The sequence below is a fragment of the Neolamprologus multifasciatus genome, chromosome 1 (assembly GCF_963576455.1).
Source record: "Neolamprologus multifasciatus chromosome 1, fNeoMul1.2, whole genome shotgun sequence".
NCBI classification, from domain to species: Eukaryota; Metazoa; Chordata; class Actinopteri; order Cichliformes; family Cichlidae; genus Neolamprologus; species Neolamprologus multifasciatus.
In genome coordinates this window covers 19126347-19390125 of record NC_140439.1, presented here as the reverse complement: position 1 = coordinate 19390125, position 263779 = coordinate 19126347, and the positions used below count along the sequence as shown (strand labels likewise).

Sequence of the window (263779 nt, the reverse complement as noted above, 5' to 3'; positions counted from 1 at the left end):
ACAAAATGTGTCTCTTGGCGAAAGGTACGTCTGCTGTATTTCTCAGGATGACAAAAAACATTTATGTGACACTGATAGATGTAACAAAGGAGGAAAGTTACATTTTCTATATTGCACATTTTAATCATACATGTAAGTAGGGACTGATCGGAATTTAGCGATTCCTATTCCATCATCGATTGCACTTATTGCTTCGACCCCTTATTGGTTTGAGTTTTCACTGGCTCTGCTTTAAGAGTCACCACCATCTCTAAGCATGTTTGTCAAAGAAATTACATTCATGCAAATGAACCGCATGCTGTGTGGTCAAATGTCTGTGCATATAGTGTGATTAGGGCTGCCACAAACGATTATTGTGATAGTCGACTAGTCAGATCATGCATCCATTGGACGTAAAACATACAGCTTATTGCACCAGCATGTGTCTGCTCTTATATAACTATCATTAGCTTACAGCTGTGTGTTTAAGGTATGTGCTAACTAAAAATAAAGACAAGATGATAGTTTATTAAATTTTAATGAAATTTGCTTTCGGTGAAGTTTAATAAACTCCTTGCTATCTAAAATATAACAGGACACCGGAGTATATTCTCCAGCATCTCACACTTCTGATAATCAGTTGTCTGCTTTATGTTTATTCAGCTGTGTAAAAACTATAACTTTGATCTCAGCCAAACCGATTTACTCAGGAACAAATAAAATACTAAAAAAAGCCAAACAATAACATTTTTAAGTTATCTAAGTGACTTATATATGTTTAACCTGAGTAGCGAAAGTCGGCGGTGGGTTTGAAAACGATTTGCTGGGAGTCCGGTGTTCTCATGGGCTCTAGTGAGCCTTGCCCCCGGCTAGCTATCGAGCTAGTGGGTAACAGACGTCTCTGAAAACGTTGGAGCGCTTTTGAAAATATGTGGTGTCTTGATAAACTGAGCAGATATTTGAGGTTTACACAGCTACATTCTCGCCTGAAAATGTTAAACGTTTTTCTGCCACCATTGTTGGAAACTTCGCTGGGCTGCGCTATGAATTCTGGGACAGAGCTACTTCTTCTTCTTCGGGTTTAACGGCAGCTGGCATCCTTGTACATGCAGTGCTGCCATCTTCTGTTTCAGTCCATTATTACACTCTTAAATCCTACTACTTATTCCTGCGTCCTTTGTGATCTTACGACGTGTCGACTATTAAATCAGTCGTCGACGATTTTGATAGTCAATGTAATCGTGACTAGTCGACTAATCGTGGCAGCCCTAATTGTGATCAGTAGTCATTACTCGAAAAAAGTATTGTATTACGCATATATTACACAGAACACTTAAAAGTAATGCAGTACATTACTTAATTACTCTCAGGAGGAAGTAATTTGTTACACTACCTGTTATATTACTTTTGCCTTTCTCTGTAAAATGACCTTATTGTCTCATAATTACCATTTATCTATATAGACAGACACACAGACCAACGCAATCCCTGTCCTAATGAGAACACACATATGATCTTTCTTAGTACTTAGCTATGAACACAAAGCCGACAGGACAAAAGCAACAATGAAAACCAGCACAAAGAGATTTTAAAGCAATCGTCACGGTGATTTTACTTTAGAACATGAACAGGAAAAAACAGAGGCTGCAGCCTGACTGCTCATCACTGCTTTTGTTACCTGTGAAAGTTGAAGTTCAGGCTGCTGGGCCCGGGTCATAATTTACTAAACTTTTAAATAGCTCTGGGCTCTTTGCTAGCTTAGCGTTAGCATGCTGTTTGTGCAAATGCTTGCAAAGAGCTGAAGTTCTGTTAGCAGCATAACATAGATGTTTCTGTCTTGAGTTTCCACTTTAACATCGCACTCTTGTCCTTTTGTGCAATAAAAATAAAAGTAATACCCATATCCACACTCTAGACTAAGGCAGCGTTTTCCTCGAGGCACACAGCCAAACTGTGGGAGCCAAATTTCTGGCTAGGTTGTAGGGGATCACATACTTCTTTCACTCAGTGACATGCAAATCCAATTTATTACTTTTATGCAAAGTGTTTGTTCTGGATTGGGTAATATTCTGTCTCTCTGAATTAAAATGAAACTATCATAAAAATCTGAGCATGCTCATTGCTTTGTAAGTGAGCAAACATACAAATTTAGCAGACAATCATATAATTATTTCCCCCTCTGTACTTGATGTTTTGATTTATTATGTTTTTGTGAGATATCTTGCAAAACAAATTGAAGTATACCAATTAAGTGTTATTCAAATGTTGCATGGAAATACCAGTTTAGTGCAGACTACACTGGTTAGTATGCAGTGTTGTGATGAAGTTTACAGTTTTTCACTATGTTGGACTATTTGCATTTGGGTTACCGTTACCGGGCTACAATTTATATTTCAATTCATATTTTGGGTTATTAGATTGATTGCTTGATTCATTGCTGATTATATTTACTTATATTCAATTAATTCTACCTTTTATGCTAGCTATATAGTGTTTACAGTTTGGAAATTGACCATATAGTTCGCCGCTTTCTTGAATTTGGTTGGCTACATCCACAAAGAGCAGTAGATATCAGAGTAGCAGTGCCACAGATCAGTTGATCCCAGTCTGTACACAAAGAAAAATCTACTGGAGCTAACAAAACAAATTATTATGTCACTCCTTTCTAAGTAATTCTTTCCCCCAAAGTGAAATAGTGCATCTGATCTCCAGGTTCCCCCACTCCCCAAATCCCAATTTAACCCCTGCTTGCAATCAATACTGTGCCCCAGATCCTATGCAGACATGTAGATAGATCCTATGTAGACATAGATGACGAGTTCCTGTGTGTCACACTCTGAACTTGCTATTTTAATCCTACAAATCAGTCCACAGTATCAAGTCATGTATGATATCCTCTATAACATACCAGGCAGCTAAACCGTGACCTTGTAGCATTAAATGTATTTCTCTTTCCAAGATTTTGCATATTAAACAAATGTTGAATTAAATGAATAGTGACGTTACGTAACTTTACAATTGAATAGATTGCATTATAATCAAAAACTTTATAGGGATACATACCAGGCCTTGAACTATTCAGTCAAATTAATGCTTTTATTGGAGAGATTTTATTGGTTTGGATCTTATATTTAGCACAACTAAGTATAATATCCTGCTCTACAGGCTGTCTGCCTCAATGCTACATTTTTAGTCCATCGTACATGGTTGTTTTAATAACTATTATCTGTTGTAGTTCTGTTACTGTTTAACCCATCAGCAAACACAGATTTGTAGTTGTTAATGAAACTCTGGACAGGCTACAAGTTGTCTGAGATGTACAGTATATTGCCTCAAAGTAAATATATCAGGATATATCTGCTTGTTAAGCAGCTAAACCCGGTGATCTTCACAGGACGTTGAGACTGTTCTTTTTTGTTATTGAGGTCAATTTGCTGAGACATTCTTTAGAAGTATGATCATTTATTGATGTTGTTGGTTACAGTGCTTATGTTAATGTTTATTAGACCATTTGTCATAAACACACACACACACATTTTAGAAATCTGTCAAAACTTTTTTCTTAAATTATATTTATAAGGCAAATAACAAACTATATTCACATTTTTACGCGGGCACACTGGACTTCTCTGAGAAGTCAGAAAATTAATAAAGCATAACATTCTACCAATAAAGCAAACGAATGCAAGTAAACAACTGTAATTTGGCACATTAATCAAAAAACGAGAATGTACTTTACTATCCTGCTTTCTTGTAGATCAGTAAAATTGAAAACTCATAATAAAGATATCGTTATCTATATATTAACATTAAAAATATCTGTTTGATTAAAGAGCTTGTGCATGCTGGTGGGTTTACAGAAACATAACGATGAAAATTATTTTGGTAATTACCAATACTGTTGATTTAGGGTAGCTCTGGCATTGTTACCCTCTGTACATGGTGCAGTTAAAATATACAGCACACTGAAGAAGAATAATAAACTTTAAGGGTTTTCTAACTCTACAGACATACACATCTCTTGCATCTCCGTATGTATCCTAGCACCTGTGCGTGTGTGTGTGTAGGTTTCTATCCCTTCTTGCTTTTTTCCTCAGTTTTTTGGGAAAGTGAGAGAAACAAGAAAGATCAAGTTCACACCTGCAGCAAATTTGCATCAGTCTCACCCACGCTTGTTGCCATTTTCATAAATTTAGCCAGAATAAATAGCTATTTACCCTTTTATGTTTCTTTCTGAAACATAAAAGAGGCTTCACAAGCAAAGACTTGGCTTCCTAAGAATTCTGTCAGTAATAACAGCGGCCCTTTACTCTGCCTCAGTGACAGTAGCAAAAGTTCACATTTTTTACATTATATCCAGAACAAATTCCAAAGCTAGCCCTGCTCATAAAGAGCAATTATTCTGGTGGCACATAGTTACAATGAAATCCAAATGAGATCTCTGTAGCACTGACATACTTTCTGCTAGCAGGTACAGGATGCCTCATATATGATTAATTAATTGCGGCAGCCTGCCATCTGTGTTTTAACTGATTAAATAGCTCACAAAGTGGGATGCACCTTTTGATGTGAACCTTTGGGGAACTGGCTCTGTCTTTGTATTTCTACCTTGATTAAGCACAATACTCCAGCACTTCCTCCAGCCCCCTATTTCAAAGTCTCTTTAATTTGGGAGGAAAGGACACACGAGCATTTGAGATGCTTTAAAATGTTGCCCATTTCCAGCAGTCGAGCGGCCGTCTCTCCCTTTGCCGCTTTTTGTTTTTTTATAAAGTGAATGTTTCACACAGGGCAGGGTTGGTGAGCAAGCATCGAGCTTTCAGATAAAAATTGATTCCAGTAAATTCTCACCTGAGATCCATCATGGTGAAAGGCTTTAAAAGGTCACACATGTAATAAGTTCCTATGGTCTCAGTCCCTCCAATAATAGGCCTTTAGTCTGCCATGGAAGGCTGGTATATAGAAATAATTGAGTAATCTGTGGACCATTCAATTCAATCGTAGGACTCAGTGACAGTGCAAGGCCTGCTGGTCTGTGAAGAGGTTGTTCTGGAGAGTCTTTCGGCTGGCAGGGAAATGGTTTGTCCCCTCAAGCCATGCACCTCCATCTTTGCAACAGAACAGGGGATCACTAACATTTTAGAGGCTCTTCCAGGCCCAGATTCATGTCAGCATTTCAAAGAGAAAGAGGGAAGAATGTGACATGGCAGATAACGCCTGAGAGCAATAATTAAATTAAAAGAGATCTCTAAGTGTTAATCTAAATTAACATGCACCCCCTGCATACAGTAGTAGCAAAGTGCATATAGGAGAGTGGAAATTTCTCTTGTGCAGCAGTACATACATCCTGAGTGCTAGCTAATGCAGTCTCGCTTACATGCTATACATAAGTAAAAAGAGAACATCTACCACCAGTTTGAAGCATCAGTTTTAGCATTATTGCCATTGCTACCTTGCTTTTGAAGCCAGAAGTAACCCTATTTGAACAAGAGGGTATGAAAATCTACTAACGCTAGGAAGCTTAGTCAGAACGGTATATGCTTACACTGTATGGGTGCATAGCACAGACACAGATTCCTCCGAGTCACTGCAAAGTAACATGAACCATGCAATAGTGGACTTCTTGGACTGTCTCTCGGTCTAACTGACCACACTGCAAATCAGATTATTTGTAAGATAACTGCATTATAAACATTTACATAAACACCACACCAGGGCTCGCAAAATTTCAAAATCCCTGGTAGCCCTTCAGGTAGGGACTCTTCAGTTTTTGGTAGCCCAAAATAAATTTAAGTAGCCCGAATAAAAAAGAGAGCAATTTTTTGATTGATGTTTTGTTTCCCGTTTTGTTTCCTTTACAATATTATACATTAAAGTATAATATTGTAAAGGAAACAAAACAATCAAAAAATTGTTGAAACACAAATTACAACATTGTATAAAAATTACAATCATCGACTGAAATACTTGGTTCTAATTGAACAGAAATTTCTATGAACTTGTAAGAACTGTGTAGGACATGAATCAGTCTGTGTCAGATCCTGAATTTGAAATTTCCACTGAAGTCACGAGTAAGAGGCAAGTGGAACCAAGATCTAGGCCATTTGCTTTTTGAAGTTTGCAAAGACTGTTAAATTGTGCCAGTGGTAGTTCACTCTTTGCAACATAGTACGCTGTTCTAAACTGATTTTCAGGTTTATTTTTAGTATGTTATTTGCAATTGGTGTTTGTTCTGGGAAAGATATTGCAGACTGAGCAATAATGCATTTCTTGCATTTCTCATGGGTTCTAATGGGGGCCTTTCTTAAAATGACTGGTCCCAGTAACAAAGGCGCTTGTCGACTCAGAAATCGAGGGAAAACCAACAACACACCCGGCAGAACATTATGTTATTTACACGGGTGCACATAAGTGGTCGCAAAATAAAAGACGCGCACCAAATAAGAAGTTGCAACGCGCGTTTGCGTCCATATTAAAGGCACTGTTTTTGTCCGCTAGAGTGGGATTTTCACGGCACATTCTGCACCACATCTCTGTGCGTTCATCATTTGTTTGAAGCCAGCTCACCTCCTGCAACCACTTTTCCGAGAATACGCGCTTCTTTTGCGGTTCGGACTCCTTCTGACATTTCTTTGGAGGTGGAGGAACACCAAAGTAATTGCTTGAAGGAGCTTCTTCGACATCTTTAAGAGTTCTAAATAAATGTCTGTCCTCCTCCAGAAAATCTTATGTATGCAAACACGCGTTGCAACTTCTTATCTTGTGCGCGTTTTTTATATTGACAGCGAATACGCACCTGCGGACCACTTATCTGCACCCTTGGTTATTATTTAGCTTGTCATATTGCAGCCACAGAAATTCTTTTGTCCATGAAACCATAAAGGTGCACTTTCTTTTTGCCTCATAGTCTGATTTGTCATAACTTTTCCGTTTTGTGGTAAGCTTTTCTTTGGCTGTCACTTCTTCACCCTGACCTGTCTTATTGGCTCAGCAGAACTAAAATATATATCCTGCTGCTTTTACACATGCACTCACATAACGCTCAGCGATTCTCTGCGTGATCACCCTCTCACATGTTTAAGCTTGCTGCGGGAGATTTCACTTGTCATGTTTGCATAGTAAGCTAACGATTGATGAGACGATGTCAGAGGAATTGGTACGCAAATTATTGTCACTCACCAATCAGTACTGTCGCTCTCCATACACAGTTCGCGCGATTGCAAAGTGAAAGCAAAAAACAAGCGCAAATTCGGACGTCGGGCTAGCGATTTTGCGAGCCCTGCACACAAACACCAGTTCAGTGACTTCACTTTGCTGATCCAACCAACAGCTAGCAACCTAGTTAGCACCCACTTGTCACTAAAGCGTGCCTCTTATGACGCAGTTAGCTACAGAAACCAGACACTTTATTGGACCGCGCTGTAAACATATTTATTTTTGCTGCACTGTGCGGATTTACTAATTTTCGTGGCCTTTCGACATGATGCAGTTGTAAGTGCTTAATGCTGACTTTATTTTTCAGTAAAAAGTAAATACATTTTACAAAGCGAAGCACAAACTCCAACATCTGAACATGTTTGTCTCTCCAAGAATTCAAGGTAACAATATGAAAATGATTTCAACCAGGGCTCCGTTCAGTCGTTATGCGTGCTGATGGCTAATGGCATAAGCCTTCATGATAGACCGTTTCTATTGATCAAACTTTTAACTCCTATAAAGTACGAAGGCATACAGTAGTAATGATTTATCACAGCAAATTCTTAATGATTGTTGTGAAACAAAATCTATCAGCAAAGCTCAACTACCCAGGTGTCCGCTTCCTTGTCAGTCAACGCTTTAAGAAGCAGCCAGTTAGATCCACAATATGTGGATATGGTCTGCTAATTTGTCTACAGTCTAGAATCTAAAACAGACACTGAGAATTTTGGATACTGGTTTAGGTTTATGGTTATGGATTGTCAACAAAGAAGAAGGGCACGAAACATCATACTCAAACCTGCAGCGAGAATGAGATAGAAGATGATGCTGATTTGTACACAGGAGTGCACATGCACATGTGCAACATCTGCAGATAACAGATGTTGTACAACAGGCAAAGCTGGTGTGAAAAATATATACATTAATTTTGATCAATTTGTTCAATAATGTATTACAAAATCCATTGTAAAATACTGAATTTCAATATAAATGCATGACAACAGCATTATGTTAAGGCTTCAGTTAATGGCATTCATTTGTTTTGTTTATTTATTTACTGTCACTTGAGTTCATGCAGGGAGAGGGAGCATTTAGGATTTATTCTGAATAATTTAAATCTTTATATACTGATGATCCCGCACACTTCAGCAACAAAGAGAAGATAAATCTCTAGTCCACACTTTCAAATATAGTTCAGTCCTTAAGGCTGTCTTTGGCACTTCATTCAGAACCCCCGATTCCAATGTTTAACTTTCTCTGTGTTTATATTTATTTAAATTGTGAAACTGACTACAAAATGTCACATTAGTAGTCACTTTTATGTGTAATTTGTTTGATTATGTCATCTTTTTTCTTAACTCATGGCTTCAAAGACTGAAAAAGGCCATTTTCATGCAATTTACTTTTTTTCTTTTAGTGCAACTGTAAGTATTTCCATCCGTCCATTGGCTTCCGCTTATCCTTTTCAGGGTCGCGGGGGGCGCTGGAGCCTATCCTAGCTGTCATAGGGCGAGAGGCGGGGTACACCCTGGACAGGTCGCCAGTCTGTCGCAGGGCCAACACACAGGGACAGACAACCATTCGCACTCACATTCATTCGCACATTCACACCTAGTGGCAATTTGGATTATCCAATTAACCTATCCCCACAAGCTGCATGTCTTTGGACGGTGGGAGGAAGCCGGAGTACCCGGAGGGAACCCACGCAAACACGGGGAGAACATGCAAACTCCACACAGAAAGACCCCGGCCTGATGTTGGAATTGAACTCAGGACCTTCTTGCTGTGCGACAACAGTGCTAACCACCGTGCCGCACGGTGTAAGTATTTTAGTATAGTAATAAATCAGGAGGTTTGGAGTGAAAAGCTCCCAAAAAAGTCAGAATAAAGGGTCGTAAGTAATTGAATATACAGCAACATCACATCCATCTATCTTTGAGTATCTATGCATCCTTTTGGTATCTGAGAGAAAAATGGGACAAATCTTCCCGTGCACTGTGCTGAATTGCAAATGAGATGGCTGTCTTTTAATTAACATCGTTTAGAAGGGTAATTTGTTGACTACAGATATCGTAGTTTTCAATGCAGCCATATTACCATGCAGCAGCTTATGGCAAAGACTGTCCAATAAAGCTGTCTTGAGAAGCTTGCAAACTGCAACATTTCCACAATAGTCTTAAGACTTCATTTTATTTTCAGCAAAAAATTGGTTACCACCCATCTCTCTCTCTCTGTCACACACAAATACACACACACACAAACACACACACACACACACGACAGATTTAGAAATATGAATTAAACCAGAACAGATGGCCCTTAAAAGTAAAACACAGTAATTCAATCTGGCTAATGGGAGGAAAGCCACAAACTGCTCCATTCTCATTTCTTAGACTGAGAAACTCAGCTGAATTGCTTCTACAGCTTTAATGCTCAATCCCTCTGTCATAGTGTGTTTCTGTGTTCCCCATGCATATTATAAGACATTTAAAAGGAAAACAGTGTATATTTACTAGACATGCCTCTCCATGTGCTCAGACAGGAGCTATTAGTGCCTAGACAAAGGGGGAAATGTATCGTAATTGATTGTTACAAAAGATTACCCTCTTCAAGAAAAACATCGAGCTTTTCAGAACTGCATTTGATGCCTCAAAGTGCTGTGCAAACAAGGCTCTTTCAGCGCAACACATTCATGCTGACATGCAGTTTGCAAAACAATTACCATGCGCTGTTGTTTGATCTTTGTCCCCACTTTGGTTCTTTATAAGTGTGACTACAACTCACTTGCCAACCATGCGGGCAATCACGACTTCCATCAAGCGATGTCAGTTATAGGAAAATGGAATGCATATTTCCTACACAACTTCGAAATATGCAATAAGGAGTTGCTTTCACCGCTGAAATGATGTAGTTAAAATGATAATGAATTGCTGTTTGAAAGTTCTGGATGCATGTGTTTCCGCAGTCATTTAAACTGCACAATGTGTCTCCACCACTAGGAGCATTAAATATTAAATATTTTAAGTGTTCCAAAACATACATTAGTTTTGAGGCAGAAAAGCTTTCACAAAAACAAACAACTGCTTAATCATCAGTATAGCATCCAGATGCATGATCAAGGCTTTTTCAGGGACTCTTTTTCAGAGGATGAATGAACCAAACATTGCTTAAGATGAACCATGATTTAATTTCACTCTTTTTTTAAATAAGAAAATCTTCACTTATTCTCTAGTAACCAAATATATTTCCCCTAATCTTTAAAAAATATATATCAAATCTTCATTATAGGAATTACAACAGTCTGAGTAGCTGATCTGATGGGAAAGGATGAAGGGCAAGTACTGAGTGAAAAAGCGGTGATGGGTCATGAATCTGGAGTAAAGTGGCAATAGATTGGACACTTCTAGTCAGTCTTTGGAGGAAATATATTAACCTGCTGGGCTGCATGCAAACTTTCCAACCTCATTGTTGACAGGTTTTATGAGCCTAATGCACTTTGTGATGTATAGCATAATAACCCAGTCTATGACTGTAGGGCCTTACTCTTAATATCGGCCACCGAGTGGATCAGGCAAAATTATTGTAATGAGACAAAATTTCCATACAACAGCAAAATGAGTTCATTACTCTAAGTTATATTGGTGAAGTAACCAAAAGAAATTGATGGTTTTATTAAGCTAGAATTGAGTTTAAGCCATAAACAGAATTAGGAAAACATGCACACTGCAAAATATAATAATAATTATATTACTCTTATCCAAAAAGGTTATCAGAATGGCCCCGGCTATTCCTTATTCATGGCTTTCAAACTGAGGTGCTGTTTTTAAGTGCGGGACAGCGCTAATTTCTTCTCCCCCCAGCTTCCCAGCGCTTCATCAGGACCTATGGAACATGCATTTGCATGCACGTGGCACGTGATAACAGGCAAAGCGATTTAACTAAACTGGCATGTTATTCGTATGCTACTTCATGACATCAGGCTGCCTGCGCCCCCAGGAAGTTCCAGAAGAACTCAAAGATGTAATCCCTGTGGTACATCACGGGTCTGTCTCCAAAGGGAGATCCTATAGGCATTCATCATCCTCAAGATTTATTTTTAATTCAAAACAGTTTGGGGTGAATTTGTGTGGAAATGGTTGAGCTTCAGAAAATAAAATCAAAACAAGCTGGCTAGATACAATGCGATAAATAATGCAGCGCGGGTATACAAATGTAATAACAATCACATAATTAAGATAACAATTTACTTTTGCAGTCCATGTATCTATTAAATAAATTATAAGCACTCATTCTTCCCAAGGTTACCATTTCTCTCAGTAGCCGGCTATAGTCTCTCGCTGTCCACAGAGGACTGCTTCAGTGCATCCTCTACATCAGCTGATTATGCTATCTATCAAGCACAGCTGTCACTGCCCCATTTAAACCTTTGTCAAGTGCATGCATGCAGTGCAGCCTGCACCAAACCAAGTAATTGCACTTTTGTAATCCAACACCTGAACATCTCTTACGCTGTGCATTTCTAAAAAACAGAAGCAAAGCCGCTCTTACAGACCAACATTTTGGGAACTGCGTTGCATTAACGAAAGCTCAGGGAGTAGCCGTGATGACTAACGCACGCTTGTATCAAAACGTTCGTACATTGTTTTGTTTTTGTCGCGGTTACAGCGAGCTTAAAGAAGGAAAAACAGATGCCAGCTGCTTTTTTTTTCTTGTTGCCAAGGCACAAACAGGATGCTGGCAGCTACAAAGATTCAATTATAAAAAGTACAGAAAATAATTAGAAAAAATAATAGCACTTGAAAAAAATCGCCCCTCCAGAAATTGCGCATAACAATAAATCCGTTAATTAGCTCATTAATATTCAATTGGGGTCAGTGGACTTAATGGAACCTTTTTCATGGGCCAAGGAAATGTTTAACACTCAGTTTTTCCTCTGCCTGCTCTCATTATCAACTATGCACAGGCAGGCCTTATCAGTCCCCCAGATGGCGAGGAACAATGCAACACCATTATCGTCTTACAGCAGCGTGTGTGCCTTGTAACCGGTGTGTGCCTGGGACAGTGAAGTATAGATACTGAGGCATTTAGTGTAATTGATATGTGGTATATATCGTATTGTTTAGGCCTGTTTGTTTGCTCTGCTGGTATTCAAGGCGAGAGAAGAGGCGAAGATTGATTTTCACCGCAGCCACTCCCGCTCTCACCACAGGTCACAGATAACTTGTCAACGCAGGTTTTTAGGCTGGTGTAAAATGCATCAAGGCTAAACTCTCGTGGGCATAGAGGAGGATGGGGAGTTTCATCTCTGCAAACACAAGTCCTCTCACTGTCGTTACCTTGTGCATGAGACAGATGTTTTATTCAACAAGTACATGGAATCGAGAGATGTCCGAGTAAGCCTTTTTGTACATCTGCTCTGTGAGGCTCCCGGTCCAAATGCTTTTCTGTTTAGCACACATTAAGAAATGTAATTTACGGCACCGCTAAATATGCTTTGTCTTACAATTGGAAAATCAGCTTATATACTTTTTTGCTGTCAACAACAACAATCGCTGATTTAGTGACAATTACACTTTTAAATTCATGTACTTATTATCAGATTAAATATACATGTGTGAATCCCACTACTTTATACTGTTTGTTACCATATACTGCACCGATATTAGCTATTTGCTGAGATATCGGTTTTGGCATTTATAACTGATGATAAATCAAAATTTAAAAAGTAAAAAAAGATGTGGGAGAAACACCCTTTGACATGTTATGAGTATTCATTGCATAGTTTGTCCACCAGAGGGCAACATCTCTGTGTATTTGTTTGGAACGCTATTAACAACTAGCTGGGCCTTGTACCACAAAGCAAGTTCAACATATCCAGGATATCCTTCTGTTATCTGGATTCACCTCACAGGAAGTCGTCAAACAAAGCTAGTTATTAACTCAATACCTAGCTTGGGTGTGCTGCGATCCAAAGTAACGTGTTACTAAAATCACATTACATTGTTCAGTAACACATATATTTTATTGCACAAAAGAACAAGAGTGTGATGGCAATGTACAAACTGCCTCCAGGATAGAAACAACTGAATGATAGAAAACAAAGCATGCTAACACAAAGCTAGCCAAGAACCATGAGTAATGTTAAAACTGCCATGCCCAGCCGAGCAGCCACAGCCTGATCTTCAAAAGGTAACAAAGGCAGTCATAAACAGAATTGTAGCAGATGTTTCACTGGCTCTTAGTGTTTCAACTCTGTTTTGTTTTCACAACTAAACACTAAAAGAAAGAGTGCGCGTGTTCTCATTAAGACAGTTATTTGTGTTAGTCTAGTCTAAGGTTTATATTGTTAACTGGTAATTATGGATCATTTATGGAATAATGTGAAAATAATGTAAGAGCAGTGTAACAAATTATTTTTTCCAATGAGCAAAAAGTAACGCAAGAAAATTAACAAGTAACATGTAATGTATTACTTTTTTAGAGTACCTAAGTAAAAAAACATCTTGGTCAATATATTGGATATTTAAATTCCCAAATATCTGTATAAATCTTAAAAATCCTATCAGCTGGGTTTTAATTTAAACACATAAAAGCATTTCATCCTTTCTAAAAGCCTCTATGATTGATTTTATCAAGCCAGTCAATCTAATACTGCTCATCAAAAAACTCGCCATGTCCCTGGCTCTGCTCTTTCTCTCTCTCTATGCATTATATATATATATATATATATATATATATATATATATATATATATATATATATATATATATATATATATATATATATATATATATATATATATATATATATATATATATATATATATATATAAGTTTCTCAAACATTCAGATTACTTCAAGCTATTTTCACCAACATACTGCATCAACCTATCATCAAAAAGCAGGCGAAGATAGAACCACTCATGCATACACAAATGACTGTGTCAAAGTCTTTGCTAAAGCCAAGTTTAATTAACGTAGGTATGATGAAAGCGAAGTTGTCACTATAGGGCATTTCAGCCCAATGACATTTAAAATGCCTTTGTTGGGATCTCTTCCAGAAATCAAGAAATATGCTAGCAAGGATTTTACAGCTCTGTGATTTTCTGAGCAAAGTAAATAATGCAATCTGTTAAGAAATCTTCATTCACTGACAGTCAAAAGGGAAATTGATGCAACTTGTTACAAAGATTCAGTGCATTTATTTTTTTTATCAGCGTTTTCCATAACACTGGTGGATTAATGTGCCTGAATTCGGAAGATGAACCGTGACATCGTCATTTTCCATTAACGTGCTCCATCTCATGTATCCATCATAATATCTACAGTAGTTGAATGTCAACCTTTTGAAAGCCAACATTTTCAGTCTCATCCAAGGTTGTCCCCTCTTAAAAAATAAGGCAAAACATGAAAGCTGAGTGTTTGTTTTTGTCTCTGTTTGAAGCAAAGGTTGTAAAATTTCACAGAGATAAAGGCTATTGCATTTGTTTTTAACATGTCAGTTTATTGACACCTTTTTCACAATGAATGGAGGTTATTAGAAAGGATATATATTGCTTGAACAACTTCAGTTCAGTGGTGCTGAAAAGTGAGGCTGGGATGGACTGGTATGGCTTAAAAGAGATTTTCCACATCTTTTTGACAACTAAGTGAAACCAAAGAAGGCAGCAATAATATTAAATTTCCCTGACAAAAACAATGGAGGTAGCAGGGCTTCACAGTAAAAGCATTTCTAAACAAATAACTGACAATGGCTTTCAGCTGTGAGAGCTAACAGAACACAATGGCTCGGACTGAATGTGCTGAGTGTGCGAGGGCTATCCCACAAATGGAGGTGATCCTAAATCATGTGCTTAAAGGTTGCAGCTTGAGAGCCAAGGTGTCATGGATAATTCCCACTCAGATATCTATAGCCTTCACTATCTCACCCCCACTCCCTCTCTTCTAGCTTTACTTTACTTCTGTTAAACAGACAAGCTGCCATGCTATTGATCCCCAGCCTCCAAATGCCCACCCCCTCCTACTCAGGCCCACACACGAGGGCAGTCACTAAACCTGTGGGCAAAGGGAAAGAGAACACTCCCCACTGAGTGCAATTGGGATTTGAGAAAGTTAAACACTTCTCAAGCACAAAATTCCAGCCTGGGCAGCAGAGAGGGGATTCTGTCCGCAGGCCTCCTCACACTTACCTGATCAGAAGGTCAGCCCCATCATCATCGTCCTTCTTGCCCATCTTGCACTCTCGTCGCCTTTCAGTAACTCTTGAAGGGCTCAGCTTTCTCATTTACTTCAAACACTGCTGTCAACAGTTTTTGCTGCTGTCCTTGGCTCTAAAACCACACAGGGTTCATATTTTGAGAATGACACACTTCGGGAGCAAAAGGGGGGATAAAGAGGGACAGCAGATGAGGTCTGACAGTTAAATATTGAATATAGTTTGACAGACAACACTAAACCATAAATAAAGCCTACAATAACTTACAAGAGTTATACAAAGGGTAAAATTATTCACAAAGATCTAAAAAACAACCTAAATTGAATATTTCAAGAAACCTGGCACTGAGTTAAATATCTAATCAGCCAATCACCTGGTAGCAGCTCAATGCATTTAGGCATGTAGAGAAACCTTGTTGATGGAGAATGGCCACGCTGCTTTGAGCAGACAAGAAGACAGCAGTGATTCAAATAAGCCACTCTTTACAACCATGCTATGCAGAGGAGCATCTCTGAATGCACAACATATCGATCAGATTAGCTAAGGCAGGAGAAGACCACTCCTGTTTGCTAAGAACAGGAAACTGGGACTTCAATTTGCATGGACCCACAAATACTGGACAACAGAAGGTTGGCAAAATATTGGCTGATCTGATTTCTGCTGCAACATTTGGATGGTAGGGTCAGAAGTGGAAGCACGGAAGCATGGATCTAACCTGTCTTGTATCAATGATTCAGGCTGCTGGTGGTGTAATGGTGTGGGGGATATGTTTTGGTACATTTTGGCCTCCTTACTACCAACTGAGTATTGTTTAAACTCCACAGTACTGTATTGTTGCTGACCATGTCATCCCTTTATAACCATCTTCCGATGGCTGCTTCCAGCTCAACTCAGATGACCTCCACAGTCACCAGGTCGTAATCCACAACATGTTCTCATCCCAACGCATAACATACCGACGAAAGACAGGGTTAAGATTAGGGTTAGGGCTGGCATGGACGGCTGGTGCCTGTGCTTGAAGCGTGTCTTACCGCCACAAGCAGCATTCTATTGGATTCAATTGAGAATCCATGGGGAAGGGTACCTGTCGCGTTACTACTAGATGCCTAGCGGCGTGACAAATCGTTGGTATGTTACACGTTGGGAATGATAATGCTCTGTAATCCAATAGATTGAGCATAAACTTTGGGATGTAGTGGAATAGGATATTAATATAATGGATGTGCAGCTAACAAATCTGAAGTGACTGTGATACTATCATCATATATGGACCAAAATCTCTGAAGAATGCTTGTTAAATGTTCAAATCATGCTAATGCTAACTACATAGGCTTGCTAACACATAGTTACCATTCATTTTCTTGACAGCGCTAACAAAGGGTGCTTAAATGATTCTCTGACTTTGTGAAATCTAATTTCTAAAGCTAAAGGTAATCAGCTGCAAAATGTGGGACTGCTATTCCTTCCAGTGGGCGCTGTTTTCCAGAGTTTAACATGTGGCACTCAGTCTCTAGGTAAAATTACTTCTATAGATGAACACATCAAAATGGTTGACACATTCACCAAAAACACAAAAGATCCCTAGTTAGAGACCATAAGGAGAAGGCAAACAGTGTAAAAATCTGCCTTATCGAATATGTAGATCCGTCTGCTGTGGCGACCACTTGAGAAAAGGGGAGCAGTCGGAATATTTTGGCAATTTTGGACTCTGGCTTACAAGTTAAACAACATTGACACAACCAGGACACAACACAAAGGCTAGAACCAGGAGGAGCCAAAATATTTTCCAAAATAAATGATACAGGAATAACGGACACTTCAATATGAAGACTGTAAGAGCCAGGGATCAAAGCCCCAACCTTCCGAATGGTGGTCTACCTCCTGTGCCGTGTAGCGCCCTTTATCTATGTAGACCTGTAGGTCTCAATGTGACACAACCTGCAATAGTGAAAGGAGGAGCATTTAAAAGCTCTATCACCACTACAAAAACAGCCTCATGTTTACAAGAACAAGACAAGCACATTACATTCAAACAATGCAGCGCTGCCTCCAATCCTGTGCTCTCTTTCACTCACTACATCTCGCCCCCTCGGGGTTAGCAGACCTTCCTTCATGTTCAAAGATTATCTGTTAATCCAAAATGTGCAGGAGCATGAGACGACAGGAAAGGGACCAGTACTCTGGGGGGGTGAGGGAGGGATGCATGGCTTTATTTGTTTGTTGGCTTTCATATTAATCCATTGGAACACAGCGCAGTTTCCCCTCTTTTCTGGGCATGTGTAAATGTTTTAGAGCCATTAAATGGAAGATGAAATTTTCAATGGATAGCATGTAAAAGTATTAATTGTAAAGACCATTATTTGGTGTCCATGAGGCTGAATCAGCTTAGCCACTCCATTCCCCCATTTGCATACAAAATGCTTTATTTTGGCAATCAATGAAAGTGCTCCACTGTATGTGTGGCTTATCACATGCTTGCAGGAAATGGATTCCTTAGCCATCTCGTTAAATTCTGTTGATGCAGAACAATTTGAAACATGGCACAGGCAGCAATGACATTTAAAGATGCCTCGGCTTAATTATATTTTGCAAACATTTGGGCTGTTTGTCCTCAGGGATAAAGCGCCTCCACTACAAAGTTAACTTGTTAATAATTCAAAATGAATCTCTCTTTTTGTTGAGCACCAATCATTATCTCCTATTAGTGCTGGTTAAGGGCATTCAAGGTGCCTAAAACACACAGGGGAGGCATGCTGCTATTTAATACTTAAAATGAAGTGCATATATGCGACACAATGAACTTTGTAAATTTCAGCAGTAAAAATCAAACCACCTGAGTAACTTGACATTTTTAACCTCTGGCAGCATGTTGAAACTTGTCTGCTGTTTTTTAGTTGTGACACTTCTCTATGCACACTAAGCAAAGAGGAGTAAACGTGAAGTCACAAAGCACTAATTGTAATCTTCATCACTGCACTAGTCTGCAGATCAACTCCATGTTATGAAACAACTGAAAATTGTGTGTTCTGCAGAGAAATGTACAGAAAAAGGTTCACAGATGAGAGTAAAGTCATTGCATTCAAGTGCAACATGAGTCCACATGCAGATGCATGACAAATTAAATTTAAAAAAACAATGTAAAGTGTCTTAGTGAAACACCACACTACATTAAGATATTCAGACATGCAGAGTCCCGTCTAACACAAAGGTTTAAAGCCTCTCTAGACTTTGGACCTTTGTGTTCAGCTGGGTTGAGATGTTGTAACCGTGAAGGCCACAACATATAATTCTTGTAATTTTTAATTCTCAGAAAAACAGTCAGTTACCCCTCGTGCCATCTGGATGTGGATACTGTCATTGTGGAAATAAAGAGACACTTCATCACCACATAAAGGTGATAAACTTTGTACTCATGTGTGGCGACCCTTTCCTCTGAAAGGGACAAATGAACTGAAACTGTGCCAGGAAAACAGCACAGCCGTAGGATGCCTTCACCATTGGGGTCAAGGGAACTGCTTTTTTTCCTCCTTTCTTTCATCCCAGAAGAGTTTACAAAGAATTTATTCACATTTAATTAGTAGTTTAGTTATTATCATGCTTAAATGGTCTGCATGCTTTCTGACCACAAACAAAGCAAACATTCCCTTGGAAGCAGAAACCTGGTCTTGCTCCATTTCTTTGATCCACACCAGGTTTTGATCAACAACTTTCTCAAAAACACAAGCTGTTTCGTCCAATCACAAATTGTAACTGCATAAAATCACCAGTTAATTTACACCACAAAACAGCCAAAGAGAGAGAAGTAATTTGTCACCCAAATGCAGAAAGACAACCCTTATGAACAAGAGAAAGAGATGTTAGCTAAACTTAGCAGCTTTAAAAATGCTACTTTGTACAGTGTGCTCTCTAGGCAAAAGTGCTCGAAGCCTCTTCACTATCTCCTTCATCCTGCCATCTAAGAGAGGGTTGACACACAATATATAACATACAGCAATAACAAGACCATTTTAAATATGTTGCAAAATGAACAATTGCCTACTTACTCAAAAGAAATTTAACAGGCACATATTTTGAAAGTTGGTTAATTTACTTTACCAAAATGTTATTGCAATTTTGTGCTTTTACTTTGATAAAACAAGACATCTAATGATAGGGCTTTAAGAATTTTTGACGATCATCATTTTTCACACCAGACATTTTGGCTTGTCATGGCAGGCAAAGCAGAGGTCTAACATTAAAACCAACCTGAGTTTGTCTGAGTTGGTTCCAGAGTCCTGGTATGTGCAGTCTGGCTTACTGGCATGGCTTACCCAGACAGGAACTAAACCATGCTAATGAAATGCATTTCACTTGTGCCTTTCCCATTATAATAAGTAAAACTCTCTGCCCTGTTAAAAGTCTATTCACTCATATACATTTTTACATTATATATAAATGGCATACCATGATATCATTGCTATAACATTGCACCTTTGGATTCTGTAGTGCATTGCCTGGTAACCTGCCTGAGAGCAGAGAGCTACATGTTATCAAAAAATAAATCTAGTATCTAAAAAAGGAGCTACTTCAACACCCTCCAACAAAGCACAGTACTGAGTAGTACACAGTAGTGCAAGAAAAGTGTTCCAACTGAAGGTGTAAGCCCAGGATATAGCAGGACATATTAGCAGCTGGTGATGTGTGACCCAGATGTAAACAAATGAATCGACTGAGTGTCGCTGGCTGCACTCATATGACAGAGCAAACAAAAAGACAAGAAAGGTGGAAATATTTTCTCAGGTTTATTGTGTGACAATATTATGCAGTTCCTGAAGAGTTACAAGACTAAGGTACTTCAGTTAGTACAAAGCTAAAGTGTTAAGCAATCGTGTTATACTTTTAATTACAATTTCCAGGAAAAACACTGCCTAGACCACTTTTGTGCTCACATTTGACTTATACCATGTCACTGTTATTGCTCTACTGCTAATTAGAAAAGGATGAAAAATGCCCTTAATTTACTTACAAGCTGGTGCCTGCATGCAAACGGAAAACATCAATAAAACATTGTTCAGTATTTGTTTTTCTTGCTTCATCAGAAATATAGTTATTGCAATTTTCCTGAAATATCATGATACAGTTTTAGGTTATATTTAGGTTGCATTGCATGTATGACTCTCAATAACCACGAGAGCCATACATGCAGATACTATTGTTAAAATGTTCTCATGCATGTTAGTAGGTTTAAAAAAAAAAAAAAGAGTACAAATCAGCTGTGAATTTGGGCAAAAAAAATAATTTGTGGGAAATTATTATTATTTATTCATTATTAATTATTTAGGAAAGAATAATTAAAACAGGAAAAATAAAACTGCAGCTCAGCCCACTGTGTAGTTTAACTAAGATTAAAAATAACAGAGAATACCTTTGTGTTTGTTGAGCAGCAATTAGGCATGGCCCAATCCAGCATTTTCCGGTTCCAATCTGATATCGATACCAATACGCTGTGTGTGTGTGTGTGTGTGTGTGTCTGCAGTTATCAAGTAACCATCCAGTTTTAAACAAATAATCTGTATCTCACTGTGAGAAGAAACTGATATCTATTCTTCTATGTGCAAGGAAAAATCAAGCTTAACTTAAGCAGTTTTACTAACTTATGAAAAAAAAATGTATATAGTCAAATTATAAACATTTACTGAGTTTTGACATTGATTAGAGAACTGGCAAGTGAAAGCAGGCCCACTATAAATATAGTGATATAATAAATACACTGCTGTTATTCATCTAAGTTATTTACACTCGTCTTGCTCTGGATCAAAATGAGGATCATTGGAGAGCAAAGTGTTGTTACTTAAAGTCACAGTAGTTTATTTCTTTCTCCTCACCATAAAATTACACTAAACCAGCATCCTTCTAGCTTTGTGGATACGGTCCCTGACCAAACATGAAAATAAATAAGCTAAACGAGCCACAGAGTGAGAGAGAAAGTCTCATTAACATTGGATCTTTTCAGTTTAGACAATTTTATTTATATAGGCGCTTCACACTGTAAGGTAAAAGCCCTACAATAATACAGAGAATACCCCAATAATCAGAGGACCCTCTATGAGCAGGCTCTTGGTGACAGTGAGAAGGAAAAACTCCCTTTTAACAGGAAGAAAGCTCCAGCAGAACCCGGCTCAGGGAGAGGAAGTCTGGAGTTGATGGGAGGAAGACAGGACAAGAGGCACACTGTGGAAGAGAGCCAGAGAGTAATAATAACTGATGATTAAATACAAAGTGGTGTATGAACAGACAGAGTGAAAAGGGCGAATGAACCCCCCAAAGGCTAGACTTATTGCACCATAACTGAGGGAGGGTAGAGGGTCATCTTATTCAGCCCTAACTAGAGGCTTTATCAAAAAAAAAAGTTTTAAGTTAATCTTAAAAGTAGAACGGAAGAGGGGCCTGAAAGCCTCAGATCCACTTTATTTTCTACTCTAACCCTAGGAATCACAAATAAGTGAGCAGCCTCAGAGCGAAGTGCTCTTTTCAGTTACAACAGCTTACTTTTCAGGGTGTAGCAACCAAAAAATAAAAATGTCAAATTGGTGTAACACCATGAAATTTTTCTGAATTGCTGTCCCTCTATTGTTAGCTTCTTTATGTTATGTTACGTATGTTAGCTTTCCTGCTAGCTGCTCCAGTGAGGAAGGACAACATAGAACTGAACGGAATGGATAAGATCCATCACTAATATCTAATACAACTTTCTGGGCCTGTGATCAGCCAATATCTGATCCAAATATCAGCTTGGTACATCCCTGATATGTAGTTGACTAAACAGAGCATTTCTGACATCAATACCATATGTTAATGTTATATTGAAGATAAAAAAAAAAAAAACCCAAAAAACTCATTATTTTCTAACTAGTTAACAGCTTAACCTGAAGACACTGCTTAATTCTGCTCAGCAGCTTTGCTACTCTGCTACATGTGCTGCAGAAAGTGATGAATGTATTGCAAACAATGGATTCAGAGCTCCTTCACTGAATGAATAAATGCACAGTAAATGACCTCCAAGGGTCTTCTTCTGCAATATTATACTATTATCCATAGAATAAATCCGTATTAAATGACACAACATACTCTATATGCCAAAATCATTATATCTGAAAAAAAAAATCAGGCAGTGGTATTTACTCAAAAACCAAATGATGTAGATATAACTGTACCAACACAGAAAAAAATTAATTACTGCAAACTTATGTGCATTCATCTGGCGTGCATTCATTAGGAAGGACTAACATTCAAATCTCCCAGAGAAAGAAGTTTTCTTCATGCCAGTCCATAAAAGCAACACAAATTTAAATTGCATCCCTTAGTGATATTGTCTGTCCTTCTCATACTAATAAATTAAGGTGTGCAGACTGGCAACCATACAACTAAAAGACAGTCAAGGTCTGGCCCGTATTGTAAAACATGTTTCGACTCCATTAATTCACTTCATTCACTTTTCACAACTGTCTTTGCTCTATGAATATACCGGATTCAAATTTGTAACACTGTGTCCTTCATGACACTCAAAGCCAGGTGCTTCCCCATCAATATCAGAAAAAAGAGGAAAAAATTAAACCTTCTCAAAATATATACTGTAGGAGTGCTGTGATTTAATATACTGCCATAAGCCCTTGCTCCTACACTCGACATGCAATTTGGAAATAAATTGACTGATTTAGATAGAGGCCCAGGGAGGAGTGAAAAAAACTGATGTAAACCTGGCTCGCTACTATTGAGTGAGGTGACATTGCGCAACAAATCACTTGCATGAATAGAGAAAGAAAACGATTTCTATTTCTAAAAAGTAATTTTGTTTGGGAAAGGTGTGTTGATTGCCATGTATGTGAATCTATTCCTCACTCGACTCGAGGAGCCTGAACATTTTATAAAAGTCAATGTTATATTTGCTGTTAGCATAATAATCAGAAAGGCCAGACTTTCATCCAAAGAATAACAGAATCTCATTTATTCCAAGTGCATAATAGAAGGCCAACTGCAACAGCCTATCTCCCATTCTTTGTATATCTTGCCGTGCAAGAGCAGAAGTAGTTGACTTTTATAGCAGCAGAGTCCATTGTGTTTTAATTGAACCCAATGAAGAATAATTAAGTAATTAAAGGTTTGATAAGAGAGTGGCACAGTAAACAGATAAAAGACCAATGCTGGTATTAACAGTGCTGTCAAACTGGGAAGTGAATTAGACATACCTCCAGTATAGCTTCACCAAAAGAAGACAAAGCATCAAAGACACCACCCAAAATAGGCCAACAGGCTATATGTCATTTCTTTAAAGAGCTTGTGGCTGTGAATATGCACATGGTCAAAGTTAAAATTTAATACTTCCCAGCTGGATTTTGGGAATGGGAGTGCACTCTGATATTTTCACCACTCTGACATTAGCGGGTTTTATTTTTTGAGTAATTGCACAGCTTGATGTGTACTCAGGGGTTTCCATGAGAACGATGAAAGTCTTATTTCAACAATGCTGCAATTATGGGGAAATATGGAAATACATTTTGAGTCAGTTCACAGCTGAGTTGCCTGGAATAATAGGAATAGAAAACAGAAACAGGGAACAAGGGTGAAAATGGCAAATCGAAACTCAACTGTCTTTAAAATACCAGCCAGTTTATGAGAAAGAATCCTTACAGCTAAAATCCCTAATACCCTCAATGTGTCAAATGCTGAAGCATGGCCACATTACCTTGAAGTAGTTTATGGTGCCACAATTTCCCAAACAGTGGTATCTGCTTTATTCTACATACAGCAGCCATAATCTCTGTTGGCATCATATGCTGGTTGGCAGTGATAATCTATAATCCATTCATCCAGAGAGGGTACACAAATGCATATTTGTTTCCTAGGATTAAAAGCTTATGGAGGGTGTATGGCATGGCCAATAATGTTCATCCATGCCAGCTATGTCAGAATTTTTAGCTTTACTGTTGATGCAGGATTCTTTTTTAAGTCACAAGTAGTATCTGAAGTATATGGACACAGAACAGGGACCAAACGGACGCAATACTTCAAATCAAAAGAAAATATTTTGTCAGGAAAATATTGCTTTTGGTGACACATTTATGGGGATCTGCATAAGTGTTAAGGAAATAGTCACTGCTAACTTAAGCTGCAGTTTGAAGGTCACCAGGCCTTAGTACAAGATAGAAAAGATCTATGACTCTTCTTTGACTGAAATGAAACCACACTACACTGCTGAACAAATACGATAGTGAGAACAAAGAAGACAACTGCAAACACCAACTATAGTTTTAACACTGACACTGCAGTAAAGTCAATCCATGTGATACACTACAGGCTACTACTTGGGCCTTAATGGTCTGCTCTTGAGTGGTAGTAAAAGTACCTTTTCCTGGTGGCTTTTATTAGGAATTTAATTTCAAATATTTTCCTGCTGCGTTAAATAGTTTATATTTCCATGTCTGATGCTAGTCATTAATCTAATATATAGGTTAGGATATCTGTACCAATGCTGACTGAATAACATAGATTGATAGATACACAGTAGATTCTTACTGCCTTTCTTATCAGTGAGACAGGCCTACTGCAGTAGCTGCAGTTGTTGTCATCATTGGCAGTATAAAAGATGGCTACCATAGCTACCATGACATCAGCCTTTGGTTTATGAAATGCTGTTTTTCAATCCCCAAGTTGAGCATTTCCAACTGATAGGAAAAAGAAAGACGCAACAAGAAAAGGGCAGATATGACTGTGGCTAGTCTTTGGCTAATGGCTAGCCAGTGAATGTGCAGTTTCACATCACAGACAAACCTCCATGAGTCCATAAACTCAGCAGGAATGTATGTACAGAAGTCATTTATCTTTTGACTTCAGTCTTTTTGCAACCAGAGCTACCGCCATCTGATGGCCGTCAGACAGAATCGCTCAAGTACCAAGTACCATCACATTCTCAGAATTTTAGTGCTGTTCACATTCCTAATAATATATCACTAACAGCTAGGTCAACCTAACTTAGATTTGGTCAAAAGCTTTCCCCAGAATCATCATTTGCAATCTTGATTCAAAAATTCTGGCAAACAAAACATTCATGACTAAAATGTTTTCACAAGTCCTCAAGTTGCTTCAGTCTATCATTTTAAAAGGAAAAAAAGTGAAATGTTTACCAAGAGGCATCCAGGCAGCAGCAAAGAATGATTGCATCACTGAAACTATTGCAAAGCATGTTTACACAGCTATAAGTAAGAGCCGGTGGACTATTTTATCATTATACTCATGTCAATCTCGTCTTGCACAGTCTGAAAGAAATGTTGTATTCTGAGGTTATTTGGTAGACAACTGGTAATTTTTCTTTGAACACCAGTGGACAAGAAACCCATGTTGAAATAACTTGCTTTCTTTACCCAATCAGACGATGGCTTGTTACATATATATATGTATATAAATATATAAAAGCTGTATTAAACTTGTTGAATGTGAAGAGCATTATCTCAAAGATAAAACGGATAACCTTGCATCGCAAACAAGTTGTAGGCCAAACTAGGGCTGCCATGATTAGTCGACTAGTAACGATTACGTCGAAGACTGATTTAATAGTCGACGCGTCGTTTGAAGCTTCGCAAGATCACAAAGGACGCAGGAATAAGTAGTAGGATTTAAGAGTGTAATAACGGACTGAAACAGAAGATGGCAGCACTGCATGTACAAGGATGCCAGCTGCCGTTAAACCCCGAAGAAGAAGAAGGAGCTCTGTCCCAGAATTCATAGCGCAGCCTAGTTCAGTTTCCAACAATGGCGGCAGCTAGTTAGTTTTAAAATTACTCTTATTATTCTTTCTGGGTCACAAAATAAACATTTAACATATGTTCAGGCGAGAATGTAGCTGTGCAAACCTCAAATATCTGCTCAGTTTATCAAGACACCACATATTTTCAAAAGCGCTCCGATGTTTTCGGAGACGTCTGTTACCCACCAGCTCAATAGCTCAATGTTATTGTTTGGCTTTTTTTAGTATTGTATTTGTTCCTGAGTAAATCGGTTTGGCTGAGATTAAAGTTATAGTTTTTATACAGCTGAATAAACGTCAAGCAGACAACTGATTATCAGAAGTGTGAGATGCTCGAGAATATACTCCGGTGTCCCGTTATATTTTAGATAGCAAGGAGTTTATTAAACTTCACCAAAACAATCTGCAAATTTCATTAAAATTTAATAAACTACCATCTTGTCTTTATTTTTAGTTAGCACATACCTTAAACACTTAAAGCTGTAAGCTAATGATAGTTATATAAGAGCAGATGCATGCTGGTGCAATAAGCTGTACGTTTTACGTCCAATGGATGCATGATCTGACTAGTCGACTATCAAAATAATCGTTTGTGGCAGCCCTAGGCCAAACAATGCTTCAATCTGTACCGCACTTACAGCTAGAAAATAAATAAATAAATATCTGTGTAGTGTAGCTAAAGGTTCACAGGCACAGATTCCTCTGGGTTACCAAGGAACAGACAGGACACCCATTTTTAAACACCTCTTAATAGCTTTTTAATTAGCAATTGGCTCCTTGCCAGCCGCAATTGCCACCACATATTCGTCAAACTTGGGGAGGCAATCTTTCACACTACCTCCCCAAGAGATGTGCTGGCTATATGGATCTATAACACACAAAAATCAATTCTCATTGTAATTCTAATCAATTGTATCCCCGGTAAAGGGATCCAAGAATTTGTAAGGGGTAGCTTTGTAAGTGTTTACCCCAACAATTAAAAAGCAGTGGAAACAGCAGCATCCCCATTTTTATAAAGGTGGTGCTTAAATCTTGAATGTAACCTTGCCTTTTTCTGTGTTTTTTAATCTTGTCTTGTCCTGTCTAAATATGCCATGTTTTCCTCAGTATATGATCATACTGTGTGGGAGTAAATCAACATGTAAGTAACACATTTCTATTTTCATTAGAAATGACAAATACTGTATTTCAGTGCCATTTTTACCCTGCTTCAGTTCAATATTGAGCCATCCACTTCTGAATGTCTCCGAGATGGTTATGATGACAGTCAAACCCCTGTGGGTTTTTAGAATTGCATAATAGGTGGAGCTGCATAACATCTGCATAATAAAAAGTACTGACAATAAGTCTGTGCAATGGCCTAAATTTTCAACAGAGAACTGAAATTGGCACAGAAAAGCTTCATATGCCCTCAACACCCTGACCCTAAATGTTTTTAGAGCAAGTGACATGTCCAACAATAGTTAAAAGGACTGCATGATTAGCAGTGCAGAATACATTACTGAGGTCAACAAATCAGATCAAAACCTGTGCCGGAATCAAATTACTTTAAGCATGTTGCTCTTCTCCATTTGGTGAAGACAAAATTCGGAATAAATTAACTAAAACCATTATTTTCATTTTGCAATAAGTGATCCGCAATAAATGAAGTATGACAGGAAACTGAAACTCATCAGAGTTCTAAGATATTAACCCATTTTTCCATGCTAGAAATCAAAATGTTCACTGCTTCCTTCAACAGAAAGAGACATGGGGGCCTGGTGCACAACTGAGCAAGATGACAAGAACATGAGAGGCTCTAGTTTGAGAAAAAGTTGCTTCCAAGAGCCTTTATCAAATGTTACCATTAAAAAAAAAAAAAAACACACAGTCTCAACATCAACAGTCAAGAGGTGACTCCTGAGTGGTGTAACAAGATTAATGGGTTACCACAGTATCTAGACCTACAGCCAGTTTTCAATGTCATGAAGGTGGCTTTTCTTTAACCTGGCTACATCACTATGGTAACTTCTCCTGAAGAGCTTATCCTCAGGGTTTTATTGAAAACTTTTATAAAATGTGCCATATTAAAATTACTTAAACAAGCTTCTGATCATTTTTTCCCACAGATACAGACCGACAGAATGTGTAGGTTAGTTTTACAATGAATGAAGCCAAGCAGAAAAGTTACAGCAGCACAAATTGTTGGGTTACATCAATCCTGGGATGAATGTGCGTTTACTTAACGTAGAATATGCATAAATGTTTTTATGCATGTCCCCATTTTACACTGCTGAGATCTAAATAAATGCACACAGATTAGAAAACTGACTAATTTTTATTAATACTTTCAATTAAGGAAATTAATTTCACTTTTATTTGTCCAAAAATGAAGTTTATGTCAATATCAGACCTGAATGCAGTTCTTTAATATCATGTTTAAAATGATCAATTTCAAAGCTAACAGCTCTAATGTGCAACTGTCACCTGAAAAAAAGACAGAGCAGTAAGAGTGCACTGAGTGCTAAAAAAAATACATTAATACGTGAAGTGAACATTTTTTTGCTGCATTTCTCAGTTGCCTTATTTGCAAGCATGTTTATCTCAACATACTTGAGATAAACATACAAGCACCTTGTTTTACGTGAGCCCACATAGATACTGAAGCAGGAAACATGGGTTAACAAAGAAAGCTGTTAACGACTGATGTGATACCTAAAATCAGCCCAACTAGCATGAATAAATATGCTGAATTTGCTTCATAGTACGCCCCACAGGATGTGTCAGAGAGAAATTAAGACAAGCAAAAGAACACACACAATGGGAAGACTGGAAAACCATAACATCAGTGACACAGGAGCTCATCCAGGTCACAATCCAGCATTATTCACAGATTACTGCCCATAAAACAACAAACACGACCTTGACCTTGAGCACAGTGTGGGTGAAGACCTATTAGGTGATCAGTCTGTGCAAGTTTCACTAAAATCTGGTGAGTAGTGATTTGTGTGAATGTGGGAAAGACTCCCCATGGCATAAGCTCATCAGACGTTCACCTGGATAAGCTAAAAAAAAAAAAAGTGATGTTGCTACAATAATATAAGTCTGAGGTGTTTGGGTCAGAAAGAAAAACATTTGTGAGACTTAAAACAAATGAAAAGATGCGGGAGGAGGTCATGACACCATCTTTCAAGGAAAAAATGTGATGGTTTCAGGGTTCTTTGGTGTTGCTGAAATGGAAGATTAGTACGGGATAAAGGGATCCAGCAAGGACAGCTACTGGTCTGGTTTTCAACACCATGCTATGCCATGTGGACGATTTTTGATGGCGCTAACTTCCTCCTACAAAAGGGACCAAAGCAAACCTCAAAAGTATGCAAGAACTAATTAGAGGAGACACAGTCAGCTGGTATATGAATGTGTGGACAGTGCCTTTACTAGATCTTAATTCCATTAATTCCATTCCATTCCAATCCAATTCAAGCTGTTGTAGGTACAATCTAACCACATTTTAAGAAAGAAGTATCCATAAAGCCACTCCTAGTGTGAGATACTTCAAAGAGACAAAGTCAAATGTCTCCTGATTACTTCAAACAACAGACAGAAAGAGGGCTATGCAGGTCCACAAGGCTGACCGATGCCTTATTTGACAGACTAAGTTATTATTTTGACTAAACTTTCCATTCAATTTGCAGCTCATTTGAGGAATAAAGGTAAGAGACTTAATGAAAAAGGTGAATTAAACTTTTGGGTATTAGTGTATACCATAAATCATTTATTTGGCCCCTGAAAGGATTAACACATTGATCACCATCTTAAAAAAAAAAAAAAAAAAAAACAACCTTTAAACTCTTGATCAAGCATTCTGTGAACGATGGGAAGTGGGATCATCTCCGCAATGGTCTTCGCTAATAAGTCCCATAGGTCCCTCCTACACTACTTGACCTTTGTGCACGTCCATTCAGTATTTATTCCAACACTCTTTGCACTCTGCAGCCTTGTGCTGTTTGATTCTTGTTAACATAAACAGTTTGACTTCTGTGTGGATCTTATAGAGTGATATTGTTTCTGCATATTTTCTCTTTTTAACCCTTATTAACAAGGTTATCCATCTGTTTTACAAAGTCGACCTATTCTTCTATGCACACACCGCGTACAATAATATCATCAGTCGGGTTTGTTGTCCTTGTTTTCAGCTGTGTGTCATTCCATCTTCTGAAAAAAAAGGGCCTGAAACTGTGTGTAAATGCATTAACAATACAAAAACATCCAAATCAACTCAAATTTATAACTAAACATGCAGCTCACACAACAGTATTCAGACAGCTGCACATATATTTGTTTTTCAGACACTTTCTTGTCCTCTGTATATTTAATCTGAATTGCGCCACAACTCAGATGTGTGTGTGAGCTTGGACTTTAGGTGTTGAGACCAAAGTGTACTGCCACACAGGAAGTCAAACTAAATGAGCAGTTATGTGTCATTCCAGGATTATTAATGACAAGCAAGGGCAAATGCCGGTGGAGAAAATAAGGAGATTATGACCAAAAGCATCCCATGTTATTTGTCAAACATGGTACTGTTATTGTTATAGCTTGGACAAGTAGGGGAGCTGGCAGACCAGCACCTACTGATGATTTTAACTAATTAAGAAAGCGATAATATGAATATAGAGGTACACAGGAGTATTCTGTTGAGCCAAACTCAGCAAGACAAACAACAAAGCTTTTCAGGCTAAAAAGGTGGAACATCCCCACTTGGTCCAATCAACTGCAAAGATTTCGATCAAATTGGGTGCCTTCAACTTGCTGAAGATCTGAAAAAGACAGAGGGACTCCATGACAAGCTAGAGCTGACAACGGCTGGTCTGAACATCACCCCTGAGCATACGCAGTGCAGTGTTGGGCGATGTCTGTGGGATACAGACGGGTACTGACTAATGACGCAGACATAAAGTCCACACCAGAACATCAATGGTGTAGTAGCTTATCCAGTACATAATTCTTCAGAATTCACAGCTTATTTCCCGTAAAAAGAAGACCTACTAGCTAACCACTGTGTGCAAATTTTAACCAAAATCTGCCATAGGAGGAGCATGGACTCTTTTGAAAATGGAAAAGTGCCCATAAAAAACAACAAATGTGACCCTGACCTTGTGCAGATTTCAGGTGATGACCCACTGGGTGTAAGTTTGAGTAAATTCTGACAAATACTGTAGGATGAGTAACAGTTCTTATGAACTGCAGACAGATGGACAGCAGGACAACTCATCAAGACATAAGCTGATTAGCTCATCTGGTCAAGGCACCAAAAATGAAATTGCATTTTTCTTTACTTCGTGGTAATTGCCTAGCAACTTTTAAAGCTCTGAACTTGGAGCAACATGTAATGAAAGGATATGTCTTTTACACAAATACTCACCCAAACCTACTAATTAAAGCCTTTAATAGAGCCTAAATGTGCTTAAATACAGAACTGTATAAAAAAAATGTCAAAATACTTCTGACTACAGTGACTTCAAGAGCTAAACTGGTAAAATCGCAGTATGAATTAAACCTAAAGCCAGAAATTGTTGAAAAATATTCATAAGTCAGTGTAGCTGATCATTGGCTAATAATCAGTCCTGCTTTTTTTCAAATTTACAATCTTAAACCCAACAGACTGAAAGACTGAGACAAAAATACCCCCACCCCTTCTACCCCACAATAAAGCAGCTCTCTCACTATTAGAGTATAATATCACAGGATCTAATTAAAATACTGTGTGCCTCCTTGTGCTTTGTTTACTGTCATGTGAGTCATTAATGTTCAGATTGTACTCGGTTGATGATGCTCTTTGTTTTATTTTTAGTTTGTGCCGCGCACTGCGGACAATTAAGTTCCCAATAATATAATTTATTAAAGGTATACAAAACAAAGCTATAATAAAAATGCAACGATTGCAAGGTTTCGATTAACGCGGTCCTAACAGGGTTCCCAGTGGTGAAGCGATGCCCTGCTAGAGTCGGCAGGAGCACACGAGCTGAACCATCTGCACTGAGCTGCAAATGTGGTAAACCTGCACATGGACTTAGTGGGTGGAAAAAAAATCAATTTTGATAAATCCTCCTTAGTCACTACAAAATTACAAGACAAATCTGTTGAACAACATAATTATATATCATATGACAGTTGGGAGTCTGATCTCCTGTCTTACACGTACCATACCTTTGTACCTGAGCCTACACTGCCATCTGCTGCTTTATGATTTAAAAACACACCAGAGGCCCTGCAGAGTGGGTGGGGTGATAGGTCATGTGTTGCATTCAAGTTCTATTGTAAAAACCTAACCTTCAAATTATTTATATATTAAATCCTTAAAGGACTAGCACCTCCTTTATTTACTATGTTCGTATTTCGGAAAAACGACTTAGAGATATTAAAAAAAAAATCAGGAATGAGATGAGACGTTTGTTTTCAAATGAAGAAAATATCCTTTAGCCAGCTTCCCAGTTCTGGAGCATCCTTCCCTTGACTCATTGCCCGATGACCTCCCCTCTACCCTTAATCTAGAGGTTTTACACATCAGGATATATCAGTGAAGATGTGGTTTGACGGTCATTAGAACAGGTTCAGGTTTTTTTTAGGGTAGCCCTGAAAGTAAGCTGTACACACAGAGATCACCCTCCCTGAGGTCTGATGTATACCCAATCATATTGGCCTGGAATGAGGCCTAAAGTGTAACAAAAACCACTCAGATCAGAAAAGAGAAACAAGGGTTACTGCTAGTAGATGTCCTAGGGTAAAAGAGGTTTTGTATGCTCCTCAAAGGGAATGAGTGGTTTCATTTACTTCAGTTTAAAATACAAATTTGTTTATCAAATGGAAAAAAATAACAGCTGTGCTTACCTGCAGAGTCACCCCTAAAGACCCATTTTAAGCCAAGAAAAACCCTGCGATGTAAATGTGCCCCCTTTGCTTTTACTATTTTTGCATTAAAAATAATGCTTGTACAATATTCTTGTTCAACAGTATCTACTATTTGCTGTTTGTATCATAAGTGTGTTTTCTTTGCTCTGTTCTCTTAAGCTTTTTATCCTTGTTTCGCTTGGTTTCTCCAGTAATGGCTCCAAATGTGGTTCTTTTAAGTTTTATTGCTTTTAATGGCTGATTTAACATCTGGAACATTCAAAGTAATGTTGATAAATGATGTGAGTTGTCTCAGGGAAAAAAGACCAAACAAATAAACTAATGTTTGTAAGTTTTGCATTTAAAGCTTTCATTAGGAAATAATTATTCAATATTGTAATAAATTGCATTTGGCGCTTTGCATATCAGGGGTGTAACCTCTTGTTGTGGTGTGGTTTTATTTCTTTGTTTTTATTCAGCTCTTTACTTTTAATGGAATAAGGCACAGTTATTGAAAAATAGAGGGCAGTCAAGTGAAGTAAACATACCGATTCAGTGTCATTTGCCGCAGTGTAACACCATGACATGAATTTACTAGATCAATATCGATGATCAAGCGTGGCGCACCTGCAAAACACTTGTAAGCTTATGTTTGCTTCTCTCAGTCTGCCACTCTTACCAAATATGGGATACAAAAACATGGCTGGAAACACAAACTGAAACCATGATTACTAAAACTGTTGGGATACTGCATAAAATTTCAATGTTAAAAAGGAATGGAATGATTTGCAAATCATTCGCAATAAAACAGAGGAAGAAATATCATGTGCTTAAAGTTAGAAAATGCACCATTTTAAGAAAAAAAATAAGGTCATTTTGAATTTGATGGCAGCAACATGTTACAAAAAAGTTGGGATAGGATCATCCTCGCTTCTTATACCAACAGTCGACAGGAATGCTTCCATTCTTCTCTGATATCAGATTCTAGCTGCTCTGCAGTCCTGGGTTTTCTTTGTGGAGTTTTTCATTTCACAGTGCACCAAATGTATTCAGTTGGTGAAAGCTCTGGCCTGCAGGCAGCAGCTGCTCGCTTCTATTCTGAAGCCATGCTGTTGTAATAGATGCAGTATGTGGTTTAACATTGTCTTGCTGAAATATACAAGGCGTTCTCCGAACACGTTGTCTGGATGGCAGCAGAACTGACGGTAAGCTCCCAGATGTTTAAGCTGCCAGTTGCATCAGCACTACTGCATACCCACACGATCAGACATGCGAGCTTTTGAGTTAAGTGCTGATAACAGGTCGGATCGTCCCTCCCCTTTTTAGTCTGGAGGATGTGACGACTGTGTTTTCCAAAAGAATTAAAAATTGTTGACCCATCTGACCACAGGACAGTTTTCCACTTTGCCTCAGCCCATTTTAAATGAGCTTTGGCCCAGAGAAGATGGATCACGCTCACGTTTGGCTTCTTTTTTCATGTTAAAGCTTTCACTTCCGTTTGTGGATGGCACGGTAAACTGTGTTCACAGACGATGATTTCCCGAGCACGTGCAGTAATTTCCATGCCAGAATTATTCCTGTTTGTAATCCAGTGCTGCCTGAGGGGCCAAAAATCACAAGGACAGAGATTTCTCCAGATTTTCTGAATATTTTGATGATGATATGTAGGCCTAATATAAGTGATGATATTAAATCTTCACATAGAGAAACATTATTCTAAATTGTCATAATTTGTAGACACAGGTTTTTGAAGATTGATGAACCTCTGCTCATATTTACTCTTGAGAAAATTCTCTAAGATGCTGCTTTCACACCCAATCATGTTACTGACTTGTTGCCAGTGAACATAACTGGTTGTAAAATGTTCCCCCTGTAGTTACATTTCCAGCCTTTCATTTCTCCCTTTCCCAACTTTTTCAAGATGTGTTGCTGCTATTAAATTATTTTAAAAATTGAATATTTGTCACGAAATACTAAAATGGTTCACTTTAAACATTTGATATGTTTTCTATGTTCTGCTGTGAAATCATTCTGATTGACTTCTTGGGAATTGGAACTGTAGTTTCCTGATATTCCTCAATTAGAAAAGCACTGACTGGACTCTCACTATACCACCAACAATAAGCAATGACATACTGTGTTTTCTTACCTTAAATCAGGTATTTTTTTTTTTGTTATTAGTTTAGTAGGATGCAGATCCGAAACCTAGATGATGTTCCAGTCTGTCAGTTTATGAGATCTGGGCCTATGTTTGAACGCTGTAGGTGAAGATACTCATATATACTCAACAATAACAACAACAATAACAATATAAATATTAATGAGAATAATAATAATAATAGGGGGGTTGTATTCAGTCTCTGGAGAATTTCAACCCATCTGCTGCTCACTTTTTCAAACAGCACTTGAATGCAGCTGCTCTAATCTGATCTAATCTGGGCAGCAGCATCACCAGATGAGCAATAACATCTGTGGATACCAGCTTTCCCATTCAAGTGAAATTAACGCGTTGCTGTCATTTTCTGGAAGAAAATGTCGATAACAACTTGCCAGAAGGTTACTCTTATATCATGCTCTGTTCTCTGCGTTTCTCTCTTTCTGCCCAGGATGCTTTTGCCCAGAGCGAAACAGGAGATGGGGCAGCCTGAGGGTAAGACGGCTTATCAGATCATCATCCATCCCCATCCTGCTCCATCTCCAGTGTTTTTTGTGTCAGTGCTGCTGTTGTTAATGCCAGCTGTTACTCAGTACAGACCATGCCAGGCACAGAGGCCCTATCCTTCATAGTCCACACAAGTTAGCTGAAATCTTACACTGTACAGCGAGTTTAAAAAAAAAAAAAACTGCATTCACCATATTTTGAAGAACAAATAATTTGGTTGTTAAAACACATTTGAATCAGTTTGATCATTTATCTAAATCTGAAACAAGTGATGTGTTTTTGTATGTTTCCTATCATGTTAAGCATGAGCTGCTGTGTTTACAGACACAGGTGTGCATTGACTCTGACAGCGCCTTTTCAAAATTTCTCATTGAAGCAGTTAAAAAACATTCACAAGAAACACAGTATGTGACTTATTTGTTATTTGACTTTAGCCTGATATCAGTTTCACACACCCAGAGGTGCTGTCAAAACGGATCAGTCATCACAGCAGGGACATCTTATCAGATATAAACTGGTGGTGATTTCACACTAGACCATAAACAACTGGAATTTTCAAATCTAATAAGAGGAAAATTGGTGACCTTATACAAAATGTGAACATACTACAGTCAAAAATACAAAGCTACAGTGGATTGCACGGTATTCTTAGATATTATTTATATGAGAACTGAGCCATTTAGAGAACAAGGAATGTGGTTAGTGATTTGGTTTTAGACATTAGGGCACAGTTTGCTTTTCTTTGCTTACACATTTTCACAGCCTAATAACTACAACTTGCTTTAGGTTCACTGACTGTCTTCAGCTAAAAGCAGCAATGGGTGGTTACAAAATTTACCCAAACAGTAATCAATGCTGGCCAACAAACAACCCAAGGAGACTAAATATTTCAAAATGTTCCCAGGCAGATATTGACATGGCAGTTTTCCAGACTACTCTCTGTGCTGTGTTTCGCCTAACTGCTGTAACTGAGCCAGTTTATGCCTGCTAGCAACCACTGACTGTATAAAACAGTACAGTCTGTGCTAGCACACGAATATAAAGCTGCAAACTTTCCACACAGTTTCTTACCTTATTAATCCAAACAGAGACCCTCTCACTTCTTTACAGCCACACTTAAATGTGCCCAGTGTTAGGGGACGCAAACATTTAGCTGTTTGCTAGTTTTTCAGTGTGTTGTGGCCAGTTTTCACCTCTGACAGGTGAGACCAGAACATGCTAGCATCCTCATTGTGTGTGTGCGTGTGTGTGTGCGCGTGTGTGTGTGTGTACCTTCTCACTTTGCAATTTTTTTTCCGCAGGCCGATTTTAACCAGCGTCCCAGTCACATCTTCCACTTGTAGTGCTAGTTAAGTCCCAGATGGGAGCAGCAGCGAGCTTGATTTGACATAAATGCTGAAACATGTTGAGCATAAGCATCAGCAGGTCTGTGTTCCTGCACAGAGGAGTGTCAACATTCTCGAAACAGGCTTCTGAAAAAGCAATAACTAAAAATAAAAACAAATCCAAATGTAGGCATTTCATTTTACCCAGGGCTTTCCTGACTGCTTTGACCTTCTTATGTTTTTGACATTGTTCTCAAATATTGATCTGATCCCCATGAATCGCTTCACTTTATTTGTTACAAATTGGATCTCTTTTATGAATAATAGTTAATATAGAGGAAAAAAGTGTTCCCAACTGGGCTGGACCATCCAGTGGGCGTCATGGGAATGTGTCCATGGGTCCATGCACAGTTAGGGGCCAATCTAAGAGGCATTAGACATTATCATTATAAAACACTGAAATGTTCTGGCTGCTTTATCTGATTACTAAAGAAAAAAAGAACGAAGCCTAACTATGAAAAAAAAAGACACATTTTATGGACAAATGTTATCAAATTAATCCAGAGAATGATAGCATTTAAATAATCGTTAAGTAAAATCTAATTAAAGACACTAAAAGTTTAATGGCTGAGGATACATTCCCCGTGATATGTTTTCGGGGGCAAATTGCTTTATTGATTCTTATTAATTGAATGAAAGACTATTTTTGCAGTTGGACCTGGGTTCTACCCTCCCGCCATGCACAAGCTATCAGTGCCAGAAGACCCAGAACAGTGGGACGTGGACCCTTCGTTTTCAATGACACACAGTTTGGAGGCAATGGCAAAAGTAAAAGGCATCAGACGAGGCAAAAAGTACAACCTGATGACTCAAGTGATACCCTTATATGGCTTTGGGATCCTTCTTTACATCCTTTACATTATACATAAGGTAATTTTAATTTCTAGAGCTTCTATATACTATTTGTTATTAACTTCATGCAGAGCTATAGTATGGTACATGTAACTGTATACTCGATTAATCTAATTATAATCATGTTTATGTTCACAGCTGACATGTAGGGGGAAGGCTAATAAACCAGGGAAGAACTCTGCAGTAACCGTGGGAACCAGGAAGAACACAATAAGTAAGAACTACGAGAAATGTAAAATCACTTTGAACACTTTTTTCTGATACCTTTAACAAGCTGACATTAATACAATTTACCACACCAAAGGTAAAAAAAAAAAAAGATGCTATGGTGAAAGGAATTTAAGCTATAGGCCATTTTAAGATTGAGGGGGGTACGTTTTTTGACGTGTCCAAGTGTGCATTGTGTTTAGTGCATTATATTTTAACATCAAAACAATGTTGTCCCGTGTAAATTGTGTAGTCACTGCTAATGAGCTTGCCAGGCTGCAGGAGAGACTTCTCCAAACTGAAGAGATGATGGAGAGGATTGTGTCCAGGAGGAACAATAGTTCTGGGAGGTGAGACTTATTTATTCATTTATTTTTATCTGCTTGTGTTTTACTTCCAGTAGCACCACAACAACAAAGAAACTGTGATGAATTAACTAAGTAAAGACAAATAAAGAAGAAGTAGTCATAAAATACATTTGTCATTTTTGGACAAAATAATTAAAAGCAGAAATCTGTATGCACCGTAGGGATGTGTAACTGAATGTAATAAGAATGTAACTTTAAAAAACCTGTTCATTAATCGTGTATAGAGCGATATACACAGGCAGGGTTACTATACTTCACTCTGTGCTGCTCTCTAGTGGTAGACGAAGGAGGAGTAAAACCACCACGTCGAAAAAGGAGGAGAAATTACTCAGGCAGCTGAGACAGATCACACAGCTTATTCAAGAGAGCCGATTGGAGGGAGCCTCCCCAGAGATGGAGGCCGAGGAGGTCCCATACGGTGCAGACTGGGAAGGTGCATCTGAAAAGTCAAACTGCTCCCATTTTTTTTGCACAATTTGCATTTGCTCAATTTGTTACAGCCGTGAAATCAAGTGCATTTTAAATTTGAGATCAAATTTAATCTCTATCAGATCCTCACAATAAAAATCTGATAAAGTCTCTTTGAACACCAATGCAGGTTACCCAGAGGAGACCTACCCAGAGTATGATGAACCCTGCCCCAGACGTGGGTTTAAGACGGTTAAACTAGAGGAACCCCCCACACAGCCCACCGCTGAGGCCCTAGCAGAGAGGATGGAGCAAGAGGAGGAAGAGGTTATGGCAAGGAAACTTTCCATAGTGCGAGAGGAAGAGGAAGAGGAAGATGAAGAGGAGGAGGAGGACACAGAAGCACAAGATGATGAGGATGAAGAAGAAGAAGAAGAAGAAGAGGAGGGAATAGAAGAAGTTATGGGAGTAGAGGAAGACATAGATGAGGAAGAGGAGGATGATGAGGAGGAGGAGGCAGAGAAAAGGCAGTTGCTCCGTCCTCCATCATCCCAGCCGGATCCTGAAAGAACGACAACAAGAATTGGTTTGGAGGTGAAGAAAGAGCTGCAGTGTAACAATAGCGGGAAGAAGCAAATCAGCTTCAGCGAACACAAGGATGTCTTCCACTACCCTAAAGAGGACACTTACGAGGATGGGGAAGAGGACAAGGAAGATCAGATGGAGGAGGAGGACGAGGACACAGAAGTGGAAGACGAGGAGGAAGCTGATGAAGATGACCCAGTGATGGAGGCAGAGAGCCTGCAGTTCAGCTGTGATGGCAGTTCAAACCCAGAGGAGGAAGCAGAGGAGGATATAGAAGGCAATATTTTAATGTCAGCAAATGTGGAGGGGGAGGGTCGAATCTATGCAGACACACCCAAGGAAGTCGGGGTGAGCGGCCTGAGGATGCGGAACAGGAGGGAGACATAAGGACTTTTCCTGCTTCTGAAATGCGTTTGAAAACAGACACTGAACTGAGACTTGTGTTACTATTACTTCCTTATATGTTTAAACCGTAAAATCCAAACTAAACAGAGGCATGCAGTTATGTTCTTAAGTGATACTTTTGTACAAATAAATGTTTCCTTTTACCACAAGCACCTTAGATGACTGCAATGCATTTTGTTTTCTATTTACATTCACATTTCCAGAACAATTACACCCCTATGAAAGATTTAAAGGGGATAATGGTACTTTTTCATTCAGAATTTCACGGTTTCTTCTTTTAAAACCTATTCAGTACATTTGCTATATGATAAATGCTACATTCATTGTGTTAACCTGTTATAATTTTAAAAGCCGTCCACATCCACGGTGTTCACCCTCACAGCTGTTTTCACTTCTTTGCCTGATTAAACCACTTTTTAGGTCAGCGGAGATCTTTATAACAGTGCTCACCCAAATGTTCAGTCAGTCAGGTTAATTTAATCATCTGTGTGGGTGTGAAAAGCCTTTAATTTAAAGAACTGAAGTGCAAGTCTCCAGACACTGAGGTCAATTAAATCTTGATCTTGGCACCTGAAACATTTTGTTTCACACAGTGTGAAGCTTTCTATCTAAGTGTGTGTTTAGTTTCCACTGCATGTTTCCAGAATGAGAGTGTGCTTAATGACAAACATGGAGACGCACAGATGACAATGGGTCCAAGTATCATCCTGATACTAACAGCAGTCCGGGTGTCGTTACCTAGTCTGTAGAGGTCTGTCCATCCCTCCATGGATATGCCTCCCCAGACTATCACTGACGCACCACCACACCAGTCATGCTGAATGATGCTACAGACATAATTACAGACAGGGCCAGGTTCGAAAAGGGGCAGCCAGCTGCCGTGACCTGTTTTTGATGAGGGGGAAAAGAGAGCAAAGCACACAAAGATTGAGTACATGATACAAGATTCAGTCATTTTATGATGTTTTCTTTGTATTGACTGCACCTGTTTATGCATATTTGGGTCACTCTACTTTTCAGTTGCATCAGTAAAAATGCTAAATTTGGGGATTTTTTCTTAAAACAACTTTCTTAACATAAACTTCAAAAAACAATGTAGCAGGAAATCTCAGCAAGTATTTGGGGTTTTTAATGTTTTTACTAATGTTTTTAATGATTTACAACTAAATATTTGGTGTGTACTCAGAGGTTTTCTGGTTAGAGTATCTAATCCAGGTTGATTAGAATAAAAGTTGGTCCAATAAAGCAAGATCATTAGAAGAAACTCAACATCATTTATTGATATACACAATTTAATTATGGTATTTGCCAATTAGACTCTGATGGCCCTTTACAGCAAAATTAATGAAAGATGAGCAGTGCGACTTAAGGTATGCCGAAGACAGCAAGCAGAAAGATGATTGGACGACAACGTTTTACGGTACGGGAAGGTGGAAGTGATGTAATGAATAGCAGTCAAACACCTGAGGAAGCAGACAGATGAGTGAATGCAGATATTCCTTCTTGAACTTACGCCTGAGCTTTATCACACACCTGGATTTGTAACCAGAAAAGTAAAGTACTGTAACAGTGTTTATTTCTTTTTTGTAATAAAGACACATGACCATGTTCTATGATCGCTGTACTAACTTCTGAAACATCTGGATTCTTGAGGAAACAGAAAGCATATTTTGGAGTATTTTTATGTAATTTTATTTCTTTTTTTCATGAACAAAGAACTGTGTACCACCAAAGTAAATTGTACACCATTTACTGTACATTACAATGACAGCACAAAAAACAAAGTGACAGAACCTCTGGCTCTTGGACTCATGTATGAAAAGCAGACTTTACAGCAAGAGTATCAACAGTTTTAAAATAGAGATTTGAAATAGTTAGAACACAGTTGAGTACAAGAATAGCACATTTGATAAAGATTTGCTCAGAACCCACAGTAACAATAGTGGAGATTATTCGTCACCTCCATTCAGCATTTTTTTTTAAATGGTCGTAAAATACAAAATACCGTCATATATTTGTGAAAGGATACTGCCCCATAAGGAGCAAGAGGAATAATAGTTTGAGTAAAAATATGAACAGCAATAAACTACGTGATATAGAAACTTACTGCCAGTCGGATGAGGAATGTATCATACTCCATCTCAGTGAAGCACAGAGCTAATTTAATACATAAAGCAAAAGATGGAAGATGCATCGAAGCTAGTTTCACATTGTACGAGTATGTCTGTTGGCAGTAAGTCAATTTCTGTTCGGTACATTTTCCAAGCAGAGATCAGAAGATACCAGCACAACCTTAGTGTCACGGCTGGGCAGCCGGTGTGTTTAAGGTATGGACCCAAAAAGCGGACGTGAGAGAACTGAACTAAAGTTAAACAAAAGGCGAGCTTTCATTTGGGCTGACACAAGAATCAAAAGCGAGAGGAGGACTAGATAAGCATAAATAAAGAAAAAAAACGTAACTCGACAGCTAAGACTATAACTTTGACTAAGACTGACATGGGGGAACATAGGCAGACGACCTGACAACGAACAGTAAGAGACAAAAGACTTAAATGTGCACATGAGGTGATGAGGGGAAGTGGAGACACGTGAGGAAACAGCTGACTAGAATGAACATAATGATGCCACAGGAAAATGTAAACCTAAATACAATGGGCATGAAAACGAGACTTTCAAAATAAACAGAAAACATGACGAGACGCAGACATGACAACGTGAAGGACTAAAACAAAGGTGCCAAAACACAAGGGGAAGCTACTAAACAATGAATAACAGCAACCTAGCATAATAGAAATTAACTAGATAAGCTTAACTAGAACATAAATGAATAACAATATACAGTGAAACTAAAAACACTGAGCCAGGACCGTGACACTTAGGCCTGAGTACCTCAGATATCTGCTATATATCTGCTGCCTGATTTACAGTATTATGTATTAAATAGCCATCTATTTAGTGCAACATGTTCTGGACCCTAAATATAATTTTAAGTTAAAATCTTAAGATGCACACTTATTATTATCTTCTGAATGTTGTGCAACCCCAGGCATTGTTTTTCAGTCGAAATGAACTTTCATTAAAGAAAAAAAAATTCTAAGTAGCTACAGAGAAATCCTCTCGGTGTATGTGAGGAAAGCAAAAAACACAAAGACCAATTCAAGCTCAGCTCCTTTTACGGCCAAGGTGTAACACTGGAATTAGTCTTCAAAGGCACAATAAAGTATGTACAGCTATAGCTCATCCACCACAGACTTCAAAGTAAAGTGCACCATCATCCTACACATTCACGTATATGACACTGTGACACAATATTGTATATGATACACAGCACTGTGTAACATGCCTTTCCCCTTTTCATACCTCTAATTTTTTTTTGTTTTTACTGTGGCTACAAGTGATCTTCCTAGCATGACATTTAATGTGCTTGCAGTTCCGTGGAGCGATTACAACAGAATTTGTTGCAAATGACAGCAGAGAACATAAAATGTGCAGGTAATAAATATGTCAATAAAATAAATACATTGTGACATGCATGTTATTATTAATTCAGTAAGTATATAAGCAGTATCCATGCTCGAGGAAGCATGTGACTTTGTGTTGGTAGACTACATAAACCCAGTCAACTTTTTTTTTAAACTTACTGATGTATAACGGTTAGTTATAGTTCACAGATAAAGAAATGTTAAATTACTAGAACTACTACATAAAGAAACATATTTATAATGCCAGTGCAGTACAAAATGACTATAGTTATCAAAACAAATGAATCTGATTTGGAAAGTGGATTACTCTTTGTGCTTGTTTTCTTCCACTGACAAACACCATCCTGAGGTCCCACCCCACCCCCACACACATACGTACACATAATTTAAGTCCCGTAAAGCATTTCAGGATATGTGGGACTTCCAAGGTAACGGGTGATCTCAAATCAGCCCCAGTGATACATAAGCAGCCCTTGTTGAGACAACAGGAGGAGTTGTTATCCACTGAACTTCAGGCTGGAGTCTATTCACAAGCTAACTTGCTGTCAAAGCTGGAGAGGGCAATAGCAAAGGCTTGCAGGGCACACATTGGGTAGTTATAGTCCATGGTGAACACATCTTCAGCCACACGGCCAAACTGCATCACAATATAGTCAGCTGCAGAGGGACAAACAAGTGGGAAACAGATTATGTCTAAGCTGATTTGAAACATTTCCCCTTTTTACAAAACTCATAAGTACCTATTTCTTTATGGCAATATTAATAAGCATTACTGACTAAATAAACTGTATAATGTAAAGTATAGTGTAAAATAATCTGCCCCTCAGCAACAGTTCCACTAACTTTCTGTAGTTTCTCTTTGGCTGCTTTTTCACTCATTTTCAATCCAGTTTTTGTTTCTTTCTTTGGAACTATGAAAAAAGTCAAATATCACACAGTATGATGGGCAAAAAATTGTATTTTATGCCAGCAAGTGAAGCAGTGTGGGATCGTCTCAACGGAGAACAGAACAAAAGGCATCCAACATTCAAAGAAGAGCTTTGAGAGTCCTTCAAGAAACCTGGAAAACTATTCCTGAACACTCCTGATAGAAATTACAAGGAAGCTTGCCAAAGAGACTTCCGGTTGTGTTAAAGAACACAGGTGGTCATAAGAAATATCCAAATATTAATTTTCAAACTTGTTCAAATGATAAAGACTCTACTTTTGCTTATATCTTGTTTTTCCATGCAAATTTGCACATTTTTTAGTCAATAACTGCACACATTTTCCATTTTTACTTGCAAGATGTAACGAAGTAGTGGAGTTTTTCACCATTAGTGTACAGAGCCAAAAACATGAAGACACGTTATATTTGTTATATTTATAAAGTTATTTTCTAAATCTGTCTGAGAAGTACCTATATGTAACAAGTTAAAAATAATACTGTCTAATTTAATAGCATCCACAGTATCAGGTTATGTGGCTGTCTCAAACAGTCATTGGGTGAACCAAGATTATAAAACAGAAACAGACCTTAGTCTTTAGCCTTTGTTAAATATTTAGAAATGTTATGTGTGGACGGAAGCTTACGGTCATTGTCGTGAATAATTTGGAAATTCTTAACGGAAGCCTGAGTGACTCTGCCGTGGAAGTTGAGCACGTAGGACTGTGTGTCATCGTTCCACACAGGCGTCTTGTTGTGAAGTTCAATCACGCTCTCTGTGTTCTTGTTCTGCCACCTGGCCAGCAGTGACTCATGATCCTGCAATGAAGAAGAATAGAAAAGCCTTGGACATGGACACCATATGTATCGGATCGATTAAATAAGTATTAGAAGAGGCTGAACTGGTCAGAGCAGCTGCGACTACTGAGAAATTGGACAACACATACATTTCGTGGCCGAATAGAAACTCTCTCGTGGTCCATGTTCATTCCGGGAATGATGACACTCATTTTTCGAGGCCCTTTAAATCCTAAGACATTGGTTTCCTACATTTAAAAAAAAGAATTAAAAAAGATAAACAGATCACCTCTCAATGCCCTTTCTTAAACAAATGTTATCCTAAGGTGGATTACTGAATGTCATTTCTGGATGCAGTTATATAAAGCTGTACTTTTCAAAGCCTTAGCTTTAGCTAATATTTGTCGTTTTGCTCACTGCCATCGTAGGACGACCGGCTGACGTCCATGTCATTTCATTTTTGACCTATTTTTAAACCATAACCTGGCAAACTTTTTCAAATGTATCTCATTTAGTTAACCTTTATTTAACCATGACACTCTTTTTCAAGGGAGACATGGCCACATCTCAATTTTAAACACTGCATCTGAATTTTTGCAGTGCGTTGTACTGTCATGTATAAGGTTGTTGTGGTAGGTTTTTCAGATCATATAAGTACATTTCTCATGAAAACAGATGATGAGTTACTATGCTGACAGTTAAGATATTTGGCTATTTTAATTTCCTGTTTATGTAGCTACTTAGAGCTTGAATCACAGCTTGTGCTGCAAATAAAGGATGCACAGTGGTTGCCTGCTGCCAGGGCTTAGACAGGGAGGACAGAGCTGCTCCATTCACAATTCTGCTGCAACTTTTTTTCCATTTCTGCCTAATGCAGTTTTAAACAGGTTACTGGAAAAATGCATTATTTTAAATCAGCAGTATTACAGCATATTTCTAACAAAATCTAAATAATAATAATAAAGCTGTATCTTTTCAGCAACGTGAAAACACACGTATAGTCAAGTATAGTCTAGCATTTTGATGAACTCACATAGCAAATGGCTGCTAGCTCTTGACGCAAGTTGCTAGCTTCGAGGCTGGTGGTGCTCTTCATGGGGTTCAGACCGTTGTCATATACAGTGAACTTAGTTCCCATGAGGTTTGATCTGCAAACAAAACATTACACATTAAGGAATGTAATGACTGTTTAAAACAAACACCGGCGGTGGGGCTCAAACTACCTGCGTAAATTAGCAGTTTTGCTATAATCTGGCATGTTTACATGTTATATTTTTCATAATACTTATGCCCACTAACATGCGCTATCCCTGCTAAATATATAAAAAACAAATAACTAGAAATAACAGGTATCCAGGTTTAATTACATAATGAAAACAGATCGCTTAAGTTTTGAAATATCACCTGAGATCCTTTGCAACAATTGTCACTGGTGTAAAACTTGTGTTTTTGTGCTCTCCCTGGAGTATAACTCCCTTTATCATCTCATTTAGTTTTAACTGAAACCACACCTTACAAAATGAATTATGTTGTATTCAGTAAGACTTAAGGTAGCGAACGAGATCATAAATAAATTGTCAAGAAAGTGTTCACAGATAAAATCATAAGTGGAGTGATTTTTCCAGAGCCTTCTACATACTGTCTGTGGATACAAACTGAAAGGGAAATAAAAGCAGAGTACAGTGTTTGCAAACCACTGCATGCTTTTGACTTCATGCCCCTCTAAATATAATTGTGTTCCACTCGAGTTCGTCCTTGTTGGTTTATGGCTCAGCAGTGATTGATAGACTGGATTTTGGCAGGTGGGTGGTCCAATCTAAATCCTGACAGACAAGGCAAGTGGCTAGTGCTCTGTCTTTAAGTGAGTTCTTACATGAGGCGAACACTGGCTGAAAAGTTGACAAATTATGGCATACAACATCCTTGACTCGATTCCCAGCGAGAGCACCTTTGCTTAATTTCATACCACATTCTCCCTCCCTACCCCACTCGATCTTTTTTTCTCATACCACATTTACTTTCATATTTTGCACTCACTTTTCGCTTGGAAACCTTTTTCTATAAAATGAGGAATTAGAAAACATATTCTTCGCTGTACTGTAGCGCTGATGTTTGATGTATATGTGCTGTTCAATCAATCATTAATTAGTTCTTATACTTTTTAGACTGTCAGTCATTAGTTCTTGCACTGCACACCAGTAAATGGCAATAAAGACAGAATCTGCAGGAAAATTTGTCCAACTATACTCAATTCCAGCTATGAAATAACCATTTATCTAATATTGGAGAACAATATTTGCATTTCTCGGTTATACTCATCCAATGTATTTTAAACAACTTTGACTTGACACCTACCTGTGTGGTGTAGGTGGTGCCATTTAGAAATGCTTCTTAAAAGCCACATGTTTAGCCGTCTCATTTAGATATCTCATTTAGGCCAAGGACTGATGAAAGGTCACTGTTCGTTCCAATTTAGACTGCCATCATTCAAGCAGGACAGCGCAAAGCTTTGAGCGGTACATCGACCAGTGGTCCAAAGACTAAAAGGTTGCACAAGCCCATATTTGATTAAACTCTAAAGGGGCTTCCATGGAGCCTTGAAGCTGTTTCTAATGATTATGTCAATCATGTTTTGTTTTTGTTTGTTTTTTAAAAAATACAGTTAGATTAGAAATAGTAGTGCGAGCACTAAAGTTAAATAAGAAATCCAACACTTAGCATAATTACTCAGATAATGTATTCTGATCTGGAAGAAATTATTCATCAGTTAAAGTCTTGCACTTCTTTACTTGACAACATCCCCAACAAACTCTTCAAATCTGTGTCTTGTTGTTTTACAAATCATATTATCAATAGCCCTCTCCAGACTGGAATTTTCCCTGTTTCTCTCAGATGTGCTGTAATCACACTGCTACTCAACAAGAACAACTTAGAGTCATTGGTAATGATTATAGAGGCATTTCTAATCTTTCATTCCTCAAAATATTTTTAAAAAAATGTTTACAAACAACCGGATGAATGCCTTTCAAATCACAGCATTTATGATGAGTACCAATCAGGGTTCAGATCTAATCATAGCACAGAAGCAGCTCCTGCTAAAGTCATCAATGACCTGCAGATCAACAGTGAGTCACAGAGAGTTGCAGTTTTACTTCTGCTTGATCTCACTGCTGCTTTTGACACTGTTGATCGTGACATTTTAATTTAAAGGCTGAATGACTCAGTTGGTTTACCAGGTCAAGTTCTTGATTTGCTCTCATCATACTGAAAGAGGATATAGATGTTATGTTCTTTCTTGGTACTATCATAAAGAATCATAATATTATCTTGAAATTCTTATACAGATGATACATAGTACCCATTATCGTCAAAAATATGTTCATATTTATCATCCCTTCCTCTGAAGCACAATGAGCGAGTCAGAAACCTTGGCAACATTTTGGACAGTGATCTCAGGTTTAATAAAAACATCAATAAGGTTAGTAAGAACTGCTTTTCTTATGTTAGAAAAGTTAGAAGTTTCTTATCTCAAAGTGAAATTGGTCCATGCTTTCATAGAAATTAGTTTAGATTATTGTGGTGCTCCATTTGCAGGACTCTCACAAATAATCAGTAGGCCAACTCTCGTTGTATTCAAAATGCAGCAACAGAGTCCTTACAGGTACGCACAAATTTGACCACGCAGTGTTGAAGTCACTTCATAGACTCCCAGTGCAATACAGAATTACCTTTAAAAGCTTTTTATTAGTTCATAAAGCTCTTAGTAGTTTGGCCCCTTGAGCACATCTCTGACTTGCTCACTGTTTATAACCCAGTCAGATCTCTCAGGTCATCAGGTCCAGACTTTTTAAATGTTCAGATGCAAGTATGCTGAGGGAGTGTTTGGTTACTGTGGTCCTGTTCTGTGGAACAAGCTGCTCACACAGACCTACACTTAATAGCTGTGTGTGTTTTAGATTTATTTTGCTATTTTCACTACCTTAAGGTATTGTACCTTTTTAAATGTGCTTCTTTCTTCTGTGTTAAGCACATTGACTTTAGATATAATGAAATGTGCCATATAGATTAACATTGCCAATGCCATATCTAATTCCTAATGTAAGCTGGTAAAGTGTTTAATACAACAAAGCCACAGAGGACTTACCTCAGTTTGCCAATAAAACTCTCTCCACCTCGAGACAGATCAGTTGGATCAATGGAGATGAGGTAATTTGATGTTTTACTCTTTTTCCTCTTTCTCCCAGCTAACAGGAACACCTGTTACCAAACCATATTGTCAAACACCTACAGACAATCAACATGGTTTGATACCACAAAGCTGCATTATTTGAATATATATAAGTTAGATTAGAGTCCAGATGTTAACAACTTACTGTAGAAAAAATCCCTGACAGATATCTTGTGTAATATGTTTTTAAACCTTAAAGACTCGTCTCACCTTCTTGCCATCCTCTCTCTCCAGGTGGAGATAGTAGGTCGGATACATGCCTCTGTCCATGCCCTTTTTGTCCCTGGTGATTCTGCACTTCACTCTGACCCCCTGCGGTGCTGGGCGCAGAGAAAACTCCTCAAGGTCATCAACATCAATGGCAGGTTCACTGACTGGTGGAGTGGGTGCTGAGGCCACCTCCTGTAGGATCAAATATGGCAAGAGCCCTCGTGAAATGGTGGACTGATGAGCATTAAAGCAGAGTAATGAGTCTGAAAATCAAATTGTCCACTGGGATTAAGAATGAGCACACTGTGTCTAAAATAAGAACCTGAAGCAGAGACAGAACATTGAAATGACTGAAGGGAAAAAAAAATAGAGTGGAAAGAAGAGCAAAGAGAAATTATGTTATCAAAACGGGAAAGAGACAGCAACGGCTGGGAAGTCCATAACTGTGTGTTTCATTCTGTGCTTTTCTACCTAGGTATACTTTTACTGCATTCACAGTGTGTTTGCATTTAAAAAGGAAGTCATTGCCAATCAGACGCTTTCCAGATGGTATTACATATGGAATCAACATCTAATGCTACTGTTCAGTTTTGACTAGACCCCCAACACCACTGGCTGAAATGTCAGTCGAAAACATGACAGAGTTGTCCCCTCTTTCCTGAACTCCTCCATATATGCTGCAGATGCAAATTTATATTTTTAAATCCATAAGACATTTTGCCACTGATACTCAGTACAATTCTTGTGTACTTTGGGATACCTCAGCCTTTTCTCCTTGTTTCCCTTCCTTAAGAATGGCTACTTGAAAGCCACATATCCACTGAGACCATTTCTGATGACGGTTCAGTGAACAGAAGATGGATCAACTAAAGGGCCAGATGTATCTCTGTCCTGTGACATGCCTTTTCTGTTTTTCCCCCTATATCTTAAAGACGTGACATTTCAGAATTGGATCTTTGCTAAGCTGTCTTTTATGTGTGAATACAACACTGGTTAATCCCTTGAGTTTTATGCTTGAATGATTCATAGGCCAGGCTTAAATGGCTCAGCAAAAAAGGAAAAAAGGGCTCTGATAATGGTCAGGTACAAGGACTGTACAGAACATTAGCAAAAAGCAGTTAATATCCAAAGAAAAGCTGAAAGGCTAGGGCACTATGGCTCAATACCATGCTAAAAATAAAAAACTAGAAACTCTAGCTTCTTGGAAGCAAAAATTACAAAAAAAATGAAGGGTGGCTCAAGACTTTTGCACCACACTATATCTATAAACAAGGACATTTTTGTACTTTGGCTACTTTCTTACAAGTGGGCATCCAGCAAAATGCTCACTGAGGTAAGAAAACAACTGAGGAACAATCATAGCTTTAAAGGAATCACTTGAGCTGGTTAACATTTCTGTTATTGAGTCTTCCTCAAGCAAATGGAAGTTGTATGGGTCCTCCCCCCAAAACATGACAGCACACCTGCATCCACAAGACTAGTAAGAAGCAAAGTACAATGTGTGGTCCTAGAAAAACATGGAAAAAATAAACCTGTTTCTGAAACCTGTTTTCTAAAACTACTTTTATTGCACCATGTTCATTCACTCTTGAGCTGCTGTAACATGAATCAAATGGCTGAATTGCCACCATAGCATACAGTCAAGTTCTATAGAGTCTTGCTAATGACCTACTAATTGTATTCAGGTTTGAGACCCCTGGCATATGGGAAATACTTAATTTGTTAAGCTATAATTGTCTGCAACTCTACTTTCAGCTGGGAAACTATCCAAACTGGTGGTAAAATAGCAGATTTTGGTTTTTTATTAGCTACTGTCAAAAGGTGCTCGGTGCAAAAAGACATGCAGAGAAATTCATGCTGTGAAATTAATTTTACCTTGCTGGACTTTTTACTAGTGGCAGAGCCTGGTCTTGTGTTGCTGTTGAGCTGTGAAGAGCTGGAGCTAATTTCATCATCATCATCCTCCTCTTCATCAAAATTCATGCTGCTCGATATACCTTCACAGGAAGGATGGAAAGAAGGAACGAGAGGAAGAAAGAACAAAAGAAAGAAATTAAATTGGAACTGTGGCTAAATACCAGACTACCAGACTGATCCACTTGTGGCTGTGTTTTATCTGGTGTGTTTTCACTGATTACAGTCTCATTTAATGAGCGATTTTGTTGTAGTTTTTGGCACATAAAACTTGCTGAAAATGTATCTTACTTAAAGCATTGTGATGTCTTACAAGAAGCGTAGCGTTCATGCTGGGACGGCTAAAACAACATTCTTGCCACTTAAAATAATCTTTTTATTTACTTACTTTATAATTTTGCAAAGTTAAACCCAATTAAGCACCTGAACTCTAACCCTCATCACTCAACTCCCTCTCACAGTACACTGTGATGAAAAACTGTCATAATGGATCAAGGAAGCACGTGCACTATTACAACTCTCTCTACTACACTGTTGCAGCAGTGTATTTGATTGTAAATTACAGTTCACATTTCCCTTTGCTGCATGTAGATTATACAGTTTTTGTGTTAATTATGTATGGAACAATTGATGTGTGTTAGCGCTAGGGATGGGTATAGTTTAGGTTTTATCCGATACTTTTGAAACGGTGCCGGTGCTCAAACGGTGCTCAAACCGGTACTTAAAGAATGGAGAACACAAAATTGGTCCAAAAACCTCTCATGTTTAGCAGTTTTTTTGTAAAAAGATAACAATGTTAGCCTTTTCTGCAGCTATAGGGCATATATTGTATCACTCTTGGCTAGAAGCAGTGCTTAAACAATGGAAAAAACACAAACTTTGTCCAAAAACCTCTCATGTTTATCTGTTTTCCACTTTTTCTTTGGTCATTTTAGCCTTTTTGGCCAGGGTGAAGGGAGTATCTGCCATCAAACAAGAAGACAGCCGCATGTAACTACTACGGTGTTTGCTAGTTCACCTTACATGCATTAATTTAATAATGTGGTTAGCCTACTCAACGTAAATTACACACGAACAACATGCTACTCACGCAGAGAAGAACGGCTGCTGCTGCCATCATCATTTCTGCTACATTAGCAGGGCTCCGGGTCCGATAACAGGCACCACACCCGCAGTAGATGTGCACGGTGTGAGGTCTCGCAGCAAGCTATCAAATACGGCGCATTTCTCGGCTTAAAAAAACCCCCGCTATGCGTCGCCAGGTGTTTCATCGGATTTGAGGTGTTACCTCCTTTGACAGTATCACCTTAAAGCACTTGTTGCAGGCTGCTGAGTTTGCATCTTTTGCTGTGAAGTACAGCCAGACTTTTGACTTCTTCGCCTTGGGCATTTTTAATCTGTAGCTCTGCTCTAAAAGAACGTACGTACCTGGACCTGCCTACTACCCTCGGAAACGTAAAATGATTGGCTAGAATCTAAAGTATATCACATCTTAGGGGAAAAAAAGCACCGAAATAAAGCACCGAAATGTGCGCTGCTTTTCGGTCTGGTTACTACCGTTTATGTCAGAACCGGTGCCATCATGGCACCGGACACCGGTACCCATCCCTAGTTAGCGCTGAGTGTTTACAGTACGAATAATTATATTATTTTTCATTCAGACGCTGAATTTTAAAATGGCCTATTTATTTGGAGTTGTGTGTTTTTTAACATGAGTCAGTGTTTTTCATCCTCCCACCAACACAACGCAGCAGCAGACCAGAACGCCGTGGGTGTAAATAAGGACTTGTAGTTGTGCTATTGCAGAAGCAGTGGCAGAAGCTTTCTTGAGCACTGTCAGTACCTTTTTTGAGCATGGTCACGCGAAGATCCTGTTTACTCTGAGACTGAGTGCAGCTCATCACGGGCTCTGCCTCGGCCTCCTCTGAGGTGGGGTGACCCACTGTCAGGATCTGGATCTGACTGTCATCCTGCTGGGAAGCCAGGCCATCGATCGCTGCTGAGTCAAAATCCCAGAAAAGAAAAACAAACTCTTTCAGAATGACTCACTTCTTTTCCACTATCAGTATTTCATGCTGACGTAAGATTCTCTAAATGAACCACTGCAAAGTACAACAAGAGCAGGTCATTCAGCAATAATTTGTGCATTAATCACATAGTGAACTAGCCTGAGTAAATCTGACAACATTCCCATTTCTCCACTTTTGGGCATTTTGTTTTATGTAATTGTTTTGCTCTGTGTCTTCAATATTCAATCAACTTCTAAAGTGTACATTCAGGCAAAAAGAACACTTCTCCACTTGTCCTATGAAAAAAAAATTTAAAAAGAAAAGAAAAGAAAAAAGAAAATGTTGCATAGAGTTTGCAGGCATTCAGATTTACAGCTCTATTAAGGTCCCGCCACTGCATTTAAATCATGTTGTGGTCTGGACTTTGACTGGACCACTGCAGCGCCTTAATTCTTTTCTTCTGTTGCATGAACTCATTTTGGGTGTAAGTTTTGGCTGCTGGACAGATGACCTCACATTTCACTCTAGAAAACCTTATACACAGAAATTCACAGTCAACTAAATGACTGCAAGTTGTCCAAATCTCCCCTCCACTGCTGTGCTGCCAGTTGTTATGAGGTGTTCATTTTTCTCCAAACATCATGCTGTACATAATAACCAAACATCATCACTTTGCCCTCATCTGTTCAAAGGTCAGTGCTCCATTCTATTGCCTTGTAGTATTTTTTCAGATGCAAACTTAAGCCATATTGTCATGTTCTGCTTTCCCCTAGCAACCCTTCCAAACAAGTCATGCTTTTTCAGACTTTTTCTGATTGTACTGTCATGAACTTGAACATTTTTTTTATTTTGTCCAAGAAGAGCACAGTTTGACCTTGGGGTGAAACTTCTAGGAAGTCTACTCAGGGAAGAGGGTGGCATTATGCTAACACACATCCGGAAGCTCCAGACTAACTGCAAAAAATGTTGGTTTTAGAAAAATGTTCACACTTGCTGATGATGAATGTACATAGCTGCATAACATCCTGTAACAGCTGTCATTTTGACGTGACTGCATATTCTACTGAGTATATATGTTATATATTAACATGCTGCTTTAACAAAATTAGGTCAGTCTTATCTTTTGATTTCTTATTCAGTCCCCTGTCTTTCTTTTCCTTCAGAGATATGCGTGTAAAAATCAAGAATCCTATTTTTATTTTATAAAAGTATGTAAAAGGCTGCATTTTCATGTCTTCATTATCTAAACTGAAAATGAACAAGCTCTGATCTTCCTAGAGCTCATTTTCTAATGACTGCATCATTTCTGCTTATGCTTTAACAAATCAGAGCACGAGACAGAAGAAGAAGTGAGACAGATCAATAAGTGGTGAATTTGGCACTACTGGCCTGGATAATCTTTTACCACAGTTGAATCCAATTCACTTTCCTGGGACAAAGTCATTCCAAAGGCAAGCATCTGCTGTATTGCAGTATATCAGATGCCAAATGTCTCCAAAGTCAGATATTGTTGATCAAGCTATGTATTTTTTTGGCAAACACCTTTGCTATTATATTTCAGTGTGCTGAGTCTGCAATAACACACATTGAAGGTTGAATGGCATGGAAGCATAAGGGAAACAATGACAGCAATTGTAGTTCTTTTAATCTTCTAATGTAGGTCTTCATTTGTGTTGCGTCAGTCTGTCATACATCATCACAGACACTGAGCTCTGACGACTTTGGCACCATGGCAGGAGCTAAGAGGGCAGCCGCGTTTCACTCAGTTGTGCTGTTGTCAGCTGTGGCTCAAAAAAATCAGTGGGGAAACGTTATCTGAGGAGGGCATACAGAGCTTGGATAGACTGTTGAAGCTGCTGGATAGTAAGGATTTTGGATCCGCTCTTTTTCACACAGGGGACCGCTTCTAAAAGCTGATTATTTGGTCTTTAAAAATGGCCACGAACAGTATGTTTATCCATTTTTCACACAGTTTAATTAACAATTTGAACCAGCACACTGACCTTTGTGTTTCCCCTTCCTCTCCTTCTTTTCACTGCCTGTCTGTGGAGTGGAACTGGCTGATGCTTTGCCCTTTTTGGCTGAGCGTGGTGGCTGTGGATCCGACATCACCTTCACCTCTTCCTGTTCAGCTTCTTGCACTGAACACAGGAATGAACACGACTGAAGCACATGATGGGTTATAATAAATGTCTTTCACATTAAACATTACGTCAGGTTTTAGTGTAATACACAATACCATTTAAAGGTATTTGCCGCTTTTAGATTATTTTTTTAATATAAACATAACCTGAGTAAATACAAAATGCCATTTTTAAATGAGGATTTAATTTATTGAGGGGAAAAATGCTATCCAGACCTACCTGACCCAAAGCAAAAAAAGTTATTCGACCCCTAAAACTAATAACTGGCTGTGCCACACTTGACAGCAAGAACTGCAACAAAGCATTTGTTATAACTGAAAACAAGTTGTTCACATCAATGTGAAGGAATATGAAGCAATCCTTTCTACAGAATTGTTTAAATTGAGCCACACCGGAGCATTTTACATCATGAATGGCCTGTTTAAGGTCATTCCAAAGCATCCCAATCAATTTTGAAGCCATGAAAAAAACTTAATCTGTTTTTTTTAGTCAGTCAGAGGTGGACTTGCCGATGTGTTTTTGGGTCATTTTTGTGGTGCACTAGAACTATGCCATAGAATAAGAAATCAGGAAGGTGGAAAATACTTTTTCACAGCAACCTATTGCAATCAAAATGTTCAATTTTTGACAAGTACAGTAAGTGACTGTAAGATCATTTTTTTACTCAATGTGGGACTAATACTGGGCTGCAAATCTGTAGCTAAAATCACTGCAGGTTTACAGTCCAGAGGTTCCAGCTTAGAAAAAGTGTGGAGCTAACTGTGAACGAAGGCTAGAATGTTTTTATTCATTTTCCCATAGCATTGTTATGGTTCTCTTTTTTTGCATCAGAATAAAAGAATATGGCAGAAGAACATCTTTCTCTTCTCTTTACAGGAAATTTGACAGTTCTTGGCCTTAATCCCAGAAACTGACCCTCAAAAAATAATTAAATAAATAAAAATGCTCTGCCTGGCCTCTGTGTGTAAATAAGAAGACTTCAGCGGCCCCAGATATAACAAATGGTTATGTCTATAACTTCTGTTCCCTGAAGGAGAGTAACTAGGTACAAAATATAAAGTATTGCATAATAACTTTATTTATATAGCACTTTTCAAAACATCAAGTTACAAAGTGCTTCAAAGTTCGAATAAAAGCTGCACACTGATGATACGTGTACATGAATGAAATAAAGGGGAACGGATAAAGGAAACCCTAACCTATGAAAATGAGTTTCAGCATTCGCTTAAAACAAATAACAGACTGAGCCAAACTGATTGACTTCAGAAGGGTGTTCCACAGTTTGGGCGCTACAACCTCAAAAGCATGATCACCTCTGGTTTTAAAATCAAGCACTAGTTAGATTCGTCATGGTCATCCCTCAGTTTAATAGCTGCTCTTCAGTGAGCCAGGCAAGGGGCAACCTTATGTTGTACCTTGTTCCTCTTAACATATCTACTCATTCTGTTTCAGTCGGTTTACTCAGTACAACACACACAGCATAGGACATATGTACATACATAAATATACATTAATCAGAGGACAAGTCGGACAATCAGCACCTTAGTGCTTAACGAGCGACTGAAGAGGATGTAACGTCCAAATGATAGACAGACCAGATGATGGACCAACTAGCTGCAGCACAAAAATTAATTTAAAAATTAATTAATTTAAAAGGGCCCATAAGGTTGCTATTCCTCTGGTGGAATCCCATGCACCTTTGGTGACAAAACGCACAGGCTTTGGTTTCAGTAAACATTCTTATAGCGTGGACAATCCCCACTGTCCCCTGCGGACAGTAGTGAACAGAAGATTTCTGCTTTACTTGCTTTGGTTTTGGTTACTCATACCAAAATCCAAAGCAAAATTACTGCACAAGAAAACTTAAAATTAGTGCTCCGTGGACAGCCTATGCACCAACTGACCAGTGGAGGCTAACACAATCAGGCACAGTTAAGCTAACTTCAAGCCACAGACAGCAGAGCTAACTAGCAGTAGCTAGCTAGCCCGACTCAGCAGAGGTTTTCTTGGCAAGGTAAAGAACGTAAGAAATAAGGGGTGTATGTGATAACACGGTGTATATGTACAGCCCCACGTGCACCTATGTCATCACAAGTCATGTGCCTTAAAGCAGTGGACAGAAGAGGTCTTCATCCAAGACTTGCAGGGCTGTGATATCCCACATTACATGTGTTGTACTTTGAATCGACTGAAAGGGAACACAGTTTCTGCTCGTGTGGTTTGATTTGCAGCACTGCAGTAGATGATGCAGTGTGTTGTATTCCTTCTACATGATGTCTTATTTAAAGCTGTAAATTTTACAGCTATGCAACACTAATCATTTAAAAAATGGTTTCATGTCTGGTTTATAGTTCTAATTGGGATGCCAGGAAGAACAAATACTCTTTATAAATAAGAAAGACTTATTAAATGAACAGTGTGACTTCTTTATTCCTTCAGCTGATGTTTTTCTTTAATTCTCTGTTTAAGCTTTCTTAATCAACACAGCCAGAGAGGAGTGCAAGCTTTACCATGGTAGATAGTGCTGCTGTTGCTGCTGAGGTAGGATTCCACCAGTGGAGCCTGTTCCTCACTTTGCTTGGTCCGACGGGTCCGTGATCTCCCATCCACATTAGACTGGACCATCAGGGGCTCTTGCCTCTTCTTCTTCTGCTTCTGTTCAAGGAGTGCTCGCTGACATTTCAAGCAAATGGAAAAATAAAGGTAGAGTTTCAACAAATAGAAAAAGTCACTATCTTTACTGATCTACACTGAAGTAATGACATTAGAGACCAAATGTCGCCATGTTTACCGTGACTGAGTACCAGCATGCCATGTCTGAAAGTGGTAGATAATCGTTTCAGTAGAAGATTATCATTTGCAATTCATTATTAAATTGGTGTCAAGAAAAAAGAACCTCTCCGAAGGCAAAAAGCAGAAATGATATGTTTTGTCAGTCCATCATGGTCTCAATGTGTTTGCGTCATCATTATTAGTGAAATTTAACAATGCGCCATTTCAATTCATTAGCTTTCATTTTCTTTCTCCGCTTTCCGCCATTTTCCCTGCTGAGCATCATCTTTCCTTTTTTTTTACCAGTTACTTCCGTTTACTTTATCCTCATTCATTTAATAAGCACCACCACAAGGAGTCATTAAGTAGTGATTTCAATTGGCGAGGGAAATCCATTTAGAGTAGGCACATAGACATATCAATATTGGCGCCAGTGATTCAGTAAGAGCTATTATTGCCATATCGAATTTGTAGTGAGATAATTTATCTGAATTTCAGGAGCTGGACCACAACTCCAAACACTCCTCTTCCGGCCATACGTCTATAAATGTCTACTTGTGCCACACATCCATTTGTTCTCATTTCTACGACCCACCCTCCCTCTGCATTTTCTCTGGTTGTCAACCTCATTCGAAGTCATCAGAGATATGCCAGGCCTGGGAGCTCGATGAGGCCTTCCTCAAACCACAGCCTCTGGCCTAGCCTGTTGCTTCATAAACAAAAACATTTGCCATCGACATTTAAAGTTGAGGTCCTTGCTACTGAAATATAAATCAAAATTACCTCAGTTGGCGGTTTTGTAAAGATTCAGCTGCTGATTAAGAGCACCACAGACAGAAATATATACCTTTATTCCCTTTTACAGTACTTGGCAGATATGACAGAGATGATAAAAGAGCATAGAAAGATCAGTGCTGGATATCTAACAATGTGCTGCCTAAATCAGTATGACCAGAGGCTGAATAAAGCTATTCATTTGGCCCAACTGTCAGCTCTATGCAAGTCTTCAAACCAGAGCTCATCAAATATTAAAAAGGTTTCTATTAGTGGAAACTTCAGACTGCAGAGCAGTGGAGCGCTGTGTCCTGCAAAGCTCACTTCTTTTCCAAGGCAGTGGTGGTTAAGCTAGCAGAGACATTTTACACAGTGAATTTATTTAATGATTAATGGTCTCACCTGTGGATAAAGCACTTAACAAATTTTAGTATAAAAGGTTTGAAAAACACAATATTGTGCATGCTTCTATCTCTTCCCCTAATATGCCCCCAGCATGCCGGCTTTTTCTTTTTTTTCTCATGTAGTGCACAGCAGGCTATAGTTCACTTTAGGTGACTTCAAAATTGCTGAAAATTACTGAAATACAGGCAGACCTTAGGTGCTTTATTCCCATATCGGAGCAATCTGACATCACACAGACTTCTTTCACCTGTGTGTGTCTGTCCTCAAAGGAGCGTTGCGTATTCCTTATGCGGCGGGTTCTGCTTGTTAACTACTCGTTTCTGCTCGTTATCCATGATGAGATCTGTTTGAACTCTGCTTTACAACCACCTATGAAAAATTAGTTTCTACAGATAAAAGCATGGACATGCCAAGGCTTCTCTAGTATCAGCCATTGTAATCGCTACATGGGGAAAGCATGGGTCAGAATCTAAACTTAAGTAGAAGCCGTTGCAGAATTATCAGTTCACTGTTACTGCAATATGAAGTTCACAGGGGAGGATGTCAGGTAAAACAAATTGCTTATTTTAGTTCATATTTTTTATTGTTTACCAAAAACCTACACACACAGACCAGCACCTACTTGGACTGCCACAGTTCCCTAGAACTGGAGAGGCACAGGGAACAAAGGAGCACAGACGTCTGAAGAAAGCACTTAAAACCTGTGGCTATCCCATCTGGGCCTTCATTAAGTCAAAGAACATCAAGTCAAAGAGATTTATGGAAAAACAACACAACAACATCAAAAAAGAAGAAAAAAGCGGGCATAACAACATTGTCATTCTGCTTGTGGCTAGAGTGTTTGAGTAACTTAAAAGGCTTTTCTCCCAACTGAAGTTCCTGAGACACACGCCTAGAGGATAAAACACTTAAACACAACCTGAGCAATGTTATATATGCAGCCTAATGCGGCAAAGGGTGCACAGAAATATATACAGCGAACACCTGCATCAAAAGGATTGGGGGCACTCTCCTGAGAGCAGCAATGTACACAATTTGGACAGCCATGGTTTGAGAGAGGAGAGGGGAAAAAAGCCATCTGTGTTAAAATGGAAATACCATCTCTAAACAGGAAATGTGATTTACAACAACGCCTGTCAGCAAATTACAAAACAGTCCTGGCAACGCTCCTTTGTGTGAATTTTGTGCGAACGATAACTCGCTGGTAGCCTTAAATGAATACCTGGAGCTGCACACCAGCTGCAGGCACTGAGAAAGCCTCTAGCATGAGAGGCAAAAAGCAAGGACCAAAAACAAATCCAGAAATCTTCTCCTTCCCTGGATAAATGAGATTCTAGACAGCCTCTATACGATGTTTCAATCAATAACAATTTGTTTAATGATGCTTACGTGCCTGAAGCCCTCAACTGAGTGACATTAAGAATTGTATTCTTTATTCATTCATTCATTCATTTAGTCACGCATGAATAAAAAGCAGTTTACTTCAGAATGAATCAGAACACATAAAACCTTATACCCACTGATGAACTATGACAAGCTTCCGCAAGCTTTTGCTGCTCTGACAACGGAACGAGAACCCGTTTGAAGCACTCCACTTACATTATCCACTTCAGGAAAACAGCAGGACGTCAGAAGCAGCAGACTGCACTACGCATAGATAAGAGCTGAAAATGCTTCGACTGCAGCCTGAGTGTTTGTTTTGTTTGGATACAGTGCTGCTGACAACAAACAATGGCAACGGCAGTATTAGTTAGCAGAGTGTGAAATGGCCAAACATCACTTTGACTTAAGGATCCCGAGGGCCGTGCTGCGAAGTAAGTTCTTTGAGTGAGCTGGCTAACAAAACCTAAAACCCCAGTGAGAGATAATGGGTATCACAAAGGTGGTTATCAACTTTCTATGTTAACCCAGGCTTTCTGCTTCAGGCTGTGTGCGCGCTCACATAAAAGGGTGCATTTGATGTGTCATTTCTTTTTTCTTCTGTACAGAACTGACCTACTTCGGTCAGAGACATTATCACAGAACAACTGGTGGGGGAAAAAACAACAAAGGGCGACACTGGTACAGAACAAGAGAGCAATTGCTGCAGAAAACTTCGAATCATGTAATTTAGAATTAGTATACTTAGGGCTTTCGATGATGATGTTTTTTTTTATTTTGCTGTTTGGCACATTAGATTTTTGAAACTTTAAACTTTTTCCATTTAACATTATAGTACACTCAGCATGTTCGCGTCTGTCACTGACCCGCAGCCTTATGAAGAAAATGTGGAAACCCCCTAGTTTGTGAAATTAATGTCGCTAATTTAATATTCTTGGTGATGAATGGACCAACTGGTTATCTAATTTGTGTAATCTATTATCTGCAATTCTAGCTGTATAAAACAACGTCAGAAGCACATTAAGGCCAAGTATGAAAACATAATTATACATTTTTCCTCTTACTAAACAAATACACACTGCACACAGTTTGTGCTGATGTAACTTTCCTTGTGTAGTGTTTATGAGGTACAGCTAAAGAGTTTGCATGTATAAAACTGCACAGAATCTATATTGCACTTAAAGCACCGTGCATTAAAAGAAAGTTAAGTTCAAACAAAGCATCAGAATGGGGGAAAACGGGATTAAAATGACTGAACTTATCATGGCTGCTTGTGCCTGAAAGGTCTACTCTGAGTATTTCACTAAATGCTGATTTAGTGGGACTTTCCTACACAACCATCTCTGGGGTTTACATATGTCCCTCACTTTATGTCCACAGTGTACCCGTGTTCTGGCACAAAGCTCATATCATCTCAGATTGGTTTCTTGAACACGACAATGAGTTCACTGTATTCAGAGTTCAACAGCACACCTTTGGGATGTGGTGGAACGGGAGAGTCACATCATGGATGTGCAGTTGATAAATCTTCAGCAACTATGTGACGCTCTCATATCAGTATAGACCAAAATCTTTGAGGAATGTTTCCAGCACCTTGTTCAAGTCGGTCAAAACTGGGCCCAACCTGGTACCAACAAGGGAGAACTAATAGAATACCACTTAGAGAAATAAGAAGTTCTAGCTGGCTATTTGTGGTCCCTTGATGCAGCAGCAGAAGTTAGTGTCACGAAAAATTGCCCTCCCGTAATTGATTTAGCCTTTGTGTGACTCTTTTATCAGTACAGTAAAAAGAACAAAAGTCTTACCTGTCTGTCCAGTTTCTGCTGGCGGAGGTTGGTGCCCTCATCATCTAAAGTGCTTTAAGAAAGAGCAAAGAAAGAGGAGTGATTAGGTTAAACTGCTCTTCAGCTCTTTGTTATATCTGTAATAGAATAATGACATTACTTAAGTCAATTAAATTGTTTCCCTGGAATTGCGAAGAACATTAAATACATGAAATCTTAAATTCTTAGCTTGTTACCTAATAAAACACTATATGTTAATGAAGCTTCTCGCAAATTTCACAAAACAATGAATGTGTTTCTACCTCGAGGTATTTTGTTTTCACATCATGAGCTATATCATCCTCTCTGCTGTGATTACTTCTTCACAATAAAAATACATAATAGAAGTAATTATTCTCTGAAAAGTAAAATCTAATCATTCATGTAAATAATTATTATGCTTTGGGCACCATTTACCAGAGAAGGATCCAAAAATAATGCATACATTTTTTGTTATTGAAAACTGCATTCATTTACAGTCACATGGAAAAGAAAGCTTTGACAGGACTTAGGAAAAACTAAGTATACTCTGCTAATCAAATACATTTGATTAATTGGTCATCAGCAACTTCAAGCACCTCTTAAAGAAGAGGTTTTAGCAATACTCGGATATTGAGCTTGTTTTGCAGCCACAGGGTCTGGGCACCTTTTCAGTCATTGAGTTGACCATGAATTGCTCTGTGTAACAAAATATTCTAAAGTCAAATGTGAGGCCATCTGTCCAATAACAAAAGCTTGGCCCAAATTAGGCCATCTAACAGGATAATGCCCCAAGCACTGAAGTACATCTACAACAGAATGGCTAAAAAAGAAAAGAATCAAGGTGATACAATGTTCCAGTCAAAGTCCAGCCCCCGATTAAAATGCTGTGGTCAGACCTTAAGACAGCCATGCATAAAGAAATATCTTTAAATGCCAATTAAGTGAAGCTATGATAGAAAGAAGAGTGGGAAAGAATTCCTCCACAATCATGAGAGAGACTGATAAAGTCAAACACAAAACAATTACTTCAAGTAACCGCTGCCAAAGGTGTCTACAAGCTACTAAATCATGCAGTGTACTTAATGTTTCACAGAACTGGATAGAGTACTGTGAAATCTTTCTTTTTCACAGAACTGCAGATACCGAATATGGACACGGCCCAAATGAGAATGTGTAGAGTACATAAAAACAATATTTCAGATACAAAGCATAGTAACAATGCACCCGTCAGCAAAACGAGTATAAAGGAGATGGCACTGCTGAGTTAACAGTGTCATAGCATTTTAGATAAAGATACTTATATCCTCTGGGTGGTTTATCATGATACACTATGCAGCAGTTAAATAACAGCATACTAAGCACTTAAATCACTTTTCAAAAAGGTTCCATACAATAATAACTGTCAGGGGAGTTATTAGAAAGCTGTCGCTGTCTCTCAGCGAATACAGCAGAAACATAAACAGAGGTGTCATTTGAATATTGTTCAAAGTGATGTTGATGATGCATTTTGATTTTCCTAGCAATGGACAGAATATAAATGGCAAAAGTCCAATATAATCTCCATAAATTAATTAGCAGTAGCAGAGCTTTAAATGTTTTGTGACGAGGAAGCATAACACAGCTTGAGCGACTGAACGCACATACACACAGCTACTCCGCTCAGTCAACAAAGATTAAGTGCTACTGAAGCAAACAACATTTCTGTGGATATTTGTTGAATCCATGGCTCAAACTTAAGAACACTTAAGGAACTGTATCCTTGAGCAAATGGAGAGGAACGTCTGCCACAAGAAAAGCAAAAACAGACGAGTTAAGGATGATGGGTTTTAAAGGCTGTTTGGTGCATATTGATGATTTTTCTGCTACATCAATAAAACTGAAACAGAAATTGCTTCAGATCCAGCATTACATGTTTACCAGTTGACCCTTAAAGGTAACATAAGGCAGTCACCGGTACACTGACCACATTGTTCACAGTGGAGACAATCACTGAAACGTCTCTTGCTGCATCTGTCTGCCGTCCATAGCTTCTGGCAATCCAGAAGCTGGACACTAATAGAATCTACTAAATGACTTCAATAAAGTGAAAGGCTTTGTGTTGCCTGTATCACCACAAACTAGATAAAGAAGTCTCCCTATTAGCTACAGTATTTTAGTCACAGTCCAATTAGTAGATGAGCCTTTCACCAGGGTATTGTGTTGGTCTTTTAGAGGATGCTGTTATCCCCATGCTCACTGAAATGTTTTATATCTCTCAAAAGCATTCCTGTGTCCTTTGCAACGAATTTGGTATCTGATGCAATGCAAATAGACCCTAAGGACAAAAGGAAGTCACACGAGCTCACTGCAAGAACACACCACACAATAACCTACACACTCGCCTGACCTCGTCCTGCACCAACGATTCTCTGAGCATGCTTTGCTGAACAGTCAGCTATCCTCAGCAGCGCCGGCGTATACTGTATCTCTGTCTGCACGAACGCCACTGTTCACTTGAGCAATATTTGACGTGACATAATGACATACTGCCATCTGCAAATGCCTAAAGGTCAGCATAGCATGGGCACCCTGGGATATTGTGTCGTTCTAAAGCACAAAATACACGCCTGCATTGTTAATTTTAGATTAAAGAATATGCACGATCACTTTGTCTGCAAATATATAAACCTTTCTACGCCCTGACTCCACAGCCCCGATAAAGAGAATTGGAAGAGGATGGATGGACATAAACCTTATTAATATTATATCCACCACCAATACTCCAATAACCACTTACTCATCTTTAAATAACCCACTTCAATCACAATCAAGGGTGTAAAATGAAAAGACTGTTGATAAGATGATAAGAGGACTGAAGCTTCCGATTAGTCTTTGCTAATCAGCCTAATAACATTTCATACTACGAACAGTTGGCAATACACATCATGATTTAGAGCTTAAAGTAATGACTGACCAAAAGTAGAAAAAATAATTGCCAGGTAATAATTACGTTAGGGAAGACAATGTTTATTTGAACAATGTGTATTACTTTAGTAATCGGAAACAAAACCGATTCAAATGCTATTAATGAGCTAATACACTAAGTGACACTTATCATGATTATACTCGACATTTAGGGAGGGGAAAAAAAGGAGGAGGGCTAGTTAAAATGTGGAGAGCATTGTTACACAAGTATGAGGAGGTTACGCAATACTGTGGAGATAGAGAAGAATGAGGTTACTTGCAAGTCATCACTTTCCTATTCCTCTCCCTTATTGTCAGTAGCAAAAATGATCAATATCAGAAATTTGTTGTGCTGTAAATTAGATTTTAAATGGATATTTTGTATTGCAGTTTTCCCTGAAGATCAATGTTCAAGGCCCATTAAAACAAAGTGGAAGCTTTTGTTAAGAAATCTACTTAACAAGTTTACTTTATATTCTTTACTTTAAAGCTGAACTCTTTTATGAAACTATTCAGATCTTTGCTTTGACACTTCAAACTGTTGCACTGTTTATGCTACAGTCACGCTAATGGTTGGAAGCCACGGCACAATCAAAATTGTGCGAATAACTTTTGAGTTTGTTGCCTTTGAAATGGTTGCTTCTAAGATGGGGATGAAGTCTGTGACCATTTGCAGTTAGTTTCTTGTCAACGTTCAGGAAAAATGCAGCTGAATGTAGAACTAAGGCAGGAAGCCAAACTCCACAAGGTGCAAAAATCCTTAACAGATTAACAATTCCAAAACATGACCTAAGAGACACAAGAGAGGTTGTACAGACATCCAGACAAAGACCAACTATAAATATATATTTTCCTAGATTTATGACTATAGAAACAAACTTGTAACTGATCACAGATATCCTTGGTCTGTGAGGTAAACAAGGACCCAACAGTTTAACCAACAGGATTTATGTTCTGGCTAACACCATTCCTTAGATGCAGCATTGGGCTGGCAGCATTGAGATGCTCTACTTCTCCACAGAAGGCTTAGAGAGGCTGACAGCATAGAATGAATTGAGTAAAATGGAGTACTTAAAGAAAACTCCAAGTTCTCTTAGCATAACTCTGTTGTGAAACTTACAACCAAAGGCCAGATTTACACAGCACTCCACATCTGTAAAGAAACCTGAAGATAGAAGCTCACTGATGCTCTCTGTTAAATCGAACAATGATCCAGGTTTGTAAATTTGAAATTATAACTGCAGCCAAAAGGAGGTCTACGAACTTCTTGGTTAAGGTTCCTAATGTTCCTAATGAAAACAGCTAGTTTTCATGTCTCGTGTAACCAGAACAGACAGATTAGTGTGCCATCAGCAATGATGTGGTCTGTTGAGGGTGAAAAACGAGCCTCAAGCTGAAAGTGAAGCTGCCAGTATCTGGATCGATATACGTTCCCACGCTCACCTATATTTACAAGCTTTAAAGTAGTGAGTGAAAGGATGAGAATGCAGATACAAGTGGCAGAAATCAGCTGCCGCCATAGAGAGACTGGGCTCAGCCTTAGAGATAGAGTGAGGAGCTTGGTCCTTTGGGAGAGCTTCAGAATAGAAGAGCTATTTGACTATCGTATGGACGTATGCCATGGGTCTGGAGGAAGATGCAATGTAAAACTTTCTATTCAGCCACATATTTTAAAATATGTCCATTAGTTGTTGTTTTTTTAATCTGATGATTCTTTGAAATTAAGTCCACATGACGTGACAGTGCATTTTTTTTTTAGATAAAGCTAATAAAAAAAAGGCTTTCCTTTTGCGAGGGACATGTAGTTGCATGTTTTATAATTCAAGTCATAAACTTAGCATTTATACAGCAATTAACTGTAGACTGCCTGTTTATGATTCGACAGCTTTTAATTTAAAGCAACCCGCAATGCTTGTGTCGGTGTTGTAGTCCGTCCATCCGCCTGTTACATAAAGCACTATGTAACTAGAGTAAACAACTACAGATCAAGAAAAGCAAAATGACAACAGATCCAATTATGAATGTATTTGTGACAATTTGTGTTCTACAAACAAAGTTATAATTTGACAGATGCCAGTATTTCTCAGTAACATTGTTAAACATTGTTTCTCGTAGCCAGCCAACAGCACTTAAATTCTGTTTGACCTTTCCTTTCATTTGTGCTCTTGTAAAACGTTTTTCTCCAAGACAGCGACAGGATGATTTTTTTAATCACACATTTTTAACACTGTGCAAATTTGAGACAAATTTTAGACAGGCATCAGGACTTCATACGTACTGCTGGAGAAGATCAAACCCCACTCAAGTTCACTTGTTACTCCTGCTGTGCTTCCTTTTCCTCTGCTCTCCAATACTCTCCAATACCAATAATTTATTAAAGTAAATAAAATAGTAGCTCCTACTAACAAAGCTACGGGATTCATTCAGCACCAGTGATTAGCTAAATCTACTTTTTATTTATTTATTTTATTTTTTTTTACCACAAGAGCTTTTAATCACTGACCACAGGCTCACTGATTGTTCCTTCAGCTCTTGGACGGGCGTCTAAGAGACCTCTAACAAACATCCACGGCTCCTAATTCAAGGGCAATCTGAGATTTCCTGCAGCACAGCTTGAGAGAATGAGCTAAAGTAGAAGAGTAGAAGAGAAGATGATGAAGGATAGAGAGAAAAATGTGCTTCTGATGTTTGATGAATCAAAGCTCAGATTTGGCGTTCCACTCTTGTGATTGAAATCGCTTTGTGTTATAAAAATAAAAACATACTTCTTCTGTCACTTTATTCAAGCTTCCTTTTAATCTCTCCTAACCTGGAGACCCTGTAGCAGGAACAGGCAAAGAAATGACCCCGCAGCATTTTTCAAAGTATGACTACGACTATCATTACATGGTTATAAAGTTTGTTTCTGTTGAAAGGTTACACAAAATCAGTGTCTTTCTGATTGACATTTTTGATCAAGAAGAAGTAAAGTTTTGCTGGAGCTTTCGATTACACTCTGGCCTTGCGATAACAGTCAATACTGTGTTTCAAAATTCCTCGAAATGTCTCTAATGTCTTTAATAATACTAAAAAGGGAAAGAAAAAATCTGTTGTTGCTCTGTGACTACACTGAATCTGTTTGCATTTTTTGAGTGTGCAACACCCTCAACGTCTGGACGACCACTTTCCATTGCAAGGCAATTGTGCACGTCCCCTGGTGGGAAACAACCTCTCTCTAAACATGTCTGACACAAACTGGCTGCAATCACTCTCAGACAGATTTGAAGGTTTGTAAATAACTGGCTTCCCATTTATAAGCACAGATTGCAAACACTACAACACATTACAATTAATCTGAGTCAGTTTGCAAATCTATGAGGTTCCCACCCATCTTTGAATCATCATTCATTGCACACGGTCCCAATAATTTGGTTCTTGTCGAGGTCTGCACCACTATTTTCCCTACTGTGACAGTAACATTACCCACATTCTGACTACATATCGCAATTTTTTCATTTTTAATTGTACATTTTTAAAATGTCCAGTTTTCCTGACACACAACTAATGATGAGGCACGTATATTTGCATAATTTGGTTGATCTCTTCTTCAGTAGAAACTATTTTTAGTTACAACATTTAAAAGCAATTGCAATCCTGTATTTCAGTTTAAATCTTTCGTCTCGTTTTTTCCCTAACCAATCTCTCAGATTGCTTACCAGCAACTTCAACAAAATTCTTTCCATCACCCACTATGACTGGCTGCATGAAGGTACAATAGAGTAATTGAGCATAAACTAATGTTCCTTTATGAGCATGGTTGATGAACCTTTTTACCTTTTTACACGCTTCATTCATGTGTCAGAATTATGTCAGTGGAGTCTTGAATGTGGACCATGTAAAATCATTCAATAAACTGATAGCGCTGTGCCACCGACTCTAGTTTGATGACAAATGCCCACACAGATGCAATAAAAAAGTATTTACCTCCCACACGCTGTCAGACATGCAGACAAACAAAGCACTCCATGTCTATTGATCAAGTGTGAATAGGCATCAGACTGAAAGATAATGGCACGGACACGTGCTTTTGTAGTGCAGGTCAAACAGCTCATTATTATGTGGAGAGCCTGGTCATTCTTTAACACACCTCTGTAGTGTATACTGACCAGGTAAAGCACTGACATCCGGGTCTATCCATTGCAATAAATCACCTCTACAAAACCTATAAAATATCATTTAAAACTAAGGTGCAAAAAAAGCACCTCAGCAATTCTTGAAAAGAAATGAAAAGCTTATCCCTGAATACTTGCATGCAAGTTTGCAAAGTCTTTGTTGCCATATAAATTCAGTATTTTTATTGTGGTTTTTAAACCGATAGACTGGCTGCTGGACTGATTCAATACTAAGGTGGAAAAAGGCACCTTAGCTCCATCTGATGAATAAAGAAAATCTAGATTCATCAGAATTAATTGTGTCTGAAATCAAATGTATGATATTTACATATTTATGCTGTAAAGTACTGTTGCTAACATTGTGGAAGTAGTGCCGAAATCATCTGTCGAGCCCGACCAATACAGGATTTTTGAGACCAATATCAATACAGATATCTGGTGATTTCCAAATCAAACATTCTGATATATCGAGACAATATTTTTTTTCTTTCAGATGCACAAAACATAAACAGATTTCTCTAACATTTGTCATTTGTAGTTATTTATTTACTCCTTTAGGCTCTGCTCGGATCAGTTGTAGCAAACGGGCAAGTTGCAGAGTGCACTCTGGTGAACAGACAATGCAATGTAAACACTCATTACATGTTTGAAGGGTCTTTCTTCTTCTTTTCATTTATTAACCATTAAACATGTCAATACTGATAGAGTGGCAAGATAATATCGGCTGCCAATAAATCAGCTGGGTTCAAATCATCTGTACCAACATACCATGCTACATTGCCCAGGATTCTGATTTTCGTTGAAACAATAGCTTGCCTATTTTCAGTCTTTTTTTAAAAAAAATATAAACTGAATGACGCCTTAGCTGCTGTTGAATGTAGGACTGGATGGAGAACAGAATAGAAGTTATGAGACCCTCATATTTTTAAAATAGTTTTGCATGCATCATCAGGTTTAAAATATGTGACAGTAATTGGCTGATGAATCTGCAGCAGCAGTGTGCAACACTACAGGCAATCCATTATGGAGACACAAAAGCAAGATTATTTTTGTCATTTGCATGGTGAAATGCAAGAAATTCTGGAAAATGAATCTCATTAGCGTTGTGCAGATGTAGATTGACCTTGCAGGTGGGAATGTAAATAATAAAGCTTTTAAGTACTTTTGTGGTATAGGACACCATGTCTTGCTCTACTAAATTGGTTATTTTTGAAAAGGTCATGTAAAAAAAATAGAATCGGACCATTAACAGATTTTTGACAACATAATTTCTTCATTCCCACATGAGAGGAAAAAAACGACAATCCTGATTTGATGAATAATTCATACACAGAGAAGAACAAATTAAGCATCACCAATTCTATGTGGATGTTTGAGCAGCATGTTTCCTTGATTTACTTGCTTTCTGTGCGCTGTATACCTTTAACTAACAGATCTACAGAGTGCTGCTGTATCCAACCCTCCCTGCAAAGAGGCCCATGTATTTTTAATGTCAGCTTCATGAGATGAAATCAAAATTCTGCTCACTGGCATGACCTCTTTCAAATAGTATATACAAGTGCTGTTACTGAAATGGATACTTTTACTGGTTAATATCTAGTTAGTATTTAATATTGCTGCCTAGCATTCGTTAACAGCTTTTCTGGTCAAGTGATAAGGAGGCCATGGAGAGATAGTTGTAATTTGCACTGCTAGGCTAACTATTTAAGTCTGTGCATTTACTGCATTTCATTAAATGCTTTTGTTTCAACTTTGCCATAGTAGTTGGAATCTTATTCCAAATAAAACCCACAGAGGTTGCTTCCTGCTGTTGTCCTGATGCAGTCTCATTCTGAAATTTGCGGATTGCCACCGTAACTTATAGCAACCATAAGCCAATGGTCTCAAAGCAAGCAAGGGAAACCATGGCAATGGGCATTCAATTAGAGGAAGGAGCCACCAGCTTTAGTACTACACTTGAAATGCTTATGTTTTATAACAGGAGATTTAGAGCTACAAAACGGCATGACTACCACCAGCATGGCTCAGTAAAGCTCATACTGGCACATGCAGGAAGAAAGGAGACATAAAACATGCACATTTACACGTGAGGAACTTTCTCAGTGATTAAAAAAGTGGACATTAATAAATGTACAAATGTGAACGTGATTCTATCTTTGATATGCATAGCAATCAAACAGGATCCAAACTGATCAGAGACAGCACTGAATCACATTATGGACAGTTGTGAAACAATATGAGATCATCAGAGGTTGATGCAGTTGACATTTTGGGATTGTTCTTTTTTGTTTGTTTGTTTGTTTTTTTTGGTGATTCTTCAACAACTCGGCACCTAAACTAAAAATTAAAAAAAGAAATTAAACCCCTGCACAAAAAAAAAGAAAAAAAAAACATTACTCTATGCTTTTCTGTCATCATACCGGCTCAATGTTACTGTTAATCAGTCTGATCTCTGAACACCCGCTCAAATAATCACACATGCTTCAAAAGATGAACACTGTGCCCCCTCTGTGTGTTCTCAGGAATGTGGTACAGTACCTGTAGGGAATCCAGTCGGAGGAGTGCTTGGAGCTCATTCTGTATTTATGACTGTTGCTGTCTAACTGCAAGGCTAACGGCCTGCAACAGCACCAGTGGAAGAGGCTATGGGGTCTGAGGACAGCGATCACAGCCAGCGAGCCCACACCGCCTGTTCATCCTCTGCACACAGCTCTATATTCCCAGCCTGCCTGTGTGCTTTTTGTACGTCCTCTAGTTGTGGGGCAGCAGATGACTAACAATCCAGTCAGACAGCCGCACTCTTCAGTCATGCACAGTGAACACATGAAATAGCCGTTTTCTTCTCTCTTCCATGTGTATGCTTCCAGTCAATGCCTCTCCTCTTCTCTTCTCCCATCCGCTGCCTCTGCTCCTTCTCTGCGCTGGCTCTCTTCCCTCGCACTTACTCTGTAGGCTCTATCTAAATCTCCCTCTGTTTCTTTCCCTTTAAATCCCCCCTCCCCTCCTAATTCTCGGTCCAAATCTCGATCTCTGCCTCTTTGCCCAATCTATCGCTCATTATCGCTCGTGCAACATCACCTACGCTCGCAGTGAGTGCAAAGTCGAAGGTGCAAAAAGTAAGAAAGGTTATAGAGAATCCCTTTTGTCTTGCATCTTTGATGTTCCTTTAGCGCTATTTTTGTGCAGTGCCACCCCCTCGTTCTAATGCAGCCCTACACATACTGTCTCTCTCGCTCTCTCTTTACGCAGACTCCCTGTATCTTTCTTGCACACTATCTGTGTTGTATGAGGCATGATAAGCAGGCATTCAGATTTTTTTTTTCTGGCCCATAATTTATTTATTCTTTCAGAGTAAGAGGCATTAACATATGACTGTGCAGACTAGTGTTAACAGCCTTTAATTCAACACTCTCTACGGGCAGACAAAGGCACCCTGTGATAGTGCCACAGCTCTGAACCTCTCTCACACACATCTGCTTCCGCCCTCCGTCTGCAGTCCCTCACTGTCAGCACACAAACACACATCACTCACTGTGCTCCCAGGGTTATTCAGGAGTCCATCGATAGACAGTTAAACCAAGGGGTTCCTTGTTTCGAACCTGGTGCAGGAGTGAGTTTAGTATGAAAACGCAGAAATCTTCTTTTTAGACGCCATGTGGAAAATGACCTGCAGCAATCCTGAAAATTATTTTTTGGGGGGGAGAATATCTATTTCCAGTGGGTACAAATGAAACCATTCTACTGACTCCCTCCTAAATAGCCAGGAAGTGGGACGCACACAAACTTATGGCTGATGCAGGGCTAAGATCTTTGTTACATGCTCAAGCTCCAGTTCACTATTGTGCAAAGTGTTACTCAAAGACAGACAAAGAGCGCAGCTACTTTTAAAGGCTTTCAAGCATCGTCCCTCAATTATTCATTGCAAGTAAAAACAAACACCACACTGAATACTGGTAGGGGGAAAAAGCCAGCTGAGAAATAAGTCCATGACAAAAGATGCGTTAAAAATAATTTTGACAGAATTTGGCTCCTTGAAAAATAAAAATGAATGACTTGGATTTAATATTCTTCAAACACAACACCCTGCTTGTTATTACAACATGAATTCTGCTTATGATTTCTCACTCTTTGTGTTTCTACATGTAAAGAAACATTAGTTAGTGGGGTGACAGAAATCAGCATGTGTATTAACAGCATGCCCTTATATAACTAAAACTGACAGAAAGTCTGAAATACAACCGGTCAGTCAAATAAATGAATAAGTACATATTTGATCCTCTTGTACAGCCAATAGCATCAAAGCACACTGCGGCTGCTTTACTGAAAGCACAATGAAAAGATTGATTATATTCTGCAATGGTATGGCCTTTCCAAAATGTCATGTTGCAAAGGTGGTTCACCTTGCCTGTTGTTTATGTTTCAGTAAACAGTAAAATATATCAGCTTTCAGAAAATTCCACACATATCAATCCCTTATGTAGTCGTTTCCAACAGCATCAGAAACCACAAACAATGTTTAAATAAATGGTAGACAAAACATCTGTGTATGTTTTTTATGAAGGCCGAGAATATAAAGGAGAATTCTGGTTTCCTGTTGAACATGGAAGCTTGTTATTTGGCCTTGGAAAAGCAGTGACATGTTGCTATATCAAGCCACCAGGTGAAACATTGCCTGTTTGAATTATATTGAATTGGGCAGTAAGGCTGATGCTGTTTCTTCTGCAAATTACACAATCATCATTCCAAGGTCTTTTTCTTTTAAAGAGAAAAGAGCGAGTAGTAGTAGTTTTTCCTCACAGCCCACAAGACGCTGGGTTTTGAGTCTTGCAATTCATTTGAAAATACAATTATTGTAATTGCATTGGTCCCCGGTTGCTCCCAGTTTCCTCTCTGCCTTCTCCTCTCCTCTTTTTCTTTCTTCTTCCTTCTCTCTTTCCATAACAGGTTTCTCAAGAAAGAAAGAAAATATCCATGAATGCCAGCCTGCATTATCTTCCTGGTAACAGTATCTTGGTGGAAAGACAACACAGTAATGGAACAGCTCTGTCTGAGCCCACGAGCAAGGCACTGACTCACATACACCTCGGGTCCAAGAACGACAGCACAAGAGATTTATAATGTATGGCAAACCGGCATTGCATTGTAAGCCTTGGTAAGGAGGTAAATGTCAAAGACAGTCAATAAACTGAACTGTTAATTTACTCCGTGGTTAATGGTGTGCTCCCTGCAAGTCAGCTGGTGTGATAAAAGTGGAAGTAAATAAAACAAGTAACCCCACTAAGGAACAGGTGTAAGCACAGGACTGTGATAAATATTTGATGCTGAGAGGAAGACTTTGAAGTCTGGCGCTGGTCCTGAGAGGCCTGACTTTCCTAGTGACTACAGCAAACAGTCTTTCTTTCTTTCTTTCCTTCTTCCATCCATTCTTCCATCATGTTCCTCATCTTTTCCCCCTGGCTTTACAACCATTACCGCATTAAAAACCAAATGATAAGATCCTCTTTTTAAATTAAATTTTTTAAGTCCAGAATTTGTGCAGAGTTCTTCCCAGAGGCATTTTTCTGTTGGTAACAGGAGGCCAGACAGTATCAGTAATTATAATAATGGTCCTGGCATAGAAGGCACACTGATGTGAAAATGGATCTCTGGCCTGTATCTGCTTGCCTTCGTCAGACTGGCTGAAGCACAGCTGCGAAGTGCACAGCCTTAATAATATAGTAGCCTGATCATCAGCCGTGCAGGTCATAAGTTAACTGATGAGTGACAGAAACAATCAACCAAAAAGCACAGTGCTCAAATGCAAGTTCCATGAACCACTGAATGCAGTGAAGACATTGCTGCTAACATGCAAGAGAATCGGGCTGTTTTCAGCACTTTTGAGATTTAAGTTCTTGCGCTGGCGCCAAAGTACACAACCATAGCAGTTGCATTCCTATCCTCCCAAAAATACAAAGTGTTTAGTGCACTGTACAACTTCCAAAGTTGGAAATTTATGAGTTTATTTGGGAAGAATGTGTAGAATGTACAGCATAGGTGATAGTTGATTGCCAACAGTGGACAAGTATTTTGGCAAATTTATGCTTTTAAATTTTCACTGTGCAAATCATTTCTCCAAGTTGTTACATAACAGCATGTTACAGAGGTCACACCTGGTTTCCATTATTTATAAACTGACGTGGTTTTGTCCAGCTTTAGAGGCGATCCGTTCAGGAGTGGTTGATAACCTTATCACAAAAAACCTGTTTGATGCACCATTAAAAACACAAAAAAAATGCTGTGCTGTGCAGCGTTTGTAGCCCTCCAGATTGTGACCAGAGAAAGCTATATTTTCCAGCAGCTTTTTGAGACTTTCATGACGTAGTCAGCCTTGAATCGAGGGCCCCGAAGGCGGTAATTAGGCCTCAGCTAAGGAGTGAGTCACTGAGTGGATCCACATTATGTCATCACACAAGGGAGCTGCCACATTTTTGAGAGCCAAGGGATTGTGTAGCCAATATGTTGGTGTAAACTTAAAAAAACTGTATGCATCAGGATTAAGAGCTTTGATTATGCAAGATAAAACAGTAGAATAACAAGCCTTCAATGGATGGTGCAACATCTTGTGAGTAAGTACAACTTGATGTTGCAGAGAAAGAAAGGGCTGCGGAAGCTCAGCCATGCTTGACTGTCAACCATTCTTTGTCAAGAGCTTCTGAATAATAGGACAATGCTGCATTTACACATGAAGGCATGACTGGCAGAAGAAAAACAGCTCTACAACAAACTGATTTCTATTAGTGCATATAATAGAAAACCGCTCCAACAAAAGATTGCAAGAAAGCAAGCAGACAACCTTTTGTTCCCTCTTATCACTCATGGAAGAGGGCGGATAGCATAATCAAGCTACTTCCATGTACTTGAGAAAAAATCTCAGTCATAATCAGATAACATTTGATTGTTCAATTTTACAATAAATCTAGTAAAAACCGCTGGATAATTCCTGTGGAACACACTGTCGGAAAAGCTGACTACACGCGTTAACTAACTGAGAGAAAAGTGAGTCTGCAAGAGGCCGAGCGAGGCCTGATACGAATCAGCAGCAGCCTGACGCTTAGCTGCAATTCGCTGGATGATATAATTATTTATAGATGGATGTAGATGGAGACTCCTCAGGTTTTTCTTTTTTTTACTCCTACAGATATTCAAAGAAATCGAGAGCGACAGCAAGCGGCTAAAAACCAAAAAAGCTTGCCTCTGAAGGTTGCTGTGAGGCATTTTGTCTAAACAGTGGCATCTTTCTTTTAAGGGGTGTTGTAAATCTTTGAGGGAGAGAGGGGGAGAGAGAAACAGAGACTATGTGTGTGTTTGTGAGTGTGACTGAAAAGTAAATCTCACGGCTTCAGAAACACAGTGAGAAACTGTGTGTGAGCTTACACATGAAAAGAATAAAAAGTGAATGAGCACAACTGCTTGCGCCCAGCAGTGACTGAATCTAATATGCACCTTCAATTGATTCCCCAAAAGCAATAGAAGGGGAACAATGCAGTGGTTTTTTTTACTCGTAGATGTAAAATGTAGGGGAATCTAAATTCACAATTTCATAATTTGGTTACATTTATAATTGCAACATTTTTAGTATTGGTTCTTCTGCGTCTTTAGAACTAGGGAAGTGTAAAACTGGATACACACCGGGGAATCAGCATGTGGGACACACACACACACAAACATACATACACAGTTCTTGTATCAACATAAGTCCTTCTATCTCATTGTTCAGTGGCCATCAGAGGCATGCATAAAACATGATTTGGATTAGAAAATGTCATGCTGGATGAAACAGTGTCCCAGTGTCCCAGTGAGGGAACCAGATGGACTGTTTCAATACACTAAAGTTCTTTTCCATCCTCCAAACCACAGAAAAGCTTTATTTGTGCACTCGTAAACTGTAAATACATGCACACGTGCACATTGTGGATGCAAATGGACATTTTAGAAAGAAAGAAAAAGAAGTCCTAAATAGTAGCTTAATCTATTATGTATTAAAAGATGTCTGTCTGACTAAGCATGGGTGGAAGCTGCAAATTTGCATCAGTTAGATGCCCTGTCTATTGTGCTTTTATGGAGCGAGGTTTACCAGCATCACCGCTGTAAAAGAAACCAACAAGAAAAATGTAGCAAAAATGTTTTTTAAAAGCTTTAATTACAAAACAGACAGGCATTTGAGATGTTTTCTAAAGATCACACAAATACTGCCTTAATAAACCCCAGACATCAAACAAATCCCTCACACTATATGTCTCCAGCTTTGCTAAACTGTGTTGTATCCAAGGGATACAGACAGAGATGCACAGCTTATAAGAGGCACAAAACCCAGTGTGGACAGATGAGTTATTTCCTACATTTTTCTTCTGTGTGATTTTCCAGCTGTTACACTTTCAGTGCAGTCATTGAATTTTTCCCAAGCTGAGAAAAGCGTACTCCCAGGTTTGACTTTGCTGTGATTTTTCCTGTCTGAGGTTGAAGCCCTGCCCTTGGTTCAAACAGTGTGATAGGAATTACATCCCACACACAGACATTGATGTGCGCACATACCTCACACTCTGCTGACAGAAAGACAGCAGAGAGGCAGAGATGTTAAATGAGAGTGTCATTTTGTCAGGTGCTATACAGTGTGTGAGTCCTGTATCTATCTTTAGCGGATTAAATGTATGTGACTCACCGTTTCTAAGCGATTTTTTGCTCCCACTTCTTCTTTAGGTCTTATCTTTCACTCACAAATTAGTTTTTGCAGTGCCATCACTTCTAATTCAGACCCACCCCCACCCCCACTCCCCAGTAATTAAATACAGCAATTTACTGTAGATAAAAGCAGGAAATGGTGAGCTACATGATGCTGCAAATCAAATAAAAAAGCAACTGTAGCTTTAAATGGCAGCGCTTTTTTTGTCTTCTGCCTTTTGTTCTGCTCCTCATAAGCAACACATGAACAAACAGTCAGCTGATTCACATTGAATTCGCGTTCAAACTGAAATGCCTTCCCATGGAAACTAAGGCTGACTGTGTCACTGTGACTCCTGGCAGTCCTTATGAATGATTTTAATCTGTGTATGTAAACCACAAACTGGAGGGACTGCTGTGAACACATCACATCCTAACTCAGCATCTTTATGAGGAGGCATAAGATGCTCTTGTTCTCTATTTGTCACACTGCCTCCTGTGACACACACACACACACACACCTCCACTGGCTCATTCCCGTGACCATGGCAACAGCTGAGACTAATTACCACTTAAAAGCTCACTGCTAGGCTATTTAACCACAATATCTACGTCAGGAAAAGACACACACGCACAAACTCAAATACAAATGCATTACCACCTCGCTAGTTGCCATAGCTATGATTAATTAACATCTGGCTGAGCCTGCAGTGCACATTACTGAGATGCTGCAGTCAGTGGCAGGGTTTATTTTTCTTGGCCAACAGGGGCACTCGCCAAACTCAGACAGGGGGGTGTAGTGATGAATCGTGGACACATGGAGGTGCTGCAGAATAGCACAACTTTTTGAATTGCAGGCCTGAAGAATCTGCAAATTTCCATATGGTTTTGACCAGCGTCACATAACTTAAAATAATTATTATACCCATTAGAAAAGTATTAGGGTGTCTTTAGAGTGCTGGAGAAGTGAAAATGTAATATCAACTATAGTCTGGAGTTGTGGAAAATTGTGTAAAATGCAATAAAAGTCAGTGACATTAAATTTCAATGTAGGATTTCTATTTTATGAAGGTCATAAAAGTAAAAACAAAACAAAGGTCTTTCTCAACAGCATTTCAGTGGTATCGGTCGTTGATAATGCAACTCACCATATCAATTTCAGGTCTTTCCATTCATATATCTTCATTCATCTGCTGCCATTACTGGATTTTCCCCACTCTTTACCATTTACAGCAGTTATTACCACGCAGGGGTACAAGTACAGGAGTGCAAGTGAAGTAAATGTGGGTACTAATAACTTGACTTACCTGAAATATACAAATTACAGCTTTTCAGAATTAGATTAATCTACACAAGTTAAGACAGACAATAGGAATGCACTAGGGATTAAGATACAAACATAAATATGAGATTAAAATGAGCAGCAAATGCTAGCTTTTGGACAGTAAGTTGGGATTTCTTGTTACATAATTAACAACTGTTAGGTCTAGTAACTAAAAGTAGTGAAAATGCTATTCAAGAAATAATCAACCTTAAAGTTAAGCATTAACAGTTAAAGCTGCTTACAGTGATTGTTGAATGTTTAGGAACTGTTTAGGTACTGTAAACATATTCATTAAGAGTAAATGATGAGCTGACATCTGAAAAATATCAGATATGGTAAACAGCTAAAAGTAGCAAAAAGAAGTGTGGGTATGTTATATGAAAAAAGTTTGGAACTATTGGTTTATGTAAAAATATTTTTTTAAAAATTAGCTGTAATTACACAAAAAAAGATGTGCTGGAGACTGAGCAGTATGAAATGCTGACTGGTCTTGTTTTATCTAACCTAATCACGTCAGTGGACCAAACATTTTTACATCCCTTAATCATTACAGAACAAAAATCATTCTGTACTTTGGACTTCAGCTAATCGGTACAGTGAGAATCTCATTAAACATTAAAAACATCATCACACATTAAAAACTGGAGTGAACAAAACAAATCACTTGGTCTACGCAACATACTGTGCTTCCAAGCAAGTTTCCATCTGTGTGTGTCAGGAACACAGTTAAAGACAGCTTAATAAACAAAGGTGGTGGCTGATATCCAGAAATCCTACCAGTGGCTGGACAAAGCTGGATATATATATATGTGGGGTCGAGCATTAAAACAGTGAAGTTTAACTTACAGGAATTATTTTCACATATATGATGTCGTTTTTTTTATAAACTTGGAAAGAGATTAAAAGAGAATATACACAGTATATGTCAGTATGTATGGATATGGCCTTAAAACATGATTTCTGATTACACTGCTGTTACACAAACACACAAGCTTGTTGCTCAAAAACTTCATATTTTACGCCATGGTTTTTTTTACCATAGCAACCAGCTCCAGGGCATATCCCACACACATTCACCAGTGGTGCAGAGCTATGGAAGTGAGGAAGCATAAATGAATAAAGAGACCAGCTAGAGAAAGCAGAATTACCATATTTTATCTTTCTGGGCCTTTTAAACCAATTTGCAGGAAAAACTGCAAAGAATACAGTTCAAATGCAAATGAGAAATCCACAGTGCAAATGTATCTTTCCAGATTTTTCTTTTCTTCCCCTCATGTAATCACTGTTCAGAGACTCCACAGTATTACACTTCTCTTTTAGTGTTCTGCTGTAGTGTATGTATGTATGTGTCAACTTCCAGATCTGATCTATACTGAGAAAATGTACTATAACTACAAAAACAAACATGTATGTTTATGTAATACCTTCAGCATCACATTCATATCATAACATGTAAATGAAAATGATAAAACCCATTTAAAACTACGTATTTTAAAAAAAAAAAAAAAAAAAAAAAAGAATAAATGAATGAAAATAAAAAATGCTGCACCGGTGGAAAAACTGTTCTGCAATGCCAACTGTTCTGTAGTTAAAGGCAGTAAAGTTCACCAACTACACAGCTACAACTACCTTTATTTTCTAAACACTATAGCAGGCTTTGATTTTATGCACGGTGCCTCGTGCAGCTGGGTGAAAATAAGCCAATTTACTTGCAAGACCAATATTATTGGGAGCCCTAAAATGATGAAAATAACTACACTGAGCAGAGGTGAATTACCGCTGCAACAAATTTCTACTGGGGCCATCTGGCATAACTGGGCAAAGCCTTCCCAGCTGGAACAGAAACAAGTAGCCCCTTTCAGGCAGCTGCTGATATCACATTGTTACCACTCCACAGTCTAAAGTCAATGGCTAGACAGAATCGTTTTGAAATTGTATCATAGCTGTTGCTGGCCGAAGAAGACACTGTGTGGTATTGTGTAAATGTTAAGTGTCCTCTATAATACTCTGACTGCATGACAAGTGCAGTTGTGTTCATTCCCTTGCAGTTTGCAAAAGTAAAAGCAAACGCTATTGAAACAGTATGAGAAGAGGGGAAAAAAGCCAACAAAGATCCAAATGCAAAAAGGTCACGTTTGTATAATTATGTGTTCAGAGTAGTTTTTAACACCAACATTTTTCACCTAAACACCCTTATCTCTTTCACAATGCATTGTGAATGCAGTTTTTGTTGTTGTTGTTGTTGTTTTTTGCAAATACAAAATGTGTGTCCTCCTTGGCACAATCTCCAAGACAATGGCATTCTGCAATTTTTTTCTTCTTCGTAGCAACCATCTTTTCACGCCCGGGGCACAGCTGGACTGTCATGCTGCTTCAGATTCCTGCTCCAAAGCACACCTGCTGCTGAAAGGGTAATTCAACACAAATCCACTTTGATGTAAAGAAGTACCAGTAACGTCTCCTGTTATAATAAGATACCAAAGGCATCAAAGTGAGAAGGCTACAAACAGATTGGTGCCACTTAACAGTGATTATGATTTATGAAAGGAAAGAATGCCGTTCATTTCAAGAATGTGATGCTGACAAAGCAAAAAAAACAACAACCTTGATTTACATCAGCAGATTTAAAAATGAAGAACTTAGTCATACGTGCATTAATTTCCTTTGACAATAAAAGTTCACATATTTAAAGGGTTTTTTTGTACAAAAGAAATATGATCATAATAATAACATAAAAGATAATTATGAAATGTGTTTAGATGCTTCTAAAGGTTCTTTGTTTTACATTAGGAACCTTAAAATTAGAGACAAATCCATTCAAAATCAAATGCTGCTTTAGAGTGTATGTCAAACTAAAGACCTGCAGTCCAAATCTAGCCCATTGGAACATCTGAATCTGACCTGTAACTCTTCATATTCTACATTCTACATTCTACAGGGCGATCGTGGCTCAAGAGTTGGGAGTTCGCCTTGTAATCGGAAGGTTGCCGGTTCGAGCCCCGGCTTGGACAGTCTCGGTCGTTGTGTCCTTGGGCAAGACACTTTACCCGTTGCCTACTGGTGGTGGTCAGAGGGCCCAGTGGCGCCAGTGTCCGGCAGCCTCGCCTCTGTCAGTGCGCCCCAGGGTGGCTGTGGCTACAATGTAGCTGCCATCACCAATGGGTGGATGACTGGATATGTAAAGCGCTTTGGGGTCCTTAGGGACTAGTAAAGCGCTATATAAATACAGGCCATTTACCATTTACATTTTAGCAGGAGTAGTTGTGGCTGTAGTCACACTTGAAACAGCAAAACAGAAGGGCGCACCAACACTGAACCTTCAGACTAACAAGCCAGCACAAAACAGAACAGTTGATGCCAGAGGCAGCCAATTTCAAGAGAGATGTGAAGCTGAGGTAGTTCTTCACTGAGTGTAAGAGTCGTGTTGCCACAAGACACTCTCTGTTTTCAAGGAATATATTTCATTGTCGTCATTTTGACATGTGAATCCACTAGAGGAGATGTGGAGCAATGAGGGAGAGGGAAAAGAGCCTTCGGAAAGTTGCTGAAATTAAAAGTCGCACACAGCTACAACAAATATGCTTCTTCAATCAAAATTTCAACCAGATGGAGCCTTAAAGGAGAAACTGCAACTATTATATGCAGTCTATGTACATTCCTGTAAGCTGTATATGAATAAGACATTTGGCCTAAAGGCTGGGAACCAATCTAATATTTAAACATTAAATATAAATATGATCAATTTCTTTTTACATTAAACATTACAGAGAAAATAATGAAACCTTGTCAAACATTCAGCACACTCTCGCTCTTTTTCGATCGGCTTCTTAAACACTTCAGAGCAAAGATTATCATCAAGCAGCAGTGGGGGAGGTTTAAGGTGTTATATCCATAGCTGATAGTGTTTTCTAGACACACACACAGACTGTGGTAGGACAGCATAGCGGGCAGTAAATAGAAGCGAATAAAAACATTTCTGATAGCATCACATCTTTGTGAGCATTTCATAAATCTCCATCAAGAGCTATATTTAACTGCACATCACAAAATGTCACAGTCAGACCATAACTAATCTATAAGATCCAATAAAAATGTATCTGTTTGCTTTGCAGATTCTACATTATCAATAGTCTTGACCTAAAAAATTCCCATAAGGTGTCCCTGGCAGGTGAGAGATAAGCAGGCGGTATAGCGGTGGCTGGTTTAACCCTTGGAGAGTGTTTCAAGGGTTACTTTGGTTTTTATTTATTGAGTCTTGGTTCCAGTTTTGATTTTTATTTATATAGTTTCATGTTATTTTGTGTTTTTTCCTTACTGTAAATACCTGCCTTTCGTGTTTAGTTGTTTAGTGCTTTTCTGACATCTTGTTTAGTATCTACAGCATAGATACATCATAACTGCAGACCTTTCTGAAATGCTACACAGTAATTTTTAGCATAAACCAAGCTGGTAAATACGTTTACCCAAGGGGCCATGTAAGAAACTGGGACTGTCTTTGGCAGCTCAAAGAGAGAAACTCTAAGTGTTGACCACTTGCTTTAGTCTTTTAATTATTTCCTGTTTTTTATTTTTTCAAAGCTTTACTTTCTGCCTCTCAGGCAAGAAACTAATGCCTCTGTGTTGCTTTCTTCAATGCTTCTGGTTGTATTTTAATGAAAAATGTTTAACTTCTAGTTTTTCAATTTTGAGTGCGTGCTCTAGAGCTGTTGGAACAATTCACCATCCACTCAATCATCTTTCTGCATGTTTATATTGTATAACTGACTACATTTCCAATCAGATTAGCACCTCTTTGGGAATTACACAAGTTCCAGTAATTGCCAGATTGTCTCTGCCTCACATTAGGGCAATGTTTAAAGCTCCTAGCCTTGAAGCATCATCACCAGAGGACATGCTGACAGCTCTCCACATGTCAACAGCAAGCCAACACACAGAGGAAGATGTCAGTGGAAGAGCTTCTCCACCTTTGCACCCGGTGTCAGTCCTTACTTTAAGGTTGGTCAGCTGGCTCTGAGTTTCCATTTTTACTTGCAGAGGAAGGAATAGGCTGGCTTTGTGCCATGCAGTCCTTATAAACACTCTCTGATCTCCACTGAGAAAATCTTTGATTTTCACTTCCACTAGAATTAGATTAGTAAGACCTCAAAAACAGTTCACTTTTCAGCATATAGGCATGCACCAAGAAGTGCATAAATACCTTATAAATAAAGAATTTGATTTTATCACCCTATCAGTACATGTAGTAGGTATAAATCAATTCTGATATCAGCCCTGACCAGTGTTGGGCAAGTTACTTTGAAAAAGTAATTCTAAAAGTAATTAATTACTTGAAAAGTAACTATTGTGTTACTTTAAAAAAAAATTTTTAACCCTCTGGGGTCCAGGGTATAATTGGCCATTCTTGACTACTTTTGATTTTCCGTCTACATTTCACCTTTAAAAACTATTTAATTTGCCTTGTTTGGTATCATTCTTTTCAGCACAACCTCATGTGTCTGAATTTACAGTTATGTTTTCATTTTGACATACTGTCTTAACACAATTGATCTAAAATCAGACAAAAAACATAAAATCTGAGTAAAAAAAGTGATATTTCTACTGTAACAACCACAAACATGTTTACTGAATCATATTTCATAACTTTAAATGCAAATATAAAGTGTCAATTTTAAAATCCTATGTACAAGTTTTGCAAACAAAGTTATTTGCAGCCATTTACCTTTTTTTATATAACTATTTCAAACTATTTACATAACAATCAGGGGTTCTGCATTCAATAAGATGCCACACAAAATATTTGTGCCACTCAAAAAATAATAATTTCTGTCCACTATAAAGGAGAACATCACAGCCTGATGCCTGCAGGCCTGACAGCAGCAGCTGTATCACTCATCCTGTTTTTGACCTGGAGGCAGCAGTCGCCTCATTGTTCTGACACACAACACAAAACTGTCCACAACACTACACACTAACTACACACACGCTAAACGTCACAAATCTCTCACATCTCAAAACTCGCTCAATCGCTTTTTCTGCCCTCTCTCTCTCTTTCGCCGTCTTCCCCCTTTTCTAAACAACCAAATGTCATGTTGCCATATCATTTTTTCACTGGTCGACATGGTGCATTTTTCCACTAACATGAAAGGGCAGGGATTTTTTGGTCATAAGCAGAGATCTTGCTAGTGCTGTCCTTAGACACAGTAGCGGTTTTTGATACGGGCGACAGGGACGGTTGCTCGGGGCGGCATCGTGGTAGGGGGCGGCATCACGGGCATCAGCAAAAATATTTTTACTCGTACTCATGCTGCCCCGACGTCATGCCAGCGTATATTGGGAATGGCACCGATTGGTTTTCTAACGCCCATTTGCTGGGAGTAAGGGCGCCCTCCGTTTGCGAGGTGCGCGTGCTGCTTGCGGCACAGGGAGGAGAGGGTGGGGCGGCGGGGGATTCACTGGCTGGCTGGAGCAGCATCTAATAACCAACTCCCAAAATAAAACAAAATAAAAACAAACCAACAAACACCAGACATTATGATACAGACTTATAATTTGCACCGATGTTTTTTCGAAATTCTATATGCAAAATTGAGCGCGAGAGCCCTTGGTGCGCCTGCTTGCTGCTGAAGTCAAAGTAAACTTTATTATCATCTCTCTTTATACAGTCCAGTATATAGAGAGATGATGAGGCTCCAGTTACAGCAGTGCAAGTAAACAAACAATATATATAAAAAGAGTAAGAAAATAAATGTACACTTTAGGACTCGGGGTAAAGGGATCAAAAACAATTTAAAATGTATAACTTACAGTTTGATGATTTAATGTCTCACACACAACCTGTCGAAAGGGAAGGGGGGCCCTGCTGCTTCTAAATAGAGCACATTTCATTCATAATGTTGTAAATCCAAGTCCATTATGTATTCATGATTTGATATGGGTTGTGTGAAATCCCAGAAATAAACCCTAGACAAAGCAAATCTGTGAACTAAGGTGTAGGTCTATTAGGTTATGTTGTGGTGATCCTCGAGTTGGGGGATGGGTGTTCATACTGGAGTGCAAAATTTAAACCAATGGAAGATGGACAAGAAAAGTTCAAAGCCATCAGGTGCTCAGTTTAGAAAAAAGAGAAAAGAAGAGGAGGAGAAACGAGCAAAAGATACAGGTAAGCAGATGTGTCATTGGATAATGGCAGGTCATCCTGAAACAATCATATTCAGAATACTTTATTAATCCCTAAGGAAATTATGTGGGTTACAGTTGCTCCAAGAAGAAATGGTAGAAATAGTAACAGTAACAGACTAAACTCCAAACAATACATTATGTTACAGATTTTACACATTTAAGAAATAGCACTAATATATACAGATCACTCAATTATAAATATCAAGGATTAACGAAGGTGATTATAAATAAATATCAAGAAAATTGACAAGAATATTCCAGAGTAGAAAAGAGCGTGTGTAAAAAGGGTGTAACTATTGCAAGGTTCACAGTGTGTTAGATGGAGGAGTTGTACAGGGAGATGGCCACAGGCAGGAATGATTTCCTGTGTCGGTCAGTGGTGCTTTTTGGTAATCTCAGTCTCTCACTGAATGTGCTTATGTGACTAGCCAGCATGTCATGGAGTGGGTGGGAGGTATTATCCAACATTGTCTTTATCTTGGACAACATCTACCTCTCGGACACCACCCTAACAGAGTCCAGCTCCATCCCCACAACATTGCTGGCCTTGTGGATCAGTTAATTTAGTCTGTGACCCTCAACCTGCTGCCCCAGCATGCAACAGCATAGAGGATAGCACTGACCAAAACAGAGATACAACAAGATAACATCAATTAGTAGGGATAGTGAAAACGTCTGTTAGTCTCTTGACTATGATAGTAAACAGTAGACACTAATGTAGCTTACTGAATCTTTTGGACTGTGTTCAGCATAACATTAATTAGTCATTGTCAATTCTTGATTTGTCCTATTCTTATTGTATGACGAATTATGATGTCTGTTTGGTAGCCGTTTGCATACTATGCATACTCTCTCTCTTCATATGTGTATGCGTGTGTGTGTGTGTGGGGGGGGGGGGTGCCAGAGGGAGTGTTCGCCCAAGGCGCCAAAACAGGCTAGGACCACCACTGCTTAGACAGTAAATGCAACGAAACTATTGAGGAAAAAACACGCGTATATATTGTTTATCGTGACTCTGGTTTTACGTGGCCTATCAACACAATTTAAAAACTATATCACCTTGTTGCTTTGTCATCTTGAAGTGGTCATGTGATTGGCTTACAACGACTACTACATTCTTCCTCAGTCAAACAGCAGCACTCATGCAATTGCTTTGCCCCCTTAGCTCCAGGTGTTGTGCTAGAAAGTGATCGTCTGCAAGAAAGTGGTTGCTGTCCGCGGGAGCGCGCGGAGCTGCTAAAGCTGTAGCGCACTGATTACTTACAGCTACTTCCGTGCAACTGATATAAGATGCGGTAAGCTGAACACAGCTTCAACCGTCTGTTTGTTGAAAAATAGTAACGCGGCCGCACAGCATTTTCTTGTTAGTAACGGTAACGTCGTTGTAACGATAGAAATGGTAATTAGTTAGATTACTCGTTACTGAAAAAAGTAACGCCGTTAGTAACGCCGTTACTTGTAACGCGGTTATTCCCATCACTGGTCCTGACAGTGCTAGTCTGGTTTTGCGTCTGGTGTCTTTAATTACTCTGGTCCACCTGGCTGGTGAAATATTGCAAAAAGTGTGCAACAGTAAACACAGTATTGGTCATATTTTATCCCTTTGGGGTTGTGTCAGGAAGGGCATCAGGTGTAAAAATCTGCCAAATCAAACATGTGGAGCTACCTGCTGTAACGATCTCTTGTGAACAAGGGAGCATCTTAAGGACCTCATCCTAAATTTGGAAGTAGTGAGTTGGGATGATGGCAGCCATGACAGTAACCTGCTATTATTCAGCAACATACGGATCACCGATTTGTAGTATTTTTAGTATTTTTAGTATTTGCTAAATAACAATACATTTTTTCTGTCTATGTAATACTTGCGTTCACAGGAAAATATTTCAACAAACACTAATTAAGGTGTCATGACAACCACTTTCACATTTTTCTCAATGCACCCTAATTTCCTGAGTTTGTTATATTTCTTTTGGTTATTGTTATTATTATTGCGGAAAAATTCAGCCTTCTCACATGGACACTGATGAATCAATCTCAAACCTTTTTGTTGGCTTATTCGCGGTTCCCATTTAAAGTGCACGCTTCTTTGGTGACTCATTTTTAAAGCCACCCACAATGACCCAAGCACACAATAGATTCCCACTTCAGAAGCTCTCAGTATATTTCAAACCAGTGCCATCTGGCACTTATCACAGACTTTGATTGCGACAAAGTGAAATCCATTATTCTTTAGACACTAGAAATTCATGGCATGCTTTCTACACTAGTAGCTTAAAAAGAGAGCACACATAAACACCGAGTGTCAGCATTTAATGATATGGGCACTTCACACTCCTGGCCACAAATTGATCAACTGCGATCGAACCTAGAATGAGTTGTGAATCAGTTACATTGGGGGCGTCACTGCTTAAACAATGCACTCTGTCCTTCACAGCACATATAAATAATATCACTCGGCCTTCCTACTTTCATCTCTGTAATATTAACCGTCTTCGTCCCTCACTCACACCACACAGTACCGCCATACTTGTCAATGCTCTTGTCACATCTCATCTGGATTACTGTAATTCTCTTCTCTATGGTTTACCTCATAAATCCCTCCATAAACTGCAGTTGGTTCAAAATACAGCTGCTCGTATTATTTCCAGAACTAGATCCACTGAACATATAACACCTGTTCTTAAACAGCTCCATTGGCTCCCAATTCACCTCCGTGTCAATTTCAAGATCCTGCTTCTCACTTTCAAAGCGCTTCATAACTTTGCTCCTCCATATCTATCCAATCTTCTCCATACATACTCACCCCTTCGTACACTCCGCTCTTCTTCAACTTCCCTTCTGTCAGTTCCACCTGCTTGCCTGACTACCATGGGACTCAGAGCCTTTAGTTGTTCTGCCCCGAGACTTTGGAATGCACTTCCACTTGCTCTATGGACCACACACTGTCTCACCACTTTTAAATCACTACTCAAAACCCATCTGTTTAGAATTGCATACACCTGACCTGTCTTAGGCCATTTTTACCTTGCTCTGTTTTTATATTTGCTTTTATACTTTTATGACTGTTTATGTCTAAATTTTATCTACCATGTTTGCTATATATACATTTTTCTTATGTTTTTTATGGTATTGTTTACGTGCTACTGTGAGGTGACCTTGAGGGTCTGAAAGGCGCTTATAAATAAAATGTATTATTATTATTATTATTATTATTATTATTATTATTATTATTATTATTATTTCACATGAGTCTGATGTAGTTGTTTTAGTTTTGTTTGTGTACACCTCTGATAAACGCACCAGATCGAATACAGGCACAGGAATCGAAAACTTTCAAGAAATTCCATCACAGTATTACAACCTTTACAGTACTGTTCAACCATGCAACAAAGACTTCCAAAAAATACAGATTCATGGCACATTCGTGTAATATGCATCATGTTTTGCCAACAACTGCAAACAAAAAACAAAGAAACTTGAGGACAACAGTTGCATGTCTGGTTGTGTTCTCAGAAAACAGCTGGTGGGATACTCATCAATATAAATAGAGCAGTGCTGCATGATCTGCATTTGTGATGAGTGATCAGAGATTAAAGGCAAAAGAAAGAGTCAACTTTACTCCTACGTGGCCCTCATCAACATTGTTTTTCAATGACACATACACATCCATGCAGATGAAATAGGCCGATGTGTCTGCTCTCCTCTGTCCAACAGATAATCACCGGCTAGACTGCCGTCGTTACCAGCTTTCAGCAGTGTGTTGAGAAGTCTTTCAAACTACTAGGAAATAAAATATCTAAGGAGCATTTCAATGTTACAACCAATTTTACAGACAAAACAGAAAAAGAACAAAACAAGATGAGGGAAGAGCCTCCATGGCTTTAAATGGTTAAATGGGGAAACTAAGAAGAAATCTACATACACAATATAAGCTAGTTTCCCCAATTTGCTATACCTAACTATTTAGCTCTATATACACAAGGGAGCTGAAAGGAAACTGAGCTCTGGAGGCTCTGAGTTGCATCTTATCAGGCCATCTTGACCCTTCATCTCTATGATAGTGTTCACTGAGTAGGTGTAAGAACAAAATGTGTCCTCAGCATGTAGGTCCAAAATTGAACAGGCTCCACCAAGACATACCAGCAGAAGCACATGCACACAACACGCCTATACACCTACAAAACGTAGGAGAGCCGTAAAAAGCAAATTCAAGTCAAATGCAGTAAACACCCAAGTTTCTCTTCATCACCAGAAACCACTTACTCCTTCAGCTTTCAGTAGAAACGACTTGTTTAAAATGTAGCTAGATTTTCCCCAGCATACTATTAAGAGCAACAGCTACAGCTACAGAAATGGCTCCAAGATCTGATCTTTTTTGTTTTGTTATGTTTTTTCTCACTTTTTCTCTCTTCCTGTAACCACAGGCTTTTAAGGTTGCTATAATGAAACCTATAGACTAGAACATGTGTTTAACCCAATTAGAGGTGTATATCTACGTCCTTTTCTTTCTTTCTTCCTTTTTTTTTCTAAAATATGTTCAACCAATCAGTGATGCAAAATGAAAACAGAAAATGCCCTGGGCAGCGTTATGGTGGTGTCCAAAAGCACTGTGAGAAAGAAAGCTCTAGGAATGCTTTCTTTCATCTGCACAATTTGGACAAAATTAGTACCATCTCATTTCAAAGAGATGCTGGACAAAGTGGAAAAAGCTTCTGAAATTCTTTATTTTTAGGACGTTCCAATAATTCTCTGAAAATCCTCCCATGGATGCAAAATTCATTCAGCAATAGTTGTTCAACTGCTTGTTAATACAACAACAACAAAAAAGCTTAGTACAAGAAGTATAATTTCTTTATTATAACAACGGTTCTTGACAGTAGGTCTAATATCATTGAAAGGCTTTTTATTTTCCTTTAAATGCTGCATTTGTAAGGAAAATGCATTTGTGGGTTGAACCGCAGAGCTGAGTATGTCTGTTGCGCCCATGAAAAACTTGCCAAATCTTCTCTGCCAATGCCAAACAGCTTATTCTGCTATTGACTTTTGTGTAGTATCATTTATTGGATTTAATTTAATGACTGAAGCCTGAAGAAACATGACATTTCGAAAGTTTAACAGTTTATTCCTTTAACGAACTGGGACTTCAGTTTCATGTGGAAGAACCATTACATGACCAGAACAGCCTGGCACCTCCTCCTCATGGTGGTCACCAGTTTGGTAATCTACTGCTAGGGCATGGCATCCATTCTTCAACCAGTATTTGTCACAAGTCAGCCAATGTGATTGTGTTGGTCACTCTGGCATGAACAGCAGTTGCCAGCAATCAGCAAAGCGTTCTCTGCACCTTCTCTGCACCTTCTCTGCACCTTACAATCCAACTGCCTTAGGCAGAATGTGGATGAACATCATCCTCCTCCCCATGTTCAGCTTCCAGTGCACGTGATGCCAGCCAAAATGAGCCTGATGGAGAAGGAGAGTCTTGGCTGGCCGCCTGGCAGCCCCATTAAACCAGAGATTGGCTGCGTGCAGTGTGTTTCCAGATTGTCCGGATAGAGACCTCTCGGTCATCTACAAATCCACAGAGGAACAAACTCGTTACATCTCATAGTACCACAGTATTCCAAAAGAGCACTTTGCTCTCAATGTGCAGGCGTACTCGTCGTACATAACTGGAGAGGCACAGTAGAGGCACATTAGACACCTCTTCTACTATTAAAATTAGATTTGAAGGGTTCCTTTATGATAAAGTTTGGAGTAGGGGCTGTGTCACGTCAGCCAGAACCCAACCTCAGTAATGCTGCTATAGGCTCAGGCTACTGTAGGACCTCCCATTGACACAGCAATCAAAACTATTTTCCTCTCTGACCGTCCTTCCCTCTCTTGGCTTTTATATACAACCACTGCATGTCATTAGGTTTGTCCTTTCTCTCTCCTGACTCCCATGATGCATCTTCCTGATCTCTGGATAATGGTCCCACCAACCTGCTGAGTGTTTTATATTAAAGATTGCTGCTTTTCTTTCCCCTTTTCTTTGTTTTCTAACCAATTTTGAAAGATGGGCTTTCTGAACCTGGTTGGCTGAAGGTTTCTTCCTGTTACCGATACAGGGAGTATTTTTATTTTTCTCCTCAATATCTTTCCAAAAAGAAACTGTTCAGTTGTGAGGTCTTTTGGGAAATGCACGCTGTATAAATAAAAACTGAATAGAAATGATAGAACTGAATCATCTGCACATCACCCAGTATTAAAGCAAAAACACAGTGAGAATTAATTTCTACGTATCAGCATCTTTGTCACCATAAAACAATCAAATAAGCCTCACGCTATTATGCAATGTTTATTTTTCTTGGCAGCTTCCAAAATGGTAGCCCATATCATCTTTGTAATAATAAAACATTTATGTTGATACTGAAAATCTTTGTGTACTTACTTTTCTTTTCTACACAAACAAATTGATCAGAAATCAGTTGAAGAATTAATAATCCATCCCTCTTTATTAGGGAGTCTGTGCATAACACAGGTGCATGTCTCTTCTATTTTTCTAGACTAATAACCAGAAAGAAATGGCTCTCATAGGGGGAGACTTGGGGTTTGGTGATTCAGCAATTATATTAGTGACCTAAATTTGACCCCTGATGCTGATGTCCTGCACTGGCAAGAAATATCTACATCACACAAGCAATCACTCTTAACTGGCTATATCTCCTCTAGGGTCAGTCTATTGCAGCAGTTCATTAGCAGAGAGGCTCCTCATTTGGGCACGCCCAAAACAATGCATTTGTATAATGAAGTAATGGCTTCAGGGCAGAAAAACATGAGATGAAATTGCTGCAAACACACAAAAAAAACCCCAAAACATATCCTTTAAAGCACAGACTCTGGCACCTCTTATAAACCAATGATTTTAAAACACTATAAATATAATTTTACAGAACAAACTGTAGCAGGCTGAGGGACCAGTGGCTCTGACAACAGATTCTTGGGAGATCCACGCACAGATTTAGAATACTAATTTCACTGTCTGAGCCCTACTGCTGTCACAGTATGACCTCGTCTGTGCCGCTTGTAATCAATGATACAGCAACGGTACCATTGATTTTGTATTTTAGATTGCTGGCTGAGTTGAACTAAAGAGGAATTGCTTCATTAACGAACAAGATTTTATGTCAAATCACTTTTTTTTTAATCGAACTTTTAAAAACAACAGCAGTGCTTTCTTCCACGTGACAGACTGACGACCTGTCTGGGGTGTACCCCACCTCTCACCCTCCAGCTGGGATCGGCTTCAAGCTCCATCTGAATTGGATAAGTGGAAGAAAATCAGATGGATAGATGAATAGAGGGATGGATCATCTGCCTTGGCTGGATTAACAGTCCAACTATAGAAAATATACAGAACAGGTAGTGCCAACATTCAGCAGGTAGGACTCAGTTGTAGGACACGTGCCAGGGACTATTACTGAAGATATGTGTAATAACCGTGCTTGTAGCTGATACAACAACTGAGACTACACACTAAAAACTGCTGGGTTAAAAATAACTGAATTTGTAGTCCAGTGCTGGGTCACATTTTGGCCGAGCCACCCTTCGGTTGCTTCAACTCAACGGGGTTGGATTATTGGTTTGATCCAGCATACTGGGTTAGGATAACTATCCAAAAATTGGGTTAAATTAACCAATGTTTAAAGCTGAGGTTACAAAAAATCATAACCCATCACAAAGGTTATAATACAATTCATATTTGGGTAAAATCTAAAGATTTGTACCTACTTTAAATTCTACATATAAAAAATGAATTTAAGAGAATTCAAGATAAAAAAAAGTACTTTTATTGCAATATGATACATAGAATATAAACAGCAAAATTCATACAAAATATATCAAACAATAAAAGTAAAATACAAGTAAAACTTTTTTTTAGAGTAAAAGTATAATATTATGCAAATCCAGCTGTGTTTTCAAACAAATTACATGTAAAAACCTCAATCATTAAAAAAGTGGTGACTTTGGTTTTTTTTAAGAACATAAAAAAGTCAACTCAACACTTTGGAAAAATGGCAACAGGGAAACTCCCTCTCAGATTATTTTATGCACCTTTATGAACACTGGTTACACTTACCACTGTAATGTAAATGTCACTGAGGAAACTGCTGATTTTCTCCAAAATGATGTCATTAGAATTCTATTATTGAAGTTGAAAAAAAGTAGCTTTTGTTCATAGATCAAGACAAACACAAAAAGTTTTTGTAAACCATTTACGCAAAATAATTTCCAATGTTCTACATCTTAAAGAAATGCAAAACTCATTGCTATTCTCCTTTCGCCGTTTCACAGCATGGAGGGGGTGATGGTCATCAATGGATTCAGTGTCCAGTGTCGCAAATTCGGAAATAGGACACACTGAAGGCAAAGAAATGCCTTTCAAAGCCTTTTAATTTTTTACAATAAATTTGACATTGGAGTTTACTGTCACAATGCTCTTAACAGTTCCAAACAGGGGCTCCCCATCTTCAGAGTGAGACAACAATAGTGTCATTCCTGATCTGTAGTTTGTACCCTTGTACTCAATCCAAGATGGCAAAACCCTTCTGTGAAAACAGAAATTCCCTCAAATCCACTTGTCACTTTTTCAAAATCATCTACAGCACCAAGCAGCCTGGTGCTTCCTGGCTCAACTTCAAGGTGATGAGAGAACATCTGGCCAGAAAGAAGAGTGTAGCACATCATTATTTGATGTCTGTAAGCTTGGGTTTTATAAATCTTCGGAAAGTTGCAGTACACATGACTAATTCATAGTCATGGAGCAGAAATGAACTATGCGCTCCAATTTTCTGATGGCTCCAGAATAAGCATGAAATGGTGATTGGGTTTCAAGTATCTAAGAGGAAAGAGCTCCAAATAAAGACGGTGGTGTTCCCGAATAAGATGTCTCAAAAAGATTACTGCTCCTTGCGTTAATGAAGGAGAAAGAAATCAACTCCATACGGCTAAGCAATAAAATGAGTAACTCCCAGTATTGGTTTCCCTCTGGAAATCCCCAATAATGAGAGTTAGCAGTCTGAGTAAGCACCATGTCTATGTCGCTGTTTGCCTATATGCAGAATCAGGATTTTTTTAAGCCATTGAGTTTTGATAGCAGATGGCTTGTTGCGACTATCACAACCCCCATAGTCAAAACTGGTCAATCAATGGTCAGGACTTCTTGGTCCATCAATGCATTTAGCACTAGCTTAATTTCCCAAATCCCCAACTCTTTCAAGGATATCATGCATAATATTGGGAGCAACATTGTCAGTGACATGATAGAACAGCAACTTATTAAGAGAACAATCTCTTTTAATACCAGTTTGAAATTGGTGACGTAGAAGAGAGACTGAGATGTAGTTTTCTTTATCCCACACTGCTGAAGGATCTTCAATTTTCTGTACCTTCAGAACATCTCTGTGTATCCGACACCATCTACACACACTGTTCCCGGCAAAACTTTCTGTGTGGCCAAGTATGCTGTTGAGACCAACGCTGTACCCACAGACCTGTGCCATTCTAGCATTTACACTCCCTTTGAATTGTGGAATTTCCACCTGAAAGCCATTAATTTCCAGATATGTAATTTCATTCACAATTGCCTCCAATACAGCATTTATTCCATAGGTTTTTACATCATCAGTCTTGCTTACTGCCAATAAGAAGTGAGATTTTTAGACTAGCAAGAAACTCTTTTGGCATGCACTTAATGATATAGTGATATATGATATAACCCTAGTTTATGGACTGATAGTTTTGATCCAAGTGGATTTACCATCTCACAATCATCATTGTAAAGTGCTAATAGAATAGACAAATTCTCAGAAAGAAGAAGAGTATTTGCAAAGAATGTTTCATCTGTAAAATCTTCAAGAGCTGTTTTTTTTTTTCATTTTCTCCATTGTTCCTGGACTTTCAAGAATGACTTTCAAAACAGATTTCAGAGAAACATACTGGAAGGTGTCTCATACTGCAACTTGTTTCACTGTCTCTGTCTCTCCATCGATTTCCTGCATATAGGAAAAACCACGGAAAGGAAATGCTTCTGGCTGTATGAAGTATCCAGACTGGGTGAAATACTTCATTTGTCTATATTGTAATTCAAATCCTTAAAATGGTTCAGAGGCTAATGCAAACTCCTCTAAAAGTTTATCTGCGTTTGGAGTTTCAGACTGGCCAGTCTCTCTTAAGAAGATGCCCCCGCCCCCCAATTGTTTATTATCCCATAGAAACAGCACTTTGTAGGATTATGCAAGGCAGCTTAGAGACTAAAGTTTCTGCAGATATGTTTTTCAAAGGTCGGGCTGCTTTATGCTTAGTTTAAATCTTGTCTCAGCTTTACGGTGGTGACAAAAACTCCTTTAACGTTATTTTTATCTTTTACTCACTGCAAATTTAGACTGAGCCATGCTTGAATATTGTGAAGAGAGGTATGCTTGTAAGTGTACTGTCTCGCTACAATAACTGATATTAACAGGTGTTGTGCTAATATCAAATGTAATTACATAGACGTCCTATTCGACTTAACTGTTATCATGGCAGTTGACTAGTGCTGCACCGTACTTACAATAAGAGTACAGCCGATCTATGATTGACACTTATTAAAAGCAAAAGGCAAACGTAAACAGCATGCACTACTAAATATTGGTGGTGTGTTGGTAGCATAAATACTCACGTAGGTCGTGCTCACTATCACATTTCAACAGTAACAAGCCAGCTAAGCGCAGGGATGCACGTGCTCTTTGTGCGGTCTAGTGAACGATGCCCGGGAAGAGGGGGTCAAAGTATTAGTGCCCTCTATCTTTTTTTTAAAATTTTAATCTAAACAGGATCTGTTATCCTTGCCTTTAGCTTTTATAATGAAAAGACTTTATGTTACCAACATAAATAATTTAGGATAAATTAAATAATTAAATCGTTTAGATTGACTATGCCCCTTTTTCTTTTTTTAAAACCTTTTTCAACAAATGCTGTATAGCAACGACTAATCTCATACGTTCTTTGTTACAGATACAGTGATCTCTAAACAGAGCAACTTAAGCCTAATTTCAAATAATAACTTAAAAAAATGCTTCGTATCGTGTTTTAAAGTAGAAATACCTGTAGCTTTTGTCATCACAAGCTAGCTTGTGTTATCTGTTAAAAGGCTTTTCATAAGCAGGTAAAATTATATAATAAACCAATAAACTGTAATGATTGAAAATAACCCTATCACTTTTAAACTGTAAGAATTCACCTTTTACTTACCATGTTTTATTTCATGGAAGAGGAGAAGTCCAGTGATATATTATCAGGTTGATAAGATAAGATCTAGTTGAAAATGACGGTTTGTGAAGAAAGATGTGCCTTCTTCTGATGCTTGTCTTCAACCCAACCAATTGGGTAAAATTTAACCCAATATTTGATCAAAGCTACAGAGTCTATGACTCAACAGAATTAGTCAAACTGTGGAGTTAATTAAAGAACCCGGCACATCGCCAACCCAACTCCTGAGTCATGACTTTTTAACCGATATTTGGCCTTACTAACCCAACCTACAACCTTTCGACTTCCCAGAAATTGAGTTATGAAAATAACCCAGCATTTTTTAGCGTATATAGATAAACGTGTAACAGAGTGTGTTTTTTACTTTGACACACTCAAAGCATGCTATGTTGGAGTCATTTTCATTGGTCAAGGCCATTCAGAAGGACTGACTCATTCACACTTACCACTGACATTATGGCAATGCCATCCCACACACACCAAATGAATATTTTTGTTATTATGGCATGCAAATGTGTCATGAATCGCACACTTTCAAGCACATTTCCGCTGGCTCATCTTCTTATTTGAGCATCTTATTAAAAACTGCTACGGTGAAGCTGAAAGGAACAGTGGCTGTACAGGGTGGGTGTATCTTTTATGCTTTCAGTGTTCATACTCCACATGCCTGTTTTAATTTTTAACAAAATGTGAGGTTTTGATCACAGTCACCCCTACTGGGACCCAGTCTGCCAACTTCCTGCCTAATTAAGTGAAGCTCTGGGATCACTGTAATGAACGAACACAGTCACGTTTCCAGCATAGATAGATAGGTGGACAGAAACAGCCTTAAGCATAAACACTTCAGCCGTTCCCAGGGGAATGTTTTGGTGATGGTGGGCTGCCTGGGAAGGTAGGACATTTCTGAATACATCATGACAAAACAGAGTGAAGCAAACATCCGGTGTAGCAGACAGCAAACACACTACGATGCTCAGGCTACTGATGTACTCTTATCACATTTCCTGCTCGGTTTCACCTGCCAACTAACCTAATTCCGCAGGGGAGGGGGGGTCCCCCAAAGATGTACAGCCTAAACCTTAAGAATATCGCCCTTGAGTGACAGTACATGCGAAACGCATCACACCTCATACTGGTTTAAACATACAATTGGCATTATGGGAAAACTCGCTTACCTGTCATAACTCCATCTACTGTAAGACATACTCCTGTTGCTGCTGACTCCCTCCATGGCAGGGATTGGACTGGATGGTGAGACGGCAAAAAATAAAAAAAATAAATAATAAAAGAAAGGAAAAAAATCAAAGCGCAAACGCTGCCCTCCTCTTCGTTGCCACGGCAAAGACGAACTAATGGAATCGCCGTTTAGTGAATGAGCAGGATGGCTCCGCGCAGCCAGACGCTATCCTATGGACTATACCACTACAGAGAGGGGAGCGAGCGCGAGCGCTGTCAGCTCCGGTGCACGCGCATCTACTAATTTCAGATGGAAGTCGTTTACGGCGCTGATCAGTTATACAGACTGACTGCGCCCTGCATACACTTCACCCTAATTAACGAGTCCGTACCGATGTATGGCTTTCTTTTGATTGCTGGCATGCAAGGACATGAACGCATAAGCATTTTTTTTAACTTATTTGCTGACAACTGCACAGTAAAAGATACTTGTATGTATCAGCTCACTGCTGACTGATGCTTTTTTGTTTTAAATAAATGAATAACTGGTCACACACGTGGACATGCTCATTTGGCAAACTAATCCACGGAGTAAAGGTGCAAATTGGGGTGAAAGACAAGCAGGAAATCCTCTTGAGCTTCACCTGTAATAGCCTTCCATTTATGCCAACAAATAAAAATACAAACTCCTTCAAATTTCTCATTTCCTCGTATTTAATCTCAGGAGGAAGGCGCCTGAGAGTGCACTAATGAGCAACTTTCATTTTCTGCTATTTTGCAGGCGCAAATATCACATATGCTCGAATTTTGACATTACTGTTACTCTCTAGAACCTATTGCACAAATAGTGGCATAGTGTGTGTGATTATAAAATCTAAATATCATTAAATTATAGTAAATGAATGATGTAAATTCTTTCAGTAGACTAGGAATTATGCCAAGGAGCTGTTAAGCTGTTTATGATAGCCCGTTATTTTTGCTAACACTTATTAAGAGCCAAGTCCTTCCATCAATTTGTCATCGAGCTTTATGTCTCTGTATTATGTGCTCTCTATATAAACCCAGTGGTTCTCAAACAGTGTAAGCAGACCTCCCTTGGAGGCACAGAGCTACTATAAGTAAGACTTTACTGATCGTATCTTACTGAACTTTATTTCAATAATTTATTTGGGTCATTTTTTTCTATCGGCGAAAAAAAACTGTGGGTTGGGTGGTGTTTTGTATTATCTGATGTAAGGTATGAGAGAAAAATGAGAACCACTGCCTTGACCATGTTCTGGTACATGTACTTAATAGCATTTCCCCTTAGTCAAACAGTTACCCCGTGGTTCAAATACATGCATGTAGCTGTTTACTGTTAAAATGAGAAGAAAGAATGAAAAGACGACTGATCTGTCTGAATCTGGCCTTTTTTGTCTGTTTTAGGTCTAGACTACATGTTTATTTCAACACTTATAGAATAAACATGTGTATTATTATGTAAGGTGTCTGGAAATTGATATGCCTCAGTTAAAGCATGCCAAAATGAAGTCCCCTGCAGATTAAAGGACAGTAATGCAGATCTGGAGTAAATAGTGAATTTTCAGTTCAATCTCATTTTTTAAAGCTAAAAAAAGATTCTCTACCCCTTCAGGCTCAATGACAGACTTTATTTTAGCACCAAAAGCTAGACACAGGGCAAAGGACACTGATGTTGAAGAGAAAAAACAAACAGTATGATTGGGGTTCACACTAGGTTTTGCAATAAGATGGGAGATTTCAGCAATTATAATAATCATTTGTATAATTTAAAGCTCCTCTGTAAAGTTTCTCAAACTCTCCTCCACTTGAACCGGCATTATTACACTCTGTGCTGGTAATGAACACCTCATAATAAATATACTCTCCATAACTAAGCCACATAAGATTTTTTTTAAAAAGCAACTAAAGAAAAAAAGCAAAAAAAAAAAAGCTTCCTGGTCACATGTTTGTGACGAATCCAATTTTGCAATTTTGGGCCAACAGTCATCTTCAGTTTAAAATAATCGAGAGAATTAAATATTCTTCTTTACATATATACACAGCTGTGCTGTGAACATGTATTCACTTATAAACATATAAAAATACTTGTCAACTAGTCTGATAAGAAAATAATGTATAAAAGTAGAGTAGAAACATTTAATCAAGTCCGTTACTTCAATCGTCTAATTTTTGTGGTTTATATTACAAGATGATGGAGTGAAAAACAAACTGCAGTACTCTGTTTGAATGCCTGAACAGAAGTACACAAGTGGGAGGGGAAGGCAGAACATTATACTGGGTATGTGGCGATGGCAGCTCCACAGGTGGCAGGTCCGTTGAGTTCATGTCCCACTGCAGATGGGTTGTCTTACGATGTGCATCTCAAAGCTTCCATTTGTCCTAATTTTCCAACTGGCAGACCATCGGGAAGGGGGGAGGAAGCAGAATAAAAACAGAATAATTCAAAGACAAAGGGAACAAACACATTGCCACTGTGTTATTGGAATGGTGAAACAGTTATTTGATCTACATCACGGACTAAATGTTTGACAGAAAAGATGCTTTGCACTGGAATGATCTAGACTGAACGGAGTTCTGAAAGCTTGATTTGCAACAAAGGGATTTGCTAGCATTGATCGTCAAAGGCTGAGTATAGAACGTACAGTTTTCAGTGTTTTGAGCTGAAATCGGGTTAGTTTTCAAGGCTACACAAAGCGCTACCAGTTATTTTATTTCTACTGCTTCTTAGAAATGTGAAAAAAATATGTAGTATGTCCAATGCTGACCTAACCGCCACCTTCGAGGAAAGAAATTCAGACAGATTTGCTACTTTTTGACAAGTGTAGGATTTTTAACAATCCTTCGATCTGTAAGACTTTAAAAAAAATACAGTAGACACTTCATTTTTGACTAAAATGAAAGCAGAAACCACAAAAAAGATCAAGAATTCACTGCAAAATGCCAGAAACCTCTAATATCATAATAGCTTTAAGGGCTATCATTATATTTATATACATACTTATATATTCAGTTCATATATGTAAAACCAAACTCAATCTCACACACTGTACTGTGGTGATTTAATAGGTCATTAGAAATACAAAATCACAACAAATGTCACATATGTACAGTAGCATATTAGCACATGGGATTAAAGGTGGATATGGCACAACATACACAAAGCTTCATAAGATAATCTCTCTGCTCTGGTCAGACACTGGAAACTAAAGAAAGTCATTAACATTCTGGATACATAGTTTTCATTCAATCTCGGTAGCAAGTACAAATGTCACTACAAGGCAAGAGAAGTCCTTCAGAGTACGAAACATTAATTTGTCAGGCTGATTTAGAAGGCAATGTTTAGTGTTGGGACTCTCGTGTGAATTAAGATTACTGCTGAAGGTAGAGTGGTGTTAAATTTTGGCATTGTCAGTTGTCCATAGCGATGTCCTGGGGACAGCAGTTCCTGGTCAAAGTATTTCAGAAAAGGCTGTCTGAAGTCATGCACGTGGAGAAGGCAGCGGTCAGTCATCCACTTAGGATGTGATGTCAGGCAGAGTGGGTGGGGTGGTAGAGTAGCTGCATGAGTTACAGTGATAAGGCCTACTCAGACAATCACACAGTGGCAGCCGCTCTTGTCTTTTTCTTTCCTTGTAGGTTCTGGCGACGGTGGACATTCCTGTTCTTGGAATTTCCTGGGAGTTGGAAGAGATAGAGCATAGCTATAAGGACCCAGTGTGTACTTTTTCACCTGTAATTATGGCCAGAGATACTTAATCGGTCTTTAAACTATCATCTATAACATGTTATCCACCAAAAGCACCTTATATCCCTTTAAATCTCCTTCCTTTTCACACATATCGTTTATTTCTTCTGGTCCGAATCTGTTGATGAGTTTGTAAACTTGTAGCTTTTTCACATGATTCACTTTCTTTTTACACGGAGAAAAAAAACAAGCAAACCCAAGCACATCACTACAACCCACGTGAGAATGTTCAGTCTGCTTATTGTCCAGATGCGTTTGGGGTGGGAACATTAAAAGTAAATACAGGAAGAAGGTGCTGTGTTCTGGACTACTGGAGCATTTACGTTCATGTCACGGGGAGTGGTTGCTGGAAGTTGCTTGCTGTTACTTAAATTGAAAACCTCCTCAGGGGTGCTAACAGATTACCAGAGTCACCCACTGTTTCTAGTCAAGAAACAGTTAGTTAGTTTGTAACTGATTTCACCTAGCGACAGCCAACAACCACTTTCTAACTGGTTGTGGAATACATATTTTTCCCTAGCAACCGGAGGTGGTCAGGGAGTTGTGGACTGGTCTCTTGGCCTCTGTTACTGAGTACATATGGAAACTGTTTACATTAAATTTAAATTAACCTTGACTGTGACACTTCCATGACCACATACAGTGAAATGTGACCTAATTAATAATTAATTTCTTCATCTTTACCACAATTATTGGTGAGCCAAAGTTGAAATTCCTTTGAGTTTTATCTAATACGATTTTTTCTTTTACGCAGCCAGAGATTGTGTGCTTAGTTTTAGCACTCCTTGTCAATAAATGAAGGAAATACTGTCCTATTGCTCCCTGCAGAATGCAGATACAGTTGTTTTATGCTAAAGCCTTCTGGAATATTTTCTATGACTTTATACTTGAGTGGTTGGGAATTTATATTTTAAAATTCAAAGAATATAGACAGAAACAAAGAAATGTAACTCATCTGTTGCAGGAACTGTTGACATAGCTTGTCCCTGTTTTTATAGTAATTTACTAGGCAGGAAACAAAACAGCTTAAGAAAAAAAAATGTTGCTCCTGTAAACATTCACCCTGAGATCCTGCAGTGTGTTTAACAGGGCACTCTGAGGATTAGACATATTATTTTTAAGCAATATGTGCAACATGCCTCAACACTAAAGCTTCCACACTGTTTACAGATACAACACAAAAGACTGACATGTGGACGATATGTAAAACAACACGCTTTTACAAAGCACCTACCTGATTACTCTAACCAGCTCGTGGAAAGCCTGGTCTACGTTCATTCGTATTTTAGCTGAAGCCTCCATGTACGTGACCTTTAATTGTCTGGCCAGCTGTTGGCCCTCTTCCTGGGTTACCTGAGGCAAAAAGAAAGATGGTAAGAATGTCGTGAACGTTCAATGTAAACTGAAGTCCGGGAAGGATCATGCTCTACAATCCATCAACGCAATCACTGTGTTTATAAAAACAATGTCACTGAAAAGCTACAAATGTCATAATATTGTAAAATATCAAATATGTCTGTCACATACTTGCCTTTATTCTATGAGTATAGTGTGCAACATTGACCAGTTCCTTTTGCTGCTCTATCTATATTAATCAAAGTTGCATTCACAGAGGACAATACCTGCTTTAACCGTGACTCCCTTTGGAGTCAAAAAGGAGTCACAGGTCAGCGATCAAATTCCTGTTGGATTGCTGGCTTGATGTTTAATATTGTCTATGGATCCACAGTTAAAAATTTCAGAAGTGTCACAACCTTGTGACTCATTTCACTGAAGCCAGTTTCTACTCGTCTAAGAACAGTCAGTCTAAATTTTATTCAATCGCGCTGTTAAATGTTAATAATCAGCCCAACGGGGAAATAAATATAGAAGAATCAAAGACAGCATGACTCAGCGTACAATGCGAGCACCACAGGTTCAAACTACTGAAATGAAAGTGATCCTTCATAACACTAAATGGATCTGGTTACCTTTCACTTCAGAAACACATATGCAGCATTCCCTTTTTTTTCTTGTTGCCATCTCTGAAATGTGTCCGATGGTTCAGAAAAAGTCCTCCGATCAGTGATTCTCCAAAGCCGTACAAACAGTATAATTTCACATTTTTTTCCCAATTCCTGTGGAGATGGTTCCTATTCATTACTACCCGTCCACACAAAAATGAATAAATATAATTAGAATGTAGAATGCATCTGGGACACTGCTGAAATCTGCCATCTCCCTCTTTGCGCCACAGCTGCGCATTTAATGTGGGACTGGATAATAAAAAAGAAATACATTTCTGGATGAACTATATAGCAGCAAAGCATAAGACGAGTTGGAACCATCTCTGTCAGGTCTGGCAGATGTTATTCACACGTGGGAAGATCAGTGTAAAAAAACAACAACAACTATACAGTACCACATACTTCTGGTTTAAGGATTTAAATTGAAGCTTGAAGTCTTGAGCTACTGTCTTTGAAATTTTGGCAGGTGGAGCAGTTTCTCATCATTATACCTAACATTGGGCATTATAAGGAAATTGGAAAATATAAATAGAAGCAGAAAATTAACATACATTTATGCTACTGCAGGCTTGTTATATTACAAAACTATGTCAGTGGATTCAACCTATTTATATCAAGAGTCAAGATTCTTTTTCACCATTAGGGGGCGGTGTGGATTTACCGAAGGGAGCGAGGCCTGACTGCACACCAGCGGCTGAAAATTCATCATTTCATCACACTCCTGTTTCCATCCATCCTCCCCTCGACACCAGCCTTTCTACAGCTTCTTTTATTCTTTCACTCACATCCTGTTGTATCTCAGCAGCTACGCTGCAGCTGCTGCGCTACCACTTTCAAGTACGCAAATGCAAAATCCTCCCGACTGGTTCGTATTATCTCTTCAGATGATCAAACCGGGTACATGTGAGCCTGTCAGTGCAATCTGTTGGACTTACTTGTCTCTGTAGTTCCAGATCTGCTTTGTTTCCTACAAGGATCATAGGGAATTCGTCTCTGTCTTTCACTCGGAGAATCTGTCTTTGGAATTTGTAGATTTCTTCAAAGCTGTAAATCATAGTATGTGGTGTTAGGTCGTGTTCCCTAAACAAACAGGTTGTGCAATATCTTCTCACGTATCGATGAATGCATTCATCTAAAAATGTACATGAGACAGACTTCAAAGCAAAAGGAATGTAGCTAAAAACGCCCACCATTACCACACCCACGCAAACAGAGCGATCACCCAGAGATAAGGGTCATCGGCAGTGTGCATGAGACAGAAAGGCTAAAACATGTCAGAATATAAAAAATGTCGAATGCATTTATTTAAGGCTCTCTTCTGCATGCTGACTTGAATGCTGACCCACTACAATAAAGATAGCATGTGAGGGCTAGTTTCAACCCAACAAAAAAAAAAAGGAGGAGGAGGTGGGGGGCCAGAATGCAACAGTGCACCCAGGGCGGCGTTCCAGCATCAGGCCCACAGACAGCTTGGTGAGCACATAGTAAATCTGGAAGGACTTCACTAATATAAATGGAGGAAGGAAAGGCTCTTTACAACATAAACATTGGGAGGGGGTTGTGGGGGCAAGGGGAATGCAGCTCACTGCACTGCTGGGCAGGGACACAGGCATGAAGAAGATGAGTAGAAACACAGAGATGACAGCATAAACTCTATAAAGTTTCACATAAAACGCTATTTTATGTGGCGTAAGCTGCGACACATACTGAGAGACAGAGACATACAGAGACATGCTGATGTATCTGCATATTTTTTATTACTTTTTTGCTTCTATTCGATAGTATTAGTGAAGAGAGGAAGCCTAGATGCTGCTATATGGCGTCAGTTGGTTTTTACTGAAACTGGTGGAGCCTGCCGTTTCTGAGATTATCTACATAAACAGGAGGAACACCCTTTTTTCTTTGTAGTTTCACTATTACAGTAGCCTGTCTTCTTTTCCAAAAGATGAATTTGCTTGGCGCTGGCTTAAAGCTGATTTACGACACTTGTTTTTACCAAGGTGACCAAATAAATCTGACATCCTTTAAATGTTGTTTAAAATCAGAACCAATTAGAAGGTGTGGACTAAAGTTTAAATTAAAGGTCCGTGACAGTGTTACTTTGCCCCAGGGTGCTATGCACTAGGGTTTAACAAGTTAAAGGACTCTTTGTGCCTCAGAGTGTTGTTAGTACATACATACATGCTTGTTTCTACTGTATACATGATGGAATTCAGCAGGGATTGCTACGGGATTCTTGTCAACTCCCTTAAGCGTCAACTTGTATAATGCTCTCCGAGCCCATGCGCTATTGTTTCAGCAGGCTTTAAATAGAAAGCTAAGGTGAAGTCAAGAGAACAGGATAGGGGGGTAAGAGCGAAGAACAAAAGAATATGACAACAAGAGCAATAACAAGGTCCGGAAGTAAAAGCAACAAGTGAGAGTATCGGTGCAAGATTTATGGTTTTACTTTAGAGTCAGAGATAGAGGAGGAGCAGCGCACAAGCGTATGTTACTGTAAACAGAAATGTGCAAGGCGTGTGTTTGTGGGTGTGTGCGTGTGTGTGTTTGCACATGACGAAAACTGTCACTTACCTTCCTCTGTCAGTGACTGAGAAGACGAGCAGGAAGCCCTCCCCTGTCCTCATGTATTGTTCTCTCATGGCTCCAAACTCTTCCTGTCCAGCCGTGTCGAGGACTAGAGAGCATGAACATGTGCGTTGACAAAAAAAAAAGTACACACACACACACACACATAGACGCACACACATGCACAGGGTAGCTCACAGCAAAATAAACTTCTGAAATCAGTTCCTCAAGTGCAATAGACTTCAGGACAAAGGAGCTACGTGTGCGTCTTTGTACTTGCGTATTTGCACTGGTCGTGTTTATTCAGCAAAGTGCACTTACTGTCGAGCCTGGCCGGCCTTTCGTCGATCACACACTGCTTGGTATAGGAGTCTTCAATTGTCGGGTCATAGTCGGTGACAAAGTACGACTGTAGGAGGCAAAGAAAACGACATTAAAGGTGGATAATATTTTCTTTCTGCCACTTCTTGTAACAAATGAAATAATGAATTTGTGAATGCATCCGAGGCCTGGAACTGCGTCGGGTTAGACATATCAACATTACATCCAACCTACAGTGCATTTACTTTGTTTCTCCAACTTTGTAGATTTCACATTAAAAACAAACATAAAATGAAATAAAGTGACGTTATTAGAAGATGTCTTTTTGTGTACGTCTTTATACAAAAATGTGTTTATATTTCAACACCATTCATAAAGCATGTCCACAGCACATTTAAAAATATAAAGTCTGAGTTAACTTTTTACCCTTTTGTTCTCTCCACTGTGTGCTTAAACGCTGCTGAAAAATGACTGCGTGCATTGATCAGGCGGCTTCAAAACTTCGTTTTAGGTTTAAACACACTACAGTTCCACTGACCTCTACCTTTACTAGCATGCTGCACGCAGGAGGTAAGCACACTGTGTGCAGACACCTGCACGAAAAGAAAAGCCGCTTAGGCTCTGAAAGCAGCCTGCTTTTCATGCTAATATCTCATTTACAAGATGTTTCCTCCGTTACCGCTGTAGGCTTTGATTCTTTCACTCCGAGGCCAAAATCTGGTCTCTTAGTAACCTCAGCCGGAAGGGTGGGGCCAGGGCGGTGTTGGAGGTGGGGTGAGGCGGGGGGGGGGGGGGGGGGGGGGGCAGAGTCGTGCATTTTTTACATTTTTCCCATGTTTTGTTGTTCTCGCTCTCCTCGGGGACTAGTTAAGCGGTGACAGCTGAGGGGAGTGCTTGGGGAATGTCAAACCAACACCCTAAAACGCAGCGTGATCACGAGGACATAAAAATCCAGACAAGTTTCCCTGTCATTCTAACAATAGGCCAAATTAAACTTTTACAGTTGCAGTGGCGTTGTTTGTGCCTGAAACTGTATGTTATTTCATGACTCACACACAATCCCACTTATTTTGGGGTTAGCTGGCAGCTGAGGAGACGGAGAGCTATTGCTTTATGTGCTGTCTGTAGCACATCTCTGAGTAATACAGAGGCGGTTAACGCAACGTAATTTTGATTTGAGAGGGACTGAAACATTTTAGTCGATAAATATTAAGTGATGGTGGCACTGAAACTGCAAAAGCACGTCACCACTTAAAGGCTACGAGAGGCTCATATATGCTATCAAAACTCTTTTTAGCCTGTTGGATCACTTCTGCAGCTCCATCGTGGATGATCCATGAATATTGTATCTTGGGATGCTCAAATATATTCATGGGATCAAAATGTTTATGCCTTTAAGTCTCTGGTTGATACTGCATATAATCAGATTTTGTGCCCTCTATAGAGCCTTTCTTAGTCCTCAGTCAAGCTCTGTTTCAGTTATAGGGTACTTTATTTTTGTATTTATATATTTTTTGTCTCTTGCAGCTTTTTGCACATGCAGGTAATTTCTCCATTGCACGCTCCTGTCGTTGTGTAGCGTGGAAGCAAGACTGGCCTGTGTCACATCCGTTCACCACTGTTCAATAATTCATCAGTATTACTGTGCATCCTAGAACTTGCTGCACACTGCAAACCTGCACTGACAGTTTGCCTTCAGACGACGAGACAGACAGAAAGCGAGAGAGAGAGAGGGAGAGGAAGGGGGTTAAGAAAAAAAAACCCAACAACTAAAAAAAATGCTGTTTATGTTTCTTGTCCCTGCCCACCACCACCTCTAGCACTCTCCCAGCTGTAGCTTCAGCATGTGACCTCGGCCTCACGTCAACCTCTTATTCCTATTCTGTCAACCTCGGGCTACGATGAGCATCGCTCTGCCCTGGCTGCTCCTCCCTTCTCCCTCCTTCGCGCGAGCAGGTGATGGAGATGCTGCACTCCACTCTGGCCGATTGTCTCATTGTCATTTCCCGTGATAGATGAGGCGGTTTTGCAGTGCCAGCAGCACCAGAGCCAGCACTAACAGGGCTGTAGCCCAGCCTGGCTGGCTTTCAGCTGGGCCACAGCGAAGCGATGGACTAGGTGAGAAAGTGCAACATGACAGGAGGGCTACCAATAACTATATGACATGTGCCAGCATGAATCATGGGTAGTAATATGGCCTATAAATCCTCATGCTGGTCCACAACTTCATCAGCTGAAACAGGCTCCTCCGAAATGAATCTGCTGCATGTCGAGTACGAGAACAGCCGCAGGTTTTGGGAAACAGTAGCTCCCAGACGCTCACCACACACCACAAAGGTAGTATCCTTAAGGTGCTGACTGCCTCTCGGCTCTCTTTTACTTTTGTTTTTTAGCTGTCATATTGTATTTCATCTAAAAATGTCAAACCTACAGCTATGAGCACAACGCACAATTAATAAATTAACTGATAAGCAAAATACTTGAATGTAGGCAGATTATGACTTGACTAGACAGAAATGAAAAGACTAGACGGATTCAGATGAGGTCAAAAGCTTTGACATTAAAGATTTTCTGCAGCAACATTGCAAACCTGAGATAAAATACAGTATACCAGCTTGTGTAATAAATCTTTAATGAACCAGAACAGGACGTGTGTGTTTGCAAGATATGCATTAGAAAAAATAAGGCTGCTGGAGGTGGGCTACAAGACCATCGACAAGAAACTTGGTGAGAAGGTGACAACTGTTGCTGTGATTATTCAGAAATGGAAGAAATATAAAAATTCCTTCAACTGATCTTGCCTCGTGGGGGGGAGGATGATCATGAGAAAGGTGGTGGATCAGCCCATAACTGATACATGTGAGGAAGTGGTAATGATCTGAAAGCAGCTGGGACCACAATCCCAAAGAACACCATTCGTGATACACTACAGCGCAACGGATGGAAATCTTTCTGCACCCGCAGGATCTTTAGTTTGCTAGTGACACAAAGAAAACCCTCCCAAAGTCAAGCACAGAGGTGGAAACATTATGTTTTGGACTGTTTTTCTTTCTTTTGCTAAAGATACAGGATGACTGCAGCGCACTGAGGGGCCAATGGATGAGGCCATGCCGTGTAAAATCCCCCCCCCCCTCAGTCAGAACACTGAAGATGGATCATCACTGAGTCTTCCAGTATGACAATAACCCAAACCATACTGCCAAGGCAAAAAAGCAGCGGCTAAAGAATAAGCACACCAGGATTCATGGAGTAAAGATCTCAGTCTTTTAGACAATTTGTGGAAGGAGCTGAAGCTTCGAGCTGAGAAGCAGCAGCCAAGAAACCTAAAAGATTTAGAGAGTTTGTGTAAAGAGGAGTTATATTCTGTCTCCCCCCACTACAATGACATAAAAATTAGAGACTGCTCATTTCTTCGTAAGTGAGTAAACAAACAAATTCAGCAGAAGAACAAATAATTATTTCTCGCATTATTAGCATCATGGTTTGGTTTCACCTCCACTCAGCAGCAGGACAAAATTTTGGTTTATTTGACACAAATTATCAAATAAAGGTGCTAAAGCTTAACAATATGAAAGAAAACCAGCACAACAGTGGGCACACAACAACACACTGTATGACGAAAAAATAAATCCAGTCTAGTTTAGCTGTCGGTGGTAAGGTGGGTCAAGCCACACTCAGCCCTGGTCAGCTCCACAGGAAGGAAACTCCACCAAGGCAGCACGGAGCTGGCCCGGTCGAGCCTTCGAGTGGTGGTGATGTCACAGATGACATGTTACCCTACCCCGCCTTTCCAGCAAAGTCTGATCCTGTGGCTCAGTCCTCCTCCAGCATTCTAGCTATACATCCCAGCCACACACACAAACACGCAAAGCGCATGTACGCTCACACCAGGAAAACATTAAAGGCCACGAGTAGAGGCCCGGTTGATGAGGCTCAGCAGCAGTGCGGCTTTGTGTGCTGAGGCCGTTCTGTATCTAGATGATTGTGAAACAAAGGCAGATTGTTTTCTGGGCTGAAACTAAGAAGCTGTCATATAAAGGAGAAAGTCAAGGAAAGGGTTCAAAAAAATAGGCTACAACAAGGGATTGATTTCTGATCTGCTTATTTTATGATCAATTTCTTTTGTTTGGGTGTCGGTGATGATGGTTTTCAATGTTCTTAAAATGCCTTTTTCTAAAATTTCATATTATATTTTTTCAAAACAATACATAATGTATAAAAAATGTTCAAACAAAGCATGAAGAAGAGAATCAACAGATTCTTAAAAGGAAGAGGTTTTTTTTGTTGTTGTTTTTTGCATAATTGACAAAAAAGAGAGAAAAAGAATCCAAGTCTTTGCGCAAATTCCTGTAGATTAATTATCCTTTCAGAAATCCAAGAAATGCAAAAAACAGAAAAACATGATGCACTGATTCATTTAGACGCACATCTTTTTTTTCCCCCCTCTTTGCTACACGAGCCACACAAAAAAAAGCGCTAATTCAGCGTGTAGGTGCTTTGTCGTCTAAGCCACTTCATTGCTCAACACAGGAATAAAACACCAAAGCACCTGGTGAAGTTTGTGCTCTGTAACAAGTGAAGAAATAAAGCAATTAATCCCAACTGTTACGACTGCTGGCTGCCAGCATCAAGCGACGCAAGAATGGGTGATATGTGTAGGCGTGTAATCAGCATAGTGCTTGCATTATGCGCCCACTTCCTCCCCACACAAACAGCTATGCTAACACTAAATATAGACCCTTTTCCATCTCACTCAGTTATCCTGCTTGTTTGGTTAGAGATTTGACTGTTACCATCATTATCTACGCGGAACATAAAACCACTGATTCAGCAGCAGCAGAGATGAAACTGAGATTTTCTTTTTACTACATAATAAAAAACTTCATTAAAAAACAAAAACAAAAACAAAAAAACACCCACCCAATGTAGATTACATGGTGCACCCGCTCACAAGACTGTCATAATGAGAGGGAATGCTGAGTTAAAACAAATAGTCATCAACACAGTTGGGAGTTAATTACCTTCTGCATATGGCTTAATGCCCAATGAGAATTCCCAGACCTCAGCTTTGAGAATCATCAGCCGTAGATATTCTTTAATTAAAGAAAAAAAATGTAGATTAAATACCATTAAATCTTGTTATTCTAGTCAGCATATGCAGATTTGCACTATTCCCCAAACTGCTCATTCCCCGCTCCAGCACACCGCAAGCCTACCACAAAATGTTCCCCAACTAAACATTTTACATTTTATAAGAAAACTATCTCTTGTGATATGTCTGGAATTGCGACCTCACATGTAACAAACTGTTTATATCTTGAGCACGCGATTCTGTATTTTCTTTTTTTGTCAACGTAGCTGGTTTTGAGTTCTTAATGCTCACTAGATCGTCACCCAAACGCCTGTTTTGTGCTCAATGAACGAAAAAGTTAAAAAAAAGAAAAAAAAAGAAAGAAAAAGAAAAATAGCTCTACACGAAGAGGTGGGCGTGAAAATGAGCCGCTCGTGGTTTTTGCGCATTTTGCAGAATGAGCTGAAGGTGAGCAGCAAACCTCAGGACTTGTGCAAATCCAATTGAGCAAGCTTTGTCGATTCAGAGCATTTGTGACCACACTTTGAGTGAATGAAAACAGTTCTTATTCACACTGCAGGACTTTTGCCAAATATATCAAAAGTGCTTGGCCCAGAAAAGCTATATGGCACGGTCAAGGGAAAGCAATCGCTCTCTTTACAGTGAGTGTTCAGCTTACTTCACAAAACTGACCCATGCTCTTTGTTTTGCTGACAGAGCAAGCACAAACTGCTAGATGGACTGAGATATCAGCAGCGAGGAGTAGAACAGGAGTGGTCGCTACATGAAGCGGGGGCGTGCCCCCCCAGCTGACAGGTCAGACATGCCATTTGTAAGACTTGTTCGGTGGGCCGGAGCCAAGTTCAGCAGTTTTGATTAAGAACACAAACCCCACGCCAGACAGACTGGAGCCTGCCAAGTTACAGTGTGAGACAGAATGTGTAGATCCATTTCTGACAGCACATCATAGCCAGACATGGTAAATTCATACACTGCACATGCTAATGAAAGGCTTCAAAAAGGCAAAACAGCATAAATATTGGGGGGACTCAATCTGAAGGTAAGCAAATACTTGATCAAGCAAGTCTCGATTACCTCAGCATCACACATCAAACCGGCAAAGTTTCTCTTTCCTTAGATGGCAACACTGCCATCTAAGGAAAGAGAAATTTGACTGTGGGCATCACTTCCTGTCCGAAAAACTGTGCAGGTTTAACCTTCTGTGGACCCGCGAGCAGCTGTCTGCAATCAAATAGCCGCCATCAGTGTTTAATGTTAAACAGATGGAAATGAAGACCAATTCCTCTGCAATCTCTGCCCTGCCTGTCCCCCTCCATTATCGCCTTTCTTTTCGTGGTTCACAAAGTTTCACACAAGTGATACAAGAATTGCCGCGAGGAGCATTGTTCTGTTGAGTACCTGGGAGCGCCTGAAAAATAGGGTGGGAGGTGGGGGGGCGTTCAGAGAACGAAGAGGTTTGAGGGGGAGTAAGACTGTAAGCTACATGGAGAGGGAGAGCGAGAGAAAAAAGAGGGGGAGGGAAAGGCATTAACTTCCTGTGGAAACACCCACTTTTCCCATGAGCTCATACAAACCAGAAAGGTCACTTATTCAATACCTAATACACATGGAGAGAAAGAAAGCACACAATGTGTCCACTGGCTTAAAGGGCCACGGGGGAGCATTCTGTTATAGCTGGGAAAGCTTTAAGACCGTAAACAATGCTGCAGAGAAATACTCAAACATTTAAAAAAAACAAAAAACCCAGTGCTGGTCATTTTCAAAAAGCCCTACACCCCTGCTATAAAGTAAGCCAAATAAGCATCCATAGTAATGTGACTTCCATTGAATGTTTACAGTTGGAGAATGCGGTCTGGGTACAGGCGCCAAACGTTGGCATGATGCCGAATTAAATGAACCCCTGCACATCACTCCTACAAGCGCTCTTCCTCCTAATGCGCAACAGATCAATAGTCTTTTTCCTTTAATCACTGCCTTGTCCTTAAATGCCAGCAGGCTAGTGAAGCCCCACCCCAACAGGCAAACCCTCGGCATAACACACACATCTATCCAGCACTGTGACCTTACTGAAAATTTAGATTCACTTCAATTCAATTTTATTTGTTTTATTTATACAAATCACGACAACAGTCGCCTCAAGGCGCCTTATATTGTAAGGTAGACCCTACAATAATACATACAGAGAAAACCCAACAATCATATGAGCCCCTATGAGCAAGCACTTTGGCCACAGTGGGAAGGAAAAACTCCCTTTTAACAGGAAGAAACCTCTGGCAGAATCAGGCTCAGGGAGGGGCGGCCATCTTTTTTTCCCCATAGGCAACTGAAATGATGGCAAGAACAATAAAACGTAAGGTCAAAATTGTTTAAAATAAAGCACATAACATTGATTTTGTCTTTAATGGTGGTTCTTTTATAATTAGATCAGAAATATTCTAAGAGAGAAACATGACACAACATAGAAATTTACAGGTGACTCACGCTACAGTTGTCTAATGGCAAAAGTGGTGACTGTCCTGACCCATGACCTTAAACAATCATCACTCGATGAGGTGGGGAAAGCTAGTAATATTGTTGCACTGATGCATGACAGTTTTATATGGGTGGTGGCAGACTCATGCACTTATTATTTTAGTAAAGATGTAGGTGAGTGTATCTCTTGTTCTTCTTTTTCAAAACTCCAAACAAGTTCCTCTTTAATCTTTTTCATGTACTGTAAAGTCTTTTATAGCCTTGGTTCTGCGGCCGTCCTATAATATTTGATTTCTATTATTATTATTCCTATATTTGAGCATGTGTGTTCGCCTCAAGGCACTTTATATTTAGAGGTAAAGACCCTACGATAATACAGAGAAAACCCCAACAGTTAGACGACCCCTATCAGCAAGCACTTGACAAGAGTAGGAAGGAAAAACTTTTGGCAGAAGCATTCATTTTGAACTATAATTTCATTATTTTATGAAAATGCCTTTATTAATTCCGTACTGTGATATTGAAGTCCCAACTTTCCCATAAAAGTACAATAGTAGTGTTGGAATGATCACTAGTCTGAAACTTATTTAACGAGGTCAAAACAGTCCCTTGCAAATATTAACTCTACAACTTAAATGTGCAACTTAATACCTATTATAATTTCCCAATTTCCACACACTCCACAGCAAAGATATCCACAAAGTCCTCACAATTAAGGAGCACACATAAGAAAGTAAAATAAAACATAAAACACTGATTTTATTTTCAGAGAACTAGTTGAAATCACTACAACCCAACATTTTGGTTCGACCTCCTACATTTTCAATAAGTACAATTATTTTTACTTTGACATGTTCATTGATTTTTATGTAGGTTTCTTTCCCCGCTTGGGTTATTCGCCCTGTTTTGACTCCTTCTTAACTAATTCTTGTTGTTATCGCCCAACAATGACTATTTTCATCCAAATAGCCATTAATGAGGCATAAATGAACGCTACATTGATTTATTACAACTATTCCGGACGCATTGTTAGGATAAAACAAGTCAAGTAGGCTATGCGAGCTGAATGGCCAGCCTGCGCTCATGGCTTTAGATATGGGGAGAGCACCCATGCAGAGAATAAAGCACAGGATAAATGTCTCACCAAGTAGGCCAACTCCTGGTGCAGTCAACCCCCTGCTCTCCTCTAACCTCTCTGGCATTAAGACTTCAATCACTCTGCTAAATATCAATGCGTGCCGGACTGAACACTTTTGAACCCGCTCAAAGGCGCAGAATCAAAGCGGTGCCATTTAAAGGCCTTTTTTCTACCAGATCACTTGGCACAAAGCCACCTACTTGCTCTATAGTGGCTACACAGCACACTGTTTCTTTATCTCAGTTTCATAAGGCATTCTCTTGAATCATAAGCAGACGCGTGGCAGACGCATGTGTCATTCAGAGACGTTCTAGGTGATCGTGCGATCTCACTAATGCTCCTTCTCCCTCTGCATTAAGCCAACCCTAAACCCTAAAGTCACTGATGGGTTCATTGACGCCGGTTTTCTCTTTTCGGCTTTTTGCTGTTTTGCTGGAGGGAACAGAAAATAAAAGGCTAAACCTGAAAAATATCTAAAAAAGACACAGTGAGCCCCTTTGACTGTTTTGGCATTTCTTCCTTAATGTCTTCTTCTGTGGAGGCTGGGGAAAAAACCAGACCCATGCGAGGTTGCCTCAAAACTCACAAATGAAATTGGAAAGATCTGATCATTTACAGGTGAAAGGTGCTGACATAAATGTGCTTGACATCATGCATTAAACGACATCATGCATTAAATGACAAAAGAGAATCCAAAAATACTTTTTTTTACGACTTAAAACTAAACAGTAATCACGTAACAGTAATGAAGGTTATGATCTGTTTAGGCACAGACCCTCCTAGTTTAGGTACACACGAGTTATGTAATGATACACTGAGCGTGAGCCTTGCTGGTTACCCGACATGTAATACAGCTCCATGTTTACATATGTTCTTGCTTCACTCTGGGCTTTATTCAATTCTTCTTCCTCTGCTTGTGTTTGTGCAGAAGTAGCGCTGCACGCGTGCTCATCGACAAAGCAGCACTGTGACAACTCAGCGAGAGGACACCAGCTACCGCAGCGGCTACGAGGACAGAGAAACTACTGTGTGACTTTCAGAAACCCCACACAAAGTCATTCAGTGGAGTGCGTCTCGCAGTCTATGGTTCTCGGGAAAACCGTATGACTGACCAAATAATGGTAACGCTGATCAGTGATGTAAAATACACAGGCCGTAGTTTTATTTATAACTGAATGCTTATAGCTGACACACAATGCTACAATAAACATTTGTCTCTTATTATCTGCTTTAAAACAAGGCAGATACCTCTAAAACCCTTAACTGTACTGCATCTGAGTGTGTGTGTGTGTTATCATCTTCTCCCTTTTCTCCCTACTGGGACAAGCGCTTAGTGTGTATTTCTGCAATGGTGTGCTCTGCTGCAGACCATAATTCCTAGCATGGGGTGATATGTCACAGGAAATGGGTCCACTGACTGGCATCATGTCAGACGCCGCAGCATTAGTGCCGTGTGCTTTTAAACCAGCAGCCCTACATCACAGGCAGCAGAAAAGTTATTACTCCAACAGGCGCCTTCTTATAAATAAGTCCTAATGGATCTGCGCTTCACCTTCTCCCGCTTCCTCTCTGTTGATCTCGTCCCCCTAACCACCGTGTCAGAATCAACAATTGTGTATCTGACAATAACTTGTTACATATATATGTATGTATGTAAAAGGGGGCAAAATGTCAAGCAGTGTGACCACGATATATGCATGCTTGCCTATAACCATAACCACAGGGGCAGCACAGAAGTCACAGCATCACCATGCTATTAGAAAACAGTGTTTTATGAAGACAAAATGATGAATTCTGCACCTTTTTCATCATTTATGTTGGTAACTCCTCCCACAGTGATTTTTTTTCCTTTTTGTTCAACTGACACTGTATATTTCAAAGTACCACCATTAAAATCGAAACGGCGGTTGTCTTTTTTGTGTGCAGGGGGCAGACTGTCACATTCGTTAACTAAAGTCCAAAGAGGCTTGGCTGTGAGACGACAATGTTTTGGTTAGACATACTAAGCACGCTTTTTTTTACACAGCTGTTGACTTTGTGCGCACTGGTGTGTGCCAAATAAAAATTCGGGTTAGTCGACACCAACTGGTGTCGCGCACACGGTCGCATACAGTTGCTGTGTGTCAGATCAGCGCAGCAGTCACACAACAGCTGCGTCGCAAACCAAATTCAGATATTCCTGAGTGTATCTACGCGCATACCTGACGCTCTCTGATCGTCCACTTGCATTTTATTAGTGGGAGAAAGAACACGAGGCCCAATTGGCCATTGTCGCAAACACATTTGGACAGTGAGTAGTGCTATACCGTCACCTGTTGAGTGGTTGTCTCATTCCGTGCCTCACCTCCCCCTGATGGACAGCAGGTGCCCCACAGGCTTCTGGACACTGTCTGCTCGAGATGTGCCAAATGTCCACCAGCTGCCTGGCAGGCAGTTCAGAGCACGGCATCAGCGACAAGCACACGGACATAAAAAGAACCATTCAGAGCGCTCTGTTGACTAAGGTTCAGAAAAATGTCCCCCCCACTTTTGGCAAACAACAAAAGACGTTTCAATTAGCCGTGTAACTAGTCACGCCAATAATGAAATCAACACTGCTTACTATTTAAAAGTCAGAAGAATCATCTGTAGCACCATTAATAAATATAAGCCTATCATAAAAAAGATGACTTACCTTTAAAATGCTAAATGTTAAAAGGTGTGGTGGAGTGGGATGCTAAAATAAGCAGCCTGCATGTTGGTTTCCCATAGCCAGAGCTGTTGTTATATGACTCTGAGATGTGAGACCTGATACTGTAAGTAGTTATTCTGAAACAGACAGATGTGTGAATACAGAACAATAGCCAAAAACAACACGGACGAACCCGCTGTCCTCTCTGTCTGTCTGACTATGTGAGGGGCTTCGACTAGAAAACAAGGGAGTATATTTCAATTTTTTTTCGCTATTAGGAGGACATCCAACAAAATATACATGGATAACTGCATGTTCTGTAGAAAATTTAGGCTTGGCCCAAACTGAAAAAGGAAAACTGCGATTTCTAGTTCCACATCATATCCGTCACTTGTTGGCTTTATACAATGATATTACATTGCATGAAAAATAAGGAAAAATTCAGTTAACATCTTATGATATAAAGTTAAGAATGAATGTTGTCTTAATGATCTTCAGTACTGTAGAAATAAAACCTGGAAACGATGCAGCTTTTCAATCAATATGACAAACGCAAATGCAATTTTAAAAATGGTAATAAATCAAGGAAGTAAACAACTGAATTAGAGCTGTTCGATATAACGATTTATATCCTATGACGATATAAAAACGTCTATCGTTTCATTTTACGCTATCATTTGTTTCATCTTGTCGCAAAATAAACTGTTTACCGCAATATTTTTTTTGTTTTGATGGTCACTGTAGTGGCTATATTAATTTCCTAAAGTTCTCTCTTTCTCTTGTATTTAATATAACCACATAACAGACGGACAAGCACCTGTTTTTATGCGTTGTCGTTAGCAAAATCGACGGTAAAACCATCCGCTTATTTTCCACATAAACCTTTCACAATAAAGCTCAAGATCCTGTTAAGACTTTTCAAAATAAACGAAATCCCGTGAAATAGTATGCAGAGTATTGACGGATGAGAAGCAAAAAAGAGCCGCCAGGTGCTAAAAAATAAACCTTAGACTCAAACATTAGAACAAGCTTTTTCCCGCAGCACGCCATATAATAAATACTTACAAAGAAAACGGCGGCCGTTAAAACTTATGTCTAAAAATATATAGTTTCAGGCATCGGTTAAAACACTTGACTCCAGGTACACGACGCCCAGCTGGAAACACGTAGATTCACAGAATTTACAGAAAATGTTAAATTTTTGTGATTTATATTGTTATCGGCGATAGATGTCTTATATCGGGATATGAGATTTTGGTCATATCGCACAGCCCTAAACTGAATACAGTTTGAAAATGAAAAAAAAAACCTAGAATCACACCGAGCAAAACTTAGACGCACGAGCCTTTTTGTCATCATTACAAACTTGAGATAAGGCTGCAGGTGGGTTCTGTTTGCTCAGATCTCTCGGTGTTAAAACTGTAAGCCTAACAAAGGAAACTAGCTTTGAGGTGAAATCTGAGACAATGTTCCGAGCGTTTACTCGCAAAGTTCATGGGGGTGGACATGGTTGCCAACATACCGGCATTAGCTGTTTTTAAATGACTGTCATTTATGGCACTGCTGACGGTGATGATGTGTGAATGGCTCGTTGCACACGTCCTACGCCAGTTTGATGCCCGGCCTACAGACAGTGGAAATACTAATAATGTATTCTGCATGGAGAAGTTACTTTGTTCAGCCAAACTTTGTTCTGATTTCATATTTACACCCTGCAAATTACGCTGACGTGTTTTCTAACTCCTACTTGCTTTCATTATTAGTAATTATTAGTCAACAGTAATCATAGCTGTCACCTGCTTTATCCTACCCTCCTTGACATTTTTGAACATTATGCTGCATTTCTGGACTATTTGTCACTATATAGTGTAATTATCACCATTCAAAACAGCAAATTATCCTTTTTTTAACCATGAAATCATCATGCACTTGAAAGCTGGTTTGTCGTCCGGTACTTTTTAAATTCTTGAAGATATTCATAATAGATGTTGCCCTGACTGTAGTGGTGGAGTTAACAGACTAGACATCAGGACAGTGGCGCAAACTCAAGTGTGTCTTTATAGTAAGAGACTAGTCAACGACCCCCTGGCAACCTCTAACTGCTAGGGAAAAATGTGAAGTCCACAACTGGTTGGCAATTGGTCACCTGTAGTTTGCATGGAAACCAGCAATTTGTTTGGAAACACTTGGCAACTAACCACTGAGCAGAAGTAAACCTTGGAAGAGTGTGACACAAACCGGAATGTTTGCCTTCAAAGGTAAAGCTTCAGGCAACACATTTCAAACAGCACAACTTCTACTTTGAAGTTGAACACTGTTTTCCACAGTTATGCCACCAGCAGATAAGTCACAAACTATGGAAAACCTTGGCAATCTGCTAGCAACAAACGCAGTAGCAAGGTGGTTTTTGGTCCAGCATCATAAATCCTTTTTTTTAGCCGGCCACTACCAGCAGCCAACCAAAGTGGTCAGCAACCTGTGGTGACCAGGTGTCACTAATTGTTCTCTAAGTCTGTGTGACAGGGCAGTAACATCTTTGTGAGTAGGAAAGATTGGTTGCTCAGTGATTGCATTCAGTTTTTCATATTCGGCAACCAGCTGCAAGTAGTTACAGTGGCAAACTGGTTGCCCAGAGGTCAGATGGGCAAAATGTTTCCAAACAATCATGGTTCCTCTTGGATTGACAGCAACCATTATCAAACTTGCCAACAATTTGCAACGAGTCTGAGTCAGTCTGTGCTGGTGAGTGAAACTCATCTGCAATACATCTCTTTGCAACTGGGGACTTGACTCAGCTGGTGGCAACCTGGTTGCATTCTATCTGTATGCCCATACCTAAATCAAGGTTTCTGGGTGCCTATGTCATTTTATAGTTAAACTGCCATTCAAATCACTTCCAGTCAAGGAATTTCTGTTTCAAATTTATAAGGTTCTGGCTGGACTCTGAATGGAAGTAGTTACTTTTAATGTAGCTTTCTCTGTACGCAGATGGCAACAAATTTGCGACTTCTGCATTTTTATCACAATCATTCACAGTTAGTTGCAGCTTTGTCCTGTCTTTCTCCCCTCAACCCAAATCTGTCGTGTCAGATGGCTGCCCTTCCCTGAACTTGTTTCTGACAGAAGTTTCTTCCTAGTTTTTCCTTCCCACTGTCGCACCAAGTGGTTGTTCATAGGGTTTGTCTAATTGTTGGGGTTTACCTTACAATATAAAGCAAACTGAGTTGTTGAGTTGTTCTTGTGATTTTGCATATAAAAAAACTGAATTCAATCAAATTGACGTTAATCTTTATATTTTCACAAAAAGACTGCATATAATTGTCAACTTGACCTCATTCAATCACAAACTGAGAGAAGACTGAGTCCATCTTATTACCTTTTCAATAAAAAAGGTAATAAGATGGTAACTGCACAACTCTGAAGTGACCATTTCAGAGGCAGTATCCACTGCGTACGGTCACAATAACTTTGGTCATGCTGCAGTCTCCAACCGCTGTTTTTCCTAATGTGACCATAACAGTAATTGCATGCTATTTTATGAATTACATTGTTGGAGTTTATGACTAATTCCCCCATAATTTCTCTTTTCCAATATCATTTTAAAAATCTTGTATGTATGTATGTATGTATGTATAGCTCTTTTGTTAGTTTCTACATTAATGGGATTTATGGTTTGGTTCTTGCTTGTTGCTGCTACAGAGAGACAGACATACTGAGGGAGACAGAAAGAAGAACTGTGTTATTTGATCTCAAATCAGTGTTGCCTTTTGTGGAACATTTTAAATCACACCTTTGCCTCCAACTAAAAACTGTGTGCAAAACAGGTACTTCCAAATAGATACATTGAACCGCTTAATAACGATTCGATCACTGACGCAACGTTTTTTTTCCCACATTATCGGCACAATGTAATATATTCTGTTGATTTCGTTTCACTGAGACCTTCAGCAGCGCTTCTTACACAGATTTACTCCGTTACTCTAACATTCAAGGCAACAAATGACTCAGGGTGTGACTGATCTCGGTTAGGTAAGAGAATGCTAGCATTTTTTCTTGAACTCGCATCATATGTGCGGCCCTGAGACAAAGTTCTTCTTTGACTGAGCAGTAATTCGATGTCACACAATCAACGAGAACAGAGAAGCACTTTATAACAAACACATACTATATACAGAAGAAGCATGCAGAATGAGGAAGCACACTTTCCACTGAAGATAAGTGATGCCCATTGTTCGGGGATATCGATGTGTGGAACATGAGGACGTGGATTCCAGCCAGCATGTGTTAAAAAGATAAAGGCCACAAAAACCTGAGCTAGAGAAAACTAACATGGCTGTAAACTATGTGTGTGACCCATGTATGTAAATGTACTCCTGTTATTGTTATTGTAACTGACAACAGGTCTTTCCTGACAATAAAACAAAAGTGTATAAGTGCAAAAATAGAGGTTACTCCTATTGTTTTGCACAATGCATTAATGACTGTGATGCCCATTTAATTTTTGCTGATTAACAGTGGTCTTCCTCCCTGGATAGCCATTAGGTTCTCATTAGCATGGAGCAAAGGGAATGACCTACTAGTCTCTTGAGCTTTCCCAGATGGGTGGGAGTGTCTTTATGGATCCTGAACTTCTTCTCGTGTACATTCCTTTGGTGTGTTGCTAGGCATTTTGCCAGATACAGCTAAATTACCTCAGCAATGGGATTGCGTTCATCCCTTGCATTTAAAGTCTTACTTAGGGGATCTTGATGTTGAAATACTCATAGCAGCCTACGACACAAAGACAAATCGGACAGCACAAATTTGCAGCTTGACGCTCAGCCATCGGTGAGCATCAGTAAACATATGCCGATCCAGCATGTACTGACATACAACAGTGCACTGCAACAACAACTGATGTTTCTCTGTGTCAAAGAACCTCTGGCATTCATGTGTACAGTTATGTTTTCTCTATACACTACAACATTTGTTCTTGCAGCGCTATAAAGGCACAAATGACATGATTTCCTGAATTCATACTTGGCTGGTCACATAAAAAAAGCATTTATGAATTAACTGTATGCCTTACAGGTTATATCTGGATAGAGTTTAATATTCACTGAAGTGAGATACATTAAGACGTATAATTAAGTATGTAGACTTGCATATTGTTTTCACATGAGTGAAGGAGAGCGGCAGTGCAGAATACAAATTGACCGCTTAAAATCAGCAAGGGGCAGCGGATGAAGTTACACTGGAAGAACCAGAGCACATCTGGCTATGGTGCCATATTAGAATTGCTCCACTGTCCTTAAAAAACATGAAATCTGCCATCTTTACAGAACGACCCCAAGCAAGTGGAAAGTGTTAACAGAGAATTTGAGTGGAAAAGTGATAAAGACTGAGAATAACATAGCACCAAAAGATTCAAATACAACAGAGAAGGTGGAAAGGAAACTGTTGCTTTAAACCCAGCAGTCTAAATCTTACTGGAACTCATAAACATGAAACAGGTATTGATGTGAGTGTAGCACTGAGCGCTTATAGTAATCTGACTCTCAGTAAGCCACCAGAATGACAACAACCACTATTAATTCTTTTTTCTTTCCAGCGAGCTATGATATAGAGTGCACACCGCCTGCTGTTTACACAACACAAATATTGTCTGTTTGATTGATGATTCATAGACAAACAGGCTGTGAAACCGCTCGCAAAAACAGTAGGTCTATGGCAATTGTTTACAATTAAACTTCTGAGGGATAGTGCTGTGTGAAATTTGAAGTCTGTCATTTTCTGATAAATTTTCTTTTGCTAATATTTTATACACATTTCTATTTGGTTTTAAAAATAAGAGGCATCATCCAGAGGCTGGAGAAACAATTCCAACTTGTAGTGACTAAACGGTTGCCCAGACCTTCTGCATGTTGAACACTCATGACTACTTTTGATCGCAAGGAGACTGAACAGGTTGCAACATTCTTATGGCAGGTTTTAGTAATTCCCACCTCTAGCTTTGCTAACCAAGCTAGCAAGTTATCACAATCTTCTTCTATTAATATGTCCACTTTAAGCTCCGAAATGGAGACTCCAACAGCCAAAATGCCATCTCAAACCAGTGGGTGACATAAGATGACTCAATATTGAGTCTATGGTGAAAGTTACTGAGGGGCTTATTTGCTCTCGCTGAGGCTCTACTCTGTGAGAAGCCAAGGTGTGACCACTCAATAGTGTTAAACAAACAGTTATTCTCCTCACCTACCCCCACACACACATCTGCCACATCCTACACTTAAAATGAGTTTACTGTTATACTGGTCAGTTTTAGGAGAATGTTATACTTTCCCTGTATAAAGCGCTTTTTTACTTTAACTAAGCAGTCAAAGAACTTTTTACCACAAGCCAATGCAATCATGCACACATACAGCACTTTATTGCCTATAGATACTTCAATGTCTAGACTGGAGCAGCCAGGTATCAAACCGCTGACCTATTGATTTTTCAATTGATAGATGACCGGCTCTGCCTATGGAGCCATCCCAAAGTTCATAAAAGCAAAGCCGAGTGGAGTTTATTAGGCAAATTTCAAGCGGTCTTTGAAAAAGCAGACAGAAATAACTACTCGTCTGGTGTCTGCAGGTGTCCGTGTCTGCATCTGAAAGCAAATATAATCCTCAGCTTGCACGAGACATAACGAAAAGACATAAACTTCCTTGTAAAAGAAAAAACACCAGTCAGAATATCCAGTGAATGGAGCTGTTTGCACTCATTGGTATGGTATTTGGCATATGACTAAGCCCTACAAAAAGCTACAAACCGCCCGTATTTAAAAATGGGCTGAGAGCATGCACTGTGTGGAAATACATAAAACAATCTCTCAAAACTAGACATCAAACACACATTCACCAAAACATTGTTGCAAAGCCATTGCCCAGACACCTGTGGCTGTTTCTGAAACGGCACCCTCCACATTTCTACTCAAACACTACTATTACAGCCATATCCTGCCTCCACATGCTCAACCATAATCCAGCCTTTTTTTTCCACTGAGCTGCTACTTTTGGCAACATGTCTCCTGAAAGTTTTCATATCTGACTAATCAAATCCATTTTAGAAGTTATGAGAGATGCATGTAATGAGGGTGTGTATTAAAGAAACTGGGAGAACACGTGCTTTAGCTGTAAATCCAGCTGAGGTCTACATAAATCCTCAGCTAATCTGTCTGGACTTGATCAGTCAGGATGTTTTGCTCTCATTTATGAATCTCCATGGCCAGGGGCTGCCATCATGCTAATATTAGCAAGCATGTGAGAAAACAACACCACGCTTCACCTCAACATTTCTAGAGCTGTCTCATGCTGGCGGCTTCTCTGGTAACCCAGAGTAAATTGAGAAGGGTTTCTAATATACCATTATTTCAGGCACAAAAAAGGCACAGACGCAACCCACATGCAGTGCTCACATGGCTAATGTGAGTCATCTTTTCCCTTACTTGGGATGCTTCCTGCCCCACAGACGTCACATTAAACAACACGCAGTGTTCAACAACTTTTGTCAGATGACTCAATGTTATGTCATCCTAACGCTATTTCAACTTGAGTCTAATGCTTGGCATTAGGGTGGCCAGCAGCCAGGGACCTGCCACTCTTTGTTATTGCTAGCGACATCATCTTTCATGTTCTGACTCCCCAAAAAGTCTTTTATTTTAGCTGCTCAAGAACCTCAAGATCAACATTAGCTAATACACCTTAGGACTAGCAAGTGATTAAAATGTGCTCGCAGAATAGATAAAAAAGCTGGCATCAGATGATTGGCCACATTGACGAAGTGCTTTTAAAAATGCCTACTGTGCTGGTGCATTGTGGTCACCCACAGCCACCCCAACACACGAACAACAACGACAAACATTTCAGCACACAAACAAAATTCTAAACTGTGATGCCACAAGAGGATGATCTAAATATATTGGATCCAATGGAAGTAGATAACAAAATACCTTAAATATCTCATTGTTACTGGTTTATTAGAAGTAGATCTTCTAGTCACAGTCTTAATCTGTCATGACCCCCAATCCTAACCATAACCCACCGCACTTTTCTAAAGAAATCCAAACTTTTTTTTTTGTTCCCCAATTCCAAACACTTGAGGGAACAATTGTTTTTTGAAACCGTAGAACAAAAAGTTCTGATAGTACAGGATGTGGGTCAGGGTTAGGGTTGGAGTTGTCACTGATGACGACTCTGACCTCAGAGGGTTACTGACAAGATAATAAATGACGTTAACCTGTTTCACCAGCAGCTGAGGCTAAAACTATGAGCAATATTTCATACCATAAAGGTGATTAAAAGCACATTAACGAGCAATGTAGGAAAAATCTATTAGTGGAAAAAGAGCGTTTGCTAAAGAGAAATCTAACCAAAGAAGGGTATTTGGGATATATTGAGACTTGAGACACTTGCAGTCACTTCGAGTATTTTATGTTTTTGGTAAAACACATAAAACTAAAATTAGTACTAGTCAAAGTGACAACTAACACACACACAAACGCACACGTGCACAGAATTCCAGTGATTCAGGAAGCAGGTCATGTTTTTCCATACAGAACTAGGAGGTCCTAAGAGCAGCAGTAGAGGGACTTCCTCTGCCAAAGGGCCAAATTCCACATGCTCCGTGACCATTAACCCATCCAGGCTGACTCAGACACCCTCCGACCCCTCCACCCCCACCACACACACACACACCCTCAAACTCACAACACTCAGCATAGTTCTGAGTATCGCCTCGACTTCACAACCAGCTGTCAGGTCCACCCCAACACAGCACAGCAGGCGACTTCTTGAAACCTCTGAAGAGTTTGTCAGTTCTCCACCTACTATTTCTATCACCATCACGGCACAAGACGTGCAAGCCGGCAATAAGAAAAACACACGCGGTGATTAAGTGAGGGAGCTGCTGAGTACAAGATACATATAAAAGGGGACATCCAAGCAAAATCCTCAGTCAGCAGTCAGTTAGCTGATTTGAAAATGAGTCTGTGAGACCTTAGAGAAAACTTTATTACTAAATCCAGGCCCACCTAGTGCATATATGAAGCACGTTTTAAACGAGTATTACATATGACAAGCAAAACTACAAATGAGAAAACTCACAATGACATTATCAGCATTATTCCAGTGGTGTTACCATAACATCTCAAGTGTTTCCACCCAGTTCAGGTCTATCTGATCCCTTCCTACTTGGTATGCAGTTAATGAGCTTTTTGAACCCTCATTAGGATACAACTCTCCCCCACCCACCCAACACACACATTTGCTCACAAGCTTCACAATCCACCCCCCCCCAACTATTGTCTGTCAGTGTGGAGACACACAGCTGCCTGCCTGTCTTGTCTCCTGCAATCCAGAGCAAGCATCAGTAACACAGTGACACCATGGTGGGGACACACACACAAGGCAAAGGGCAAAGAATGTCATCTCTTTCTTACAGTGTGTGTGTGTGTGTGTGTGTGTGTGTTTGGGCCCTCTCCTAAATGGCGATTATGAAAGCCTGGAAGGTCAGAGCAGTGTCTGCACTGTGCTGGAATGCAACCAGGCTTTACAGGGAGGTAAACTGTTTACATGCCTTTTATATGTGACACCCAGCAAGTTTTCTTCAAGCAGGCTCCTGTAAAACTGATTAAGAGTGGTGAAAGCAACCTTTCATTTCTATAGATTATCTATATTAGTGCGCTTGCTTGCCTTTGGTTTCAGCTTGAAACGAGGTTAACCAGCAGACTTGGTGAGACTCTGCATCAGAGCACAAAAGTTAATCATCTCTCAATGGACATTTTGTGCAGCTGCTGCTTATTTTACAGTCACCCAACCTGAACGGATTTTCTCTGTCTAGTTCACATATTTCCAGTGAGATCTGGAGGATCCGTTTTGGTGGCACTTAAAAAGAACTCAAACGCACCTCTTGAGAGTGACACAGAGAGACACCAATGTACCAACTTTGTACAGCTTTTGCATCCTTCTATTTGAAGTATTACATTGTGTGGCTTGGTGGGCCAGTGCACCCCCTCTCAAAGAAAATCACAGGACTTCTAACAACTTAGCACGAACTCTAAATCCGCTGCTTTACTTTGCAGGGAAACTTAGGTACAAGAAAATAGGACAACTCTTTAAGCTCCAAAGACCCACTTTCCTTTCTCTTCTGACTGCGGCTGTACAAACTGCAAAGTGGAAGTGGTCCTCTCGGAAATCGTCGCGTTAAAGTGACAGACGTTTAATTCTCCATATCTCGCACTAAAACCTCCCCATCCGTCCGACAGTCGCAGGCCTCGGCAAAGTAGTGAGGAAAAACAGACCCCGGTGTCCGTTTACGGACGGATACCCGTGTCCGGCCTCTCCCTCCTTGTTTGGCCGTGTTTTTTCGGGCGAGCGTGGAAATCAGAGCGAGGCTTACATTCGCTTCAACTGCAAGGTTTACCGCTACTGACCTGGATAAACTGGATAGTCAGGGCTGATTTCCCGACGCCACCTCCTCCGACCACAACCAGGCGATACTTCTCCTGCACCGAGCCGTCCTTCCAGCCTGCCATCGAGGACACCGCCGCCGCTGCCGCTGCCGAAACACCAGTGAAGCAGCAAACACCCACTTTTCCCCCTGTAAACTGAAGAGGCCCTCGTAGTTGGAGGCACCGGAACGCAGATACAGAGGCCAGCTACGTGCCGAAACAGTCTCGCCTGTGCAGCAGCCCCCCTTTCTTTTTTTATTTAGTTGTAGGGATGTAAACGAAGAGGGATCCCGATCGGAGCTACCACCGCCTGTCCATACGCCTGACCGCGTTTCGGGCTCGCCAACACTGCACCGTTCAAGATGCTGATCCGATAGTTAAGAGTAATCAGCCAGGCTAATACTGATGTCTGACGCTAGGGGCTGTTTCTAGAGGCAGTCTGCGAACTGCTTCAACACCCTCCTGCACACACACACCGACGCAAGTAGACCTCAACCCACTCTGCAGCTCTGCCCTGACACTAATATCATGCACCCTGCAGTCACATTCCTGTCCTCAAATGGCTCTGCGCTGTCTGCTCGCTGTAATTACAGCCAATTACGCAGTGATAACGCGACCCGTGGCCGTCGTCGTCGCAACGTAAATATGGTTTAAACATGCTGGAAGTTACTAGTTTCTTTACTTTTCAGTCCAATGAATAAAAAAATAAAAACTGTAAAAAAAAAATAAAAAAAACTCAGGGTGACGTTTCTTGATATGTTATCTACAATATTTCCACAGCTTAGTCGGATTTAAACATTTTATTTGTGCTGTGCGCTACATCCAATTTTAGATAGATTTAATTAGAAAAAAATCACTTATTTTAATATTCAATTATTTAAAAAAAAAAAACTTTTCCAGCACAGTGGGAAAAAATAGGTTTTGTGGACAGATAAAGCAAACGGAGGAAATGCAGTAAAAGTGATGTTTGCAGTAGTATTTCTGCTCGCTGCACACACGCCTGCTGCTGCTCCGCAATTTGCGATAAAATGCGCACATGTGTGCACTTTATATGCGGCGTCATAACTCATCACGCAGGTGGAATTTGAAAGTGGTGGACTGTGATTTGTGTTTTCTTTTTGTTTTTTTCCTTGTTGAAATGGACTCATACCAGTTCGTCTAAATTACAACCTTTTATTTCATTGCGCAAAGGTCCCGACTTGTGTTGTCAGCGCGTAAATCGTGTCTCACTTCGTGTTAAATCCAATGTTTAACTGCATTAAAAAAAACAACAACAACAAAAACAAAACATAAAACACCACATGGCTTTGGGACCCGTGGCGCCACCCGGTGTCAAAAAAGAGAAAACGCGGGGCCTTAAAAAAACTCCCTCCAAATGTCCAAAAGTTGATTCTGTTCATCTGGACGTAGCGTTTTGTGGGAGAAACGTTTCGTCACTCATCCAAGTAACTTCTTCAGTCTCAGCTGACTGCAGTTTTCCCCAATCTTATAAACGTACATTTGCATAATGACTGAAACTAGCCCACTGAAGTCATTATGCAAATGTACTGTTTATAAGATTGGGGAAACCTGCAGTCAGCTGAGACTGAAGAAGTTACTTGGATGAGTGACGAAACGTTTCTCCCACAAAACGCTAGTCCAGATAACCAGAATCAACTTTTGGAGATTTACTTTCCTGGATGATTGAGCATGCATCAAGACTCCCTCCAAATGGTTTACATGGTGAGTGCTGTCAAAGTTTCAGTCGTACCCAAGTGGTTTTAAAATATAATACAAAATATTACATCACCCAAACCTTCTTAAAATTTGGAGAGATTGTGACAGTGATCCTGTGTTTAGCATGAACACTTTGTGTCTACATATTGATGTGGCAAAGCAAGAAAATCACCCAAAAGCACAATGCCAAAGTCATGCCTTGTGTTAGAAGGTGTAGCTGTGATTCTCATAATAACTATACCCGAACCAGACAGTCTGTGCTGTGCACACGGCAGTTGGAGTTGGCTGTTTATTTTCACAGTTGAAGGTCTGACCTCAACGCCACCTTTCAGCCTTTATCTAAAAACCCTGGGGGGAGATTTTTACAGATACTGTAAATGTATGACTGGGGTGGTGACCCTTTAATCTGGCCTACTCCCAGAAATATCCCTTTACTCATAAATAATAAACTGGAGGGCGAGTGGAATATGGAGGCCTGTGCCAGCACTAATCTATCTCCATCTCATTATCACACTGACAGTGAAACTTGCAGATGGCTCAGAGAGTTCAATTCAAATCTTGGCAATATATTACCTGAGGTTAAAAGAATTTATGTTCTTGCCCAGGTTATGCATGTAGACAGACATTTTCAAGGTGATGTCATCACTTTAGAGGTACTGGCGGTACAAATTCCAATCAGTTACTCCACTGTGGGGGATATTATGGAAGGAATCTGAGGAATTCTAATTAGATCCCAGAGCTACCATCACAAGCTAGACACTCTCTTCACTTTGGGGCACAACGTCCTTTAGGTAATTGTAACAGCTTCTTTAAAGATTACTAAACATCTACTGTCATGCACATTAAGGCAGGTGCAGCACAACTTTCCATACTTTCCAAAAGAAGGCATACAGTCCAACTACATTTCTGGGTTACCGTTGTGCTGGAGATGCTCCCAGCTGTCACAGTGGGTGGGGTGCACCCTGCACAGGTTGCTAATCTGTCACGGGGATAACACAGGGACAAGCAGACAACCAGTCACACTCACACCTATGCCCAATTTAGAATCTAGACACTTTACAATGAAAGGCTCCAGTCAGCTGATTCAAACCTATTACTAACCACTGCTCCACCCTGCCATCTCCAAAATTCAATTCAATTTTATTTATAAAGCACCAAATCTCATCAACAGTGACCCCAGGAAGCCTTATACTGACCCTACAAAAAGGGTACAAACACTTATTTAATGATCATTGGTTTAGTTTGGATGTTTTTCCATCTTATGCCTTTAAGAATATCAAATTCAATATGAACCTTAGTGGTTCTGGGTGGTACTAGAGGATTTTTTTTTACCCTTTTCTTACTGAATTGAACTTGAATTCCCTTTCTTTTGCATATTCTGTCTTAAGTTTCATTTGTAAATTGCACTATTTTGAAAAGAAAAAAAGGAAAAGAAACACTGATTAAAAATAATGAGGTTTTAATAAGAAAAAAAAGCTCTTAACTCAATGAAAACACCACAGAGCATCTTTTGGACATTATTTCAATACATTTATTGAAAATGAAACAGGACAGCGAAAGCACATTGCTGAGATGTAGTTTTCAGAAAGAGGTGATGTTAAAAAATATAGAGCACAGAAGTAACTGACCATATAATAGTTCGTATCTGCTATGACGATGATCAAAGAGTAAGTTAGGTGACACAGAACAGCAGCTGTTTCAGACATTTGCCTTTTTTTGGGAGAGGTTGATCTTGTCACCCAGACTCAGGGCCATCCCCTGTGGAACAAATGAAGGAGGGTTAGCTGCGACACATGCTACACATTAGCATATCTGAAATACAGTGAAATCCATCTGCATTTGGAGATTAATAAATGCAAATTTTTTGTTAAATGCGTGCATTTAAGGATTAAAGTCCACACTTGGGGTACTTTAGAGAGGCAAAAACTGTGTCACTGTCCAAATACTTGCAGAACTGATGAGTTATTTCAAATCAAATCAGTCATGTGATATTTTTACAAATGGATGCATTGCTTTACTGAGGGGAAATAAAGTCCACCTAGCCTTTACCTCTCAGATTCTTAAGAGTTCACGGTGTGGCAGCTGTGACCTACCTGACTTTTAGCTCTAATGCGTATGTGTCCATTGACAGGTGCATCGGGCCCCAGGTGGAAAGGCTTCTCAATGCTGACATTAGCCAGGGCATCTTCTCCAAAGATAGAACGAGCATAAAGGTTGGCCGCCATGAAGCCACAGAAGCCAGACAGAGCCTTGTTTATGAGAGAAGGACATCGGTTAAGAACAACAAACAACATCACAGTATCTGCACATTCATCTTATAAGGAAGCACTGGCATGTCTTATGTTTACATATATTCTTTATATAGTCAGCACAAGAAAGTATCCTGCTATACGGCCGCTAATGATTCTTTCCGATGTGCACTGGTGCCAAAAATTTTAATTACCCTTGTTATTTATATTTGGGAAAGCTGCCAAGATTTAAAAGGTTGTTTACTTTCCTTAGTCTGTGGTTTACAAAATGTTCTCATACCAACCTTTTCAGGAGTCAAACACTTCATGTTGGTGGACTTGAGGATATGCTGGAGATACTCGTTCAGCTCAGTGATGTTGGTGTTCACTGTCACCTACAATAAAGAAAGGACAATCAGTGCTCAGTGTTAGTTGAATGTACATCAACTAAACCCATTTAAAAAAAAAAAAAAAAAGAGAGAGAGAGAGAACTTTTAACATGTCCAACTTTTTTCAAAACCAGTCAGCTTTCAGGAATGTGTTTTAACCCCTTAAGTTTACCTTGTTTTCCCACTCAAACTCTGCCCACATCTGTCTGAATTCTGCATCAGTGCAGGAGGCTGGCTGGATGTAGTCCATGATGTCAATATGGATGTCGCTGAGGACAACGCAGTTTCTGTCGCTAGCAGCTCCTGACACATCGTAGACTGAAAAAAAGAATCCAGACATCCCCACAATTAATTAAAAAAAAAAAATGCATTTAGAAAAAAAAAAGGTGTGACTTGAGATGTGACGCTAAAAATAGTCAAAAATTCTTTTACCGATGTTTCCAAATATGATGCCATTCTCTGTAGATGCCACCTTCACATTGGCCTTGATGTTAGCAAAATCATGAGGTGCCAGAGTTAAAGGTGAAGGCTTCTCAACCAACTTAAGATCGCCTGCAGTACAGAAAGTTGAATTACATTATAGTAGAAACCCAAATGTGTGTGGCTTAAATGAGAGAAAAAACATCTTTTCACAGAGGTTGAAAAAACTACACTAACCTAAAGTGGCCAGCTCAAGGGTGCAGTTCTGAAGAGTATCACTGGTCTGATTGACCACCAGCACATCCAACACAATGTCATACTGGTTCACATGAACGTAGGCTTCAGCATAGACTGGATCTGAGAAGCCCGTCAGCTGGGTCACCTAAGTTGGACAAAATGCATTCATTTAATGATTAATAAACAACCTAGTACAAACACTCCCTAAACACTAGTTTATTATCTTTTAATAACCTATTAAAAGCAAAGCATGTGCACAACAAGGGCTTCAGCAGCAGTTGCTGCCATGTTGCCAATAATATGAACAGTAAATAAGTTAGACTAAGCCGTAAACTTGAAATGCACGCAAATAGCAATAATCATTCCCTTTCCCTCTTTTTCTGTTCAAAAGCACTACTCCAACATTATCTCTCACATTAATTTCCAGTTTCCTTTTATGGAAAGGCTTTTAGGGGTTAAGTATGGTGCACCTTGTTGAGTTTCGATGCCAGAGGATCGGCGGCCTCCTTCCTCTGAGTGTTGCCCATAGCAGCCAGCAGGCTGAGCTGGAACTGGTCCTCCTTGGAAGTCATCTCATTTTTGGCCGTGAGCTGCATGAAGGATATTGGATCGTCGGCCTGGACCGTTACATTGCGTTTCTCAGACTCTTTCTGTAGTCAGAAGAAGAAACACATGTGGTTATTTTTGGAGGAAATAAACACGTGGTTATTTTTGGAGGAAATAACAACCCCAATGGAACAACAACAAAAGTATCTATAATGTAGTCTAGTATAGTGAAAATAACACAGCATAGCAAGTTACAAAAAAGACATAAGAAACAGTTGTTCAACAGAAAGAGAATAAAAACAGATGTTATTGTGCAGAACTAAGAGAAACTGGAAAGACAGAGACAATGCTGCTGTCAAGAGAAACTGGAGCACTATAACAAAAAAAAAGTTTTCCATCAGTCCCAAAAGTCTTATGTATATACACAACAGGTTTAAATGATCATCTAGGGGTGTAATATTACTACACTCCTCCTTAGACCCATCAGGGTGCGGGCTCTTGAAAACAAAAGTTGGCTTATAAACATATCACAGGTTTCGTATTAAATTTGGCACCAAAAATTTGCTAATTTTCTGTGTAACGAGGTTGGTGAGTTTTGTCAACTTTCATTACCTTCTGTGACAGCTTCTCTTCCTCCAGCCTGACAGCCAGCATGTGTGACAGGGATCTGCGACACTCCTTGTTGAAAATGTCATTCATAAGTGGTGAACACTCTGACAGGACCTTCAGGCACAGTGAGATGCGATCCACATCGTCGTCTGTAATTGGCTTCTTGGGCAGAGAGCACTTACCCAGGTGCAGCACAGTGACCATGATCAGCATGGCCTCTGCAACAAAAGACTGCAAGGGGGGGCATCAAGACAGCAGGGGTCAGAGGAAGCAAAGGTAGGGCAAATTATTAAAAGTGCTTTTATTGAAATGAAGGAAGAATAACTTACATTTTGCTTCTTTTTATCTTGAACAAGAGCAACATAGCGCAAAGCCACTTTGGTTAGCGTTGTGGCCAAAGAAGCTGCCACATAGAAGTCTCCATCCATTAGGAAGCCTCTGAGTGGAGGTCTGGAACAACAAATTCTTAATGAGCGAGGTGGATGGAAAAGTCAGCACAATGGGTATACAGTGTTAGCAAAATGCTTTCCCTCCATGATGTCCAGTGTTTACCTGTCTTCCTCCTTCTTTGAAGGCCTGGAGGAGCTGAGGGCACTCTGTGTCACATAAGTGCCCATTTCTGTCACAAGTTTCTGAGCTGGAGCTGCGCTCACTTCATCTTCTGGCTTCACCTCACCGGTCTCCTTCTTAATCTCATTCTCCACAATTGGGATCTGTCCCGGGGAGAGACAATTATAAACGTTTCAATCAAAATAGCTTGCGTTACTTGTAATTCTGACAACAATGAACAAACATACCTCTCCCAAGGACCTGCGAACTTCTGTCATCACACTCTGGATGTCTTCCTTGGTGCTGCAGTATTCTCCTAAGATCCACAGTGCCCCCCTGTAAATCCTGAAACAGGACAATTGTGATGAAGTTTATAAACAATCACAGTGCTACACAATCAAAAAGTAATTAGTGATTTCCCTTTAGCAAGCACAGCCTATACAATGGTTTCTTAACCACGAATTGACTTTCATCTGCTCTTTAGACTCATCAGGATTACTTACTTGACAGTTCTGATGGCATGAAAGACTTCCAGCATCTTCTCGATGATCAGGGGTCTCAAGTTGTCAAACCTCTGAATGGCTTCCCGCACAAACTCCAGCACATCGGCTGCAGCTGCCTCATTAGTGTCACTCAAGAATTCCATCAGCTGTAAAACATCAACATATAGAAAATGTTCAGAAAATGTTTTATTTTAAAGACCGTTTATGATAAAAATGTATATTTAGAAATCTAAAGATATCACGAGAATCTTAAAAGGAAATAAGAGGAAACTCACCACAGGTATGACATTGGCTGCCATGTCAGGAAAACGCACGCTACAGGAGTGCAGGGTGCGCACCAAGAGCTGCCTGTACTTATCAGTGTCTTCATGCTCTGTTACGTTGTTTGTTTTGATCACCTCTTTCTTCAAAACAATCACCAACTAGCAGCCAGACAGAAGTCACTACTTTAACACTGTATTCCAGTTTTTCTAGGTGTCAATGCAAGAACAAAAAAAGCAACAACAAAAATACACAAAAGCTGCAAATGTCAACAGACCTCTTCTACATTACGAGATGAAACAAGGTCCAGCGCCAGCTGTAAGGTCTTCTTTCTGACTTCCAGGTCAGGAGTGCTTAGAACACGCAGGATGTCCATCACAAGGTCCTGGATGAAGAAGTATTAGTGAGACCCAATTTTTAACACAGTTGGTACTGACACATAACAATTTTTGTATATTTTCTAATAAGTTTTATGATCTCAAAAAGACTTCCTTTCCTTTTATGGTTTCTGTAGTGAAAGAGCCACTAACAACTTTATTTGTTAAGTGCTAGAAAAACTAATAAAAGCCATTATGAGACGTACCTGGAGCACACGCTCATGAGTGGGATGCTCCTTCAGTTCGATGAGACGATCAAGAACAATCAGTTTCACATTATTGTCGCTCTCCTTGATGATCAAATCAATGTAGCACTGGGCAGCAGCCTAGAGTCCAACAAAGCACAGAATGCATACAGGCTTTAATAAAGAAAAGACATCCATCTATCTAAATGTGATACAATGTATAAAGCACTGTATAAATGATACAAGACATACACACAACCACTGAAACACTGATGACGTACCTTAATGGCTGTGGGAGCGCTGGAGAGTGTTACAAGAGTGCCAGCAGCCTCATACTTAACCGCCGGGCTGGAAGACTGCAGCAGGTTGTAAATGCAACGGATAAAACGGGCACGCTCAGAAGGGTTAGCATGGCAAACCTAACAGAGGGGAAAAAATTAAAACAACAAGAACTTCGATGTGAAATCATCCATTGTGCTAAAAGGTTTAGATATGACCACCACAAGCTGTGACTCACTTTGTAAATCAGCTCCACAATAACCAGCTGGAGGATGTCTCCAAAAGTGTGAACTTGGTCAATACATGTGCTGAGGTAGTCCAGAGCTCGATCCTGCAACATATAAATGCATGAATGACAAGGTGTGAGATAGACCTTTGGTATATTTACTGTATGACTAACAGTTAAAGTAGAAACAGTAAGAAAAGAACAGACAATATGCTACAGACCTGGTCTGCATGAATCAGCATCATGAAAGCATTTCTCTTACAGCTGGCATCTTTCTCATTGACCAGGAAATCATGGATCAGCTCTGGAGCATCTGGGATGAGATGTTCAAAGTTCCTACAAAACAAACAGAGCTGATTGTTGTTCATGATGAATACAGTTTAAAATTTATACTTTATAATATTTAGCAGCTAGTACCTGTAGATTGTGTAAATGGCCAGGACAGCGTTACGGCGCACGTAACTGTGGCGGTGCTCCAGGCAGGCCCGGATCGCTGGCATGAGAGGCTCAAGCAACTCAGACTCCTTCAGCTTGCACAGGAAACGCAGAGTGGAGCCACGGATGAACTCATTGGGATGCTGCAGGTCCTGAAATAGAAGAAATATTTAAAATTAGAATTGCTGAACTGATTTTTTTTAACCTTTAGTTTTCCCCCATTGCTATAGTTATGCTGTAATAAATAGTGTAACCTGATGTGTATATTTAAAAATGCACTGTTTATATCACTTAGATTACCTTCCTGTAGGCATCACAGACCAGGATCATCTCCTGAAGGAGTTTGCCATCAGGAGTTGTTTTGGGAACAATCTCCCAGAAAACCAGCAGCAGCTTCTTGATGGTGTGGTCTTGAAGCGGCAGCACAAAACGGATTATAGTCATCAGCAGTCCCGGCAACTTCTCGCCATTCAGGATCATGATGATAACCTTCTTCAAGGCTTCAGTCTTGGCCTTGATCTCTCCCTTTTCTAAAGAAAGATTATTATATTTAGCATATCAATCAGTTATTATTTAAACTAGTCTTCATCTAATTAAATTCATCTGATACTAAACTTCACCAAAAACTCTCAAACTTTGTGAGGTTTTCCCCCCCAAAGGACACTGACTTATTTGCATGTTAATGCAAAAACAGTTAAACCAATCCTGATCAAAGCTTGATTTCATACATCAACGATGCTTCTTTGAATCAAAATGAATCTATAAAAAAATATTTGAACTGTTTTTCCCCTAAACCAGACATTGTATAATGGCCTATAAAAATAACACTCATACATCACAAATGCATTAAGATGGAGAAAAAAGTGGAGAAAGGCTATTTTCCCTTTGTACTGTATATTGAGGTAAGTTATTAAACTTGACAGCAAATGGTTACCTAGATCTGCCTTTAGGCTGACTTCAGAAGGGGGCTCTGAGTCCGAGGCAACATTGATCAGAGTGTAACAAACGTTCTCTGCAGCCGTCATTTTGCTGCTGTGCTTGTATCAGATTAGAAGAATCCAAATGTATGTTGCTCACTGGATAATACCTATGAAAACAGAAAAAGAACAGATTTCGTCAGTGATGGAGAAAACATTTACACTGGTGCAAAAATCTCAGTGAAGTCAAAACTAACCTAATCTCATGGAATACGTTTGCCAGTTCTTCCTCTTTGTTTATACTAACTATGAACATGTTTCCACACAAGATAAAAGCACATACATTTTATACACACAATTTGATAAAGTCCTATACTTATAATTGATCTATATCTGAAATAAAAGCTGTGGTAGTTTGAGTTAGTCAGATCAAGTTGTCTTTTTGTACACATTTTTTTCTGTTTCCAAATAGCATTTCCCTGGTAATCTGTGGTAGGATAAATTTGTCCTAGAATTTCTCTTGTAGATATTCAGAAACTACAGCACATCAGTCCACTCCCTTAATAGCTCAGCTGCACTGTATTACAAATGAGTGTGTCAGTAAAGCACTTTGTGCTAACTTCTGTTGCTTTAAAATTTAGCTATAGAGATATAACTGAATTGCAAAACATACTACTATCTAAAACCTGGAGAACCAGGTGATTGGTGTTCAGTCTACGTCTGGATTAAACCTGAAAACGACAATTACTTCTCAAAAGTAAAGTCAGATCAAAGTTTTCAGCTGCTTTTTATGGAAAATCTTGGCTGCCTTCATCACAAAACAGCATAAGCTAACAAGTCAAAAAATAGTGACACGCAGCTAATACGCTTTCTAACAGGCTAAATGGCGTTACATGCGTAAAGACAAAAATGCTAAAATAGCAAGGTTTTGCTCATTTTTATTAGTTAGTTGTCCCCAAAGCTGTTTTTTCTAGGTTAAAACACAGAACCAACTGCTGACTATCAAGAATTAGCTGACAGGAGTTTAGCTTTTGCTTCGGTTAGCAATGAAATGGAGGACAGTAACGTTAGCTAACGAGCTTATGAGTTACCACCAGACACCGAAACAAATGTCATTCATGTTGGTTAAAAATAAGTCCCAAAACCTACCTATCTGCAGGACTATTATCCTCCCAGGTGACCTTCGATGTGCAGTTTGAGATATTTACATCTGTAAAATTTCTCAAAAGCTCCCGCAGGCGAGCTCTCACTCCCTCGGCTCTGCACTACTTCCTAGTGACGTGGTAGATTACTTTACCGAGAGCCACATCACTGCTACCGTGCGCCAGAAGGCTCAAACCGAACGCTTGTGCAACACAAACGCAAAAAAATAAAAGAAATAAAAAAGAAAATCAATCAGTAAACAAAAAGAAAATTTAACAATCTGGTCCTCTCTTTCTGCTTAAAAATAACACGAGAAAGGCCGTTAATCTTATACTGCCAACTTAAAATGAATATTTTAAGTTGGCAGTATAATGTACTGCCAACTTTGTATGTATGTTGTACTGCCAACATACATACAATATATTGTTATGTATGTTGTCTGTCACCTTGTTTCTATGGTTCAGATACTTTTACTTTTTTAAGCTGTTTTGTAAGTAAGTTAGGCATTATAGTTAACTAAAATTAAACTAAAACAACACAATGAATAAATAATTCTTGCCCTCATAAACATGAAGCAATAATGTTGAGTGAAATGCAAATGAAATATATAAAATCAACAGTTTATGTATCCAAATAATGAATCATTAAGAAAAAAGTAATGGGTATAAACTGAATGCATACCAATCAAGTACATTTAATTAGACCATATTCCATTAAATTTTACATTTTACATTTTACAGTTATGTAAGAAATTACGCGGAACACATACTTAAAATCAAATTATTAAAGTTAGCATTTTGGGGATAAATATTTTTTGACAGTAGATTTCAACGAAATTTAAAAAATAAAAACTATAGTTTGGATTTTTTAAAATTACAATTATTTTGTCAACTTTGAAAGCTAACTAAAAATTTGGTTTAAAAAAAAAAGGAAAAAAAGAAAAAGTGATGACGATGGCTTTGATAGACATGCTAATTGAGACTTTGGGTATCTACAGGTCTCCTTTCAAAAACATATGTGTTTTTTAATAGTAATACCTACCTGCTGAAGTCTGCCTAATCTCATCTTGATAAACCACCTACACACTACACTTACAAGACTGCTCAGGCATAGATAATGCGTGTATGGATGGACCCCGAATTAAAACACGAGTTCTAGTACCTTAACAATAACAGTATGCAGCACCCTCCAGTGGAAGGTTTTTGTGTTTGCTTTAGTAACACATTGGATGGGCAGAGACTTGAGTGAATCATATGAGTGCCTTAAAATCTTCCATCCACCCATTATTATCACTTTTCAGTCATGCATCAATCAATGGCCAACAGCACCAAAGCAAAGAGACTTCTAGGGTGTATTTTTAAAAATCTGAATACTTAATTATTTAATTATTAATAATTTCCATGACTGAAAGTGACTTTATACGCACAGATGGTGAATAGACAAGTCCCATTAAAAGTCTGTTAAACAGCAGTTATTTGGTCAGTAGGTTTATAGCAGAATAACGCCCAGTAAAAGCACATGCTCCCAGTAATGTGGCACTGTTATTGTTACTTTTTGAGGTGTCAGGTTCTATGTGTTTATACACCACTTATTATTTATCTCTGGCTCTCTTCCACAGCATGTCTTTATGCTGTCTTCCTCCCCTCACCCCCAACCAGCATGGCAGATGGCTGCCTATCCTTCAGCCTGGTTCTGCTGGAGGTTTCTTTCATTTAAAAGGGAGTTTTTCCTTCCCACTGTTGCCAAAGCACTTGCTCATAGGCGGTCATCTGATTGTTGGAGTTTTCTCTGTTTTCTCTGTATTGTCTAAGTCCTTTACCTTACAATATAAAACGCCTTGAGACAACTATTGTTGTGATTTAGCACTATATGAATAAAATTGAATTGAATTAAATTGTCATATCAGGCTTTCACAACGCTGTTTTACAAACTATCTGTTGTAGACGCCACAGTATGCAAAATTTATCCCAACACTGATTAATTCCCACTTCCACGGACCTGTTTATTGCGCTAATTCAAACTGAAGCTGATAAAGAAGATTTATGGCTAAAGTTAAGAGCAAAGTACACTTATCACAAAGAGCCCTGCCAGCCAGGGAACAAAATACATGTTTGCTTCATACAGATGGATGATGAGTCTTTTGGAAATTATAAGTAATCATAGGATTGGCATTTAACACATATCCTGTTCAACGGGCATGCTTACTTTTGGGGCAGGAACATCGTATTGTGCCAGACCATTCAGATTAGCTTAAGAAGGAATATAAAAGATCATTGTTACTTATATTTCACATAATCGTAGTTGCCAGTATAAGCGCTGACTTTCATTCATTTTGCTTGTGTGTATTTTCATGCAAAGCACAGTGAGTCTTATTAAATTAAACAAACTCTGTCTGCACCTTGCCCTTCCACTGAGCTCCACTGCAGAGACAAAGATGTAACCAATCAGGGCTACATTACAAATGTCTTCATTTTAAGGGAAAACACTTTAAGGGCTCTGTGACTGACTAAAGGAAACTGCAGTCATTATTAATATTATTAATGAAATGTGATTTTCTACTGTGTCGGTGGAAAAATGACAGAAATAGCAGCTCTAAGAATAGTCTGTTATGGCGTCAACATACTTTCTTCTGCATAATTAAGGTAACCTGAGACTGTCAGTTTAATTCATGGGACTTCAGCAATGCTTAGCAGTGTAAAGGAGTTTTTTAAAGGCCAATTTCTTGGTTTCTGCCATTCTTTGTACATTTGACATATTAATGAAAATGAGGAAATGCCTTCTGTGCAGTTCAGTGCAGGTGATCTCTACACAGTTATAGTAATTTAACCACAGCTCGCTTGAACCAGGAAGTCTTTTTTTTTTTTTAACTCGAAGAGATGTCTAAGCCTATCATCAGCTAAAAAGAAACAACAAAGCTCACAAGCTGGCTACAAAAAACAACCATCAGTTTGGTTTTGTAACAAATGCTAAAACAGTTGAATTAAAAGGTGAAAGGTTTTTAAGACCTAATCTTTTATAAATACCAACAATCATTGTCCCTAGTGAGACTTACAATTGTAATAACATAAAAATAACATAAAAATAGCATTTTTTTAAAAAAAATCTACATTCAGCAGATTTTTGTAAATTTTAAGAATCTATATATGAATATCTCATCACTTGTAGTTTAAATCAGACATTATTTAAAATATATACAGTGAAATAAAGTACACTTGTATAAGCTGCACTTTGGAATTTGCAGTTAGGATTTTAACCTGTTTTGACTTTATTCACCTTGCAGTAAAGGAGAAATTTACTGTGCAAAATTATGGTGACAAAAATTATTTGCCCTTGTTCTGATATCAGTCTGGAACACTGACCAATGTCAAAGAACCCAGAACAACATCTAAAGAACTGCAGGCCTCACTTGCCTCAGTTAAGGTCAGAGTAAGAAAGTAAGAAAGAGGCTGTGCAAAAATGGCATCCGTGGGAGAGCTCCAAGGGGAAAACCACTGTTGAGCAAAAAGAGCACAAAGGCTTGTCTCACACTTCCCAAAAAAACATCTCGATGATCCCCAGCACTTTGGGGATTTTTTTTTCTTTAGGAGTGACTAGGTCAAAGTCTAGACTCCAATCTAATCAGGATGCTTTGGCATGACCTTAAACAGACCATTCATACTTGAAAACCCTCCAGTGTGGCTGAATTATAACAATCCTGCAAATAAAAGTGAGCCAAAATTCCTCCACAGCAAACGCTTGATTGAGAGTGGATGTATCCACAGCTAAAAAAAATAAAATAAAATAAGGGAGTACTTAAATCACACATAAATCATAATGATTTAAATGTTCAAGATTAAAAAAATGTTTTAACAAACGCTGTGTAATTTGTAAAAAAAATAAATAAAAATAAATACATAATAAATGTTAAAAATGGTCCGAGTGCCCCCTTAAATGTTTTAGCGGTATAATTTTGTATATGTCTACATTACACCCGTGGATAATGGGTGATATTCACTGTTGTTTGGTTTAGCCTGATCAGATCGATAAAATCGACAATCGACTGAGCTAAAGACAGGCAAACCAAACGATCACAGTGCAAGACGATGGATCCAACGACTGCGAAAAGCAGCGATGACATTTTAACCAGAAGACCAAAACAATTTCGGCGTCGTGCAGTATCATTTTTATTTAAATTAAATTACATTTATTTGTATCTAATAATAAGCGAGACAGGAGAAAGAGTCAACACTACAAGAAACTCTACGTTAGTGGGTTTATTTATGAAGCGAAGACTTCCATGAAGCCTTTGCACACATATAAGATGAATAGTGAACTAACAAAGACTTCCCGTGCACACAAGGGATGCAGACAAAACAAGTAAACTGCATGGTGGGACATCCTGCAATGGAAATGTAACAGTTTTCCTCGCTATATTATATTCTAATGAGCTTCTTCTGTCTAATCGTACACTGCTAATATTGGGTTATAAAGTCTATGCGTGCGGCTCAGGATTGGTTCGGTCTGTGGGCTCAGCGCTCCACATCGCAAAAATAAGCCATGCAGTGTGAGTTGTGGCCTATAGCCGGCGACAGAGAGCCCCATTTCGGTAAAAACAACATCTCACCTTCTTTCTTTAGTCCAAGTGCTGGAGCACGTTTGAGTGACCATGGAGTACGTTTGCTGTCATGTAGTTGAGCGTTAATACGGCGTGAATAGCAGGAGAGGGGGACTTTCGCGTGGATACGAGGAGCCACAGTCGAGCCATGGCTGCACGGGAGGAAGGAGAGGTTTTGCACAGTAAAACAAGGCACCACGACGGAGCTGGAAGTGTAAACAGCTCAGAAGGCTTCAGGAACGGCTATGTGAAGAGCTGCGTCACCCCCCTGAAACAGGACCATCAGAGGGGATTTTTGTTTAGCGTGTGCAGGTTTTGCAACGAAGACATTCTCAGCTCCAAACTGTTAAAGGTCTCTGCCCTGTACGTGGGCGCTTTTGTGATTTTCGCGGTCTCCTTTCTAATTTCCAGGAGCTTGCAAAGTGACTCGCTTTGGGATTTGCGGACTTTTTTGTCGGGCTTCTCCCAGTCCATCAGTCCTTTATTCAGCATAGGATGTGCTTTCTTCTTCCTGACACTTTACCTGAGGAGGAAAAAGAAGGAGAGCACCAAATGCTGGCTGGTGTCACTGCCAGCATCGTGTTACCTCGGGGATTTTTTGGTCTTGCGGTTTTTACAATGGGGAGAGGACCAGCACCAGATGCAAATGGTGGGCAGGTTGTTATTCGTGTTGGGATGTGTGGGTCTGCTCACGCTGATCCCAACGCTAAAACTCAAACACAGTGTTCTCATACTGGTTTTTGCCAGCGTTGTGTGGCTTGTTTCTTTCACAAGTTTGAGCGGTCTGCCCGCACTGCTCAGACCGCTCTTTGCCTGCTTTGCGGGGGTTTCTGGCTCCCTGTTGGGGCTCTGCTTTGACCGCTACTACCCGTCGAGGGAAGCACCGAGTGGGATTTCCAGCGCGGAGGAAAAGGTCCCTGTGATCAGACCTAGGAGAAGGTCCAGTTGCGTGTCGCTGGGGGAGACGTCGACCAGCTATTATGGCAGTTGTAAAATGCCTCGCAGACCTTCGTTGCCCTGTATATCCAGAGAGCAGGTAGGTCTCCCCCCCTGCAGGACCACGTCTGTTGCTGCTGCTGCTGTTGTTGTTGTTGTTGCAAAAGTAGGCCCACTGTTCATCCACAGCTACTCTGAGTGCACATGTGCACAAGTTGAAAGCACAATACTGTATCACTAAAGCCCACACAGAGCATTTACAAAAGACACTTTGGTAGAATTTGTTTTCCAAATTATTCTCAATATGGTTGCTGCAGTTTGCTTTTACTATGTATATAATATTCTTATATTAATGCTAATAATCTGTGATAGATAATGTCAAGCAAATGGCCAAAACCCCGATTTTAACCCTGAAACACAATGCTACCATTGGTTTGAAGTGCACTCGGATACAAAACTTAGGCAGTGCTGTCTCTCCACATTGTCGTGGGAATGTCCTCACCAAAGAGCTCGTGTGGCACACAAGCCATGAAATGCAAGTGCACGTCAACATCCTCCTGGCAGCATAACAGCACAGCCAGCAACAAAGCAAGTGATGTGGGCTCAGTCCCACATGACAAACAGTCTACAACACAAAATGATGGCGAGCGCGCACTGGCATCTTTCAGTGTCCACAATCCCACAGCAGAGCCTGCGGTGCTCCTTTCCACTTTGCAGCACTTCTGAAAACTGATACACCCACATGGAGTGATATGCGTACAAAATGAAGACTATCAGGTTGGATGCAATATGTTGGGAGCAAACAGCTTACGCCGCCCGTCGCCTTAATTTAAGTGTAGGCAGTGTAGACAAATGCCAGCATTATTGTTGCCAGTGCTATTCTTTAGTGGATGCCAAGCCATCAGTTCACACACATTGTTTTGTGTCCTTCGAGGTTTGTTAGAAATGATAAAAGAACTAAAAATATATGTCCAGTTTGTCTCAGTTGTGCTATTTCCAGTAGTTGTTTTTAACCTCATTGTGTTGTGTGCTGTTAGAAGCCTGATAGTCACATTGCACTAGGCCTCAAACAGAGCACCGAAAAGTTGAATGCACCTTGTGTGTTGCTGAAAATGATGAAGAAGTGAATAGTTACATGCGTAGGTTGTAATATCAGTGAATTAGGCTTTGGGATTAAGGCCTCAGCTCCAGCATTTGTCAGCTTTTCATTATTATTATTTATAAGAACTGACCTTAAATATTTTTGGGAAAAATATTTGAATAGAAGTGGAAATTTGCAAAGTCAAGACTTTATACTGTTTTTGTATTTTTGAGTCAAAAATCTCACAATTATTCTATAATCTTTCAATAATACATTCATTTTAAAAATTAGAAGCAAACAACCCAACAAAAGCAAAGAACTGTTGCCTCGCTGTGTGCCTGCAGTTAGTTTTTAGGCTTTTTGCTGATAGGAGTTTAATATAAAATTACCAGGCAATACTGCTTTCAGCTAAAAAGTAAAAACGGGACACTGATTGCAAATTAACAAATTAATAATCAAAATAATTCAAATAAACTTTAGTTCCCACATGCTATCATCACAGCATCCTGGCCTCTCTTCCAGCGAACACTAAAGCAAAGAGTTTTTCTTTGTGACTAGAAGAGACAAACAGCTTAAGTGCTCTCCATCTGCTGCGTGGACACATGCCAGTCAGGTGAATTAAAGCCTGGATTGCCCGTTAGTTGTCAATGTGTGAGTGAGTGTGTAGTGAAGAGCTATCAGGGATGTTTGTGTCTGTTTTATATTGCACATAAGTAATAATTAATGATTTAAAGACCTGACCGTTTCTGTGTCAGATGGAGATTAAAAAAAATAAAATACAGAGACAGATAAAAACACTCAGGGTTCACTGGTAATGTCAAACACGTTATTTATTTTCACATAACAGTTCAGTTCATAACAGTTCTGCATTTCTGACTAGGGTACTGGTTTCTGTCTTTCAGTTGCAAAGACAGGAGGTTGTTTTTCTGTTTGCAGCAACATGTGGTTTTCAATATAAAATGTCTATCGCCTTGGGAAAACCGATTTAAAGTTCAACCCCAATGCAGACACAAGTCAAGATGCTCTGGATCAGAACTACAGACATGAGTGTGTCAGACTAAAGATATTCAAATTGTGCTTTCAAATCTCAAAACAGAACATTAGAATCATTGTCAGATCACACTTGCATGCTATCATGCTCCTTCATCGCACGCAAAACTGCATGTTGATTTGAGCTATTATGTACTTTATTAGCGCTAACTTCAGCATCAGTGCTTTTTGCACCACCATGTATAACAGTTCCATTAATGAAATGGGGCTCGTCAGGGCTTAAACCCACGGCCAACAACCTTTAACAAAACAGATAATGATGTAAACACAGCTTGCCTTTTTTTTAAAAATCTCTGATAAAAGACCGTTTTATAACTGTAGCAGTGCAGAAAATAATGGAGCAGATAGAGGACATTCCAGTTGATGCTTCACATTTTGACCTTCTTTCTCCGTATATGTTTTTTTATTTTGTATTTTTACATTATGATACTCCTTGTGTAAAAAAAAAAAAGGATGTAGCGCACATCAGTGGCTGTTTTTTGTCATCAAGTGGAATTTTGCAAAGTTGAGACTCATCTATATCCTGTGTTTGGTGACTTTAGCGGGTTCTGTCAGAAAAATCAAAAACAGCCTTTAGTCTTTCTACAATACATCTATTCACAATAGTAGGAAGCTTTTTTTAAAGTCATGATTGAACTAGCAGATATGCTCTCAATAACGCGCCATTGTTATTAGTCTTGTTCCATCATGAATACCCTTAAAAAAGGCAGCTTCAGACAGCGCAACTCCTAAGAGACACCACAGTCAGATATATATTTATACCTTTTTAGGCGCATGTTTCTAACAACAATAAGAAGCAGATAATGAATATTGTTTAATTGGTGCTTACAATAAGTGTAAGCAAATCAAGGACGTTTTTCCATGTTTCTTTTCCACTGAGCTAATGTCACTGATGACAGACTTCCTAATTTGAAATGTGAATCTATTGAAACAAGATCCCAGCCGCTGTGGCATTATATTGCAATAGTAATGAGACAAGATTATATCCAGCGACGAAACATAGAATTAGAAGAATTTTCTGTGGAAATTTGAATTAAATGCATAAAATAACAACTTTAGTGCTTTTAAGTTAACAATAACTAAAATAACTTAACCTTGTAACTTGTAGGAAGCCTGCACGATAATGTCACATAATACCACTGAAAAATTTATATCACTATGTAACCATATCAGTTATTTCCATCCACTCTTGGCTCTTCCTGTCACATGGAGTGCCACTAGCGAGCGCTCCGGCAGCGCTCGATGGGGTAATTTGTTTACATATTTCAGTTGCACGTCACCAGCGGATAGTATCTGCCCCTTCAAAGCCTGTTTGTAGTCAACGGTGTGGTTTTTCCTCAAGTGGGGGAAAAAGTGTGTCCTCACCCAGCAAAATTCCCGTTCTTTGTTGGATGTTGTTAAAGTAGCTCCCTTTTTAGGTCCTAAATCATCATCGGAAGCTGACTCACAGCTCTTACGCTCAGATGTGCCTGGGCCTAAAAAGATAAAATATTAAAAAACAATTTGTGCAGTTTCCCTTTTCACCTTCTCCTTTTTGAGGAGTGCTGGATCTCCTCTAGTATGTAAAAAAAGCCAACATTTAACTTGATTTTCATGGTATTGAGGTTCACAGAGAAGTGAATCTGGCAACTATGGCAACACGTCTGTTGATGCGGCCAAAAATCATACTTTAGTCAGCACCGTGTGTTTCCCTTTGGTTGAGATCGTTACTGCTGGATGTTCTGTCTTAGACATGTGAGGACCTCACAGTAGAAGGTATATGATTATAATCTGATTCTGGGAGACAAATTCATGTACTACCTGATGAATGTTGAAAACAAAATGCTACACAGCACATGTTTGTGGCTACACACCAGGTCCAGTGTGTTCCTTTTGTCGTTTGACTAGATATCCAGCTCTTATCACCAGATGACGGGCGTGTTTATATAAAATTTCTTTCTTTGCTGTGTGTCCTTTCCAAGAGGTCCATGATGAGGTTGCAGAGTGCACAATGAAATAGAGTGTAATTGGACTTCCAGGAAGCAATAAAAAAAAAGCAAACGTTTCTAAAGTGAGAGATGTACGACGAGATGGTGTTGACATGGATCATTGGTCATATTAGAGTTATGTATGGTTTTTGACTTTTATGGGCTCGTTCCCAAAACTTTTTGATCACGCCTCATGAGAGGAGAGACATAATTTTGTGCTAAATCATTTTTTTAAGTGTCTTTCTAGAACATCTCTGATTTTGTTAAAGTTACACCACAACATATTTTCATCAGACAGTAATAACGTCTTAACTTCTTTCAAATCACTGTTTATGAGCGAGAAAAATCATTTTTCTTTATGTTAGGGCATTTTTTACTGCCTTCTTTGCCTGTCTTCTCTTTCTTTAAGTTTTATTTTCAATTGCAAAGTAGTCAAATTACAAAAGTCTGTTTTTAAAAGTACCCTACTATTTAATCATTGATTTTTCTTTTTGGTATTTTTGGTATCACTAAGATAGAACTATAATGATGGTTTACAGGTGCCACAGATATATACTTCTATATCCATTTGGTTCATTATGCAAAGCCTTATTTTAATTTTACACCTCAAATGTATGTACATAACAAGTACTGTCTGTAACATGCACATTCTAGCAGATTTTCCTTAAATTGTGTAAAACAGTGTACATAGTTTTTTGGTGTGCAGATATTGTTTATGTAGCTGGCTCCCAAAATTTTATTTGTCTTGCTTTGCATTGTGTTTCCACCGTGGGCCTTACACTGGTGGAGGTGGAACAGTACGAGTAAAAACATGGTAATAAAAGCAGTTCTAACCTCAGTTTTTTTCCCCTAAAATCTAGTTTACAAATCACTTCTGTGAATTAAATGTGAGGGTACATTTATGAACATATTGTTTTAACCTTAAAGCTTTAAGATGTTTTTCTTTTAAAGTGTTATGTCAGCCACCAAGTATTGCTCACAAAGTCCCCAGCCACTTGAAGGTATTATTCCAATTTCTGGTACTGTACCAGAAATTGGTTAACAATTGTGTAGAACTAAGTGAAAACAAAATGATAGAATATAGTTTATTTGTTAGTATTTTTTTGACGTTTAGACAAAAGTCATCACTGTTGTTTCTTAAAGGTAAAGTTAGGAATTTTGGACTCCAGAGTTGCTGTAGAATAACTTGAATTGAACTTAGGGTATGCACTGTTATTACACTCCGTTGCAGTCCTAACAGAACCAACGGCCGAGGAGTTATTCCTGTTCCTATTATAGTTTTTTTGAAGTCCGTTGCCTGGGGCGCATGCTTAATTGGTCCATTGCAATGTAAATTCTCTAGGAAAAGCCCCTAAAACACCAGCAGGCATATCTGAAAGGAGTTTTGCACTCACTGTCTGATGACAGAATCTATGTCGCTCTGACCCAAGCGGACCCTAGTGGACTGGGAGACATGGGTTTATTAGATAGCAAAAATCAGGATTTACAATTGTGTTCCCAATTAAATCTGGAATTAAAAATTCAATCATTCAGTCCCTAATTTCAGTTACCAAAAGTTGGCATTTGAAAATTAATGAAAAGGTTTGTAGTCCTAAAAAATATTTGATGGAATACAATACAACAGCAAGTCAAGTATCATGACTGGCTAAAAAAGGAGCATCCTGGTTCGGGAAATTGTTTAAGAATTTAAAAATCATGTTTGTGAATGGAAAATTGAATGTCCAGTCAAATATTATTACCTTTTAGAAAATCCGATCACCTGATGTCTGAATGTATAATCTGAATCAGTTTATACATTTCAATACTGCATCTAAAATGCAAAGTAAAGCTTTCTAAATAAAATCAGGAAAAGCTGAAGCCTTCTCTGACTCGGTGTCCATTTATGTGGAGTGGAAAAGTGTCCTGTACGACGGAGTTGTACAAAGAAAATGAAGGAAGCATTTTGTTTTAGTAAACTACTGATTTGTAATTACTGGTTCATTGCTATAAGTGACAGGCTTTGGAAGAGTTTTATTTTGAAAAGACTGAACCTCCAAACAGGTGTAATATGTTAGCTATGTAACACCTCCGACTCTGAAGACATTTAAGCACATTCACTCAAATCATGAACTTTTTATTGTAACTTTATACTGTTTACTACCTTTGTAAATTTTATCTGTCATTTTTTAAATACTCTCAGGTAGTGAGCAAGCATAAAAATGAAAGAGACTTTGCCGTTACAGCCTTACTTAAGCTTTTGTCAACCGCAACTCTACAATTTAAATAGAATTGTACCAACTACACTAGTGTCAGAACCAAATGCAAAAATGAGAGAACATCATCAGGATTTCACCTTGAGTCAAAAAACTACTTTACTATTCTTGAAAGCCAATTATCTCAGCTGTCGCTGCTTGTGACTGTATGGGAACAGTTTCTGTTGCTAGTTCAGAACACGATTTTTTGTAATGTGTGATCCTTGAATGTGTCAGATTGACAAGATAGGAAAACCCTTTGTGGTTGCTGTCACCTTAAATTCAGACTATGAATTTTAGACTTAGTTTTAGTTTCAGTTAATGTTAACTTGTGCTCTCCGTTTTACGTTTTGTCACTCAAAATCTGCACAGCCAAAGCATTGTGGGTTAACTGCAATCGCAGAATCTTTGATTTACTATGTCAACTGTGTGTGTTAAATTCTTATTTAATAGATATTTTAAACATATCAATGATTTCAATCTGACTTAGTAAAAAACTATATTTCGCTAATTTCATTGTGGGATCAGTCTTGCACTTTGAGACTGTCTAATAGTCATAAGGGTCACCGGATGGAAAAAAACAAACAAACCAAGTGAAAATTTATATTAACCACTCCATATTTGGTTATGGGCCTTTAGAATAATTTATCTCCAATGACTGTTTTTCCAGTGATTTTATTGTCCAACCCTCTCTGTCAGCGTGCGTCTGTGAGATCAACTGAGGTATTTTGAGACGGAGAGAGTAAAGTAGACTTAATTTTTTTTAAAAGTAGGATTAATGTATTTGGGCTTTCATGGCAGAAATCTAAAAGCTCTGCTTCATGACTAAGACCTCAGAGGCTGTATTAGCAGGCCAGTGTTGAATTCAGGGAGACAGCCCTTTTATGTGTGGTTACCACTTCACGGGGGCAAGAAGAAGTAAATAATACACTTAACTAACCCCCCCCCACACACACACACACACACACCACCACCACCACCACCATCAGCGCAACCCCCACCATCCAGACAGGAACAGAGAGGCAGGCTGTAGAGAGAAAGGTTGGAGGGAGAGCAGCGAAAACGCAGAGCAGCTCTCAGCTGTCACGTTAGCTTGCTGTAAAGCCATGTGGAATGATATAACATTGACGTCACAACCAAGTGACGTACAACAGGGTTATTGCAGAGAAGGGGGGGGGGGGGGGGATTACAAGTCTTATTAATTGCCTGGTAGCATATAATGTCTGCCTCCAGCAGCGATGAGAAAGAGCGAAGCACTCAGTCTTTAGGCAGTGTGCAATATGAAGTGTGTTTTGGTGGAAAAAAGGTGCCACAAAAAAAGAGTCTACTTCATATCAACTTATTCATTCAGAAAATCACATAAAGGTCCAAAATATATAGAAATTATATATTTATCTGTAATTATACTTTGCTTTGATATATGCATATATTTTGCTGGCAGTTTATTTAATTCTGTAAGCACTGTGTAAGTTAATGTTTACTTTGAGCAAATCCTGCCTTATCAGTATTTTCAGAAAAGCAGTCATGTATGTGTTGGAGAATCAGTGCTTGTAATCTGCTTGGGCCTAAATGCGGTTGATCTACAGATGTAAACCCTTGATGCACGTTTAGTTTTTTCCCCCCTTTGATTTGCTGTTATATTAAAACTGAAACACTGTCTGAGCAATGTATATTAAATTCAGGAGTAGTGTGTGTGTGTGTGTGTGTGTGTGTGTGTGTGTGTGTGTGTGTGTGTGTGTGTGTGGACTGCATGCTGAAACAAGCACTGTTTTGTGTTCCAGTACACATTTAATCCTGGTCATTGCATCTTTTTCAATTTGGTATAAAGTATGAAAAAAGCACATATATCTCATATTTTAATTGTATAAAAGATAATCAAATCAAGTCTGATTGGCTGAGATTGGGCCACTCGGGGCCTGATATTTACAGAGGATGCATCGTGAACACTTAAGACAGCACTGATATGTAGTTTTATGTTGTTGTTTTTTTTTTAAACTTAGAAAATAATTTAAAATAAAATAGTAGACGTGTTTGTGTAGTATAAAAAAATGTAATCATTGTTTTTTTTTCCCCTCTCAGTCCAAGTCAGACAAGAATAGTTTTCAAATATAGGAATTGTGTTTTTCTTGGTTTCTAAATTGAAATGGAAACAGCCATTTTTAGCGAAAGTGATAATTCTCTGTGACAAATTGTGAGCCAAGCTGAGCCTCTGTTGAACTGAAGGAGAGTGATACATGAGGGGTAAACTGTGTGTTTAGGAGGTTGTGTAACAGTTGCGATATCAAGACTAAGATGTCCCAATTCTCAACGTAGCAACTTTTCACTGATTCCACAGGTAGCTTTCATAATATAGGTAACAATTTTATAAATATTAAATCAATCAGTAATATTGTCCGTATGAGTGATGGAAATTCTTCAGGTGTTTCTATTTGAAAAGTGTATAATTTGCAAGCCCCAGTTGGGAATTGCACTGGTTAAAACTCTTGCTTTTTGGGATTGGATCCAGATGGGCTGCTGTGATAGCTTCTGTGAATTCTGCTCCCAGCCCGCTTTCTTTAAAGTCAATACTAGTTTGCGTAGCTGCTTTTAATTTCTCATCGCAGCGGCAGAAGTGTTAGAAAGGGTTAACTTGTGCGAGGCGCAGAGTGAAACAGGATGCAGCGACTGCATTGTCAGCCTGCTGGTGTGAGTGCAAACAGATGAGGAAATGCTGGAGCGGGTACTCCAAAACTCGGGTTGCCCTGGAAACGGTTTGCGTCATGATCACCAGCAATTAGCTTGCAGCTCTTTAGTTTTCATGATAGGTCTACCAGAGCTTAGCCTAATGACTCTGGTGTCTGAGGAGTCACCGTCTAAAAGGGGGCTGAAAAAAAAATATGAATTTATAGTTTTATTTTCTTTGGTTTTTGTTGTTGTTGTTGTATTTTTTTTTTACATTTTGTTTACAAGACTAACAATAAATTACAGTTATTTGAGGGATTAGTTATGGCAGCATGTCCCCAGTTTCTTATTTGTCTCTAATGAGCCTTAATGTGCTGCCCCGACTTTGTCTCAGCCTGTATTATTATCTATACAAAGCTTATTTGTGCTGAGTTTGTGTGTTGTTGAGGCCCAGAATGTTGGACTGGTCAGAGCGATGCGGAGCCATTGCCATTAGATAAATCTGGGCCATTAAAAAAATTATTAAAAAAATTCTGCAACTGTTGTGCCAGCCTCCCATACTTTGCATATCTTGGCTTCTGCACAGGTTTTCTTAAATACACCACGAGATTCCCAACAATGCAAACATTTTAGGTGCCGTTGCTTTTAAGGTTCAGGCTGAGGTAGCTGAACTTTTCACGTGCTGGCTGTTTGCTCAGTCCAGTGATGGTGTGTGAGCAGCGTGGTAGGGTTAAATTTGACTGCTGTGACATAGATGGTGGGAGCCCCCTGTGAGAATTTAAGCGTGGAGAAGGAGAGGTTAAGGATGTAATAAATTTCAGTCTAACGTAAAAGAGCACATGCCATGGGTTTTACTGACTGTTAATAGTCTCCAGACAACTTTATTGACATAACCTAATCTTTTCCTCCAATGTTCTTAAAGTGTTTTCAGCTTTTGCTGGTGATTCGTTCTTACAATTATCATTTTTTGCCTTGCAATCTTTCTCCCTCGTCTTTTCTCTCGCTCAGTATCTGTTTCTCATTCTCTCTGAGTTTCTTTCTGTCTCTCTGTGTGCGCCTCTTTTGAAAACGGTGTCAGCACTGCTGCTTTTACACCAAAAGGCTGTTGCTAAGTGACGGTTGACGTCAACCGCAGCTACAGAGGAGGGCTTGTGTGTGTTTAGCAGCTGAGGGCAGATCCTACTGAAAAGGGCAAAACTGTGAAGCGCTATTAGTCACTGCAATGAAAACCCAAACTCCAACCAACAAGATCGTCATTTGCACTAACTGTGCACGAATTATTCAGAACAACTCATGTTTAAAAGTAAATATTTTAAAGTTGAATGATGAGGTTTAGACTCATATATTTTTTTTTGTAAAGGGGGGGGGGGGACTGCACCCGACCAATCCCCACCCCCTTTTCTTCACTTTTTCTTCAGTCTGTCACTGTCTCACTTTTTTTCTCACTTTAACCCCCACTCCTCCATCTACCCTTCCCCCAACACGCAAACACACACTCACACAGACACACACACACGCATGCACACTGAAATGTCAGATCCCCCTTCCTCTCAAGTCAGATTTTGAAGGTAGATTTAGTGTCGGACAGAGGTCTCTAACTCGGAGCTTCAGGGTGATATCTCCCCCATCCTGTCAAGGCTGCTCTTGATCTACTGGCAGTTGTTCAAGGTAATCAATTCCTAGGGAACCTGTATCATTGTTTACATCAATACAATCTGCTCTCCCTCCTTCCTTTCAAATTTGAAATAAAAAGTGCAAACTACACTGTTAATATATATATTTTTTACAACCCCAATTCCAAAAAAGTCATGGTGCTGTTTAAAATTTAAATAAAAAACAGAATGATTTGCTAATCTTATAAACCCAGAGTTTATCCACAATAGAACATAGAAAACATATCAGACTGGGCACATTTCATTATTTTGTTTAAAAAAAAAAAATTAAAAAAAATATCAAATTTTGAATTTGATGGCAACAACTCGTCTCAAAAAAGTTGAGATGGGATGGAACAAAAGCCTGGAAAAGTAAGTGGTACTAAAAGGAAACAGCTGAAGGAACGTTTTCGCAACTAATTACGTCAACTGGCAACAGACAAATAACACGACTGGGTATAAAAAGAGCATCTTTGAATCAAGAGGAAGAGTATATAAGAACTAAAGATGGGCAAAGGGTCACCAATTTAAAAAAAGAAAAGAAAAAAAAGAAATACATTCACAATTTCCCTCAACATAAAATTACAGACACTCTGGGTATGTCATCATTTACAGGGCACGATATCAGCAAATTATTTAGAGAATCTGGAGAAATCTCTTTGCGCAAGCGACAGTGGCAAAACTCTGTATTGAATCCCTGTGATCTTCAGGCCCTGCATCTCTGCACCTTAATTTTAACAAAGGAGTCATATAGCTGACATTGTTTTAATCAGTAAATATCCCTGAACCCCCATTTTGAAGATAACTAATTTTTGTAGAACTGTCCCTAAAGTTGCGTTGTTTAACAGCTACAACACCCAGACGAAGCGCCGTCACTGTAGTGTGCTCTGTTTTGCTCTTACCGTTGTCTCTTTTGATCTTCTTGATGAAATCTTGTGTTTTACCCGGGGAGCTGATGTGGGTTCACTCTTTGCATATTACCACTAGTCTTGCAGGTGCAGTCAGTTTGTGTCATATCCCCAGGGTCCACAGCAGCTGGCGAACCAAATAACACTTTTGATGCATTGTATAACCTCACTTGTTTTTTTCCTCTACAAAATGTCTTTTATTTGCCCAGGCACCATTACCTGTTGTTTCCCCCTTGGTATTTTATTTAAGTAAGTATTGCCGGAATTTGTCCACTCATTATCTTATCTGCATGTCTAGGAGTTTATCTTTCAAAGTTTTGTTTTTCATCTGTGATGCATGTACCTCCGTCTGCCGTGGAAGCGCATCATCCTTGGCCATCAATATTCATAGTTTGTGACATCCGTTCAGAAGGAAGCATATATACTATAAGTGCTACTATGATTATTTTGCAACATGTTTCCATCTCAAAGTCTGTTTACTGTTTACATTTTTTGCAGAACCATATTTTCTTAGTCGAAATTATCAGAAGTTTCAGCAGATCAGTGCAAGGAACATCTTAGTAGGTGGCCTCTAATCTAAAAAGCTTGTGCTTTCGTGATGCTCACTGGGGAAAAATATGTAAATGTGAGAAACATTACAGAGTAATGGCACAGGAGTTCATGAGTCTGTATACAGCAAAAGATGCAAAATAATTATGGCTAATAGAGGCTGCTGCAGGTGGAACAAGCACCAACACAGAAGATCCATGGACAGGGATATGGGGGGACTGATGGCAGAATGAGTGAGCGTAGCGCACATGGTTTAATTACTACAGCTAAGAGCTGGGGAATTAGAGCTGGGATCTGCCCCAAATTATTACTGATCCTTCAGATGGTCTCGTCATGATATGTCCATAGGATTTTTTGGAGAGTGATATACAGGGATCAAGGCATGATGGAAGAGAAATTACTGTCAAAATGGACTTTTCAAGTTAAAGAAATGTCATTTTTTAAGACACCCAGGCCACCGTAACTGTGAGGGAACTCCAGGCACTGTTCATTAAATGAGTAAAGATGCATTTTAATGTGTTTATTTAGTTAGTTTACTTTAGCAATGTGTAGATCCCCTTGAATAACTCCTAAACTGCTCTGTTCTGTCTGCGCGTGGACCTCTGGGGTTGTCCGCTTGTTTCTCTTGCAGTCCGACTCTTCTTCTTTGTCCTTATCTGTCTCAACTGTATCAAAGGATCAACCGGATCAGCAGTGGACTTGATGCCACATATCAACAGCAGGCTCCCTGGCACGACTCTACAGACATGGGGCATTAGGCACGGCAGTAGTTGGCTGGATTTAGGCACGGATTAAAGATGAAATATGTGCAACATAAGCTTAACTGTACTCAGAACAGATCATATAGAAAGTTGTGTGGCTCTAAACACAGACACATCAGGTTGGTGTTTATACATTTAGCAAAAAACACAGGCATAAATTCAATTTAAAAATCGAGGTAAATACACTTGGCAGTTTTCAAAACTCGCTAGATGGCTGTAAGAGTTGTTTCCATTCTCTTTTGGTTTGTCTTTTTCATATACAATGACTTGGGACCAGGTTCAGAGCGCCGGCACGTCCACAAATTTAGCAAAGGCTAGTAAATCATCAGCCATATGTAAAATATTTAAGGTATTTATTATAGGCATCAAGGCAAAGGGTTGAAGAGGCAAACAGGAAGGTAAAGATAGAAATGCGAGAGTCTCTCTCACCAACTCTGCTTAGACGACACCATCAGGAACGATGACAAGGACGGTAGTAAAAAACTAGTAGGGGATGTTGGGTTGTTTGAAAGGAGTTATCAGGTCGTTAAGATAATGTTTAGAGACATAAATAAATCCACAGCACAGGTTTCTGAGAAATAAAAGGCATTTAAAAGTAGAATTTAATAGGATTTTTTAGTATAGTATAGCTATAGCTATGTTGTGTATGAAAGAGTTGTATATGTCTTGAGCACCATGATTTCTGTCTTCAATTAAAAAAGGAAATCAATCCAATTTTCTGCTATATTTATCCATTTATTATTTTTCTTTAGAAACGTTTTATACAACTTGACTCCTCCTTTTCATCAGTACCACAGTTTAATACCTAGAAAGAGTTTGTTCTACACATGTTGGTGAAATGGGTACACAAAGATCTTACCTTTGTTCTTCTTATCTCTGTTTAGTAAACCTACTTCAGCTTTGTTTGTGTTACTCTGACTCATCTGACAGTCCGTCAGAGTTCATACTGTGTTGCATCTGTTTCTGGTGACGTAGGTAATGCTAGCCAAGGTCTAATTTTATACTTTTCGATTTCGACTCATCTGGCCACAGAGCAGTATTCCACTTTGCCTCAGTCCATTTTAAATGAGCTTTGGCGTAGAGAAGACAGTGGCATTTCTGGATCATGTTCACATGTGGCTTCTACATTGCGCGATAGAGCTTTAATCTGCATTGTGACCTGCATTCACAAGTAACGATTTCTGGAAGTGTTCTCGAGTCCATGCGGTGATTTCCTAAATCGGTGATTTCCACGATTCCTAAATCGTGTCTGTTATTAATGCAGAATCACCCGAGGGCCAGAAGATCACAGGCATGCAATAATTATTTTTTAAACGTGTCCCTTGTGCACAGAGATTTCACCAAATTCTCTTTTCATAATATTACGTACTATAGATGATGAGATATTTAAAGTCTTTGCATTTATTCTTAAATTATTCCGCAACTCGTAGCTGCATTTTTCTGCAGATGAGTGAACCTCTGCTCATACCTAATTATGTTACTACCCTGCTGCTAATTAACCTAATCAACTACAAAATTTCTTTTTATCGATACTTACTTTTTGAGCCTTTTCTTGGCCCCGTTCAAACGCTTTGAGACGTGTCTTTAAGCTGGATTTAAGTTTAAAATGAGTCAGTGATTTTTAATTAAAAGGTAAAATTCCAGAAGTATTTATTTTAATTAAATCGAAATAAAGTTAATAGAAACATTTGTAAAGGTGGAGACTATATTTACTGGCAAAGATTTAACATTTTTGTTTTGTGCTTTTGGGCGTTGGTCACTGTGGGCATATAATATATGTTTAATACAATATATATAGTCTAAATACAGCCTATTCAGAATCATTTCACCTTACACTTTAGTGAACATATTTACTTTGACTTCTGCTGGTTTTCTTTTGATTCACAAAAGTTCTCTGTTTTCCCACCAGCAGTTTCTCCGCATTTTGTCGTGGCAGTTTCACTTCATTATGTGTGTACTAAACACCAGAGACTCCACACTGTGAAAGACGCTGCAATCACGTACGAAGCCAGGGTAGATTATTCTCATGCTTTTGGACAATGTAACAAAAGTAATCTTGGGGCCTTTTGCACTGCTGTAGGATTTAGTCCCTGACCTGCTACCCATTGTTCAGGCATACCAAGAAGTTGGGGGGGTGGGTACATGGAAATTTTGAATGTGAGGATATAATAAAAATAGAGGTGCATATATCTTGGACTTGATCACAAGAAGAGAAAAAGCTTACACCCAGCTCACAGGCACACTGTTAACCATTACTAGGCCCTATAAAATTCTAATGGTTAAAATTTGAACATTTATCTAAACATAGAGAAGCACCCTCCTTCATTTGAGTCATATATTCTGGGGAATATATATTTCCAGTAGTCACTGTTCAGCTTTTATCTCTGCAGGGTTTCTGCCAGTGTATTGCAAGCCTGGCGTCCGGCTGCTGAGTCCAAGCATTTTTTAGAAAATGTAAGATTTTTTTAACATGTAAGAAATACATTTAAAGTTGGCTAATTTATGTTTTAATTATCATGCTCACAATTTTTATTAAAGCAGCTCAGAAGTGCTGCTAAAACTCTAAAAATGTATTAAAAAGTGAAAAAGAAACCAATGTGTAATATTGTGTAATGCTCAGCTGCTACACGTATGGCAGGTATGGTTCAGCTGATCCTGAGCTTAGCGTTTCTTTAATGCTCTCTTGCTTCTATAGCATGCTTTGCTTTGCAAGTGGGGGATAAACTGTCCTGTGTCTCTGTCATCAGCTCCAGTGTGTCTGCACTGCAGCTCCACGTGTTACAGTGAGTGGATAGCGCTACATTAACCGAGCGCTACGTCCATTGCAAACAAGACGAGAGGAGTGAACCGAACAGACTGAAACATAGTAAAAATATGTAGTTGTAAAACCACACAGGGGTGCTACGGGAGGCTTAGAAAAATTCTCAGGGTATTAAAGAGTTTAGTGTATTGATGAATTCAGCTGTTAATGTTTAATGGCAAGTTTTCTATTGTAGCTCCTAGCTGGAGTTGACAAACTCACAGAGTGCTGTGAGGCATTTTGAAAAGAACATGTACAAGCCCTGTATGATGCTGACCTTTACTTCTGTGATCCAACCCAGACCTTCACACCACGATCAACAGAGTAAGAAAGAACAGGATGAAACATGCTCTTTGTTGCTATGGAGCAGCCGAACAGCCTCTCACTATGGATTTGCATAGATGGGTGAACTGAGTTTGGTCAAATTGTTTTCATACTGTACAGCTATTGAGTTATTTAACTGTGTTCCCAAAAAACGTTAACACCAACTTGCCTGCCCGATGTTGAGGTGCTTCATCGTGGCCCAAACTGTACTGATTTGAACTCCCCATAAGCTCTTCTTTTTTACATTTAACCTCCCTGTCGCCTGAATGTTTATGGCAGCTTTGTGACTGTGATACGTAAAGGAGAAATAAGACGCTTCCTAGAGCCAGTGTTGGTCACTTGCTTGTAAATGATTTACTTAATCGCAGTTGTGCTCTTCTCTCTCTGTTCTTCTCGCTCTGTCTCTGCTTCCCTGGGAACTCCTCCTACCACTGCTCAGCTCTGATGGATGGCGTTTGTGTTCACATGCTTGTTATTGGCCAGAGCTCCGGGGCTCAGGCGTTAGGTTGTGTTTATGAGAGGAGCCTGCACTGATTCCATGATAAAACCAGATGTTCCCTTACAAGGCTTCGAGCCTCCCTCATCTAGTTCTCATGTCCATATCAGGTATAACCTTCCTGTTCTGTACTCGGGCCTCCCAGCCTCGAAACTATAGCTTGCTCTTGGGCTCCGCAGTGGTCAAAAAAGGTTGTGTGTGAAGGGCATGCATCATATGTTTGCACTTTGATAAAGAGAAACAGTCCTTAATAGAAAATGCAAGGAATACGGACTAGTTGTTGTCAACACGGAAGTGCAAAAATATTAGAGTAACAGCTTTGTTTCCATGTTTTCTCGCAGTGCATCCAGTATTGTGGGCTTGTAATTTGCAATGAGGAGAGGGTAGCTAATTCTCCCACTGGAGACAGATTGATAAATGACTTAACTAGTTAATCAATTATCAGAACTGTTGCCTACTTCAGCACTAAATTATACAGTTAAACCAAAACACATGGCACAGCTGCAGATGTTGCACGTAATGTTTCGCAGGGTTAGAACATACATGAAGGGAAGTGGCACACAGATTAGCTATTGTATTTAAGAGATTGTTACCTCACTGCTATCTCATCTGTTCATTGTTAGCATACGTAAGCCCAGTTAGATGCCAAAACACCGGACAGCAGGTTACAGTAAAATGAGGCAGGATTTTACAGCTCTATAAAGTTACCACAGTGGCATTATTCAGTCCTCTGTTTAGATAATTGTGACATACACACTGGAACTATGTAGTAATCCACCTGGAATGTGAATTTGCCCGTATTTGATTTTCCAATTTGCCGTACAGCATTGTTGTAAAAGTTCACACTGTTACCATTTCAAGAGTTTATGAGTCTAAAAAAGCGAAATAAAAAGCACACGGTCAGGATACTGCGCAGTCAAATGGATCTGCCAGCACGGAAGCTCTGCGAGTACTGTCAGGTTAATTTGTTTATTCTACCTACAGGGCTTTCATTTTTTTAATACCTCTATGCTGGCATATGCAAAACAAGCATGTAACATTATGCAGTAAAATATGCAAAATATATACTGCATGACTGTGTGTGCAGGATGGAAGCTTGCTGCCTTGGACAACAAGCCTACCTTTGTCCCTGGCATACATCGAGCCTTTGATAATGCAAAGTTTCAAACGGCATGTTGTAAATCAAACATTGGACTGATATAGGGATATACAGCTGTAAGGTCTGAAAAACAAAGCGGCGCTGCTTATTGTGCCCCGATAAATAACTGCTGAATAGGTTTCATTTTTTTCATGACTTTAAGTGAATGTTTGATTAAACATTCTGTGTGTCAGAAGGTCATTTGCCTTTTCAGTAATTATGTGCGGTACTATTTGGTAAACCTAGAATATTTGTATGAACCTGCAGATCAGAAAATCAATGCCAGCAGAAAGGACTTTGAGAAGCACTGTTTAGAGTATTTACACCTGGGCTCTCTGCCACCGCTCTTCAAAGGTCATACATGCCTATATTCTTGCCAATCTCTCGTGATAACGATGAATTGCAGCGCACCAGGTCAACAGAAAATTTAAGCTCAGATAAAATGTAACCTGGATACATATTGTCTACTAGAGACTACCTTCAGCTATTTATAGGGGCATGATTTACAGAGTGGTTTCCAGTAAACGTGGAGCCGAAGTCACGCATGAATTTAAGTCCCTTTTGAGGAATATGTTGTGTAGAGTTAAAAGCTGTAAGACATTTTGTTCCCCTTTCATTTGACTTTTACTTGAAGCTCATCTTAACTTTAATCTTAACCAAGGTATAAGCTTGTAAAGTGTGTATTTTTTTTACAAGCTAAACTCTGCTTAGTTTCAGTGTAGTAGAGCACAGTCAAAAGGTTGCGGGTCGTTGGAGCATGAAACATACCATTGTGGGAAAAAGTTCATCATTGACGTAGCAGGGTTGACCTTAGTCATATTGTGGCATTTATGTCGTTCCTGCATGTTGTGGTTGTCATTGTGCAAGCTCCATTTTGTCTGCTGTGCAGGCCACTGAACTGAATTGTCTGTGTCTTACCTTTTCTCACTTCGCAAACTAGAATTCAGAACGTTTTGAAATTATATACATTAAAACCTAAAGCCATATGACTTAACAAAAATTGGATTATGTTGTATTTTTTGTGTATTTAAAATATTTGGATATTGAAAAATAACTCAGCATAATTTTTATTTTATGCTTGACATTTTTTTCTTGGTGGTGCATTCGCTGCATGTTTAAGAATATATGGATAGACATTATAGTTATTATTAGTGCTACTAATAAGTAGTAATAAGAAATAATCCAATCTAAGCTTTCATGCTTTTTACACCAAGACTCATCAGACCAGACAACATTTTTTTCAGCCTTTTATTGACCCGTTTTGGTATCCAGTCTGGTCTTCTGCTGCTGCTCTGTTGTACTCTCAGAGATGCTCTTCTGCATACCTTGAGTGTAACAAGTGGTCATTTGTATGGAAGCCCGTTTCCGCCACAAAAAAAAAGTATCCGTAACTCGAAATTTCAAGTTATTAACTCGAAATTTTGAGAAAAGTAACTTAAAATTGTGACTTACTTTTCTCAAAATTTCAAGTTAGCGCTGCCAATCAGTGATCTACGTGAATTACGTCATATTCTTTTTGCCCAGAAGGATGTGCCACAGAGGAATGCGCACTCAAAATCGGATTGTGAGCTACCAATGTAGCAACAAACTGGCGCTTTCGAGAGTACGTTTGCCATAGTAACGCCATGTGATTCAGCTAACAACACAAGGATCCATCATTTGTGAAGCCACGCTGAAAATACTCAGCAATTTGTGCATTCATGACTGGCTGTAATACTGGTAGCTTAGCTGTAGTATTTGGAGCCGAGGGCTTCAGCTTCCAGGTAAAAAGGAAATAATAAAGAATAATAAATAATAAGGAAGTAATTCACGTAGATTACTGATTAGCAGCGCTAACTTGAAATTTTGTGTTACTTTTCTCTAAATTAAAAAAAAAAAACCTCAAAATTTTGAGTTATGGATACTTTTTTTTTTCAGTGGCGGAAACGGGCTTTCATACATTTGAGTTACTGTTGCATAAGTAACATCAAAAGGCATTTTCGCTCAGAAAACTGCCGCTCATTTGATATTTTCTACTTTTGGAGCCTTTATCTCTAAATACTAGAGATGGTTGTGACTAAAAAAAAAAGTTAACTAGCAAACTTTAGCCACTAGTTAATTCTGTTTTCAGCTCCTGTCTTATTGCTTATACACTCTTACACATAGCCTTGTACACTACACACCTTGTGAAGTACTTGTGTGTACTGGCCAACCCTGCTTTTCTGTCTACATCCCCACAGTGGGAATTGATTTTATGCAGAAAGTGTGTGTTTCTTTGTTTTGTTTTTTCAAAATCTGCTGCTGATAGATTCCTTCTGTGGATGTTCATCTAGAAGTTCATAGCCAATAAGATCGTGTTGTTGACAGAAACCAGGTCGATCCAGGATGAGTTCACAGATCCTTTTAAATAGCTGGATTCATAACCGTCTTGTAGTATGTCCCAACTAAAACCTTTTGTAATGGAACTTCTTCACTTTTACATTTGTCAGTGCTTTGCTTTTTAACAGCTGAGTCAGAAGGTGTTGACAGTCTTATCAACCAGTATTGTCGCTTGTGTGAGTTGATGCTTAAAGTATTTTTTGGAGGCCTGTGCAGCCAAGCGAAGCTAAAATACAATGCTGTGGTAGCAATCAGCCTGTAACTGAAAGTGACTACAATAAGTTAAGCAAAAACATTAAATGAAGATAAATGGCTTGTTTCCTGTGCAACTATGCTTATATTGTCAAACTATGCTATAAAGCCGGAACTACAGTTTTCATTGGAAAAACAATATGTGACCACGTTGGGTGCAAAAAAGTGACACTAGTAATTTTCTTCTGATTTTATTTGGTATTTGTAAAATTCTGGGCTAATGTAAATGCCAGGATTTAAAACAAGCCGCAGTCTCTGGGGTTGTTGAAGTGCCCTGAACTTAATATCCTTGAACGACCACTTAAGGCTGGTCCAAAGGTGAATCGTTTCTTATGGAACCATAAAGACTAGTTTTATAGGAGAAATAAACATGTTTACATGTCTCACCTGTTAAATTTTACTAATGCTTATGTAGGTCTTACAGGGTCTGAGTGACCACTCCAGACACAATAACAGTTCCTTCAAGGCACTTTATATTGTGAGGTAAAGATTCTACAAAAATACAGGGAAATCAGATGACCCCCTATAAACTAGAGATGGCAGGATACCACTTTTTTATGTCCGATACCGATATCATAAATTTGGATATCGGCCGATACCGATATGAATCCGATATAGTGTGTTTTTTAATCAAAAGTGGGTTTTTTTTTTATATCTTGCTGCATTTTGTATAAGTTCAAATTAAATTAAAAAAAAACCCAACAAACACTAAAGCTATTCTGTTATACCTGTATGAAAAAAATACACTGCACCCAAAATATTTCATAGTTCAGCAATACTGATCCATCTAATAAACTTAAACCTACTCCATCCTCCCAATTCTGGTATTTTAAAGAGTAAGCAACCTAATAAATAAGGTTGCAAGCTCCCAGCAAAAAAAAATAAAAACCTAATGATGCTTAATCGACGTAATCAACTTTAATTTGATGCAGTGTGAAAAAAATGCACAGAAATCCATTATTTTTCAAGAATAATTGAATAGATTCAACATCTTTCTTCAACAGAATTGCAGACTGCACAGATGGTATCTTCCCAAAGGAAAAAGTACTATAGCTTACTAGGATATATTAGACTTAACAGTTACTATATACAGTAATATACTTCTATACTTTTTACATCAGATTAAAACTTTGGGTGTAAGATTCAGATAATTATTTATTAAAAGCTCGACATTTTAAATGAGAATAAGAAAGAAAAGTATGTCTTTGTGCCCCCTTTTCCCTGTTCATGCCCTATCGGCCTCCCTGGCTAAACTTTGCTAGATCCGCCCCTGCACAGTTACCAGCCGTCAGCTACGTAGAAAAAGATCCTGGTGTAGAAAGTAATATTAAATAAATTCTAACAACAGCTTATCAAGCTTAATAGTGCTGCTGTTGTTCAGCCGCTGGTTTCCTCTTTCTGGCGCGAAGTGGGCCAAAAACAAACAAGAGAGACGGACTCGTGACAGAAAAGCCAATCAGCTGATCATTGATCAGTTTCACGATTGAAGTAGCAGCAGGAGAGGGAGGGAGAGAGAAGAGGCAGTCGCTCCATATATCGGTTGTTAAGCTTAACGCTGGAATGCTTTACAAACATTCAGAGATGAACTTACACACTTGCTTTACTTCCCTCTGGGATAACTTTCTCGGAGATGAAATGCCGGTTTGGTAGGGAGGCTCCAAATGCTGAACCAGACAACAGATCTCGCACGCCACAGCCGCTCTATCACGTGATGCACACTGCTCCGACGCGCTACAGTTATGAGCCGAGTTACGCCGTGTCGCAAGTTTTGTGAGGTGCCTTTTTGATATTTAATGGATCGGATTACATTTTTTATTTCTCTCCGATATCCGATCCAGTAATTTAGGTCAGTATTGGACCGATACCGATACTTAATATCGGATCGGTACATCTCTACTATAAACAAGCACTTTGGCAACAGTGGGAAGATTAAACTCATTTTTAACAGGAAGAAACCTTTAGCAGAACCAGGCTGAAGGAGGGGAAACCCCAAGCAGCATAACTAAGGGAGGATTCAGGGTCACCTGATCCAGCCCTAACTATATGCTTTGTCAAAACGGAAAGCCTAATAGTCTAGATGAAACACTCATCTCTGGTGAATGCAGATGGTGTCTGCATCTGAATATAATTCCCACTTCAAAGTTATGCGCAATTAAGTGCATAACCACTTTGAGTAAAACTTGGGTGGTGACACAGGTGGCTTGCTGTGTGGTTATTTGTACTAGCAGAAAGGTAGTTAGCTTTCGGTGACAACTTTTCATTCCACCCTCTCCTGCAAATATGGTTACCCCAAAACCCTGGGTGCTCATAGGCAAAATGGCATATTCAAGGCTTTAAAATGGTAGTCTAGCAAACAATGTGGTAGATATGTTGGCTTTAACCATATTTTACGTGCAGTGTGTTTTATTTATTCCGCCTTGTGTGACAGGCAAACAAAAGCTGAAGCGTTCTAATGTCTTTCTGGTCTTTGATCAAATTATCTTAGAGCAATTACTCAAAATAAAACTGATGACATACAAAAAACAAAAGCCCCCCAAAAAGCCCGCAAAGACATAAGAAGTACTCGCTGTTTACTGACACTTCTTGCAGCAGCAGCAACACTCACACAAAGAGACTTCCTGTATCTTTTCTTGGGAGATCCAAGAGTGACCTTAGGTCATCTGTGTTGTACTGTAAATCAACAAAGTGGAAAGTCTGCCGGGACACATAAGTATCCTCTACCGCCACTTTCTCTTGAATTGAGGACACACCTGCAGAAACAGAGCAGCCTGAGTGATTTCTGCTCTTGCCTTTGCTTCCTTAGGCAGCCGTGTGTTTTTACTGTAGACTCCTCCAATGTGTTCTGCATGCTTTTGCTTGTAAGGTCTCTGTGTCTTTTGCTAAAACTTTATTTGATCAGCAGTTTCTTTGGCATCGACCATGTTGAACACAAAGTAACTTCTTAGTGTCGGCTCATAGCCATTTCCTTCACCACACAGGGGTGTAAATGGGTCAGATTGTGTCACATAAAGTTAAAAAAGTCGTCTAATATTTTGAGTTGAACTATCTGACAAAAAACACCATTTCCACATGCCTCAGGCTTGTCCAGTCTATACGCCTTGATAGCAGTATCCAACTTGGCACGCATAATTTTCCTTCTACATTCCAAAAGTCAAGTTGAGCTTAGTTATAACTCTTCCATTCTCTTTCTCTGTTAGCCTCTGTCCAGCCCATCTGCTTTTTGTGGGGACACAGACAGCAGCAGCAATTTTCCCCTGTGGAATTAGCGCCTGCGTGTGCACAGGCTGTGTGCCGCACGTCTACAAACTCATGTAAACAAAGTACCATAGTAAAATCACATGCTAGGCCTCAATGATAGAAGATGAGAAGATCAGTCTGCAGCTGCAAGGAGCGACCATAAGTGTCTTTAGCCTTAGTCTTTGATTAAACAAAGCTTTGTTGATGTAGGCCAGACATGCTTGGATGTTGGATTAGTGTTGAAGCTGATCAATCACTTGGTCTTGTCCAAATTCCTCTGGTTTCCTGTTTTTCCTATTTTTGCTGCTATTTTTAGATGTAGTTTTAGTCGTATTTATTTAACTTTATAAAAACTAATTTTCCATTACATCTCTGAGGACAAATCCACATTCCACATTTAATTCACAACATACAGTAAAGTCTTGCTCTGCTGCTTCATCCCGCATGTGATTTTTGCAGGACAAAATTTTATTAGTCTCATTTGTAACATAATCTTGACAAATGGGCACATGTGGTCACGTCACATTTGGGACCACTTTTGCTTGTTATTAAAACTATTATTATCTATAGGGACGGAAATCTGGAAATGCTGCTTTTTAGGTGAAAAATGGCCTGCAAACTGCAAAAAGCTCCACAAAGATATTCTAAATAGTTGTTACACATATACATTAAAAATAAACAAGCCCAGCACAAAACATGGCTGAACATGGTTTTGCATGCACATCTGTGGATACTTGCTCTTGCTTGTTGTTCACTTAAGTACCCTCTGGAGCTGGTGGGGTCCCATGAAAAGGCATCTGTAACTTATCAAGGAAACTAGAGTAAACGAATTATACTCCTCGGAGAACAAACAACAATGTTTTTCTAGAAGGAGACAAATAAAAAGGAGGATTTGGAACTTTTCACGGTATCTTGCTCTGTGATAAAGGTCACGCGAGTGTAAAAGCTTTCTGTAGAACTGGTTTGAATGGAGTATATAGTTCACAAGATGGTAGCAACACCCATATGGAAATAGAAAAGATCTATAGTAAATGTTTATGTTGTACATGACTTATCTCATGCTATGATTTACTCATGTAAGTGTCCCCTTTAGGATCTGACTATAAAAATGAAGAAATAATTAAAGAAAACATCATGCAGCATGAGAAAAATGAGACAAAGAAATATTATTGAACTTATAAATGATCTTTTTTAGATCAGCTTTCAGTAATGACTCTAAATACAGAGAAATAGCTACAATAACAATTATCCTCATCTGCCCTCCTTATTCTTCTATTTACAACACTTTTTAAGAGGTTATTTGTGTACTTGCCATTAGTTCCGGGCTGCTCCTTTGTTAGCCTCCTAATATATTGTGGATAATTATTTAATGGGGCTTATCTTATCGTATCATGTAGCATGTACCAGTTGTTGTAGTTTACACAACCAGTTCTTATAGTGTTAGTGCTAAAGACCAACTGTTTGGGCTTATCTTCATTAGAGATTGTTAAAGCCTTAACCTCATAAGATGGATGTTACATTAAGGATGGACCAGTGGATTGCCTTTACAGTTCCCAGTAGTTTAAAAGGTGTAATCACACAGTTAGATTTGCAGTGTACAGTTCCCAATAGGGTGGGAAGTGGAGTCTGTAGTAAATGTAACCGACCATATGGTGATGTAATTGGGAAGAGCAAAAACAAATTCATAAAAACTCACTGGTTACCACATGGCCATTAGTTGCATGGTACTAAAACTGGGTTGGACCCTTTTTGCCTGAATTCATCATGGAAACATTCCTCGTGGATTTTGATCCGTATTGACGTGATAGCATCACACAGTTGCTGCAGATTTGTTGGTTGCACATCCTTGATGGGACTCTCCAGTTTCACCACATCCTGTATGCTGTATTGGATTGAGATCCGGTGACTGTGGCGGTCACAGTGAACTCATTGTTAAATGTTCAAGAAACCAGGCTGATGAGCTTTATGATACGGTTGATTATCCTGCTGGAAGTAACCATCAGAAGATGGGTAGATTGTGGACATAAAAGGATAGACATGGTCAGCAATTGTACTCGTGTAGGCTCTGGTTTTTAAATGATACTCAGGTGGTACTGAGCCAAGTGTGCCAAGAAAATATCCACACCACACCATTACACCACAGACAGATGGTAGGATGGATCCATGCCCTCACAATGTTATCAGCAGAAATCGAGACTCATCAGACCAGGCAATGTTTCCCCCCCCCCCAATCTTCTCTTGTCCAATTTTGACAAGTCCATGCAAACTCTTGCCTCAGTTTCCTGTTCTTAGCTAACAGGAGTGGCACAACTTTTGCAGTTGTAGCTCAAGGTTCAGTGTGTTGTTTTCAAAGATGCTCTATGAACACATCACATGATACGTCAGATGATACGGAGGAAATCAGAAATCTCTCTTTGAAAGTCTGCCAATTTAAATTTTTACATATCAAGGGGAAACCTGATAGGGAAATTAAAAATATATATATATTTTTGCATTTTAGAATATTGTATTCAAATGCTTTCTTGTGGTGTAGTTTGTTAAACTCCAGATAAAAAAGTGCAAGTACACTCTTGAGGATCAGACGATAGTAGATGTTAGATGTTTTCTTATTGTGGAAAATGCATAGAGATAATGATGGTGAGGTGAAGTGAAGTGAGACATTGAATTAACAGCTGCTGTCTTCTGGTTGCCTGTGTGTTTCTCTCAAATGTCTAGAGAGCATTTTTCAAATTTTGCACTGAGGTTTACTTGGATTCAAGTTCAGCCTGATTGGAGTCAGTTGGTCAAAGATCAAGGTCGCTGTGAATTAACAAAAGCCATAGCTCAAGAAGTGATGATGTTTGATATGCACAAGGTCAAGGGTCAAATTCACTTGCCTTCATAGCAATCTGCTGCAAAAACACACTCGCCATTATTTAAAGCTGCAGCTCAGGAACACAAGAGGAAATTTTGACCATATTTCATCTTTGGTCAGACACTGAATTGGTGACACTAATCTTTAGCGTCCTTTTACCAATTAAAATTTTTTTAAAGTGTTTTCTGCATATAAAATATGAGTCTGAGATATGTGGATGCAGCAACCACAAAGTGGAAACTCTACTTGTATTCTTTGTAGTAGGATACAGTTTGTCTGATATATACAAATACCAAGAAATTGGTTTTATAGTATTTAAAAATACTCCAAAGGACACTTGCAGATGTTTGCTTGCGCAAGGCACGCGCTGAACAATTCCAGGTCCAGTGAAGTAGTAGATGAGTGTGAAAGAGAGGAATGACATTTTGAACGAGCTCCTTTCCACAGTCAAAGAATTTTCCATGGCCCTGCCAGGTCGCCCTGACAACACTGGTGACAGCCATAGGCGGCCTGGCCATCTGGAGGCCCCTGATTTTTCCCATTGGACTTGCTGATCTATGGGGCTGCTGTTGAGACCAGCAAAAGTCTTTGGCCCTGTGGGTTGTCCAGCTGAGTTTTTACAAAGTCATTGTGATGCAATGCTAAATGCATGCTAAATTTGAAGAATTTTAGTAAAGCAAAATATTTTATCACACAGGTTTCCAGTTTATCTGTGGTTGAATGTAAGATAAAGCCTTGTAGCAAGTCTGTCAAGGTCAGAAGTTCAGAGACAATTTTTAATCCCAGTCTGCTTCTTCCTTAGCCTGCCTGAGCTCTTACACTAAGCTACAGGCACACTTCTGTCAGTTCAGGATGTGCCTCCACCCCCCACCCCTATTGCACTTTTTTCCTGAATATAGCCTTAAAAACAATCAGGCTGTATCATCTTGTCCCCCTCTGCAGGTCTTGACAGCCAGAGCTTAGCCCTCATTATCAGCATGTGCATGTGCAGAGGGCTGCTGACGCTGTGTGTGTCGCTGCACACTGACGTCAGCAGTGCCCCGCTCCTCTACATTCAAATGCCCTTCCTGTCTGGCTGCCATTGATACCGTTTCTCTGCCCTCCCCACGCACTCTTATTAGCATGTTTTTATCAGTTCTAGCACCTCTCGCACCACACAGCCCAGCTAATATGACACACAGGTGTAACCAGCCGGAGGCCTAATGGCCCGCACAGTTTTATTGACTCCTGTTAGGAAATATTTATGACCTGTGAGAGGAGTTATTTTCACGTTTCATGTTATGCCATGTTTATCAGTATTTGCCAGTGTGTTTTGATGTGTGTTCTTATCTGTACAGCTCACTTTCTAGCCATCTTCACACATGCAGAGAAGCTCAAAAACTCTGGAGACGTCGGTTGGCAGCTCCCTAGTACAAACTCCGTGTGAGAACAATGCAACATTATCCGGATAATTCACAGAGAGCAAGTGGATGTCATATGTCCTGCATTGCCCGTAGTTGACTGTTAAACATGCGTGCGTCTGTAGAGACAATTTCCCTCCTGGAAATAAAATAATCCTCATAGCCACGTTTATAAGGTCGTGCACACAGTGTTACTCGGAATCACATATAGGCGATATGTTCAGTTGTTAATGTGTCACTGCTCCTGCGTAAAAAATGTATTGATTAATTAAATTAATCAGATAAGCAGGTGGTCTGACATAATCGGCATCATGTCAGAAAAAGTCAAATTAAGCTGCAAGCATGTTTAGTTTAGTTTGATCCAAATCTAGTTTTTAATTAGTTTGAGTAAAAACAAAACAAAACTTTACCACAATGTGAAAAACTGTCATAGCACTTACCTTACCTATTACCTATATTACCTATGTTTATTATTGGTGTATTACTGTTTCATAAGGATAAACATGTACGTGTTATATCCATGCTGCATAATACTTTTGACGAGTATATCTGCAATGCTTGCACAATGGTGAAAGAGGTGAATGGCATTTCACTTGTGTTTTGCTGTGTCTGTGCGGCTGCTTGCGTAAAGGTGTCTACGTGTGCTGAATTGTGCTTCTTTCCCCATGCTATGATTTCGTGACGTCGCTGGAGACAATATCTCGTGCTCATTGAAAGATTTTTATCGCGTCACGTGCACAAGGAGCACGTGCCTCTTGACACAAGCTTTACCGGTTGTGGCGCTAGCAGTGATTCATCCAGCTATTCCTGTTTCTGAGCTTAGCGAGAATCACAGAGGAGCCCGTGCTGTTGTGCGTTATGCGCTCAGGTAAGGCAGAGGAGAAGGAGAGAAGTGAAGAGACTAGTGTAACGGTGAGGTTTTGGCAGCTTTTGTACACATTTTTTTTTTTTTGTCTCTCTCTCTGTTCTCAGCCCTTTACTCTCCATCCCGGCTTTAATGGCATCCGCTCCTTCAGCTTTTACCCATCTCCCTCTCTGTTTCGGCCCTTCTATTTCTCTCTGTAAACAAGCAGAAGGCCAACAACTCTGTCCTCAGGCTGTCTCCCGCCATCTCGTTGCCATGGTGTATGGAGCATTGTTTGCTGGCCTCTATGTCGGGTTGCCATGGCAGGGCTTATTTGCCATATTAAATGTTTGGCAGCACTGTACAGATGCTGATGACAAACACCCATCATCCCACTTTGATCAGTGAAACAGTCAGTGATTAGAGGAGATGGCATGGATCTACTGATCTATTTATCAAGCTTAGTAATAGATTACTGTATGGACATAATCAACAAATGATGCCGCAGCTGGCAAAAAATATAGTATAAAATAGCTAGTTTTGGCATTTAAGTGCCAAAACGCAAACTTTTTGCTTTTCAGCGTTCCTCTGCTCAGTCCTGTGTAACAGTAATATTTCAGAATGATAAAAATTTGCTTTTGATTTTGCTGATTGTGACCTAATTATGTCTGATGGTATCATGGCTGCATGTGTGTTTACATGATCAGATGAGACTCATGCTGCTTCTGTGTGAGGTATACTCCCCTGTGGTTCTCCCTCTTGTGGAGCGGGGTGAGACTGCATGCTGGCGCTGCAAAAGGGATGTTTAATGTCTGGATTTTTACACATGAAAGTTCACTTTTTAACACACATTTATCCAGTTCGTAAGCTTCACGTTGTGATTTGTTATGCTATCCAGAAATGCATATGCATATATTTTATAAAGTGCATGGCTGAAATGTTAGGGAAAACGGAAAATGTGCAAGAGGATAAATAAATTCAAATACTTACAAATTGCTACATTTGTATACGCTGTCATAAAGGTTTAGGTTATTTCATGTCCTGAAACATACTGTTAAACAACTTGCGCAGCACTTTGACAATTTAGCTCTGTAATATGTGAGAGCTCCTTTGTAGTTACCAACAGATAGCGCTTCTAATTGACGTAGTTGAGGCTTGATAAGATCTCATAGCTCTATTGTAGACGCACCTTGGTGGTTTTCGTGGTTTGCTTTTCTGCTTTTGCTTTCAGTGAGAGGCCTCTGTCTGCCGTCACTCAGGCAGACTGCATTAGCATACCTGTAGTAAAATTTGTATTTTGTGGCACGGGGAATCCCTAATGTAATCTGCGACTACACTGTTGTGTTTAATGTTTAGATAACACGAAGAACAGACGAGCAGAAGCTGTCTCTTTGTGGCCCACCGGCGCCTGCTCTATAAAGTCATAAAGCATTGTTCTCAAAGTGGAGCATAGGTCAGAGCCCGAGCTCCATCTGTGTAGATACATTTCATATTCTCTGTTATAAATAAACACACATACAAAGATGACATTTGACTGACGTTTCCTTTGTTTCTTCTTTTCAGATGATCTTATGGGACTGGGATCTGAAACACTGGTACAAACCACAGTATCAGGTCAGTGCTGTGCTTTGTTTAGCTCGCATGTTTATGGGGGTTTAAGGTTGTGGGTAATTCAGGAAACACTGCCTATATAGTTTCTTTTAGATAGTCAGTCTGTAGTCCACCCACAGAGAGTAATTCGGGTTTAGTGCATTAAGTTAAAACACGTATTTTGTTCATACAGCAACCTTTTTGTCAGGTTTTGCTCTTGTGTCTCACAAACAACAGCATTTCATATGAAATCTGCACTAAAAAAAGAAGGGATAAAACCCTGTAACAGATTGCGCTCTCAATTTTGGGGATTTCACTTTAGACAATAGCATGTCACTTCAATAATCCAAATTTCTGGTCTAGACAGTGTGTTTTCATCCACGTACACTATTTTTATTATCTTGCTGTGCAAAAGGCTAGAGGAAGAAAAGAGGGATAAGGAGACAATAAAATAGAAATCAAGTGGAAGAAGAAGTTGGAAACAATACATAGTGTTTAGAGACAATTAGGGAACACTTAAATTACACATCGGATCTGCAGTTCTGTGAAAAACTAAGTACACCCTTACTCCATCCATAGCTAAGAGGGTAAGTAGCAGTCAGGTGCTGCTTATCAAATGTACTTGATTAAATGTAAACGCAAGTGTGAGCAGCACCAGAAACGCAGAAGTTTCTAGAAGTTAGTTTCTAGTCTGGAGCATTCAAGTGTGTGTTACAAAATGCCACAAGATTTCCAGGAGTGGACATCCCAGGAAATTCAACCCAAGGTCAGAGCGTGAAATGCTTGGAGAAACTGCAAAAAAACAAACAGTAGCTACATCTCAGACTTAACAGGCCACAGTTAGCATGTTACATGCTAAAGTTCAAAAAAGACTGAACAAGTACGGCTTCGTTGGAAGGGTTGCAAGAACAAAGCATCTTCTCTCTAAGAAGAAAATTGCTTAGGTTTGCAAAACTGCATCCGAACAAACCACAGATGAGACCGAGGTAGAGATGTTTGGCTGTAATACATTTCACCACATCTGGGGAAAACCAAACACAAACACATCAACACAAACACTACACAAGCAACTGTCAAGCATGGTGGTGGAGGGTTGATGATTTAGCGGCCACATTATTATGGCACCCTGCAGTTATTGGGTTGACAATGAATTGTCAGTGAATGTGAGATCATTTAACTGAGAGCTAAAGCTCAGCCTAAAATAGGCCAAACAGCAGAACAATAATCCCAAACAGAGCAGCAGCAGAATGGCTGAAGAGAAAAGCATCAAGGTGTCCAAAATCAACCTGGTTGAAACGGTGTGACTTTGAAGGAACTGTGGGTGCACAAATGCCCAAAATTCATTGAACTGAAGCAATGCTGTAAAGGAAGTGGGTAAAAAAAAACAATGATGTAAGAGATGGATAAAGTCATAAAGAAAACGATAACTTCAAGTTATTGCTGTTAAAAGTAGACCTACGAGTGGCTCAGTCATGGGTTGTTAGTTTTTTACAGTGATGAATAGAGTCCTGTGAAAACGTTATCTTTATCTATCACGTGACTGTATATAAAGTTGATGTACATTGTGCAATTTAGACAAAGACATAATAGTCAGTGGAAACCAAAATCGTCAGAATCATTTAAAGTGCCTTCTTCATGTTTTTGCACAGTTTTTGTGTAATTTATGGGAAAGTGGAATTCATAAAAGAGAGCGTGAAGAAATAAAGAACGCGATTATAAACCTCATACTATTCCTGGCCACCTATCTGCCATAAACCAGTACTCACACTCCAGCAGGAGTCTACTAGACACCACAAACCATAAACTTTTAACTGTCATTTTATGTCTGCCTTTGCAGCTCTGCTCCCTAACCTGTGCAGTGTATGTGCATTTACAACAGGGTGCAGTGAGCGGCAACGGTGTGGACCTTTCAGTCATCAACGAGGCCAGGAATCTGGTGTCAGACCTGCTCATGGACTCGTCGCTGCCTCCACACACTATCTCAGTTCTGCGCAGCATCTCCAGCCTCATGGGGACGTTCTCAGGCTCATGCCGCCCCAGGGTCAACCCTTTCACCCCCTTTCCAGGTTTCTACTCCTGCGATGAGGTGGAGGACTCTGTAGAGAGGAGTGATAGGAAACCTATTAAGGTGGGAACAAGTGTTACTACTGCACAAAACTAGTCCCTTATCAGTTATTAATAGTTTTAACCAGCACTGGCTTGTGATGGGAAATAGTTCTGGAGCCATAAAACTGATTACTAGTTTCAAATAGTCAGCCAAGTTAACTTATGATGTTAATGTTACTGTATAAAACATATATTTATCACTGGATCTTTCTTCAACAATCAGGGTTTGAACAGCAGAAACAGCCTCCCCACCCCTCAGCCGAGGCGTAGTTCCACCTCATCTGCATCCTCCACACTCCCTTCTCTTGACTGCGCCTCTTTACGGTGGGAACGTAACAACAGCAAGAGACCCCACCCAGACCTCAACTTGATCAGGTACTCATCACAAACTCAGCTGTCTACCTTACCACCTCCCAGAAACACAAGAGTATCTGTAGAGCTGCTAGCGCACGTTATTTATCTCTTACTTGAATCTCTCCTGTTTTGGAGCAGATAAAATTGCTTTTCTTGCAGGATCTAACTTGTTCCTTTTATTGCCAGAAAGTCATAATGAAAGTTATCATGAAAAGTAAGTGCAGTGATACTTTTACCCAAATGTAAATAAATCACTGTACTTTTAGTACAGTTGTCTCTTCTTTAACTAAGGCTACCTCGATGAACCAAGGACTAGTAAATCTATTCTTTGATGCACAATCAAGGAATGGACTTATTAATTATAGCATAACGCTTCAGTGTTAAAAATGGGTTTAGAAGCTTTAAATAAATTCATTTCAAAATTGGTTTGAATAACTATAGTGACAGTGGGGTGCAGTGCCTGTTACTGTGTGTCTCCACTGGATGGCAGGAGAGGATTGGCTATGTTGGCACCTTTTTTTTTTGTCTTTGTTTCTTTGGTGTAACGTGATTGGCTTGCTTGAGTAGCCTTGAACTGTTGTTCTTTGTCTGGATGATGCATAACATCTGATAAAAAGAAACCCTTTTTATATTTTCTTGATAAATCCCGTGTTTAATATATGTGTTTTTGTCCTGCAGCTCAGGTTTGTCCAATGGGCCTAATGCAAACCTGCTCACCATTCCCAAGCAGAGATCTTCCTCTGTCACCCTCACATACCATGCGGGGCCCAGGAGAGCAGGTGAGACTTAAATATAAAGCTCCTCGGACTCACTGCACGTCTGTTTATTACTCGTGTTTGACTCTGTTTTTGTTTTTTCCTGCACTCCCTTTATTCTCTCTAGGCACATCACCGAGCCTGAGCCCCGTCACCTCTCCGAGCCACAGTCCTCCCGCTGTAGGCACTGGTTCTTCATCATCCCTTGTTCCTCGATTGCCTGTGGAGTTCCCAGACACGGCTGACTTCTTGACGAAGCCTAGTGTAAATCTGAACCTGCATAAACCCTTGGGCTACACAATAAACTCCCCTGATTTCCGTAGCTCCGCCTTACTTCTCTGCACCAGGTGAGACCTGCAGAACTGAAGAGACACGCCACACTGTCATCTTTTATCCAGTCTATCAGTGATTGCAGTTAAGGTATATGATGGATTGCATTTGGTTATGTCTGTGAATATTAGCTGTGGTCGTCAGATGCTCAAGGGCAACAGTGATACAGGGGAATCCCATCAACCGTACACCACTGAGGCTCAGCGGAGACGCTCAGGTACATATAGTTAGATGTTATGGAACAATGGCACAGTTTCGAGTCTTAGGGTTGAAAATATAAAACTTCTATAAGCTGTGTAAGGTGCTAATGTTTTTCTCTGGATGTGATGCATTACTGGGTGGTTTTACATTGTGTTTTATGTATTTATACATAGCAGGGGAAGGGCCAGAGTTCATAGGAGAACCTCTGATCAGGGAGGAGAGTTCGGAGATGGATGTGTCTGAAGATGGGTGCCCAGACGATGGGGGGGACCAGAGGCTGACAGAGGAGGAGAAGGAGAAGAGCACGAGCACAGACCAGCAGACTCAGGAATCAGAGGTGAGCTTAATCAGAGGGCTTTTACTCACAGTGTGATTATCGCCGGAGAACAACCTGTGAAAAAAAATAAGTGCACCGTTCCCGTAGAAGTTAAGAGGGTGATTAGCAGCCAGATACTGCTAATCAAATGCACTTGAAGAACTGATCATCAGCAAGTGTGAGACGTTTGGGGAGTTTGTTGGTCTGGAGCAGTCAGACCAAAAAACTGGTCTTATTGCTCAGGCCTTCGAGGATCAGATATCTCAGCAAATTCCTCCCAAGGTCAGACCATGCAATGCCCAAAGAAGCTGTAAAAAGCCTTCAATGACAACTTCCTGGGAGTTTATCGGAGATATGAAGCAAGGTGTTTAGCACCGTTTTACAGTTTTTCTCCATTGGTTTGGCTCATTTCTTTAAACAGAAATTACATTCTCAAAACTCTAAGATCATTTGGCAAAACACTCTTACAGTTTAGCACAACACTATAGCTCACCTGCAAAAGCTCATATCTCTTCCAAAACTGTTCACTCAGGCTTCAATCTAAATCCCTTTCTCATTTAAACAGTCAGTGTCTCCAAAATGGCAAAGATCCTTCTCAATAGCTTTGGCTCATTTCTCGACACAGATCAGACATTCTCATCATTCTTGGTGCTTTTGTCAAAATAAACCTGGTTGGTTGATCACAACAACATGGTCCACCTGCAAAAGCTCATATCTCCCCTAAAACAGTTCACTCATGTGTCAAAACTACATTTCTTTCTAATCTGAATAGTCAGTGCCCCCAAAATGCATCATCCCTTTGGCATTGTGTGAGTACTGCCATACAAAATGTTTAGATGTTTTGTCACTATGGCAGAGGACCAACAATATACCACAGAAAAGAGTAGCCTCCAAGGTTTGACATCACAGATTGCACTCACACTACCAAGGAAATGATAACCATTTTTTATTCACACGCAAAGAAAGTTTCATACATATGTAAAAAGAAAATGTACATTACAGTAGTAAATTGTATGAACACGAAATCAAAAAACAAGGACTTATTCAGTGTTCGCTGTACTCATTCTCCCGCTCCACAGTGACTGGAATACTTCTCTAAACTGTATGAATTATGTAATTCCATAGTTAACAGTAATTTGTTCAATATATTTCTTGTCATATTTAGTATCAAAACATTCCACTAGTCCTCTCCACCTGCTAGTATAGACCTACCACTGTAGGCAGATGCACACAAAATCTCTACAGTAAGTTATAAATTTTTTGCCTCACGCACAGTGCCCTGTCCTATACAACATATAATTCCATCATAGATTACATAGAGTACATACCTGTTTTCCCTGCGAAAGGTTTGGATAATGGAGGAGACTGTAGAACGAGGCACATTAGGCTGCACTCGACGACCTGCCTCTGCCATTGTGAGGCCATGGTTTATGACATGACCTATAATTGTGGCCCGAATTTCATTTGGGACAGCACAGCACCTATTCCTCTCAGTCCTCCTCTTCTTCTTCTTCTTCCTCCTCTTCCTTAAGGAAGAACTTCCCCTTGTCTGTTTGCTTGGCCTTGTCTAACCATGTTCAGAGATCGGACTGGCTCTGGTCAAGCTCTATATATCTGTGTTTGGCAGCACACAATCATGGAAGACACCTGTGTGTGACACCTAGTTTCACCTGACTGTCAATGACTGTCATCAATTTATCAAATATTCAAAGAAATTCATATTTGGTATTCATGGTATTATGTTCTTGACCAATTTTGACAATTGAACAGACGGTTGTGCATGCGAGTACTTATACAATGAAATTATGCTGACATGTTTTGGAGAGACTGATCATTAGACTGAGAATCAACTAATCAGTTTAGATCTACAAGATCTATTCATTTGGAAAATGTGCTAAATGTGGGCTAACTGTATAACTGTAGGCTACTTGTACTTAATCATTTGCAAAGATGCACTGAGACAATTGAGACATGTACTAAGGCATTTGTCATTTGATAAAATGAATGAGAAATGCCATTCTGTTGTGAACATTTGCCAAGAGGTTTGGAGGTTTGTCCATGTTATTTTGAGAATGTAATTTCTGTTTCAAGAAATGAGCCAAACCAATGGAGAAAAACTGTAATACGCCACGTGAGGTCCTGCTATCAGCAGAAGGGTACATTAGCGGTGACCAGCAAACAAAATATTTGCAAATCTCTGATCAAACTGTCAGCAGGCTAGCTGCAGAATCAGAAGGAAAATACTGCATTGTTTTGTTGTTTGTTTGTCTATAATGAGCCTAATGATCTTGTGTCATCAGGATGAACAGGAGTTTATGCTAGATCCTATGCTCGAGGAACACGAGACCCTCATGGAGAGGATGAACACCTGGAACTTCCAGATTTTTGACCTGGTGGACAAAACAGGAGGGAAGACCGGAAGGATCCTAAGCTATGTTAGTAACAACTGCAAACCCAATATGTACATATCTGATAAGCAGTTCTGCTAGTAGCATATAATGACCATTGTTTTCCCTGTTGGATAGACTTTAAACCTTTTAGTCTGAAGTGAATACGTCCAGTTTTTTTGTAAACTTTGATTACCAAAATTAGCAGAGGTACACCAGAGGCACAGCTTCATACATTTTCAGCAGTCTAGTGGAGCCTGGATGCTCCGGTACCTCCTCCCTAAGTTATGACTGATTATGATTATGAGTATGATTCAGTTTGAGCCAACTGTGGACTTTATTACTTGTGGAATCTACTTTGTTTTACTGTAGCACTAAACTGATGTGATGTCACTGGCTTTCCTGTTTTCGGATGGGTGTTTTAGTAAAGCTGGCTTTTCTTTCCCCAGGTGACATACACCCTTTTCCAGGATATGTGTCTCTTTGAGATCTTCAAGATCCCTGTGAGGGAGTTCATGACATACTTCTGTGCTCTGGAAAATGGATACAGAGACATTCCTTGTGAGTGTTGCGCTGTGCAGTGTTTAAGTGTTTGAAAAAAATCTTATACATGGTATGTTTATTTTTGCAATAATCAAGCGTAATAATTTTTAAGTTAAATTGTTATGGTTAAAAACACACAGATCATAATCGGGTACATGCTACTGATGTGCTGCACGCTGTTTGGTACCTGACCACTCGACCAATCCCTGGGTTCCAGCAGATCCACAGTGAGCATGTGACTGGGAGTGACACAGGTAAACAACAGTCTGTACTATTACATTATAAATCACTTTTCTCATGCATACATGCCAACCAGTGCAGTATTTCCAGTTTCCTCCACTGGAAATACTGCCATTTGGTTAAGACAGAGGGAGGCAACGGGGTAGAGTGTGCAGGTGACAGGACACAGGGCCTGGATTTGCGCTCAGTCGGATATTATCCGACCTTTGTACTAAAGAGGTCTCGGGGTAAAGTCAGTGATTGATCTGTCTGAATTGAACATTTACATTCATTTACATTCACTCCGTGTCTTGAAAAGTTCAGGGCCGTAGTGCACGTGCGAAAGCTGCTCTAGACAATGCTGTTTGCAGTCCAAACACATGGTCGCACAACATTGATTCCCAGTGATTCCCTCACACTGTAAAAAAATTTAAAATGTCATTAACATGCAGAAACACTTTGGTCTTCTAAGTCTCATTTTTTTCTGTTCTGGTAAAAGAAAATACAGCCAACTAAACATAATTAGACTTGTTGTGTTAACTTAGCTAAAGTGTGCATGCTTTGGAAGTGCCTGCACTGTTACTGCTGCTTGTGGCTTTTAAGAGTTTCTTCCTCACGGGTTGGTTTAAAGAAAGCAGATGGTTTGGCTCAAATGGCAGAGATTCCCAGGCTTGTTTCTGCAAATGATATTTAAGCTCTATTAGAAATTATCTGAGGCTTATCCACTGACGTGCACCCACTGCTGCCAGAGCAGCTGTCATTTGATAAGGAGAGTGGGAGTGAGAAAATGGAAGTGATCTGGGAAATGAAATCTAAAACAGCGAATACGCTGGCATAGAACGCTGTGTGTGTGTGTGTGTGTGTGTGTGTGTGTGTGTGTGTGTGTGTGTGTGTGTGTGTGTGTGTGTGTGTGTGTGCGCGTGTGCATGTAGGTGTATGGAGACCTTTACATTAGCTCCAGTTTAGTTTTGCTTAATTACAAAAGAGCTAAAAGTGTAATCTGTCTCATTTTTTTTATTGCTGAGACTCATCAGTCTTGTTTGTTATGTTCCAGATTCAGATAGTGGAATCTCTCCAGGCAGGATATCCTACGCCTCGTCCAAGAGCTCCTCAATTTCAGATGACAGCTATGGCTGCCTGTCCTGGAACATCCCTGCCCTGGAGCTCATGGCCCTTTATGTAGCAGCTGCAATGCACGACTATGACCACCCTGGTCGCACAAATGCCTTTCTAGTAGCCACTAATGCACCTCAGGTAGCGTACAGTTTCTGCTAGTACTTCAAAGGGTTGCAGACATAACAGAAACAGAGGATAACAATATGAATTCAAAATATGGGTTAAGGCAAAGTGCCATTTTCATGGATTGCTGAAAATGGAGTGGTGAAGACAGAGTATACAAAATGTTGTTATTAGTTATACTTACTCAGCTTACACCCCTATTTAAGCGGATGAATCACTTAGCATTTGTCCTGCGCTTTGTCTACTAGTACAGCAGTGTTAGATGTGGTGTCTCACACATAGTGGCGACATTTGCAGACTTGCTGCCTTCACGCTAAACCGAGCACAGAAGTTTTTATTTGCGTCTCAGACTTGGTGGCCAGTCTATATAGTCCTCTAGGCTTCCTGTGGAAATTAACAGTATCTTCCATAAAACAAAGCAAGATGTTAAAAAATACATTTATGTCAAAGTCTGCAGGGTGAATTACTTCCTGACTGTTGATGGTCATTGCCTGAAAGGCGCTGGAACCTGTTTTCCCTGAAGACCAACAGCCCAAGAGCAAATATCAACACTTGGCCTGAGACAAGCCTCGTGTACATACAGAAACTCACATGGCTGTCTGTGCAGCATTGATTGTGCCTCCCTGAAGTGTCACCCGGCGGATATTGTGTGGCTTTACTTTTACACTCCTCCGATTCCACCCCAAGGCATTCTTACTGCCACTGGACATAAGATGTATGATTTATTGTATTAACATTACTAGCAATATAGTAACATCAGATACATTAGGTTCCTACACTAGAGATAACATTACAGCTAATTCAGTAATGTTCTCTGTAACATAGTAAACATAATGTTAAATTTTAGCTTGCGTACACCTCGGTATCAGATTGCCTCACGTGGTATTTTTTGTGGTTTGTCTTTATGTAGTTAGTGTCCGGTTTTTCAGTTAATCTTTAACTTTTCTTTACATCACCGCTGCGTGACACACGAGCCACACTTGTGCTTGTCTGACAGGCTATTTTATGCTGAGGTGTTATTTGATTTCCTGAGACTTCCTTAGTTATCTCTACAAATGAAGATCATGTGCAAGATTAGCTTGTCACCACATGGCCAGGTAATGCTCCCTCATTGGTGGTGAGTTATATAAATGAGCGATGAAACGGTTAACCACTTGCCCCAGTTTAAATATTGTACTTTGACGACATGTCCAGCGATAGCGCTCACTCTGTCTGGGTTTCGTGCTAGGAAAGTGAGTTAAAAGAAAAGGAGAAAAGAACCTTGGACCTATTGATTGCTAACGATGTTGACAACCACTATGTCTGTTGAAAGGATCTTAAGTATTTTGTGGTATCAAATGTTTTAACATTTGTTATCATTTGATACCTTTCAACCAGTAGATGCTTTCAGCTGTGTCTGCGCCTTTGCTTGTCACAGTAAAAAGAAAAATCAGGGTCATCTAAGGGTCATTTGACTTCCTTAAGTTTTCTTTAAGTTTTACATACTAAGATTGATCTAAGATTCAGACCATCTCTGAATCATTGAATGTTGTCTCGTCTTTGTAGCATCGTGTCAGTTCATTGAGGTTTGCATTCATTTATGCACAGCTCTCTCAAAGGTCCTGCCACTGCATTTCAGTCAGGTTGATTCTAGACATTGACTGCTCCATTAAACGCCTTGATTCTTTTCTTTTTCTTGCTCGTAACATTGTCCTGCTGCATGATCCGGTTTAGGCCAGGTTTTAGCTGCTTGAGAATGATGGCCTCACATTTGCCTCTAGAATACTTCGGTATACGGACGACTTTATGGTCGATTCATTGACTGCCAAGTGCACAAGTACTGTGGCTGCAGAACAAGGCAAAATGATCACTTCTCCATCACCTGACTTGACAGTTTGTGGACAGTTTGATGCAATAGGTGAATCTACTAAGAGTCTTGGATTAGTTTGAATAACAATGACCTTTGACCTTGAGATCTAAGGACTTTGTTATTAAACAGTGAACACGATAACTCGAGAACGATCACCCAGGATTTAAAAATCGATACCTTTGCGATTTTATACACAATACAAGTTATGCAGCTCATACGCACAACATGAGCAACCCTATTATTAACCTTTTAGAACTTTTTAGGAATCATTTTAGTGTGCCACTCTGACACCTTGTGCTTTTGTCCTCCTGGGCGCTGTAGGCTGTGCTGTACAATGACCGCTCAGTGCTGGAGAACCACCATGCAGCATCTGCCTGGAGCCTCTACCTTTCCCGACCTGAGTTCAACTTCCTCGTCAACCTGGATCACATGGAATTCAAGCGTTTTCGTTTCCTCGTCATCGAGGCTATACTGGCCACAGACCTCAAGAAGCACTTTGATTTCCTGGCTGAATTCAATTCCAAGGTCTGAGATGAAATATTTTGAACAGACAGCTTACAAAAAGTATAATTTTCTGCAAAACATTGATTTAAGCATTGAGAGGTTGTTAAGTTAAAAAAAAAATCAGTTGAGCAATACATGGCATAATGAGTCTACGATACAAGTTGTACTAAGGCATCCGTCTTTGTAAATAGGTGAATGATGTGAACAGTCCAGGAATTGATTGGACCAACGAGAACGATAGACTGCTGGTGTGCCAAGTGTGCATAAAGTTGGCAGATATCAATGGACCAGCCAAAGTCCGTGACTTGCACCTCAAATGGACAGAAGGCATCGTCAATGAATTCTACGAACAGGTACAGACTGCGTGCTAATGCTGCAGAGAGTTTTTAGTTATCATAGATCACAGATTTTTATCTCTGTATTAAACTTTAAGCATTTCCTTCTAGAAGATTTACTTTTTTGTAAAATGAGAATGCACCCTCTTGTAAAACTGATCCTAAAACCAGGAAAGAAGAAATATCAAGAAATATCAACACTCAAAAAACCTTTCAAATTTGTGTCAAATCTGCTTTTGTGTGCGCATGGTCATACGAGGAAAAAAGTCAGAGCCGCGCAACGCTTTCTGTTCCTCTGATTGTGATATAGTTTGCATCAAATATCAAATCTCATCTCTAAATGTCTGTAATCTGCGGTTTTAATCTGCAGGGAGATGAAGAATCCAGGTTGGGATTACCCATCAGCCCCTTCATGGACCGCTCCTCCCCTCAGTTGGCCAAGCTGCAGGAGTCCTTCATCACACACATTGTAGGACCGCTTTGTAACTCCTACGATGCTGCTGGCTTACTTCCTGGCCACTGGATCACTGAAGAGGGGTCGGATGACGATGACGAAGAGGGCCAGGTGGACATCGAAACAGACGAAGATGAAGATGAAGAAGATGAGCTAGAAGAAGAGCTGGCACCAAGTAAGATGTGGTACCCACAAATTTTAAGTAAAGCCACTTCAGGTGGCGTTATGAGACAGACATTCTTAGTATTTTGGGTTTTGTGGTCATGTGACTGCTAACGGCATGACATTGACTCGTCTGCCATTTTGATATTTACCTCTCCCTGTTTTTAAGCTAATTGGTTAATTTAGTGTAACAGTCTAAAGTATGTAGCACTTTTGTACTATTTTGTACTCCTTGTGCAGCTTTGAGAAAACCCCAGTAAAAGTTATATCAAAATGACTGTGTCAAGAATAGCACGCTATAACTCCTGGTACCGATTTGTTTGATAGTTTTCCTGAAATTCCCATAGAACTGCGTCCAAAAAAACCCAAAATCCTCCACATTGCAGAACAATCAACTTTGACTCATTCAGTCTCCGTTGTCACTTTGTTATATATACAGACAGAAAATTACATGCTTCCATGATAGTTGTTACAGTTGAGAGCGATTTTGTTTGTTTTGGTCAGATTTAACTGCTTCCGACTTCCTCGGTCTGCTCAGTGTTTTGCACTAGAAGATTCCTCTTGCTGCCAATGCGTTTTGTTAGGCTGACAGTCCTTGTATGCTAAGTCAATGATTTTTTTTCTTTATTTTCAACGTCTTTACTAATCTAAACCGTCCCTTTACGCTAACCAGTGCTAAAACCTTTGCTGTACTTGGAGTTTATACCTACACCAAACTATACCAGCACTTCCACTTTGTCTGTCTTTGTTTGTCTAAGCTGTTAAGCTGTTAACAGTATTGGCTGCTACTAACTCAAATAGTAATTATATAATTATTATATCAGTAATTATACAACTCTAATTGCACACTCAAAATTTGTTCAGAAATGTTCCTAGTTGACATTGATTGTTGCATTTATTTCTATTCCCGGTTGCACAGTCAGTTTTATACACTGTATATATATCAACAAAGCCTGCAGGTCTGAAAAGTTAAAGCAATGCAAAATATCTCATTCGTCCTGATAGCCAGCAGGACGACTCTCTTAAAGACCATCTGTATGAAAGTAAAATGTAATTTATAGCACTTGTGAAACTTTTACAGTCTCAGTCCCAGGTTTCAAGTCATACGGCATGTTGATATTTATTTAGTACATAATTTTATAATTTATCATAAAATAGTTGATCAAACAGTGTTTTTATTTATGTCATTTGTTTGTTGTGATTTTAAAAAGTCATAAGAGTGGCCAGCGTTTCTTGTTTCTTAGTTGGATCCACGTCCACCTGTGATGTCTGGTGAAATTTTAAAAATAAATAATCAAGGCTTATAAATGAGACTTTACAAACTAATGAGTGATGTCACTGTACGTCCATCCTTTAATTACAGTCTATGATCAGGGCACCAAACTCTGACTATTTCCCACCCTGGTCAGACGGGGAGTTGGTTGATGTGTTGAGAAAATAAATAATAATTCATGTTTACGCTACAGTTACACCAGTGTGGAATTCCCTAAACACATTTGTTTTGTTTTTTTATTTTTGGTGTTGTAGGAAGGAGGAAAAAACGGCGCAGGTTGTTCTGCAGCATCATGCAGCACCTGACAGAGAACCACAAGGTGTGGAAGAAGGTCATCGATGAGGAGGATAAGAGCAAAGAGCTCGCCAAACAGCAGCCGCCAGACAGTTTGCCCACCTCTCCGTCAGATGACATCCAGGTCATCCAAGAGGAGGAAGAGGGGGAGGAGCGTCAGTAGCAGCAAGAGGAGCAGACGCGTAGACAAGAAAAGGAGAGGCAGTACAAGGACACGAGGCCCTCAACCACCTGCCTTTCACTGACTTTAACATTTGACAAATGCACATAAAACACGTTCCCTCTCTCTTACACACGCCCACACAAACATATTGAAAGATTCACTGTGCTGACACTCAAACGCTTAAGCAGTCACGTTGTTTTTGGAGAAACAAAAAGGCCTTACTACTGTGAGCGGATCCTTACTGCAACGGTGGGGGCCCAACTCCTATGCACTTTCACCCCATGGAGAGTCAAGTGCACCCAGAGAAACGCACCAGGACTGAGGAGGCAGAAGGTGCAGAAAAAGAAGAGCGTGGACTAATGTCCAGGATGAACTTGTCCTCCATGGTAACCTGGCTGTGATGCTGCCTTGAATGCAAAGCGCTTAACACTTACCACCTCCCTTAGGTACAAAAACAGTTTCTGTGTATTTCAAAAGGAAAGGTAGAGGAAACATACTGAAGCAAACGACATCATGAAGTGGTAGATACCCTTTACCAAAGGAAAGATAAGAGACTGAAACTGTTTCAGCTTCAATGTCAGGTATATTTTTGAATTATATATATATATATATATATATACATATATACATATATATATCAAATGTGCCTGTCTGAACCTTTACTAAGTCCATATTGGCCCAGAGCCTAGGCTTGTGTAGTTCTCTCCTTGCTGGTGACACGAAACACTGTATCAGACTCAGTCACAGAGACAGTACTGAAATGTTGACTGATTAATAGCATTATATATGCATCATTTTTGATGCTTTTACTCATGCGTACCACCTGTCTTCTTGGGTTTTGTTTTGTTTTGTTTTTCTCTCTCTGTCCTTTGTTTCGTTTGAATGTGTGAACATTTTTGTCCGGAATGTGACGGAGAGAATGAGCAGGGAGAAAGAGATCGCATTTTTAATTATTTTATTATGTAATTTGTATGTATGTTTGTTTGTCCTGTTAGCAACAGTTGATTTCTAATGAGTGAAATGTCCTCTAGTTGGTGTTTAACATGTCGCATTCAGATCAGGAGTGCCGATTCAATGAATGGATTCTTCATTTTCCTCTTTTTTGATTCTAAGTATTTTTTTAAAGGTTACTCAGGATTCACGCAAAGTTGAATAATTATTTTGCAAGAGTTTATGTCATTAATATGAAATACACTTTCAAACGTAAGAAGATTAAAAATCTGGGTGACTGAAGTAGTTTGTAATCTCTCAATGAACAACTCGACTACAAACAAATTCAAGCAATCCTCGAGAAATCCTCTGTGACAGAGGGACATGCGGTATGCGCCGTCTCTTGGCCATCCATACACTGTTTGCGTAACCTTTTTACAATCTCACTGGAGAAAGGCCTTTCTTGGTTGTCAGCAGACTGCAAATGTGTCTTCTGTAGCAGCAGCACATCATGCACACATGCTATAACAGTGTGTTTGGGTTTGTTTAGGGTTTTTCAATTGAATTTTAAAATGATTTAAAATTCAAACTCTCATTTTAACAGTACAGTATCTAAATGCAGACGTTTAGACAAACTTTTCTCTTTTGTTCACACTTATGACTTGGCCAGTTTGCAAAGAAGGGATCCAAAGTTTCATGTCACTTTGGTTTTGTTTCTATATATATATATATATACATATAAATATATATTCTAACCTACCATAAGGAAGGTTAAAGAACTCTTGGCATTCCACTAGAATAAGACATTATATCAAAGGGAAGTTAGAACTGTCACCTAGCTCCTTTCTCACGTTATTGAATCATACTGTTTGGAGAAAATGTTAAGTAAGCAGTGCAAACTGAGATAGTAATATTTAAAGACACAAAATAGATACAGATGTGCACATTTTAATACCAAACAAGTGTTTAGCCGCTGTACAAAAGAGTATGTGCATATAAAGATATATTTTTAAAATAATCAAATGAATGCATCTGTTTTCTACACACAGCTGACATATTGTACATTGTGATCCTGTAATTACCTTTGTGTTTCCAAAGTTTTTATCGACTTCTATTTCCAGGTGTGGAACTGTGGGGCTTGGTGTTTTGATTTAGATTTTTTCATTTTTCCAACTTCAGCGTCTGTCTGTTCTGTATCATAACCACTCTTATATTCTTCATCGTCTCTCTCTGTCCCTGTCTTTATCACCTGACCCAGCTAGTGCCAAACGTTACCTACATAGATTAATTTGTCTGCCGTGATGAGCTGATTGGCAAAACACACACACACAAAAATAAATTGCTCCGGTACCGTTTGTGAAAAGAGAAGCAGCTCGTGTCACCGGGGTCAAAGTGGCAGTGACAGTGTTAAGAATAGCGGGTGGACCCAGAGCCATAAACAATATGACAAACGTGTCATAATTTTGTTTTCTTTTTTTTTTTCACATGGACCCGTGCTGGACTATAAGGCATCGGTAGCCCCTGACCTGACGTATTCCAGCTCATTAAGTTGTAAAAGTTTGTTGGCTTCTCGCTGTGCAGTCCTTCAAACCACAGTGTCCTCTGATGATTGTGCCATAAATACATCAATGAATGGTTGTTACCCTTATGTAGCATCAATATACGTACGTTTGTCTAATGTAACCATTCACCCTTATCTACACTGTGGAGGCAACAGATTTTTGTTGTTATTTATAGCTGTCATAAAACACCATCCCTCAAGTATCAGCAGTTCTCATTGATTTTTATTGGTGTCTGTGTTTGTCTGTGTGAGCCCAAAATATATACGCCTTTCTTTTTTTTTTTTTTAATTTTATTTTTTTTGTCCATGCCACCCCATAAAAACAGGAGAATAACCTTAAAGACATTAGATATACCAACTGTGTATTCACTTCCTCTTATGGAACAGTACATGTACAAACTATGCTTGATTTATGAAGGATCAGGTCACTTCAATTCCACACAAGATCAGTACACAAAATGTGGGCGTCTCTCAATGTATTGGTTTGATCTTAGTAGTTTGATTTATAATCATTTGAGTGGATGAGTGGATTGTCTCCATGGTTTCAATGTCTACACCTTTAACAAAGGGGGAATACTGTGCCTGTTTAGTTTTTCTACCTATGAGTAGAATTATAGGTAGAAAAACATTTTCAAAGGAGCTGCTTTCAGCTCTTGGAGGTTTCTTCCTGTTAAAAGGGAGTTTTTCCTTCGCACTGTCACCAAGTGCTTGCTTATATACTCATGGTGGGGGTCGTCTGATTTTGCAGGTTTTCTCTCTGTTTTTTAGGGTCTTTTCCTACAATTTCGAGTGACTTGAGGGGACTGTTGTGATTTTTTGCTACATATATAAAATTTAACTGAATTTAACTGCTCCCTTGTCACAAGGGGTAGTTGCAGCAAGTAGCTGTGCGTGTGTGATTAGGCAGATTTTTACACTTGGCACCATGTTTATGTTCAGGTTCCTTTTTCACTCTCATGAACATGATTTATAGATTTGAAATGAATAATGTTAGGTCTTTTACTTTTTTAGAAAATACTTTATTAATATGCATAAAACTCCTTCAAAAACACCAGCATTACAAAACAAATAAAGTACAAACAAATGTTAACATTCCACTTAAATTCAGTACATACTGAGAAGCACCATTTAACAGAAACCAGCGTTGCAATGTCAGTTTCTAGAAAAAAAACATTGTTGCATTTGCTTTCTAAGAGAAAGATTTTCCACAGACCGTTATGCCTGGAGAAGGGGTCAGTGTCAGTCCACATGATGTGAATCTTGGCCCACGTCTATCTTTAGCACACAGTGTTACGAACGTTCTTAGAAAGACTGTTCATCCCATTTTGTGTGACCCACATAAATTGCTGGTGTCTTCTGTCTGACCCAGTGCTATCCTGAACCGCCACAGGTGCACATACTGTAAGTCATTGACTGGCATATAAGCTACTCATTGCTACTGTCCCAGAGTTCACAGATATTTCAGTCTCTGAGCTCAGAGAACTGAATCAATATGACACTCATGTTCCCAGGATGTTCTTTCATCACTTGCTGCCTCACCAGCTGTTTCCAAAAAGAGCATTGTGCAAACATGCATATTGCTCAGTTTAAAGCAATAGTAATTAGATAAAGTGGATTAAATAATCAGATCTACAGCCGTATTTGCCATAAATGATGCTTTGGAAAAATGCAATGCATTGAAACTTCAGAGTGATACAGTTATCACGCAATTGCATTGTTGTGCAAAGTAGTGTAACACATAATGGCTAAACAAGCCATTGAAAATGTTCACCTGACTACTTGTAAAAAGGAGTGTATCCAGAGCAGGGAACTTTCTGCTGCCTGCGGATCGCACAAATGTAGTAAGTTTTGGGCTGTAAGGTCATGCCCAGCTTGGGAGTGACAGTTGGGACAGTTCCTGGAGGGAACTGAAGATGAAACCTCTGCAACAAAGTTGTGAAAAAGAGGAACATCTCCATTCTAGCCAGCTGTTCACCCAGGCACCCACGCCTCCCTGAAAAAAAAGAAAAACTGTTAGTTTTTCACACACACACACTGCATCTGGCTAATTATCTCAAGTCTGCAAACAAACAGGAAAGTCTTTGAGGAATAACTTGGTTTAACCAATCATAGCTAATGCTGTGATTGGTCCTTACCCAAGGAGAATGGAAGGAAAGCCTCGCGCCTCACAAAATTGCCGCTGCTGTCCAGAAACCTCTCCGGTGAGAAAACACCAGGATCGTTCCAGTACTTCTCATCGAAGTGCACCGAGTAGAGGTTTGTGATCACCATGGTCCCTTTGGGGATTGTGTACCCATTGACTTTTGCATCTTGGGACGTGGCACGGAAAATCCCAAGTGGTACAATATTGCAGAAGCGTAGAATCTCATGCAGCACAGCCTCTATGTATGGCATCTTCTGTTTGTCCTCCAAAGTGGGCGCCCTCCCATTGGACAGCACGCTGTCGATCTCCTTGTGCACCCTCTCTTTGTAGGTAAAAACACAGATTATTAGGTGAGATTATATAACCATTAAATTTAGAGTAAACTCAGACTAAATAATTAGAAGTATAACATTTTTGGGGGTTTCTACTACAACTGACCTTGTATGTTGGGATACAGAGCCATGTAGAGCATGGCCCAGCGCAGAGTGTTAGTTGTAGTCTCTGTACCAGCAATAATGAGCTCACCCACTGAATAGATGAGATTCTCATAAGAAAAGGAGGACCCCTGAAGGCCTGCATTCTGCTCCAACTCATCCAAGTAGGCATCAACATAATGGCGTGGTGCATGGGGCACTCTGCCCTGTGAGAAACCATTTATAACCTCCTGTAGAAAGTTGTAAACCTCAGCAGCATTGCGGAAGAGCTTCTGGTGTTTCCCAAAGGGCAGGTACTCAATGTAAGGGAAGGCATTATAGAGGAGGGCCCAGCCACTCACTGCTAGCTCCACATTCTCACTGAATATCTCAATCATGTGCTGGAAGTTGCGATCATCGTAGGTAAAACGCTGCCCAAAAATGATCAGATTGGTGATGTTGGACACTGCGTTGGTCACAAGATGTTTGGGGTTGAAGGGCTTTCCCTTATGTTCATCGATGGCATCGACAAAAAACATGCACTCCTCCGAGATCTTCTTCTCAAAGAGTTTCTGGCCGCTGCCGAAGTAACGAAAAGAGCTGCAGGCCAGTTTGCGGTGTTCGTTCCAGCCTTTGCCATATTTGCAATTAAGAAGCCCTTTGGACATTGGAAGAGAAAAACAGAATTTAATCATTTTGAATCAAAATAACATTTTTTTAGATTGCAAAAAACGGCATTCACAGTTATATCAAAGCATCTTACCGCCCATTTTGGTCATTTTCTTGAACAAAGGTAGTGATGGCCGATCAGAAAACACCTCACCCTGATGGTAAAGGCACTCTCTGACACAGTCGTATCCATTTAACACCACAGTCAAGATGCCTCCCAGGTCAAGGCTGAAAATCTGAAAGGTGTGAATTCCATTATTAGCAGTCACTAGCAGTCACTGCAGTCATTTAGATTTAGTCTGAACTAGAGAAGGAGTTCCCTGGTATTCAATAGAGAGACAAACGGTTTTATAATACACACACTCAGTGGGCACTTTTTTGGTAAACCTTGCCAATAACATGACAGCATCACACAGTTGCTTCTGATTTTTTGTTTGCACATTCCTAATGTGAATCTCTTGTTCCACCAAAGGAGCTCTATTGGATTGAGATCTGGAGGCTGTTAAGACCATCCGAGTACACTGAACGCACTGTCATGTCCAAGAAACCAGTTTGAGATGATCTGAGCTTTGCGACATGGTTTGTGTTCTGAAATAAATGGACGTGCAAACTACCAGGTTGCCATTATGAGTTTCATTCACCCTTGCAAGAGAGTCATATAAGGTCAGTAGAAATAGCGCTTTATATATATATATATATATATATATATATATATATATATATATATATATGTGTGTGTGTGTGTGTGTGTGTGTATACATATATATGTGTGTGTGTGTGTGTGTGTGTATATATATATATATATATATATATATATATATATATATATATATATATACACATATATATGTGTGTGTGTGTGTGTGTTTTGGGGGAGGCCCTGACTTGTACGCTTTCCAGCTGTTCCCAGGCCATGAAGGCGAGTCTCTTTTGTTCTCTTGGTGTGTGGGTGTGGGTGTACACGCTGCAAACTAGTAAAAGCGTTAGATTCATAAAGTACATTAAGGGCATTACCTGTCCATGAACTTCACTCTGCCTCTTGAGAAAGACGTGCGGCTCGGTGGCTAAAGAAAAAATGTTGCCTATCACAGGGATGGGAGATGGACCAGGAGGAAAACCAGGAGGTCTTCTCTGCTTGACGAGCTGGCGAACCAGCATGAACGCGAGGAAGGCGAAAGCCAAACAGCCCACACCGAGCAGAGCCTGCGCGCAGGGCACCGGCGTCAGAGACGGCGATTTTATTGAAATCATTTTTTTTTTTTTTTTTAACCAAACAAAACTTTTCCCCCCCCCTACAAATCAACTCTGCTGACTTCGGCTTCGCCTCTGAGCAACCGAAGCACACATGTATCTTCTTTCACGTTTCTATCCCCCGCCTCTAAGGCTGAGATTGGTCAGAAAATCAGTGTGACTTTGGCTGAACTTTGTTCAACTATCGATCAGTAATCCGAAGAATTTCGGTGGCTATTACACGGAGTTTTTGCAACTATCCATTCACTTCCAGGGGAGGTAGCGCAACATACAACTGCAATTCATCCTCTCGTTACTGGTTGTGAACATGCTTTAGAGCTTATCGTTGTGAAATGCATTTGTAAATGTATTCGATTAAAACAGTCACACACTAATTTCATCTAAATTAATTTCAAATCTATGACGTTACAGTAGAAGAGACTAGTGAATATATGGGCACATGCAACTGAATAACTTGCAGATGTCTCTCAGTTATCGATATAGAATATGCTATAGAGCATGAGTTCATTTGACCTTCATTATAAAGAACTATATTATAAAGAGACCTACAACACCTAGTTTAAAAAACAAGCATGATATATCAACATAAGACTTCTTGGTAATTTTCACCCAAATTACAATGAAGCAGATGTACGTGTTCTTTGTCAGCTTTTATTTAAAGTTCAGCATGTACTTTAGGTCAGCGGTCCCCAACCTTTTTTGCGCCACGGACCGGTTTATGCCCGACAATATATTTTCACGGACCGGCCTTTAAAGTGTCGCGGATAAATACAACAAAATAAAACTAGTACCGGTACCGAAAAAAAGAAGATTTATTCATAACACACGTGAAAAGACCCAGGAAACCTGAGTTAATGATAAAAACGATAACAAAATAACGCTAAAAACCGATAAAAGCCAAGTGAATTAATCACAAGCTATTATTATACTACTGCTGAAGTAGGGAAGATTAGTATTATCTAACTGAACAAGTCTTTACAACAGCAAAGTCTATAACTGACATTATAACTCAGTTTGTTGTAGATAACAGGAGTATTCCTTTATCTGGATGAGGGGGTACTCCTTAATCATGAACACATAGTACAGAGACATTATCAATAGCTTGATAGCGTGACTTTATCAGCAAGAAATATAAGCAAGGAAGTCAGCATTGATATTTTAAATCAATTGTAATGGCAACACTGGAATCCACATTCAACAAAGTGAAAGGAGCAGAAGAGGTAGGCTACTCGTGCGTTTATTAAAAAGCATGAGAACAAATGATTGAAGTTAGAGCGTAAAACTTTAGTAATAATAAGTGCCATAATACAGAAATGTAATTTACTGACACCACCAACTACTCATAACTATTAATAATAGTTATTATTATTATTATTATTCATTATGTTTTAGTTTGTATTTTTGGTTTTGGTATATTTTTTTTATATTTTGGTTGTTACCCATTTCCTCTTTTGTGCTAAAGCAGGGGTGGGGAACTCCAGGTCTCAATGGCCAGTGTTCAGGTTTTAGATGTGTGCTTGATCCAACCCATCTGATTTAAATGGATAAATTAGCTCCTCAACATGTCTTGAAGTTCTCCAGAGGCCTGGTAATGAACTAATCATTTGATTCAGGTGTGTTGACCCACCCCTTGAAGCCCTTGAGTTCCTCACCCCTGTGCTAAAGGAACAAAAAATAAAAAACAACAACAACAACAACAACAAAAACCCATAAGGAAATGAGCAACTTCAAGTTTTAGGTTCAAGTGTCAACCTATATTTTGTTTTTAAAAATAAGAATAATCTTTAATATTTTAATATTTTGATGGATTATTTAGCTAGTTGTCTTAATGATAGCTGCTGTACTAGCATTCTTTACATTTTCATTTTTACTTGTGTAATCATAACTCACTAATAGTAAAATTAACGGCTCACAGAGTGCTTCTGGATTCATCAAACTTACTGAGGAGTCCAGGTACGTTACCAGGTTTTTAAGCAAATAAACTTTGACCCCCGTAATCTGTTGCAGGTTCTTTTACCTCAACCCATTAAAGGTTAGGTCATGGACTAATTCAAGAGGGTAAAGTTGAAGGCACGTGCCACTTTCCAAACTTGTGCAGTTATGTGTGATTTTTTCAGGATTACTGGATGTGTATGTTTTAGGACAGGACAATAAAACAATGATTGATGAAATTATGTTTAATAAAACAAAGCCCAAAGTGGGCATAAACAACAATAACCTACCTGGTAAAAGTACATAGGTCTCACATTATGTCATTATAGCTTTTATAGACACAAAATACTTCTAAAATTTGCTGGCCACACCGCTAGACAAGTTTGTCCTGATTGACTCCTCATTACGCATGAAGTTGTTTACCCTGCCATTGCTTCCTGCTAAGACAGCTGGTATTTTTTTCTTTTATTAAAAAAAAATCCTTCTTCTGCAGAGCTCTTTGATTCAGATCTGTTAGAACTACTACATAATAAGGAGAATCTTGCATTTTGTCTTTGCTTCCTGCCATCTCCCTGAATCAAAGACTATGGTGTTATGCTTTAAATGCTTTAAACATCTGTCAAATCTAATCAAAACTCATGTTCTCTTACTGTACCTTGTTAGTGGATTAATCAAAACAAAAGTGACAAGAGTGGCCAGATGTTTAATACGGACACTCAAAAAGGCTACACTGGATTCAGACAAAGCAGACTCAGTTTTATTTCAAAGATATTTGACAGAAATTCAAATGTTATTAGTAGAAAATGTAGAAACAACAAATGCCACACGCATACAAGCATTACAGGGTGCCAGTAAATATCTGAGAAGGAGACAAAAAGAAAAATGTCATAATAAGAATAGCTGTCCGTGTATAAACAGCCCCAAAATGACCACTAGAGGGCATAAAAATGGTTAGGTCTGGTTCAACAGTTACTTTCTCACACAGACTTGTAACAATGTAACAATACATTTTCTCATATCACCAGTTTTATAAAATAAATTCACTTTACTTGATATGTGAAGTCCCACAAAATCTTGGCAGAACCTGATATGAGTTAAGAAAAAAAGACTTTATGGCACATTACCCAAGATCCTAATACTATGAAAAGTTTTTAAAGAGGTAGCCACCACTATATATACATATATATAACTATAGCCCCATCCTGGAGGGACTTTAGTCATGTCTAGTATACAGGATATCAATGCAGTTACCATATGTGCTGTAGGAAACATCAGTCTGCATATTATGAGGCTATTTGTGGAGTGCTCTTCCTGCTTTGCTATACTGTGTGCATGCATGCTAGTTTAATTGGGTGGGACTCTTGACTACTCTGGTTCTACAGTAAATTATTTACCATCTGGATGACCGGAATTATCAAGTGCATGTGGAAAATCTAATAACTGGCCTTCTCTGTTAATGCTAATGCTGTCCAGAACCTCGTCTTCCTAACAACATAATGACGCTGGCAGGAACATCAAGAGCTCTTGTAATCCCTCTGCAACTTCTGGGCAGGTGTTTAAATGTTAAATTGAGTTTGGTTAGCTTTCTAATGGAGAGCAGCAGGTGGAAGTACCTCTGCTGAAGCATACTTCACTTCTTTGTGTTTATAATTCCATGAAGTTGAATTTTATGTTCCATTTGAAGATACGGGGCAATCTGTAAATGTCCTCCTCGGGCTGCTCTTTTCCCAGGACTTTGCATAACACCATTTCTACAGTTATATTTCTTTTATCCACTGTTTGTTTTTTGTTTTTTCATTTTTGAGCTCTTACAGGATAGGTTGACATTTGATTTCTGACCATGGGTTTAAAACATATTTAAACATGTTATACTCACGGCCTATTTAGTTGTGCTCAGTGCTTCAGTACAGCTTTACTTTTTGTATATAAGCCTGTTATAGAAAAAAAAAAGAGAGAGAGAAACCATCTCTTTAACAAAATGCATACATTCAAATTCACTTAATTTTTGTTCAGCAGCTTTATTATGTGATAATTACCTCATGGTGCCCGCACAAATAATGATATAAGCAAACATTAGGAGTTTGGAAAGAATAATTCTTGTAAAGACTAGAGTTACTTCTGTTTCCGAGCAGTTACATTCACAGTAACTCTGCTGAGACTGTCAGTGATGAGCACCGCGCCAAGCCTAATGTTGCCCTAGCTGTCATGAACATTCTCCTGTGTTTCAATTAATCTTCCAGGCCAAATCATGCTTAACATTAACGAACGTGAATATTGTGAGCTAATTGCAATCTTGACAATGCACTTTTCCCTTTGGAATGTAATTTCCCTGCCTCATTTGGTGTCCCTGGTCAACCAGGGAGTGGCCAGTTGGGGCTCTAAGCGTCAGTCCAAAACAGTGTGAATGATACTTAATTATACACATGCTAATACAATATGTATTTGATCTGTTTGGCTTATTAGAGGGGGCACCTTACATCCTTTTCTGAGTTGGGAATGATTCAGTGTAGATTTACATCATTATTACAAAACTCTTGGCTTCGGTATTAACTGTCATCTTTTGAGAAAACCAAGACGTACCATCGAATTCCAGATTCTTGTTTTTTCATGCCCTTCAATTTTCAATTATGTGCTCTACTTGGCTAACGCTGCACTTAAACTTGGGGATGAGCAGTTACCTAAAAGATAAATATATATATAATTAAAATGTCTTGGCAGAGAACAAGATAATTAACATTAGTCATTGTGAATGGGATTGCTTGCTTTAAAGTCTTTCGTTTTCATAAGCTTCGGCCTTTCAGGAGTAGTTTCTGACAGCATGTGGAGCTGGGGAAACTAATTTAGTGCTTCTGGTATAAGAGGCTGCAGGTCTGCACAATAGTACTAAAAGGCTCATCTACTCTAATGAGTTTCCATGTGACGCAAAAAATAACTAGGAGGCAGGATGGTTTATGATACCTCATCCAATATCATTACATAAGAGGAATTAGAAGATGGCCAGAGACCAACAGCCCAGTAATTAGCTTGGAGAAACACAGGATGGATACCAGGAAATAGGAGGTTTAGTTGATCAATGTATCTCACTGTGATGCTATTCCCATGTATTAAACAACTGCCTAACTAGCTAACACAACTAAGAAATTAACTCCAGATTCACAGCATTACATTTAAATTGTTGTCAAATGGGACATCATTGTGTTCAGTATTTCTCTACACCTCATGATGCCAGGTCAATCGTAAGATCAGCTAGAAGAAGATAACCTGATTGGCAGTTCAGGAGGTAGAAAAATAAATTACTGTGATAATAAATAAATTTAGACGCATATTATGCATTCTCACGAGTCTTAGATTTTCTTGCTATCAGTACTAATGTGTGAGGTTTTAACTGAACGTAAATTGTTTAGAATGTTTAATCAGCTGTGTTGTTAAGTCATAGATAATCAAGATGTCTTTTTTAGAGGTATTTTAGCATTTTTCTGCAGATGGCATTCGAACCTGTTCACATTCAGTAACCAACAGTAAGGGGGATCTATGAACACCACATTATCATATATTTGTGTCATGCACAGCCTGTTTCCTGTTTGTTTTCACTGTCACTCTTCTGTTTGTAAGTGTCAGGCTTAGCTTTTCTCCTGAACAATGTCCAGTACCTAAAGTCGGAGTTCTTAGTGCCACAAAGGTCACTCTCCTTTGTCTTAGCTAGTTCACAATAACAACTAGTACTAATCATATGTTGAACCTGATCTGGAGCAGTTTATAATTAGAGTTTTAGTTTAAAATTGGCTTCAAGAGCCATATTTTTGCTTTGATAATGTCTCTGATTGGCATAAGAAGCACTCAGTTGATGATGCAGAAGAGTCACATTTCTTTTGGTTAAAGGTTGACTACATTGCAAATTCCACCACCAACAAAAAACAAATACTTGACAGCACAGTAAATTTGACTGTGTAGTGATGCCATTTGCACAGAGGCACTTTTGTTGGCTTACTTTAAGAGACAAAGGACTTCTGATTGGCTGGTAGTTTGAGGTAAAGCATTTGATTGGCCAATAAGCTACCGTTGAGTGCTCACTCACTTGATGCTGAAACCCATAGGGAACATATATAAAAGCGTGTACTGTGGGAGTGCTCAGCAGATCCACGAGTAGGTCCATCACTTGAACCTTCAACAGCTGAAAAATCTTGTACGGTAAGTAGAGAAAAGATTGCTTACTTTGGTTTTACTGAAAAATGTGCTGTCAGTCTTAGAAACAGCAGATTTTAAGAAGGTGGGTAAATTGGATAGTAACTGGCACCCACTGGTGTGATGTTGTTAGGATGTCTCTGGTTTGCTGCTGTTAATTTTGCTAACATGGAAAGCTGGTGGTATAGTTTCTGGGGGAACATGCAGTTACTAATAACTCTCCTGCTTTCCTCTGCAACTTCAAGGACTCAAGCTGAAAGGCAGTGAGTGTGTGAGAGAGAAAGGGGGTTCATACAGCTGTGGATGTAGGCAATAGAGAAAAACCCTCCAAAGCAAATCAAAAAAACTTTTCCTGATCATATTTAATTACCTTGTTTTGTATTGTATGTGTCTTCCACAGTGAATAATGATAATGTTCAAGCTGTGGACGCTTTTTCTTGCTTATGCCTTGATCATTTGCCAGATGTATGTCTCAGAGGCAGCTCCAACTAGGTGAGAACTGTGTTATTATTCCTATGAAAATACAATATTGACCTTTAAAAAGTACGATTATCATCTGTATTTACATACATTATTACATGTTGCAAGCTGAATGAAATATTGCTACTTTAGTGTACTCCAGACAAAAAACAAACAAACAATCACTTCACATAGTTTTTGGTTTACTTTGTGTGCTATTGTATTTACGCTGGACAACACCTATAATTTATGAGCAAGTGCATTGGCAGAGCCTGAGAGATCAATGCACTGTACAGTAATTGAATGTGTATTTTCAGAACCAGTAAGGAATCCATGTCAGATGGAGTCACACTATCAAATGATGACGCCCAAAGGTTGCTCAGAGCTATGAAGGACTTCATGCAGATAACTTCAAAGGAGCAAGCCCAACAAACAGCTGATGGGAACAAGTATGACTCTTTTTAATCTATCTATCTATCTATCTATCTATCTATCTATCTATCTATCTATCTATCTATCTATCTATCTATCTATCTATCTATCTATCTATCTATCTATCTATCTATCTATCATATTGTTACACTACACTTTTGGATAAGCCCAACAGCTCCAACTTCGTGTTTATTACTTAATAAGGTATAGAGTGAGATCTATAAACATTTTCATTACCTCTTAATGCATGGACAGTAATTATTCATTCATTCATCCATTTCTTCAATATTAAATGACATGCCTGGAACAGGAATAGGCCTGGAATAGGCGCAACACTGGAAAAGCATGATGTCATACATACAGGAACATGCATGATAGCCAGTCTTAGAGCAGATTATACTGATAGCATGAAAACATGCATAAGCTATTTTGGTTAATAAGATATCATTATATGCATTCAAACCCGTTAGCATGCCTTTGAAATATTAATTAAAGCTTTTCTGCTGGTGCATGACATTTCAGGAAAAAAACCCCATATGTCTGCATGTAAATAGTAATAATTATCTGCATGTTACTGTAAGCCTGTTTTTGCATGTTTGTCTCCATCTCTAACAGCTTGGATAGACCCATGTCTAAGCGCTGCACAGGCTTAAGCACTTGTGTGCTGGGAAAACTCTCCCAGGATATTCACAAACTACAAACCCATCCTCGCACTGACGTGGGAGCAGAAACACCCGGCAAGAAGAGAAGTCTATTTGAGCAATATGAAAACTACAGCAACTCTTACAATTGAAGCTCTCAGGGCTAGCCCATTTATGTTACATTTATCTGAGTCAACATTTTCTTGCAGATACATACGTATACATGTATAGGATTGTATGTATTGTATGACCACCTTAAAACAAAGGGACAAAAAAAGCTTAAAGAGCTTAATGGCATTGCTTACACTAGATTTAGACAGCAAACTGAAGATTTCATCACCTATAAAGTTGTAGTAATTCTGCAAAAAAGGTTAAAAAACAAACTTTTCTTATGTAATTTTTTCCCCTGGCATTTTTCTCTTATAATAAATTCATATTTTACTTCAAAGCAGTTTTTCAGTGCCTTTAATTTGGTGTTCATAATTCCAGACTGTATTGTTTGCTTAATGTCTGTCACATATGTTTCCAGTCTTATCTTGAATACCATAATTTGCTGTCTTGTTTCTATTCCTTACAAGCAATGCAACAGCACAAAAGCGGGCATGCAATACAGCCACCTGTGTAACCCACCGTCTAGCAGACTATTTGAGTCGGTCTGGGGGACTTGGATACAGCAACTTTGTTCCCACCAACGTTGGTGCCCAGGCTTTTGGCAGACGGAAGCGGTTCATCTCTGTGTGAGCACGTTGCCAGATAAACGGTATGTTGTCACTGGATACAATAGACTGCAGGTAAAAGATGGATGAAGCTTGCTGATCTGAAAAATGAAGTCAATAAAAAGTTCTTTAAAATCTGCATTCTTTCTAATTGCAGGCAGGGTGCAACTCTTTTGACTCCACAAAAGATATACAGTATGCATTATAAAGTCTATGTTAAAAACATTCAGTTCACCCGATGTACCATCTGATTGGTTTAAGGTCTTACTTGCAGATACACGTCTGAAATTTGGGACTTTACTGACCAGTGAGAGGCTATGTCCGTTTTTACATGGACTCCATGCTCTGTACTTCTTTTACGGCTGAACTCATCGGAGATTGAGCTGAAAATAAAGTATAAGAGAGGGAGTATGTCTGTGAAGGTTCTCAGTCATCCAGGTCATCGTGGTCTAAGGAGCTTGGAAAGAAAAGCATCTGGACTTCTTTGAGTCCAGACGCAGTTCTAATTAAAGAACTGAAGAAGCTTCTCGGATGAGAGGTGAAACGTCTTCAAGCAACTCAAAGAAGTCCAGACGCTTTTCTTTCCAAGCTCCTTAGCCTAAGAGAGGGAGTAAACAAATTTAGTGTGTCAGAATAATCGTATTAAAACTTATTAATGTATTAATTCCTTCAGAAGATTAACTTTTGGTGTGATCTACTTCTGTAATCTAGTCATATTTCATTTTGCACTCTATTATTGTCTGATATAAATTCCTAAATTCACCTCAAAAATCTGGATCTTATACATCGTGTTGTGATTTACTGCAAGTTCAGAAAAGATCAACTTTTTTGTGTTGTCTTCTCTTTTTTTTTTTTAGGACAAAGTGCCTCTTTCCTTGGGTGACATCAACTTCATCATCAATCCATTTACACACTTCATAAACACTGACTGATGTCTTGTTTTCAGGCTAACAAACATTTCCATAGTATTGATGATTAATCTGTGCTTAAAACCAGAGAAATAACTACAGTTACAGAAAGGTAACTCAATAGGATAAAATAGAGTGGATTTCTTCCTGTCTCAGCCTGTGGCTCAGCTGCGCTTCTATTTTGTGCTGATATATCCATCTACATTAAAACCACCTTCACCTTCTTGTGGATTGCTGTGAAACACTTTAATTAAATTATCGTGAAAAATACAAATGTAAAATGCAGGAATAAATTGTATTTTAGCTACATTAGACTCTACTGTCTTACTGTGTTGTTGATCGACTCATGGACAAAGAAATGTACAAAGAAATGTTGATTTGTTTTTAAAAAGGTGCAATTTAAGTTGTATTAAAAATATGAAGTTGGTTTCTTTCGGAAGCTGCTCCCTGTGGTCGCCACAGCAAATGAATCTGCATGTTGAAAAACTAAACTATGCTCTTGATTCTTAATTAAAGAGTAAGTATTGAATTATGAGTTATACATTATTATTTCATTTTATCTTGTCATGTGACACAAAAGCAAGCACAAGCACAACACTTGTGTTATTTCTTTCCTGTTGGTGGTTCACATTTTATTCTGGTGGGAAATAACTTACATAACTTACATTAGCATCATTTGACAACCAATCAATTGCCTTTGAAAATGGCATCATCTGGCAAACGTCCACAATAAAACTGATTGGCCTTTCCTGATCATATAGATCTAATCATCTGAGACTTCTGCCTTTTTCTTTTCAGGCTTTAGCTGCAGCAACCTTTTAAAGTTTTAGTTTAATTGATCTATATTACTAAATTCACAGATAAAGTTGCCAGATAAATGTGAAAATTGTTGTAATATAATGACAGCGCTTTAAGAATAAGGAGATGTACTTTTAGTGAAGAGGGGGTTTCTGTCAGACCAAACCATCTAAAAAAATTAATGCTTTTCCTTTAACAGTTAAACGGGTTGAGTAGGTCTAAGTGGAACTTCAGAAATGAAGTAAACCAGCTTATAAAAATAAAGCTCTACATAAGTTGGCAGACTTTGAGGAAAAAGAAAGAGCTAGCTAACTGTGTGGCAATAAATTGCAGAAAAGCTTTTGTTTGTGTTGATACACACTGACTGGCCACCTCATTAGGTACACCTATTTAACTATTACTATCTAATCAGCCAAACACATGGTAGGGACTCAATCAATACATGTAGGCAAGTAGGCTTGGTCAAGATGACCTGCCAAAGTGGAAACTGAGCATTGAATGAGGAAAAAGTTGATTTAAGTTACTTTAAACAGAGTATGACTTTTGGTGCCAAATGGGCTGGTCTTAGTATTTCAGAAACTGAAACAGTGTACTGAAAAAGAGAACATATCCAGTGAGCAGTGGTTCTCTGGGTAAAAAGTCAGAAGAAAGACGTGACTGCTTCGAGCTGATAGCAAGACAGTAGAATTCAGAAAACCACCAGTTGAAACCAAGATCTACAGAAAAGTATCAGCAAGAACCACAGTGACCATGTTCACTGAAAGCCGTCATTTTATATTATTTCACTTTCAATATGATAATTGTTACAAAAACCTTGAAATTAACATGTCTAGTACACCCTATTACAGATGTGCTTGCAGGAAATACTGTCTTAGAGGCCAGAAACACCTTGTCTTTAGCTCTACCTGAGCTCACCGTCTCTGTGTGTGTCTGTACATACTCGCCTCCTTGTGAACTGTGCCAGCGTCATCATCACTGCTGCTTTTGTGTTCGGTCGGTTTGCTGAAAAAATTAGAGTTGGGTAGGTTTACTGTTGTCAGACTTTTTATTCACATGCTACTCCTATCATCAAATGGTCTGGTCCACTGTTTTGAAGTCTTGGCTTTAAAATACGTGTGTTTACAAAAAAAAAACAAAAAAAACACCCTCTTCTTTAGAATACACATTAAGTTAAGTTTGCTGTTTGCCAAATTTTGATTACTCATGCTGGTTTACTTGTGTGAGTTTTACAGTTTTTCTCCATTGGTTTGGCTCATTTCTTGAAACAGAAATTACATTCTCAAAATAACATGGACAAACCTCCAAACCTCTTGGCAAATGTTCACAACAGAATGGCATTTCTCATTCATTTTATCAAATGGCAAATGCCTTAGTACATGTCTCAATTGTCTCAGTGCATCTTTGCAAATGATTAAGTACAAGTAGCCTACAGTTATACAGTTAGCCCACATTTAGCACATTTTCCAAATGAATAGATCTTGTAGATCTAAACTGATTAGTTGATTCTCAGTCTAATGATCATTCCCTCCAAAACATGACAGCATGATTTCATTGTATAAGTACTCGCATGCACAACCGTCTGTTCAATTGTCAAAATTGGTCAAGAACATAATACCATGAATACCAAATATGAATTTCTTTGAATATTTGATAAATTGATGACAGTCATTGACAGTCAGGTGAAACTAGGTGTCACACACAGGTGTCTTCCATGATTGTGTGCTGCCAAACACAGATATATAGAGCTTGACCAGAGCCAGTCCGATCTCTGAACATGGATAGACAAGGCAAAGCAAACGGACAAGGGGAAGTTCTTCCTTAAGGAAGAGGAGGAAGAAGAAGAAGAAGAGGAGGACTGAGAGGAATAGGTGCTATGCTGTCCCAAATGAAATTCGGGCCACAATTATAGACCATGTCATAAACCATGGCCTCACAATGGCAGAGGCAGGTCGTCGAGTGCAGCCTAATGTGCCTCGTTCTACAGTCTCCTCCATTATCCAAACCTTTCGCAGGGAAAACAGGTATGTACTCTATGTAATCTATGATGGAATTATATGTTGTATAGGACAGGGCACTGTGCGTGAGGCAAAAAATGTATAACTTACTGTAGAGATTTTGTGTGCATCTGCCTACAGTGGTAGGTCTATACTAGCAGGTGGAGAGGACTAGTGGAATGTTTTGATACTAAATATGACAAGAAATATATTGAACAAATTACTGTAAACTATGGAATTACATAATTTATACAGTTTAGAGAAGTATTCCAGTCACTGTGCAGTGGGAGAATGAGTACAGCGAACACTGAATAAGTCCTTGTTTTTTTGATTTTGTGTTCATACAATTTACTACTGTAATGTACATTTTCTTTTTACATATGTAGGAAACTTTCTTTGCATGTGAATAAAAAATGGTTATCATTTCCTTGGTAGTGTGAGTGCAATCTGTGATGTCAAACCTTGGAGGCTACTCTTTTCTGTGGTATATTGTTGGTCCTCTGCCATAGTGACAAAACATCTAAAATTTTGTATGACAGTACTCACACAAGTACTGCCAAAGGGATGATGCATTTTGGGGGCACTGACTATTCAGATTAGAAAGAAATGTAGTTTTGACACATGAGTGAACTGTTTTAGGGGAGATATGAGCTTTTGCAGGTGGACCATGTTGTTGTGATCAACCATCCAGGTTTATTTTGACAAAAGCACCAAGAATGATGAGAATGTCCGATCTGTGTCGAGAAATGAGCCAAAGCTATTGAGAAGGATCTTTGCCATTTTGGAGACACTGACTGTTTAAATGAGAAAGGGATTTAGATTGAAGCCTGAGTGAACAGTTTTGGAAGAGATATGAGCTTTTGCAGGTGAGCTATAGTGTTGTGCTAAACTGTAAGAGTGTTTTGCCAAATGATCTTAGAGTTTTGAGAATGTAATTTCTGTTTAAAGAAATGAGCCAAACCAATGGAGAAAAACTGTAATAGCATTAGCTAACATCTTGGCTAATGCTAACTGAATGCTCAGACAACATGACTGATCAGGTGCAATGTTGATCCTCGACCTGGTATGAAGATAACAGAGCTGCCATCGGAGCCTATACTTATGACGATGTTAGCATGATGCTACTGCTAAAGAATTAAGCTAGCTGCAGCAGGCTATGAAGTTTGGACCAAAAGTAAACTTCTGTTTGGTTTAGAGAAGTGTATTTTCCCCAGACAAAGTAAAAAAGTCTTAAGGTGAATTTTTTTTTTTTAACTTTTTTACTTGTATAGTAATGACATCATACCAGGAGGAGGCAAGTTCTAACTTAATTGCTGTACCATAAGTTAAAGATAACGCTGTGAAGAGGTGGGATAACAAGGCCCAAGAATAGTCCTTGCTCTTGTGAGGGAGGGAAGTTTCACCCAAAGGTATGTAAACATTTTTTAAATAGATTGCAAAAATGTGCTGCAAACAGAAACATGTTAACCTTTTATAGAAATACATGGAATTTCACATTTTTAACCTTAGCGTGCTAGTGGAGTTTATTGCAAGATTTTCTTTTTCTTTTTACTTTTGTGCCTTCCCCGCCCCATAGTTTTTCATTTTTATTTTGTAACTCAAGCTCAGCTGAGCATATACATATATAGTTCATGGCTCTGTAGAGTAAACATTTTTCTCCCAAAAAGTGTGTATGTAAAATGTAGGACATAAACTTAAAGGAACGTTTTGGAACATCTTTCTTGACTCACATGTGCAAGTTTGACAAATATAACATCAATAAAGAATCAAAGTGAAGTCTTGCCCAGTTCAAGGCAACAGCTTCATAGTGCTTTGTGAAGCTGATATAAGCTGGCAATAATCTCCAGTAAATTAATGTGGCTAAACATTTATGTACTTCTCTTCAAAGATTTAAATTCATTTCTTCAACATAGCATGTTATATAGACCCAAATTCCAGTTGTGCTATTCTGTGTCATGGTACTTGATGGGCAGGCTTTCATTAAAGAGTCGAGTAGACAGCTGCAAGAGAAAAGAGTACATTTTTGAGTCAATATCAATCCAACTTTGAAGGAAAACAGTAACAGTGAAGTGTAGATCTACTGAAAACAAAAAAAATTGACATGGAAAATCGTAAATGTTTAACAAGAAGTAAAAAAATAGTGTTTTAACTACTGGTGTTAGCTGTTTTTTCTTATACATAATTCAATCAAAACTAAATAAAACAGAAATATTGAACTTCTAAATCAATTTTAGCAGTAAATAACACTCACAAAAAATAAACAAAAAGCAAATACCAATATATGCAATTTGAGTATAATACAAAAAATACACATACATATGGTTATAAAACAAACAAAAGCACATATTTTAATATTTATAGCTTGACAATGTGCATAAGTGGATCCATATATAATTTTCTACTAACTTGTGGCAACATCAAATATACTGTTGAGTTCTACTGTAAACTTAAATAACACAAATGTGGCTTCATGGATCTGGTGTAAATATTGATTTACCATCATTTGACCCAGTTTTAGATGAACAGGGCTTTCGATTAATATATAATGTTCCTTGTTATAAAGGCTTTCATAAACATAAAGATGTGGGATTAGGCATGGGCCAAAAACCCAGTTTCCTGAATTCTGGAAGTACAGTGAAGTCTTGAAATGCTCAGGGCCGCTGCTGATTGGTCAGATGCAATAATGTTACTATTTGTCATGTAACCTGATCGTTTTTTTTATTGGCTGAGATAAATCTATGTGGTACCACAACCTCACAGAAAGGGATGGGGAGGCCAGTTTTAATGTCCTTGAAGTTACCAAATTCCTACATCAATACATGTTGATATGCATTCTTGTAAAGTAAGTTGTTGTAAAGGAAATTCAACATTGCCAGGCTCTCTTAATTGGTTTGACAAAACCTGAAACCTTGTTAAGCATACTTATCAGCTTTTCTGTTAACCCAGGCTTTCTACTTCGGCCTGTGTGCATGCTTACGCAAAAAAAGGGGGCGCTTGACAGTCATTTCTTCTTTCTTCTGCATAGAATTGATCTATTGAACCCTGCCTGCTTCAGTCAGACGTTATAAGGGAGCGGCTGATAGAGATCTATAAAGATTACAAAAAAAATGTAGTTGCAAAATGCAACAGCGATGCTGTAAATAAGAGAGTAATGCTACGGATAATGTTGTTAATCTTATGAATTCATGATCATCACAAGCCACTGTGCATAATGTATTTATATTTTACCCCTGAGTGCGCTCTCTGCTGCTGTTTATTTTTAACGCGACAGCTCTACGTTAGAGCTCCGTAACTTTAAAATGGATGTAATTTACAACATTACAGGTTACTCAGTGTGTTCATTTTTGACTCTGTCCCATAGCTTACTAAAGGATTTGGGCACCTCAACAGTTTTTCACCACATCAAAGTGAAATTAATTTTATTGATGGAATATTCTTGGTGATTAAATAGCCTAAAAATGTAGTCGATCAATTTTCTGATCTGTGTTTCTAGCAGTTGCAATTCCAGCGCTGTGAAACAGACTTAGCAGCACATTAGAGCCAGTCATTAAAAAAAAAACACTTGTACACTTCCTGCTTTTTCTTTATGGTAAATTATCTAAACTTGGAAAAAAATTATAGGACCATAAAAATTAGCCTAACCACATTAATATAAAAAGTGAGCTCCCATACTTTTATAAAAAAAAGAAAGTAATGCTTTAATGATGTGGCATGAAGCGCAAATTATTATGGACAGAGACAGCTTGAAAGGTTTTCTGACGTAGAAACACCTGGATTAAATGATGCAGATCATTATGTCAATGTGGAGCACAAACTGAGAGAATTACACAAGAGGAGGATCTAGGAACTAAATATCAATTCACCTTTATCACTAGAGTGCTGCCCCATTGATATGAGCTTCTGTGGCTACAGTGTCTTTCTCTGTAGCGTTGCTATGTTTGTCAAATCATCGTTGTCATGTTCAAAACAATAACAAAGCAAAAAAAATCATAAAAACAGAAACTCCCAAAAGCATGACTTGCTAATAGCGGTATCTTGCTAAGTATTCTCAGTTTATCTCTCGCCGGCAAATATTGATTTCAAATTATGACACTCTTACATAATTGTTTACAAGATAGTGAAAATGTTTTTCTGTCTTGTCAACATATGAGTGTACTTTGTATGTTCTGATGTCAGGCTAAGGTTGTGATAGTGCAAGGCTAGTAGGAAGGTGACTTGCTCTGAACTTGGTTTCGCTTGCCCACATTTGTTTTCAACGATGATGTTTGCTCCTTTTTTGTTGGTGTACGACTGGTGGCCGGTATGGTTGGTGCCGGGGCATGGATTACTATCACCGTGTCTTACTGTACCAGGATGATGCAAAGAAAACACTCTCAAAAAACAGTGCTTTGAATATCAAATATTGCCCTTTTGTTTTATAAGAGAATCCATGTAAAAAATATGAACAATATAGATGGATATATATGCGTGTGTATATCGCTATATCTAGAAAACAAACCGAAAACAAAATAAAGCCAATCCCTAAGCTTTTTCTATGGGAGAGGGCGGGACTGTGGCTCATGTAGGCATTGATTGGATAATGAACTCATTGGGTTTTTCTACTCGTTTGTTTTTGCTAAACCAAAACATAGGGTCAGTAATTTTGGTGGATAAGTGTTATTTAAAAAAATGAAAATGTTTTTCTCATTTAAATAGATCAGAATGACTAAAGTTTTTTGCCACTTGAGCAACCTTGACAAAACATCTTATTGTCTTACCATTAACTCTGTTTCTTCAGCCCTTTGTTCCAGAGTAAGAAGCACGATGTTGACTCATCATTTACTTGTGTCCTCCTTGGAGGCTAAATTTAGCCATCTTGTAATTATTAGTGACAAACTCAATAAATCTGACTTTTGCTCTTTTAGTTACATTTGTCTGAGATTAGGCCTTTGACTTTTACGGTTACTGTGTTGTAGCAGTAGTTAGTCTGTCCTTTTACTTCATAATGAAGGATATCCTCTGGAACCTGCTGTTCCAGACCTAACAGCACCCTAGAGTACTGCCACATTTCTCAAGAGTTCTTGTGTAACAGACCCTTAACTTCATGGCTGCTAGTCTTGGCTAATTGACATGTTTGTTGTACAAGTTGTTTGACTTCTTGATTCTAGTGTCTCTTTTGGGAGAATGTGCTTTTCTAAACTTGAAATATCAACAACAGGAGATTATTATGTGAATATACAGTGGTGTACAGAGACACTAATATGCACTGTGTATGCTGTCTGGTTCTGAACATTGTGAAATTCTAACTGGGTGTTATACAAAATGGGTAACTCAGCTAAATGAAACTCAACCTAATATAAGTGTTACTCATTGTTGTCTATCTGCAATCCATCTTAAATGTATTTATCAACATTAAAAGAAATATTAATAGTGGAAAATAAAAAAATGAGTTAGATTTCTAAAGCTGTGCTTTTTATTGTTCAGAAAGTGTAAAATTCAGATTATGGATTTTTTTTTAAATGCGTGTTTATGGAGAATAGCTGACAAAATGTGTGCACATGTTTTTTACCTCCTTGTCTAAATATATTCTGGCATCATGTCAAGGTATAACATTAAAATACAAATGTTGAACTGCTAACATAATGTTAGGCCTGAATATGTGGTGTTTGCTGATTGTGTAGAGTATATATGAACAACTCACTACTCAGTGTTAATAATGGGATCATTTATAGCCAGCCAAGTCAATATCATTCAGCTGGAGACTTGATACATACTTCTTACTGGGAGAAAAGTACTAGGCCACCAAAACATTACATGTAAAGGAGCTGCTTGGCCTTGGAAACCTGTGCCATTAAACTCCTGCTTCAACATTTTTGTCCATCCATCCATCCATCCATCCATTCTCTTCCACTCATCCTTATCAGGGTTGTGATGGGGCTGGGCCTGTCCCAACTGCAATAGGGTGAGAGGCGGGGTACACCCTGGTAAGGTCGGCAATCTGATAGAGGGCTAATGTGCTGATATTTTCGGAGATTTGGAGCACTGATGACTTTTGTGCACTGCACTACAGCAACTATGCTCATAAATTCTATCTTGCTTAATGAGAAGTTTCTTATTTAGAACAACCAACGCTTTCACAAATATTGTTTGCTGTGCTATATGGACATCCTTCTTCTTTTTCTGGATGGCTTCTTCAGGATAGGCAAGAAAACTTGTAGTCATAGCCCCACCATGACGAAAAAAGTACTGCCATGTTTTCAGGATTTTGTAATCGAAGATGTCTAAATCAGAGGTTTTGGTTAAAAACCCTAGTATCGAGGAAGCAGGAAACCATAAAAAAAAGAAAGAAAGAAAGAAAGAAAGAAAAAATTAACATAATATACATAGAGGAGGAGAATTTCAGAATTTCTACATTTATAGAACCATAAATCTGAACATGACCTTTCTTACATTTTGGAAAAAAGCATGTGTTTAGAGCTCTCCCCTGAGCATTTGTGAATCATACATATCTCGGTTGATTAGACAGAGGAGAGTTGGTTTACTCATAAATGTGAGTGGCCATGTGTAAACTCCCAATCACAGCTAATGAGGGAGATGAGGGTGGGTGTGCGAGTTGGTTCAAAGTCTCAGTGGAGCTGAGATGCCACAACTTTTGAGCATCTGGGGACAAGCATCTGCCACGTTTGTCTCAACACCATCTGGATACAAAACTGGCACTCAGTTTTAATGCTGAAACAGTCACATATTTTCTTGTGTGTGCCAGCCAGTTGTTAGGTATACAGAACTTTTATGTAAAGCCTGACTGATATAGGATTTCTAAGGCTGATACTGGTACTGATATTTGTTGGTCGATGGAATTATGAAAGTATAAACACATTAAAGTATCATGAGACTTTGATAAATTTTGTAATACCAATCTGATTGACAATGGCTGTATTTTTCAGCATGACAATGATCCAAGACACACTGCCAAAGCATGAAGTAAAAGGATACCCGGACAGAAAAACACAGTGGAAGATTATCAATCATGGATTGGCCACCACACAGCCCAGACCTCGACATTATTGAAGCAATGTGAGATCATTCTGACAGAGAACTGAACAAAAAGCAGCCAACATCCAAAGAAGAGCTTTGAATGTCCTTCAAGAAGCCTGGAGAACTATTCCTGAAAACAGCTTAAAGAAATTGCATTAACACTTTCCTAAGAGACTTCAGGCTGTGTTGATAAAAGTGGTCACACCAATTATTGACATTCAAGCTCAGCAGAATTTTGAAAACTATTTCTTGTTTGCACATGTTCCAATAAACTGCTGCACCAATTCCCATTTTCATAGGGGGTTGCTCAAGACTATGGAAATGTGCCTTAACATTACTGTAACAATGATGGTTGATAGTAGGCACACTTAAACCAGATCCTCATTGAAGTTGAAGTTACAGCTTGTCTTTAACGAAGCACAATTTGTCCTATATGTGAAAAAACCCCACTGATTTCACCACCTATCATATTCTTTTAGCAACTTTTTTTGAAAGCACAGATTTGAATTGAACTGGCTAAGCAGTCACCAGTTTTTACTCTGGAAGGATAATAGGATATCTTCAAGGATGATCTTCTCGCAGCAGGCTCGCCTCTTACTGTGTGTATTCTGTTCAGTGAGTGGTTGAGAGAAAATACAGAAAGCATCTGTGAATGTGTTGTTCTTGTACTTTGCACTCATATGAAGGTTTGGACTTCTGTGAAGGAAAGAAAATAGTGAGAAAATGATATACAGGACAGCTCTAGCACTTCGGCTCTTCAAGGGCTGTGTTGACGCATAATTTGCATACTCTGCACTACTTTGCTGTGAGCAATTAAACTTGACAGAAAATGTCTTTAGATTAGCAGTATTGCTGTGTACTGGTCTAAATTGGCTGTAGGTGTGAATGTGAGCGGGACTGGTGTGTTAAGCTGGTGATTAACTAGTGACCAGGACGGGGTGTACAATAGATTTCACCTCATTGATAGCTGTGATAGGCTCCAACTGGAATAACATAAGTGGAAGATAATGTAAAGATGATTGGATGATATCACCGTATTTCTGTACTGCCAGGGTTTTTAGGAAAACTTATGCTATAATTTTTAATACTGTCAGAAAACCGTATTAACAGTATTGCCAGTCTTTTGCCAAAGTGAAATACAATGTTGTATTCAGGTCAAGTATTATAGTCCACATGCATGAAAACACCAGTCTGCTGTATCGGCAGCAAAATCCTTTCTGCTGTGTTGTGTCTTTGAAGCAACAATTAGAGGTTTCCCTAGTGACTAAATAGTCATTTTTACAAATAAATAACTGAATAAGCAATGAAGTCTAAACTAAAACACTATAAGTGTGTATAACCTTAGCCTTAGTAGCACTGGCCTTCTTTCCGTATAGGTTATTGTCAACATGATTATAATAAATGTGGTTTTTACAGTGATCTGATCATCATACCATACCATCATACCAGTTTACTGAATATGATCCAATAGGAACAGTTCGTTTCTTATCTATTTTTTTTAATTTATTTATAAACCTTTCTAGTAGTGTCCAGCCATCACTCACACTGCATCAGGATATTTGCGGACGTTGTCTCACATTGATTTAGAGACACGCACTGCTCTGTCACTTTCTTTCTTGTGATGTATTTTGGCAGTAGAGGAATCAACCAGATTTGCCCTGGCTTCTAACTATATAGTTGCTGGAATACAACTGCCGCCTACTGTAGTTAGAACTAGACATTATGACATGGCTAAACTTTTACAAATGTTTAAATTTTCTTGCCACATATTTGTATTTATACATTTAGAAATGTAGCAAATTTAATAGATCTTTTAAAATTGTTCTTTTCCTGATTGTTATATCTTTCCATTGACTGATAAGCGGTCAGGGTTTAATTTGAGGCACATAGTTTAACAGGCACATTTTACACATGGATCACTGCATATCAAAATACACATGACAACTAAAATCAGAGGGAAAAACACTGTCTCCTTCTCTTTGCAGTACAATGCCACCATGTGGCTCAAAATGTGTGTTGGCACATCCAAAGTGCTTCACAACAATGGAGATGGCTGCTGTAGTGTACATATAGGATTATTGATGCAGAATAATATTTTTGAGAGGTTTAGCTGCCAGGACCAAACCTCACATGTTTGATTTCCAATTTATTTTTAAAAATGCAGAACAATACTAATCCAGCCAAATGATCTGATAACCTATGTGCAAAAGTTTTAATCTTTACTCAATTTGATTAAAATGCTTCAATTTTTCTCTGTTCAAGTCAAGATATTTCACATGCAAACACAACACAGGAGTAACGCAGTCAAATGGCATTGGTCAGGACAAAAAATAATTAGAGATACTGCAATTTTTCACATTTACAGCAATAGCTGGAAAACTGTTGGTAACCTGCACTTTGCACTCAGTTAAAGACTAAACGACCTTTATATGGAGTTGGCTAACCATCATCCTGTACACTTTATCATAAGCATATTTATCTTCATTTAAGGTTAATAGTGAGATTTTAGATTTCTACTAAACCCTTGTATTGTTAACTGCTGCTCCCACAGTGTGTCTTTTGGCTTGTCTCCCTCCCCTCACCCCCAACTGGTCAAGGTGGATGGCTGCCCCTCCCTGAGCCTGGTTCTCCTTTTTCTTTTTTCTTTCCAACTGTCTCCAAGTGCTTGCTCATAGGGCGTTTTGTCTTTATTTTGGTAGTATCTTTGCTTTACATATATAGTGCCTTGAGATGACTATTATTGTGAATTAGTGTGATACAAATACAATTAATTTGAATCTGTTACAGTGAGATAACAAATCTTTCTCATAAATTCTAAAATGCTCAGGTAGACATGGACCACTGGGTCATCTGTGCATCAGTGTTACATATGTGACACCTTGCATTGGATTGAATTTGTCCTATCAGTGAGGTCTTGGTTTGCCAAATACACAGCAGTATTCCCAGCTCCAAAAACATATTCTGCCAGCTTGAAGGGCCTTTTCAATAATACAACACTTTCATATTATATTCATAATGTGCTACAGAGAACAGTGAGCCCAAGTCTGCTGGGTTTAATTTAATGTAATTTTAGGGCCTAATTTGGCTTCCTACATGTCAGTGGTAATGAAACGTTTGTATTTGATCTGGATACCCTCCAGTTAGATTTTCAAAATTTCGAGATGAACTTTGTGCATAATATTAAATTCAAAGAGAAAAATAATCCCATGGCTTTTAATTGCGCAACAGAAAAATGAAAACTTAGATATCAAAGAGGTGAAAAAAATACAGGGGAGCTATTGTAAGATTTATAATGGCCTACTATTATTTTTCTTACCTTAATAATATAGTCTTTTTATATATGAAACTCTAATAACGAGTGCCACTTACGTGTGTACTGTAAATCCTTATGGTCATTAACTTAAGTAGTCAGTGCTGAGAGTTTCTCCAAAGACTGAACTAACTTCATAAAAACTTATTGCTATACGTTTGTAAAAAGCAAAGCTTTTATTTTAATAGTGTAATGTATCTTCATGTACACTAGATGGCAGCAAACAGCCATACTACCCCACTTTTCAACTCATCAGTTTTACATTTATCAAAGAGAAAGAAAACAGTATTCTGCCTTTTTTTAATATCCTAATTTTGATCTTATTTTGTTTTTGAATTTATACTTTACAGAATGGATAAAATGATTTTCTCTTCCTGAAGTAAAACTGTCCAGTCAAATAACCTATTCAACCAGAAAGGAGTGTGGTAACTAAATCAAAATGACAAAACTGATAACTGACATCTCTGTGATGAGCAAAATTAACATCAAACGGCGGTGTGTTGTTTCATTCAGCTTTTTTCATACCTCGAGAGGTATAAATTAAAAGCATTTAGCCAGTTTCACAAGAAAATCAGAATAAAGTCAGTTTATCGGTATAGCATTGAATGAGCGTATTGTGGTACTGCTGTTTATGATTATAATACCTCTGAATGCCTATGATACTTAAGTATGACCTTAACACCTAAGTTGCAATGCAAGCTAGCATAGCTCTTTTTAGGTTGATCTCAAATCATCAGTCATTCTTTCTGAAGGCCCCCTTTGTAAGCATAGGAATGCCCTGTGTATACTCTGAAAAGGAAAGCAGGCTTCCTGTTCTGATATGCACGCTCCTGCTGTTGATCTGTTTAATTGTAAGTGACAGAAGGATTTATAAAGAACTATGTCTGATAAAGATGCCTTTCTGATATTCCCTTAAAGAAGACACACACAACATGCAGTCCTAATTGTTAGACTTCTCATTAGGGCAGTGTCATGGGACCTCGCTGGATAATGAAATAGCTGTAATTCTTTGACAGTCGTCTTGTGTGTCTCCTGATCGTACGTGAATATTGAGCAGCTTGTGATAATTTTGCAGCACAACTGGCTATATTGCCTCCAGCCAATATAAATATATTGACGACTTCTACGCACTAGATTGTGTATAGAGTTTCAGTGGTTGTCAAATATTTGGAGCAAACATCTGGAAAAATCTATCTTATATTGTGATATTTCAATAGTAATGATCAGTTTGTTATTAATTTTTATAGCGCTATACAAGTAAAATTATTATAAAATTAGGAACTGAAAAAGTTGAACTGCATGAATCTGCATGATCCTGAAATATAAATCTTTATAGCTTTTGCCATCTTACTCCTTAAAAGTAACAATATGTTTAAAGCCTGGATGGTTTAAAACACAACTGCTTTATAAATCAGCCATTGCAGATACATCCCTATTGCCACGGTGTACTCACACTTCGCTCGATTGTACAGCAAGAACAACATCACTCATCCCACCTTTGGCCTTAACATTACACAGCACACAGTACAGATAGATGTTCACATGCTGCTCATATTGTCTTCCAGCCACACTTTTAACTTCAAAGACTTGCTCACCCTTGTGTCTCAGGAGGAATGGAGGCACCATAGCAGCCAGCTTTCACTGCCTTGCCATAGTTAACTATGACTGCAGGCTGGAGCACCACCCCATGCCTTCTATACCAGAGTGGAGGTGGTGGAAGGGAGAGTTGGTGTCCTGTACCTCCACAGCACACTGGTTCTGGCCATACCACTGCAGAATCTGTCCCTGCATTATGCAGCCTATTATGAGACTACCTCTCTGCTTGCAGCATAGGTAGTCTGCGTACTGAGTTGTTCTTGACGAGGATGGCTAAACATAGATTTTTAATGAGAATATCATCCACTGTCTAATCATAAAGAAGACTAGGTTTGCATATCAGATAGAGAGTTTTTAAAAAGAAGGTTTTAATTGCATAACTTTGAAAGGGAACATCACACAGTCTAAAATCGATGAAAATTAAACTTTCTCTCTTTCTTTTTAGAATTTTAAAAGATGTCAGCGCCTGTGATGTATTTGTAGACACATTCATGCTCTGCTCAGGTCGGGAAAGTGTCCTCCCGGTTGAAATGGTGATGTTCAGCTCAAAGGAACAATGTGGTGGATTTACTTTATTATGAACAAAGCCTTTGTCTGAGGTGCTCACATACTGAACAGGGGTCCAGAGTCCAGGAGCAGCTTTGAACTATCAGGTCAAAGACATCACAGAACTGACGCACTGTTTCGCATTCATCTTGTACCTCACACAGGAGGCCCGTCACATTTGTCCTTTTGATTGTTCTCCATTTCTTTAAAGGTCTGGCTGGAACCATAGGTCATCTGGAGGCTTTTATGTAGAGAAAAACAAACGCTGCGCTCTTACTTTTGCTCTACATTTTTTGGGGTAAGAAATGCACAGGGGTGGCGGCTTCCACGTGTTAGCATTGCTCCCCACGGCAGAAAAACACAATTGAAATTACAGCTTTAAACCAAAACAACAGATTATCATTTCAAATAAAAAAAGCCCACATTTTAATTGAAAAATAGAAAAGGCTTTGCTCTTATCAATAGAAAGGTGGGCTTAGATATGAAATCCTCCGCCATGAAATATGCAAAGCAAGCCCACCACAGAGAATAGCTGAAAACACAGGTTCTTTTGATGTTAAGTCCTTTGGTTGTGCATGTCTTCATTCAACTAGCCCGTGGATGTTTTAACCTTCTGTAAAACTTGCTCCAGCACCGCACTCTCCCTCTCTACATCAGAGTAATGTGGGTCTGCAGATCTGCCCATGATTTTTATTTCATGAACACTGTATTTCTCTTTGCTGAGGTTTATAAGTGCCCACCGTAGCATTTATTATTCTCAGTTCACTATCCCGGTTATGATTGTTGACACCAACAACCTGTTATGACTGCTGTTAACATTGCAGGCGCTTTTTCTGCTTTGGCTTTCTCGCACAATGTTTTGATGGCCTCATTTCTGTTTTATTGACTGGTTTAAGCTGGGCATGGTTCGCTAACTTAATTAATTCTTAAAATACAACAACAAAAACAACAAAAACATATTGTGGACACTGAATTCTTATCAATAAAATAAGAAGTTAGTTTATCTGCAGCTAAAAATGTTTTCTACACGCAGACGGGCACATACGCATCCACTTGTCTCTCTGTCTCACATAAACAAAGTAATCCAAATGGGACTAATAATCAATCAGCCGTGGAACACGTATCCTTTGACTCCAGGCTATTATTGCTTGGGTGAGCCTATGTGTGTTGTGCAGTATTGACTGTTTGCGTTTTGATAATCCATTCTCAGATGAGAGGAAGCATATGAGGCCACTGAACATCATAAAGGGCTAGATGAAACACAATGCTTCACATGCTAGAGCAGATAATTACAGAAAATATCACCTTCACTCTATACAATTCCCTCCTCCTCCTCACTTCCCTTGTGATGTACAGAGGTCTGCTTTGGAAACTGTAAGGACCAGACAAAGTCCCAGCATTGAACCAGACACTGCTGCTCTTACAGGCTTTCGACGCTCCCAAAGCAAAAACTCGGGATTAGTTAGTATTCACTGGACATAACAAGGCCTTTGATGTAGCCAGTATTCTCTTTACTCACCAGGAGCATCAACATTTAATGAGACCTGATATCAGCCTTTTTAGGAGCTGTGAATATTTCAGATAAAAGCAAATTGTATTCACCAATACAAACAGACTGTGAGGTGGTCAGAGGTTCATTGTCACCTGTGTGTTCCAAGTGATATACTAGAGCTATGCCTTTGTGTAATGGGATATGTTCATTAAAACAGACCCATTTCACTCCCTCTTAATCAGCACCACACATGTCATGGGAGCACAGTGCCTGGAGCTAAAAACTAGTGCATAATTTATAACTCCAGGTCAGGCTGTGCAATGAGTGCATATTATCTCAACAAAGATGCATTACTCTCCCATCATTTCATATTTACAATTATGTCTTGATGCAAAGTCAATTTAGCACACAATAGTTCAACAATCAGGCAGACTAGATTTCAGCATGTAAATATTAAATTGCACAGCGCACATTTCAGTACAGACTTAAATTAGATCCTGATAAAGGCACCTTCCCTTTCTCAAAGTCTTCAGCAGCTGCCTAACACAACTTATCTGTGTGCGTGTGTGTCTGTGTGACAGAGACAGAGAGTGTGCATGAAAGTGTCACAGTGAGCTGTGACACTGCAGGTGTTTAAACTGTGGTGATGTAATTGGTCACAAGGGGAATAGAAACAAGAGCTTCACAGTCCTTGATTTGATCCCTTGGTTATTGATTTCTCAGTCTGCTTCTAACAGAAATAATTGCCACATGTAATGTATTATTCAATTACAAGACACTGCTCTCAAGTTTGGGTTTGATGGTCCTTTTTGAATCGCTGAGACCTATAGATAATTCAACACTGTCAGCCTATTAAGCAGCGTGAATATTAATAGGTATGCGTTAATCCTGCCTATTTATTAGCAACCGTGACATTCACCAGCACTCAAAATTTCCCATTTTCAGCCTTTGTATAGTTGAAGGGAGCGGGGTTAACTTTCAGGCATACAGTTATCCTGGCTGTGGTTTATAGGAAGTGAACTTACTTTAACTGTCCTTTGAAGACAAATGAGAATAATTAACACCACCCTATTATTCACATGATGCGTGTGTATGGGCACATGATGCGTGTGTAACAGCAAGAAACATTTGCAGTTCTATTTTTCTATATTTATGTGGCAATATTTATGAGGTTGCTACTATTTCATGATGATGGGGCGGGGCCTCAGTATTTGTTTATGGTGGAGTTGGTTTACGTTTTTAGCTGTTTTTTATGCTCTCAACAATGATGCAATAAATTATAGATTTAATAGGTGAGAGCAACCAGTGGTGTTGACCAGCTTTCCTTCTGGCTGAGGATAATACAGAGTGCTTCATTCAGCTCTGAAGAAAAATCAGTAATCGTGTTGAAATCACTAGCTCGCCAAAACTGCGCAGCACTGTGTGACACAGTTTTAATGATCAGCCATCCAGCACTTGTTTACAGCTTGGCTTCCCAGTTATGTTCTGTTAATACCCACTCCTGTTAATATTTATCGTCAGTCTTAATTGGTTTGATGTCACTACACTGGCGCTGTTGTCGGCTTGCTTGTTGAGCTGGCCTCGGTGTTGTTTCAAAGTCTTTATTATCTTGACAGTTGAGTCCTGTTCATTAAAGTTTCACTTTCCATTTTCATCAGTGTGAGGCTGATTCTGTAAATGCAAGAGGGCTGTGGAAAAGTCAAACCCTGCAAGCGATCACAGGGGAGGTGCATAGTCTGTATAAATTATCAGGAATATGAACCCGATCGAAGATGTTAATTGCACGAATGCTTAGTTATGTGGGGAATTGCCGTGCATTTTATGCAGCGATAATAAAAATGAATTTTTGAACAAAGGGATCTTAAAATAATATCTAATCTACAGAGAATAACCACATCAAACGAATAATTCAAAGCTTTGAATTTTATCTTTGTGGTCCGAAATGTTAAGCACTAGCCTTGTGAATATTGTACTCGATTCAAGTTTGTCAAAGGGAAAAAACAAAACCAGAGTTAATTAACAGTTATTACGGGCCTTTTCAACTTTAATTTGACTTTCAAATATTAGTTCTTATATATAAACTATGCTTCTGGCGTCTGGAAATTAGCTTAGTGTATCTCCTCTAATTAGGCCTCATTGAACCCAAGCTAACCCACACACAATAACATAAATAATTCAGCAGCATAAGATGCATTTAAGAGTATTCATTAGCTTGCATTTCATTCACATTATAATAATTTGAAACACTTCACCTTTGCAGTTTATTAAAACAATAATCTTAGGTCAGAAGAAAATTCAATGATGAGGTGATCATGAATATTAAAATGAGAGTAAATTTAATGGATTTCATTGGGGTTTGGAGAAGTTCTCGTTATGAAACAAGGTGACAAGTTTGTGTTCCGAAACTCAGTTTGTTTAACAAAGTCGTAATAATAATATATATATATATATATATATAAAATATATAAGCCATAATATTTAAACTATAATAATTAATTCTTAAGGTCTGTACTATTACTATAAATTAGATTGAGCTTGATTGACCCACTCACTTGTCAATGGACTCTGTCTCTCTGTCTCTCTCTCACTCCCTTTATATATATATATATATATATATATATATATATATATATATATATATATATATATACACATCTACATATATGTATATATATATATAGAGAGAGAGAGAGAGAGATGGATGGATATAACAGATCACTGTGACATGTAAAAAAATGTTCACAATAATTAATTGATTAACTGAATTCTGTTGTTCTTTCCCAGTAAATAACCTCATATAATCGCCACTTTTTGTGTCAGTAATTAAAAAAAATAAGGTTTAGAAAAACCTGCCCCTAAGCCAGCATGCTTTTGACTCCTCCACCCACTTGCCCTCCCATTTCCATCCTCCTGCCATCTTTTTCTGTCAACAGTGATTTTGCCTCTTGCCACTGATCAAACGCACCTGCCAAACCCTTCTAACATTCCCGAGCATGTTCACTAATTACCCACAAAGCCTTGCAGATTTATACTCCTAATGGGGAATTTGCCTCAAATCGGGGGCAGGGTTGTACTGCATTACAATGGTATTTATTTGCTCATCTGGGGGAGGCCCTCTAGGGATAATGTGATTATAAATGATTTAAGGCAAATAAACTTGTTATTTTTTCATGACTATACTGTTCTGAATAAGTATCAACCCCTTTGTACTCTTCATTTTTCAAAGGCTAAAAACGACTACAGACCAAAATAAAAGACATTGTTATAATTATGTCTTGATTTACATTGTTAAAGCACTTGAACCCTACAAAGGCATGGCAACATCATCAGGGAGATCAAGAACAAAGCTTAGCGCTTTTAGAGTCTTCTTGTTTCAGTGTAATTATAAAAAAGAGCCTTTTAACTGTACAGTTACAGGATACAAGATGGATTATGTACTTAGCAAATTGCTAATTACTTTTATGTTTAAAACACTGTAGTTGGTACAATGGATACCACACACACACCCTCAAATAAAAAATAGCATCAAACCCACAGCCATCAATTTTAATGCGTTTTGTAAGAATCTGAAAGTTGTTTATTTTCCTCCTTATTTAATGGTAATATGCTTCCAGATTAATTTTGTAGTGTTAACAACAATAAACTCATATTTAGTTGTGCTTGAACTTGAATTGTGCTGATAAAGCAAATAGTCCCAGCAGTTTTAATGTGGGCTAGGTTTACAACAAATGTAGATTATTGGATGATATTAACTATATGCTGATATATTAAATCTGCATTTATGATAGCCGCTAAATGACCATTTAAAATGTAAAGCAGATGTTGGCGAAACACTTGCTGTGGTTGAAGTGACCCATCTGTCAATCAGAAGGCCAAGGGTTCAATCCCTGACTATTTCTGCCTGCATGCCAAAGTATCCTTGGGCCAGATACTGAACCCTGAGTTTCCTATGGATGCATCCATGGGTGTGCACAAATGCTAGACAGGTTGTTTAGGTATAGATAAAAGGGCTGTATGTGTTATTGGATGAATGAAGCTTTCAGTGTTAAATTATAATCAAAAAGCACTATATAAGAACAAGCTGAGTCAAGTAATCCACAACTTGCAGTGACAATAAAACAATTGTATTGTCATAATATCTTTGTAAAGACCTTTAAAAAAACTTCACATAACAAATGTTAAATATATATGAAATCGGCAGATAGATCGCATTTTTAAATCGCCAAATCTCCATATTGATATCAGTCGTAAAACTCCTGACTTAAGTGTCCACACTGTGTTTATCTGTTTGTTTCTGCGTCCCTAAGCCTGGAGATAAATGTGGTTGTGGGTTTTTGTTACATTTTTTTCCAGCCACAAATACTTGTGCTGAACTGTTTTCATGGCTTAAAATTAAATTTTTTCATGCAAGTAAATTTTTGTTTTTAAATCTGTCACCTGGTCACTGTCATTAACATTCAGCTGGGCTTAATCGTTGTCTTGCAACTGCAAAAGACATTCCTTTGCAGTACATTTTTATACAAACTCAGCCATACCTAGACAGTAAAAAATGTAGGTGAATATGGGTGTACGATATGAAAATACTATTTTCCAGGTGTGCTTACTCATGCAGTTAATAATTTACATACTTTAGTAAGCTAAATTGTGTAGCTTATTGAACATGAAAGACTTATTAATGTTTGCTCTGAAGGGGTTGAGGTCAGCTGAACTGTTGCTTCACATGTAAAAACATTTATTCATCTTGAAAAAAAGTCCAACTGAGCCCTGAGTCTGGCGGAGACCTCACTATTGAGGGCTTCATCTGGGTCTAGTCAGTTGGTATAAGCATCAAATATCATTTTGTCAGGAGAAAGCAGTCACTAGGGAGAGTGTTTACTGCCTATCCATTTAAAAGAGAAGCAAGTTTTCCTCAAGCCTGCTGCTTTCTGCATGGTTAGTTCCCCAATGCTGCTCTAATGGAAGGCAGCCCACTCTGCCAGTTCTCAGCAGCGGTAACAGCAGCATCGCGTGGGGAGAGCATGAACGTGTTTGGGAGAAGTGCTTGAATGCTCCTCAAAACAAACAAGCCTGACTTTCTGCTTCCATTGTTAGTAGAGAGGAAAAAGGAAACACGAGGGAATTAAGATACCCAATTTTAAGTCAGTATTTTTTATAGATTAATGTGCAGTTTGAGTCTATTCATCAGTCTGTTCCAATTATTACCAGATTTTCCAGTTTTAGCACAGTTTATTTTTTTACAAGACGAGTAGTAAAAATAATGCTGTGCAGAATCATAATAGATCTGAGGCCTCCTTTGCTAACTTTTATAAAAAAAAATTGAAATCCAATCATAACGTTTTATTAGCATTTGTCCTCCTGTTCAAGCAGTTGTTAGATGTTTTTCTGTCTGTGGATGTCTGTAGCAGTTCCATCAAGACTTACACTTATTTTTTGTGAACTTTGCATGTTAAATTTTCACGACAGTCATTCAGACACTCATGTGAATGTACTCACGTTTTTACAGCATTGGACCACTGTTTGTAATTTTATCCACATTGGCACTTGTGTCTAAAATGTTCATTGGATTTGGAGGAAATGGAAAGAAGAAGTGTGGACCAAAGGTGTTGAGCATGGGCACGTACTTACACATGAGGAATAGCAATAAATGGAGATATATATTTTCAAGACCAACCTATTAACATTGTGAGAGTGGAAGGGCCCAAAGTCAAGATTACAAACAGGTAATCAGTGTAAGGATCTCAGAACTATAGATTGAAAGTGGATGATCTTTAAAAATACATGTTAAATTCCATTTATTTTATGCCTTCTTCATCCTCATGCTGTCCTTTTTTTACAGCATGATTTTGTGTGATTTTCACAGAGGTCATATGCAGAAGTCTTTTTTTTTGTTTTCTATTTAAATGATGGAACATTATCAAAGTATTTGTGAATGTTTTTGAACAAAGTAAGTCACATAAAGCAATTACAAATTGTTGGTTAAAAAAAAGAGAGCTGGAGTGTTAATTGTTAAATTTACTCAAAAAGGCGCCTCAACAAAAATGTAAAAAATAAAATAAAACCAACATACATACACCTACCTGTATATGGCACACATACAAGCAGATTTTTTTTTTTCAAAGGATGTTGTCAGTAGGTGAATAAGCAATGGAGACACCGCATCTGTAACCTGCCATGACTGATCCCCCCCCAGCCTGTCTTCAAAAGCAAATGAAGAGCCTTAATAACAGCTGCCATAACATGAGATCTTTTTAAGTGAGACTCCCTCCTTCCTTTACCAGCCTACTCCCCGGTGAGGATAAACCCGCTCTTTACCAACCAGCAACCGAGCAACACCACAGCTTTGTCTCCCCCCGCCCCTGCAAAATACAAGCAAACATTACACTCTTATTCATACCAGAGATAATAAATGCTATGCTAAACAATATCCGGTAATCATTTATGTGCAATTCCTTTGACAGTGGAACTTACAGTTGCATTTACTTCCTTTCCTGGCCATTTAGGTCATTACATCCAAGGTCTCAAAAAAGATCTTCTTTTGCCTGATACAAAGTCAGAGTTAAACAATTAAGCAATTAATTCATCACTGAAATTATAACAGAATTTCTTCTTTCTTATGTATTTTTTTTCTATACGCAAGAAGAAAATCTTCTCAGTTATTGTGTTATAAATACAGCATAATAACATTCCTGAATATATTTGATGTATAAGCTGTAATGTTAATGAATAGTACAAGTGTTGGATCGAAAATTGTGTCAGCATTGACCAGATGGTGGAGCCAAAAACTCAGAGGAGAACATGCCGGATTTCTAATTTGTCCTAATGCAAGTTTCTTGGATGGCTCTGTAGTTTGCAGTGACTTTGTGTGCGTGTGTGTATAAAAGCAAGTGTATTTACCCTTGACTAAAAACACTCACTTGAGAAACAGAGAACAGGGCTCATTTTCTAACCAACCCCGTCGGCTGGTTCTGGGCTATGGATGAATAATGGCTGAATTCAACTGTACTGAAACAGAAACACATTCCACACACTCTGCAAAGCTAATAGCCAGAGCAAAACAACCACATGTGAACATTTACAATTAAGAAAGCTCAGTGATTGAATGTCCGGGTGACTGGTAAGTCACGCTTCGGAATGAAATAAAATGTTGCTCCTGAATATTGCTGAATGCTTCACAAAACCCTAACTATGTTTTAGATGTGCCTCAACACTGGGAAATGAGTCAATTTGACAAGGGAGCAGCATTTGTTTGTGGTGAGAGAGCACAGGGAATATAGGCATTGACATGTCAAGAACGGAAATTTCTGTGATGGCAGCACTTGGCTTAAAAATTGAAATTCAGACTGTATGTTACAATAATTCCTAAGATGCAACTCTAAATTTCGGAGTTTTATAAAATATATTCTTAAATTCATATTTACATATTTAGTTTTGCAACATCTGGACAATAACAGGTATTTTAATAGTGCTTTTTAAAAATTATTTTCCAGTTTATTGTACAACATTTGCTTTGGCTTCAGTGCATTTTTCCAGACTGTCCATATTATTGTCTGAAGCTGTTTGATGCACAAGACAGGCACAGAAAATGTTAAAATATTGAGGCGATGAGGGGCCAAAACCTCAAACTTGGCCTGCTTCCACTAGGGATGATATAGATATGTTATAATAGAACATATTTTACATTAAGACTCCCACCTGAAAGTTTTCACTTCATGGTGAAGAGGTAAAAATATCCTTGAATGATCATGAATACCTTTGAATAAACTTCCTTTTAGGAAGGTGGAAGATATCCTTTCTGTGTATTTTAGCCTAAATGGTGACATGTATATATGCATATATACATTCTGATATCTAAAATAAGAGTTTCACATGGTAAACTGTTTTAAAACAGATAAGGACACTGTTTGTAGTGCATTTTCATTAAGTACTTATGCATAGTCTGTTTAGGTTTGTTTAAGAGGTTTGCAAACCCTCATGTAGTGCCATGGAGAGAGTGAGGAGAAAAATATTTGAGGCAACTGAAAAAGGCCGCACCTAAAAGGTGTACGCTATGTTTAGAATATTTCTACCACAATACCTGCTATATAATATCTCTTTCTAACAGACAACTAAGTTTTGACCTCTCTCTTTTCAAAGCCACCAGACTGTTAACAAAAAAAGTAATTTAACCTCAGAGAGAACAGGCATGGGACTTAAAACACAAAAGTTACACAGCAGATCAGCACCTCTTGTGTTCTGCAAGGTAAAGTGACTGGCTTTGTCCAAAAAGACTGATGGCTTTGAAGAGAGCAAGTTCTTTTTTTTTCTGTGTTGTTTTTGAAAATCAGCTATTTTTTTCAGCTGCTGCCACATTCGCACCTCTAAACATCAAGATATTTATTGTTGGACTGACACTGAGATTTAAGTGGGGCCTAATACAGAGTGGGGGTTGTGTTAAAAAAAAAGGATAAAGAGGTTTAATGCAACATTTAATTAGAGCACCAGCAGCATTGTATTATCCTGTTTGACGAAATTTAAGTGTATGTAAAAAATCTGTATACTACCCAGCTGTTAATTGTTTGCTGCACATTAGAAGGAAAACAAATGCATTATATGGAAATCTGCCATTAATGAGTGTCTTGTCAAAGCTATAAATAAAAACTCGTTGAGATCTATGGGCAGAAATCTGTGCTATCAGAAACTGAATTTGAATAAGTTAAATTTGAATTTGAATTGCTCGGATTGAATCTGAATTGTAACTTGAATAAATGCTTTTACAAACTGAATATGAATTAGCCTAATTTGAAATTCAATTTATTGGTTTGAAAATGATCATCACTAAATTGAAATTGAATTTTATATTTTGAAAATGAATTCATTTGCTTTGAAACTGTATTTTATCCTTTAAAAATTTAGCTCTCGAATAATTTCAGATTCACTTCTCACCATTCAGTTTCAGTTCTACAATTCAATTTCAGTTCCAAAATTCAGTTTTTTGGGACTTACATCCGGTTCCAGTTCAAGAGTAGTCGAGCGCAGATTAATAGAACTACGTTTTACTAGCGGACCGAAAGTGTTACTGACGGGAATCTACAGCATCTTGAGCTGAATTAAGACTTCAGAAGTCATTCGTCATGTCGAATGACCAGCGGATAAACTCTCAGGTTGGTAATAAATGTATTACATGTATAAGAACAAGCGTTATGTTAACAAATGATAGCCGTACAGTAACTTTTATCCTTATTGTAGCTGTTAGCTAAAAACGCTAATTTAGCGTAGTTGGCCTTGGATTCAGCTTTTACAAACAAATATGATGACAAACACCATAATGGAAGGCCTTTGTCATCACATGCTTAAACTCATCATATATTTTTGCATATGCTGAACAGGCAGTCAGACATGCTGTAACTGTGGGGTAGAAAACTGCATGAACACCATACGGCAGGGGTCTCAAACTCCAGTCCTCGAGGGCCGCTGTCCTGCAACTTTTTCATGTGTCCCTGTTGCAACACACCTAGTAGGTCATTAGCAAGATTATACAACTTAACTGCATGCTGAGTTGGCAATTCAGCCATTTGATTCATGTTACAGCAGCTCATGAGTGAATGAACATGGTGCAATAAAAGTTTTTTTTTTTAGAAGGATATGTTTCCAAATACATACATTTACTTAAATTTACTTGGGCGACTGTGGCTCAGGGGGTTGGGAAGCGTATCTGTAACCGGAAGGTTGCCGGTTCGATCCCCGGGCTCTCTGTCCTGGTCGTTGTGTCCTTGGGCAAGACACTTTACCCTACTGCCTCCTGGTGTTGGCCAGAGGGGCCGATGGCGCGATATGGCAGCCTCGCTTCTGTTAGTCTGCCCCAGGGCAGTGTGTGAATGCAAGAGTGAATGAATAGTGGCATTGTAAAGCGCTTTGGGTGCCTTGAAAAGCGCTATATAAATCCAATCCATTATTATTATTATTATTACTTGAGTAGGTAGGGTTAGGGGTTGCCACCGCATGCAGTCAAGTTCTATACTCTTGCTAATGACCTACTAATTGTATTCAGGTGTGTTGCACCAGGGACACATGGAAAAGTTGCATGACACCGGCCCTTGAGGACTGGAGTTTGAGACCCCTGTCATACGGAATATGACAGGTGTGGTTGAGCTGCATGAAGACTCTGAAGTTTCTCTTCTCTTCTGGCAGGACAGGAATGTGGCCTTGTCCTGTGAGCCACCGTAAGGATGTACTTAGAGTAGAACTGGACTGTCACTGGCCTCAGGCTCTTCACCTTTTCAAAGACAAAGCAATCATTTAGATAAAATATTAGATATTGTTTACCTGTAAATGCACAAAGAGAATTTAGAAATGTAATTATTGTCAAGAGTGAACAAGCACTGATAGTGTAATCTACAGCTGTGGCCAAACGTTTAGAGAATGAGAAGTGTTGTTTGTTTATTTACAAAGTTTACTGTTTCCGTGATAGTTGTATATCATATTACATCACTTCAAACAGAGGTGATCCAGTAATGCACTAATGAATTAGACTAACTATTCACTTTAGCTAAAGTTATTAAGTTAGCTAAAGAGTTGGGATGCTGTGTAAGACATAAATAAAGCTAAAACACAAAGGTTTGGACACCGTTTTGCATGTTTCCCTACTGTAGGGGTCTCTGCAAGCATACAGGGCTCTGAGAGGGTACAAGATGACAACTTTGGAATTCTACTAGAAACAGTCGATCATATTTGTTTGTCAAAGCTGAATCCAGGGCCAACTACGCTAAATTAGCATTTTTAGCTAACAGCTACAATAAGGATAAAAGTTACTGCACGGCTATCATTTGTTAACATAACGCTTGTTCTTATACATGTAATACATTTATTACCAACCTGAGAGTTTATCCGCTGGTCATTCGACATGACGAATGACTTCTGAAGTCTTAATTCAGCTCAAGATGCTGTAGATTCCTGTCAGTAACACTTTCGGTCCGCTAGTAAAACGTAGTTCTATTAATCTGCGCTCGACTACTCTTGAACTGGAACCTGAATTTTGGAACTGAAATTGTATTGTAGAACTGAAACTGAATGGTGAGAAGTGAATCTGAAATTATTCGAGAGCTAAATTTTTAAAGGATAAAATACAGTTTCAAAGCAAATGAATTCATTTTCAAAATATAAAATTCAATTTCAATTTAGTGATGATCATTTTCAAACCAATAAATTGAATTTCAAATTAGGCTGATTCATATTCAGTTTGTAAAAGCATTTATTCAAGTTACAATTCAGATTCAATCCGAGCAATTCAAATTCAAATGTAACTTATTCAAATTCAGTTTCTGATAGCACAGATTTCTGCCCATAGAGATCGTGATGTATCTTCGTGATTTATACTCATAGTGAAATGATTTAGAGATTAAGCGGAGGACATGAAGAACAACATAAAATTTAAAAAATGCATGTAACATTTGCATCGTAAACATAGTCTGTTTCAGATAACCTCTTTCCGTCCACATTTTAAACTAAGTAGCGCCTGGATCTTTACATTTAAAATTAACAGCGTAACAAAAGGCTCAGAGTTGATATCCAGGTCAGCGCACGAAGGATCACAAACAATCAACTTTGTGAAGAATGCTGAGAAACATCTGGGGATTCACTCACCCATGGCCTCTCAGATTGCTGTGGCTATCACAAGCTCTAATGGCTTTACCTGGTGGCCCCTTCATTCACAGGACTGACATTTCATGTAGTTAGATTTGGCAGGTGTTCATTCCGCAGAGCATCGGTAGCTTACTTCTCCATTTTATCAGCCCCTGGTTAGAGAGCTGGCCAGAAAATAATTCTGCAGCAATTACCATATGTTGTGATTGTGGTCTTGGAGCAACACTACAACATCTGTGTTATACTGGCATCTGGGGCACCCTGAAAGAAACTTCCTCAGTCCACATTCCTTCCTTGTATCTACTGAACAGGTGCTCCCTGCAACACTGCTCTCCTATGGAGGGCTTTTTTGGCCAACCACATGGTTCCCTCCCTGTTAAAGCTTTTATGTACACACAGCATGTTTGTAAAAGGGTAATTACTGACTTGCAGAGTGTAAAAGAATCGCACAAACAGCAGCTTCATGTTTTTATTGTTTAAATTGTTTTCATTGAAAGCACGACACAACAGAGCGCTAAGTATATCTTATTAACTGTTACAGAAGTTTGGATTGGCAGGGGCTGATCAATATGGAAAATAGATCGCTCAAAATAAAAGATGGAGGCCTGTCACGAACAGATAGACAGGAACCTACAAACACACATACACAGAATTAAAGGGCCAAATGGCAAATTGGCAAATGACAGTAACACGCCATAGGTAAATGAAGCCTGCATATGGGGATTCCCTAGCTTAAACAATCAATTATCTCTATAAACTTGCAACATCTATCAACATTTGTCACAAACCACACAGCAGAGCAGGTGGTGAGTGAACACTAGGGACCAGTGAGAGCAGCCAGCAGGCTCCTAGTCAGGGTGGTGTATATTCCAGTGCTAAGTGATGCCTCCTACTGCAGGGCTGTGCTGCTCTGTCATACAACCACTCAGAGCCTTAATGTACATGTTATTATTGTGCAGCAGAATGGCAACTGTCACAGAACCTGGCAATCTTTTCCAAACTGGCTCTGTAGGTGTTTGGAAATGCGCACTTTTATTTTCTTACCAAATCAAAGGCCTCTCTCCGCTATTCTGTTTTTCCACACCTTCTCTGACCTGCAGCCAACAATGACTATGAAAGAAGTTATGGCGGCTGAAGTAGTTAATCACAAACTTACAGGGCGTGACCTGGACACAGGCTTATTTCATATTTCAGTTTCTGATTTATTACACATGACAATTACACATGAATGGGGCATTTAATTCAATCATTCCAATGATGTCACCTCACTAATTGATAGGAGCTGGAGAGATTAATCAATTGTATTCATAAAACCACTGACTCCATGAAACAGACGGATCCTGCTTTGCCTTCTGCATATAAATATATGTCAGTGACAGTCATTTGGAAATTTACATTAAAATGAACAAACTCCCTTTCTATAGTGTTTAAACAGTCAAGTAAAAGTAAGCAATCGGTAAAGAGAGTGTAAAACTAAAAAAAACAAGAAGTGAGTTTTATTGACAAAGTGTGATAAAATGTTTTCCAGAGGTACTGTGTGTATATTGCCTGCTCATTTGCAAACATTCCTTAATATTTCCCCCTTGCTTTCTAACACTGTAACTGTGTGATTTATTGTAGATTTGGAGACAGAGATAATGCTTAATGTGCACAAAGCAGAGACAAAAAAAATTAAATAAGCCAGAAAGTATGAAGTGAAACACTGCCAAGATGACAATCTGTTTTCAAGAAGTGTGTAATTAGGAGACCAACACATTTTAACATCAATAGAACAGCACTTGGCTCTTCAGAGGAAGGAAACGGAAAGAATTAAACACTTAGAGCATGACCACAGCATCGTTTTTGAATAAATGGGAAGAATAAGTCAATTAAAAGGAGCTATTTCAGTTCATAAAAGATGGGGTAAACACTGGGTTAGCTGCAGAAGAATAATCAGAATCACATTTTGTAGCGCTATAAATTTGTCAAGGGACTGCAGAGAAGACAAAGACCTAGAAATTATCTCAAAGACTATTCAAGAATAATTAAACTTTCATGGTTTGCGAAATAATTGAATTATCCATAGAAATGCACTCTTTATAGCGGGATTTTTACCACAACAGCGTTCATTACAAACACATGGAGGCATGCTCGGGCATGCTCATTCTCTTCAAAATATGTTCACGTCCCTGCTCTCACTTCACAACTTATATAGATAAATGATACGCTTCTGCACATTTTACCTACTTTAGGACAAATATATCAAGAACTCCTGTATGTTTGATCATTTTAAGAAGAGTGCTTGAAGAAAGTGTGCCGAATTTAATTTTCCTGATATGGAAAGTTATATTCTTATTGATTTATGAACCTGCCACTAAAGCTTGTTGGAAAAAAAATAGTGGACTGAAATGTAGTGAAAAATGTAGCAGCTGTATGAAAAAAATACATGTCAAATACATGTTAGATTTACTAAGTTTTAACTTAGTAAATCTAACATGTATTTGACAATATATTTTAAACGGTTTTGTTGCAGTTGTTTAATTAACTTTGCACTTTTCCTTTCGAGAACCAATGCTGTTATGCGCAAAAATCCCTTTTACAGTGACAAAGGGAAACATAAAAAGCCAGCAGAGCATAGAGAGGATGACAAATTATATTCAATATTCAAATTCCTATCAATGTGTCTGTGTATGTGCTCGGCAGTCGCAGCGTTACCGATTGCTGCTTGAAGTACTGTAGATTGCTGGCTTTGACATTTTCCCATTGTGCATGGTGGTGCAGCAGGCAATAATTAAATATCAGGTGCATAAGCTGCTCTTTAATTTGACATGTGTGCTTGAGGCAATAAACACATGTGGTGCAGTGGGGGCTGCATAATTGCAGAGGAATAAAATATCATATCAAGAGTGAGAGGATCATTGTATCAGGTACCCGATGACAGCTCGTTTGATCATTATGCCAAGGCTAAAGAGGTTGGCTAATTAGTTGTCATTAAAACTCACCCTCTAATCAGGGCTCGCTCTTGCATAAAAAATGTCCCTATCACACGATAAGTGAACAATGCCCTTAACCCTTTCAGCCCAACCTCAGTGATTACCGCTATCAGCTATGGGAATAATGAAACACGGGAAGATAGATATGACTCTGTTTTGTATTTTTGCAAAAGTTAAGATAAAATGAGCCAGTGTTGCTATGTGATGGTTGGATACAAGTCCCTTTAAATGGAATATCCCACGCTAACATTCACTATTATTTTGGCCCGTGTGAGCTGTGATATCAAAAGTCTTACAATCATCAGGCCAGTGGTAACATGCAAGCCAATGCACTGAACAGAAGAAGGGAGCAAATCAGTGAACAGAGATAAAAAAAAGCCAGGTCTCAATGCACAGCAGCATAGGTGCATTATATCAGTTTAAGTGGGAATGACTTCTTCAGACAACACCCTGGTGAAAGGACCCTTGACGTCTCAGGAAACCATGGGTTCCTCTTGCCATGACTTTCAAATATGGCAGAAAGTGCTCTAGTGAGAGACCCATGCATTATTAGCTGACAGCCCCATATAAATAATAAGGTACATAATGCCAAGTGTGAGTGCATGTGTCTCCGCAAGGACGCTCAACAGGTGCACCTCTCATTGCTGCATTTCCATTTTGTTCAACAAAGAGCCTTCCTGCGCGAACAACTTCTGTCTGAAAGCTTTGCCTGATCATTCTTTTATGTGCCACTTCCCAGAATGCACAGCATTCACAGGACCTCATGATAATAGGCTCGTCGGGACACAGAGAAAGGAGCGAGACGCTTGTCAGAGTGGATACATCCGTGCCTTACCCGAGGGAGATGGTTCAGTGCACGACACATCAGCTACAGGACACTGAGAGACCCTCCCACCCTTCCTCTTCCCCTCCCCGCTGCCTCCTCACAGACTAATGGTTGTCAAGTCGGTGAGGGCCTGCGCTCTTGTCTGGCCCAGGCCTGTTGTCATGTGAAATCCATTAGAGGTCGCAAGCACACAGGATGGGCGGTCGATTGATAAGGCAGGGGGAGAAGTGAGGCAGAAGCAGGGGAAGAAAAGAAGCTTTTTATCTCCCGACTGTACTGTACTCCCCATAAGGACTTGTTAAAGCAAACTGAAGTAGAGTGGAAAATTGATGGAGATGTCTTATATTATGATTGTACTTCTGAGGCATGGGTTGTAAGTTTTTATTCTGAAATGGCAAGAAAATTGAAAATAGTCTCCAGTGTAATCCAAAACATGTCAAATGGAAGCTGTCTCACTGCCCACAAAGATATATAGCACATTCTCAAAAATGGCAATAGACTGATATTCACTTTGCTTTTGAAGAACATTACAGTGCTCGCCAATTGCTACCTAAATACGCCTATTGTATATTTGATCTGTTTATCATTGAATCTACTTATTCTCCCTTTACTCTCATTTTTCTTTACATGTTTTATAGTTCTCATATTTTCAAAACTTCTTACAGATCTTATTTTTTTTAAATACTTGACACTGCTGCAAACTATGAAAGACTTGTTAGCCTCAGTGACAGCACACTGAGTCACACTTTGGGTCTCCTAATTAGATTAATTTACAAGTAATTTACCGGGGAGCTACGAGAACCAGTCCATATGCTATTCACTTACGGCGTTTCTTTTTTCTCTCTCTTCATTTATTAAAATTTTGCATGAGAGACAGAGAGAGCGGCTCATCTTCCTTACAAATCAGTCAAAACAACAGCATGTTTTCGAGTCCAAGCACATTAAGTATATATATATATTTTTAAGTGTCGAACATGATATTAATAATGTATTTTGCATTCTCTTTTTTATGCTTATTTCACATCATATATGAATAATGATTAGCATCTTGTGCTGTGAGGCAGGACAGTTTCCCACATTTTGAAATGGCGAGAACAAATATTTTTTTAAACCAAAGCATACTGCTTATTCCTCCATTAAAAATTTATATTTAGCACATCTACTTTTCAGCTCTTGTGGTGCAGTTTATTTATTTATATTTTAATACATTTTTTTTCATTAGGAGCGTGTTTGGTAATCATATTTGGTGATGGCAACAATGGTGTTCCAGTTAAGGTCGTAGCAGAGATGTTGAGATTGTTTTTCTTTATATGCAACAATTCAGCTTCATCTAACGCCAAATATATCTGAGTCTATATTTGCCCATTTGCTAAGCTACAACCAAAACATTAGACTACCAGTTGCTGAATTATGAAGGTGATACTTGCTATCAGTGAGTAGTTTCTGTCGCTTGCCTTATCAATTCCTTATCAAAGTTTAGTAACGTTATCCTTGGATGTCTTATTGTGTAAATTTCAGGTTACGTACATTATTTGTTGTGCATATGAACAATCTTTACATTGCGTGTTTGTCTGAATATACATCTTTTCATCATTGAAAATGTTTTTATTAGCATTTTTCCAAACAGGTAACCAACAAATATTGACTTATATTGATTGACTTAAACATTAATTGGTGGTTATTTTTGAATTATTGATTGTAAAGTGACCCTTTTGTTTACATGAGTGGTCGTGTATTATGACATTTGTATGGATCTATCTTATTTGTATGCAAGGTGCATACAGTCATCTAAATACAGGGTTAAAATAAGTAATTTTGTTAGTCAACGTCTGTGTTTGCTTACATATAATGCTAAATGTTGTTTATTGATATCCAGGTTTGCTAACATATGGGACTGAATATACAGTAGGTGTTTGTTGACGTCTGTGTTTACTTACACATGCAACTGAATATAGCTGTTTCAGAATATTGTCTGAAACCGGTGCTCTCCTGGGGTCTTTTGAAGGATGCTACTGAGCTACCTATGATAATTAGAGAGCTATGACCTTCTCATTAGTGCCAGGAGGCTGCTCTTTCTCTCTAGCCCTCCTTTCTACCACCACGCAGGCCTGCCACAGGACAACTAGTATATCAAAGGAAAAATATTTATTAAAGCTAAAATTACAAAATACACAGCACTGCCTTTGAAATACGGCCCCTCGTATATGCAGAGTCAAATGAATTGCTGTGCTTAGCCTACCTAAAACCCTTCCCATCCTGCTCACTTGTAGCTTAAATTTTTTATTACAAATTTCCAGGGCTTCAAAGTACTCTCAGAGCTAATCCCTTTCTTTTCCTCCGACAAAGACAAAGACCTGTTTTGGGCTTGCTATACTACTTGCTTTATAGCTAAATGTCAGAACTGCTGAATTAAATAGTCATCTGGTAAGACTGGCAGAAGAGAATAAAATGTGAATGTAGCAGAAAGGGTCTAAAAGCTATTTAATTAATCTTCCAACTTAATTAGTTTGTCTTTTTTGTGTACTGTACTATATAAGTAATTAGCATCTCAGTGTTCACAGAAAAACCATTTAACACTTTAAACTTTTAGTAGGTTTTGTAACTCTCATGGCTGAATAATAGCCTTGAGGTGTGTGTGTGTGTGTGTGTGTGTTTTTGCATGTTTGTATGTATGTATTATTAATTTATTTTTTCAAGCAGATGAAATTGGAACAGGGAATGGAGACAAAATGGTAAACAATGATAAAAATTGCACCTCTGTTTCTTGTGAAGGCTCAGTTGAAGAAGACGGGATGAATTGTGGACAGTTAATACTTCAGTGTTAAAAGTGCTGTAATTGTTAAATGTGCTGCAAGTATGTCGTAACTGCAAAACCTTTCTGTAACACTATGCCTTAACATATGCCACAACCTGACGTGCACCTCCCTAGAAACATAACTAAAGATATAAATGCTGGCAGCACCACTGGTTATGCTTCAGGTACTACATAGATTCACCATAGAAATACCATATAAGGATGTCATTAGACGCAGCACTATCAATACCTTTCAATACCAGAAATCACAAAATGCAATGGTACTTATTGGATTTAGTGCAACTCGTCTGGAACTGGTGTGGGCAGGATATATTTATGTTTAATTATATATCAAGTATCAAGAATTCCACTGGTATTACCTACAAAATTTCTATTATGGTCACATCTGTGACTGAGAGCTATTCTTATGAAAAGATTAATGCATTAGCCTGAAGTCTTAAGAAATGTGCGGAACTTATTATCAAAAGAGCAAGTTAAAGTGTTCTCTCTTTTATCTTAAAGCTACACCCCTTGTCACTGAACAGATATCTTAGGCATTTTGGGTTGTTGCTACTGGATTAAGCCAAAAGCAGAAATCTATTATCCCATACACATATTAAAGCACTGGGTATTGCACACAGCCCACACTGGATCCTGGAATGCCTAGAACTATACAAGATCAACAGGGCCCTAAGAGCCTTCATCAGAAACTCAATAGGGGCGTGGCATACAACACGCCAACTTCAAGTCCATAGCCCAAGTCAGCATCAAGCCCAGGATCTACCAAGGAGATGGTCTGTCTCTGACTCTTGAATGGCCAAGTTGAACAGCCACAAGGAGCAGTACCCTCCATGGAGAAGGAGACTAGAAGCTAAGATCAAGGTAGCACGGAGGGAGGTTAGCCAACTTTTGGAGCTCCAGAAAGGTGACATAAAGAAGGTGCCTAAGAAGTAGAACAAGTTGTCCATACCTGAGGCCTTGGAAACTGCCATGCAAAGACTTACAGCCTTGGCCAGCTGCTTGAAGAGGTAGACCAGAGAGATAAAAGGCAGGAGAATAAACCAGCTGTTCTCCATGGAACCAGCCAAGGTAAACAAACAGAAGACAACAGCTGTAGTGATAGAGGTAGCGGTTCTGAATGACAGCAATCAGGAAGAAGGAACACAAGAAACTTAAATACCAAGGGCTCAGCGAAGAGCTCGAGAAGATGTGGTGGGTGAAGTAAACAGTGGTCCCAGTGCTCATGGGAGCACTAGGTGTGGTGACTCCCAAGCTAGGCGAGTGGCTCCAGTAGATCCCAGGAACAACTTCTGTCCAGAAGAGCACAGTCCTAGGAACAGCTAAGATACTGCGCAGGACCCTCAAGCTCCCAGGCCTCTGGTAGAGGACCCGAGCTTGAAGGATAGATCGCCTGCAAGGGCGAGAGGGGAATTTCTTTATATATACAGTGGCTTGCAAAAGTATTCGGCCCCCTTGAACTTTTCCACATTTTGTCACATTACAGCCACAAACAGGAATATGTTTTATTGGAATTCCACGTGAAAGACCAATACATAGTGGTGTACACGTGAGAAGTGGATTGAAAATCATACATGATTCCAAACATTTTTTACAAATAAATAACTGAAAAGTGGGGTGTGCGTGATTATTCAGCCCCCCGTGTCAATACTTTGTAGAACCACCTTTTGCTGCAATTACAGCTGCCAGTCTTTTAGGGTATGTCTCTACCAGCTTTGCACATCTAGAGACTGAAATCCTTGCCCATTCTTCTTTGCAAAAGAGCTTCAGCTCAGTCAGATTAGATGGACAGTATTTGTGAACAGCAGTTTTCAGATCTTGCCACAAATTCTCGATTGGATTTAGATCTGGACTTTGACTGGGCCATTCTAACACATGGATATGTTTTGTTTTAAACCATTCCATTGTTGCCCTGGCTTTAAGTTTAGGGTTGTTGCCCTGCTGGAAGTTGAACCTCCGCCCCAGTCTCAAGTCTTTTGCAGACTCCAAGAGGTTTTCTTCCAAGATTGCCCTGTATTTGGCTCCATCCATCTTCCCATCAACTCTGACCAGTTTCCCTGTCCCTGCTGAAGAGAAGCACCCCCAGAGCATGATTCTGCCACCACCATATTTGACAGTGGGGATGGTGTGTTCAGAGTGATGTGCAGTGTTAGTTTTCTGCCACACATAGCGTTTTGCATTTTGGCCAAAACGTTTCATTTTGGTCTCATCTGACCAGAGCACCTTCTTCCACATGTTTGCTGTGTGCCCCACATGGCTTGTGGCAAACTGCAAACGGGACTTCTTATGGTTTTCTGTTAACAGTGGCTTTCTTCTTGCCACTCTTCCATAAAGGCCAACTTTGTGCAGTGCACGACTAATAGTTGTCCTATGGACAGATTCCCCCATCTGAGCTGTAGATCTCTGCAGCTTGTCCAGAGTCACCATGGCTGCATTTCTGATCAGCGCTCCCCTTGTTTGGCTTGTGGGTTTAAGTGGACGGCCTTGTCTTGGTGGGTTTACAGTTGTGCCATACTCCTTCCATTTCTGAATGATCGCTTGAACAGTGCTCCGTGGGATGTTCAAGGCTTGGGAAATCTTTTTGTAGCCTAAGCCTGCTTTAAATTTCTCAATAACTTTATCCCTGACCTGTCTGGTGTGTTCTTTGGACTTCATGGTGTTGTTGCTCCCAATATTCTCTTAGACAACCTCTGAGGCCGTCACAGAGCAGATGTATTTGTACTGACATTACACCAGGGACACCGGCCCTCGAGGCCTGGAGTTGCCCACCCCTGGATTACACACAGGTGCACTCTATTTAGTCATTAGCACTCATCAGGCAATGTCTATGGGCAACTGACTGCACTCAGACCAAAGGGGGCTGAATAATTATGCACACCCCACTTTTCAGTTATTTGTTTGTAAAAAATGTTTGGAATAATGTATGATTTTTGTTCCACTTCTCAAGTGTACACCACTTTGTATTGGTCTTTCACGTGGAATTCCAATAAAATTGATTCATGTTTGTGGCTATAATGTGACAAAATGTGGGAAAGTTCAAGGGGGCTGAATACTTTTGCAAGCCACTGTATATAATATGTATATATATATGGACAGGAGGGGAAAAGGAAGACCTCAGAGAGGACATGCAGAGGATTGGTGTGACAGAAAAGAATGCTAAGGTTAGTTAAGATGGGCAGATGATCCTCTATGGGGACCCCTAAAGGGAGTAGCCAAAAGGAGAAGAAATAGTAGTAAAAGGTGGTTTATTTTGTCTTTGATCCATAACTTTGGATTTAAGTGTTTTAGCAGTATGAGTTTGTAAGTGGGTCTATGTATGCATTATACGAATGGGCATGCGAGTGCATGAGTATCTATGCATAAGGTTGTGTTTATGGCAAAAACACAAAAATAATCACATCAATACGCCATGAAATATGGAAACAATGTCACTTTGTAGCTTCTGCAGTTATTTTGGACTAAGCTAGACCAACTCACTATCTAAATGGGTAAGTATCTTTTGAATGAACATAAAAATATTGCATTTATTGAATCATGTGAATTCTGGGGAAGAGAAAAACAGCTTTTTTTCTCCACTTGTAAAGTTTTTTGGGGAACTCATCTATTCCATCCCCGAATGCATGACGTTTTGAAATATGAGAAAGCCAAACACTGCGCTTCCTCCACACTTCACTGTGTTTATGTTATGCTAACATAACTGTGTCGTTCTCGATCACATAGCACATCATTATATACCAGCAAGTCCAACTTCAGCAACCCTAAAAAAGTCACTTTTTTAGGATTTAGTTTAGTTTAGTTTTCTGTCTTCATTTATGTTGGAAGTGATAGCAGAGCTATACATTTTAATTCGTTCAGAAATCTCTCAGTCAGAACATGGTATATCATGTTTAGGTAGAAACTAATGAGCTAACTTCCGTTAAATTTTTTTCATGGATGTCTGGATATTAAACTTAATTGTTACACCTGGTAAAGCAGCAACACTAATCATTTTATTAAAGATGAAAGAATTTAGACAGTTTCTGACTCCCAGTGATGCCGCAGTGTTCATTTGACTTTGGGACCTGAAGCCGACTGAGTTTTGGACCCAGATTGCTCTGCGAGGCTCCTGACTACGGTAGCTCCAACAGTCCATCTAGCGGTGCAGCTTCGTAGCTTACCATAGTCATACTAAAACATTTTCTGACAGATTTGTGAGCACCGTGTACCACGTAAAATCGGTTCGAGGTCAGTAAGCACAACCACAATTCAGACATAAAGCTTACCGGATTATAAGGCGCACTGTCAATTTTTGAGAAAATGAAAGGATTTTCAGTGAGCCTTATAGTGCTGAAAATATGGTATACAGAATATATATATATATGTATACAGAATATATCGCGATTTATATCGTTACCGCACATGCTTCAAATTATACCGCGATACGGATTTTAGGCCATTTCACCTACTCACACCTATGGGCAATTTAGAGTTTCCAGTTTACCTAACCCACTAACTGCATGTCTTTAGACTGTGAGAGGAATTGGAGTGGAATGGAGAGAACCGCCACAAACACAGAGAGAACATGTGTGGTTAGCACAAGGGAACAGTGCTAACCACCGTGCTGCCCCTTTTTGCGAAGCAATTCTACAAATTGAAATGCGAAAAAGTTGGAACACACACAACACAAAAGTGATAATGCCATATTATATTTACAATCGATCCCAGAAAACATGTAAATGGTAAATGGACTGGTTCTTATATAGCGCTTTTCTACTCTTTCTGAGCACTCAAAGCGCTGTACACAACTTGTACATTCACCCATTCACACAAGCACATTTTTCCTAAGTGCTTTCTAAGTAACATTCACACACACATTCATACTCCGATGGATGCATCGGAGAGCAATTTGGGGTTAGTATCTTGCCCAAGGATATTTGGCATGCAGACTGGGGAAGCCAGGGATCGAACCACCAACCTTCCGATCAGTAGATGACCTGCTCTACCACCTGAGCTACAGCCACCCCAACATGTAAAATGTTTAAAATGAGAAAATCTACCGTTTTAAGAAAGATATTAGCTGATTTTGATTTCAATGACAGAATCACAAGTTTCATCAAGTTTTAATGGACTGCTACCCGAGGGGCTAAAGATCATGGATATCCAGTAATTATTTTTGGCCTTATCCTTTGAACACAAAGATTTCTGTAGATTCTCAAAATTTATTGATGATTTTATGTACTGATATATTGAAAGCCTTCACAATTTTACATTGAGGAACATTGGAACACTGAAATTCTACAGTTTATAAGGTTAGGCTTCCATTTCTTTTTTAATTCCTAGTCAGTTAGCACCGCTTACTTTTCCAGCCTTTTGTTAAACTGCTCCTGCTTTGTTGAGGTGTGTTGCTGCTATTAAATTTAAAATGAGCTGATATATTTTGTGAAATAGTAAAAAATGTCTCAGTTTAAACATGTTCTATGTTCTGTTCTGTCAGTTCATGACATTGTATTCTGTTTTTATTTTCATTTTATTTATTTATCTTTTGGAATCAGAGTTTTTCTTTAAGATACTGCAAATTCAAGCACTTTACCACCATTCATCCCAACACATTTATCTGCACACTGTAAGACAAAATGACATCTTTTATACCTATGAGAAATATAAACTTTAAGTAGAATAACTGGTACTAATCGGCTCTTTCTTTTTTTCATTGCTCAGATGTGTGCATTTAAATACTGATGACCCATAGTGTCCACATTGTGTCATTAACTGGAGGTCTGTGAATAAGTGAGACTGTAAATGTGTAATTATTCTGTGATAAACGACCATTTTCCTTCTTAGTTCATAATTTTTATTGTGGCTTCATATGTTGATTGGAATTGGCATGAGGTTAAAACCATTTATTGAATCTAATCAGGTCAGATTGTCATTATGCATAAGATTGGATTTTTTAGTTGTTTTGGACACTGTGTCTAAGCGTGTAATCTTCATCCTCAGGTCCTGTGAACCTCTGCTAGGATGACAGACACATGCCAGAGCTGACACCCAACACACTGCATTGAGAACGAAAACTCGTTGTAGCGGTGCCACCCAAACCAAATCATTAGGCTCCTTGGCACCTGCATTTTCCTCCTACGTAAAGAGCTGTATAAATTAATCACACACACCCTTATGCACTTTGATGCAATTTATAATGCACATTAATGAGGGCTGACAGCTGTAACTAAAAGGCAGAATGATCACTTACAATTCAAATAAAAATCACAGTGCAATAACAAAAGTCATTTGCATGACTTTTTTCCTGTCATGCTCTATTTTCATCTTTATCCAGCTTTGATTCCTGCTGTTTTATCAAGGCCGAATGCATGTGAAAAGACTAAATGATCTGCAAATTGATGCAACACTTTGGCTGTGTCTCACTCCAGAGTATGAGCCCTAATTGTACATTGTGTGAAGGTATGGCACTGGATGATAAAAAGGCTTTTCTCCACACCTCATTTCAATCTCAATGTCTTATCAGTTGCCTTTGTTAACTTGCTGCTTGTTGATGGCCATTCATAAGTTATATAGTTAGCACTTCATTACTAATTACATTTCTTTTGCATATGTTTCTACACAGGGGCAACTTTGCTTTTGTTGTGCTATATTGCACATGCAAAATAAAAGTGGAAATAAATTTACAACCAAACATTGTGCTCACACGAAAACATCACGAGGAAAGCATTTGAGCTGACCTTCAGAGGTGCTAATTAAATTTTGGGCATGTGGTGATGGTATAACTGATTTCATTCTTCATTATGGCCTGTAATGACATTTCTCAGCTGTCACAAGTATTGCAGGCGCCTCGCTTTGGGATGAATTAACTATTATACCATTATAGAGACAGCATAACCATAAAGAGAGAGAGACCGTGTGGAGGAAAGAGTTAAGAATTCAGGCGCCGGAGTAAAATGTTTACTCCCAAAGCACATTTGGCAAAGCTTTCTAGAAATTGATACAATGTGCTTTTTGCCATTCGGCTGCTTATAACAAGAAGACATGTATGTCTTCCCCGACTGCAAAGCAAACCCATATGTCTCTTCCCCCAGTAAAAGGTTTTAACAGGATCCTAAAGATTTAATTAAGATGTCAGTATGCGTAGGTCAGCTACAGTGCAGAATCTGGAGTGGAAGATATACCACCAACAGTACAAAGAGCCCAGCTGGGTCTGTGAGGACATGCAGAGAAGAGAGATCTCCCTGGCTCAGATTTACATGCAGAGCTTTGTTGTAAAAGCAATGACATTTTAAATACCCGTTCATTTCCTAGAAGTATAGCAAAGCTTCCATCGTTTTTGGACTGGAGGAAAAGAGAAAAAGCTAGAGTCATCACACATCAGCTGGTTTTTAGTGTCAACAGCTGTACTGTCTCATACAGTATCAAATAAGTAAGTATCAAGTCAGCAGTGTGTGCTGTACTAGTGAAGTTAGAGTGAAGAAGAATAACTGCCCAATACAATAGTGCAAAAACAGATTAACAGATGACTATTTTTTATATAGCTTATAATATGTATTAACACAGTACATAATGAGTACTACTATATGTAAACAATTTAACATCATCATCATCATCAACTAGCTAGAGTGCAGCACACTCTAATTTTACACGATAAATATAAATAGTAGATCAAATGCTTTCCTTTGATTTAGTATAAGATTTATAATACTGTAGGTGGTCTACACCAAAAAGTAAAAGTATTTTCTGACCCTAAAATACCTATTAAATGAAATTAAAATAAACCTAAAAATATATACATTTAACAACACAAATTGCTTGTTTTCTCATGTTGTCACTTCTGAGAGCCTTTGTACAACAGATAAGATCTGAAGAGCCCCTCATCTACTGAAAGAGTGGAGGATAAGTAGATGGGATGTAGGCTGAGAAAAGAGAAGGCTGACTGACAAAGTTAAATGTTTCATTCCCTGGGGGTCGGATGTAGTCTTGTTATTTCTATTTCCCGCCACCTCTCTATCCATCTGACTGTTGGTCTCTCTCTTTTTTGATTACACAGACGATCTGATCCCACAATGTGCAGTGAAAAGTGGTCTGCCTGAGTTCTGTCAGACAGGCAGGATTTCAGTAAAAAGGACTCATCCATTAGATCTCGTGGTAGTGAAGAAAAAAGAAAAGCAAACATCGCAATTGAAACACCCTGATTTAGCTGAAAATTGCACAGCTGGTAAAGGACATTCTTGCAAATTAAAGTTTTTCTTTCTCTGTTCATCTTCTGGCTTTGAACGTCAGATGATTAAATGCAAGTAACCTAGTATGCAGTTATCAGCTATTTCTCCTAAACAATTGAAGTATATAGTTTTCTTGTCACTGTGTGTATTTTTGCATGTGCTTTGTGGTTATTATGAGCTTGGTTGCTTTCAGGTTTCTATGAAACAATAACTGCATCTTGACAGAGCACAGAAAAAAAGACATAAACCATCCAAAAGCTTTAGATGTCCTTCAAGAAGCCTGGAGAGCTATACCTGAAGACTACTTGAAGAAATTAATGCTTGCATAAGAGGGTTCAGGGTGTGTTGAAGAAATAAGGTGGTCATATCAAGTTTGTCTTGGCTTTCAAGTTTATTAGAATTGTTTAAACAACTTTAAACCATTTTTTTCCTTTTTTGTTTCCATGTTGTTTGGGCATTTTTTAAATATATTGCTGTACCTATTTCTCATTTTCACAGCAAAATTTAAAGATATGAGGGGTGGCTCTTGGATATTGATGGATATCTAAAAGTAGTGACTTAAATATGAGATCTACTGGAATTTCGGGGGAGTTTCTTGGTCATGGGGACAGCTTGTCCTTTTTAATACTACTCCACTAGAGGCCAATGAAGTGAACCACCAGTGTCTTTGTTAAATATTCATCTCCTGTCAATAATTAAATGCTCATTATTTGAACCTGAAGAGTGCTGTGATTCCAAATTTAATGTGCTTCTAATGCATGGGGCGATAAGGCATGCCTGGTAGCTAGGCTGCATGATGAAAGGTATGCATGTACAGTCGTACCCATTCTTTTTCGGCTGAACAGGTAAAAAGAATCCATGTTTCAAATGAAAAATTTACATTCGTTGTCCAGATTTTTTGAAGAACATCTAAGGTTTTGTATTCTGTGACTGTACAAGATTTTGAACAAATGTCAGAGAAAAGAAGCTTGTTATCTCAGACCTTTTAAATTGAATCCTTTCTGATGGCAAAAAGACTTTTCAGGAGATCTGTTCCTAGAACTGCCACAGCACAATCAACCACCCACACAAGAAATAATGACACATGAGCCAATTTAGGTGATAAGAAACAGGCAGAGCATAAATACACAAATACACAATAAATATGCAAACAGCGAGATCTGTTACCCAAGGGCAAGGGGCTCACATGATAATACAAGTATTGTCCTGCAGCTATGTAGCGCACTCACAACCAGTAGTGGTATCAATTAACTCTAGCAGGAAACCAGTGCATTTTCTGTCTTTTTGCCTCTTTCCTAAAACTTTAAAGGATTTTTAAATACATAATAACTTCCTTCTTTGATGTGAGGCATTTCTCATTGTTTGTTGTTATTATGATCTGCACTGTGAACAACTGAGAATTACCATAGCTGTTTTTACAAATCTCTCCGAGTGTGTGTGTGCATGCATGTTTCTTTGCATATGGCTCAAGGACCTGTCTGTGGTGTAAACAGAAGGAGGGTAAACACACAGGCAGCTTGTAGTCTCCATTGTTATTATCCTGTTTGTATAATTAGCCTTATAAATTGCTCACATCAAAGGCACTGTCCCTTGAAATACTGCTGGGCTTCTTTTCAAGTAAAAGAGAATAGAGTGGGGAGGGGCAGCTCTGGTCCCTCAACTGAGACATGTTTAAGGCATAACGGGAAACGTAACCTAGTGCAGCGATGTCCGGTGGCACTTTTAAAAAACAATTCTGTTTTTCTAATCATGGTATTTCTGGATCTATTAAACAGTGGAAATATGAAAGCTCCTCCTCCTTTTGATCGACCTCTCCTAGCAACAACCAGCTACCATCAGCAACCAGTTGCCAACCAGTCAGCCAACCGGATGTTGCAAGTGATTTCACTGACTTTTCTAGGCCTGTGTGGCTAAGGTCTAATGTAGAATCACTCTAAAATAGGTGGCTCACTGTGAGCAGAGGCATTATTGTTGGGCTATTATTGTGTGGAGAGTTACAAATGAAGGTCATCCCAGACTAGAGTCTAGTTATGTCCCGCCAACACAAGAGTGGAAAATATTTGGTGGCCCCCCACTGATTTTGTGACACCATTTTTGTTTGTGTTTGAAAAACTCAGTTGAATGTAGGGGGGGACTGTCTTTTCCTCATCACCGTGTGAGAGGATAAAGCATTGAACTCTGTCTCTGATGTTATTAAGATGCTATTATTAAGCTTCAACTGTTTGGATCAAGCTTAGTAATGCCTGTAACCTGGATTCATCTCAGCAACGGTACTGTGCACAAATGATCACTTCACGAGTTGATCATACTTTGTTACATTTTTTCAGAATCCCGTCATCACAAACAGGAAGGAACATTTTTCCTGTTCCCTTCTCCGCCGTGTCCACACAGTGGCAAAATAGTTAATATTGCAAAGCCTCCAGATTAATTCCTCTCTCAGTGAAAAAAAAAGAAGAAGAAGTTTTTACAGTATATTTAACGACCTATAATAAGAGTACAGATGGGAAAGTGCCAGAGAGTACAGTATGTGCTGATTCTGCTGCACTCTGAGACGCTGGCGTGAACAATGATGGCTTGGCAGCTGAAAGTGATGAGAGACAGAAAGTGTCAGAGGGGGTTTGTGCAAATTTGATTGACAGTACCAAAGCTGCCTCTGCCATCAATTTAATGGGAATTATTATTTAATGCTTATTACTTAAAAGCATATGCAAAATTAAGATTAAGGCACAAAAACACATTTTATATGGTATTTAAAGAATAATATGCATAATATATTGCTTGTTAATATTTATGGCAAAGAAGTTCAAGCATTTCTTGTGTTGAACTAGCCCTGCTGAAAGCGTTGACTCTCATGATTTCAATTAATAACTAACAAAGTAAGAAAAGGAGGAAGAAGCACAAAACTGGAAGCTTTTTACACAGAGGAGAAAAAACTGCCAAGGGGAATTTATCTCAGATTCAGATTCACTTAAGTGTAAGAATAAGAGGCTGGCCTCCTTCAGGGTAAGATTTAAAAAAGGGGGAAAAAAAGCACTCCAGAAGAAATATTCATTGCAGATTTCAAAAGAGACATTATCTGTTGAACAAACGCGAAAATATAATCTATTAGAACCTCCCCTGCTTAAAAAAAGAAAAGAAAAGATAAAACATAAGTCTAATTCATCTGACAGGTGAATGTACATATGTGCTGCATATGCTTATTCAGGATTTCATCTTAGTTATTTGTAGTAGTAGCTTTGAGAAGTTTTAAGTGCAAGGTTAAAAACGTAGGGTCTAGTGGTACAATGACTGCAACACATGCAGGTGCACAATCTGAATATAGGACAGGGGGTCTCATTTGGCCCTCACAAGACTGGTGTGTTAGATAAAAGAGGCATAAAACTAAATGACAGGAAGTGAGCTTTCCTCTTAAATATTTTGGAAAATGTGCATTCAGTGCATAAAGAGAGAGGATATCTTCTCCCTAACATGGGTAAAAAGCATTTGGCCACTTACAATGAGTCATGATTGTTTTCTTTATCAATTATTAAATTACAAAAGTAGTGCTACTAGTAGAAGTAATGGTGCCCAAGATTAGCATCCAGTTGTGGTTTTATTGACAGTTATGGGGCAAATACAGAAAATCAGTTTAGTCAAATATAAACATCTAGTTTTAGCCAGGTCAGCGGGTCTTAAATGTGTCTATGGTCCCTGAAGTGCACATTCAGGACTTGGCACATTATAAAAAAAATAAGCAGGAGACAATAAAATCATCCCACCTAGTAGCTTGTAAATATTTTGTTGTTTCATTATATCTTTGTTCTATTATTGCAGAGATAAATATCCAACTATAAAGTGTGATTGACACTTAGATAAGGATTTGATGGCCTGTCATCACTCAGACTGAACCCCTGTGTTAATATAATTAAATTATAAATGGGAGCATGAATATTATATTGAGATGGGAGAGCTGTCAGGGAATTCAGCATTGCTTTCCAACATCAACAATTCAACCATTTTAGTCATCTCTGTTGGTGAAACACACTACTAAAACACAATACAAGAGAGCTCTAGCTTAATTCACTGATGTGAATGTGAATTGATCCCCGAGTCCTAATGTAGTCTCATTTACAGGATGGAGGTCACTGTGATTGCAACAGGGACCAAAGAGAAAACCAGTTTAGAAGAGGACAAGGACTGAGGTTATAAAATCTGCTTAGCTTATTTTCTGGCAACCCCCTGAGGGAGAGAGACCATGAACTGACAGCCTCTATGTAATTCCTGACAGAGGAAAACTTTGTATACAGACAGTCTCAGCAACATGTTATTAAAAAGATGAGCATGGCTGTGGAAAATAAATAAATAAAGAAAAAAATACTGATTAAATTTTAAGCAGCCGGCGGGCCGATAGTTTGCCCGAGGCATATTTGTCAGTTTCAAAGGGTGTTTTTATTAATTTTGTATTTTGCATTTTGTTAGTGGAAAGAGCTTACTCCACCGGGAGCGCCACAAGCTATAGCCAGCAGAGCCTATAGCAGGGAGAAAGGAGACGCAGAGCATGCCAAGCAGATCCTGCACACTTAAAGAAAGAAATCAGCTCTAGATCACCAGCATAACACACAGACCCCCTACCCTATACTCAAAACACACCCAAAAACATGCAGACATAGAAGTAGTAATAAAATGAACTAAGTACACGCATACAAATCCTTACCTAAAATTTGCTTTTTATTTACATAACAAGCTTATTTTGCCAGTTAGCTGCTGGCATCAGAGTCACATTGTTTCATCTACATCTTCTTGTCCTTGTTCACCTCCTTTGAACTTTGAGCAATGTACTGCAAATTGCAGTGCTGCCCCTTAAGTCTCTTGCCATTCACATAACTCATCAACTCACAAGGATGCTGACTTTTTGCCTGGGATCACAGGTTGTGGTCTTTTCAATACTAAGTTAGCGTTACCATCCATAACCTTTTAGGTATTCTAGGGAGAAATTTGATTTAAGTCTTTAACCTATTGTCAGCACAGATTGTCTTCTTGCTTTCTTAATTGTAGGCAATAAGAAAATGTGTGAGAATACTTTATTCAGTGTTCCTCATATTCCCTTCAAATCAATAAAATTTAATTCACTTTTATTTATATAGCACATATACACATTGTCTTTAAATCAGAAGACATTTCTGCTTTAAGATAATAGATACAGTTAACTATAATGGTAGTACATCCATGTCAGTTTTCACACAAGTAGAACACTTATGAAAGTTAAATATTTTGCCAAACTTTCAGACATGAGTACACTCTGCACAGACAGATTTTCTGCCTTCTATCAGCTCAGTCTAAGCCCAGTGCTCAGATGGACTCAACTAAAATTAACATTCACAACCAGCAACGTCTGAAAGCTATACTTCTTTTGGCTTTGGTAAAACATGACCTGGAGTTGAGTGGCAAAACATAGTAATGATCAATGTCATTATTCATTTCTTTTCTCTTTTTTTGTATCTTTTGTTTGTTGTTCCATCAATCTTTACATTTTGCTCAGCTGTCTACGAGGTGAGGTAACGTGGGGCAAATTCCCTGGATCATCATTCAACTGTGCGTGCGATCAAGAAGCCAGGTGGGCTATATAATCCCTCCAGGGTGTTCTGGTTCCACCCTGAGGTCTCCTCACAGTTGGATGTGCCTGGAATATTTCCATAGGGCGGCAGTATGATTGTATTGTGATTTACGTTGTCACTGATACCCATTTGTAAAGTTTTATGTTAGCTTAAGACCTTTTACTTGATATTCACTGTTATATATGATACAAATAAATGGTAAAACCACGTTTAGGTTACAAAGAAATTATGAAAGACAGCAATTAAATATATGCCAATAAAATAAGAAAAATGAAAACATAGCTACAGTTTGATACCACATGTAATCTGTCAGAAACAATCACTGCTTTGCCTCAGTTCTCGTGGAAAACAGTTAACACGAAAGGACTAATGGGGAAAAAACCCTCAATAAGAGAAAGTTGGATTTTCACAAACTGCACGCAGACAGTATCAAACAGCATCGAACACTGAGCAGCAAAGACTGCCCTCGGGCTATAATTTGCAGAAGTTTTACCTGCTGCTGGCTCAGAGTGAACACAAGTGTGAAGACAAAGCTTAGCCAGTGTGTGTATATATTTTTGTGTGCGCAACTCACAACACACACGGTTTCATAGAAAATTGCCGGCATTTGGGTCAGGTAAGCCTGCCAAACCCACAGACAGCTTTAATCATTGTATAAAAGGAATAGCCGTTGAGGCATTTGATGACTATTAGTGATGTATGTTGCATCTTCAAAATCAGCTTTCATTCCAAAATACTCATAAAGCATTTGTGTCAAATCAATCAGGCAGAGCAGTTTGAAGTAGATACTTTGTTGTGTAAAGGTGAAGAAGTTAATTAGGTGATGGGAAGATGACTGATGCTATGTATATACAGCGCATACGACAGGGACAGAAGCCAAGTGGGCTGCTAATCATGCCCTCCACCCCCTTACTCCTGCATTCATCTCCAAGCATATGCTTTTGAAGTCAAGACTGTCAGGAGTTCTGTGACATGCACTCATTTTATTGGATTTCACAGAGAAAGTATGCTTTGTTTATTATGCTTGATTTTGAATAAATCTCAAATAAATCTCTAAAATACATTTAAGTTAAGTGTTCAAAGGAGCTTACTCTAAATAGGACAAAGATAGGGGCTTCCTTGCATTTCTTTCTATGCTTCTGGTAAATTAATGCATGTCTTGTTTAGTAGCATAGTTTAAATGATATAAGTTAACGTGAGCAGCATAAATGTATCAATAGGGATTGATCACTGAGTAAAATAATGGCTTTTTCACAAAGCTGAAATATTTAAGGGATCACATACTAAGATTTTAACAGCTGGCTGCATTAACCACATACAGTCAGGTCCCTAAGTAAAGCTAATTGTTTCACTGCAGGTTTTGCTTGCCTAAGTAATAAATTAAACGAGTCATTAGGATTGTGTTTTCTTTACACAATAATTTTATTCATGCAAAGACAATAAAAAGAGTTATTTGAAGCTTCACATTGACTAATCTGCCATCCCCATTTACTCCCTCAGTAGCTACAAACATTTTTTCTCAGTCCCCCCGTACAATTATTATTATTAAACGTCATTTTAAAAAGCTAAAGAGTTTAGGTTAGACACCAGTCATCTAACCTGTAGACTTGACATTAATGTGGTCACCTGCCAACACTGAGTAGCATGGTTGCTGTTAACCCAAAAAAACATTTTTTAGTGCTGCTTTTCATATTTATTATCATTATATACTCCTTCAGTATTTGACTTTTGTTTAATTTCTAGTATCTTTTTCAATATTTTGTTTCCAGTAGGTATAACTAAACCCTCATTGTTTGCCTTTGAAAATAATTACGTTGCAATGCCTCACAAAGCGATAGATGGCTGCTTGTAGAAATTAGTTAATTGATCACAGGCTGTGATCCAAATCAAAATCATAGCAAGCAATTAGAATCAAATCGCAAAAAAGATACAAATTAATGCAGAGGGTATTAATGAATTATTAATGACAAAGGAATTGTAGGCTGACACGTTGTGTGTTGTTAATAGATGGATGTGCAGAGAAATGAGGTGACTTCAAGCGTAAGTGATAATCTTCTGTAACTGCTGGCTTCTGAACAGAATGAAGCAGATGCATAATGAGGTGAAGGATGCCCTTTTTCACAGTATGATGTTACTTTGAGAATGAACTTTATTTTTTACATGCAGTTTAAAAAAAAGAAACAAACAATAAAACAACCAGAACCTCACATGCATGAGCAGTTTATAGTAAGTTTAATTAAAGTGTAAACTCCTTAAAACTATTCACTCATTTTGATTAACCTATCTTCCAGTTTCTCTGCAAAAATTTGAACACTCATCATTGATTGGCTTTGTTTTTCCGTTGTGGGCTATTGACTCTAGAAGAAAAGTTGTTGTTGGAGAAAAAAAGACCACGCTGACCTTTTATTTGGTGTTTGCTCATGCCTTCAGGATCCCTGGTGAGAATAAAGCAAATTTTGAGCATGCAATAAAGAGGTACAAGACCTTGTTTCTCTCCCATGTTTCCCAAAGCCCTTTCACTGTCTGTCGAGCTCCCCTGCCACCATTCGTTCTCAAACATATAAAAATAAATAAAAATCCACAGATAAAGTGCAGGGGTTCAGAAGGAAATACATGAGCCTGATAGCAGCTTGCAGTACTGGTAGTGGCTTAACTGAGCAATTTATTTGAAATAATAGGTTTCCATTTTTTTTGTTTAGACAACAGTAAGCTACAGAGAGGAATCACAGAAAAGAAAAAGGCTGATGGTGCAACACTATCCAATCTAATATGATACACTACATGTTTTTCACGTTCATCACTTGATAAGCATTAAAATCACAAATGTTCTTTCTATTTCCAAGCCAAGGCTTATTTCAATTTTGCTCTTTTTCTTTCTTCTTGTCTCCTCTTTGGTAGATGGTGGAATTCTTTACTTAATTCCATTAACTTTGTATTGCTCCTCAATCTTTGGTGCCATGGCCATCAGTGCTGTTCCTTGGCTGTCTTTTAGCAGTTCTGCTTCAGTGGTCTTGGATAGAACATGACAGTTACATTAATGTCTCCATGTAAATTGCTGTCTACATGGAGGAAACAAGGATAAAAAAAAAGAAAAAAAGAAGAAAGCACGGAACATTCATCGCCCCATGACAGGAGGAATTACAACAAAATTCATTGTGTAAAGCCCCAGATGGCCAAGTCTATTATAGTGCAGCATTTTCACTGAGAAGCCAACCGGAAGGTGCAGTATACAGTGAAAAAGCAATAACAAAAACCCCACAGTGCTTTATGCTTTTTATTATGTAAGACGATAAAGGGAAACAGGAGTCAAGGTGCTTATCACAGAAGTTTTTTTGTTATATGGTATATTATAAGCTATATGGCGATCTTTTGGTATTAGCATGTATAAAGGTCATCAAATAAAAATGTAAAAAGTAAAAAAGAGATGGCAGAAACACCCTTCAATCTTGTTAAGAGTACTGCTGTTGTATAGTTTGTCCACCTGAGGGCACTAATGACTTCCTCGTCGACAACACCAACCCGCTGATTCGAGCAGAGTCGAGTTAGCAAATGTTAGGGAAACCTGTTTATGTTTCGTGTGTCTGAAAGAAAAATAAACATACAGATGCATTTTTAAGCATTAAATAAATCAGTTGTAAAACTCTTATATTGGTCAGGGTCTAGACGAAGACCTTGTCGATTGTATTACTTGGATTAGAAAATGATACTTACTCTGATAGTCATTAGTTGATGTGTTCATTTTGAAATACCTTGATTGTATCACATTGATATTTTAAAGTGGACATGTATTGAGGCTAATTTATATCATGAAGCTCCACTTTAAAAAAAAACTGTCATAGATTGAACATTATGAAATTATGAAAACGATGTTTAAAGTTTTCAGAGCATGTTTAGTGCCATCTTGTGTCAGGAAAGAATGTGATGTCACGGGGGTGGTTACAGCCGGGGGCTGTAACAGTGATCCCCTTAGGTTTTCTTTCCTTGTTTTCCACTGCGTTTCCATCTATTCTGTCACTAGTTGGCTAACATAAACTAGTGTCAGTCAACCAGCAAACCCAGCGATGTCACATTTTTTACTAGCACAAGTTGGTGCTGAACGTGCTGAATGGTTGCAATGTTGACCTTACTCCCATTGAATTGCTACATACATCATTAAGACATTAAACATTTTTCAACTGGAAATGTCCTAATTTTCAAAATTGCAAAAGAAAGTACATGTTCATTTGTTTCCAAATACATTTTCAGGACTATTTCATATTTTGTCAAGAAACCAGTTCATGCTCTATATGTTCATAGTTGCTTGTTATTGCTTTTAATAGACACCTAAATGAGGTAGTCAGATGAAGCGCGTTGTAGAATCTTAATATGTGAACAAATATGGATAACCTATTCTGTATATGTGATGAGGCCAGTAAAAATTAATATGTGGGTAGCTTACCTAGCATAGCTCCACTAAGGCTGGTTAACTCAGGAATTTGTTGTACAGTGGAGATTTTCAAAACAGGAAGAAGAGACCACCTTGTAGTTTTGACTGGTTTAAGTTTGACCATTGCTTGTATTTAATATTCAAGGAGACAGACTAAAATAGAAAAACAAATATGCTAAAATTTTTCAGTGTCCTCTGCCAATCAATAAAAAAAGCCACTATATTTATCCAGTCACCCACCCATAAGTCACAGATATCATTTTTATGTGCTTTCACTTGAGCCATACAGTAAGTTTTGTTTTAATGCAGTATATAACAATATAAACAGCATATATTATTTGGGATAAAAAAGGAAAAGGACACGACTACTGCTATTACATCAGTTATTTATGTCAGCACAACACTTCTAAAAGTCAGTGCAATAAGCTAGATGAAAAATCTTTGTTAAATAACTGTAAAAAAGAAACATCTATGCAAACAGGCTGTAATTTTTTTTTCAAACAACTTTACCTTTTAAAATCATACATGCTGCATAGAACTTGTAGATGGCCATATATTATTTGTAGCTCATTGTAAATACCACACAAATATGATCTGTGACAGAAAGACTTGTACAAACTACATAGTGTTCCTGTGATTTACACCATCTAGACAAAGTAAAACAACTCTGTGTGTGTGATCTTATACAGAGAGACACTAAGGACCATGGGCTTTTCTGAAGTGAGGTGGGCATTCTAGGCTTGAAAGTACATCTAACACAAAAGTTGTGCTGTTGAGACGACAACACCATGTCCTGAAGACATAACAGAGATGAGTGTCTCTGCCTTGCCTCTGTTGTACTGGCATTTTTTCGGGCATTTCTGGCTTCACACTAAGCCTTTCTGTCATCTTAAAAAAAAAAGAGTTCAGGGAAGAAGAGTCTGCTTTTTAAAAAAAAAAGAAAAAAAAAAAGTCAAATCTAAGTAGCAAACAGTGCAATTTTCTGTAGTTTGGGTATTTTATAAGAACAGGACAGTTAATTTTTTCATCTTTATTTATGTCTTGACACATAAAAAATGTGCAAAGCTATAATATATAAAACTAACTTGATGTGGTAGTTTTAATTTTCACAGATTGTTGTTTAAGTGTTTGACAAAAGGGTTTGGTTTTGTTGTCCTCGGTTTGAAATATAACATGTTCAGTGCCGTGAACGTGAGAGGTGACAAGAATAAGAGATATTTCTATTATTATGCAATTGCTACGGCTTTCCTACAGGGACCTTAACAATATTCCTTTTACACTGTGCTATCCATCATCATAATGAATGGCAGTAACTTATCCCGGGACATAAATCTGGCAAGCTCCAACAACACTGTGACACAGCGTTTAATTACAACGCATGTCTAATTGAAAGACCCCCGGAAAATAGTGGGATGTCTCTTTGGCTAAAAAAAACTTAATTAATTATGAGGCACCTCCCTCCCTCTTTATTCTGAGTCACTGGCATCCCTGCCTCAGTGAGCTGATGACATTTTCAGCCTCCCTTTCATCCTTCAGAGAAATGAATGGCGTGGCAAGAGCGTTATCAAATGAGCTGTAGAGCCAACCAGTGAATATGTCATTGAGTGTGACATATTCCCTGAGTGTGACTGCTCCCTGAGTGAATTGTGATTTATCTGTATGGCTCTCTCGTCATGTTAACTGACTTGAGACCCAGCACCCCTCGCCCCACCCTGTAGTTGACAGCCTCAGTAGATCATTTGGGGGATCTCTAGGTGAGGTGCTGGCTAATGTAGTCAGGGATCCTCCTCAATAACAATTCCCTTGTATCTGACCCCATGTGCCCCCCTCTACATGGGACTGTTTGCATTCATTTCTTCACAACCCCAATCAGTAGCACCTGAATTCTTACTTGCACGACTAATGTCTGCATTGGTATGCTTTCTTTAGTGGTGGAGATTATCAGCTTCAATATAACACAACAATCTGCATATCAGTTTTTTTGTTTGTCACATTATTGTAAATGAAGATATTGCTTGATGGGGATTCAGAATTATTAATTAACGCCTCTTTTTATTGGTCATGTGAATTCAAACTTGAGAAAACAGGAATGCAGGGTAATGACAGAAAGAAGAGCCGGGCTGTGGGACGTGATGGAAATATCAAAGCTTTGCAGTCACAAGTTTTAAATATTCTTGGAAGCTATGTTGAAATCTTGACCATACTTGTGCTGCACTAATGCTGAATCCAAGCTGTGCATAATTTGGAATTCACTGCATGTCCCGCAGCAACTTAAAAAATGAGCTTTTCTTCAAATGTTGCTTTTTTATTATTAACTGAAGAATAATAGTAAATAAACAGTAAGTCATGATGTAGTTTTGTCAGCTTTATCACAGACTCTTGGAACCATGTGGTAAAAATTCAACTTTGCAGCTGATTAAAGATCTGGGGGTGCTTGATGCCTGCAAACCAAGAGGAGGCTACATCAGAGCAATTTTTAGCTTGTATTTTTGCATCTGTCCGAAGCACTGTAGAGATGGGGCAATTAAGGTGAATTATTAAAGTCAAGTCGTGCTTTTACTGACCAAGAAAACTTTCAAAGTGTGCAACTTATTATTGTACGATCTACTGTATAAAATAAAGCGCCTTGAGGCAACTGTTGTTGTGATTTGGCGCTATATAAATAAAATTGAATTGAATTCTAGCCAAAAAAGACAAAGAAAAACTGCTGTATGAGTGACGCTGCATCAGTTTAGATGAAAATAAGCTACCATGTTGTTAAACACCAAAGTCTAAAAATCACTTTACAGCAGATCTCTCAAAATCTCTACTCACTGCACCTTTCCTTTTTTTCTGACTGTTTTGCAGTTTGTCACTTTGTCACTTTTACCTCTGACATTCAGACACTTTGTCTGAATGTCAGAGGTAGAAAAATGGCATTGTTTTTTGGTGTAGACATGCTCGCATCAGGGACACTGGTTAGAGGGAGAACTGTAAAACAAATAAAAAGCAGAGATGACACAAAGTCTTGAATGACTTCCTTTAACATTTCATGAAAAAAAAGTTTTAAATTCAAGTAAAACTTCTGATCTCAATGCAACAGTAAGTGTTGTTGCATAAATAACGTCTTTGTTTTCTACACGAAAACCAGAAATTGTAAAACCCTCCAAAAATATTCAGTTACTATCCATCATACTTACTTAAATGATATAGTCCTAATTTATTAATAAGCTTCAAAATATTTTACCAAATAGTTCCACCCTTCTCCTGACATTATCCAGAAGAAAGCTTTTGTCAAAAGCAATATAATTTTTACATTTTTTGAGAAACTTAAAAAAAAAAAATTGGAAAGAATATAGTTGTTTACAAAGTAAGGCAAGGTCCTGATGTTTTTGTGGGGAAAAAAAAGACTTTAAAGTTGTGTATCTCAATGCAATTTATGTGAGTAAGCAATATTATTCATCACTCTTCCAGTACCTCTGTTTGGCAAAAACAGCAGTTACAGGGTTTGTGGGGTAACACAGGACAAGCGACGGGACTGTGGAAAACTGTCTCAACTGAAAAGAAAAATGTGTTCAAGCTTCTCAAATAATCCTTTTACCAGCTTCATACATTTGTGTCATCTACACTCACGCCCATCCCATGCCCCACCTGAGCTTGATTAATGAAAGTGTGAACCTGAGGTGCAGTGTTGAAAGGCTGCCAGCAGACACTCACTTCCAAATCAAAAGCTTCACTGTAGAATCAAAAGAGTTCAGTCTTTCCCTGCATAAACATGAGAGCAATGGAGGTGGTGGGCTGCAACTGGATGTGAGCCAATTCTGACACCCCCAAAAGGTTCCTGCACACTTAGCTGCATGCGCCGTCAAATTCAAGTGTCATTTTAAGCCAAGTAAAATAACTTGCGTCTACTTAACCCTCACATTGAGCTACATTTATTTATTTAGTTTATTTGTTTATCTTTAAATAGGGAGATCAGATCTCACAAGAGACAATAATATTACTGTTTTCTCAAAACAATACTTTCATCTCGTTGAATGACATGGTAATTTTTGGAGGATGGCTAAAGACAGAAAATATATTTTCCTTTGTGGTAAGGAACTAAGGAGCAGGTGAGTCAGTGTGAAGATGAAATCTCAGTGGGAGTTTAGGAATTT

General features: G+C 38.9%; 7 protein-coding genes across 12 annotated transcripts; 3 read left to right on the top strand and 4 right to left on the bottom strand.

Moving 5' to 3' along the window:
• Window positions 1-35262: 35262 nt before the first annotated feature.
• Window positions 35263-42845, top strand: ric3a (RIC3 acetylcholine receptor chaperone a). Its single transcript, XM_085158055.1, has 6 exons — window positions 35263-35687; window positions 37737-37954; window positions 38075-38150; window positions 38397-38493; window positions 38787-38944; window positions 39110-42845. Exons 1-6 carry the CDS (start codon window positions 35570-35572, stop codon window positions 39889-39891), a joined length of 1449 nt encoding a protein of 482 aa, XP_085014181.1. The 5' UTR covers window positions 35263-35569; the 3' UTR covers window positions 39892-42845.
• On the bottom strand, window positions 41784-99730 carry tub (TUB bipartite transcription factor). 4 transcript variants are annotated; one of them, XM_085158014.1, is made up of 12 exons: window positions 99514-99730; window positions 62756-62807; window positions 58130-58292; window positions 55479-55616; window positions 53310-53465; window positions 51428-51549; window positions 49553-49744; window positions 49259-49371; window positions 46148-46262; window positions 45264-45362; window positions 44964-45135; window positions 41784-44048 (listed from the first exon to the last, which is right to left on the bottom strand). In XM_085158014.1, exons 1-12 carry the CDS (start codon window positions 99567-99569, stop codon window positions 43915-43917), a joined length of 1512 nt encoding a protein of 503 aa, XP_085014140.1. In that variant the 5' UTR covers window positions 99570-99730; the 3' UTR covers window positions 41784-43914. The 4 variants fall into 4 exon arrangements, with proteins under 4 accessions (XP_085014140.1, XP_085014148.1, XP_085014158.1 ...); XM_085158022.1 differs by having other exon boundaries at window positions 53310-53462; window positions 99514-99728; XM_085158032.1 differs by lacking the exon at window positions 99514-99730 and adding an exon at window positions 72388-76751.
• Window positions 99731-101142: 1412 nt separating this feature from the next.
• rras2 (RAS related 2) lies at window positions 101143-130594 on the bottom strand. 2 transcript variants are annotated; one of them, XM_085158096.1, is made up of 6 exons: window positions 113197-130594; window positions 108176-108263; window positions 107861-107963; window positions 106222-106330; window positions 104515-104633; window positions 101143-103209 (listed from the first exon to the last, which is right to left on the bottom strand). In XM_085158096.1, the coding sequence occupies exons 1-6, from the start codon at window positions 113203-113205 to the stop codon at window positions 103122-103124; spliced, it is 516 nt and encodes a 171-aa protein (XP_085014222.1). In that variant the 5' UTR covers window positions 113206-130594; the 3' UTR covers window positions 101143-103121. The 2 variants fall into 2 exon arrangements, with proteins under 2 accessions (XP_085014222.1, XP_085014214.1); XM_085158088.1 differs by having other exon boundaries at window positions 130002-130588.
• Window positions 130595-133243: 2649 nt separating this feature from the next.
• Window positions 133244-141193, bottom strand: copb1 (COPI coat complex subunit beta 1). Its single transcript, XM_085157846.1, has 22 exons — window positions 141046-141193; window positions 139914-140066; window positions 139280-139509; window positions 138962-139131; window positions 138766-138880; window positions 138557-138649; window positions 138321-138458; window positions 138061-138180; window positions 137755-137862; window positions 137492-137638; window positions 137217-137362; window positions 136962-137058; window positions 136717-136877; window positions 136494-136614; window positions 136168-136395; window positions 135480-135659; window positions 135010-135154; window positions 134785-134904; window positions 134525-134670; window positions 134269-134358; window positions 133829-133984; window positions 133244-133493 (listed from the first exon to the last, which is right to left on the bottom strand). The coding sequence occupies exons 2-22, from the start codon at window positions 140002-140004 to the stop codon at window positions 133434-133436; spliced, it is 2862 nt and encodes a 953-aa protein (XP_085013972.1). The 5' UTR covers window positions 140005-140066; window positions 141046-141193; the 3' UTR covers window positions 133244-133433.
• A 3947-nt stretch (window positions 141194-145140) lies between these two features.
• On the top strand, window positions 145141-194288 carry pde3b (phosphodiesterase 3B). The gene is made up of 16 exons (XM_085157790.1): window positions 145141-146669; window positions 176696-176746; window positions 178602-178850; window positions 179052-179203; window positions 179861-179961; window positions 180065-180284; window positions 180399-180484; window positions 180642-180805; window positions 183085-183219; window positions 183621-183732; window positions 183855-183968; window positions 184988-185187; window positions 187343-187546; window positions 187717-187878; window positions 188231-188489; window positions 190004-194288. Exons 1-16 carry the CDS (start codon window positions 145782-145784, stop codon window positions 190204-190206), a joined length of 3300 nt encoding a protein of 1099 aa, XP_085013916.1. The 5' UTR covers window positions 145141-145781; the 3' UTR covers window positions 190207-194288.
• cyp2r1 (cytochrome P450, family 2, subfamily R, polypeptide 1) lies at window positions 192936-197259 on the bottom strand. Its single transcript, XM_085157988.1, has 5 exons — window positions 196937-197259; window positions 196017-196158; window positions 195279-195911; window positions 194833-195162; window positions 192936-194690 (listed from the first exon to the last, which is right to left on the bottom strand). Exons 1-5 carry the CDS (start codon window positions 197171-197173, stop codon window positions 194473-194475), a joined length of 1560 nt encoding a protein of 519 aa, XP_085014114.1. The 5' UTR covers window positions 197174-197259; the 3' UTR covers window positions 192936-194472.
• A 4581-nt stretch (window positions 197260-201840) lies between these two features.
• On the top strand, window positions 201841-206972 carry calca (calcitonin/calcitonin-related polypeptide, alpha). 2 transcript variants are annotated; one of them, XM_085158137.1, is made up of 5 exons: window positions 201851-203293; window positions 203688-203779; window positions 204064-204195; window positions 205398-205579; window positions 206393-206972. In XM_085158137.1, the coding sequence occupies exons 2-4, from the start codon at window positions 203694-203696 to the stop codon at window positions 205558-205560; spliced, it is 381 nt and encodes a 126-aa protein (XP_085014263.1). In that variant the 5' UTR covers window positions 201851-203293; window positions 203688-203693; the 3' UTR covers window positions 205561-205579; window positions 206393-206972. The 2 variants fall into 2 exon arrangements, with proteins under 2 accessions (XP_085014253.1, XP_085014263.1); XM_085158127.1 differs by lacking the exons at window positions 205398-205579; window positions 206393-206972 and adding an exon at window positions 204794-205211 and having other exon boundaries at window positions 201841-203293.
• The last annotated feature ends 56807 nt before the right edge of the window (window positions 206973-263779 follow it).

What these genes read in the sequence shown, in the direction of transcription:
- ric3a (XM_085158055.1), top strand. Translation starts at nt 35,570, where the DNA reads ATGTCGATAACAACTTGCCAGAAGGTTACTCTTATATCATGCTCTGTT. An exon ending in AGGAACAATAGTTCTGGGAG is followed by an intron (nt 38,494 to 38,786) that starts GTGAGACTTATT and finishes GCTGCTCTCTAG; the next exon opens with TGGTAGACGAAGGAGGAGTA. An exon ending in ATACGGTGCAGACTGGGAAG is followed by an intron (nt 38,945 to 39,109) that starts GTGCATCTGAAA and finishes ACACCAATGCAG; the next exon opens with GTTACCCAGAGGAGACCTAC.
- tub (XM_085158014.1), bottom strand. Translation starts at nt 99,569, where the DNA reads ATGGAGGGAGTCAGCAGCAACAGGAGTATGTCTTACAGTAGATGGAGT. An exon ending in CGTGACCATGCTCAAAAAAG is followed by an intron (nt 51,550 to 53,309) that starts GTACTGACAGTG and finishes CTTCCTGTGAAG; the next exon opens with GTATATCGAGCAGCATGAAT. An exon ending in CTAGTAAAAAGTCCAGCAAG is followed by an intron (nt 49,745 to 51,427) that starts GTAAAATTAATT and finishes TTGATCCTACAG; the next exon opens with GAGGTGGCCTCAGCACCCAC.
- rras2 (XM_085158088.1), bottom strand. Translation starts at nt 130,103, where the DNA reads ATGGCAGGCTGGAAGGACGGCTCGGTGCAGGAGAAGTATCGCCTGGTT. An exon ending in TGACTATCCAGTTTATCCAG is followed by an intron (nt 108,264 to 130,001) that starts GTCAGTAGCGGT and finishes TGCCTCCTACAG; the next exon opens with TCGTACTTTGTCACCGACTA. An exon ending in GAGCTGGTTAGAGTAATCAG is followed by an intron (nt 103,210 to 104,514) that starts GTAGGTGCTTTG and finishes TCCAACTCCCAG; the next exon opens with GAAATTCCAAGAACAGGAAT.
- copb1 (XM_085157846.1), bottom strand. Translation starts at nt 140,004, where the DNA reads ATGACGGCTGCAGAGAACGTTTGTTACACTCTGATCAATGTTGCCTCG. An exon ending in GCGCTCCCACAGCCATTAAG is followed by an intron (nt 138,181 to 138,320) that starts GTACGTCATCAG and finishes GTTGGACTCTAG; the next exon opens with GCTGCTGCCCAGTGCTACAT. An exon ending in TCAAAGAAGGAGGAAGACAG is followed by an intron (nt 136,615 to 136,716) that starts GTAAACACTGGA and finishes TTGTTGTTCCAG; the next exon opens with ACCTCCACTCAGAGGCTTCC.
- pde3b (XM_085157790.1), top strand. Translation starts at nt 145,782, where the DNA reads ATGGCTGCACGGGAGGAAGGAGAGGTTTTGCACAGTAAAACAAGGCAC. An exon ending in TGCGGGGCCCAGGAGAGCAG is followed by an intron (nt 179,962 to 180,064) that starts GTGAGACTTAAA and finishes TATTCTCTCTAG; the next exon opens with GCACATCACCGAGCCTGAGC. An exon ending in TGTGACTGGGAGTGACACAG is followed by an intron (nt 183,969 to 184,987) that starts GTAAACAACAGT and finishes GTTATGTTCCAG; the next exon opens with ATTCAGATAGTGGAATCTCT.
- cyp2r1 (XM_085157988.1), bottom strand. Translation starts at nt 197,173, where the DNA reads ATGATTTCAATAAAATCGCCGTCTCTGACGCCGGTGCCCTGCGCGCAG. An exon ending in GAAAATGACCAAAATGGGCG is followed by an intron (nt 195,912 to 196,016) that starts GTAAGATGCTTT and finishes CAATGTCCAAAG; the next exon opens with GGCTTCTTAATTGCAAATAT. An exon ending in TCTGTATCCCAACATACAAG is followed by an intron (nt 195,163 to 195,278) that starts GTCAGTTGTAGT and finishes TTACCTACAAAG; the next exon opens with AGAGGGTGCACAAGGAGATC.
- calca (XM_085158127.1), top strand. Translation starts at nt 203,694, where the DNA reads ATGATAATGTTCAAGCTGTGGACGCTTTTTCTTGCTTATGCCTTGATC. An exon ending in TCAGAGGCAGCTCCAACTAG is followed by an intron (nt 203,780 to 204,063) that starts GTGAGAACTGTG and finishes GTGTATTTTCAG; the next exon opens with AACCAGTAAGGAATCCATGT. An exon ending in CAAACAGCTGATGGGAACAA is followed by an intron (nt 204,196 to 204,793) that starts GTATGACTCTTT and finishes CATCTCTAACAG; the next exon opens with CTTGGATAGACCCATGTCTA.